The sequence below is a fragment of the Lissotriton vulgaris genome, chromosome 2_1, assembly GCF_964263255.1.
Source record: "Lissotriton vulgaris chromosome 2_1, aLisVul1.2, whole genome shotgun sequence".
NCBI lineage: Eukaryota > Metazoa > Chordata > Amphibia > Caudata > Salamandridae > Lissotriton > Lissotriton vulgaris.
The window spans coordinates 126,580,276-126,868,633 of record NC_141687.1 but is presented as its reverse complement, the minus strand read 5'-3'; the positions used below and the strand labels follow the sequence as shown (position 1 = coordinate 126,868,633).

The window sequence follows — 288,358 nt, the reverse complement described above, 5'->3', positions numbered from 1 at the left end:
CCGCCTCTCAGCGTAACAATGCTCTATTCCCCAGCAGGCCCGGTTCTAGCGGGTGGGCCGGGTGGGCCAGCCCCACCCAAACATGAGCCTGGACTACCCAAACAGGAACCGTGGCCCTCACGTCAGAGGGGCAACATCAAATGGCCACGGAAATTAAAACGTTCATCTGAACATTATTTTTCTTATTTTTCTAGGAGTTGCGTGATTGGGCCTGGGCTTTTTCTACAGGCACCCCCAATCACGCATCTCCTTTTAGGAAGGTTTCCCCCCCCACTTGTGCAGGTACAGGGGTATGGCGAAGGGGAGAAATCCTCTTTGGCACCGGGTAATGTGTGCGTGCTGTCCTACTGCGTGGATATTTCAGCGCTGGAGGAAAGGAGTGGGCTGTGCCACAGAGTTTTGAATGGAGCAGTTAAGACAATGTGTGGCTATTTGGGGCGAAGAGGGTCACTGTTGGAGGGTAGAAGTGAAGGAATCCGAGAAGGTCATTGGGGGAGGGGCTACGGAGGGATGAGGGTCACTGTTGGAGTGTGGCAATGAGGGAATCCGTGTCATTACAACGCAGTCATTACAACGCATTCCATTACAACGCATACCATTACAACGCATACCTACACTATCCAACACTTATCCTACTGTTGCACCCCCTAGAGTTAGAATAGTAATTTTTACCCCTACACTATCCAATACTTACCCTACTGTTGCACCCCCCTGGAGTTAGAATAGTAATTTTTACCCCTACGCTATCCAATACTTACCATAGATGCAATGTAATGGTATGCGTTGTAATGGTATGCGTTGTAAATGTAGTATGCGTTGTAGTGGAATGCTTTGTAAAGGTAGTTTCAAAGAATTCATTGTAATGGCATGCATTGTAATGGAATGCGTTGTAAAATATGTTGCGGTGTAAAAAATGCATTGTAAAGGTATGCGTTGTAAAAGTATACGTTGTAACGACGAACATCCCTTCACATATGCGAAATGCGACGCTGTCACAGACATTATTTACAGTAATATTACAGAGTTGATGCTTACAGTATCGAAAACACACGTAACTATCTCTGAACATTAGCTAGATGTAAACACCTTTAACATTTAGATAAGCGTGCATGTCCACTGTCAGTGAGCTGGCATTAAAAATGCAATAGGTCTCGCCGTTCATTAAGTACATTAAGTTAAAGCCATTTGCTTTGCTATTAGTACAGTACTACTAGCAAAGAAAATGGCTTTTCCGTAATCAAAGGCGAGACCTATTGCATTTTCAATGCTTGTTTCTATTGGCTTTGTGTTTTGTCATACACATTTGCTCACTTTCTAGTCAATTGCTTTATTTCTTTTAGCCGGTCCAAAATATCTTAGTGCATCATGTGGAGCACAACCTGTTTACCACCTCTCGGATTGGCTCCTTCTATTCTTCTACAAGGGCATGATTTTGAGAACTGTTTCTTTCTTTTTCGTAAAGCACTTCCCACCTTTGTGCTCCATATTGTTCTATAGCCAGTGTGTTTCTCTCTCCCCACCCAGCGCTCAACATTGTCCTCTCTCGCTGTGTCCTCTACCCCACTCAGCACTCCCCCTTGATCTCTCTTGTGTCCATCTCTTTCCCCACCCAGCGCTCCACGTTGTCCTCGCTTGCCCGTACCCTTATCCCCTAACACATCCTCCATGTTACTTCATACCCTGTCCTCTACCTGCCAAAACCCACTCCCATTGTTTAAAAAAGAAAAAAAAGCAATTTTAGCAAAAATCTGTCAAAAACCACATTCGAAGCTACTTTATATTTACTAATCCATTTTGGATTGGCAAACTAAACACCATTTTTTCACTGTGTTGGTGTGCACCTTCTTCTATATATTACATCAGCTGCATCATTGTACTTTTTAAAAAATAACTTTTTATTTAGCAATCCATCTCGGATTGATAAACAAAATGAAAGAAATTCTTGTATAGACCCAGTCTCGACCATCTAGTCCTTTTCGACCAACGTTGAAATTCTTCCCTCAAACTACGTTGGATGCAATAGACATCTTTTCAGAGAGAGTGAATCAAGACCTCCTAAAGTTAAGACAAGAGACCGAGAAAACAAGCAAGACATGGAATATTACACTTGCGCAAAGACAGGCACTCAGGAATCTTGAACTAGACGAGGGAATTGTGATTAAGCCCTCGGACAAAGGATGAAATGTAGTGCTGCAGACTCATGAAAATTATTGTAAGGAGGCTTATAATCCGTTTAACAACCCTGAGAGTTATTTGAAAACTAATGCATACATGGACAGTATGAAAGATTATGAACAACTCATCTCTAAATGGCAAGCTAAGGGAATGCTTTCCAGGGAGAAATTTGCCTTCCTATCGATCTCTCATCCTTGTATAACAACATTTTACACAAAAATACAATTACAAAAAAAAAGTGAAATCATCTGGGGCAACCAATAATATCGTTGATTGGAGGAATATTGGAGAATGTGTCAAGATTTATTGACTACTTCCTATTCCCCTATGTGTTGGACTTACCATCTTACACGAAGGACACTTAGGATTTCCTTAAACACATTGACGGGGTGGTGTGGGAATCAGATTTCCTAATGGTAACGTTGGATGTGTCAAGCTTGTATACAAGTATAGCACACCAAGATGGCATCAATGCCACAAAACACTTCTTAAGGAATCAGCCCCTGAAATATGCACAACATAGAGAGAGGCTGCTAGAGTTCCTACAATTCTGCTTACAGAACAACATATTCATATTTCAGGATCAGATCTATAAACAGCTCAAGGGTACGGCCATGGGAGCCTGCTTCACCCCCAGTTATGCAAATCTGTTCGTGGGCTGGTGGGAGAAGCAGGTAGCATGGTCGGACGTCTGTGACTGATGGGTAGAGTACACAGTGAGTTGGAGACGCTACATAGATGATCTCTTCCTGATATGGTGGGGCAGGAAAGAGTCAGCATTATGATATATTGAGTTTATGAACTCGAATGATCTTAATCTCAAATTTACAAGTGAAATCAGAAAACAGCTCAAGGATTACCAATACGCACAGTACGATTGAACATCGGATCTTTGGGATATGTAACTCACAAGCCAATCCCCAATGACAAGGAAATCCAACAGAGCCAGCTTTGCGAATGGATGCACCGCACATAGAACTCTGCTCATGGAACATCAACGGGCTATACAATAAAGCAGAGGATACTGACTTCCTACAATATGTCAAACTGTTTGACATCATCCTTCTCCAGGAAACATGGCTGGAAGAGCCGATTCATCTGGAGGGCTACACCTGCTATCATTCCCCAGCCACAAGGAAAAGCAAGTTTGGTCGTCTGTCAGGAGGCCTAGCAACCTATCTTAAAATATCAACTATTGGCTATGCTCGGTCACTTTCTACAAATTCCTTGGCCATAAACACAATGGAGTTATCACTTAACTTTGGGGGTAAGAAGAAAGTATTCCAGCTAACCAACACCTACATTAACCCCAAAAACAAGAGACAGGAGGGAAAACTCCTAACGGACCACTTACATTGTGTTATGACTACTCGAACGGCACCAAATCTAATTCTATCTGGAGACCTCAATCAATGCATCTTAGACTCTTCCACCAACAGTGACATTCAGGCCCAGTCGTACCACTGGAACATACCAACCCAATTATTTAGCAGTCAATGTAAGGCTTCTAAGTCTGCAAAGGCACTACTGGAATATCTGGAACACATGGGCCTGCGGGTCTTAAACGGAAGATTCCCAGACGACTCACCATCTGTGGCCTCATTCACCTCAGGTGCGTCCACTTCTTCAATTGACTACACGTTGGTCTCCCTCACGTTATTTCATCACGTTCTGGGTTTCAACTTAGGAGATAAGGGTGACAGCGATCATCGCCCTCAAGAAGTCAGACTGGGACCTCTTCCGGATGATGTTCCTTTAAATGCAATAGGGCCGCAGGACAGTTACACCATCAATCTTAAGCGTATTAAAACTTCACTAGCAAATACCGTGGAGGTACGTCAAGCTGTAAAAACTCAATTGAAGTCCTTAAATTATCCTTCTGGCAACATAGTAGCAGGCTGGGAAAAATTTACAACGGAGTTTGCAAATAACTATTCAACAACTGTAGGGCATTTTCCACCACGAGCTCCCGCCGGCACAAGGAAGATCTCGGGCACTCAGAAATCAGCCATGAGTTCCCATAAAAAAGCGATTAATAAATCTTTAAGACTGCTGAAGAAAAGCCCGGGGGACGGGATTCTCCTAGCACAACTTCACAATCATCGTGCGGATCTTAAAAAGTTGAAATGGGCAATCAAAAGAACTAATGAAGAAGACTTTTGGGCAAAACTTCACCACGCTTTCAAGGACAGCAACAGCGCCCAATTCTGGTCGATTATAAATAAACTGTTAAATCCGAAAAATACTTGAATAACATCTTACATAACAAAATCGTCTTGGGAATCATTTCTCGAAGAACATTTCAACCATCAGTTTGGCAAAACAAGCGAGCTCCATAATCTTCTGGAGAGTCGATATCCTCTAACAAGCTCACCAAGTGAAGACGAAACTATGGTACCCTCTGCGACCCAAATCAGGAAACTAATTTCCAAAGGTAGGAAAGATGGCGCAGCTGGACCTAACGGTATTCCGCCGGCACTTTTCAAACGCGAACCGGAATACTGGGCCGACATGTTGATCCCCCTCTACTCATCCGTCAACAACTCTGGGCGCCTCCCTGCCTCATGGAGGGGCTCAACCATCTCACCAATTTACAAGGCAGGGGACAGACTCCTTCCAAAAAACTATCGCCTGATTGCACTCCTTGATATTGAGGCCAAATACTTCGCCGGCCTCCTATTGACTCAGTTGCGAGAATGGGCTACAAATCAAAGCTTAATACCATCTAGCCAAACGGGTTTTTGCAAAGACATGGGAACAACAACTAACCTGGTGGCCATCTCCTTACTCATCGATAAGGCTAGGGCGACCAAGCAGGCTCTCCACCTCTGCTTTGTGGACTTCAAGGCGGCCTTTGACAATGTCAACCGGGAAATTCTGTGGCGAAAACTGGCTGCCTGGGGATTCCCTCGCCTTTATTAAGCCTCTTGATTGAATTGCACACGAACACGTGGGTTCAGGTAAAGCTTGGGAACGGCTTGCACCTCTCTAGGCGTATTCCAACTACAAAGGGCCTAAAACAGGGGTGTGTGCTAGCTCCAACTCTTTTTAATCTATTCACAGCTGACCTGCCACCCGCCTTAGAGGCTTGTAACTCCCACGCCCCCCGGTTAGGGTGAAAAGGGCTGCCCAGCATTTCATATGCAGATGACGTGGTCCTGGTCAGCCACACAAAAGTTGGCCTACAAAACCTTATTAACACGCTTTATGGTTACGCCACTGAAAACCTACTAGAGGTGAACATCAGTAAGACAAAAGTTCTGTCTATAACAGGGAACAAAAAGTCGCACACCTGGTCGCTTGGCACAAAAGAAATATCAAATTGTTCCGAATACAAATACCTGGGGATCCTAGTCGACAAAGGTGGCCACTATCTAAACCAACTAGCGGCCATCAAGAGGAAAGGCATGTTAATAGCCACGACGCTGAAACAGCTAAAGCCCAACTTGAGATGCGAAACTCTATTGCCACTACTTCGAGTAGCCAAAATCAAAATAGAGTCTTCAATTACGTATGGCAGTGAGGCCTTAAGAGTAACTGACGCAAAACTTCTGGATACAACCATTTCCAAGGCCTATAGACTTCTCTTTAACCTGCCATCGTATACTTCGCAAGCCCAGATTCGGTTGGAATTTGGGCTGACAAGCCAAACTCTTGCACGAAGAGGGTCTTACATCAAATGCTGGCACAAATTAAAGAACTCTCCAGAAAATACCCTGAATTGACAGCTCTGGCAAGACATTAACAGCTCATCCAGAATGCCGGCAAAAAAATACTTAGAGGAATCCTTGACCGTAACAGGACTGAAAGAGTTATAGGAGTCTCCTCTATCACATGCGCACTTCAAGCTCACAGTGAACAAGAGCTTAAAGAGACACTCGCATGTGGAGGATAAAGCCACGTTTTCTCACAGACACCATGCCTGGATGACCCTGTTTACTTATAAAACACCGGGCCTCCAAGCATATTTTGATCTGGGGTATGGCTGGAAAACTAAGGAAGCCTTTTTAAAACACAGGCTAGGGATCCTACCCGCCATTCCTCACTTACCACCGTGGCTGAGACAGAACTATGGGACTAAATGCCGGCTTTGCGGAACGGGGACTGAAGACCTAGAACATCTACTATGCACATGCTTGAGGCTGAACAAGGAAAGGGCAGCTCTGTTGAAAACAGCCTTTAACGAACTAGGAGTCCGCTCACGCAGACAAGCCGTCCTCGCCTGCTTCGACCCTGGTCTCTTGCCACTGAACGGGAAGCTGGTGAAATTTTTTAAACTAGCGGAATGGAAACAAACAACCCAGGCAGTTGGCTAAGAGGGAATCTTGGGCCAGGGTCAGGTTGCCACAAACAATATATCCTACCTGCACTTTTTACTGTCTTTTATTCAAAACCCTTGTTTTTAAAGGTCTCTTTTAATTTCTCTCGTGAGACTTGTTTTTTAATGTATTCTTCTTTTTGTAATGGTTTTTATTAACGTAAAAACAATAAATTACTTACTTACAAGTGAAATCAGTTCGACGGCGGTTGCTTTCTTAGATTTGAGAGTTTTTGTAGCAGAGGATAGAATTCAGACAGCACTCTTTAGGTAATCTACGGCTGGCAACTTAGTGTTGCTGAACCAGGAGCAGTCATCCGAGTAATCTAGTCAATAGCATTCCACATGGGGAATATCTATGTATTAAGAAGAACAGTACCAGAGATGAGGACTTTGACCGAGACGGTTCTGAAAGCATCAGAAGAGTTGAAGTGAGTGGATACAGGAAAGGTATTTTGAAGAAAGCAAGGCAACGAGTGGCAGAGAAATCGAGAGTAGGTTTACTCAAGGAGGGACATAAAGCCCAACCACAAAACAAGAATAACTTCAGACTTATAACAGGCTTTGCCAGAGCAGCCAGCAGTGTGAGGAAGATCCTGCAGGCCAATTGGCCAATTTTGAAGTCAGATACAGTTATAGGCCATGACCTGCCATCTCACCCACCATTCCATTCGAGATTAGATGGTGGACAGCCACTTGGTAACACAGAAAGTACAAACAGGAATAACAGGCCTGACCGGCTTCTTTACTTGCGGCAGGTTCAAGGCCTGCAGCAATAGCCCTAAGGTGGCCACGTACAAAGTAGCTAGTCTGAGAAACCCTATACGCATTACCAAATTTATGAATTGCAACACACTGTATACGTATATTGCTTGGTATGCCAGTGTGACGTAAGGTACCTGGAGAGTACCATTCACCCGGTTAAAATCCTTTTCTTGGAACCCCAAAGGGCTATTCAGAACAGGGATTCAAGTTACCCAGTGGCGAGGCATTTGTAGACACATCACGGCAGCAATAGAAAGCTGTTCAAGTATTTTTGTATAGATCATGTACCTCGTGACGTCAGAGATGGGGGCAGGGAATAGATATTGCGCAGATTAGAATTGCGCTATATTCTTGACATGGTGACTAGATCACTGATGGGCCTGAACATGGGGGAAGAGCTTGGGGTGCACTTTTAATAGCAGTAAAAAGGGGTAGCAGGGAACCATGCTTTCTCTAGGGATTTAGAAGCACATGTGCTAATGATACGGCCCATTCAGGGTTTTAATATGTTTGTCCTTTAATAACATGCATGCACAGCAAGTTGATTGAGAGACAGAGACGGAGTGTTGCCCATTCAGGGCTCGATAACGAGGCATTTCTATTTACAGATGCCATATGCAGTGTCTGAACCAATATGGCCCATTTAGGGCATAATTATCACTTGTAGTGTGCATGAACGGTTAAAAACTTTAATCAGTATGGCAGTATTAGGTAACCGTGTGGTTTTGTTTGATGTGACAAGCTGGCATAGGCCAAGTGTTTATGTTTAAATTGTAGCGCTCTGCTAATTCAGCCTGTGTAAGTTTACCTACACTCAGCTAATGTGCAGCGTGAGAGCGTGACTTAGGAGGTGCCACCTTTTTTATACAATTTTAGATATTTTATATACTGATATCTCTGTGTAATATCCGATGTTTTTTAACATTTGCAGGAACTGTTTGTATGTGATTTTTAATACAAGGTTTTACTTGTTTTATCTTTTGCTATTGTGTTATGCTTATTGTGTATGTATGGCCTTTTTATGGTTTCGCCAACATGGCTTTCGCCAACACTGAGGAAGGCTTCCAGCTGAATTGTTTGTTTATCAATTGTGCTAATAATTCCGTACCAGGAGTACCGCATGAGTGTCCGTGGTCTGTTCTCGGAGCGTGGTTATATATATATATATATATATATATATATATAAATATATATATATATATATATATATATATATATATATATATATATATATATATATATATATATATATATATATATATATATAAATATATATAAATATATGACTGAAAAAACCATAGGTTTCAGACATGTTATAGTTAGGAAATAGCATTTAAAAAACCTTAGAAATTCACTGAAAAAAACATAGGTTTTAGGGGTGTTATAGTTAGCTGGACATTTCACTCGTACAAAACCATTGAAATTCCTCGGTTATAGTTAGTTTTGCTAACTATAGCTCGCGCCCACGCAATGCACTGCTGATGATGTCACATATGATATAATTCCTGACATGGTCAGTGACATCACTGGTGACATCTCAAATGACATCACTGAAACCTATGTCTTTTTCAGTGAATTTCGAAGGTTTTTTAAATGCTAATTCCTAACTATAACATGTCTGAAACCTATGGTTTTCTTCAGTGAATTTCAAAGGTTTTGTAAATGAGAATTTTAAAATTTATTAATTGTTATATTTATTTTTTGATACTGATTTACTACATTTTTAAAACTTTATTTTTAGATTTTTTTTAAATTACATTATAATTACATTATACATTACATTACAAAATATACTTTCTCAGAATGAATTACTGTAGTTTAAATACTTTTCAAATAGGCAATTGACTTTTAAGTACAGTAGTTACAGTTGTTGCAATGGGCAACACTATTTCAAACACAATGCAACATTGAGCTCTATGGGGATTTCTAATTAAATGCAATTAGTTACTTTATGGATTACTTTTCTAACCAGAGGACTGGATCCTAGATTCAGTCCTGGGACATCTCCTGTAAACAGTTGAGTAAAAGTGTTTTGGTTACAGTAGTGATTTTTAAGGAATATTATTGTATTTTTTTTTAAGATTGAGTTCATATTATTGTATTTTAAAAGTTGACACTTAGAAACTTTTTCACATAGAATCACCATGGTATCCTATGGGAGAAAATTCACTTAGCAGGTAAGTAGTGTTATTGTTACTTTTTCTTACTCAGTGGTGGATCCAGCACTGGTGCATCTCCTGTAAACAGTTGAAAGAATGCGTTTAAGTCATACAGGCGATGTTTAAGGAACATTTGTAGTTTGTGAAAATCGACATTTAGAAACTTTTCTGGTGAAAACCAGACAATGGATTCCGATGGAAGGAAATACAAGTTACTGGTAAGTACAGTTACAATTACTTTTCAGGGTCAGTGCTGGGCTAAAAGATGCAGCACTGGGTTATCTCCTGATAACAGGTGAGTAAATGGGAATTCGTTTTTCAGATGATTTTAGGTGAATACTTTAAAGTTTCAAAATTCCACACTTTGAAAAATTTCCAAGTGAAACCAGTCAATGTTAGCCAATGGAAGGAAATTCAAGTTACTGGTAAGTATGGTCAGAATTACTTTTCAGGATCAGTATTGGCCTCAAAGATGCAGCACTGAGGTCTCTCCTGATAACAGGTGAGTAAATCGGAATTCGGCTAATTTTACTTTGGTCCACTATATATAGAGCCACTTTCCTACACCATCCCCTCCCTTCACCACTGTGTAAACGCACCGTGGGTCCATTTTAATATGGGAGATTAAGTCCCCTAGAATCCTGACGGTCCCTGGGGTCCAAGTAGCCAACTAGGTACCTCCAGTAAGCGCCACAGAGCTGCGTTGCAGAGAGGTGTAAAAAGGGGCACGGCCTGGGCCACCTCTCTGCAACGCAGCAGCGCTTACTGGAAGCACCTTGTGGGCAAGTTAGCCCCCAGGATTGAAGGGGAATTATTTCCCTAACTTAAAACACACCACAGGGCGTGTTTGCACACGTCACCTCAGACCCAGTCCCCTCCCTTCGCCCCTGTGTAAATATGCCCTGTGTCCGTTTTAAGTTGGGAGATTAAGTCCCCTTGAATCCTGAGGGTCCCTAGGGTCCAACTAGCCCACTAGGTACCTCCAGTAAGCACCGCAGAGAGGTGTAAAAAGGGGCGTGGCCTCAGAACACCTCCCTACAACGCAGCTCCCTGGCGCATACTGGAGGTACCTGGTGGGCTAGTTGGCCCCCAGGGACCCTCAAGATTGAAGTGGAATTAATTGCTCAACTTCAAACGCACCACAGGGCGCGTTTGCACAATGGTGAAGGAAGGGGGCAAGGCCTGAAGTTACATGTCTGCAAACACGCCCTGTGGCGCTTTTTAAGTTGGGAATTAATTCCTCTTCAATCCTGAGGTCCCCTGGGGGCCAACTAGCCCACCAGGTACCTCCAGTATGCGCCAGGGAGCTGCGTTGCAGCGAGGTGTTCGGAGTCCACTCCCCTTTTTACAATACTCTGCAAGGCAGCTCCGTGGCGCTTGCTGGGGGTACCTGGTGGGCTAGTTGGCCCCCATGGGACCTCAGGATTGAAGAGGAATTAATCCCCCACCTTAAAACACGCCACAGAGCATGTTTGCACACATATCACCTCAGGCCCCGCCCCTACCTTCACCACTGTGCAAACGCGCCCCGCCAACTAGCCCACCAGGTACCTCCAGTAAGCTCTACGGAGCAGCGTCGCAGAGAGGTGTAAAAAGGGGCGTGGTCTCAGAACACCTCTCTGGAACGCAGCCCCCTGGCGCATACTGGAGGTTCCTGTTAGGCTAGTTGGCCCCCAGGGACCCCGAGTATTCAAGGGGAATTCGTTCCCCATCTACAAACGTGCCAGGGGGAACGTTTGCAGAGTGGTGCAAGGAGGGTGTGTGGCCTACAGCGGGATCCCCTTTAAAAAAAAAAAATTAAGAAGGATGGCTGTGTAGCCCCCCTTCTTTTCCTAATTTATTAGCCCCGGGGACCCCATCCCCCAGGGCCTGCCCTTATTTTTTTTTTTTAAAACCATAGAATTCAGGAAGGGCCCCCCTCCCGAGGCCATAATTTGCCCCGCAGACCCCATCCCCCGGGGCATGGCTCTTTTTTTTAATTATTATTATTATTTTGGAGGGGGGCTGCCTTGCACCCTCCTGTGGCCACTTATGGCCCCGGGGACCCCCATCCCCGGGGCCGGCCAAAAAATAAATATATATGTAGTGGAGAAGTGCGGCTCACTAGTTAGAGGAGGCAGACCTGGAAGCAGGGGTCAGCCCGGGACCAGGGTTCAATTCCCAGCCCGACGGGGTCTTGAGTCCTAAAAAAAAAAAAAATGTCCATGGACTCGACAATTCTCGCTCCGGTGCCTACTCGATTAACGGGTTCACACTCTGCGACTCTGGGCAATAGCTTGCTTAATCTCCACAACGGCCCCTCGCGGCGGGATGCCTGGCTTTCACCTTGCGGATAACCTGCCGGGGTTATCTCACTGGGGAATACCAGGACGGGTTCCCTAAGCAAGCGCTTAGAAACCGGTTGGTGATTTGCGCTATATAAATCCCTGTACATTTACATTTACATTTTCAATTTGAGGAGGGGGCCGCGTGCCTCCCTTCCCGGGCCACTAATAGCCCCGGGGAACCCATCCCTCGGGGATGGCCCTCTCCGTTGGGGGCCGTGGGGGGTACCTAATCCAACCACGGTCCAAGCCGGCTACACGCGTCCTGCGGGAGCCGGCATTGCTGTTCCACATGGGGAGCAGCTGACATGCTGCTCCCCCGGTGGAAAAGCAATCTGCTTTGCTATTTGGAAGAGAGAGCAGATTTCCTACTCTCTCTTCCAAATAGCAAAGAAGTTTGCAATGACAGGGTGGGAGCCGTGAAGCTCCCGCCTTGTCATTGCAAACTACAATGTCCCGGGGGTGGGCACCCCCGAACACTGCAGGAGCCGGTCCTGGCGGTCCCCAGGGCCTCGACAAGGCTCCAGGAGGGGGGCCACGTGGCCCCCTCCCATATTTTATGAAGCCCTGGGGGGTGGTGGTCCCCGGGGCTAGGGGGTCCGTCACGGACCCCCAAATTGAATCTTTAGTGCCCCGGGGAGGTGGCGGTCCCCAAGGCATGTGAGGGTGCTTGAGCCCCCACCCCACACAGGGTATTTAAATAAAATAAAGCCGCCCGGGTGGCGGTCCCCGGGGCGGCAGGGGGGCCGTGAGCCCACCGCCATTCATTTTTTAAAACCCCGGGGGTGGCGTTCCCTGGGGGTGTGGGGGCGTGAGAGCCCCCCGCAATTATTTTTGAGAGGCCCAGGGGTTGGCGGTCCCCGGGGCTGGGGGGGGCTGTGAGCCCTGCCACCTAATTTCAAGAAGCCCCGGGGGTGGCGGTCCTCGGGGTTGGGGGGCCTGAGAGCCCGAGAGCCCCCCCACACCTAATTTTAAGAAGCCCTGGGGGGTGGCGGTCCCGGGGCTGGGGGGCCTGAGAGCCCCCCACCGAATTTAAAGAAGCCCCAGGGGGTTGTGGTCCCCGGGGCTGCGGGGGAGCTGTGATCCCCCACCTGTATTATGATAAAGCCCCGGGGGTGGCGGTCCCTGGGGCAGTGTGGGAGGAATTGGGCCCCCCCACACTTTTTTTGATAATGTCCCCGGGATTCGGCCCCTCCGGGGGCTAATTAGCATTGAAGCGTGGGAGCCCACGCTTCATTTTTTTTTCTCGTCAGGATCCGATTTCTATGGCCTTGGGGGTCACTGTGGGACCCCCTGATCAGGCCTTGGGTTCAGGGTGTTTTTACCCTGCCCCCTTTTAGTGTTTTGCGCATTTTTTTATTAGGTTCTACCGAGGCACAAGATGGCTGCCAACACTTCCTGATTTGGAGTGTTGACAGCCAATTAGAATACAGCTCGTGCACGGCATGGTGCCCTCAGGGTGCACGGATCCAGCACAGCCATAGATATATATGTGATTTTGATTATCTCAGGAACTACTGAACAGATTTACACCATTTAACCAAAAGGCATAAGTCTTCTACCAAGGGCTACCTTTTTGACAAATTTGGTGTAATTCCGTTCAGCAGTTCGGGCTGTAGCCGCGATGAACAGTTCCTATGGAAAATTGCATGGGGAAAATATGTTTTGGGACCCCCCTTTTTTCTCGGCCCCCGCTTCACGAATCACCCGAGGCTTTCAGGATAGGAGCGGACTGGAGCACCCACCAGTTTTGAAAATTTCGCGAAGATTCGTCAACCGGCGCCAAAGTTATTCCAAATAGAATGTTGATGATTTCCTATGGATTATAGGTCCTAACTATAACTACCTACTGGTTCCTGCCAGTAGTTAATTAATATATCCAAACCCAAAGTACTCCTTCTGGACCTCAGGCGACCCAAAAAGATTGGGGTGCACGCCGGCGGAGTTAAACCGGCAATACAATATCCTTAGCAAAGTTCATGTAATAACGCACGCTCTCAGAACAAAAAGACACAGTCTCCAAGATCGGATAAGTGTTGCTTTACTTGTTGGTGACATGTGAATGATACTGGAGGAGAGGAGGTCTGCGCCCGCTTGTGACCGCAACTAGAGGCGGTCGGGTTTCTTTCGATATATATATATATATATATATATATCCTTAGCAAAGTTCATGTAATAACGCACGCTCTCAGAACAAAAAGACACAGTCTCCAAGATCGGATAAGTGTTGCTTTACTTGTGAAGTAAAGCAACACTTATCCGATCTAGGAGACTGCGTCTTTTTGTTCTGAGAGCGTGCGTTATTACATGAACTTTGCTAAGGATATATATATATATATATATATATATATATATATATATATACATATATCGAAAGAAACCCGACCGCCTCTAGTTGCGGTCACAAGCGGGCGCAGACCTCCTCTCCTCCAGTATCATTCACATGTCACCAACGCCATCACACGATTAAAGTGTCAGCAGTGCAGATTTATTGCTATCTCATGTCAGAGCAAGTGCCCTCCCTACTGAAAAACTAACATTACAGGAATGTTATAGTTAGGTTCACCTTTTAGAAACTATAACTCATGGTCTAAAGTTACTTATCGACATGAGTTAAAGTTTCTTTAGATAAGTAGAACTGCCGAATTTCTATGGTTTCTAAAGTTATGTGTAGTTAAAACGTCAACCTAACCATATCTTCCCCTTGTTTCTTTCAGTTAATTTCTTAGTTTTTTATCGTAAAATAACAGTTTTGAGGAAATCCGTACAGAAGGGGTGAGAAATAGGGAGGGGGGGAGAGAAAAATTGTATTTCCCATGTAGACTCAGCTACAGCTTGAACTGCTGAACAGAATTACACCAAATTTGGCAGGAACGATGTTGGTTCATGGAAGTGCCTTTTTGTGATTTGGTGTAAATCTGTTTAGTAGTTGCGAAGTTATTTAAAGAAATTTCTAGTTGTATATATAGGGAAGCAGAGGATCTGGGACCCCTCTTGATCTTGTGCTGAAATCTAATTGACTGCCAACATTTCAAACCAGGAAGCGTGTTGGCAGCCATCTTGTGACTTGGCTTGAACAGAGTCACAGAATTTTTTCTTTTTTAAAGAAAAGAGGGTAGATTAGAAACACCATGACCCCCTAGGCCTCTTGGAATTTTCCCACAGGAACCCGGAGAGCCAATAAGCATTTTTGGTATAAACAAAAAGCAAGAGACCTGCAGTAAAAAAACATTATGAAGCCTCGGCTCTCGCGCTTCTTTTCTTACTGGCCCCCAGATGAGCCAGGTCCCAGGGGCATTTTAATAAAGGAGGGTGGTACACGGGCCTCCCCCTCTTGGGGCGTATTGATGCCCCATTGACCACCAACTCCCCAAAACTTGTTTTTATTAAAAATGCAGGGTTACCTGCTCAGCAACCACCATGCCCTGGGGATTACCACCTCCCCATGGCAAATTCTGAAATTAATGCAGTGGGGCTAGTGTGCCCTCCTTGCAGCCATCGGGACGCCACTTACCTGGGGTTAAAATGAAATTATTGCGGGGGGCCTGTGGGGCACCCCACAGCCCCGGGTGTCAGGATCTGAAGCGGTATCGCGCCTGCCTAGCTCGTCTTGAACTACCAGTCCCAGATATCCCTGTTTCTAGTAGGCGGGAACTATATAGTCATCTCCAACCCGAAAGTCGGGTTGTATTGGATTCTGCCATCGGTACCTTAGCGGTGTGGCTGTCCGCTACATCTCTGGTGTTCTGTGGTGCTTCGCAGACGTTTCTGCTGAATACACGGACTCCAGTATTCAGTCACCCGGAGCGGAGTGGTTGTGCGGTCTTGTCCATGCAGCGTCGCTGGAGGGGTGAGTCTTTTGGTTGTTCGCGGCTGCGAACCCGGATTCTAATAACACCGTAGAGGAAATGTTTCCTCGCTTGCTACTAGTGATTCGAGTTTCAGTGGCCGCTGGATCTCACGTCGGGACCGGGCGTTTGGACCTTGCGAACTGCCATATCTACTGGATTGAGCACAGTTGCCTCGAGCAGATTTCCATGTCTGCGGAACATTGGGGGTGGCGCGGTCATAAAGTACTACCTGGATCCTATCACAGCATAGGAGCCCAGAGGAACTGTAGACTCCGGAATTGCTCCATGTTATGGTGGCGCGGTAATTGGGATTACCTCATCCTGTAAACTATTTGTTTTTTGGAGTTTGACCCCTTATCGTTTTTTGTTCCGGTGCTAACCAGCTGTAGATCACAATCTCTATTCTCCTGAGTGAACAGAAGGGGGTTGTCTTGGATACATTCTACCTTATGCAGTGTCTACTTGCTCCTGTGGGGGTTTTGTCCATTCCTTTTCGGCTGCATGGTGCATGACCCTGGGTATGTATGAGGAAGGGGAGTCTAGGTGTCTGGTGGGGAACTGATTGGTGGAATGGATGTATAATCTGTGCTTGTGTTTCCACGTTAGGAGAGGCCGTTCGGAGACAGCTTCCTTAGTCCCCCACAGTGTTTTCAGCAAGGTACGTGGAACAACACCAGTGAGACTATGGAGAGTAGTGAGATTGTGTAGACCTTTAGTAATGGGTTGTCCTTTGTCTTTCAGGTTTCCTAATCCCACGCAGCACCTTCCCTACCCCTTTTTTACCTCACCTGATCACCTCTAAGCTCTGGGTAATTGGAAGCAGAGCTTGGGGAGGTCTGGAGGTGGACCCATAGAGCATCAATCGGATCCCGAAGAGCACGGAGAGTCCTGACACTGGGGACTGCCACCTCCATGGTGCCCCCATCCCAGCGCAGCTCTGGGGATCACCACGCCCCCGGGCCTTGTAAGTGTAAAGGAAGGAGGCCAGACGGCTCCCCTTCTTGAGCCATAGTTGTTCCTGGGGACCATCAACCCGATAACAGCTGCGTGTTCCTCTGGTAAGGCACTTAGTATTGACGCCGTCCTGATATCTGTTGCCTGCCATTGCCTAAAGACTCTGCCGCGCTGGAGTGCTTGTAAAGGTAACCACCCCGCCGCACTGGAGCTCATTTGCTTGTTTCTGACATTTCCGCGCTGGAGCGCATTTCATGTGTATTCCCTCGCCGCGCTGGAGCGCATTTTCTTGTGTCTGACATTGCTGCGCTGAAGTGCATTTCTTGTTTAATCCCTCGCCGCGCTCAAGCGCTTTTTGCTTATTTAACCTTGCCGCGCTGGAGTGCATCCCCCTTATGTAACCTTGCCATGCTGGAGCGCATCCCCTTTATGTAACCTTGCCGTGCTGAAGCACATAGTCACTTCAGGGCCACAGAACCCCCCGCCCCCGTGATGCCCAAACCCGCAAATAACACACAGACACAAGTGTTAAGTTTGGGAAAATTTGCTTCAGGTTTATTACATACAACATATGTAATGATGGTGGGTTAACTTACGGGCGATCCAAGGGCAGGCCGCATTCTCGCCACCTGCCCGCCTGTTGAGCCAAACAGCACAGTGGCGAACCACCCAACTGCTGCACAATTATTATACTTATTATAATTATACTACACACGCCCCTTGCAGGGGGTGACTAGGCAAACCCCCGGCTGCACAGGCCCACAACCGCCCGAAGGACTACTGGGGCGCCGACACGAGTTCCTGCACCTCCCATGAGGTTACAGGTTAGGCTCTGAGGTTAGGCTCTGGCACCCCTATGTGCCCGCCGAAGTACAGTTTTTGCACCTCTCTTCTTCCGGATCGCCCAGTAACTCCGCCTGCAACGAAAAAGGAACACATTAAAGCTCCCCCCGGAGCCCCCCTCAAGCAGACACTCTGGGTTCGAGGAAGGGTGGGAAAAGAGTGTCCCGAAGCTGTAGTGCGACGTCCGGAGCGGCAAAGAGGCCTCCACGATGGTGCCAGGGAGTGATAAACCCACTGAGGCTCCTCCCAGCCGCCCCGGACGTGCGTCAGCGACCCGCCTACCTCTACTGGGCGATACCTGCCCAGGTGAGGAGTGGCTGGCCACAAGGTGGGCGGGGGCAGCCCTCCGTGACTAGGAGCCCGCCCTCTTGATGGCCACTGCGTGGCCTCGGGCAAGCCCATAGTCACTTCAGGGCCACAGAACCCCCCGCCCCCGTGATGCCCAAACCCGCAAATAACACACAGACACAAGTTTTAAGTTTGGGAAAATTTGCTGCAGGTTTATTACATACAACATATGTAATGATGGTGGGTTAACTTACGGGCGATCCAAGGGCAGGCCGCATTCTCGCCACCTGCCCGCCTGTTGAGCCAAACAGCACAGTGGCGAACCACCCAACTGCTGCACAATTATTATACTTATTATAATTATACTACACACGCCCCTTGCAGGGGGTGACTAGGCAAACCCCCGGCTGCACAGGCTCACAACCGCCCGAAGGACTACTTGGGCGCCGACACGAGTTCCTGCACCTCCCATGAGGTTACAGGTTAGGCTCTGAGGTTTATTTATTTATTTATTTATTCAGAGTTTTATATAGCGCGAACAAGATCTTTACAGATATCAGACCGCTTCACAGAAACAGGGGTGGGGATAGCATGAAGGTGACGCAACATAATATTGGGTGCAATATAAAATTCAGTAGCATGATCGGATGGCAGTCATGTTCTAATAAAAGATCAATAAACAATCAAATAAGCGATAATATAAGACGATACTGAGTCTTTCATACAACTACGATAAAAATCAGGAGAACTTATGCTAAAGGGATTGCTTATGCCAGTATCTAAAAGTTACGGGGAGCAAAGGGGACGGGCATCGAGATTCAGTAGGCTAACGTGAATAGTCTAATAATAGATATTTAGTGAGTAGTATAAAAGGATCGACTATCCATCATGGAATTATGGCAAACAAGAAGAATAAACGAATCTAGGCTCTGGCACCCCTATGTGCCCGCCGAAGTACAGTTTTTGCACCTCTCTTCTTCCGGATCGCCCAGTAACTCCGCCACAGCCCGTGCGGTGGTTCCCGCTGCCGCACGGGCCCCCCACCACTGCTACTCCTCTTTACCTGCAACCTTTGCTCAGAAGTGCTTCCTTCAGATAGAGGAGGACCAGGTATAAGTCCACAGGCCTGAGATGAACACCATCTGCCACAAATAACCCCTGACCTACAACCTTAGCTCAGCAGAGCTTCTCGTCAGTCCAACAACAGGACCCAACGACAGGTGCGGGGACCCTTTCCCCCACAAAGAGACCAAATCTCCTGACATGAACCTTACATGCCTGAAGGAGTGAAAGGCCCCTCTGCCACTAATCTGCAGATCCCCCCGGGTCCTTTCACCAAATCAGGGTAACCAACCCCAGTTTGTGAGGCCCTACTACCAGGAAAAGACCAAGGGAGAGGAGGGGCCCCTACTGCTGAATGTACTTCGTATCATAAAATAGGCTGTCCAGCACATGCCACTGGAACACAAACCCACACCTCACACTAAGCGTCAGAAGACTACACCCAGGTGAAGTTACAGCTACTGCTGCAACACCGTCTTCTGCACAATCCTGAAGAAAGTGTGCTTACATTGAACGCTTGTGCTGCTAACCTCAAAAGAGCACAGGGGAATTGGAGGGATCAATACATAGACTATATAACTTGGGCGAGTCCCATCGTATGCTAAATACAGGATTAACAGGAATTACAGCAGGCATCACCTGCCCTCTTGGGTTTTAGTCTGGAAACAGCTTAGGCCATGCTACCACTAAGTTAGCTAGTCTGTAGGTTGACTTATGACCACCACCAAGGGATAGCTGAGACTGAAACCAAGAGCCCCATTAGCTCCTGACCTGCATGAAGACACGCCTGTAGAAACCAACGTCACTCTGACACTACTCAGCATATCCACCTGGGTACAATGCCTCTAGCGACCCGCCTACCTCTACTGGGCGATACCTGCCCAGGTGAGGAGTGGCTGGCCACAAGGTGGGCGGGGGCAGCCCTCCGTGACTAGGAGCCCGCCCTCTTGATGGCCACTGCGTGGCCTCGGGCAAGCGCATTTCCTTTGCCTGCCTTGCCACGCTGGAGCGCTAGAGGTTCAGTGCGTGACTTTTGGCTTTGCCTTGCTTGTTGTGTTCACATTGCTGCACTGAAGCGCCTGTGTCCTTACCTGTAACCTTGTCTGGCCTCATTTAGCCCTGGAACCTTTCATATCCTGGAACATAGGGGCACTTCTAGGTACTGTTTGCTTTTCTTACTTCCTCACCGCGCAGGAGCGCTTTAAGTTACTTTGAATTCTCCTTGTGATAGCGCAGGAGCGCTGGTTGATTTTTTGTTGGTTAGCCCAGGAGTGCTTATTTCTGTTCCTTGCCTTTCTATCCTGTTTTCATGAAGATGGCAGACCTGCGACGTCCACACATGAGGTGACCATTGACTCCCGCATGGGTGCATGTTAGTGAGTGATAACAGGTTGTGTGCGTTGATGCTAATAGGCGTTCCCTTATCTTCCTATCCAGCTGGTGACCACAGTTCATCAGAACAGAGGGACGTCCTCTACTAATTCCCGACATCATCCTGCCATCCCTTAACTACCTTCTCCACTCCCATCTTCATCCTAGTTTGTGGTTAGATCTAGAGTAGGGTAAGGTGGGCATGGGGGTGATAGCTCATGTCGTCTCTGCGAGATCTCTCCACAAGAAACAGGTAAACTTGTGGGGTATCGGACACTGTGCTCCTCTTTCAGCAAGTGAGAGAATTGAGAATGCTCTCCCTTACTGAAAGCAGAGCAATGTGGGCAGCTCCCTCTCTGTGGCAAGTGGACACCCTATGTGGGACCAGGATACCCACATATAAGGCTGGACCCCACAGGATAGGATCTCCAGACCTGAAATCGGCACGGGAGAGAGCCGCACGGTCCCCCTCCCCTTGTTTTTTGGGAAAAATAAAGAAAAATAAAGAAAAAGGCCAAGCCCTGGAATATGGCTTATAGCTGTTCTCAACTTGTAACTGTCAGGATGTGTCCACCAGAATTAGCTAACTCAGCCCCTCCCACTTGTTGCCAGCACACTCTCTGTATGACCTTGTATGTACTTGAAACCAGCATTCTGTACTTGTAACGCCTTCATTTGAGCCCCTGTGGGGGTATAAAAGGACCAAGCTCCTTCCAGTCAGTGTGCTACTTCATGCATTACCGAAGGGTGCTGTGTGAATGTAGTTCCACCTCATGAGGTTTAATAAAGTCTGTATTTTCTATTCCAGTTTCTGTGCCAACTTCTTCCTATTGGTCTGAGGACTCTGTGCAGAGAAGGGCGAATCCCTTACACTGGTAGGCCTTGCTGAGGCTCACCACCATAAATTGGCGCTTCCAACTTGGGGCTCTTGGCGACTCGGATGCCCGAAGGACTGGAATCTCGCTTTCGATGCGATCGCTGCCTGAGGAGACCCGAGTCTTGGCACCCACGGTGTTTTTCCTTTCTTTCTAATCTGACCATCCAGGTGGTCCCGGTCCTTGACTGAGATCTCTTCTGTTGATTCGCTGTGCAGTGACCATTTGGTCGATTTGAGAACTTGGCAGTTGGAACCTGGACACCATTTGATTGGTAAGAGCAGTTCTGCGGCACTTGTTGTTGGTTTAGTTTAGTAACACTTACTGCGGCTTTGTTTGTACGATTGGGCAATATTGTACTTTGTTTGACAAATATATATGTGTTGCAATACATATAGGCAGGTAATGAGGAGATTTTTTTCTCTATTTTAATTGGTTTGAACGGCGTAACGTACAAAGAGTACTATAAGCACTACTTTGATCATAATACCGCATATTTTGCACTATTTTTTGGCATGCGTGTTTCCAGCACACTTCGTAGGATGTGTTGCTTTTGTAGTGGTACCAGTTTGAAACTCGACGAAGTACAACCGCCCCCCCCCCCCGGAGGAAACCCCTAATAGGGACATGTACATTAAGTATGTTATTTCTTCCATAATGTACAGCACCTTATGGAACAAATACACTCGTAAAGTTCCTGAGTTGCGTTGGCCTATGCATGGGTCATTTGATTTGCAAAAGATTCAGTATGTGGAACAACAAATGTTTAATGAAAGGCTATGCAACATATGTTTGACTGTGTGCGAATGTGGGAGTAAGAAGTGCGTGAGCGAATGAAACGTGAGCAAGCCTTGATTGAAATAGAACAGCGAAAGAGTATCCATGCGAAAGCATTGGAAATGAAAAATAGGGAAATTAAAGAGAGGGAAGATAGGGAGCGTCATTTACAGGTAAATGGCCAATATGCTGTTCGTAGACCTCTTTATCCTATTCTTAATAAACCCCAAGATCATTCTCTCTTATTAGATCGTTGTCCCCCTCCGTATACTTTTCCTTCTGCTCCTTATGAGTCAGATGAGGATTCTCCTACAGATCAGGACAAAGCTAGAGAAACTAGCTCCATGTTAGCTGCTGAACGGGCGTCTCAGATTAGATCTGCTGCGCGTAAAGCCGTTCGTAGTACTGCCACTGTTTCTGAACTTTTAGATAGCATAAAAGATTGGCAAGAAAGGGAGCAAATATATTTTACCAATACATTTGCCGCAGAGGTTATCGAGCGGTTTAGAAAATATTCGGTAGAAATAGAGCCCGATGATGTAGCAGCTGATTCTAAAAAACTACGTGAAGGTCTTTTTGCCTTCTCCCAGGTGGCTGACATGATCAGACGCTTGGTTAAACTGCGTGTTGAAGCAGCCCGTTTGAGAGAGGAGAAAAAGGCAGCAGACACAGCTGCACAAACATCCCGAATCAGCATGGCACGAACTTCTACTTCTGAAACAGATAAGAATGTTGTAATTAATGTCAAGCCCATGCGGGAAACCGCGCCTTTATATGTTCCTCCTAAAGGAACGGGTACAAATGATAAGACTTCTGTAGATGCTAAAGGATATTTCATTTATAATTGGGTTTACACTCCTTTGAATAGAGCAGATGTTATGGCCCTTAAAAATGCATTGCCTGATCCGCGAAAGAATCCAGCAGCCTTTTATGAGGAAGTTGAGGGTGCAATTAGCTCTTGTACTATGACGTTGCCTGATATTGATTTGTTTTTTGGACTAATATTACCGCCTGATATGTGGAGAACTGTGCGTAAAATTGACGACCGTGCGACATTTGGAGCATTATGGAAAGATTTAAAGCAGTTAGCTGAAAATAGAGAACCTGCACAGAAACCGAGTCAATTAATTTTAGATCTTGCGGCAGCTATATTAGTTAGGCTAAAGGCGATTATTCCCCCTAAAAAGATAGATTGGACTGTATTAGCGTAGTGTAAGCAAAAGGCAGATGAATCAGTTTCAGATTTCTTTACACGCTTTGAAGAGGCATTCCACGATTTTAGTGGCTTGTCATTGACAGATGACACGGGTAAGCATATGTTTGTCGATAAATATGTCGCAAACCTTTTGCCAGGAATAGCTAGTTGCCTAAAGGCCAGTGAGAGTTCATGGACTACCTCTTCTCCGGTTTCTCTCCTAACTATGGCTCAGTATTATGAGCGACAAGAATTAGAAGCTAAAAATAATGAGGATAAAAAGTCTAAAGAGTTGAAAACAAAGGTTATGTTAGCTCAAGCTTATGGCCCACCTTCTAGAGGTAATGATAGAGGCAGATCTTATGGTTCGTCTTTTCCTCCTTATACTCGTTTGAATTTGTCTGTTGATCAGTGTGCGTACTGCAAGAAATTTGGACATTGGCTTTCTGATTGTCCAGTACTGCGTGCTCAGCAGTGTCCACGTGGTCGGGGACAAATGAGAAATCGTTCAGGATATTCAGGGCCTAGAGGAAGCACGAATGATCGCGCTAGGTTTGATGCAACTACACGTGGGCAGGATGGGGCTAATGCTTTTGATAGAAGGAACCAATATCAAACGTCCGACTTTGTGCCGTCTGATTTGCAAGATTCTGCTTATGCATAGGATTGCCTAGGATGGGGTAAGGAATCAGTTGAAGTTCCAGTAGATCAGAGGGGTCCCTATGTTACAGCACATGTTTTGGGTTCTACTGATCAGTTTCTGGTTGATACAGGAGCTACTTTTAGCGCCTTGTCTAAACAATTGGTTCCAAGGGCTCCCCTGTCTGGCTTAACCATTACATCGATAGGTTTCGACGGAACACCTTCCCTTAGCCCATTGTCACAACCACTCGCATTTCATGTTGATAAGTTTACTGCTCCATATCAGTTTTTTCTTTCTCCAAACACACCAGACAATTTTGTGGGTCTTGATATGCTTAAATATTTCAGGGCTACGATACAATGTTCTCCGGAAGGAGTACGGGTTATTTTGAATGACAACTACCCTGTGATTGAGAGATCTTATATTGTTAAAGAGGACATTGCACTACCCTCACTCCCTAGTAATTTGTGGGCTACTTCAGACACCAATGTAGGGCAAATGGTTATTCCGCCAGTGCATATTAGTGTCAAGGAGGGTGCCTCATTGCCAAGACTGCCTCAGTATAAAATTTCTCGAGAAGGAGAAGAAGCACTCACATGTATTGTACAATATTTGATTAAGGTGGGGGTTGTGGAAAAAGTTCCTTACAATGTTTGCAATAGTCTGATTCTTCCCATTTTGAAAAAAGATACTGACACTAGGACTTATAGATTTATCATCGATTTGAGAGAAGTCAACAAGATTGTAGTACCGCAGTACCCTGTGGTTTCTGACATAACAACACTACTTACTTTGGTTCCTCCGACAGTTAAGTTAAGTTAAGTTAATGACATTTGTTAAGCGCTTGGTTGCACAGAGAACAGTGCGTCCCCGCGCTGACAATCCTACCTACATCTCTTCAGCTTAGCTCACAGAGGGTGAGCAAAGGGACAGGAGCATACTATGCTGAATTTATCTTGGGGAAAAGATGGGTTTTCAGCCTCTGTCTGAACCTGGTTTCAGACGGCTCCATCCTCAATTCGATGGGTAGGTTATTCCAGTCATTGCTGGCATGGTGTCTAAAGGAACGTCCTCCCATCCTTGCTCTATGTATCCGAGGCGCCACTAATAGCATGCTGCCCATCGACCTCAGAGGACGTGAGGGGCGATAGACTGGAAGCAGGTCTTGAAGATATGGAGGTGCTTTTTTGTGAGCTATACGGTGGGTGATGCACATAGTTTTAAATTTGATTCGTTCCTTTATTGGGAGCCAGTGAAGGGAGCGTAATGCATGTTTCCCCGAGGCTCTCCTCGGGAGGTTAAGGATCAGCCTAGCAGCTGCGTTCTGGACGCGTTGTAGCTGTGTTAGGCCTTTTTTGCTAAGTCCACATAGGAGGGAGTTCCCATAGTCTAAATGGGAGGCGACCAGGGCATGTACCATAGTTTTTCTGGAGCTGGGGGGCAATAGGTCCAGGATTTTCCTCAGGACCTTCAGGAGTCCATAGCATTTTCCTGCAACCTTACCAACATGATTGGTGTAGGCTAGATTAGAGTCAAGAAGAAAGCCAAGGTTTTTAACTGTGTCTACCGGGGCCGGGACAGAGCCCAGTTCAATGGGCCACCAGGCAGAGGTCCAGATGGAAGGACAGGGACCTACGATAAGAACTTCCGTCTTATTACCATTAAGGCGGAGACAGTTCTGTTTCATCCAGCCGTCAAGTGCCACCAAGCAGGCCGAGAAATTCTCAGCGTCCACAACTGGATCACGGGACAGGTTGATCACCAGTTGTGTATCGTCTGCATAGGAGACTATTGTAACACCATATGACTCCACCAATTTGGCAAGGGGTTCCATGTACAGATTAAATAATGTTGGGCTCAGAATCGAGCCCTGTGGAACCCCTTGCCTGAGACATGTTACACTGGATTTATATGGTGGGCAATGCACTTGAAATCTCCTGTTCTTAAGGAAGGAGACCAGCCACTCATGTGCAGGTCCAGTTATTCCCTTTTCACTCAGGCGGTCCAGTAATACGGGGTGTGATACGGTATCAAACGCCGCACTTAAGTCCAATAGGACCAGTGCGGCCGTGTGACCCTCATCCACCTTACCCCGCAGCAGTTCTGTCGATAGGAGGAGGGCGGTCTCTGTCGAGTGTTTGGCTCTGAATCCCGACTGAGACGTGTGAAGGAGCATGTTTTCCTCCACAAAGCTCACCAGCTGTCGGTTAACCAATTTTTCTACTACCTTCGCACAGTAGGGGAGGAGGGAGATTGGTCTCAGGTTGTCTAATTGCGTTATGCTTATGTGGGCTTTCTTTTTTATTGGGACGACTTGGGCCCGTTTCCAGCTCTCCGGAACTAGACATTCCTGTAAGGAAAGCGAGGCCATGTTACCTATATGCTTCGCTACCTGAGGAAGATGACTTCGAAGAATTCTCGCTGGTACCGCATCTAAGGGAGAGCCCGAGTGGATGTCCGATAGGATGTTGATAAGCTCCTCAGCTTGGGGAACCACAAATTTCCTAAGTTCTTCCCTGACCTTATTTCCGCAGTTAGGGTCGGGCGGATTTGTAGCTTCAGAGTCAGTCTGAAACGATGCATAGATCTTTTCTACCTTCCCTATAAAGAAGTCTGCGATCTCATTGCATGACTCGATCGTGGGGGGGACTTCCCCTGAACTCGCTGGAGGGGCGGAGAGTTCCTTCAGAATCATAAAGAGCTCTTTAGATGTGTTCTCTGCACAGTCTATCCTTTTATTATAGTGCTCTCTTTTAGATTTCCTGATCTGGATGTGGTAGAACCTTAGTTCACTCTTATAGACTTCGCGTAGTGAGGGGGCATATTCCACTCTCCATCTACGCTCCAAGGTTTTACATTTGGTTTTAGCGGCGCGCAGCTCAGCGGTGAACAACGGAGCGGTTTTCGTGCTCCGTGCCATGGCTTTATGAGTCCAAGGGGCTACATTAACCAGCGCACCTTGAACCCATTCTTCATACATCTTGTACGCCTCAACCAAATTGTCACTGAGCTTTGGGGGTTCCTGTTCTAGGGCTTGACTGAAGGCGTCGTGACTGAATTTCCTCCAGTCCCTGCGCCTAATAACAGCAACTACATTCTTTGTTATAGACTTGAAGAACGCTTTCTTTTCGATCCCTATTCATCCTGATAGCCGATATTTGTTCGGGTTCACTTTCAATAATCGATCATATAGATTTTGTAGAGTTCCTCAAGGCTATACTGAGATTCCCAGTATTTACAGTCAAGCATTGAAGAGATAGCTTTATTCCTTTACTTTACCTGAAGGAGTGGCTCTCATACAATATGTCAATGACATCTTGTTGGCAGCTGATATGCCTGAACTATGTGAAGAGTGTACTTTGTCTTTGCTTTCTTTTCTTGCTGCACACCATCATAAAGTGTCACGAAAAAAAATGCAATATTGTAGACTGAAGGTGACTTATTTAGGACACCTTCTGTCTAAGGAGGGCCGTGCACTTACACCAGATCGCATTCAAACAATTTTAGACACCCCAGTACCTTCCACACAGAAAGATGTCTGTGCATTTATTGGTTTGACTTCGTTTTGTAGGCAATGGATATTGGGCTTTTCACACATTATTAAACCCCTGCTAGCGCTTTTGACTAAAAACACTCCGATCCCCCTTCCATGGACAGATGAATGCCAAAATGCTTTTCGTCAGGTAAGACAAGCTCTTTGTTCTGCACCAGTGTTAGGCACACAAGATTATACGAAAACTTTTACACTCTATGTACACAAGAAAGATGAGTGTGCATTGTCAGTTTTAGTACAGACACATGGTGATAAGCAGCGTCCGTGTGCATATTTTTCTGCAGTTCTTGATCCTGTTGCTCATGCGTTGCCTGGATGCTTCCGTTCAGTTGCAGCAACAGCTGTGTCCATACGTCAGAGTGAAGGGATAGTTTTGTCCACAAACATTTGGTGCTAGTACCCCATGCAGTAGATGCCCTTTTGAATCAGACTAAGACACAGCACTTAACTAGTGCTTGTTTGACTGGATACAAATTGACACTGTTAGCACCTCATATTACCTTGAAGAGGTGCACGACACTGAACACAGCCACGTTGTTGCCATATCCTGCGACTCAGTCCCAGTCGAAGGAACGTCACGATTGTATATTCCTCACTGAGGAACAGACAAAGGGTTGCATCGATTTGTGGGTTGATGGGTCCTGTCTGAAGTTACCAGATGGCACGACTTCAGCTGCTTATGCAATTACCACTCTTGCAACAGTAGTGGAAACAACTCGCATCCCTCAGAAGTCGGCTCTAGCAGCTGAACTAATAGCTTTGACACGAGCGTGTGAACTTAGCACTGACTTGTGTGTGAACATTTAGACGGATGCTTTTGGAGTGGTTCATGATTATGGCCTACTCTGGAAGGAAAGAGGCTTTCTTACATCCCACGGGATGCAGATAATGCACGGAGAATTAGTACATAACCTCTTGACTGCACTTACATACCCAAAGAAAGTTGCTATTATGAAGAGTAGCACACACAAGAAAATCATTGACAAAATAGGACAAGGCAATGCCTTTGTAGATCGCATACCACATGAGACTGCGATGCAATGAAGCACTACATCTATGTACGTAGTGAAATCACAAACTGAGCGTTGGCATGACACTAGAGAGGAAGTATTGGATATACAGAGATCTGCTTCTGTGGAAGAGGTTGAGCAATGGTCTAAAGAAGGAATGTTAGATGATGAGGGCTGTTGGCGTAACAAAGAAATAAATAAATGGAAATTGCCTGCAGCCTATTTACAACCTATGGTTCAAATGGCACATGGGCTGGCACATGTTGGAGCGCTAGCAATAACTAAATTGCTTACGCAAGTTTGGGAGCATCCTGAAATTGCCAGCACAGCTAAAAGAGTGGTACAGTGCTGTTTGATCTGTTGGCAGTATAATCCTGGAAAAGGGACACAGACTCCTACAGGAGGGTTTGCTACACCAATCGCACCTTTTGAAGTCTTGCAGATGGATTACATCCAACTTGAACGCTGCAAAATTCTAAAATATGTCCTAGTGGTGGTATGTGCTTTTAGTAAATGGATAGAGGCAAACCCTACGAAGGATAATACTGCTCTTACTACAGCAAAGGTGCTTCTGAAGGAGTATTTACAACCTATGGTTCAAATGGCACATGGGCTGGCACATGTTGGAGCTCTAGCAATAACTAAATTGCTTACGCAAGTTTGGGAGCATCCTGAAATTGCCAGCACAGCTAAAAGAGTGGTACAGTGCTGTTTGATCTGTTGGCAGTATAATCCTGGAAAAGGGACACGGACTCCTACAGGAGGGTTTGCTACACCAATCGCACCTTTTGAAGTCTTGCAGATGGATTACATCCAACTTGAACGCTGCAATAATCTAAAATATGTCCTAGTGGTGGTATGTGCTTTTAGTAAATGGATAGAGGCAAACCCTACGAAGTATAATACTGCTCTTACTACAGCAAAGGTGCTTCTGAAGGAGTATTTCCCTAGATATGGTGTTTGTAAGCTTTTGTGGATTGACAACGGAGCTCATTTTATTGGGCAAGTTGTTGAGCATGTCCTGAAAGGGTTAGGGATCAAACAGATATTCCATACAGTCTTCCACCCACAATCAGCAGGATCAGTGGAGAGGTACAATGCTACTTTGATAAAGTTGGCGAAAATACTGGCTTTCACGTCTTTGAAGTGGCCAGATGCACTCCCTTCGGCATTGTTGTCCATAAGATCGATGCCACATTCAGGATCGCGTCTTATCCCCTATGAGGTGGTGTTTGAGAGACCGATGAATATCTGGGGAGTTCCTAAGCCATGCTCCATACATGATGTTCCTTGTGTTCTGATGAATGATTATTTGGCACAGTTAACCAACAGTTTGATTTCTATTCATCAACAGGTTCGAGAAGCGCTTCCTGACAGATCTACAGGTGAGGCCCACGAACTCCGTCCTGGCGACTATGTTATGGTCAAGGTCTTCGATAGATCCAACAGCCTGGAACCGAGGTGGCGAGGTCCGGAGCAGGTGCTTCTGACTAAAAGGACAGAAGTTCGAGTGACGAACAAGAAGAACTGGGTCCACAGCACGCACTGTAAGCGTGTGTCGCCTGCCTTGGTGGAACCTGCTGCGCTGACCGACCATCGAGAGATTCTGGAGACGGAGAAAGGTCAAGCTATCTCACCTGACTAATCTGCAGAAGCCTTCCCCGACCACACGATTCCTGGAGCATCTCGATACCACTTGAGACCTAGGAAAGAATCTGCAGTGTTGGAAAAAACTGGTTGAGCTACCGCCCTGGGTTAGCGAAACGGAGAGCCGATGTGGCAAGGGGCGGGGGATCAGCCCTGCGTTAGTGTAGTGATACCCGTCTTGGCCCGTGGTGAAGAAATCAGGGGCTGCCCAAGGGATAAAAGCTCCAACGATTGTTTTCAACGAGTTTTAGAAAGATCAATTATCAGTGTTGTTGGAATGAATAACAAAAGAATCATTTGTGTTGTAGGGTTTGTTGTTGCCCTAGTGGTTCTGGTGATAATCACCTGGTTTGTTGAGAACGTGGCTCCTGCTCTACAGCTTTTTTTTTACCACTACTCCAGCTCCAGCGGAACACCATTACTATACACTTCCCTACCATGAGCAGAAACATCGACAATCTTATTTAAATAACACATTCATCCAGATGTTGCATCATACACACAATGCTATGAATGTTACCAACTGTTGGGTGTGTGGAATGATACCTGCACACCAAAAGAAAGGAGGAACACCTTTTATTCCTCTACCGCTTTCCCACAATGGTTCATGTCAGGCTTGGTATGCCCTTTTGTTTGCTTTCGGAAAGCCCTCAGTAGGTGGAATTATCTTTCGGTTGTATAAATTATGCTATCAAGATAAAGATGGTTATCCTCAAGCTAAAGGGACTAAATGGGAAGGAGAAGAGTACCAACCGGACAATATTTTGACACCGTATGTCTTCACGAATATGAGGAACATTAAAGACAATGGACCTTTTGTAATTTCTGTGACTAGAGCTAAAGCAGAACTGTGTATAAGTAGTGTTGAGAGAATTCCAGTAGGATGGAGTGAATGTATTTTGACATTGATTATTGAAGGAGCTAACAACAGTAGTTTTACGTCGTCACACAATTCGTATTTTGTATGTGGTAATAAAGGATACTATCAACTACCTGTTGGGTGGTCCGGGGTATGTTACATATCATTTTTGTTACCACCTGTGTTCTTGGCCCCTCCATCATATTACCTGAATTTAAAGTTGTATAATGACATTTCCAAGAATAGATATAAACGAACAATAAGTACAGATGAAGTTGACCAGACAGATACCACTTTGCAACAATATGTCGATTTCAATTTGGGTTTGTTCTTTTTTGTGGGTGCTGCATTGAATAGCAGGAAGATAAGGCGATTAACTTGTGTTGTGGAAGCTGTCACCAATCAGACAGCCATGGCACTTGGGAACATTACAGAGGAACTACAAATTGCAAGGATTGTAGCACTCCAAAATAGGATGGTGCTTAATGTGATTTTGGCTGATCGAGGTGGTGCATGTCGCATCATTGGTAGCAGTTGCTGTGTGTTCTTACCAGATCACTCACCATCAGTATATGATGCAATCTCAAAACTGCATAAGATTGCTGCAGAAATTCACACAGAGACTGGTACATGGACATTTTCAAACTGGATATGGATACTCTTTGCTACTTGGGGCTGGAAACTACTGACTATTCTATGTATACTACTGGTAATACTATTTAGATGCTGTACTTGTATACAATGTGGTCCTATGCTTTCCTCCATGTGCATCACTGCTTGTACACCTGTCAAAAGAAATATTGCAGAGATAAAAGCACAACAAATGTTAAAGAATGAAATTACTGAGATGATGAACATCAATGTACAGGATGCATATCTAGATTACCCCAGATAAACGAATGTCTTTAGCTAATGCTGAAAGGGTCGTCTGTTGTAATTTAGCAGCGAGTAAGTTAAGCATTAGCAGAAGACATCTTGTATTTAAAAACTATCTTGTCCGTTGTGTGGAATCCATTTTTGTATTTCTGGCAGCCATTTTGTTTGCCATGTGCTCGCCATGTGCTCTGTCCTGTCTTCCTGTCAACTGCTCTTGAAATCTGCCTAGAGACGAGATATATTTAGCCTCTTTTGCTTCGCACATGCTCAGTTGAGCTTACAGCTGTCCTCAACTTGTAACTATCAGGATGCGTCCACCAGAATTAGCTAACTGTCAGCCCCTCCCACTTGTTGCCAGCACACTCTCTGTATGACCTGTATGTATATGAAACCAGCATTCTGTACTTATACCGCCTTTATTTGAGCCCCTGTGTGGGTGTAAAAGGACCAAGCTCCTTCCCGTCTGGGTGCTACTTCATGCATTACCGAAGGGTGCTGTGTGAATGTAGTTCCACCTCATGAGGTTTAATAAACTCTGTCTTTTCTATTCCAGTTTCTGTGCCAACTTCTTCCTATTGGTCTGAGGACTCTGTGCAGAGAAGGGTGAATCCCTTGCACTGGTAGGCCTTGCTGAAGGCTCACCACCACATGAGGTTCCCTGGGGCCGAAGTCGGCCCTAGGAGGGGAGCCGCTCTGCCCCCCTCCTCCATTAAAAAAATGCCTGGCCCCAGGTGATGGACTCCCCAGGGCCGAAAGTTATAGCTAAGAAATATAATTTTTAAAACCTTATAAATTCACTAAAACAACTAAAGGTTACAGGGATGTTATAGTTAGGCTCAGATTTCACTCATAAAAAACAGTGAAATTCAGCAGTTAAAGTAAACTTGAGTTATTGATAACTTATGCACCACAATGCACTGCTTATGACCTCACATATTACATCACTTATGACATGATCTGTGACAACCCTGATGACATCTCAAATGACATTACTGATGATATCATGCACTGAACCACTGACACCCCCACTCACACCCGCATACAACCTCTTGTACACCCACTCAACCACTCACATACTCATCACAGACCCTTACCAGTACTTACACCCACTCTCACTCCTCCATAGAGGTACTTACACACCCACTCACTCGTACAGCCACTCACACAACCATTCGCTCACCCGTACAACCACTCATACAGCTACTCACTCATCCATACAGCCACTTACACACATAGTGACTCACTCATACAGCCATCCAGACACCCACTCACTCATCCATACAGATGCTGCATACCCACTTACCCACCCATAGAGACACTCACACTTTCACTCACTCTCCCATGCAGCCACTGACACCAATACCACCAGTCACACAGCATATCACTCACTCACACAGCTACCCACATACGCACTTATATATATGCATACAGCCACTCACACAGCCATACACATAAGGATACATACTGTCACACAGCCACTCACATAGAAGTGGTATCACTCAGTAACAGTGCACCTAGAATACTAATTTAACTTTTGTAGTAGGTTAGTATATATGTTTAGCACTCATAAACACTTAAAAACAAACTCACTTGATGATGTCATCAGTGATGTCATTTGAGATGTCATCAGCTATGTCATGGGTGATGCCACTGACCATGTTATGAGTGATGTAATATGTGAAGTCGTAAGCAGGTCATTGCGGTTGTGTAAGTTATAGTTAACTCAAGTTAACTATTTTGTTTTGTTGCTATTGTTAGATAAACATGCTTAGACAAGCATCAGAGCCACAGTGTATTCTCTCTTCGGTTTTTGAGATCATCATCTCTAATTGACGGTCTGCACATTTTTTGGATATACATATATATGTAAGTATATATATCACATAATTCTTCCGTTACTTTTAATCCAATTGTTTTGCAGCTATGTAAATTGACAATGTACTCAAATTCCCTCACCCTTAATGTCCTTTCTCGAATACTACCTCTTATATAATTTAGGATTAGGTCTATACCGAAGAAGGATAGACTTTTTTCATCTCCACTATGCTTCTCATTAAAATGGCGGGCCACAGATTGGTTTAACATTTATTGCCTATATCTCGAAAATGCTCTAATATATGTTTCTGGAAAAAACATAAAACCAGTGTACTGAATAGAGTAAGGACGTTTAATCATTTAAGCTACAAATTCTGATTTTTTATTTTTGAAAGAAGGATCATTTTTTAAATTTATACAATTTTAGCAAAACAGCAAACATCAGCATGCCATGGTACAGTGTCGCACATCTATCATCTAATAATCCACATCTTGCATTTTCAAAACTTCTTACACAGCCGGAATGCCAAAAACCCAGTCCGGGCAGGCTACAAATTCTGATTTTCATGTGAAATGCATTTCTTTGATCAGAAGGTTTATAAGGGACCTTGGCTTTATCAAAGAGATGACTATATTTTCAGTGTCTCTTAGCCAAAACACAACATATCAGGTGTATCCTATAATTTTAACACTCCAAAGTACCTTCTTCTCCCACCAGCACATGTACAAAATAACTCCACTGGGGGTGAAGCAGATATTCATTGTTCTTCCGATCAGCTATTTATTTAAAAAAAAAACATTCTCCAATAGAGAAATGTTATGTCAGGAATCAACGATGGGCAGTATCATTAGTGTATGCTGTACTTAATATTTTTGTAGCAAACATTTGACAACACTTTGAGACCTTGTTCATAACTCATATAAATAGTAGGGACATCAAGGTTTATCATCACATAACTTGTGACTGTTGCTACTTTAAATGTACGCATGTCTTTATTTATATGATATTTCTATAGTGCAAACCTAGTCAAAAGTTATCAGAGCCAACAAGCAAACTCAAGAAGTAAGAGGCGATGGACCTGGGGTGAGGATGCATTGTGATGTAGTGTTCTATAAAGAGGGGTGTCTATGAATCATTTCTAAATCGGAACCGCTTTTGGGCAGTCCTGATGGATATGGGGATGTTTTTACAGATCCTAGATGGACAGTTCAAAAGGGCCTGCTGTCTTTTTTTTCCTTTTTATACTTTTTAGTCTGCAGTCTGAAGGCGTCCTGGCTGTGGGTGTGCTGAGAACCACCAGAGATGGAGCGTTTGTTTGAAAGATATGAGGGGGGCTGGCTGTGTTAGCTTTGTAAATGAGTGGGCTTAGAAATGGTACTCCACTCCACTCTGCAGGCCCGTCAGCAAGTCATTGGAGTCAGGGGGCTTGTGTGGGACTGGTTAAGTTCATTCCTAGAGGGAAGAGGTCAAGCGGTATGGTGTCCCCCGCCATTTTCGTCTGGGTCTAGTGAGTTGCAAGTAGGAGTGCCACAGGGCTCGGCTTTGAGCCCGACTTTCTTTGAACATTTATCTCCCCCCCCCTTGCTTTTTTGGCCGAGGCCCTGGGAGCAAAAATGATTTCTTATGCTGATGACACCCAGCTATTATTTTTGTGGGGCAGAAATGAGATGTTCTCTGTTGAAAAAATCGGAATCTGCTTAGCAGCGGTCTTGAATTTGAATTTTAAAGTATTTATATAGCGCGGCGTACACCATGCGGTTTCTTGGCGCTTATAAGTACAGGCATAGATGGAACATATAAAAAGGACCGCTAAGCTGAAATGGGAGAGGAGTTACAAATGAAAGGCTTGAGAAAAGAGGAAGGTTTTAAGTAGCTTACGAAAAGGAAGATACTGGGTGGAGGATCTAAGGTGAATGGGAAGGGAGTTCCAAAACACCGGGGCCAAGGAAGAGAATTTAGCTCCAACCCATTTCTTGCGCTTGAAACGTGGTACCGTGAGTCAGCAAAGGGAAGATGAGCGCAATTCTCTGCAGGGCACGTATGGCTGTACCGCCGAGGAGATGAAGGCGGGAGCGAGACCCAAACGGGCCATGAAAGTCATGCATCCCAGTTTAAATAATGCTCGCTCACGAACCGGGAGCCAATGGAGTTCCTTTAGCAGAGGAGTGGCACGGTGAAATCTAGGGAGAGAGTAGACTAGACGGGCCGCCTGGTTTTGTACCAATTGCAATCTCCGTAGACTATAGGCCGGGATGCCGTTATAGAGGGCATTCCCGTAGTCTAAACGGGAGATGACCAGAGCGGACAAGATAAGTTTACGTGCAGAAAAGGAAAAGAAACGGGAAACAGTGCGGATAGTGCGAAGAGTTAGGAAACAAGCGGAAACAACAGACCCGATCTGAGAATGGAGAGTGAGATGGTCATTGAGTTTAATGCCCAGAGTTTTAACGGAGGAAGAAGGAGAGGGAGGGGAACCTAAAGAAGGAGGCCAAAACAAAGAATTCCAGGGGCTGGATGAACCCCCCGTCAAGACTAGCTCGGTCTTGTCTGGGCTCAGTTTAAGATGATTATGATTCATCCAGTCCCTGATAAAAGACATCACCGAGTGAAAGTTGGAGACAGAGTGAGAGGAAGAAGAAAGATTAAAGATGAGCTGGAGGTCGTCGGCATAATTATAGACGGTGACCTCCAGCTTCTGAAGAGCAAAAATCAAAGGGGCGATATATAAATTAAACAGAAGAGGGGAAAGAGAAGAACCCTGGGGAACCCCACATGAGATCGGAAGAGGAGTAGAGGAGAAATCTCCCAACTGAACCGCCTGGGTGCGGTCTCTCAAAAAAGAGGAGAGCCAGACAAGGTCTGTCCCCCCGATACCCGCCACCCTGACACGGGAAAGAAGAATGGAATGATTCACCGTGTCAAAGGCGGTGGATAGGTCCAGGAGGATCATCGCCTGTGGTTGGTCAGAGTCTAGGCCCTCTCTCAGATTATCCAAGACCGACACCACAATAGCCTCAGTGGAGTGTCTAGCCCGATAGCCGGCTTGGCAGGAGGCTAGCCCCCCATTCTCCTCCACAAATGTGCTGAAAACTGCGGTGACGTGGCGTTCCAGCACCTTGCCCAGAAAAGGTAGCAAAGAAATGGGGCGATAATTAGTTAGGGAGGAGGGGTCAGCCCCTGGCTTCTTCAAGATGGGAACAATGGTAGCTGCTTTCAAAAGAGGGGGGACAACTCCCTGCACAAGGGAGCAGTTCAGGAAGGAGAGAGGGGGCAGGGTGCATGCAGAGTAGATTTGACGAAGAATGCGGGCAGGGCAGATGTCAACAGGGGAGCCTGACTTGACTTTGGGGAGGATGGCAAGAAAAGAATCTTCAGTAAGGGGCGGAATAGAAGACAGGTGGGCCTCAGGAGGGGGGGGGGGGCAGGGGTCTACATAGGACTGGGACGGGAGGGGGATATTGGTTTTGATGTTCTCAATTTTCTCCAAAAAATAGTTGTTCAAGGGATCGCACAAGTGTTGGGTCGGGGTAGGTTTCAAAGAGGTTCTATCAGAGAACGCCAGATCGTGGACAATGGAAAAAATTTCCTTAGGCTGGTTCTCTGCGGTCAATATTTTATGTAAAAAGTAGGACGTTTTAGTCGAGAGAATGGCTCTTTTGTATTCCCCTAGGCGAGATAGGAATTGAAGTTTCAGCTTGGGGCAGTAGGCCCTTCTCCACGAACGCTCCGCCTGGCGAACCCCCAGCTTGAGTGATTTTAGCTCCTCAGTAAACCAACAATTGGCCTCCTTGAGTCTTCTGATTGTGATCCGTCGAAGTGGAGCCACCGGGTCGCAGCCACTCACAAGCCAGGCATTAATAGTCTCTGCTTGGAGAGAGGAAGGGAGATCCTGCAAGTTGGGTGGGGAGGCCAAGAGGGTAGACGATAGGGATGACACATTCACGCGGTTCCAATTTCGAGCCCATAAGTTCTTTTCCAGCTGGGTTTTTTTTACTGGACACAGGCAGAGGGAAAAGGAAATCAAAAAGTGGTCGGACCAGGGACAGGGAGCAATAGACAAAGACATAACTGGACAGTTGAGGGACCAGACCTGGTCAAGGATGTGTCCATGGGTGTGCGTTGGGGCGTGGACATGGGAGATGAAGCTCACGCAGTGTCTCCGTGAAGTCTTTAGAAGACGCACATTCTCGGGGGTCAGAAGGCCAAAAATTGACGTCCCCGAGCACCAGGACTGACGAGTTATTGACCGAGATGGTAGATAGTAGGTCCTGAAAATCAGAAAGAAAGGAGGGAGTAGACTGGGGGGGCGATACACCAACAGACAGGTGAGATGAGGAGAGAAGGCGGAAGATCGGATAAGTAAATGATCGGTGGCCGCAATGGGGGAAGAGAGGAGAAGCTGGAATTGATGTTCAGAGCGAAAAATAAGGGCAACACCACCACCGAGTTTACCTGCCGGCCGGTCAGCCCGGAGGGCACAGTAAGAGGGGGGGAGAGGCGCGAGTAAAGAGGGGAGGGAGGACTGGGAGAACCAAGTCTCCGTAAGAAATAAGAGATCCGGTTTAGTAGTGTCGAGCAGAACGAACAGCTCGTGATGGTGACTAACAGCGGATCTGGTATTCAACAGACAAACAGTTAACAAGGGGGGGAAGGGAGAGGACCGCAGGGGAAGGGAGGCAAGGGAGGGCAGTGAAAGAACAGAGGGAGATGTAGTAGGGCGGCTCGAGCTGAGGCCAAGTGAAGCAATGTGGTTCACAGTGAAATCAGGCAGTGGCCAGTTCCCCTGAAGATTACAAAGGTCCAGAGAGGAATACCCAAGGATTTGACCAAAGTGGGGTGCCCCTAGCCCCGTCCGGCCGCAGCGGGCGCAGACGGGCTTGACTTAGGCGCCACTTCGGCGCGCCTTCGTCGCGCCCGCTGCGCTCGTCCGCTGCGTCTTTCCATGGCTGACACACCATCAGCATAAATGTAATGCAGAAAAAATTGAAATACCCTTCTTTGGGGTTAGGCCACAAGAGCTCTGGGAAATCACCTGGCCAGAGAATGCTCCTCCTCCACTACACCCGGCAAGTGTGGTGAAGAACGCAGGCATTAAGTTTGATGGCGAGCAATCCTTTTTGGCTCCGGTCAGTGCTGTGTTTGTTACTTGTTTTGGCTCGCTGCGTGTTTTGACAAAATTCCTGTACTTTCTCTCTTTTTTACAAGGAAACCAATAGTTCAGGCCTTAATAACATCTAGGCTTGACTATGGCAATACATTATATTTGGACCTGCCTGATTTCCTGATTAGGAAATTGCATGTGTTCCAAAACGCAGCAGCCCTGACTCTTCTCGGTCTGTCTTTGACAACACACGCCTGGCCTTATCTAAGGGAATTTCACTGGCTTCTGATGAGGATGTGGATCCCCTACAAGACCCTGCTGCTAGTACATAGGGCTCTCCATAGGTCTGGGCTTGTCTATCTTAGAGCAAGGATCAGCTTTCATATTCCACTCAGACGTTTGCACTCTGCCATTCTTTTTCTGGCCAAAACTCTAAAGATCCAGCGGTCCAAGACAGGAGGCAGGTCCTTTTCATTCTTAGGACCCTCAGCATGCAACAAACCCCCTCTGGAGTTACAAAGCTTCTCAGCCACCTCCCAGTTCTGGCTCAAACTAAAGATGTGGCTTTTTAATCAAAATCAAAAGGGAGGTCCCTTAGTTGTTGGCCACTTTGGATGCATAGCACCAGAACACTTCACGGAGTAACAGAGCACTTTATAGATCAATACTTACATAACATTACATTACATGCAGCTGGTTTTGAAGATTGTTTAGTCCAGCAAGAGGAACCAATAAAATGTTAACGAGATGGGAGTGATGAGATCATATTGTTCAGATCTTGAATGAGACATGCAGCAGCATGTTGAATGTCCCTAAGGGGTGCAATTGTGGCATTTTGGAGGCCATTGAGTAGGGCATTATAACCAGAGTAAGAGGGTGTGAAGAGCAGATTTGAAGATGCTTTCTGGAAGATATGGTCTGACTTTCTTTAGAAGAGAGAGCTGGCACTGGGCCGTCTTTGTTTTTTTGGCAATGTGTTCCTTAAGGGTGAGGTCGGTGTCCAGGTTTAATCCAAGTGACTTTACATTCCGTGAAAGTCAGAGTTCGAAGCCATCAAGTTTCATGCCATTGAGCCAGGTTTGTACTATATTGTGTTTATTGAATTCTATCTTGGTTTGGTTGAGCTTTAGGTAGGCGCTGGAATATCCAGGTCTGGAGGATGTGCAAGTGGTGTTTGAAGCATTGAATGTCTGAAGCAGAGGAGACTTTCAAGTAGAATTGTATATCATTAGTATACCAGTAAATCTTGATTATCTGAGTAGAGCACCAAGCACCTCCATGTATAAGTTGAAAATGACAGAGAACAGTATGGAGCCCTGGGGGACTTCTCAGGTGATAGGGATCTTTTGTGACCTGGAAGTATCCAGGTGAACAAACTGGTGTCAGTTGGAATTGTAGGTGAAGGACACTGCTGGTGAATCCCATTTGATAGTGTATGCTGCATTTCAGGGTGGGACAGTCAACTGTGTCAAAGTCAACTGTGAGGTCCAGCGATATCAGGAGGCAGAGTCATCTTCATATGTGGTCAGGTGGGTATTGTCTACGATGTTTACAAGGTGTCCATGCTGCACCATGATTTGAAGCTAAACAGGTAGTTGTGTAGGAGATGGTTAGTATTGCTCTTGTAAAAGAGTAATACAGACTGCTTTTCCAATTATCTTGCCGATGAATGGTAGGTGAGTGATGGTTCTGTAGTTGACATGGTCATCAGGGTCGAGTGTAGGTTTTTTTAAGAGTGGGAGGATCTGCCCTGTTCTGAGAGCTTCTAGGAAGACGTTTTGACATTCACTTCCCATGATATGGTGTACCTTGGCTCGAGTTAAGATGAACAGCATATGTTATTGTCCTGAACAACTTACATTACAGAGGATATTCTTCAACTGTAGATTCAGCAAAGGGTACATGACTAGCAAAATGATGGACCTATAGTCGTTCACAGTACTGTAGGCAATAGCGCTTATTGCTAGTCCTGTCATGTAGTGCGTGAACTGAACTTAGTCATCTTAAATGGGACTGACATCCATTCGAAACACCAACTACTGCATCTTTTCCATGTTGCACTGCAACATTTGTGACTACTGTCTGCTTAAGCTTGCCTGATGTATGAGGCATCTGAAAGACCTGAAACCTGCTATCCACTCTGGAAATCTATCAGGTAACCAATTGGAATTGACCTACTAAGGTCAATGGGTAGATCTTTTCCTATGAGTTTAACAACAAAGTTTCCGTTCAAGGAAGAAGGATGAGAAAGTCAGATGGCATCTCCAACAGGATTGGGTACCACACCGGAGACGTCCATAGTAGTGTGGCAAGAATCACCACCTTCGCCAACTGCCATCAAACATGTATAGTCACCCTTGGGATGATGATGAATGGTGAAAAAGCATACTATTCCGCTCTCGTCCAGTCTTAGAGAAGGCAACCATTGCTTTCCCCTCCTGGTCCAGCCTCCAGGTAAAGAATTGGAAAAGCTGTCTGTTCAAATGGGGTGCAAACAGGTCCACATATGACAAGATCCCTACAGATCAATACACTTCAAGAAAACACCCCTCTTCAGTTTCCAGTAGCTGTTCTCTACAGTGAATCGGAAATTCCAATCTGCGACATGATTGGACTTGCCCGGCAAGTGTTGTGCTGTGAAAGAGAGTTTGTGATCCAGACAGTAGTTCCAGACATTCTTGATTTACTTGGCTAGGAGTTTTGACCTGATGCTACCCAGCTTTTTAATGTAACAGAGCACCACAGTTTTGTTGATTTTTAGTACAACACTACATTCTGCCCTAATCCTTATCAGACATTTTATAATATTAATCCACATTTGTAAAGCGCACAATCACCCATAAGGGTCTCTAGGAGCTGGGGGCCGTCGGGAAGATTAAGCAAGCTATTGCCCAGAGTCACATGGTGCTGAGCTAATCTGCTGCCGGTGCCGGGGATTGAACCGTGATCCCCAGATTCCAGAGTCAGTCACCCTAGCGGCGGCGCCACACCTCTTCCTCTTTACTGCAAAAGAGCCCACAAAAAGCTTGGGCAAATAACGTGCAAATGTAATTAGGATTCAGACCAATTCCACTCCTTCCATGGAAATCGGATTGCATCTGACATCTCAACCTTTTCTGCTGGTGTCCACCTCTACGATCATAAGGTACAAAGATTGTGAGGCCATTACACACCTTCATGTGCTCCAGTCCCTAATGCATCTCCTGTGTGGCTTCCTTTCAAACTGTACTACACGCTTGTAAGACAGAGCTTTGCAGAGATGAACCATATGATCAATCATCATTCTGTGAAGAATCCTGTAATGAAAGTGTCCATGGAAGATGGCTTGGATAGATGCTAGATATTCAAGGTATAGATGAGATCTGATATTCTCACAAGCTGTTTCTGTGAAGTCTGGCCTTTTGTCAAGATGTCTTGAATCTCCTTTATAGTCACTTGCATTTATGTGGAAGGGGGCATCAGTTATTCCTCAACTGAATCTATCTGGAATTCCAGGAACTCCAACTGTTGTTTCAGAGATAAATCTAACTTCTGCACATTGATCAGAGAACCCTGGTACTGAAGTTGGGTGATATTGCAACAGAAGTCAAGGGCCCTGAATGATTAGTAACGTGTCATCCAGAAAGATGATAAGATGGATCCAGTTGACAAAAAGAAATTCAGTCACTGCTTTCATGACCATAATGAAGTTTCAAGGAGCGGATGCCAAGCTGAATGGGTAAGCTGTGAACTTGTGCATTTCGTCTTGCCAAAGGATTTTCAGGAATCTGCGTTGGGGCTCGAACACAGGAATGGTCAAGTAGGTAACCGTTACATTGAGACAAACCATCCAGTTGCCTTGTCGCAGAATGTCCCATTAACAGATGGATCTTGAAATGGCGGTAAAGAAGCCATGAGTTTAATTCTCTGAGGTTTGTCACAACCCTTTGGCCTCCACCGTCCTTGTTGATTACAAATATATTTGTCCAGGAAAACTGAAGTGTGAAGAATAGGCTCCTTGAGTCAGCCAGAAAACAGAGGGTGTGCTGGTGTCAGAGCCCCACAAGTCTTACCTCTGCTTGTGAAGCGATTCCGCAGAGACGACAGGAGCCACCGTCCCTGTACCCACCTGACCCGCACGGACAGTACCACCCTGTATGGATGAGATGGGATCAGGGAAGGAAGCCAGAAAGGAACAAAACGGCCCGGCCTGTGTGGAGCTTGGGTAGGGTCTTGGCGCCAACTGGAAGATAAAGAAGACTACATCAGGGAAAGACCACCCTTCCCACTTCCATTGCAGACATCTAAACACATACAGAAAACCTGTTCACCCACGGACTCACCAGCGCAGTGCAGACCGTCGTACCCCGGAATTCATGGATGCTCCAAGGTCAGGTAACCAAAGAATAGTGCTTCTGCTCTTAAAATACAAAGTCTCAATATATAGCGCTCCTGCGGTTTAAAACAAAGTCAATTGGAGAACACAAGGAAGTGGTGTTCCTCTCAGGCATAAAGGAAAACAAACAGCGCTCCTGCGCGATAAATGTTCAAAGAGTAAAAGGTGGTGAAAGTACTTGAGTGCGCTCCAGCACGGAAAACGGAAAGGAATCCTACCACGCTCTCAGCCCTGCAAACGTAATTGAAGACCAACAGCGCTCCTGCGCGGCTGCGGTGAGGATAACTACTAGCGCTCCAGCGCGGCGAGGGTCCAATGCAAAACAGCGTTCTCAGCGCGGAAGGCTTGAAACATAAATCAAACAGCACTCCTGCGCGGCTGGGGAAAACAACAAGACAAGCGCTCCAGCGCTTTGCAGCATACTCCAAATACTCTAAGCCGAGTCTGGCGTCCGGGGATTCAACTCGAATCCGAAGCGCAGACCCGGCGGGGAAACGCGGAGATAAGCGTTTTCCCCCGGAAGTGCCTCGTCATGGACAGTGCAAATGCCAGAAACCGGTCCCCGGAAGCTTGTCTCCTTTCTGGTGAAGAATTGGCTTGGTAGTTTAGTCTGCCCTGTTCCCATGATACACTGGGCCAGGGACAGACTGATTTGCATATAGCCAGGTTCTGAGCTGGGATGGTGCAGTGAGCTAAATAACGGTGATGGATCAAGCCCTGATCTTTGGACTGGGTAAGAGTGGTCTGCTTAATTCAGACACTCTGTTCATCACCACCCCCTTTTCTGAATCGTCATGGACAGTGCAGCAGAAGACTAGACCGGGACTCAACTTCCGCCGGAAGTGAGTATCCCGGTCTCCTGTATGTGTTCAGCGGCCCCCAAGGGAACGGCAATCAAACAAACACGACAGTACCCCCCCCCCAAAACAGACCCCCTCCCATCCACTGGGGCTCAGAAAGGAGAGGCAGGGCGAGGGCTAAGCGGATGACTCAGATGGAAGGCACGGACCAAAACGGGAGCATGGTGTACATGGGACAGGGGTTCCCAGGACCGCTCATCGGGACCGTACCCCTTCCAGTCCACTAGGTAGTAGAGCTTCCCCCTGGTACGACGAGAACCCAGGATTGCCCTGACCTCGTACTCCACATGGTCCTCCACCACCACCGGGGAAGGAGGAGATGGGACTGTGCCATCAGGATAGACCTCACGCAAAAGGGAGAAATGGAAGACCGGGTGGATTTTCATATGCGAAGGAAGCATGAGCTTCATAGCCACCACCACCTTCTCGATGACAAAAGGACCCACATATCGGGGCAACAGTTTTTTGGGTCCATGCACATTGAGGTGCCGAATGGAAAGCCACACCCTGTCACCCACATGGTATTCGGGTTCCTTCTGTCTGTGAGCGTCGGCCTGCGACTTATAGGAGTCCTTCGCTTTGGCCAACTCAAACTGGGTTTGTTGCCAGAGTCTGCAAAGGGCACCATGATAAGCCTGTACCGTTGGCAACTGGCTGTCCAGGGGTTCCTCCCAGGCAGAGTTGCAGGGGTGACGTCGTTGGAGGCAGAAGAAAGGGGACATGCCAATGGCCGAATGTTTACTGTTGTTGTACGCGTAATCCGCCATCCATAGTACCTCAGAATATTCCTTCTCAACAACAAGCAGCAAGCAGCGGAAGTACTGCTCCATAGTATGGTTCGTTCTTTCAGCTTGGCCGTCGGTCTGGGGATGGTATGCAGAGGAAAGGCGCACGTCCATGTCCAGGATCCTGCACACCTCTTTCCAGAAACGGGAGACGAACTGTGACCCCCGGTCCGTTATCACCACTGACGGAATGCCGTGGAGGCGAACCACGTTGTGCACGAAGACCAAAGCAAGTTCAGCGGCTGTGGGTATCTTCGTCAAAGGCACGAAATGAGCCATCTTTGAGAGGTGGTCCACTATGGTGAGGATCGTGTTGTGACCTGTCTTGGTGAGAGGGAGTTCAACCACGAAATCCATGGAGATGGTGTGCCATGGATAGGGCGGTACTGGGATGGGACATAGTAGACCAACCGAAGGTTCTGACCGGTTCTTGCCCTGCAGACAAACGGCACAACTCGACACATGGCTTCTTGTGTCCGGCACTAACGTTGGCCACCAGAACTGTCTCTATAGAAGGTCGAGCGTTTTGTGATAGCCAGGGTGGCCAGAGAGGACGTGATCATGACACATGTGGATGGCTCTTTTCTGGCTAGCTTCTCCAGGTAGGTACAACTTGTCTCCTTTGTACATCAACCCGTCAACACGGGTCACCCCTTCGAGTCCTTCAGCCAGGACAGCCGGATCGGTTAGGTTTGTGTCCTTGTGTACCTGAGTCATGAACTCAGAGGACGCTACCCCGCCCTGGAAGTGTTGTTCCGGTATGATGGGAACAGGTTCGATGGCAGCGGTGTCTTCGTCGGTTTCGTCCAGCCTTGACAGTGCGTCCGCCTTGGGGTTTTCTTTTCCGGGTCGGAATGTGATCACGAAATTGTACTCATTGAAAAACAATGTCCATCTGAGCTGTCTAGCTGTCAGTGCACGTGCTGAGCGTAAGAACTGGAGGTTCCGGTGGTCCGTGTAGTTGGTGACGGTGTGCTTGGCATCTTTCAGGTAGTGGCGCCACTCCTCGAATGCCTTCTTGATCGCCAAGAGCTCCCGGTCAGACACGGTGTAGTTGCGTTCCGCAGGTTGGAGTTTCTTGGAGTAGAAAGCCACTGGGTGTAGCTGTCCTGTGCTGGCATCCCTTTGTGACAACACGCCCCCTATTGCGTGCTTTGAGGTGTCTGCCTCCACGATGAAGGGTTGCTCTGTATCCGGGTGCACTAGAACAGGGGCTGTGGTGAACCGCATTTTTAGCTCCTGAAATGCGTTGCCCGCTTTCCGATCCCAACAAAAACACACCCCTTTGCGCAGCAAGCGCGTGATAGGAGCCACCATGTCGGAGAAGCCTGTGATGATCCGCTGGTAGTAGTTACAAAAACCCCAGGAACCGTTGGACTCCTTTTACTGTTTCCGGAGTGGGCCACTGTAGAATGGCCTCTCCCTTCTTGTTGTCCATATGGATGCCAGCGGGAGTGATGATGTGTCCCAGGAACTCAACAATGTCGAAATGAAAAACACTCTTTTCCAGCTACACGTACAAACAATGCCTTCCCAACTGTTGGAGGACGGAGCGCACGTGTTGGATGTGTTCTGTGATGGTCTGTGAATATATGAGGATATCGTCTATGTAGACAATACAGAAGACATCGATGTATTCCCTTAACACCTCATCGATGAAATACTGGAACACTGTGGGGGCGTTGCAGGGTCCGAAAGGCATGACCTGGTATTCGAATAGACCGAATTTTGCCCGGAAGGCGGTCTTCCACTCGTCGCCCTTCCGGACTCTGAACAGGTGATAAGCACCCGTAGGTCCAGTTTCATGTAAATGGAGGCGTTCTTCACCTGATCCAACAGACTGGAGATCAAAGGTAGTGGGTACTGGTTCTTTATTGTGATGGCATTCATTGATCTGAAGTCTATACAGGTCCTCAGATCACCTTCCTTCATTGATACGAAGAAGAGAGGGGAGGACACCGGAGACCTGGAATGGCAGATAAACCCGTTGTTCAAATACTCGTCCAGATAGGAGCGTAGATGGATGTTCTCCTTTTCGTAAGAGAATAAATCCTGCTGCATGGCAACGTTGAGCCGGGTATCAGGTCTATTCTGCAATCAAAGGAGCGATGCGTGGGAAGGTGTTGGCTCCTTTTTTGTCGAACACTTCCACCAGGTCCAGGTAGTCCTCGGGGACTTCTGTTTGAGAGACCATCCCCATGTCCTGTATGGGTAATGAGCGTGCTTGTATGGTGCGATCACCCAGTGGGTTGTCCATAGCGTAACAGGACCTGCAGCAGTGTTCCGAATCCAGGTGTATGATTCTTGAAACCCAATCGATGAGGGGATTGTGATTTACCAATCAGGGCAGACCCAATATGACCCGGAACTGAGGAGCGTCGATGACGTCAAAGCTGATGGTTTCGGCATGGCGAGTCTCGAAGGTCATAGTTAAGTCTTCGGTTATATGCCTGATAAGGCCGGAAGTTAGGTCCGTTCCGTCGACTGCTTTGACCATTTCTGGTTGTGCTTTGGGCACTGTGCTCATGCCCAAGACTTGTGAATAGGCTGTGTCGATGAAGTTGCCGGTTGCTCCTGAGTCCAACATAGCAGTTACCAGCCAGGAACTGCCTGCCTGGTTCTGCAGGGTCACTTCCACACCTACGTGGTGACTGCCGTCGAAAACCGCAGGGATCGCTGAGGTGCAGGAAGAAAAACCCAGAGGACGGACCCCTTTGTCTACTGGGTTGTCTCGTTTCCCGACTTGTCTCCTTTAGTGATGGGCGATGCAAAGGGCCTTCTGCCCCGTCCCTGTGCGGGTTTTACAGGGCATTCCCGGACGAAGTGTCCGCTTTTGCCGCAATACAGGCACTGGTTCTGCTTTCTCCTTTTTTCCCTTTCTTGGCTCGTTAAGGGACCCCTGACACCTCCTATCTGCATAGGTTCAGGGGTGTCACCCTGAGGAGCAGCTTCTTCTTTGCCCTTTTCCACGCCCTTGTCTCTGACGGACAGGAATCGGTTGTCACTGCCTTTCCCTTTTTCGGTCCTTCTTTCCTGTAAGCGGAAGTTCATTCTGACCCTAAGTCTATGAAAGGGCCTATTTCATCAGGCGGATTGGGCAGCTGTGAGATGAGGTCATTCAGGTCGTCACGCAGTCCCCGATAGAATATCGACACCTTCTTGAACTCTGGCCAATGAGCCTCGATGACGAGCCTACTGAACATGGTGATGTAGTGAAGCAGGTCGTTGTTGCCTTGCTTGAGGTTGAGCAGCTCGTTGTCTGCAGCTTCCACAAAGGTGTGACGAGCGAACATTCGCCTCATGGCCTCCTTGAACGTCGGTAGGTCGTTAAGCATAGGGTCGTCGTTTTCCACCAATGCAATAGACCACTGGGCGGCATCCCCGCCCATGTAAGACCGTACGAACGCGACCTTAGATGCGTCATCGGGAAAGGCCGATGTCCTGGCCTTGAAATGCAGGTGGCACTGATGGATGAAAACGCTGTACTTGGTGCTGTCTCCGTAGAATCGTTCCGGTGGAGCCAGCTGTACAGGGTGGGGTGTGACGACTTGTATGGCAGTGTCCTGATTGGTGGCAGTTGAGGACCCCTCAAAGGTGAACGTAGGTTGGCGCAACAGCCCTTCTTGTCTAACTCTGGGGCTCGGGTGGGTCCCCAAGGACTGGTGAAACCGGCTGCCAATTGGCCCTGAATAGCTGTCATGTCGTTACGCAGACTGAGATTCTCTGCCTGCATGGCAGCTAGTATAACAGCGATATCTTGCAAGGTGGTTTCCGGGTCACCCATGTCGTCTGGGCGGAATAGTATACGTGGGCTTCGGATTCTGTCAGAGCCCCACAAGTCTTACCTCTGCTTGTGATGCGATTCCGCAGAGACGACAGGAGCCACCGTCCATGTACCCACCTGACCCGCACGGACAGTACCACCCTGTATGGATGAGATGGGATCAGGGAAGGAAGCCAGAAAGGAACAAAACGGCCCGGCCTGTGTGGAGCTTGGGTAGGGTCTTGGTGCCAACTGGAAGATAAAGAAGACTACATCAGGGAAAGACCACCCCTCCCACTTCCTTTGCAGACATCTAAACACATACAGAAAGCCTGTTCTCCGACGGACTCACCAGCGCAGTGCAGACCGTCATACCCCGGAATTCATGGATGCTTTAAGGTCAGGTAACCAAAGAATAGTGCTTCTGCTCTTAAGGTACAAAGTCTCAATATATAGCGCTCCTGCGCGTTAAAACAAAGTCAATTGGAGAACACAAGGAAGTGGTGTTCCTCTCAGGCATAAAGGAAAACAAACAGCGCTCCTGCGCGATAAATGTTCAAAGAGTAAAGAATGGGGAAAGTACTTGAGTGCGCTCCAGCGCGGAAAACAGAAAGGAATCCTACCACGCTCTCAGCCCTGCAAACGTAATTGACGACCAACAGCACTCCTGCGCGGCTGCGGTGAGGATAACTACTAGCGCTCCAGCGTGGCGAGGGTCCAATGCAAAACAGCGCTCTCAGCGCGGAAGGCTTGCAACATAAATCAAAAAGCGCTCCTGCGCGGCTGGGGAAAACAACAAGACAAGCGCTCCAGCGCGGCTGGGGAAAACAACAAGAGAAGCGCTCCAGCGCTTTGCTGCATACTCCAAATACTGAAAGAAGAGTCTAGCGTCCAGGGATATCAACTCGAATCCGAAGCGCAGACCCGGCGGGGAAACGCAGAGATAAGCGTTTTCCTCGTCATGGAGAGTGCAGCAGAAGACTAGACCGGGACTCAACTTCCGCCGGAAGTGAGCATCCCGGTCTCCTGTATGTGTTTAGCGGCCCCCAAGGGAACGGCAATCGCCGCAACACGACAGCTGGGTTAACCTCAAATCTGAGAGGTTCTCCCTTCCTTGTGGAGTTCCCCAAGGTTCAGCACTGTCACCAACTTTATTCAACGTATGTGACACCTCTAGCCAAATTAATTAGGGCTCACGGCTTCTCGTTGGTATCTTACGCCCACGATACTCAGATTGTTATTTCCATCTTTTCATGTGTAGATACCGTGGCGGGGAGATTCCACAGATGTCCCGAACACATCATGGAATGAATGCATAGGAATTACCTCAAACTAAACACAGACAAAACGGAGGTCATGGAGATTTGAAATGGACCTCCTATTTGTAATCAATTGTGGTGGCCGGCAGTGGCAGGGCCTGTCCAATTCCAGTGGCAAACGTGAGGAACTTGGGTTTTCTGTGTGATTTCCAGTTAAACTTTTCAGGGCAGATTAGCCAGGTTACATCATACTGCTTCTTTTTTCTAAAAATTATTAATAAAATCCTACCTTTTAATCCTTCAGACCTTAGAAAAATGGTTGTAGTTTCTCTAATTCTCTCTCGAATTGACCATTGTGACTCACTGCATTTAGGCACTGACAGACATAAACTGTCAAAACTGCTACCTCTGCAAAATGCTGCAGCACGAATTCTGCTCAATGTTCCTAAATTCCACCACATTTCTATCTACATCAGGAATCTCCACTGGTTTCCAGTGAGGCAATGCATAGAATTTAAGGCGTTATGCCTGGTGCATAAAACACTTTATTGTGATGGGTCATTGGACCTCCAAGACTCTTTCAGTGGTATACCCCCAGTTTGAATCTGAGATCAGCCGGTAAAGCACTGGTTCTGTACCCCAAAATCAATAAGGCAAGATTGGGAGGCATATGTCTCGCATATTAAGCTTCTAAACTCTGGATTGAGCTACCAACTCATATTAGGCTTCAATCCTCAAGACCTCTGTTCAGGAAAATGGTCAAACCCTGGCCATTCCCCACCCAGGAATGATCTGGCTTCGCATGGTTTCTTTCACGTTTTCTCTGCAATACCATAGCGCCAAGACGCCTTAGCATTCGTGCGGTCTACCAGTCCTTTACTTACTTACTACCTCTTATATAATTTAGGATTAGGTCTATACCGAAGAAGGATAGACTTTTTTCATCTCCACTATGCTTCTCATTAAAATGGCGGGCCACAGATTGGTTTAACATTTATTGCCTATATCTCGAAAATGCTCTAATATATGTTTCTGGAAAAAACATAAAACCAGTGTACTGAATAGAGTAAGGACGTTTAATCATTTAAGCTACAAATTCTGATTTTTTATTTTTGAAAGAAGGATAATTTTTTTAATTTATACAATTTTAGCAAAACAGCAAACATCAGCATGCCATGGTACAGTGTCGCACATCTATCATCTAATAATCCACATCTTGCATTTTCAAAACTTCTTACACAGCCGGAATGCCAAAAACCCAGTCCGGGCAGGCTACAAATTCTGATTTTCATGTGAAATGCATTTCTTTGATCAGAAGGTTTATAAGGGACCTTGGCTTTATCAAAGAGATGACTATATTTTCAGTGTCCCTTAGCCAAAACACAACATATCAGGTGTATCCTATAATTTTAACACTCCAAAGTACCTTCTTCTCCCACCAGCACATGTACAAAATAACTCCACTGGGGGTGAAGCAGATATTCATTGTTCTTCCGATCAGCTATTTATTTAAAAAAAAAAACATTCTCCAATAGAGAAATGTTCTGTCAGGAATCAACGATGGACAGTATCATTAGTGTATGCTGTACTTAATATTTTTGTAGCAAACATTTGACAACACTTTGAGACCTTGTTCATAACTCATATAAATAGTAGGGACATCAAGGTTTATCATCACATAACTTGTGACTGTTGCTACTTTAAATGTACGCATGTCTTTATTTATATGATATTTCTATAGTGCAAACCTAGTCAAAAGTTATCAGAGCCAACAAGCAAACTCAAGAAGTAAGAGGCGATGGACCTGGGGTGAGGATGCATTGCGATGTAGTGTTCTATAAAGAGGGGTGTCTATGAATCATTTCTAAATCGGAACCGCTTTTGGGCAGTCCTGATGGATATGGGGATGTTTTTACAGATCCTAGATGGACAGTTCAAAAGGGCCTGCTGTCTTTTTTTTCCTTTTTATACTTTTTAGTCTGCAGTCTGAAGGCGTCCTGGCTGTGGGTGTGCTGAGAACCACCAGAGATGGAGCGTTTGTTTGAAAGATATGAGGGGGGCTGGCTGTGTTAGCTTTGTAAATTAGTGGGCTTAGAAATGGTACTCCATTCCACTCTGCAGGCCCGTCAGCAAGTCATTGGAGTCAGGGGGCTTGTGTGGGACTGGTTAAGTTCATTCCTAGAGGGAAGAGGTCAAGCGGTATGGTGTCCCCCGCCATGTTCTTCTGGGTCTAGTGAGTTGCAAGTAGGAGTGCCACAGGGCTCGGCTTTGAGCCCGACTTTCTTTGAACATTTATCTCACCCCCCCTTGCTTTTTTGGCCGAGGCACTGGGAGCAAAAATGATTTCTTATGCTGATGACACCCAGCTATTATTTTTGCGGGGCAGAAATGAGATGTTCTCTGTTGAAAAAATCGGAATCTGCTTAGCAGCGGTCTTGAATTTGAATTTAAAGTATTTATATAGCGCGGCGTACACCATGCGGTTTCTTGGCGCTTATAAGTACAGGCATAGATGGAACATATAAAAAGGACCGCTAAGCTGAAATGGGAGAGGAGTTACAAATGAAAGGCTTGAGAAAAGAGGAAGGTTTTAAGTAGCTTACGAAAAGGAAGATACTGGGTGGAGGATCTAAGGTGAATGGGAAGGGAGTTCCAAAACACCGGGGCCAAGGAAGAGAATTTAGCTCCAACCCATTTCTTGCGCTTGAAACGTGGTACCGTGAGTAAGCAAAGGGAAGATGAGCGCAATTCTCTGCAGGGCACGTATGGCTGTACCGCCGAGGAGATGAAGGCGGGAGCGAGACCCAAACGGGCCATGAAAGTCATGCATCCCAGTTTAAATAATGCTCGCTCACGAACCGGGAGCCAATGGAGTTCCTTTAGCAGAGGAGTGGCACAGTGAAATCTAGGGAGAGAGTAGACTAGACGGGCCGCCTGGTTTTGTACCAATTGCAATCTCCGTAGACTATAGGCCGGGATGCCGTTATAGAGGGCATTCCCGTAGTCTAAACGGGAGATGACCGGAGCGGACAAGATAAGTTTACGTGCAGAAAAGGAAAAGAAACGGGAAACAGTGCGGATAGTGCGAAGAGTTAGGAAACAAGCGGAAACAACAGACCCGATCTGAGAATGGAGAGTGAGATGGTCATTGAGTTTAATGCCCAGAGTTTTAACGGAGGAAGAAGGAGAGGGAGGGGAACCTAAAGAAGGAGGCCAAAACAAAGAATTCCAGGGGCTGGATGAACCCCCCGTCAAGACTAGCTCGGTCTTGTCCGGGCTCAGTTTAAGATGATTATGATTCATCCAGTCCCTGATAAAAGACATCACCGAGTGAAAGTTGGAGACAGAGTGAGAGGAAGAAGAAAGATTAAAGATGAGCTGGAGGTTGTCGGCATAATTATAGACGGTGACCTCCAGCTTCTGAAGAGCAAAAATCAAAGGGGCGATATATAAATTAAACAGAAGAGGGGAAAGAGAAGAACCCTGGGGAACCCCACATGAGATCGGAAGAGGAGTAGAGGAGAAATCTCCCAACTGAACCGCCTGGGTGCGGTCTCTCAAAAAAGAGGAGAGCCAGACAAGGTCTGTCCCCCCGATACCCGCCGCCCTGACACGGGAAAGAAGAATGGAATGATTCACCGTGTTAAAGGCGGTGGATAGGTCCAGAAGGATCATCGCCTGTGGTTGGTCAGAGTCTAGGCCCTCTCTCAGATTATCCAAGACCGACACCACAATAGCCTCAGTGGAGTGTCTAGCCCGATAGCCGGCTTGGCAGGAGGCTAGCCCCCCATTCTCCTCCACAAATGTGCTGAAAACTGCGGTGACGTGGCGTTCCAGCACCTTGCCCAGAAAAGGTAGCAAAGAAATGGGGGGATAATTAGTTAGGGAGGAGGGGTCAGCCCCTGGCTTCTTCAAGATGGGAACAATGGTAGCTGCTTTCAAAAGAGGGGGGACAACTCCCTGCACAAGGGAGCAGTCCAGGAAGGAGAGAGGGGGCAGGGTGCATGCAGAGTAGATTTGACGAAGAATGCGGGCAGGGCAGATGTCAACAGGGGAGCCTGACTTGACTTTGGGGAGGATGGCAAGAAAAGAATCTTCAGTAAGGGGCGGAATAGAAGACAGGTGGGCCTCAGGAGGGGGGGGGGGGGCAGGGGTCTACATAGGACTGGGACGGGAGGGGGATATTGGTTTTGATGTTCTCAATTTTCTCCAAAAAATAGTTGTTCAAGGAGTCGCACAAGTGTTGGGTTGGGGTAGGTTTCAAAGAGGTTCTATCAGAGAACGCCAGATCGTGGACAATGGAAAAAATTTCCTTAGGCTGGTTCTCTGCGGTCAATATTTTATGTAAAAAGTAGGACGTTTTAGTCGAGAGAATGGCTCTTTTGTATTCCCCTAGGCGAGATAGGAATTGAAGTTTCAGCTTGGGGCAGTAGGCCCTTCTCCACGAACGCTCCGCCTGGCGAACCCCCAGCTTGAGTGATTTTAGCTCCTCAGTAAACCAACAATTGGCCTCCTTGAGTCTTCTGATCGTGATCCGTCGAAGTGGAGCCACCGGGTCGCAGCCACTCACAAGCCAGGCATTAATAGTCTCTGCTTGGAGAGAGGAAGGGAGATCCTGCAAGTTGGGTGGGGAGGCCAAGAGGGTAGACGATAGGGATGACACATTCACGCGGTTCCAATTTTGAGCCCATAAGTTCTTCTCCAGCTGGGTTTTTTTTACTGGACACAGGCAGAGGGAAAAGGAAATCAAAAAGTGGTCGGACCAGGGACAGGGAGCAATAGACAAAGACATAACTGGACAGTTGAGGGACCAGACCTGGTCAAGGATGTGTCCATGGGTGTGCGTTGGGGCGTGGACATGGGAGATGAAGCTCACGCAGTGTCTCCGTGAAGTCTTTAGAAGACGCACATTCTCGAGGGTCAGAAGGCCAAAAATTGACGTCCCCGAGCACCAGGACTGACGAGTTATTGACCGAGATGGTAGATAGTAGGTCCTGAAAATCAGAAAGAAAGGAGGGAGTAGACTGGGGGGGCGATACACCAACAGACAGGTGAGAGGAGGAGAGAAGGCGGAAGATCGGATAAGTAAATGATCGGTGGCCGCAATGGGGGAAGAGAGGAGGAGCTGGAATTGATGTTCAGTATGAAAAATAAGGGCAACACCACCACCGAGTTTACCTGCCGGCCGGTCAGCCCAGAGGGCACATTAAGAGGGGGGGGAGAGGCGCGAGTAAAGAGGGGAGGGAGGACTGGGAGAACCAAGTCTCCGTAAGAAATAAGAGATCCGGTTTAGTAGTGTCGAGCAGAACGAACAGCTCGTGATGGTGACTAACAGCGGATCTGGTATTCAACAGACAAACAGTTAACAAGGGGGGAAGGGAGAGGACCGCAGGGGAAGGGAGGCAAGGGAGGGCAGTGAAAGAACAGAGGGAGATGTAGTAGGGCGGCTCGAGCTGAGGCCAAGTGAAGCAATGTGGTTCACAGTGAAATCAGGCAGTGGCCAGTTCCCCTGAAGATTACAAAGGTCCAGAGAGGAATACCCAAGGATTTGACCATAGTGGGGTGCCCCTAGCCCCGTCCGGCCGCAGCGGGCGCAGACGGGCTTGACTTAGGCGCCACTTTGGCGCGCCTTCGTCGCGCCCGCTGCGCTCGTCCGCTGCGCTCGTCCGCTGCGTCTTTCCATGGCTGACACACCATCAGCATAAATGTAATGCAGAAAAAATTGAAATACCCTTCTTTGGGGTTAGGCCACAAGAGCTCTGGGAAATCACCTGGCCAGAGAATGCTCCTCCTCCACTACACCCGGCAAGTGTGGTGAAGAACGCAGGCATTAAGTTTGATGGCGAGCAATCCTTTTTGCCTCCGGTCAGTGCTGTGTTTGTTACTTGTTTTGGTTCGCTGCGTGTTTTGACAAAATTCCTGTACTTTCTCTCTTTTTTACAAGGAAACCAATAGTTCAGGCCTTAATAACATCTAGGCTTGACTATGGCAATACATTATATTTGGACCTGCCTGATTTCCTGATTAGGAAATTGCATGTGTTCCAAAACGCAGCAGCCCTGACTCTTCTCGGTCTGTCTTTGACAACACACGCCTGGCCTTATCTAAGGGAATTTCACTGGCTTCTGATGAGGATGTGGATCCCCTACAAGACCCTGCTGCTAGTACATAGGGCTCTCCATAGGTCTGGGCTTGTCTATCTTAGAGCAAGGATCAGCTTTCATATTCCACTCAGACGTTTGCACTCTGCCATTCTTTTTCTGGCCAAAACTCTAAAGATCCAGCGGTCCAAGACAGGAGGCAGGTCCTTTTCATTCTTAGGACCCTCAGCATGCAACAAACCCCCTCTGGAGTTACAAAGCTTCTCAGCCACCTCCCAGTTCTGGCTCAAACTAAAGATGTGGCTTTTTAATCAAAATCAAAAGGGAGGTCCCTTAGTTGTTGGCCACTTTGGATGCATAGCACCAGAACACTTCACGGAGTAACAGAGCACTTTATAGATCAATACTTACATAACATTACATTACATGCAGCTGGTTTTGAAGATTGTTTAGTCCAGCAAGAGGAACCAATAAAATGTTAACGAGATGGGAGTGATGAGATCATATTGTTCAGATCTTGAATGAGACATGCAGCAGCATGTTGAATGTCCCTAAGGGGTGCAATTGTGGCATTTTGGAGGCCATTGAGTAGGGCATTATAACCAGAGTAAGAGGGTGTGAAGAGCAGATTTGAAGATGCTTTCTGGAAGATATGGTCTGACTTTCTTTAGAAGAGAGAGCTGGCACTGGGCCGTCTTTGTTTTTTTGGCAATGTGTTCCTTAAGGGTGAGGTCGGTGTCCAGGTTTGATCCAAGTGACTTTACATTCCGTGAAAGTCAGAGTTCGAAGCCATCAAGTTTCATGCCATTGAGCCAGGTTTGTACTATATTGTGTTTATTGAATTCTATCTTGGTTTGGTTGAGCTTTAGGTAGGCGCTGGAATATCCAGGTCTGGAGGATGTGCAAGTGGTGTTTGAAGCATTGAATGTCTGAAGCAGAGGAGACTTTCAAGTAGAATTGTATATCATTAGTATACCAGTAAATCTTGATTATCTGAGTAGAGCACCAAGCACCTCCATGTATAAGTTGAAAATGACAGAGAACAGTATGGAGCCCTGGGGGACTTCTCAGGTGATAGGGATCTTTTGTGACCTGGAAGTATCCAGGTGAACAAACTGGTGTCAGTTGGAATTGTAGGTGAAGGACACTGCTGGTGAATCCCATTTGATAGTGTATGCTGCATTTCAGGGTGGGACAGTCAACTGTGTCAAAGTCAACTGTGAGGTCCAGCGATATCAGGAGGCAGAGTCATCTTCATATGTGGTCAGGTGGGTATTGTCCACGATGTTTACAAGGTGTCCATGCTGCACCATGATTTGAAGCTAAACAGGTAGTTGTGTAGGAGATGGTTAGTATTGCTCTTGTAAAAGAGTAATACAGACTGCTTTTCCAATTATCTTGCCGATGAATGGTAGGTGAGTGATGGTTCTGTAGTTGACATGGTCATCAGGGTCGAGTGTAGGTTTTTTTAAGAGTGGGAGGATCTGCCCTGTTCTGAGAGCTTCTAGGAAGACGTTTTGACATTCACTTCCCATGATATGGTGTACCTTGGCTCGAGTTAAGATGAACAGCATATGTTATTGTCCTGAACAACTTACATTACAGAGGATATTCTTCAACTGTAGATTCAGCAAAGGGTACATGACTAGCAAAATGATGGACCTATAGTCGTTCACAGTACTGTAGGCAATAGCGCTTATTGCTAGTCCTGTCATGTAGTGCGTGAACTGAACTTAGTCATCTTAAATGGGACTGACATCCATTCGAAACACCAACTACTGCATCTTTTCCATGTTGCACTGCAACATTTGTGACTACTGTCTGCTTAAGCTTGCCTGATGTATGAGGCATCTGAAAGACCTGAAACCTGCTATCCACTCTGGAAATCTATCAGGTAACCAATTGGAATTGACCTACTAAGGTCAATGGGTGGATCTTTTCCTATGAGTTTAACAACAAAGTTTCCGTTCAAGGAAGAAGGATGAGAAAGTCAGATGGCATCTCCAACAGGATTGGGTACCACACCGGAGACGTCCATAGTAGTGTGGCAAGAATCACCACCTTCGCCAACTGCCATCAAACATGTATAGTCACCCTTGGGATGATGATGAATGGTGAAAAAGCATACTATTCCGCTCTCGTCCAGTCTTAGAGAAGGCAACCATTGCTTTCCCCTCCTGGTCCAGCCTCCAGGTAAAGAATTGGAAAAGCTGTCTGTTCAAATGGGGTGCAAACAGGTCCACATATGACAAGATCCCTACAGATCAATACACTTCAAGAAAACACCCCTCTTCAGTTTCCAGTAGCTGTTCTCTACAGTGAATCGGAAATTCCAATCTGCGACATGATTGGACTTGCCCGGCAAGTGTTGTGCTGTGAAAGAGAGTTTGTGATCCAGACAGTAGTTCCAGACATTCTTGATTTACTTGGCTAGGAGTTTTGACCTGATGCTACCCAGCTTTTTAATGTAACAGAGCACCACAGTTTTGTTGATTTTTAGTACAACACTACATTCTGCCCTAATCCTTATCAGACATTTTATAATATTAATAATAATATTAATCCACATTTGTAAAGCGCACAATCACCCATAAGGGTCTCTAGGAGCTGGGGGCCGTCGGGAAGATTAAGCAAGCTATTGCCCAGAGTCACATGGTGCTGAGCTAATCTGCTGCCGGTGCCGGGGATTGAACCGTGATCCCCAGATTCCAGAGTCAGTCACCCTAGCGGCGGCGCCACACCTCTTCCTCTTTACTGCAAAAGAGCCCACAAAAAACTTGGGCAAATAACGTGCAAATGTAATTAGGATTCAGACCAATTCCACTCCTTCCATGGAAATCGGATTGCATCTGACATCTCAACCTTTTCTGCTGGTGTCCACCTCTACGATCATAAGGTACAAAGATTGTGAGGCCATTACACACCTTCATGTGCTCCAGTCCCTAATGCATCTCCTGTGTGGCTTCCTTTCAAACTGTACTACACGCTTGTAAGACTGAGCTTTGCAGAGATGAACCATATGATCAATCATCATTCTGTGAAGAATCCTGTAATGAAAGTGTCCATGGAAGATGGCTTGGATAGATGCTGGATATTCAAGGTATAGATGAGATCTGATATTCTCACAAGCTGTTTCTGTGAAGCCTGGCCTTTTGTCAAGATGTCTTGAATCTCCTTTATAGTCACTTGCATTTATGTGGAAGGGGGCATCAGTTATTCCTCAACTGAATCTATCTGGAATTCCAGGAACTCCAACTGTTGTTTCAGAGATAAATCTAACTTCTGCACATTGATCAGAAAACCCTGGTACTGAAGTTGGGTGATATTGCAACAGAAGTCAAGGGCCCTGAATCATTAGTAACGTGTCATCCAGAAAGATGATAAGATGGATCCAGTTGACAAAAAGAAATTCAGTCACTGCTTTCATGACCATAGTGAAGTTTCAAGGAGCGGATGCCAAGCTGAATGGGTAAGCTGTGAACTTGTGCATTTCGTCTTGCCAAAGGATTTTCAGGAATCTGCGTTGGGGCTCGAACACAGGAATGGTCAAGTAGGTAACCGTTACATTGAGACAAACCATCCAGTTGCCTTGTCCCAGAATGTCCCATTAACAGATGGATCTTGAAATGGCGGTAAAGAAGCCATGAGTTTAATTCTCTGAGGTTTGTCACAACCCTTTGGCCTCCACCGTCCTTGTTGATTACAAATATATTTGTCCAGGAAAACTGAAGTGTGAAGAATAGGCTCCTTGAGTCAGCCAGAAAACAGAGGGTGTGCTGGTGTCAGAGCCCCACAAGTCTTACCTCTGCTTGTGAAGCGATTCCGCAGAGACGACAGGAGCCACCGTCCCTGTACCCACCTGACCCGCACGGACAGTACCACCCTGTATGGATGAGATGGGATCAGGGAAGGAAGCCAGAAAGGAACAAAACGGCCCGGCCTGTGTGGAGCTTGGGTAGGGTCTTGGCGCCAACTGGAAGATAAAGAAGACTACATCAGGGAAAGACCACCCTTCCCACTTCCATTGCAGACATCTAAACACAGCTTGGCTGTCGGTCTGGGGATGGTATGCAGAGGAAAGGCGCACGTCCATGTCCAGGATCCTGCACACCTCTTTCCAGAAACGGGAGACGAACTGTGACCCCCGGTCCGTTATCACCACTGACGGAATGCTGTGGAGGCGAACCACGTTGTGCACGAAGACCAAAGCAAGTTCAGCGGCTGTGGGTATCTTCGTCAAAGGCACGAAATGAGCCATCTTTGAGAGGTGGTCCACTATGGTGAGGATCGTGTTGTGACCTGTCTTGGTGAGAGGGAGTTCAACCACGAAATCCATGGAGATGGTGTGCCATGGATAGGGCGGTACTGGGATGGGACGTAGTAGACCAACCGAAGGTTCTGACCGGTTCTTGCCCTGCAGACAAACGGCACAACTCGACACATGGCTTCTTGTGTCCGGCACTAACGTTGGCCACCAGAACTGTCTCTATAGAAGGTCGAGCGTTTTGTGATAGCCAGGGTGGCCAGAGAGGACGTGATCATGACACATGTGGATGGCTCTTTTCTGGCTAGCTTCTCCAGGTAGGTACAACTTGTCTCCTTTGTACATCAACCCGTCAACACGGGTCACCCCTTCGAGTCCTTCAGCCAGGACAGCCGGATCGGTTAGGTTTGTGTCCTTGTGTACCTGAGTCATGAACTCAGAGGACGCTACCCCGCCCTGGAAGTGTTGTTCCGGTATGATGGGAACAGGTTCGATGGCAGCGGTGTCTTCGTCGGTTTCGTCCAGCCTTGACAGTGCGTCCGCCTTGGGGTTTTCTTTTCCGGGTCGGAATGTGATCACAAAATTGTACTCATTGAAAAACAATGTCCATCTGAGCTGTCTAGCTGTCAGTGCACGTGCTGAGCGTAAGAACTGGAGGTTCCGGTGGTCCGTGTAGTTGGTGACGGTGTGCTTGGCATCTTTCAGGTAGTGGCGCCACTCCTCGAATGCCTTCTTGATCGCCAAGAGCTCCCGGTCAGACACGGTGTAGTTGCGTTCCGCAGGTTGGAGTTTCTTGGAGTAGAAAGCCACTGGGTGTAGCTGTCCTGTGCTGGCATCCCTTTGTGACAACACGCCCCCTATTGCGTGCTTTGAGGTGTCTGCCTCCACGATGAAGGGTTGCTCTGTATCCGGGTGCACTAGAACAGGGGCTGTGGTGAACCGCATTTTTAGCTCCTGAAATGCGTTGCCCGCTTTCCGATCCCAACAAAAACACACCCCTTTGCGCAGCAAGCGCGTGATAGGAGCCACCATGTCGGAGAAGCCTGTGATGATCCGCCGGTAGTAGTTACAAAAACCCCAGGAACCGTTGGACTCCTTTTACTGTTTCCGGAGTGGGCCACTGTAGAATGGCCTCTACCTTCTTGTTGTCCATATGGATGCCAGCGGGAGTGATGATGTGTCCCAGGAACTCAACAATGTCGAAATGAAAAACACTCTTTTCCAGCTACACGTACAAACAATGCCTTCCCAACTGTTGGAGGACGGAGCGCACGTGTTGGATGTGTTCTGTGATGGTCTGTGAATATATGAGGATATCGTCTATGTAGACAATACAGAAGACATCGATGTATTCCCTTAACACCTCATCGATGAAATACTGGAACACTGTGGGGGCGTTGCAGGGTCCGAAAGGCATGACCTGGTATTCGAATAGACCGAATTTTGCCCGGAAGGCGGTCTTCCACTCGTCGCCCTTCCGGACTCTGAACAGGTGATAAGCACCCGTAGGTCCAGTTTCGTGTAAATGGAGGCGTTCTTCACCTGATCCAACAGACTGGAGATCAAAGGTAGTGGGTACTGGTTCTTTATTGTGATAGCATTCATTGATCTGAAGTCTATACAGGTCCTCAGATCACCTTCCTTCATTGATACGAAGAAGAGAGGGGAGGACACCGGAGACCTGGAATGGCAGATAAACCCGTTGTTCAAATACTCGTCCAGATAGGAGCGTAGATGGATGTTCTCCTTTTCGTAAGAGAATAAATCCTGCTGCATGGCAACGTTGAGCCGGGTATCAGGTCTATTCTGCAATCAAAGGAGCGATGCGTGGGAAGGTGTTGGCTCCTTTTTTGTCGAACACTTCCGCCAGGTCCAGGTAGTCCTCTGGACTTCTGTTTGAGAGACCATCCCCATGTCCTGTATGGGTAATGAGCGTGCTTGTATGGTGCGATCACCCAGTGGGTTGTCCATAGCGTAACAGGACCTGCAGCAGTGTTCCGAATCCAGGTGTATGATTCTTGAAACCCAATCGATGAGGGGATTGTGATTTACCAATCAGGGCAGACCCAATATGACCCGGAACTGAGGAGCGTCGATGACGTCAAAGCTGATGGTTTCGGCATGGCGAGTCTCGAAGGTCATAGTTAAGTCTTCGGTTATATGCCTGATAAGGCCGGAAGTTAGGTCCGTTCCGTCGACTGCTTTGACCATTTCTGGTTGTGCTTTGGGCACTGTGCTCATGCCCAAGACTTGTGAATAGGCTGTGTCGATGAAGTTGCCGGTTGCTCCTGAGTCCAACATAGCAGTTACCAGCCAGGAACTGCCTGCCTGGTTCTGCAGGGTCACTTCCACACCTACGTGGTGACTGCCGTCGAAAACCGCAGGGATCGCTGAGGTGCAGGAAGAAAAACCCAGAGGACGGACCCCTTTGTCTACTGGGTTGTCTCGTTTCCCGACTTGTCTCCTTTAGTGATGGGCGATGCAAAGGGCCTTCTGCCCCGTCCCTGTGCGGGTTTTACAGGGCATTCCCGGACGAAGTGTCCGCTTTTGCCGCAATACAGGCACTGGTTCTGCTTTTTCCTTTTTTCCCTTTCTTGGCTCGTTAAGGGACCCCTGACACCTCCTATCTGCATAGGTTCAGGGGTGTCACCCTGAGGAGCAGCTTCTTCTTTGCCCTTTTCCGCGCCCTTGTCTCTGACGGACAGGAATCGGTTGTCACTGCCTTTCCCTTTTTCGGTCCTTCTTTCCTGTAAGCGGAAGTTCATCCTGACCCTAAGTCTATGAAAGGGCCTATTTCATCAGGCGGATTGGGCAGCTGTGAGATGAGGTCATTCAGGTCGTCACGCAGTCCCCGATAGAATATCGACACCTTCTTGAACTCTGGCCAATGAGCCTCGATGACGAGCCTACTGAACATGGTGATGTAGTGAAGCAGGTCGTTGTTGCCTTGCTTGAGGTTGAGCAGCTCGTTGTCTGCAGCTTCCACAAAGGTGTGACGAGCGAACATTCGCCTCATGGCCTCCTTGAACGTCGGTAGGTCGTTAAGCATAGGGTCGTCGTTTTCCACCAATGCAATAGACCACTGGGCGGCATCCCCGCCCATGTAAGACCGTACGAACGCGACCTTAGATGCGTCATCGGGAAAGGCCGATGTCCTGGCCTTGAAATGCAGGTGGCACTGATGGATGAAAACGCCGTACTTGGTGCTGTCTCCGTAGAATCGTTCCGGTGGAGCCAGCTGTACAGGGTGGGGTGTGACGACTTGTATGGCAGTGTCCTGATTGGTGGCAGTTGAGGACCCCTCAAAGGTGAACGTAGGTTGGCGCAACAGCCCTTCTTGTCTAACTCTGGGGCTCGGGGTGGGTCCTCAAGGACTGGTGAAACCGGCTGCCAATTGGCCCTGAATAGCTGTCATGTCGTTACGCAGACTGAGATTCTCTGCCTGCATGGCAGCTAGTATAACAGCGATATCTTGCAAGGTGGTTTCCGGGTCACCCATGTCGTCTGGGCGGAATAGTATACGTGGGCTTCGGATTCTGTCAGAGCCCCACAAGTCTTACCTCTGCTTGTGATGCGATTCCGCAGAGACGACAGGAGCCACCGTCCATGTACCCACCTGACCCGCACGGACAGTACCACCCTGTATGGATGAGATGGGATCAGGGAAGGAAGCCAGAAAGGAACAAAACGGCCCGGCCTGTGTGGAGCTTGGGTAGGGTCTTGGTGCCAACTGGAAGATAAAGAAGACTACATCAGGGAAAGACCACCCCTCCCACTTCCTTTGCAGACATCTAAACACATACAGAAAGCCTGTTCTCCGACGGACTCACCAGCGCAGTGCAGACCGTCATACCCCGGAATTCATGGATGCTTTAAGGTCAGGTAACCAAAGAATAGTGCTTCTGCTCTTAAGGTACAAAGTCTCAATATATAGCGCTCCTGCACGTTAAAACAAAGTCAATTGGAGAACACAAGGAAGTGGTGTTCCTCTCAGGCATAAAGGAAAACAAACAGCGCTCCTGCGCGATAAATGTTCAAAGAGTAAAGAATGGGGAAAGTACTTGAGTGCGCTCCAGCGCGGAAAACAGAAAGGAATCCTACCACGCTCTCAGCCCTGCAAACGTAATTGACGACCAACAGCGCTCCTGTGCGGCTGCGGTGAGGATAACTACTAGCGCTCCAGCGTGGCGAGGGTCCAATGCAAAACAGCGCTCTCAGTGCGGAAGGCTTGCAACATAAATCAAAAAGCGCTCCTGCGCGGCTGGGGAAAACAAGAAGACAAGCGCTCCAGCGCGGCTGGGGAAAACAACAAGAGAAGCGCTCCAGCGCTTTGCTGCATACTCCAAATACTGAAAGAAGAGTCTGGCGTCCAGGGATATCAACTCGAATCCGAAGCGCAGACCCGGCGGGGAAACGCAGAGATAAGCGTTTTCCCCCGGAAGTGCCTCGTCATGGATAGTGCAGCAGAAGACTAGACCGGGACTCAACTTCCACCGGAAGTGAGTATCCCGGTCTCCTGTATGTGTTTAGCGGCCCCCAAGGGAACGGCAATCGCCGCAACACGACAGCTGGGTTAACCTCAAATCTGAGAGGTTCTCCCTTCCTTGTGGAGTTCCCCAAGGTTCAGCACTGTCACCAACTTTATTCAACGTATGTGACACCTCTAGCCAAATTAATTAGGGCTCACGGCTTCTCGTTGGTATCTTACGCCCACGATACTCAGATTGTTATTTCCATCTTTTCATGTGTAGATACCGTGGCGGGGAGATTCCACAGATGTCCCGAACACATCATGGAATGAATGCATAGGAATTACCTCAAACTAAACACAGACAAAACGGAGGTCATGGAGATTTGAAATGGACCTCCTATTTGTAATCAATTGTGGTGGCCGGCAGTGGCAGGGCCTGTCCAATTCCAGTGGCAAACGTGAGGAACTTGGGTTTTCTGTGTGATTTCCAGTTAAACTTTTCAGGGCAGATTAGCCAGGTTACATCATACTGCTTCTTTTTTCTAAAAATTATTAATAAAATCCTACCTTTTAATCCTTCAGACCTTAGAAAAATGGTTGTAGTTTCTCTAATTCTCTCTCGAATTGACCATTGTGACTCACTGCATTTAGGCATTGACAGACATAAACTGTCAAAACTGCTACCTCTGCAAAATGCTGCAGCACGAATTCTGCACAATGTTCCTAAATTCCACCACATTTCTATCTACATCAGGAATCTCCACTGGCTTCCAGTCAGGCAATGCATAGAATTTAAGGCGTTATGCCTGGTGCATAAAACACTTTATTGTGATGGGCCATTGGACCTCCAAGACTCTTTCAGTGGTATACCCCCAGTTTGAATCTGAGATCAGCCGGTAAAGCACTGGTTCTGTACCCCAAAATCAATAAGGCAAGATTGGGAGGCATATGTCTCGCATATTAAGCTTCTAAACTCTGGATTGAGCTACCAACTCATATTAGGCTTCAATCCTCAAGACCTCTGTTCAGGAAAATGGTCAAACCCTGGCCATTCCCCACCCAGGAATGATCTGGCTTCGCATGGTTTCTTTCACGTTTTCTCTGCAATACCATAGCGCCAAGACGCCTTAGCATTCGTGCGGTCTACCAGTCCTTTACTTACTTACTTGCTTGAGCACCCTTGTCTTTAACAGCTGAGCTATTTCTTCATCTATAGAGGCCCGCTTTGGGAGAAACAAAATTGGCCTTGGGTGGCAGACTGGCGAGGAGACCCAAAATGATCCAACCAAATCCTTAAATCGTTTGCAGGACCCATAAATTGTTCATCAGCATTTTTCAACTGTGAACAAGTAGACTCACATGTCTCCTAACTGTAATTGTGAATAAAGAATTACTATTTCTGGAAAATCCCGGGTTGCAACTTTCAACGGCAGGACCTTTGGTATTACTCATGCAAAACAACCTCTGCTTACAAATATGAGCTAGTAATCAATTTGAGTGTCACCTGAAATGCCAATGTTTAAACTAGATGTGCTAATTATTAGGTGGGCAGACCAAGTGTAGGACCTGCAGTTTACTCTTTAGTAAATATCACGCCTTAGGTCTATTGGTGAGCTGCCCAAATACTTCAATAAAGAAGAGGTGGGGAGGAGGATCAAGCCCCTGGGCGAGCTTGCACTGAAACTATTGAATATGTGTTGGTAGATTCTCCCTGTGGCAGGACCACTATCAACAACACCTCTTAGGCTATAAGGCTTGGGCACACCGTGAAATAAGAGAGCACCAGGTGCCGTGCGGGTCAAACTCACTGTGCACGACTTTGGAGTGATCGGACTGTAAGAGGTCAGGTCAGGGTCTGGCACATGGTCGCTGGGCAGCTCGTAATACAGACACATGCACCAGTTATAGGGTTAGCCGGAAAGACCCCGAGCGGTCTTCCACTTTCTTTATTTATACCCCGGTGTGTGCCCGCCCCGGGGCATGCGTGGATGTGTGGAGTGCTGGCAACATTGTATGGGAGAGCCCGTGTGGCTCTCTACATCCCTCCTTCAATTTAGTCTGTTCTTCTCAGGAATCAAAAAGTCCTCGCCTTAGGGAGATGTCCAAACAAAGTCTCTCAGCTTCTGGCTGGGTCTTGGATTGGATCGCAGGCCGTACCGCTGACTTCGAGCAAATTAGGACATGGCAACCCCAGCCGGGGTTGCCTCTTCACTCTCACCGCTCTGGGACGTACTCGGTCGACTGGACTCAACCGTGGTGTTTTGCGTCGCCGCCCGGGGTGAGCTCTCTCCATACTGCCTTGTCACCGATGATCCTGGGAACGATGTCTCGAGATCCAGACCTCCGTCCTCTCCCATCTCTGGATATTCTGTTGCTTCCTGGCCTGTTGTCGGTTCTCTCGTCTTCTTGAAACACGACACGTTGCGTGTAACTACCTGCCCACTTCTCTGGGCAGTGACCATGGTCCCTTGAATCCGGTCTACTATCCACACCTTGGGCTCGTAGGGTGTTCGGAAGTTCCATCCCGGGTGTCGATCTCGAACCACCACGGTGTCTCTGACTTGCAGTGTAGGCTCTTTGGCATGGCGTGCCTCCCTCGCTTTCTGATTGGTGGCTTGCCTCCGAGCCTGAATGGCCTCATTGTTCCTTTCCCCAGGCACCCACGTGCTGTCAGTCGGGATGCTGTCTCGGGGTGCTCTTTTGAACAATATGTGCGCTGGGGCGCACTTGGTGGTGCTATGCGGCGTTTGCCGATAGGCCCCTAGAAACTGATCAAGGACCGTTTCGGGATCCTCTCCATTGTCTACTGCGATCCTCAGGGCTCGATTGAGTGTCCTCATTAGTCTTTCAACCTCCCCATTTGCCTGGGGCCACAGAGGGGTAATCTTCCGGTGTTTGATCTGGAGACTCTCAACATAGTTCTGAAATTCTCTGCCTTGGAAGGGTGGCCCATTGTCTGGTTTGACTTCGTCCAGAAGTCCCATAGTGGCGAAGATGCGATTCAGGGCCTTCTTGACCTGGGGAAAAGCTGTTGATGATATTACTTCCACCACCGGGAACTTGGAGAACGAGTCAACCAGGACTAACGTGTGCCGTCCGTCGGGGAAGCTCCCGAAATCGATACTCTGGTGTGACCACAGCGTCTGGGTGGCCTCTTCTGTGATCACTGGTGCGGGTGCCGGATCGCTGCCGGTGATGCTGCAGGCGTGGCAGGAGCGCACCATCTCATCGACCAGACTGTCCATGGCGGGGAACCAGACCTTGCTCCTCAGGCGTGCTTTCGTCTTGGCCATTCCCTGATGACCTACATGAGCCAACGCTAGCATCCTCTGCTGGAGGCTCTCAGGTATTACGATCAGATGTCCTCTGAGGATGACCCCTTCATCCCCCCGCTTAGCTCGCTCCTGACTTGCCACAGCTGTTGGCGCGCATGTCTGATCTCTGGCCGAAGGGTTTGTGCTCCGTCTAGGAAGTGGGCCCAGCGGTTTCCTTCAAGAGCGTGGCGCACTCTGGATAACGTTTCGTCTTTGGCGGTCGCTTCTCCTATCTCCTTCAGTGTCATGGTTTCTGGACACGCGGCTTGTGAGATCATGTGGACGAATTCTTCTGCTTCCATTCCGTCTTCCTGTGGTGGACTTTGACTGGCGGCGTCAGGGTGACAGGATAGATAATCCGCCGGGTTATGTGCTCCAGGTCGGAAGACAATCCTAAAGTTATATCCTTGTAGTTGGACAGCCCAGCGCTCTATCCGTGGGGGCGCCAGCCTGGATGACCCCGCGAACAGTGGCAACAGCGGTTTGTGGTCCGTTACCACGGTGAACTCTTGGCCACACAGATACAGGTGGAAATGCTGACACGCCCATTTTATGGCCAGTGCTACTCTCTCGATTTGTGCGTATCGAGTTTCTATGTCGGATAACGCCTTGCTTGCGTATGCTACTGGCTTTCATACCTCCGGTCCGTGTTCCTGTAGGAGTACTGCCCCTAGGCCCACTGGGCTGGCATCCACTATCAGTTCTGTTTTGCGACGGGGTTGGAAGTAGGCCATCACTGTCATGTCCAGGAGATTGGCTTTGATGTCTTGAAATACTTTGTTAGCTGACGCCGACCATTCCCATTTGTGGTCCAGCCGCGTGAGGGCTCTCAAAGGCTCTGCGAGAGCGGCCAGGTTCGGGATGAACCGGCCACAGTAGGTGGCCATGCCCAGGAAACTGCGCACTTCAGTGGGGTTCCGCGGAGTGCTGGCTGCTTTGATCGCTCCCGCCTTTTTGGGGTCAACTTTCAGTCCCTCTCTCGTGAAGGTATACCCGATGAAATCTATGGACTCTTGGTAGAAGGAGCATTTTGACCAGTGTAGGGTTAGTCCACAATCCACTAGCCTTTGGAGGGTTGCCCTCAGGTGTGCATGGTGTTCTTCCAGTGTCGCTGAGTATACCAGGATGTCGTCGCTGAGGTTGATCACTCCAGTCAGCCCGGACAACACTTCACGTATTGCATTTTGAAATACTTCTGCGGCGGAGGACACGCCAAAACTCAGTCGCCTGTAGCGACGTAGTCCTACATGGGTTGAGAAGGTAGTTATGTACCGACTCGCCGGCTCTAGTTCAAGTTGATGGTATCCCGAGTTGAGGTCCAATTTCGAGAACCATTTGGCCCCATTCAGGTCGGCCACTATGTCGTCCATGGTAGGGGTGATGTGTCTCTCCCGTTTGACAGCCACGTTGGGCAACCTCATATCTACACACAGCCTAATCGCCCCAGGCTGTTTAGGCTTAGGCGCTACTACCAACGGGGACATCCATGGTGTCGGGCCCGACACCTTTTCTATCACCCCCAGGTCTTCCAATTTCTGGAGTTCTTCCTCCACCTGCGGTCTCAGGTTGAATGGCACTCGTCTGTGTCTGAGGGCTACTGGTTTCATAGAGGTGTCGATGTGGAGTTTGAATTTTCTCCCTTTCAGTTTTCCAAGGCTTTGGAACAGTGCTGGGAATTCCTTCAAGAGGATGTCTGCATGTGCCTGGTGTACCTGGTTCGCAAAGAACACTAGTCCAAGGTCCTCTGCCTTGTGGCAACTCAACAGGGTTCCTTTCTTCCCTTCCATGATGTGAAAACGTGTTTACGTTCAGTATTCGCCATTTACAACTGTCGTCTGGATAACCCCTCTCAGTGGTAGCGGCTCGGTGCCACCTTAGGTATAAATCCTTGCGTTTGACGGTGCAAGAGGAGGCTTGGGAGACATCTTGTCGTACTGGTCAGAGTCCATTACATTTACTGAGGCCCCCGTGTCTATAAGCGCTTCCATCTCGGTGCCTTTTATGGAGATGGAGCACATGGCCGGCGGTCTTCTCTTGATCGACGCTCTGCTGACGTATGAGATGACATACACCTCATCGTCCTCGTCATCTTCATATCGGGGTCGCCTCCCTTGGGCTTGACTGTCTGGAGGAGGCGGTTCTTGGTCCAGCGACAACTGCCGAACGCGTTGCGTCACGGTCCTGGGCCTCTGACCTGCTGGTCTGTACTTTCCTCCTCTGCATACTGCCACGAAATGGTTTAGTCGACCACATTTCAAGCATGTCTTTCCTTTTGCCCCACATGTCCCCGTCGCTGGGTGGTCTTCGCCACAGTACCCGCACTGGCTCCCTCGAGGGAAGGGGGCCCGTAGGCGGGCTGCCTGGGGTCTTCTTTGAATCGCGTCGACCTTCTCTTCATTGATCGGCGTTGTCCTGGTCATAGCCGGTGTGGCCACTGGTGTTTGTAGAGCGACCCCCATCTCTTCCGCCCTGGCGTCTGACAGCTCGTGTGACCTGGCCAGGATCAGTATCTCATCCAGCGAGATGCCGGGCTGTCGGAGAATAAGCCTTCTCAATAGTTTCGAGCGGCAACCTACAATAATCTGATCTCGGATTTCTTCTCTCGGGTTGGTGAACGGCCAGGTTTTGGCCAGCCTGCGTAGCCGGGCATAGAACATGTCCATTGATTCAGATTCGGTTTGCTACGCTCTTTTGAATTTGAATTTTTTGAAGTCGTTGTTGAGTTGGGGGTCAAAGTGGGCATCGGGTGCAGCGACCGCGGCGTCGTAGTCGTGCTCTGGTCCGGTGTTGGGGAGTGTCTCAAACAGATCGTAGATCTCTGGACCCCGGTACAGGATGAGAAGCGACCTCTCCCGGGTGCCCTTGAAATAAAGGTTTAGTCTTCCGACCCACGCCTTCCATCTCGGAGCCGCTGTTGCAGGGTCCGCCGCCTCACTGAACGGTGGAATTGGCGCTGCGCCTGAGTGCATGTGGCTGTGCGGCATTGGCGCGATGGCCCCGGCCTAGTTTTGGCCTGGCGGCGGCGGTGCGACTACCGCGGGTGGCGGGACTACCACCACCGGTGGATTTTGTCCTGCCCTGGCTTGGCCTGCTCCCGGTGCTGTGTTGGACATACTTCAGGCTATTTGCTGGTTTGTTCGTGCTTGCCTGTGTGGTCCCGGCGTGCTATGCTTTCTTGCCCAGACAGTTGGGTTGGCCAAAGCTTGTTGGTCTGGCAGGGACGTACGAAGCTAATCCTTTCCCTCTGAGCTTTCCCTGCGCGGATAATCTCTAGCGCTGTCCTGGGTCGCTGCGTGTCTGGGGGTCAGGACTGTCTATGAACACCCTTGCGTTTGCTAATGCTTGTTGCCAATGACGCTGGGACCAGGGGTGAACGTGCAGACTCCTGGCCTTGCCAATGCTCGTTGATGCTAGAGGGAAGCGTCTTCTTCCTGCCACTATCCTCGCTGCCTTTTCGCTGATTGGGGTGGCGAACCTGGGGCCTCCCAGCTTCTGCGCGTGGCTCTGCTGCCTCGTGCTGCGCGTCGCCCCTTCCCCTTCGGCTGAGGACAGGTGCTGACTCCTGCAGGCCTCCGCGCGGCCCTTCACCTCGCGCCTCGGAGGAAAAGTGAGTTGCGCGTCGATGCGCAGGCGGGGGCAAAAGGGGGCAGTCTCACACGCACCTTCCTGGAGCTACAAGGCTTCGAACCGATCACCCGCCGAGTCCCGCCAGCTGAAGGCGCTCCCGATGGGGAGATTGTGGGCGGGCCTCAAAGCCGGAGTCGGGTACCGGAGTGCAAGCGGGTGGGCTCCGCAGCAGGAAACAGGCACGCCGTATCACCCTGGATAGGGGCAGCTAGGCACGCGTGTGCGTCGACCGGCCTCGTCGCCAGTGTAAGAGGTCAGGTCAGGGCCTGGCACGTGGTCGCTGGGCAGCTCGTAATACAGACACATACACCAGTTATAGGTCTTTGGTCTGTGGTCTTCGGCCTTCTTTATTTATACCCCGGTGCATGCGTGGATGTGTGGAGTGCTGGCAACATTGTATGGGAGAGCCCGTGTGGCTCTCTACACGGACCCCGGAAAAACCTTCAGCTAAAAAGCCTTCTGATTGTCGTCTCTAATTTCTTCCTACACAAAGACCTCTGATTTTTTTCAATCCTCTCTGCATGCCTCCTTTCTCTGAGTGAAACCTACTCTAAGGCACGTGCATGTTTGCCTTAATCTCTATTAATGTATTTCTGAGAATTGCCTACAACTAATTTCAAAGACTGTAACCTCTCCTTTTTAGAAGCACATACCTTTGCAGTCTAATATTACCAAGTAAACAATGAAATAACATGCAAAAACAACACAATACAGCGCTCAATCACAAATCTGTCAAACAAGTGATTGGGTACTTAGATCGATTCCTGAGCAGTGTCCGCTTTATGAATATGCGACTTCCTAATAGGACATATTAGTTATTTCCTTTTGCATAACCCATGGGATACATAGCCATATTTATTGCCGCACTTTACAATTCAATTGGGTTTTAAATGTTGCTGCAGAATTAGTAAAAGAAAAGAAGGCATAATCCTGGTCTGCGGTGCTGAATCAGAATTTTGGTTTCTAGCCAGGCCCTTGACTTGACACACTAGTGTACATGGATGACACGAATTGATGTTTGATTTCTAAAGTAAATTGTGTTTTGTTTCCCCTTTATTGTGCGGGTTGGCTTTATTTTCGATTGTTTTCTATGAGGGGTTGGGCTTGTGCAAGGAAGTTGCCGAGATCTGCCTCCTGAAGCAGTTGTGTACAGTGGGGTTTGTGTGTCTCCCAAACATGAGGGGCAGGAGCAGCGTGTGGTCGCTCTTGTGCACTGCCGTAAAGAGGTGTGTAAATCTTCTCTGTGCCCTCTTTTGTAACGTTTTGGGTCGGCGGTAGGACCTTTATTTATTAGTATGCTTGAGAATAGTTCATCACTGCTCTGTGCTTGTGTGATAGTTTTGTAGATATAAAAACTTTCAAACAAACGCACAGAGCCGGGATGAACCTCTCTGTATCCAACATTTCACTGAAGCAGTTCCATAATTAGGAGGAGCAGGCATGGCCCGTATTGTAAAACACTCATAGCTGCAAGATTTCAGTTTGACTATGACATTTACTTCATGTTTTCATGTGCCGCCGCCGACTGACATTCTATTGCTTCATGTGTGACACTTTAAGCGACTTTATCATGAGCAGAACGAACCAGTTAAGTCTATTTAATAAGATTAGTTCATGTAATAGGGTTACATTTACAACCCACTTTTGTGTAATGCAAGAATTTTTAAGTGGTCTAAAACAGCCTACAAAGCAAAGTGTTCTCTGCTAAAAAGTAAGGACTGGTGACGGTTATCATTCACCCAATACATGGGATTGCTTGCAATTCTATTGCAGGACAGGAGGCTTAGTCTCATTTCTTTATTGAAATGCTCAGCAGCCAAGTAAAAAACCACATTACCCAGAAACACTTGGGTAATAACCATAGAGTCTCATTAGCATAAATAGGTGAACAGACAATCCCACTTCCTCTTTCTTTGCTGCTCCGCAGCCAGTTAAGTGCTTCTTACCTTTATTACTGTTATTTGCCTTGCACTGTGTGTTCATTGCGCGGCTTCTAATTTGCATTCTTGCCGCTTTGTTTTCCGCGTGTGTTGCGCTGATTGTATTGCCTTTTACGCGCGTGTCGCGCTGGTTGTGTTTGCCTTCCGTCCCGTTCGTGTTGCGTTCTGGTGACGGCGCGGCTGGGTGCGAGGCTTCTCCGCCCTGGAGTCGGGCGCTTTGTGCCCGAGTTCTGTTTCTTTGTGGAGTGGTTTTTCTGGGGTCTGGGCTGCCTCGCGCGGTGTGCGCGAGCTGCTCTCCTTCCTGCTCAGGCGGCCGGATTAACGCGCATGCGCGTTTTGATGTTTCCGGCGCTCCGTGTTGTTTACTTCACCGGAGCTCTTTAGAAGGACGTCCCCTGCGGCGTTACCGCCCACAAGCCTCCAGGATTGACCCTGTCGACGCCAGTGTCTGCACTAAGATACTGGTTGTAAAATTTGGCATAGGCTTTGCCTAGGGTGACGTTTTTGGTCACAGTGAGCCCTCCCTCCACTCTCTAATTATATTTTGGCCTGTAGTCTCTACAGCTTTGGGCTTGCTGTGAGGGTTTTTTCACCCCCCTTTATTTGAGCCTTTGGCTTGTTTATACCTTGGATTCCTCATTTGTGGGCATATATATTTTCACATTACTGGTGAACCATGAGTGATTACTTTTATGAGGATGACGAAGAGTACGACGAGGAGGCTCCAGACACCATGGAGCAACATTTGGTTGAGGCTTTGGACCATGGAGTCCAGCACTCGATGAATAAGGCACTAGTGCGTGCTATTACGCCTCTCAAAAGGCACTTGACTAAATATGCTGAGCAGCAGGGTTGGGTCCCTGCGGCTAAGAAGTCGTCCTCTTCTCCTGCAGCTCCACATTCTTCTGTCTTCAAAAAATTGGCGCTGTCCTTGTCCTCTGCCAAACCTGACGCTGTTGTTGAGGAAGATGAGAGCGATGACCTGCAATCATCCTCTTCTTCGGATCCCGCTCCTCCTCCTCCCAAGAAAAAGAAATGCAAGGAGCATTTTGTTGATGCGTCTTCACATCCACCTGTCCTGACTTTTGAGCCGGCGGACATTGTCCACCCCCAGTCCACGGCTTGGCTTCCTTCTCAGGCTGTGACAGAATACGTCCAGCAACACATACGCCAACCCTTTGAAAAGGAGGTACGTGCCCGTCTCCGGTCTGAGTGCCCACGACCAGACTTGGCTGATCATCTGGCGGAGACCCCTGAGGTGGATCCCACTATGACAACGTGCCTCCGAAAATTTGCGAAAGATCCCAAGAAGGGTCTGGATAGGTCCTGGCGGGCTTGCCAGGACAAGGTTTTAGACCTCCTGGGCCCTCTTACCAAAATGTTGGACCTCGGTTTCCTGGCTAAGAGTACTAACCGGATGGTGGATCCGGATGAGCTGATTAATTGGGCTCAGCGCGCCATTTGCCAGTTGGGTAATGCCAACTGCGCACTCTCTGCTGAGAGGCGCAGATCCATTCTGCTGAAACTAGATCCTAAACTGCAAGAGTTGGCTACTTCCGAGTCAGGTCCTGCGGCTCAGGGCCTTCTTTTTGGGCAACCATTTTTGAAGGAGCTGACCAACTTTGTGAATACATTCGCCGGCCTGGATAAAGCTCAGGCATCTCTTCGCCGGACCCTTCGTCCGGTTTTCAACAGGGCCGGAAGAAGTAGGGGGCGTTCCTCCGGCCGTGGTCAGCAGCAGCCCTCCCAGAAGGGCTACCAGTCCCAACGTGGAGGTCAGCAGGACTCGGGATATACCCCTCGTTCAAACTTCTATCCCTCCAGGAAAGGCCGTGGCCAGTTCAAAAAAGGACGTGCTGGTGGATCCGCCAGCGGCTACCACGATTCCGCCACTTCAGGTGAGCATTCTTCCTGCATGCAGTGTTGTTCTGGGGGGCAGGATTCGCCTTTTCCTAGAGAACTGGCGATCAATCTCCAGCGATGCATGGGTGTTGGAGACAGTTCAGGGCTTCAAGCTAGAGTTTTATCATCCTGTTTGTCAGTCCCGTCTTCCTTATCCTCTCCATTTCTCAAACCAAAGTCGAGAGTTCATCACAGAGGAACTCAGGTCTCTGGAGGCCAAGGGTGCGATTGTGCCGACGGTGCGCCATCCTCAGGGCTTTGCCAGCTCAATCTTCCTTGTGGAGAAGAAGGGAGGGGGATCGAGGTTGGTCCTGAACCTGAAGGACTTCAATGCGGGAGTGGTTTACCGCCACTTCAAGATGGAGGGAATCCATCTGTTGAGGGATCTCCTGAGGGAACGGGATTGGATGGTCCGTCTAGACCTCAAGGATGCATACCTCTCGGTTCCGATTTTTCCGCCCCATTGCCGCTTTCTTCAATTCCAATGGCTGGGGATATGGTATCAATATCAGGTTCTTCCATTCGGCCTTTCGTCAGCACCGTGGTGCTTCACGAAACTGTTGCGTCCGGTCGTGGAATATCTCCGCAGTCGCGGAGTTCGCTTGATCATCTATTTGGACGACATCCTCCTGTTAGCGGATTGTCCGGTCAAGCTTATGTCTCACCTGACGTGGACCATAGATCTGCTCCAGTCTCTGGGATTTTTGGTGAATGTTCCCAAATCTGTTCTTCAACCTACACAGGTGATAGATTTCTTGGGGTTTCAAATCAATTCCCTTTCTTGTCAACTTCTGCTACCTCGTCAGAAAGTTCGTTACATCAAACGGGAATTGAAGTCTGTTGTCTCGAGTCCGACGGTGTCGTTGAGATCGTTAGCTCGAGTTGTAGGGCTTTTAGCGTCTTCTCTGCAGGCGATATTTCCGGCTCCACTGCATTACCGTGCGTTGCAGCGTTTGAAGATTCAACATCTTCAGAGGGGCCTACGCTATTCCGATCACATCCCTCTGTCGGAGGAGGCGAAGTCGGAAATGACGTGGTGGTTGAATCACATGGAGGCCTGGAACGGCAGGGCCCTCTTCGGATCTTCTCCGGAGATTGTGATCGAGTCGGATGCCAGTCAATGGGGCTGGGGAGCCCGCTGCGGATCGGTCACGACGGGGGGCAGATGGTCCCCCCAGGAGCATTGTCTCCACATCAATTGTTTGGAGTTACTGGCGGGATCGTTCGCGATCAAATGTCTGTCTCCACTTCAGTCCCGCTGCTGTATACTTCTCCGAATGGACAATGTATCAGCGGTCCGTTATATCAACAAGCTCGGAGGAACTCGTTCGAGGTTGTTGGCGGAGATCGCCAAAGAGTTTTGGCATTATTGTCTACACAACGGGATCACAGTTATTGCGGAGTACCTTCCGGGTTGTCGCAATGTGGTGGCGGATTGGAATTCCAGGTACCTGAGGGATTTCAGCGACTGGAGACTCCATCCGCGGGTATTTCAACAACTTCTACGGACCTGGGGCCCTTGTCAGATCGACCTCTTTGCGTCCCGACTCAATGCACAGCTTCCCCGGTTCTTCAGCTGGAGACCGGACCCGGAGGCTCTGGCAACGGATGCCTTCCTTCAACCGTGGCCGACCTCCCTGTGTTATGCGTTTCCCCCGTTTATGATGATCCCCAGGGTTCTGGCATATGTGAAACGTTTTCAGGCGGAGCTGATTCTGATCACTCCTCTGTGGCGTGCCCAACCTTGGTTCCCTGTTCTCTTGGAAATGACTTGCGCATTGCCATTTCTTCTGCCTCCGAAGCAGAATCTCCTGCTAGATCCGCTTCAGAATCCGCATCCCCTAGTTCAGTCAGGCTCTCTCCTTCTCCTGGCGTGGCGGATTTCGGGGAACGATGGGCTGTGTCGGGCCTTTCTTCGGACGCTACCAGACTCCTCGGTAACGCCTGGGCACCAAATACCCACAAGCGCTACAGGGGTTCCTGGAAACGTTGGAGTGACTGGTGTGCTCAACGGCAAGCTGATCCAACATCAGCGGATGTTTCTTTAGTTGTCAATTTTCTAGCCTCCCTGTATTTGGCTTCTGGTCTGGCATACCGTACTATCAATAATTTCCGCTCTGCTATTTCAGCAGGTCATGTCCCAATTGATGGTAAACCTGTAGGGGAACATCCTTTGGTGTCCAAGGTCCTTAAGGGCGTTCGTATGGCTGTCCCTCCACGCCCCAAATATGTGGCCTTATGGGACGTTTCGGTTGTTTTGCGATTTTTGGAAGCTTGGCCGGTTAATTCCTTGCTTTCGCGCAAGCAACTTTCGGCCAAGCTTACCATGTTGCTATGTTTGCTTTCTTGCAAACGGATTTCTGACGTTCACGCTTTGGATCTTGCTGGTCAAAGTTTTACTCCTGAAGGGGTTGAATTTCGCCTTTCCCGGCGCACCAAGACTGATACTGACATTATCTCTTACCCTTCTTTTCCGGCCCGTCCCAACCTTTGTGTGGTCCAATGCCTGAAAGCTTATGAGGTGAGTACTTCTCTTATTCGTTCTGATTTGCATGGTCAACTGTTAATTGCATTACTGAAGCCTTTCCGCCCCGTTACTCCAGCTACGTTGGCTCGCTGGGTACGGTGGCTTATGGGAGAGGCAGGGATCGATGTTTCTGTTTTTGGGGCTCATTCAGCTCGGGGAGCCATGGCCTCTAAGGCTTTTTCATTGGGGGTCACCTTGGGGGACCTTATGAAAGCTGCTGATTGGTCAACAGATTCTGTGTTTAAGACGTTTTACTTTAAACCTGTACCTTCGGTTGCGTCTGTGGTGTTGGATGAGCTTTGAACAAGCATAATCGGAGCCTCCTGTCCTGCAATAGAATTCAAAATTTGCAAACATTCGTGACAAGAATTTTCAATTCTATTAAGGACTAGGAGGCGAGGATTATCCCACCCATAGATTGTACATTATGTTACTGACAATTGTTTTGCATTACTCTGTTACAACAGTATATATTGCATCGTCTTCTTTTCCCACCCTTACTTCGGAATATGTCTGTTTTTGTTGGAATGGCTATTACGGCTTTGTGTCTCTTTTCAGGTTCTGATCCCAAGTGATGCGCCTCCAGTTCCTCGTAGGAGCGCCTGTTATCTTCTCTAAAGAAGTCTTCTGTTTTTCTGCCTTCAGCTGTTTGGGATGTCTCCCTTCGTTGCCTTCATTGGACTGATATTGGCTGTTGCATTGACTTTTAGATTGTTTACTGTTTCCTGGATTCTCCTCACCAAAGAAAGAGGAAGTGGGATTGTCTGTTCACCTATTTATGCTAATGAGACTCTATGGTTATTACCCAAGTGTTTCTGGGTAATGTGGTTTTTTACTTGGCTGCTGAGCATTTCAATAAAGAAATGAGACTAAGCATAATCCTCGCCTCCTAGTCCTTAATAGAATTGAAAATTCTTGTCACGAATGTTTGCAAATTTTGAATTATGTCGTGCTTAACACGTCTCGTTCACATCTCACTCTCAGTTTCAAATATTGCAACCTGTCCGATTTCATTTTTTTTTATTGCAAACTAAAGCACCTGCAAACAGCAATTTATGATCATCAGTGAAACAATGCGAAAGAAGTTTAAAGATCTATAAGAATCAGAATGCATTACGTTGTTAAATGACTTTGTCATAGTGGGTGATGCATTTGACAATAACATCTGTCTGGCATCACTAGGACTCACTTCGTTAGCCCACATGAATAAAATGCGACATAGATCCAGTGGAATTTTAATGTGTGACCTCCATATTATGGACTGCTCTTGTAAGCAGTGGCTCAAACTACTGAGCTACCATTAATATTAATAGATAACAACATTAAATTAAATTGCTTAAACAGACTACCATCCCTCCTAATTACACTGATATGACAATAATTAGAACAAACATGCCTTATACAAAGGCTCGATATATGGTAGGAGCCCATACAGACATGAACATGTGATGCTTCATGTATTACAAAATATATGAAAATTACATTAAATCTTGATCTATTATATTATGTGCAACGACAGAAAGTCCAATGTTATTTCTTGCCAAGAACTCTTTGCATTTTGGGACATGCAGTTTTGTTTTGCTATTAAGCGCACAATATTCCCTGATTTGGCTTGCAAGTGCTGTTGATGCAAAATTGCCGTAGAGTGGCACATGTCCAAACTCTTAAAAAATGCCGATGCTTTCATGAGTAAATAAGAGAAACTGTGTGAGTATGGAGAAGTATCCACCTATGTAAAAATACTAGGTATGACATTCACTTCATGCAGCACAAATCGACTGCTGAAATGGCCCCCATGATGAACATTTGTCTACCTCAAAACACGTGAATTACCCTCAGATATGCACTGTACCAAAATACAAGACTATCCTAGGATATACCTCAGACTGCACAGAGGGTTACTTCCATATGGGGTTTCTTTGGTAGCTGACCCTACTTCTAGAGCACCAGCAACTTATGATACAAACTTTTACTTTCTCCCTTACATCTTGTCGAGCGCCCTGTACTTTGGCCTTGGTACCAGTTTCTTGTTGTTTATACTAACATTATAATTAGGTGATTATGCCTGTGCCAACATAACGTTTTGAACTAAAGAAACACAGAAATTCACCAGTTATATTTCAGAGAACTAACTATAACTTGCACTCCTACCGTGAACTGCTTATTGCCTCACATATTACATCACTCATGACATGTTCTATGACATAATTTATGACGTCGTGCCATGGAGCAACTAATGTTTTTGGGGAGGGGGCGTCTGCCTCCTTCTCCAAGTCATCCCCTTGGGCCACTGCATTATGTTGGGTGTATGGGTGTGGAGCACTCCTCCTGAGCCATTTCAAGGCCCCAGGCATCATCCCCGGGGGCTGATTTGTTAATTTATGGGTAAGGGGGCATGCAGCCCCGCTCTCCGAGCGTTTGTAAGGCCAGAGACAGTGTCATGTGGACCCTATCCCTGGGACTCTGTCTTGTTCCTTGCTCAGAAGAATGTGGGCAGTCTAATTCCCTGCTTACACTCTTCTAGGCTGAAAATACAGTTTTGCTTCTGCCTTTGGCAGTAGAAATTAAGGCTGCTCCTTCTGCTCAGGAGGAAAATAAAAGAGGCAGCCCCCACAGGATGGGTGCTACCTGGAGAGCCGCAGGGGCTGCGGGGATCTTGAGCCTACCCCTTGCGACCTTCAACATGAAAAACTTTGTTGAGTGTCCCGGGTAGGACAAGAATAACCAATTACAACAAGCATTGGCATAGCCAATAGGTCTCACATTTGGGACCTTATAAGTGTTTAGCCATGCAACGGTTGGTGTTGTTGCACCAAGGATATTCTGCTGCATAACTAAATACTTATATGGTCCAAAAAGCGAGACCTAGTGGCTATGCCAATGCTTGTTTGTTTTTTGTTGCTGTTTTGGTTAAGTTGCCAGATCTACAATAGCTGGACATGGTTTTTGTTAACAGTTCTTTTCATCAAATGAACTTGTTTTCATAGCTATGAAATTTGTTTCCATTCTGGTTGGAGGAAACAGTCATTCCGGGGGGTGTGAGGGCTGCCTAGCTGTGCGCATGCGCTGAACTTTGCAAATGAGAAAATGCCTGGTGCAGGCACAATTTACAAGTGTGGAGTGAGTGAGCCCCAGGCAGCGTGACTCACTCACACAGGAGTTCATGCACTGCACCTGCATACTCAGCATGGTTTAAGGAAACTCGACCCACTCCCTCCCAGGCAACGAACACATATTTACCAAGAAACTCTGAGAAGAGCCTGCCTGCTGCACTGACGGCTGGTGGTGTGTGTGCCTGGTGAAAGCGTGCACTGACGGCTGGTGGTGTGTGTGTCTGGTGGAAGCGTGCACTTTCGGCTGGTGGTGTGTGCCTGGTGGAAGTGTGCAGTGATGGCTGGTGGTGTGTGTGCCTGGTGGAAGCGTGCACTAACGGCTGGTGATGTGTGTGCCTTGTGAAAGCGTGCACTGGCGGCTGGTGGTGTGTGTTCCTGGTGAAAGCGTGCACTGACGGCTGGTTGTGTGTGCCTGGTGGAGGCGTGCACTGACGGCTGGTGGTGTGCATGCATGGTGGAATCGTGCACCGATGGCTGGTGGAGTGTGTGCCTGTTGTAATCGTGCACTGATGGCTGGTGGTGTGTATGCCTGGTGGAAGCATGCATTGACGGTTGGTGGTGTGTATGCCTGGTGTAAGCGTGCACTGACGGCTGGTGGTGTGTGTGCCTGGTGAAGGCGTGCACTGACAGCTGGTGGTGTGTTTTCCTGGTGAAAGCGTGCACTGACGGCTGGTTGTGTGTGTGCCTGGTGAACGCGTACACTGACGGCTGGTGGTGTGTGTGCCTGGTGAAAGCATGCACTGACGGATGGCTGGTGTATGTGTGTCTGGTGAAAGCATGTACTGACGGCTGGTGGTGTGTGCCTGGTGGAAGCGTGCACTGATGGCTGGTGGTGTCTGTGCCTGGTGAAAGCGTGCACTGATGGCTGGTGGTGTGTATGCCTGGTGTAAGTGTGCACTGACGTCTGGTGGTGTGTATGCCTAGTGGAAGCGTGCACTGACATCTGGTGGTGTGTGTGCCTGGTGGAAGCTTGCACTTACAGCTGGTGGTCTGTGTGCCTGGTGAAAGCGTGCACTGACGGCTGGCTGGTGTATGTGTGCCTGGTGAAAGCGTGCACTGACGGCTGGTGGTGTGTGTGCCTGGTGAAAGCGTGCACTGACAGATGGTGGTGTGTGCCTGGTGGGAGCGTGCACTGACGGCTGGTGTTGTGTATGCCTGGTGGAAGCGTGCACTGATGGCTGGTGGTGTGTGTGCCTGGTGGAAGCGTGCACTGACGGCTGGTGGTGTGTATGCCTAGTGGAAGCGTGCACTGATGGCTGGTGGTGTGTGTGCCTGGTGGAAGCGTGCACTGACTGCTGGTGTTGTGTATGCCTGGTGGAAGCGTGCACTGATGGCTGGTGGTGTGTGTGCCTGGTGAAAGCGTGCACTGACGGCTGATGGTGTGTGCCACGTGATAGGGTGCACTGACTGCTGGTGGTGTGTGTGTCTGGTGGAAGCATGCACTGACGGCTGGTGGTGTCCGTGCCTGTTGGAATCGTGCACTGATGGCTGGTGGTGTGTATGCTTGGTGAAAGCGTGCACTGATTGCTGGTGGTGTGTGCCTGGTGCAATCGTACACTGCAAATAATGCCTAGTTCTAGGACACCCCCGCGCAGCACGGCCACCAGCTGCTGCGTGTGCCTCCCCGCCTGACTGCCTCGCTGCCCCGGCTGCCGCCGCGTGACCACGCCCCCTGCCTTCGAGCGGCGTGGTCCGTGCTCGCCTGACCTGCAGGCTCCTGGGCGCCGCTTCTCGCCCTGTGCCCCTGTTGTAATTGTTTTTGTATTTTTCTTCTGTAAGTGCCTGTTTTGCTGTTTACAAGTTGCCCTTCGTCTTCCCTCCCCGCTCCCCGCTTCCCGCCACCGCCGCTAACCCCGCCCCTTTTTTCCTTCTGTACCCTCCCCGCTCCCGCCTCCCAGCTGCTCCGCCCCCCGCGCACTTGGCCATATATGGCGACCGTGCGACACAGGTGAGTGTGACCTAGTTCTAGGACACCCCCGCGCCGCACGGCCACCAGCTGCTGCGTGTGCCTCCCCGCCTGACTGCCTACCTGCCCCGGCTGCCGCCGCGTGACCACGCCCCCTGCCTTCGAGCGGCGTGGTCCGTGCTCGCCTGACCTGCAGGCTCCTGGGCGCCGCTTCTCGCCCTGTGCCCCTGTTGTAATTGTTTTTGTATTTTTCTTCTGTAAGTGCCTGTTTTGCTGTTTACAAGTTGCCCTTCGTCTTCCCTCCCCGCTCCCCGCTTCCCGCCACCGCCGCTAACCCCGCCCCTTTTTTCCTTCTGTACGCTCCCGCCTCCCAGCTGCTCCGCCCCCCGCGCACTTCGCCATATATGGCGACCGTGCGAACGCGCAGCGGTCACGCGCAGCGGTCACGCGCAGCGGGCGCGCCGATTGTGCGCCGAAGGCGCGCCAAAGGTAAGCCCGTCTGCGCCCGTCCGCGCCTGGACCGCGCCCAGTGCCAGGACCCCTGGCCCTCGAGGACCCCGGCCCACCCGCCTGACGTACACCGCCGCCACCCTCATCGCACTCAACACCGGCCGAATCCCAGGATGCTACCGAGCCACCCCACGACGCACCCACGGACCCTTCAGCTGCCACGCCTGCAAGTTCACCTGCATCCGGACCTGCCCTGCACCAGCACCTGCCAAGCCGAACACCAGCAGCAACCACCTCAAGTGCATCCTGCTCAACACCCGCTCCGTCCACAGACACGCCATCGAACTCTGGAACCTCCTCGACACCACAGCCCCTGACGTTGCCTTCCTCACGGAGACCTGGATGAACGCCTCTTCAGCGCCGGACATCGCCATCGCCATCCCAGAGGGCTACAAGATCACCCGGAGGGACCGCACCGCCAACCAGATGGGAGGAGGCATCGCCGTCATCCACAGGAACACCATCCGCATCACGACCAGCACCGACGACACCCTAACGACCGCCGAACACCTGCACTTCCAGATCCACACCGACCCGAAGACCACCCTCAGAGGCACCCTGATCTACCGACCCCCGGGACCACGCACACAATTCAGCGAGGACATCGCCGACTTCGTCAGCCCGCATGCCCTCCCCTCCGCTGACTACATCCTCCTGGGGGACCTCAACTTCCACCTGGAGAACAACAACGACCGCAACACCATCACCCTGCTCGACAACCTCGCCAACCTCGGACTCAAGCAGCTGGTGTCCACCCCCACCCACCTCGCCGGACACACACTCAACGCCGTCTTCTCATCCAGCAAAGACATCGCCTTCAGCCACACCACCGGACTCCACTGGACGGACCACAGCTGCGTCCACTTCACCTTCAAAAGAACGACGATCCACCACCACCAGCAACAGGCTGCCCGAAGAAGCTGGAACAAGATCACAGCCGACCAGCTCGCCGCTTCCCTGAGCCAGCACCCTCCTGCCAGCTCAGCGAACCCCAGCCAGGCCGCCGACAACCTCTCTAAGTGGATCAGCAACTGCGCGGACGAACTCGCCCCTCTGAGGACCCCGCCCAGCAGACCCGGCAGCAAGAAAGCCCCATGGTTCACCGACGAACTCAAGAGCTCCAAGAAGAACTGCAGAGCCCTCGAGAAAGTCTGGAGAAGAGAACCAACACCGGACAACATGACCACCCTCAAGCTCGCCACCCGGAAGCACCACCAACTGATCCGCGCCGCCAAGAAAACTGCATTCAAGGACCGGCTGGACAACAACGCACACAACTGCAAGGAACTCTTCAACATCGTGAAAGAGCTCTCCAACCCCAACGCCGGAAACAACAACATCACCCCATCGCAAGACCTCTGCAACTCCCTCGCCTCCTACTTCCACAACAAGATCGCGGACATACACAACAGCTTCAGCATTCAACCGACGCACGCCACGACCGCAGCAACGCCGCCCACCACCACCCTCCGCACCTGGACTCCGATCAGCACCGAAGACACCGTCCGCATGATGAACTCCGTCCACTCCGGATCTCCGACCGACCCCCACCTTCCCTGAGAGCTGGAAGCACGCCGAACTCAGCGCTCTTCTCAAGAAACCCACAGCGGACCCCACCGAACTCAAGAATTACCGCCCCATCTCGCTCCTCCCGTTTCCAGCCAAAGTCATCGAGAAGACCGTCAACAAACAGCTGGCCGCCTTCCTCAAGACGAATGGATCCCTCGACCCCTCACAGTCTGGCTTCCGAGCCAACCACAGCACCGAGACCGCCCTCATCGCTGCCACCGACGACATCCGAGCCCTGATGGACAACGGAGATACAGCGGCCCTCATCCTCCTAGACCTCTCCGCGGCATTCGACACTGTCTGCCACCGCACCCTAGTGCAGCGCCTCAGCAACGTCGGAATCCAGGAGAAGGCACTGGAATGGATCATCTCCTTCCTCGACGGAAGAACACAGAGAGTCCGCCTACCACCGTACAAGTCAGAGGCCACCGAAGTCATCTGCGGCGTCCCTCAAGGATCCTCGCTGAGCCCCACCCTCTTCAACGTCTACATGAGCCCCCTTGCGGCCATCGCACGCCAACACAACCTCAACATAATCTCCTACGCCGACGACACCCAGCTGATCCTCTCCCTGACCAACGACCCCGCCGCCGCCAGAGCCAATCTGCACAAAGGGATGAAAGATGTAGCCGAGTGGATGACGACCAGCCGCCTGAAACTGAACTCAGACAAGACGGAGGTCCTCATCCTGGGCTCCTCGCCCTCCGCCTGGGACGACTCCTGGTGGCCCCCCGCCCTGGGCACCGCACCCAAACCGACGGACCACGCACGCAACCTGGGCTTCATCATGGACTCCTCCCTCTCCATGACCAGGCAAGTCAACGCCGTCTCCTCGTCGTGCTTCAACATCGTACGCATGCTACGGAAGATGTTCTGGTGGATCCCCACCGAGACCAGGAAGACAGTCACCCAGGCCCTCGTCACCAGCCGACTGGACTACGGCAACGCCTTCTACGCCGGTACCACCGCCAAGCTCCAGAAGAGACTCCAGCGGATCCAGAACGCCTCAGCCAGACTCATCCTCGACATCCCACGAAACAGCCACATCTCCGGACATCTGAGAGACCTGCATTGGCTCCCCGTCAACAAAAGAATCACCTTCCGTCTCCTCACCCACGCACACAAAGCCCTACACGATCAAGGCCCGAGCTACCTCAACAACCGAATCAACTTCTACGCTCCCAAACGCCACCTCCGATCAGCCAGCCACGCCCTCGCCGCCGTCCCCCGCATCCGAAGAGCGACTACAGGAGGAAGGTCCTTCTCCTACCTGGCCGCCAAGACCTGGAACTCCCTCCCGACCGACCTGCGCCTGACCCAAGACCACCTCTCCTTCAGGAAGAAGCTCAAGACCTGGCTGTTCGAGCAGTAACGGCACCCTCCCCCCCCCCCCCAAGCGCCTTGAGACCCTACGGGTAAGTAGTGCGCTCTATAAATGTCTTTGATTGATTGATTGATTGATTGATTGATAATGTCATTACTTTTGTGTCCAGAAGTTCACGACAATTGGCCAGTGGTGCGCCAACGTCTTCAACTGTTTCTTCATCTTCTTCTCGATAACGGCTTTGAACCAAAAACTTTAAATTCCCAAATCACTTCTTTGAAAACATTTGAAATTGCGACGTTAGTCCTAAGCAATCCATCCACTCTTACAATAACTGAGAAACCTGCCGACTTTCCTAAATAGTTCTGGTTTTATTGAGGACATGGAGGCAAGTATTGTGCTTCCAATCAGCCAGAGGAATGAACATTACACTTCCCATCAGGCTTTGGGGAAAGACTACAAGAAACAAGGGCAGTGGGAACACCAACTGCCAGTGTAACCCTGCCGAAAGCAGCCTTCTTCACCCCTCTCCCCAACACCCCACAGTTGGGATAGCTTGTGATGCAGCAGACCAGTTGGAAAATCAGTGAAGTATACACAAGAAAACCAGTAACAGGAACATCAGATGAACATCATCTTCTTTGTTCACAAAGGACTCCTAATCGTACACATGGAGTGGAAGCATCTTGAGTTGAAAAAACCCATAAATATGTTGTAATACTTACTGAGAACATGGTGCGAGACAATGACAGAGGGCACCGCAGGAACAAAACGCCAGCTGCCTCTGTCCTCAGAAGGCAACACTATGCGTATTAACTTCTATGTTGTCTATATTAAGTAGCTTCCATATACAATGTGGGAACACCACCTTGTGGACAGTTGTAGTAACAGTTCTGTGAAAGAAAGCTCTCGTATCTTGAAAGCTGATGACCCATGACGAGAGAGGAGCCATATGGCGCCTCTGGTGTAAGCCCGCGCACATGCACACAAGCTCTAGGTCACAGTGGTAGCATTTTCTGAAGCCCTTACTAAAGTCTCGCCAGACCACAACGCTTGCGCTGCTCTAGGCTCGACCTAAAAACAAAGTGCCCTGCTCCTGCACAGTCCCGTGAAATGGGGCTGCTTGCAGGAAGGCGGTGTGCTACGGAGGCCCTGAGGCTTCACCTGCTGCCCCTAACAAATAAAACCTTTGGGTGTCCTGAGTGGGACTGGAACACCCCCAAAAACCAAAATAGGGGAAAGACTTATAAATGAGCATTTATCATTCACTGCTCCTGGGAAGGATTGCCCCATAATACCCTTTGTGGGCTAATTTAGTTATATTTTGCTTCATGCTGGTGCCCCAATTTTGGCAAGACTACCACTAACATATTATAAAGTGTTGTGGGGTCCTGTAGGGTGTCCAAAACAATTACCCTATGTGTCCTGATGATATTTCCAGGAATTCCTAGAGCTGGAGCTACTGAATGGCTCCTCAAGGGAATATTGATGGTCACATTCGGAGAGGTGTGCATCCCTTTTTTGAGGAGTTTTGATTGTCACTCAAGTGATTCCAGAGATGAGGGATACATGAGCAGGAGTACTAATTTCAGCAATCACTTTTGCAGTGAAAGATGTTCATATCTAGTTGAAACCATACTTATCATGTCAATCAGCTTTGCTGTCTCTCTTAGTAATGTTTTCGTGTTTCATGAACTTGAGTGACCATCAGAGTTTGTTGCAAGGCACACCTTTCTAATATCAGGGTGCCAGTAGGACTGCCAGGATGTAAATGTGAATTCCCCTGTCTATCTGTTGAGGTTCAGGGCATTCCAACGTCTTGTGTTGTAACCATTGTGTCCTGGTGAACTTCATCCACCCATGTATCACTAGATATCCCAGGCAAACCCAGAAGCCATAAACATCTGACACATCTCAAGTTCAGCTAAGTACACACATGAAGTGAAGTCATTCAGCTACCGGGAAATATAGAATCATTCCCAAGGGATACTTGCTTCCCTATACATCATTTGGTGCCAACTGTAAGTCTCTCCATAACCTGACGAGGGCATAGCAAAGATCCTCTGATAGTGGTCGATGACCACTCTGGGTGCAACGGCAGTCAAAGAGATCCCTGTGCTGTGGCGATGAATAGCAGATCCTCACATAGAGCACCTTCAGTGGCCTTTAGATGGTTAATGCTCTAGGGGAATGCCAAATAAAAGGGTAGGATGGCACTGCACAGCAGTCAGTCCAGTGCATTTTTTGATGGCTGAGAGACAGCCGCCTAGAAGTTGTATTTCATCCTGTCTACCTGAGAGAAAACTGAATATCCTGCACCTTTATGGCCAAACCGCACAATTTTCATGGTTTTATCAGAAAAAAATAGAAGGTCAGACAATCCTCTGACTTTGGCTCCTCTTCCAAAACTTGTTCTCTTCTCGCCCAGACTATGTTCACCTCTCCTTCCCCGTTGAATCGCGGCCTTTCTGCAGGGGCTTCCCAGATTTTTGCCTTAGTTTGCTGTACCAGTTTTTGTTGGCTTTTAGGACTCTGGGCATCTTACTCCTGCTAACCAGTGGTAAAGTGTATGTGCCCTCTCACACTTAAACATGGTAAAAGTGGTATACACTTCTTGGCCCATTTAATTTACTTCTAAGCCATTGTACCTAGTACTGCATGTACCCTGGGCCCGTAAATGAAGTGCTACAAGTGGGCTGCAGTACCCATTGTGCCACCCACTAAAGTAACCCTGTAAAACATCTCAGGCCTGCCAGTGTATTCTGTAGTGTAGTGTTAAACTGCCATTTCTACCTGGCTAAATAAACCTTTTGCTAGCCCTTTACCTTCCTTTTAAATACCTCTTATCAGAACACTCCTGGACCTGTGGAAAATTCAGGAGGAGGACTGTCCTGCTCTCTGCAGAAGGGAGACTGGACCAGCTTGCCTTGGACCTAGGATTCCCCAGAAGTGATCCCAAGGGTCAGTTGGCTGACCTCTTGTTTGAGGTACAGTAGCACAACAAGCTTTCAGAATGGAGGCATTCCCTAGAACTGCTCAGCTGACCAGCACCAGCTGGACCTGCTAGACCCTTGCTGCATCAGAGTGTAATCCTCCTACTGTAAAACTTAAAAGACAGAACTACAGGTGAAAATCCAGAAGGTTTGGACTCTTTGCGACCACGAGCAGACCTGCTCTTTCCACCTGTAGCGACCACCTGCAACTCCCGCCAACACAAATTTCCAGCAGCAACCTGCTCTTTAGGCGGCAATGATCTCATGGCAACTGCTGCCAACGTGAAACTCCGGCTGAGGCTTTTTATGTGGACTTGGACTGTTTAACCCCTTCGCTGCTCATGACGTGCTCGTCATGAGGCACAGTGGAGCTGTGCTTATGACGAGCTGACCTTGTCATGAACAATGGGGATTGAGGGAATGCAGCACAGGAGGGGAAAACCATTAGCAGCTTTCGGCTGTTTGCTTCCGTTTTCTCCCGATCAATAACGTATCCGGTTCTAAACATCGCGAAATAAAATTTGGCTTGAATCACTATTTGGAACGCCACTAAAGGGACAAGTTTTTAAATCCCTAAGGGTATGAATTTACACATTGAACTGCACTTCTGAATGCTCGCAGTGCAATCTGTGTTTTTTAATATAAGGGTCATCCATACTGCACTAAATTCTCCGTCCTGATGATGGTCTTGGGATAAAAACACATAAGACTGAAACGTCGACACACCAGTCCATGTCTACACTCGACATCTGACTTTCTGGTCATTCGAACAAGGAGTTAATTCTTCATTTAGTATACAGACTGGATTAACAATCTTATGTATTGATGGAATGATTTTGTCGCTTCCTTATACCTAAGATTTATTTGCAATTATTTTGATTGTGTACCCTTGTAAAATATGAACTTGATTTGAAGATACAAATAATAAGTTTCTTTGAAATTTAATTTCTGTGTTACTTCTCATTACTCTTCTTCCTTTTGAATTTCATTTGGTGAACAGAATTGTCATTTCTAAATTGTTTGATTTCCTCAGGGCTAGTGTGGTAGCTTTTTTGAGGTTTTAAACTGCACCAATAATTACAACAGTGACTGATTTTTTCAGTTTAGGAGTCCTAGTAATACAGACCCTATCACGCTGAAAGTTTTGATTTTCAAAACAAAACCCTTGCCGGTACCTTCCCTTAAATACATATTGTTTGCCCGAGCCCGCAAGGGTATATTGGGTTATCCACCCCTACTAACCAGTTTTATGTAATAGGGCGCAATTTCTGTTTGCACCAGGTGCACCTTTGTTTTTCAAGGTGCGCCAGACGCAAACAGGGGAAAGTGCGCCCGAATACATAAAATATCCCCAGGTGTTCTTTTATTTATTAAAATGTACTCTATTTTTCTAAATTGGTTTGGGATTTTCCTTTTGCTGTGTTTTCACTTTAGTACTGTGTGAGTGTTGCATAAATACTTTGCACATTACCTCTAGGTTAGGCCTGACTTATTTTGTGCCAAGCTATCTGAGGGTTAAGCACAGGTTTATTTAGTCACTTTTTTTGGTTCACCTTGACTAGGATTGCGTTTATTGCTTGAGCAGGGCTCTCGCCACCTTACCTAATAACACGTCTTACACTCCCTGACTCTCGATTCTTCCCTCATCTGAGTGTGCTTCTTCCTCGCAGACACTGTGGTTCATCCCCTGAGCCTGTGAGCCACTCTCTCCTCTCAGCCCCTGCACACCTTTTACCCTACACTCAGTGCTTCTACCTCCAGATTCTCTTCGGCCCTTCACTATGGCTGTCCCAAAATCCTCTCCTTATTCCTCTGGGCTCTGTAATGTGCTGGCTGACGCCTGATCCTGACGTCACTTCCTCGCGCAGGGGGCGGAACCACCCCAATTCTCGCAAAGTGTGTATGGGCGAGATGGCCAGAAAGTGCTGCTCGCAAAGCAGAGAGGACTCAACAACAAGTGGTCCCTACTGTGAAGATGAAAGGGCCCTGCCTTCATTTAACCACTTACCTGATGGTGATCTTGTCTGCCTCATCTGTCTATGCAGGTAACCCGGAGTGAAGGTACAGCTGTGCGTGTGGGAACATGATCTGCGGTCTTTGCTCTGGTGACGGGGAGGCTCTCGGTTGACTCCCCCTGCCTGTCCCCGGTTTTCATCGCTCTGCTCGCGTTTGCAAAGACCATGTTGTCTTCTCTTCTAAAGATGAGGCACTTGCAGTAAAATTCTGAACCTGGCATATTGCTGACCACAGACATCTGACCTGCTCTGCAGCGTGTGCACGCGTGGGTCGATTCAAGGTGTGCTTTGCCACCCTGCACTTTACTGCACACTAATATCCAGGGTCCGCCTCTGCGCAGGTGGGTTGAGGAGTTTGACATATACATGGGTGCCCTCCCTTGGTATCGAACATGGAAAGGACATATTATACCTCCTAATGCTCTATATTGAACCTGCTACTAGAGGTATGTATTTTAATTTGAAGAAAACAAGGGGAGCTCTTGCTTAACTGTTAGGGCGTCCGACTTTGAGCTGGGGGACCAGGTTCGAGTCTGGCGGGAGGCTCAAACATCCTGTGATTCTGGGCAAATCACAATCTCTCTTTGCCCGAAAAATGAAGGTGTCCGTCAGTAATTCAACTGGTTCTCATGTAAAGCGCTCTGATACCTTAGGGTCGAGTTCCCGCTATATAAGACTGCAAACAAATAAAACAAGCATTGGAAATGCAATAGGTCTCGCAGCATTAGAGTTAGTGCTTTTAGAATTGTTTATGGTTTTTTTTGTAAATCTTTAGCATTTTTGTTTCCTGTAGCCAATGCTAAAGAATTAAAAAAAAAAAACATAAACATTTCTAAAAGCTCTAACTCAAATGCTCCGAGACCTATTCCACTGTGTGAGGGTGAGGGGTTGAGGGTGGGTGAGGGTGAGTGAGGGTGGGTGAGGGTGAGTGAGGGTGAGGGGTTGAGGGTGAGTGAGAGTGAGGGTGAGGGTGAGTGAGGGTGAGTAAGGGTGAGGGTGAGTAAGGGTGAGGGTGAGTGAGGGTGAGGGTGAGTGAGGGTGAGGGTGGGTGAGGGTGAGGGTGAGTGAGGGTGAGGGTGAGTGAGGGTGAGGGTGAGTGAGGGTGAGGGTGAGTGAGGGTGAGTGAGGGTGAGGGTGAGGGTGAGTGAGGGTGAGTGAGGGTGAGGGTGAGTGAGGGTGAGGGTGGGTGAGGGTGAGTGAGGGTGAGTGAGTGAGGGTGAGGGTGAGTGAGGGTGAGGGTGAGTGAGGGTGAGTGTGAGTGAGGGTGAGTGTGAGTGAGGGGTTGATGTTGAGGGTGAGGGGTTGAGGGTGAGTGAGGGTGAGGGGTTGAGGGTGAGTGAGGGTGAGGGTGAGTGAGGGTGAGTGAGGGTGAGTGAGGGTGATGGGTTGAGGGTGAGTGAGTGAGGGTGAGTGAGGGTGAGGGTGAGTGAGGGTGAGGGTGAGTGAGGGGTTGAGGGTGAGTGAGGGGTTGAGGGTGAGTGAGGGGTTGAGGGTGAGTGAGGGTGAGGGTGAGTGAGGGTGAGGGGTTGAGGGTGAGTGAGGGACCGCAAAGCTATGGGGGGCAGAAATACCACAGGAGGGGGCTATAGCATAAATACCACTGGGAGTTGATAGAGCGGGAAAACGGCCAGAGATTTGCAGGGCAGAGAGAGCACCACAGCTAGACAGCAAGGTGCGAACTGTGTGAGATATTGTGACCGGCGCACGGTGGGGCATTCCCAGGGTAGAAACGCACTGGGACAGTGGCAGGACAGAGAACCCGCGCGAAGCTGGAATGGCAAGAAGATCTCTGGGGTTGGTATGGGTTGAGTACCACTAAGGCTGGTAGGAGGGGTGTACCACGTGAGACTGGGGAGTGTGAAATAGGAGCAGCTTTGTGAAAAACGCCGGAGGGTGGTCCGTGGAGAATTTGGAGCTTATTGAAAGCATGGCGGCGCCCCCAGATGTTCTTGTTCTACGTACAGTGTTGTGGACGCGCAAATAGCCGGAAATACGTGAATTGCTCACGGCAGCAGCGGCGGTGTTGCAGGACTCCTGCATGGTGCTTGCCAGAACTTGGATAACTTCAGAGAATACGGATAAAGTACATTTCAATGCACGCAGGAGACTCCAGGAAAAGGTGCAAGGCGCACCGAAAATGGAACTGCCTGACAGGATGCAGATTTAGAAGGTCGCGTGCCAAATGCAAATAATTAAGACAGTGCTGCATTCCGTAATGTAGCCCGTGAAGCAGCATGCTGGAACAATGACAGAGGGATCTGCTTAGCAAAACAGTCATTCCAGGGAAAACAGCATGACCAGGCGAGAGCAGAATGCTGTGACGCACTTAAAGCAGGCATGGAAATTCTGCCAGGCTAACTCAATCTATCTTCGATGATTCAAGTCTCTTCTGCAGGTAAAGATTACGAAGCGGACGGCACATGAGCGTTTGTTATAATGCAAACCGCTCGAGCTAACTCGACAGACGTCTGAAGCAGGACCAGGGCGCCTAGAAGACCACCCGAGGTGATACACAGTGGTATGCAAGGGATGGCACCCACTCATTCGATCTCACGCAGGTTCACATAATAACAGCTCTCTAACACTCTAGGTCAAATTTTGAGGTGCATATTAGGGAGTCAGGGAGGAGATATGGTGGTGGTGGGGGGGAGGGGGGGTAGTGTTGCTAAAGGAGATTTTGAAAATCGTCAGGTCATTTAAGATATAAATGCGCGAGCGATAAGGATTAACACAACCAAGAATGGGGAAATGAAGCAAAATACACGCAGAATGGGGCAAGTGGCAAGACAAACTTGAAACAAAAGGGGGAGGTTAAGGGTTCGTAGGCATGCTATAGATGCCGATCCTGCCACGCCTCTGTAGCAAACTAGAAACTATATGGTAGGCAGGGACATTCGGAAAGATGTCAGCTACTTTAGGCAGTGTTCTATCTACCGTAACAGCATAAAAAATGTTTTAAAAAACGGTTCGACTTAATGGTTTGACGATAAGAGCTGTAATTTTAAGTACTGAAAAATAGAGCTTGTGCAAAATTCCATGAAAAATAAACTGGAAATCTTTAGATTTATACAGCAGCTGAGGAAATTGCCCACTTATTTTCATTTTTTTCCATTTCAAAATACTTATTTTTTTTCACGCTGCATACAGACATGTAACATAATTTTGTTAAAGATTTGATCCAAACTTCAAGTTACCGGCAATATTTTCCATTATACAGAAAACCATGGCAGTTCACAGCAGCTGTGCTTTAATGTACAACAAATCGGGAATCTTTTTTTATTCCACTGATACATTTGCCTTTTAGCGGAATTGGAAGTAACATTTTCTTAACAGCTAAGGTGTGTTTAAATTGTGCCTGTGGTGGTGGGCCCGCACACTCGATGGTGACCCAGAGCTAAACAGAGAAAGACAGAAAACGAAGAAAGACCGAGGAAGATATAGATAGAAAAACAGTCACAAAGGAAGACAACAAAGATGAAAACAAGACGGAGGGAAGAGAGGGGAGGGGGGAGGAGAAATGCGACACGGCGGGAAGGGGAGGGGGCGGAGCGGGTACAATAAACAAGACGGAGGGAAGAGAGGGGAGGGGGGAGGAGAAGTGCGACAGGGGAAATGCGAGACGGCGGGAAGGGGAGGGGGCGGAGCGGGTAAACAAAGACGGACGTGCACGCGCTTTTAAGCTCAATGCGCATGCGCATTGAGCTTAAAAGTCACGGGCACTGCAAGGAATCGCCACGATTCCTTGCAGTGTGGATAAAGAGCGGATAAGTCCCAATACTCTCGCCTTGCTCGATGCGCATGCGCATCGACAGGCGAGACCTAAAAATACCGGCGTTACTCCTAGTGCAGCCCTGAGACCACTTGCAGTCCTCTTGTGAACAGAAGCACTGGGCTCTTGTTTACTTGACTGAGCACTAACTCAGAAAGTGGTTAAACGGTTAAGCATGTGTTTACCTTTCAACTAAAGCAAAGAAGGTGCCCTAAACCACTTCTTTTCAGGTGCACGTTCGTTTTTAAACAGATTATGCAACACTCATGGAAAAGCATGAGAAGCTCTCTTCAACAACCAAACAAAATGTATTTCATTAACATACAAAAACAATCCACCTTAGCATATATGATTATATCACAGCATTGAGAGGTATTTACTAGAAGTGATAGTTTTCAAACATGAAGATCAAAACATTCTTCACTTTCCCAGTGCCACTAGTGAACATAAAGGTAAGACATCTGTCATGTGCACCCTCTGGTAACCTCGATTATTATTGCAGTTAAAACAGCATTAAAGTTTATTAAATCAAACACAAGAGAAGGTTTTGTACTGCACACATCCTGAACTCATGTATTTCAAGGTGCTCCCATATGATAATGAAGAAAAAGGAGGCAAAGTGATAACAATTGTCTTTGATCACTCAATTTATTAAAGTGGGGCAGCCGGGATTGATCCCAGGTTTTCTGGTTTCACGTTGTGTGATTCAGTCACTAAGAGTTTTTCTTCAAAAGTTAATGCTTTGTCTTTAATTATTGGCTCATGATGTTAGAGCATGAGTGGTAGACAGAAGCCACATGAGGTTTGTTTAGTTTTGGGCTAGAGGCTCAAAGAGAACGTGTCGCTGAGCCATGGTCCGGCATCTAGCTCGAGCTTGGCCCGGGCCTCCTTTGGCTTGCCCACCTCTATTGTCTCATAATGTCGATTCAGAGGGCAAAGGCATATGAAGGACATGGTTTGAGCCTCAAAATAACCCCATGACTCACTGTCCGCACCATGTTCATGCTGTACTGCCCCAATGCCCATCTTCCACCACCCCTGACCCCCTACCCTGCAGGCATCAGTGCAGCCTTCGGTCAGGCCACAAACCATACCTTTTTGGGCCTGGGAAAATGTTTGCAAAAATCCATGTCTTATAGCGGTCTCAAAGACAGTTTAATAACATCGGTTTTTTTCACCATGAAAATGTTGATTATAAGTGATACATAGATTGACTAATTTGTTGCATGCTTGAAGGAGCTGTGAAGAGGCTTTCCATTCACAGACAATTCCCAGATGTGACTGTCTCTTTCCGACAAAAGTGGCTACAAAAATCCTGCAAGTTAGAAATACTAACCTTAGTTCAGGGCTGTTATACTGTTGGCTAATTTAATAACCAGACCTGTTAGACCTGGCACCATTGGTGTGGGTCTCCCTTCCATTTTTCGCTTTTGTTTCCTCTGTGTTTGCTGGTGTTAGATGCTCTCGGCGCTGTGCCACTGCCATTCAGTGCCACAGCACGAATGCTCCTTATTGTAAATTGACTGTATGAATTGGTATAATCCTTATTGACCCAAGGAACATGATAGGAAAGTCGAATTTAGTATGCCTAAGGTCTAAATATGAAAGTGCATCTTTTAGTGACGATTATTTTTATATTCTGTGATTAAAAATACCACTTTTAGTAATTAGGTATTTTCTAAATGCCTAAACCTTCCAGTGTGCTCTGCTGTTATGTGTATTGGCTGTCTGGTTTTGGAGGGTCTGGGCAGTCTGAACCCGACCTGGATTGAATAGAGAGATCTGCAGTGGAGTATGGGGAGGGGTGACCCTTTGATCTGAGCAGGGCTGTGCCTGGCAAGGTGAATGGTGGCTCCACCTCCCACTGTGCGTCTGATAGCAGACCCCCTCTACCTGAAAGGCAGGATGCAGCCTTGAAAACAAAGGGCTTCAGGACGACACCAAACTGGTTCTGGCTGGGTTCAGTGATTTGTGAATTTTTGAGAACAAAGACTTTTGGGGTATAAAGATCTGAGCTAAAACCCCTACACAGTGTGTTACTTCTGGATGTCCAGACTAACCTCTGTCTCTGTAACTAGTGGGGAAGGACTTTGAAACTTTCATCCATCTTGCTGAAGCAACTACCCAAGGGCCTGATTTGAGCTTTCATCCTGCTGAAGTCTCAGGAACATTAGACTTCACCCACCACCGCCTGTATTCCTATTTGAGGGGGATTCTACTCGCAGGTGAGGCCTCTGTTGAGAATTCAAGAGCCTTTGGTTGTACTGCGGGGAACACGGGCTGAAAGTCATTGTTATCGCTATTGTGGGCCGCCGTAGCTGAGAAGCTGTTGCCGCTGAGAGCCCGCATTGGTCTGGTTTACCAAAGTCATCGTTCTCGCTATTGTGGGCCGCTGCAGCTGAGGAGCTGTGCCGCTCTACCTAACAAACCATCATTGACACAGGCACATGTATGCTTTTATGCCTTTGACCCAAAGGAACCCCTCACATGTCTAGACAGGCTTCATATGAAACTCGTCACTCTGCTGAAACCGATATCTGTGTAGTGGAGGCCGGCGCTGGTACCAGATGCCTCCTCAGCTTTAGATATGCAACCAGAATGGGTCTTCTACAGATTCTGTGTCAACTTGATGCTAAGGTTCCAAAAGAGGAGACGGCAGATGTCTGCCGAATGTTTTGTGAGCTCTTTCAAAGTATTGGGAAACTCAAAAATTGATAAATTCATCTGCACTTTAATGAATAAACTGAACTTGTAGCTCACCACTTCAGGGAAGTACCATTAAACATCCAAAACAAGGTGTAGAGGAAATTGAAAACCTGCTGTGAGGGTATTGTCAATAGCCCTATACAATGGTTGTCGTCGATTGTCTCTTTACCAAAACACCAAGCAGGGAATAACATTCGAACCTGTGTCGACATGAGTCACCCAAATCTTGCAAACAAGAAATATACCTACACCCTGCATTTAGAAAATGACACACAAGCGAAACGGTTCAAAATTGTTATCAAATCTGGATTTTAAAAAAGGTTATCGACAAATAAAACTAGAAAAGTGTTCCAGGTACATCACAATGTTTTCCACACTCCTTATATGACTTTGCTGCGCTATCTCCTCTGCTGTGGAGATCTTTCAGGAGGAAATTCCTTAGATTTTGGAAGGCATCCTTAATTGCTTAAATCACTGCAATGCTATATTTGTGTTCTGGTCGTCCCAAGCAGCACATGATGACACCCAATTTCAGGTTCTGCTAAGAAGTGAGGAATGAAACTTTTACTTTCAATTCAATTCAGCTTTATTCGGTTTTCAATTTTTGGACACAAAAAAAACATAAAAGCACACACTTTTACTGTACCGTATCGCAATTATTGCACAATAGTCATTAAAAGTTAAATTAAAAAACATGGAAACAGTTTTATAGTTTCATATTGCCAATATTATACAATGATTATAAAAGGTAATTTGATAGACATATTTACATACATATTTCATAGAGGAACCCAGTTCATAGTTTCATATTGCTTATATTATACAATTTAAATAAGGACTTTCGCTACAAAATGTCCTGCTTTGTATTCCTCTGAGAGGGGGGGGGGGGGCATGCACCAGCAGCCCCGGTGAGCCAGCAACACAGCTGTGGTGGGACTCGGTCCCCCAGCAGTGCACGGGAGGTAACGTCACCCTTCATGCACCCTTTAAAGCACTCCCGCAGTGCGGGACGCTTTACTCGGGCTTGTGAGCCCCAACAACACTCAGTTTGTTTCTGCCCCGGGTAGGGGGTGGGTGGGGGCACGCAGCAGCAGCACCAGCAGCCCCGGTGAGCCAGCAACACAGCTGGGCTGGGACTCTGTCCTCAAGCAGGCTTCGGTGAGCACTCTGCGCAGGAGGTGACGTCACCCTCCCTGCGCCCTTTAAAGCACTCCCGCAGCGCAGGATGCACGCGGGCGGGCCCATCAGAGGCTGGAAGAGACAGGGCTGGGCTCTTTCTCTTGGCTGTAGCATCCTGCGTTTAACGAGGGGTCCTATTCCTTTCCCTGTCTGAACCAGTGCGAAGAAGATGGGTAAAAGAAAAACAACTGCTAGACAAATCACCTCAGTAGAGGAATCATCAAATATAGACACACTGGGCCCCACAACAAAGGACAAACCAACTGCACTTGTGGACGGGGGTCGTTGATCATCACAGTTTGGGTCATATAAACGCCCGGCAACCTAAAAATGGGTGTATCCAGACCATTGCTGATGATATATCCACCAGTGATGTGGAAAGTGATACTTTACCTCCCGCTAAAAAACCCTGTAACTTACCAAGCTCAGAATCCCTGGATACTCAGCTAAATGGTGCACACACAACCCCAAACAGAGCTAGGTTGCCTAAGACTAACATGAAAAAAACAGCAGGGCCAAAAAGGAAAATATCAGAGCAAGCTTGGCACTGCAAATGTATCCTGTTTAAAAAAAAATGCAAAGTACCCTCTACCAAGATTGGGATTTTGTCTAGCTTAATTTCCGAATTAACTGATTCGGTCAAACACTCTATCAATGATCTGACAGTTAGGCCGGACAAAATCGAAACAGGTTTAGAGAAAGTTTTAGAAAAGCAGAACCTGGCTATTCCAAGTAGGAGCATGTATAATATTATATAATCTAGTGCACACCTACAGTCTGAGAGTGTAGCACGGAAAGAGCCCATCTTAGAACTAAAAAGGGAGACAGAAGATAGAGCAAAGGTTGAGGGAAATGGGACACACTGTAACCCAGAAGGAAATACTTCTAATACCTCAACAACTAGCGGAGATACGCCTGGGCAAACTAGGATAGGAAGATCGGGACACTATCTAGGTAGGAGCCGGGAGGGTGAGGCAAAATCTGGTATACACCTGTCTCACTGTAGTGCTTTGGAGAATGAAAGGAGACCACAGATCCTCGATTTACCTCCGGCAGCCACTCCTTTTTAGGTTTCGCCTGGGGCCGGAGCTCACAGGAGAAATCTTTTGTTTTGCAGTATGGGGGACTTGAATCCGCCCCTTCTTCCATTGGCTAGCTCCATAAATGGAGGCTAGCCATTGGAAGCCGGATCTGCCCATCAAGGCCGGACCAGATTCGTGGGCGTTCCCGAGATTTTTTTCTCTCTCCACCATCGTCATCGGGCGGTGGGCGGAGTTTCGTTTTTTTTTTTTAGGTGTTTGTTTTCGTCATTATGCCGACCACGGCCGCCGGAAGAAGTCCAGATAAGTGCCCGTTACCGCCCCTCCTCCCGCTGACCGTGTGCCCGTTCCCCCCCCCATCCGCTGTTTGTGTTCACGCCCCCCTCCCGCTGTCCGTTCCGCCCCCACTCCTGCTGGATTGGCTGAGAGCCAGGGTTGCCAGCCACTCACTCAGAGAAGGCGCCATTCCAGTGCACCGGACCCCGGCCCAGGAGCAGACAGCAGAGGAGGTGCGGACCCGCCCGTTCAAGTATGTTCAAGTATTTCTTTTAAAGACCCCTGTCACCATCCCTGCACGACCCCCCCCCCCCCCCGCGAGTATTGCGAGCCGCGAGGCACGTTTTAAAATTATTATTAATCTCCTCCCCCGCTCCCTCTCCCACGATGCTCTCTCCACCGTTTGTTATTGGCGAGCGCCACTGAAACACCATTTTCTAAGATAGAATGTGGGGGTGTTACATCTGGTGCGTAGCAGTTCGACTTAATTGTTTTAGTACTCATATATCGCATTACACCCCTCGTGAGGCCATGACGCGCTGTGAGGACGAGATGTACACTACATGCTGGCAGAGTGCTTGGTTGGAAGGGTTTTATGGGAGCCGATGTCATGTAGGAACTTGGAAGCATTTTGAATATTCAGCGTACGAGACCACCAAGTAGACAAACTGACAGCTGAGGGACGTGACTTTTCTAAACGAGGGGCCCAACTGCACTTGAAAACAGTTAACGCAAATGGATGGAGTGGCTAAAAACAATCCTGATGTGTCCGGAAACCATCCTGACGGAACAAGCTGAGAGTAGGCAGAATACATGAGCCTGCCCGGATCAGCCAGGATTCTAGTTTCCTTGGAACTTAAAAAAACTGAAAGTAAAGACAAGAGCGGCATGTCTAAAGAGTTTGGGTAGGTGCCCCCTCCCTGCCAGCGCTACTCGGAGTGTGACTGGGGTGTCAGGGAGCAAAGCCCGCTGCCAGGCAGTGCTATCTGCAGCCGCACAACATTGTCTCCGGCAAACAAACACATCTGCCTCTGCCAGTGCGTCCCCCACTGTGCCGCCCATCTGGAGCAGGTGAGCTAAGAGGCTGGGCACAGCGGGGCCCAGGGGAGGGGGAGATGGCACGTCGGGAAAGCGGGCAATGCGGCACAATGTCACATCCTGCTGGCGTTGTGAGCCGAGAAGCAGATTAAATTACCCTCGTTAGCGACCGTATTTTTAATGGCTGCCTATGCCTAAGTAGGCAGGACACTTGCAGTCTCACCCTCACCTCTGCCATATGCTCACGCCATGCCATGGCCTGCTAATAAGCAAGCTACCACCGCCACAGCAGTGCTTGCTAATAAGCAAGCTACCCACGTGGTTACCACAAACCGGTGCTGGCGTATTGGGCTAGTAGTTATGCCCCCCTGGTGGCATCCAAAGAATCCTACGCAATAGCCAGGATGTCCGCAAAATGACCTGGCGAGCAGACCACCTACCTGGAAGTGTGCGCTCGCCCTCAAGCTCATATGTTAGGCCAAAAGGACAGCAAATGAGCCCTGTATGTGCCAAGAGGCAATTTAGTTAGTTGGCAGCATGCGCTATACAGCACAATTCTAAACACAGAACGAGTCGCTTTAAAGGTAAACCGGGCACGAGGTATGCGGCGCAGCTCGGGCACGGGTTACAAGCTGCGCGAGATGTGCACAGCTATACTATAATTATGCGGTACATTATTTCATAGGAGGCAAAAGTGCCCGACAAATTATCTACTTGTAGCTATTTTACACAAAATGGAGATCACTGTAGAGGAAATACATTCATTGCGCCCATCAGAATAGGGCGCTGAAGAAGCAGGTGACAACCTACTGGTATCATTCAGACTATACCCTCGTCTACCGCCCAAGAAACACAATGCCCATTGTCCACCTTCAGAGCGCTGCGGCGTTCTGGAAGTCCCCAGGTGCTCGCAGGACAACGTCCCTCCCTTATCTCTCACTCCCAAATCAAACAAACACCAACCTATCAGCAAGGTGCAGAACTCGCCCTGCGATGTGTATTCCGGCAAGTGTCTCGGCTTGTCACTAGGGTGGGAGTAGAAAGCCAGCAAGGTGTTCAGCACGAGGACTCGTATCCTGTCCCCTGGAATCGAACTAGAAGCCTGCAGCAGCTTCTGAGGAGTCACATAGGCTGCCGTCAGATGTGAGCTAAACGCATCCGCGGTGCATTCTGTGAGGAGACTTGTAGCTTGTCACCTGGGTGCAGACCATCAGACTACAATTAATATTCTGGGAGGTCTCCTAGTTTATCAGTAGGCAGGAACTGAAAGCCTACAATGTGTTTTTTTCTCCAAGTGTTGCAGCCTATTACCTCGGAGCAGACCACCACCACCCTGAGATGGGTTTTCTAGGTAGAGTCTGACAGCATGCCACCTGCGTTACATCCTGTCACAGAAGTGAGGGAAGAGTTTGGCAGACTGGCACCCTTCAATGCATCTCCTGGGCAGTCTCCTAACCAGGGGCGTAGTTTTGTCAATGACATTCAGGGGCTGCGAACCTCATATTTCCCCCAAGTAAAAAATAAAAAAGTAAAATAGCGGTTGGCTGCAGGGTAGAGAGGAGATGACCAAGGTTTGCTTTGGACTGTGTCCATGAGAAACAGTGTCAGTACTGAATTGAATTAGGTGGGCCTCTCTTTAAAGTGGCACACTGGGGAGAAAAAATGGTGGTTTGGAATGATGCCCGTTGGTGACGAGCTAAGTACATCCATCACCGCTACCTTCTTCCCGGAGGACTGGAAACAAACGGAAGTGAGGCCCCTCCTGAAAAAAACATCTGCAGACTCAGCCAAAATGAAGAACTACTGGCCCATCTCTCTGCTCCCCTATCCAGCAAAAGTATTGAGAAAGCAGTAAACTAGCAACTCACCCAACACCTACAAGAGCACAAACTTCTGGATCCCTCCCAATCAGGATTTCAAACTAACCACAGCACCGAGACAGCCTAGATTTCAGCCACAGACTACATCAGATCCCTGGACAGCGGGGAAAGAGCAGCCCTCATCCTACTGGAACTGTCAGCCACGTCATCACCAGCAGACTGAACTATGTAAACACATTATGTAGGAATCACTGCACGTCTCCTGAAGAAATGGCATATAATACAGAACTCAGGGGCAAGACTCGTGCTCTACCTCCCCAGAAGGGCCCACTTCACACAACCTCTCAAGGCCGGACCAGATTCGTGGGCGTTCCCGAGATTTTTTCCCTCTCCACCCTTTTTGCATCGTCATCGGGGGGTGGGCGGAGTTTCGTTTTTTTAGGTGTTTGTTTTCGTCATTATGCCGACTACGGCCGCCCGAAGATGTCCAGGTGAGTGCCCGTTCCCGCCCCCCCCTCCCGCTGACCGTGTGCCCGTTCCCCCCCCCCTCCCGCTGTTTGTGTTCCCGCCCCCTCCTGCTGTCCGTTCCGCCCCCCCTCCCGCTGTCTTGTGCCTGCCCGCCTCCCTCCCGCTGTCCGTGTGCCTACTGAATCCGCCCACATTAGTTCGTCAATACTGGAGACTCCGAGCTATTCCCGCTCCAACATGTTGACTAATACTCAACAAAACATTCTTTCTTCGTCTGGTTAACCAGGTCAGTCTACAATTAAATTCCTTTCTAGTTGGCGACTGAGTTCGCTCCCATTGGATGATGGCAGCACGTTAGCTCCACGGCGATTGATCCCCAGTGCTTCTTCTTTGTTCACACATGCACGGTTCCTAACGTAGCGTCCGTCTGCTGTTTCTATGTGGGTGTTGGAGGGCTCGGCGGCCCCAGTTCCGGCCAGTCCCTCCCTTACCCGGAGGAGTCGCCGAGCCTAGGAAGAGTAGCCAGGCTGGGAACAGCCGCCGGACGTGATGAGCGACTCCGCACGGGGCTGGATGGGGGCTTGAAGGGCAATTGCTGATATAGGGGAACGGGCACGTCGCGAGGCCGCATGGAGCAGGCGGTGATCCTACGGAGCTTTATCCAGCGGGTGAGAGCCATGGAGAGGAAGGAGCCCAGCTTCTGTAGCGACTTCATGGTGAGTCCTGGGCACTGGGATGTTTCAGTGGTACCGTGGGAGCTGGATGTATATGTAATTAAACTAATTCTGGACCGAAGGGTAAACGCACGAGCGCCGGTGGTCTGTGCCGGAGGGGCACTGATAAGCTGTGGAGGAGAGGCTGGTGGGCAGTGTATGTTATGGTCCTAGCTGGAGAGGGACCGATGAGCTGTGGAGGGTAAACGCAGGTAGGCTGCGGAGAAGCATTGGGGCGGTATAACGGATTATGACAGTTCCATACAGCAGTGGTGTGTTCAGGACAGACGCTGTTGGGTATGAGCTGTTTTTTGTTCTGTAGGAGAGATGCAATGTGTAAGAGGCAATGGAAGCTGCAGTAGATGCTATGAGTGCTGGTATTAACAGTGGTAGCTTAGAGCTCTGCAAAAGAGCCATTGGTTAGCTGTGCACGAGGGCCATTCGGAAGGCTGTAGGGCAGTGGCGCTACATGATGGGCCATGTGTGTCTGCAGAAAGGATAAGGGTGGTAAAGTTCTTCCCAACGAGCAAAAGCACACATGTCCCATCTGAGACTCTGATGAATTGGTGAAGGATGAGTAGGGGCAAAAGGATGGGGCATCTGTTATTTCCAACATTGGATTTTCACATCTGACATATTGCCTACTCCTCAAATAATGAGCGGGCCATGTTTCTTACTAGTTTCTGCGAGTAATACTTGGCTGGGTGTATTAGCTGTCAAACCACTCATTTAGTTTGCCGTAGCATTTAAAGTAGTAGTGACTGCTAGGTCATGTTTACTGAGCCAAGTGTACGTTGACGGGTTCATCTTTGATTAATACTCCCAGAACACGAGTGAAGGGGGCTGGCAAACTATGCCCACCTCTTGAAGATTTAGCCTGTGCTTTTCCATGATTGCACCTACTGTAAGGTGGGCCTGTGTTGCACAAACGAGGAGAATTGGTCTGTTGGCTTAATTGCGCCCCAATCCGTACCCAGTCTTTCACTGGAATCCCCTTGTTCTCTGTGGTGTTCATGATATACGGATGCCCTCGGACCCCAAGAGGCCGTTGCTGACCATGGGTCATGCAGGGATGGTTAAGCCCTCGGATGTTGCGCAAGGCTGACGGGATGTTGGGAGGGTCTGGGAGTGAGAGGAAGTGCTTCCCTGCCCCCTCGCTGTGCTTGCTTCCCTGCCCCCTCGCTGTGCTTGCTTCCCTGCCCCCTCGCTGTGCTTGCTTCCCTGCCCCCACGCTGTGCTTGCTTCCCTGCCCCCACGCTGTGCTTGCTTCCCTGCCCCCACGCTGTGCTTGCTTCCCTGCCCCCACGCTGTGCTTGCTTCCCTGCCCCTTCGCTGTGCTTGCTTCCCTGCCCCCTCGCTGTACTTGCTCTCCTGGGTGTGTGTGTGGCTTTGGGTGGGTGTGTGTGGCTTTGGGTGGGTGTGTGTGGCTTTGGGTGGGTGTGTGTGGCTTTGGGTGGGTGTGTGTGGCTTTGGGTGGGTGTGTGTGGCTCTGGGTGGGTGTGTGTGGCTCTGGGTGGGTGTGTGGGTGTGTGTGGCTCTGGGTGGGTGTGTGTGGCTATGGGTGGGTGTGTGTGGCTCTGGGTGGGTGTGTGTGGCTCTCTGTGTGTGGCTCTCTGTGTGTGGCGGTGGGTGTGTGTGGCTCTGGGTGGGTGTGTGTGGCTCTGGGTAGGTGTGTGTGGCTCTGGGTGTGTGTGTGTGTGTGGCTCTGGGTGTGTGTGTGTGGCTCTGAGTGTGTGTGTGTGGCTCTGGGTGTGTGTGTGTGGCTCTGGGTGTGTGTGTGTGTGGCTCTGGGTGGGTGTGTGTGGCTCTGGGTGGGTGTGTGTGGCTCTGGGTGGGTGTGTGTGGCTCTGGGTGGGTGTGTGTGGCTCTGGGGGTGTGTGTGTGGCTCTGGGTGTGTGTGTGTGGCTCTGGGTGTGTGTGGGTGTGTGTGTGTGGCTCTGGGTGTGTGTGGGTGGCTCTGTGCGTGGGTCTGTGTGTGTGTGTGTGTGTGGGTCTGTGTGTGTGTGGGTCTGTGTGTGTGGCTCTGTGTGTTTTTGTGTGGCATTTGCCAGAGATTAAACTATTGGCATTGTAAATGACAATGCAATTTATTTATCTGTTTTCAAAACCAACACATAAATACTAATTTTGTCATTTACAATGCCAATAGCTCAAACTTTTCAAAAGGCGAAACCATTGCATTGTAAATGCTTGTTCTGTAATTTTAGCAAATGTTCCAGCTTTACCCTCAGAGGAAAAAGAAACTTGGTTGTCACTGAGGAATAAAACTATACATAATTTGGGGAGTAGAACTGGGCTGACTAGGGATATGTTCAGAAAGTTTAAAATGGTGAGGAGAATTGGTTGGGTCGGAGATAGTAGAACACTTTCAAGGCGAATGCGCTGTCCTCTCATTAGGATCACAATCCCTGGTAAAGGAAATCTTGCTAAGATCTCAAGACACGAGTATTACCCACATGAGTATCAATGTCCTTCCTTTAGGATTTTTTTATCAACCCAAACAGTTAGTCTGGCAAAATAGCAACTATCCCTTAAGACAGTTCACTGACTACCCACTCTACAACTTAGAGAAGTGTCTAACAGTTTTGGTCCTCTTCTGTCTCTGAGTGACAATAAATGACTATCTATCAGCCCAGATCAGAAGGCACCTGATAAAGGCAATGAAACTAAAAAACCTAGCGAAGTTGACCTGCATAACTAGTACAGTCCCCACAAAAGTGACCTGAGGGTTAACAATTTACACAGTGAAAAAATTCCTGAGCCGGCTGAATTAATTAGGGTTGAAAAAGCATTGGGTGGCACTAGAATCACTTCACCAGGAATGATATCTGGGACGGAATGTATCGTTACGACTGATCTTGCCGATGGACTAACTTCACCAAAATCTGTTAGTGTTCTATTCTGGAACATAGCAGGTCTAAAAAATAAGGTGACTAACATAGTATGGGGGCATTTTAATAAAATAATTGACATATTGAGTCTACAAGAAACTTGGGCGATTGAGGAAGTGCACGTATGGGGTTTCAAGACGTTACACACTCTGGCGATTCATTCACCACAAGGAAGACCTAAGGGGGAAATTTGTGTATATGTCTGAAATCTCATCGGGGCTGTAAAGACTGAGGTGATTAAATCAGAAATTTACTATCAAATAGTAGCTATTCATTGATCTTGACGTTGATCCCCTAGGGTGGACTTTGGTCATACCTTTATAGGTAGGGGCTTAGAATCCACAATAGATTTTATAATCACTCCCTACAGTTACGCAAGCTATATTAATGGCTACAAAATACAGAAAAACACAATAAGTGATCACCTGCCCCTAAGCGTCAATATCACCTTCCCAACAGTTCTAGAGCATAAATGCAAAAATCAAGTAGGGTGGACCCAGAATGTAGAACTAGGGAGACAGAATGGATATTCACTGCATTAGTCAAGTCAAGCTCCGCAGGAGTTTATCAAACAAATCGTCACTAAGGCATATGATCCAATATTACATTGTTTAGATGAATCTAGTTCTCATGAATTGATATTGAGTTCTTTCTCCCAAATAACAACAACTTTTAAAAACTTATTGCACATGGAAAGCAGGGCACATATGCCCGCAGGAAAGGGTGGTTCGATTCTAGCTGTACAAAAACGTACCCGAATTTAAAGGAGACCCTTCATAAGACAGTAAGAGATCAGGATGAAGTTAGGAGATGCAGCAAGCTTTACAACGAGGCAAGGCGAGTACGAAAGAAAAAGATAAAAGAAATTGCATGGGACACCCTCTATGAGGCCTCGCTGGGCAAAGATAACTCCCTGTTCTGGTGGGCTGTGAAGGCACCATTTTTTTATATCACTAAATCGAATGCCCCCACAATAGAAGTTGCAATAGATGAGAAAACGTGTGTAGACTTCTTCTGTCTATAACCCGCAGGGGGAAACAGACTTCAGGAACCAGCTGGAAGGGGGTGCTGCTCCTTTTGTACCAATTGATTTTTCGATCACACACAAAGATGTAATAGAGGCAATAAATGCCAGTAAGTCTGGCATAGCCCCGGGCCCGGACGGGGTGCCAATCGATCTGTGTAAATCAATTCCGTCATTATGGTCTCCGTTGTGAACAAGGGTCCTCCAAGCATGCTGCGCGAAAGGTTTCATTACCACCTAGTCAGACTCTATAATCGTGCCAATTTTTAAAAAAAAGAGAGGGAAAACCCTGCATGTTACCACCCGATTTCTTTATTAGACTCTCCGATGAAGGTAGCAGGTAGAATAGTTTTAGATCAATTGCAAACGTGGGCTGATGAAAATAGTATTTTAAGCGATGTGCAGTATGGTTTTAGATCGGGTTTAGGTACAAGTGAGCAGGTCCTCAATCTCAGCATACTAATTGGAAAATATACTCGGACCAAAGCTGGGAGATTTTACCTTGCTTTTGTTGACCTCACAGCCACATTTGACTGTGTTGTTCACAACAAGCTGTGGACAATTCTGATTGACTTAAAGGTAGAACCGGCACTGGTACAGTTCTTAAGACAACTGTATTCAGGGGCAAGTGCCGAGGTGTAGTATGGTACTAACAGGGAATGTACTGCGTAATTTAAAGTGGAGAGGGGAGTAAGGCAAGGTTGCGTTTTGGCTCCTTTCCCGTTCATTCTTTGTACGAACCCCTTGGAACAGGAATTGGTGTCAAACGCTAGGGATCCACCTTATATCAACAAACGCCTGATAGTCTACCTTCTCTACGCAGACAACGCAGTACTCATGGCACGCACACAGATGGGTTTACAAAAGGCACTCACAAACTACATCAGTTTTATGAATGAAGTAGGGCTAAAACTGAATCTGACAAAAAATGTTATCATGACTTGCGGGCGGGGAAAGCAAAAAAGTAGAAGTATCTGAGTGGTTAGAAACAGATTAGAATCCACAAACACATTTACGTATCTGGGTGTTCTTTTTAACCGCACCTGTTCCTGGACTCAGGCGATAAGGAGCAGGAGTCTTCTTTTTATGAAATCAACAGCGACTGTAGTCAACTTTTTTTCTAAAAAAGCATGGTAAAAGGCCCCCCTGAAATCCTCCTAAAAATTTACAAGGCAAAATGCGTAAACATGGCTACATTCGGGGACTGTTCACCCATTCAATATGTTGAAAATGTGTTTGTAAGATTTATTTAAGCGGTTCCTGCGAGCTCTCCTGTTTTTAACTGTCATATGGAGTTGGGGGTTCCATTCATCTCTGATGTTAAGATACAACTGGCACTCTGTTACTCTGGCACCGAATCTGGACCTCGGACAGTACTAGCTTAAATGAATAAATATTAAAGGATTCGATGAATCATGCAACTAAAATCACCTGGTTAAAGTATGTAAAATACTTTTTATGTGATCTTGGGTGTCCAGATTACTACACTTTACCCGAGACTTTAAACTTCATCTGTCAGAAGGAATTTAATTTAATTTGCATGACCCACCTTGAGAAAAACAGGCTAGCAATGGAATTGAGCAAACCAACGGTCTGTAACAACATATGACATTCAACCATATCTTTTACGCTGTACAGGGGGATATGAAAGATATGTTTTAACACATTTTAGTTTTGGAACATTTCACCGATTGATTAGCTATCCGGAGATGAACAACTGGTGTAGAAAGGTATGTTTTTGCCCCTGTGATCTTTCCTTACAAAGAACTATCCATGCAATTTTATTTTGCACATTTATTCAAACGAAAGATCCAGGTGGATTCTACCTCTCCTGAGAAAGGGGAAGTGGAGGCAATGTCGACCTGCTTTTTGTATTTACAAATGTTGGATAGTGATTACTGTATAGGAGTTATGGCTGGTTTTTAAAAGAGTATACTGAGAGCTAGGAAAAGTATTAACCCTCACTTTCCTACTTATCAAATCATGTAGGATTGCTCTAATTATACTTGTTTACACCCAACCTAATCTTTTTATACTAATATTTCCATACATATGCACTTTTTTACTATGTATATTTGTTTTATACGCAATTCATGAAATGCCTTTTAAATGTTTTTAAACTCTGACTGCTTTTGTGATTTTATATGTCAAAAATCGAATAAAGCTCTTTTTTTGATTTGATTTGATTAGTGGATGTGAGCCCAGTGGTTCTGGAAGCAATGCTTTCTCAGAGGGACACGAACCCTGAAGGGCCATGCCCTTTACCGTCATCAGTGGTCATCAAGTATTAATTTCCCTTTTGGCTTCTCAAATCCAAAGATACCTTCGAGGATTGAGATGGTGTCTTCCTCTACAATATTATATGTTTAAGATTGCTTTTGTGTGGAAAGGAGGAGAGCATTGCTGAGTTTATGTATGTCACCAAAGAATGCCTTCAATATGTCATTAAAAAAGTAAGCCGCTCTGCTCTCAAAAAAGAGGTTATCTCATTGGTAACCTGGGAGGATCCAGCTCTGCAAGCAGTTTCAAACCTTGTAGAACTTGAGAGATGGAGACCTAGACAGCACCAGTGAATTGTTGATTTGTAAAAGACTGTGGACTAGCAGCTCTCTGTTCTTTAGATATGTCCACAATGAACTGGTGATTCATCAAACTGGACTGATACCGAGGGATACCCCAGATTAGAACAAGTCGTATGCAAATCAGAATTGGTCCTGCTCCATCAGGAACAAACCAGCCCAAATTGCAAGGGCAGGTCATCTGTGAGCAGGAACACAAGCAACCCCAGACCGGTTTTGGCATGTTTGGGCTTTATGAGTAGGGCGCATCTTGAGCCCTATCGCACAATGATTACAGAATATACATCTGGGCGTACCCATTGCAAGGAGACAAACAAAAAGGTGTTGTGTAGATTGCTTGAACTAATTTTAGTCACTGTTAATTACTCTGGGACTCAATTTACAGAAATATGTGGTCACCCTGGCTCATGTTACGACCAAGTTTCTGGTTCCCATCATTCATATCTCTTGGGCAAAACATCACAGGAGACTACCACGTTTGTCAGGCCTAGGGAAGGCTTAGGCTTCTGAACCACTACAAATGTCACCACTGCCTTTGTGTGTGACAGAGGAAATGGCAATCGATTCTTTTGGACTCATTGCCTCTGGACAACATCTTTTGGTGATGATAGGCATGCGCACTAATTTTTCTGAAGTAATGGCTGCTCCCAACACAGCGGTTGATATCATTATTTCAGCGCTAAATAAAATGTTTTCCACGTTTGCCATCAACTCACTATATAAATAGATGTCTCCTGAAATATTTCCCTCATTACTGTTGGTACCATAGAGGGGAAAGGTTTGTCTAAAGAAGACAGTGTTCTTCTAATTCTTCTTCTGTGGAAAAGAAAGTCGTCATTCCAAAAGCAATTCCAGGCACTGCAAGGAGAAATGGTATCACCAAGATTTGAAGTCTCTGTCACCACATGTTATTCAAACCTTTATTAGGGAGGCGGCAGACAGTGCCTTGATTTGATTTGATATAGATTTATAAAGCGCAAAACAATAACCCGCAGGTATCAAGGCGCCTAACAATAACATCTAAAAAATGGAAACATCATCCTTACACATAGGCTTGCAGGAAGAGGCGAGTTTTAAGGGCACTTCGGAATTTCTGTAGGGAGGGTAGGGACCTGAGATCCAGAGGGAGATCATTCCACCATTTAGGGGCCAGGGTGGAGAAAGCCCTGCCACCCCACTTGGCTCTTCGTATGCGGGGGACTGTCAGGAGCAGTTTCCTGGAGGAGCGCAAGTCCCTTCCAGGAGTGTAATGGGAGATGATGGGACCAACTCCTGTGTCGCTGTTCTTTGCAATGGCTCTATAGGTCATGCATAGGACTTTAAACCGTACTCGGTGCTCTACCGGTAGCCAATGCAGCGCTTTCCTGGCCAACGTGGCCGAGGAGCGTCTGGGAACATCCAGAACAAATCTGGCTGCAGCATTCTGGACTACCTGCAAGCGCTGCAGCAGGCTCCTGTTTAGCCCCGCCTACAGCGCATTACAGTAGTCCAGTCGTGAGCCGATAAGTGCGACAGCTGTTTGCTTTCTGGGTTGCTGAGAGAGATATTTCCTGATTCTTCGCAGGGTGTGGATTAAGCCCCAACAGGTGGAGATGGTTCTACTAACCTGTCTGCCCATATCCAGGGCAGGGTCTATCATCACCCCAAGATTCTTAGCAGATGTCGTGGGGGAAGGGCACACTCCTAGCGAGTCAGGCCACCCGCTGGCTGACCAGATGTTCTCTTTCCCTCCAAACACCATTACCTCAGTCTTCTCCCCATTCAGTTTGAGTGAGTTCTGGGTCATCCACTGACCAACCGCCTCCATGCAAGATCTAAAGTTGGAGGCAGTTGGTACATCTGAATGGGAAAGAGAGACGAGGATTTGGGTGTCATCTGCATAAGAAACTACCTCCATCCCGAAAGTTCTAATTAGTCTGGCTAGTGGGGTCACGTAGATGTTAAATAGGGTTGGACTAAGAGCCGACCCTTGCGGGACCCCACAAAGCACCGGTCGGGATGGAGATAGGAACTCCCCCAGCTTGACTCTTTGTTCCCTTCCGTCAAGGAAAGAGGTCAGTAGATCTAGAGCTGCGTCCTTCACCCCCACTTCCCTCAGACGAGATGTGAGTACTGAGGGGGAGAGGGTATCAAAGGCCGCAGTTAGATCTAACAGGACCAGGAGGGTGGTCTGGCCCCCATCCACTTTCGTGCGGATCTTATCAAGCACAATAGTGAGGGCCGACTCAGTGCTGTGTTCCCTCCTGAATCCGTGCTGGGAAAAGTCCAGACAGCCCGAGTCTTCCACAAAGGCAGCGAGATGCTTGTTTAGATGTGCCTCAAGCATCTTCGCAGGGGCTGGGAGCAGTGAGATCGGACGGAAGTTTTTTAGGACCTCCGGATCAAGGGAGGCCTTCTTTAGCAGGGGTTTCACTACTGCACTCTTCCACTCCGAGGGGAAGACACCGTCTCTCATAGCTAGATTCATGATTTCTAGCAGAGGCGGTAGGAAGGTTTCCCTACACTGCTTAATGATTTTCAGTGGGCAGATATCTAGGGGGGAGCCAGATTTGGTCTTATTAAGCAAGATCTCCAGATCTTGTAAAACCAGCGGTGGAAAGGAGTCCAGGGTGCTCAATAGGGAGATATCTGTGGTGGCCTTTAAGGAAGAGAAGAACAGGAAGAAGAAAGAAGCAAACAGTGACAATCTTTGGGTTCAAAACCAGGAATGAGCTGTGCAGTTGGTAGATAAGAGGTCTGCCAGGTCTTACAGCAAGTCCAGAAGCAATTTGGGGTTTCCAGAAGCACATCAATTCCTGGAGGAAGAAGATTTGTTTCCCCAATGTTCAAGGCCCGCAGTATTAGCCATGCAATTCCATTAAAAGATTAAAATCACTTGTATTTGCCCAGATTTCATCAAAAGATGGATGTGTTGATAGAAGCAGAGGATAATCTTCTTCACTCTATCAAAATGTATGCAATTCTAGCCACTTTAATAAGCTACATTTAGTTATGTTAAAAAAATTTGTTACCGCGCACGGACACCAATTGGTTTCATGGCGCTCAAAGACAAAGTGGAGATACAGAGCAGTTGGGTGTGAACAGAGGGATTAATCATAAGCTAACTGAAAAAGATAGGTTTTAAGAGATTTACGGAAGATGATATAGTCAGGAGAGAGCCGGATTGAGAGAGGGAGGGAATTCCAGGTAAAAGAAGCAAGAAAAGAGAAACCAGAACCACCATGTTTTTTGCGTTTGAATCTGGGGGTGATTAAGAGGTTGTGCGCAGAAGACCTAAGATGCCTCGAGGGGATGTGGCGTTTGAGTCTAAGGGAGGTGAAGGCAGGGGCGAGAGCAAAAAGAGACTTAAAAACAGTACAGCCCATTTTGAAAATACAGCGGGAAGCGACCGGAAGCCAATGCAATCTCTTCAACAGGGGCATGACATGTTGATGTTTTGGCTGTTGGAAAACCAATCTGGCCGCCTGGTTTTGTACCAGCTGGAGCCGATGGAGATGGTAAGCAGGAATCCCCACATACAAGCAGTTGGCATAGTCCATGCGAGAGGTGACAAGGGCCATAATGACAAGTATGAGAGCCTCTGTTGATAAGAACCTTTTGGATTTTGCAAATTCTGCGTAGGTGGTAAAAGCAGGCCGAGGTAACGGTGTTGATTTGAGGTCTCCTCGAAAGGTCACTGGAAATGATGACACCAAGGCTCTTCACGGACTTGACTGGGCAAGGTGGAGGGCCAAGAGCTTGGGGCCAAAAGCTGGAGCTCCAAGGATTTGAGGATCCTCCTGTTAAGACCAACTCTGTCTTGCTGGGGTTAATCTTCAGCTGACTGAAATTCACCCACTCAGAGATGGTGAGCATGGTGGATTGAAAGTTGGACCAAGAAGAAGAAGAGGAATCAATAGGAAAGATTAGCTGTAGGTCGTCCGCGTAGTTGAAAATGGTGACAGGGGTGTGACGGAAAGAGGCTAAAAGGGGTTGCATATCAAGATTAAACAGAAGGGGCGATAGAGCAGAACCCTGGGGGACACCACAGGAAAGTGAAGATTGGGGGGCAGAAAAGGTAGAAAGCTGAACCGATTGGGAACGTTGATGGAGGAAGGACCCAATACAAGTTAAGGCCAGGCCCTGGATACCCGCATTTCCGACACGGTCGATCAAAATAGCATGATCGACCGTGTCGAAAGCAACCAACAGATCTAATAGCACCAAGGCCTGGGCCAGGTTCCTGTCAGCCCCCTGTCTCCGCGCGTCCATCACAGCCACAATGACCGCTTCCGTTGAGTGGGCCGGTCTAAAACCGGCCTGCTGGTCATCCAGGAAGTGAGATTTTTCAATGAAGGCGCTCAGGCAACGGGTACCATGGATCTCCAACACCTTCCCCAGGTAGGGGAGGAGGGAGATCGGTCGATAATTGCCTAAAACAGTTGGGTCCGAGCCTGTTTTTTTAAGAATGGGTACTACAACAGCTTTTTTGAAAGCATCGGGGACAGAGCCTGTAGCAGGAGAGTAGTTAAGAAGGTCTAATGGGGGACCTGGACAGGCTAAGAAAGCATCTTTCAGAATTTGAGGGGAACAACAATCATTGGTGGAACCAGAACTTACTACATGTAATAAAGAAATGAATTCAGACTGAGAGATAGGGGGAAATTCGTGCAAGCAGCAGGAATTCGTGGGGGGTAGAACACAGACATTAGGTGAGGAAGGGGAGGGAATATTATTTTTAATAGTTGTGATTTTGTCAATAAAAAATAAATTGAGGGAGTCGCAAAGAGCCTGTGAGGGTTGGGGCTGGACAGTAACACGATCAGGAAGAGAAAGTTCAGCTACAATAGAGAAAATGTCCTTGGTTTTTGAAGCTGAACTGAGGATTTTCTGGGAGTAGTACGAAGATTTAGCCAATAGAATAGATTTTTTGTACAATTTTAATAGATCCATATAAGTGGTTCTTAATAAGGGGTCATAATTTCGTCTCCACCGACGCTCAGCTTGTCTAAGGGCTAATTTATCCAGTTTTAGTTTATCAGTAAACCAACGCTGAGCGTCATGTGGGCGTTTAGTTCTGATAGTTCTCACAGGGGCGACCACATCACTAGCTTGTGTCAACCATTGATCAAGGATAGCGGTTTGCGTGTTAATATCAATAGTGTCGCTAGGGAGTGTGGTAGACAGAATGGAATGAAAGTGAGAAGAATCAGCCTGCTTCCAGTTTCGTGCCGTGAAGTTAGACACCAGTGGAGGACGGGTAGACGGGGAAGATTTTAATAAGAAAGAAATAAAAAAAATGGTCAGACCAAGTACAAGGATAAACTGAGGGGGGGGGGGGGGGATGTCCAAGTTAATCTGGACGATTGCACTCCTAAGGTCCCAGTTGATAAAAGAATCATATCGCAATAAAATGGGCATATGAAGCAGTTAATATGTCGCTGAGAACAGGAATGCATGTCACCTATACTGCACTATTCTTCTTAAAGGATTTTGAGAATTTGCCAGATGCAATGCAGGAGGGGGAGATTGTTCAGATCTACTAATGAACATGGGACAACAGGCCAGATTTTTATCTATCAATCAATCATTGCATTTGTAAAGCGCACTACATACCTGTGAGGGTCTCAAGGCTTGGGGGAGGGGAATGCTGCTACTGCTCGAATAGCCAGGTCTTGAGAAGTCCTCTGAAGGTCAGCAGGTCTTGGGTCTGCCGTAGGTGGATGGGGAGGGTGTTCCAGGTCTTTGCGGCGAGGTGGGAGTACGACCTGCCGCCGGAGGTTGCTCTTCGGAAGCGGGGGATTGTGGCGAGGTCGCGGAGCGTTGCTGGCGGGTGGGGGTGTAGAAGCTGAGTCGTCCATTGAGGTACGCTTCTCCGGTGTTGTGGAGTGCCTTGTGTGCGTGGGTGAGGAGCTTGAAGGTTATCCTCTTGCTAACGGGGAGCCAGTGCATGTCTCTCAGGTGGGGTGTGATGTGGCTGCGGCGAGGGATGTCGAGGATCAGGCATGCAGAGGCATTGAAGCCTTTTCAGGAGTTTTGCCGAGGCTCCTGCTTGAGTGCGTTTTCGTAGTCCAACCTGCTGCCGACGAGGGCCTGGGTGACTGTTCTTCTTGTTTCGGTGGGGATCCACTTATAGATTTTGCGGAGCATGTGGAGGATGTTGAAGCTGGAGGAAGAGACGGCGTTGACCTGCTTAGTCATGGAGAGGGTGGAGTCGAGGATGATCCCTAGGTTGCGTGCCTGGTCGGTGGGTGTTTGGGCTGTTCCCAGTGCGGTCGGCCACCAGGAGTTGTCCCATGCCGAAGGGGTGGATCCAAGGATGAGGACCTTCGTCTTGTCCGAGTTTAGGGTCAGTTGGCTGTTCCTCATCCATTCGGCGACTGCCTTCATGGAGTTTGGTTTTGGCGGTGTGGGGGTCCTTGGTGAGGGAGAAGATCAGTTGGGTGTCATCGGCATGAGGTTGTGTAGTCTGGCTACGTGGGCGAGCGGTGCCATGTAGATGTTGAACAGCGTTGGGCTGAGGGATGAGCCAAGGGGTACGCCGCAGATGATCTTGTTGTTTTGGAGCGGAATGGGGGGAGGCGGACACTCTGCCAGAGAGGAAAGAGGTGATCCAGTCCAGGGGCTTCTCTTGGATCCTGGCGAGACGTGTTCGTAGTGTGCGTGGCAGACCATGTTGAAGACGGCTGACGGGTCCAGGAGGATGAGGGCCGCGGTTTCTCCATTGTCTAGCAGGGTTCTGATGTCATCGGTTGCGGCGATGAGGGCAGTTTCGGTGCTGTGGTTTCTGCGGAACCCGGACTGGGACGGGTCCAGGATGTTGTTCTCCTCGTGGTAGCGGGTCAGTTGTTTGTTGACTGTTTTCTCAGTTACCTTTTCCGGGAACAGGAGCAGGGAGATGGGCTGGGAGTTCTTGAGGTCCTTGGGGTCCGCCTTGGGTTTCTTGAGTAAGGCGTTGATCTCTGGATGCTTCCAGCTCTCCGGGAAGGTCGCTGTCTCGAAGGAGATGTTGATGGCTTTCCGGAGATGAGGTGCGATGGCGGTGCTGACTTTGTTGAAGATGTGGTGTGGGCAAGGGTCTGACAGAGATCCGGAGTGGATGGTGTTCATGATCTTGATGGTGCCGTTGATGTTAGTCCAGGAGAGCAGGCGGTTGGTGCGTGTCTCCGTGGTGGTTGAGGTTGTTGTGGCGTTGAAGCTGTCGTGGGTGTCTGCGATCTTGCGAAGGAAAAAGGTGGCAAGTGAGTCGCATAGATCTGGCGAAGGTGGGATGTCATTGGTGTTGGAGCTGGGGTTGGAGAGGTCCTTCACGATGTTGAAGAGCTCTTTGCTGTTGTGTGCGTTGTTGTCTAGGCGGTCTTTGAAGGAGGCCCTTTTGGCCGATCTGATGAGGTGGTGGTGTCTCAGGGTGGCTTTTTTTTTGGGCTGCTTAGTTGTCCGGTGTTCGTTCACGGAGACAGTTCTTCTCTAGCTTTCAGTAGGTTTGCTTGGAGGCCTGGAAGTCTTCAGTGAACCAGCTGTCTTTCTTGCTGGTGTGGCTTTTGGAGGGTTTCTTGAGCGGGGCGAGGGTGTTGGCGCAGTTGTGGATCCACTGTCTGAGGTTGTGGGCGGTGGTGACGGGGTCAGTGGGGTCGGCAGGTTGGCTCTGGGCGAGGAAGGTGGTTAGCTGGTCTTTGGTGACTTTGCTCCAGCAGCGGTGGGGCATCTGTTGGGTGCGGTGGTGGGTTTCCGGAAGGTGAAATGGTCGCTCCAGTGGAGTTCGGTGGTGTGGCTGAAGGTGACGTGGGAGCTTGCGGTGAAGAAGGGGTCAAGCGTGTGTCTGGCAGAGTGGGTGGGTGTTGTGACGAGATGTCTGAGTCTGAGGTCGGCGAGTTGGTCAATCTGGGTGGTGTAGTTGGTGTCGTTGTTGTTCTCAAGGTGGTAGTTCAGGTCCAGAAGGAAGATGTAGTCTGTGGAAGCGAGGGCGTGTGAGCTAACGCAGTCGGCGATGGAGTCGCTGAACTGTGGTCGTGGTCCAGGGGGTCTGTAGACGAGGGATCCTCTGAGGGTGCTGTTGTGGTCGGTGTGGATCTGGAAGTGGAGGTGTTCGGCGGTGCTGAGGGTGTAGTCGGTGTTGGTCGAGACTGTTTCTGTGGACGATGGCGATTCCTACTCCGTTGGTGCGGTCCTTGCTGGTGATCTTGTGACCGTCCGGGATGGCTATGGCGATATCTGGTGCTGAGGAGGGGTTCATCCAGGTCTCTTTCAGGGAGGCGATGTCTGGGGAGGTTGAGTCGAGCCGGTCCCAGAGTTCAATGACGTGTTTGCGGGCGGATCGGGTGTTGAGAAGAATGCATCTGAGGTAGTTGGGATCTTTCCTGTTGGTTGGGTTGGCGGGTCAGATGCTGGTGTAGGTGCAGTTCCGGCAGGAGAAGGTCCCTTGGATGTGCTTTAGGGCGGCCAGATAGCAGGTTCGTGTTGTAGTTTAGTTAGTACTTTAGTCTGGTTTTGCACAGTGAAGCAGCACATAAACACCCTCTAACGCCATACTCTACACAATAATCCCCCATCGCTTCCATAGACTATACCTTTGATATGCTCTCATGAGTGGACTAAATGATAAGGTCAAGCCACAAGCCTTATTCTAATATCTCAAAAGACATACCCCATCCATACTACTCCTGCAAGAGATGCATGTCCTCAGCAACCCCGGCCCTGTGTTTTTTTCTCGACTGGGCTATACTAGTGGATGTACCATTCCGGATACACCACTGCCTTAAGAATCACTGCTATATTACTACACAAACTAGTCTATGGGTTACTGAGGGGCATCATGATGACAAAGGCAGATTAATGGCGGTGAAGGGGAAACAGGCAAGGCCCACTGGCCTTCCCATACTTGTTGATGATACCCTTGCAAAGCTCAGATGAGTGCTACTAATAAGGGGAGATTTAATCTCAGTCATGGACCCGGGGTAGACACCGACAATGCCCACCTGCGAAAGTCTCCTATCTTAGGTAAATGGGCCTGATCACTGGTTCTCTCCGACATATGATGCTTGTTACGCTCAACTACTAGGGAGTTTACATTTTAGTCTTATCACCACAACACTAAGTTCAGAATAGACTACTTCTTTATGCCCTAAGTAGATATTTATAAGCTGGTTGAGGGCCTCATCTTTCCGGTTTCCCTAACAGACCATACTCCAATGCTTTTTACACGAAAGCTACGTAGCAAGCAGCAGACAGGCTCCTCGCGCCTTAGCACCACGTGGCTACAAGATACTTCTTTTGTTGATTTTCAGAGACAATAGATAAATGACTACTTCGAACTTAATAACAAGACAGTTGATTCCCTATTACTCTATAGGATGCCTTAAAGGCAGTTCTAAGGGGCAAGGTGGTGATATACCAGACAGTCAAGAAAAAGGGTTAGCTGATTGAAATTCTGGACCTAGAAAATGCCATAGCGCGGCCCAAAAAAGAATTGGTGAAATAAGTAGGCATGCATCATAAAGAGGAAATGTTATGACTGTCTCTTAGGCAAAAATGATTGGACTTGGCATCCTTAGAGTATGTAACGTCCTGATATAAGATTTATGAAGTTTTGGACAAGATGGGAAAGTTATTATATTGGCTCTCCAATAGAGACATTGAACTAAGATTGGTGTCATTGATGGTCTCCCCCACAGTGAAAGTCCATACGGTACCTGGTTTGATATCCCAAGTGTTTTCAGCGTATTATGGCCACCTATATGCCAAACAACCAATAAATGTAGCCAAATCTTATCTGCCAGTTGTGGGGGATTTGATAGTTCCACACTCTCTGGTGAGGACCGACAGACGTTGGGGGAACCCCTGACCATGGTGGAAATTGTGGCAGCAATTAATACCCTCCCCTCGAGAAAAACACCGGGCAACAATGGATACCCCTTAGAAATGTTTAGGAAATACTCCTCACTTCTGATTCCCTCCATGGTGGAAATGTACTGGAAGGTCCTTAAAGTTGGAGAACTCCCGTACGGCCTACAGGGAGCAACAATAACCATGCTGTTGAAGCTACAAAAATCAGCCGACAGGGGCGCATCTTATAGACCCATATTACTGGTCCATCTCAAATCAAATATCTAGCGAAAGTCTTGGCAAACTGATTAGTGAAGGTCATCTGAACCATAATCCATCACGATCAAACTGGATTTATGATGGATTGCAGTATACATCGTATGCCTTCTTAATGCACTGGGTCGAAGGGCACTGGTGTCTCTAAATATTGAGAAAACGTTTGATTCGCTCCACTGCTGCTTCATGTTCCATCTGCTAGAATGCATAAACTAAGGCTCCCTCTTTTGCAAATACACAGCTAGGCCCTCGGCTACAGTTTAAGTGAATAGGGTATTGTCCCAGGCTTTCTCTTTAGAATGAGTCACAAGACAAGTCTTAGACCTGGCATCCTTAGCTTGGTTTCCACCTAACCTTTTGCCTTCAGACCTCCTGTTTTTGTTGACTTCATTTATGCTGGCCTTAGGACTTTGCCTACTTTACCACTGCTAACCAGTATACTAACGTGCTTGTGATCTCTGCTTAAAACAACAAGGTAACATTGGCTTATCTGCAGTTGGCATATTTAATGTGCTTGTATGTCCCTAGTAAAGAGGTACTACTTGCATCCAGGGCATCTAAATTAATTACTGCTAGTGAGCCTGTAGCACTGATTATGCCACCCACTTAAGTAGCCCAATAAATATGTCTCATGCCTGCCACTGCAGAGTCTGTGTGTGCAGTTTCAAACTGCCATTTGAGCCTGGCAAAATATACCTTTTTCCAGGTCCAAACCTTCCTTTTTAATACATAAAGGTCACCTCTAGGTTAGGCCCTGTACAGCAAAGAGGGCAGTATACAATGTATTTAAAAAGTAGGACAAGTACTTTTAAGTTGTACATTTCCTGGTGGTGAAAACTAATTCATTTTTCACTACTGCAAGGTCTATCTCTCCCATAAAATAACATTGGAGTTGCCTTATTACATTTTATAAGTGTAATTTCCAAATGGGAAAAGCTAATCAGTTCATGTTTGATGTCTCTGGAATCCAAATTTAAAATCCCAACTTAAGGTGGAGTTGGGTTTTACATTACAATTCCGAAAATGCTACTTTTAGAAAGTTAACAAACCTCACAATTGCCAATACTGATACACTTTCACATTCTCATTTCATTTCGTGATCACACGCATCAGTTATTATGATCACCATTTATTTGATCAATTTTGTTTCCGATTTTTAAATTCCCCAAAAATCTCTTTGATTAAACTTTTTTTTCTTTGATTTGTACATATACTAACATATTCAAAAGACAAATTATACACACAAAAACTGTTTAAAGATTTGCTCAAGTTCTGCCTTTTAACATGCCCTTAAGAAGCTTACTATATTTTTGTTAATTTGTCACTCCTAACCAACTGAGCCATGTCCAAACGTTATGCTTCTACAGAGCTCAGGGAGAATTAGCAGCTCTATTAACACTGAAAATGTTATAAGCTCCAGTAGTTTTTTATTTGAAATGCACTTGGTTGGTGAAAACTAAGTATTGACGCTTTTCAAATCCTTCTATTTTATGGGTTCTCCTCAGGACTAAGATCATATGGGTACGCTTGTGTTGTCTTATTCACATTCCCTACGTTCACCTTAGAGCTTCGTTCAAATCAAAACTCTACTAAACCCATTGTTCAACCAGGGTTCCTCTTTATTCCAAATGGGATATTTCCATCCAAGGAAGCTTTTGCTTAAGAGAAACTAATCCAATTTCTATACCTTCGTTTAGAATCCTTTTTCTAAAGCTTCCTGCTGAAGTTTATCGTCCCGTTTATCAAATGGCTTGATGTCACCCTGGTTGAAGAATGGGTTTAGGAGAGTTTTTATTAGAGGGAACTACTGACCCTTCTGTGTTGACCTGCTGCCCTCTTGCATGGGGAAGAAGAACTGAATCTTCACCTTCAACATGAACCCAGGACCTCTATTGAACTCAAAGTGCTAGTCTGTTGGCCTCCTGATCTGAGTCCCAGGCACATAAAAAGCTCCCCAACCAGCTCCTGGACCCAGCTGAAGTGAATTCCTGACCCAATAGCGGTGCTTCTCAGGTCCAGGACCCTTGTATGGCTCACAAGCTCTGGAAATCAAGCTTATGGGCTCTATGCAACCGCAAACTGACCCGTTCGCAGTAATAATTTTTATATTTTGGTCTTGTTTTATTTATTTAATTCAGATCTATTTTGCTCTATTTTTCCAACCTTGTGTGGGATCTTTATGTGTGGTGTTTGCAGTGTTTTACTTTTTGAAGTGTTGCACAAATACTTGACACATTGCTTTTAAATTAAGCCTGACTATTATGTGCCAAGCTACCAGGCGGTTGAGTACCGGTAAATTTGGGGTTTGCTTCTGCTTTACCCTCGATTGTGGCTGGATTGTGGATGCTGCTTGACCAGGGTTGCTCTCACCCCAGTCAACCGGTAACCCAACTTCTAACAACAAGGAGGCATCATGTCACCATCTTCCATTTGCAGTGGTCATTAAACCATTACCAGGATGGATCAGAAGAGACACCCAACTGAGTGGTTTCCGATGGACAGATCAATTGGAAAATATAATATCTCTATACGCGAACGATATCCTAATATATCGAGCAACCTGGTGACCTTGTTACCTTGACTGGTACAAATTCATCAGATTTACGCTGAAGCATCAGGTCTCCGGGTTAACTGAACTAAATCTATGCATATATGTATATATGTAATGTATATACCAATGAGTGGGGTACACAAATATATCAAGACTACAACTAACTTTATCCGGGCAAATCAACATTTCAAATACCTGAGCATGCACGTCTCACCTAGTAGATCTATAACAAACATACATAACTGTTGGAAATCAGTTCCAGTTTGCATTCCCCCCCCCCCCCTACCTGTTGCCCCATTAGAGACCCCTGGATGCTGGTTTTCTGACTCTGAGAGTGCCCTGAGCTGTGTCTAACCATGCCCATGGTCAGTGCTACGTTGAACATACAGTGAAAACAAATGCATGCATTAGGGTAGACTATGTATCAGGGTACACCTATGATTGGCATGACCTACCCTAGAATTCATTAGGTCATAATAGGGCAAGGGGGATTAAAACTACATTTAAGTCCTAGTATATAATAGAGTATAGCAGTTTAGAGTCAGGTAGCCTTTGTTGTACTTGCATGTGAACACTGCTGAAGGCATGAGGTCATTTTGAAAGCAGCCCTGTGTTGCAGCACTGCTTTTAGATATAAATTGTGCCCAAACTACTTTGGTTGTAGGGACACTTAAAAAATAATAATCTACAATATTCCTGCATGTTCAGTTACTTACACATTCTCCCCTATGTGTCCCAGAGAAGGGGTGTTCATGTTATTATAAGCAGAGACCTTATAAAAGATGTTTTATGTGCCCTGGTGATGGAGAAATTGCACCTTTATTTGTCTCTATTGTAGATACCTAGCCCTATCGGTTACCATTGCAATAGTTTATGAAAGCATAACTATCACAAGGAAATGAATTAAGATATCTATCAGGACTTGAGAGAATGGTATTGATAAATCCAACAATATGCCATTGTTGAATGTATCCTTATTTGTACAGAAAAAAAGTTATACAACTTTTTTTGTATGTAAGCCAAAATTCAGCTTTCATGCAGTCCTCCCTGATTGGTCAGAGTTAACAGGATTAGCTAGGCTGCTTTGATGAAGTGATAAGTGGCTTACCAATGAGAGGCTATTTGCTGGAGAGAGCTGTGCCACAGAGGAATGCCAGAGCAGGGGGAAGAAGTTGTAAAGCATGAGGCATCAAATATGCCAGGCAGGGAATACTAGGTCCATCTACCCCTATCTCCTCGGATCCAGCCAGATGGCAGGCTTCAGGCAGGAATTTGCAGATAGTAGGGGTAGGAGAGCTATGGAAATGAGTCATACTGTAGGTTGGTTTAGCTAGTACTGAGATTTCTGCCAAACTGAATTTTGGCGTAAAAGTGCTTTCTGGGAGATTATGCCACACTTTGGTGGGAGTGGTTATGCTCTGGTGTTTTGCGCTGCTCCTTGGACAGGAGTGCTTTCCTGCTTGACCCCAGAGGAAACTGAATATATATGTGAGAGTAGTAGAGACTCTCGGATATGCTGCTTGAAACTAAGAGAAGAAGAGGGATTGCCAAGCTGGAACTTGATTTGCACCACCATACCATGGATTCTGACTGACTGCGCCCGCTGCATTATCTGGAACTACAGCCCTGTGGATGTACCTTGCTAAAGAGTGGACTTCGTGCAAGCTACAGGTTAATGGAGCTCACCTGGACCATCACTACCTTGAATCCCCTGCCTGGAATGCGTCCAGTGGATTTGTAAGGGTTTTGCCCAGGTGCATTGTAGGAATTGTGGTTCCAATCTTTCAAGGACCATCTTCCAGACCTTTGATTTGTGTTTTGTAACACTTTGGAACCTCAAGAGGAACTTCAGTAAGAAGTTCCAGAAGTTTGGAAATGCTTGGAGCAACTTTGGCAAAAAAGCTCGATAAGGGGACCGACTCAACCGCAAGAGCCAAACCGCTCATCTTAAACCGTGTCTAGGCCAGGACTCTGTTTGTCTCGCTAAAAAGCTGTGGAGGTCAGACTTTCGAAGGTTGACTGGGGGCTCCCTGAAAAGCAAGCCAGTGAATGTTCACCAAATCCAGACTGGTGAAGAGCATCGATTCGACCGGGGCTTACCGTGAGGGGTTTTCGAGCAGAGCTCCATCACAGTTGGCATGAAACTTTGACTTGGTCCCGGTGAAGCGCGACTAGATGTCTCAGAGTAGCGCCATATGCTTTTAAGTGCTAAAAAATTGTAATTCTTTATAAATTCATATCTCCAGTTCACTATATTGGATGTTTGTCGTTTTGATGTCATTTTAAAGATAACAATATTTTAAATTTATATAGGTTTGAGATTTTTATTGTGGGTTGTGTCTTAATTATTTACTGAATTTGTGTTTTTAAATGCTTCACATACCTGGCTCCTAAATTAAGCCTGACTGCTTGCAGCTAAGCTACCCAGGGTTGAGCATGTGAATAATTTATTAAGCCCTAGACTGTGTTAGTGACCTTATTACCAGTGGTAGATACATATGTACCACTACTAATAACCCACTTTCGAACAATAACATAATGTGGATTTGTAAAGCGCACATTCACACAGAAGAATTTCTTGGCACTGAATAACAGATGTTTGTTACACAACTCAGTGTTACTCAGAAGGATGAAAGGCTGAGTGGACCAGTGGGGATTTGAACCTATGCCCATGAGGTCGAACACAGGCCCCTACAGTGGACGCATTAGTCCACCAAGTCACTAGTGTGGGACTTGAATATCTTCTGACGCATATGCAATGCAATATGATCGCCTGGGGGGATTTATCACTCCATTTGGCCGGCTGTGGAGCTGTATTTAAAATGATATCCGTACCTTGGATTCTCTACGTACTTCAAACTTTCCCATGATATTCCACAGATGTTTTTCTGCACCTTACAATCGGCAGTGGTGGGCTTTAAATTGGCGAATGGTCAGCCTAGAATCGCATTTTGTAACTAGACGGAGGGGGGGGGGGGGGGGGGGGGGTTGGGATCTCACAATTATATCGTTCTCTGATGAACAACATTCCAGACCCTACATTGCCAAATGGGAACACTGGGAACAGGATGTAGGTGAATTGGAGAAGGACTATTGGACTGAAGTCAAGATGGATCCCAGAATGCTAGCCATTTCCATGCACTTGTGGCTGATTTAACTTATTATTTGCACTGGGTGTATTACAGCACCACCAAACTTAGCAGAATGAAGCCAGGCCTAGATCCTGACAGTCCGCGCTGCAGGGTATGCCGGGGATCTTTTTACAATGAGATCTGGAAACGTCCAATTATACACTAATATTGGGGTTGAGTGTGCCATGTACAGTCACTGGTTTTGCACAGACAACACTGGTTTGTGCTGGAGCCAAACTTGTTCTACTGGGCCTGATGGACGAGTGGGGAGGGCAGGGCACCACACTAGGCTGCAGGTGGCAATGGTCTTTCTCATAGCTAAGAGAGATACAGCATGACACTGAATAGACTCAGGATGGATTATTACACCAAAACAGATTTGTGAATGTACCCAGGGTATGTCTGGAGAAACAAGTCAAGGTTTGGGGGTAAGGGCTCAATTACTCTATGCAGGCTGCAGCCTGTAACTGTATTCATGCTAGACTGTCCTATATGGTTAAAAGGTGCACTCTATTATATCTCTTATTCCTTTTCTTACTTTTAATCTCTGACTGCTGCCGCATGTTTCATGTATGTTTACACCAAAAAATAGTTAAGAATGTAGTAAAATAATAACTGCATATTGTGAGGTATCACCAATTATGACCATGTATGATCTTTGATCTGTGCTCCCTGATAGCATGAAATGGTTGTGTTATAATCCCAGGACTATTTAAAGCCCAAAAGAATTGTAGAGGTAAAGAATAACACTGTGACTTTAGAGAATGGACAGAATTGGAGCATGGACCGGTTGGCAAGATACCATGGTACCGGGGCTCCTGCACAGAGGAACCCTCTGGGAACCACCGACTTGAGAGTGCACACCAGGAGGGTTACCAGTACACCTAACTGGCACAAGGACTACAAAATGTATTAACTGTGTTGGTATACCAGTATACTCCGAGTTTCTCTTGTTTTGTTAGGAGGGAAGATGTGTTATAAACCCAGGATTATTCCGTGTAGGTCATGTAGCTTGGTAATTTGCATATGGAGACTGTACATGGAAATAGCGCTACACGTACTATAGGTATTTGCTCCTTTGTAATTGTCCTCTTCCACTTGGTACCTTCCGCCTACCCTCCTTCCTCTTCTTCCCCTTTTGGAACGTTCCTCTGTCCCTGAAGGCTACCTTAGAACGTTGGGTATGGGCAGACTGCGCGTGAACAGTGTACGTGAAGAAGTTTCCTTTGTACTGGTGGCGTAGTGGAGGCCGTGAATAAAGACCTTTTCAGCTTCTGTTTCTGGTATTCTTTTCAACACGTTGTCTTGTAATTAACTAATACTGTGAAAGGTGTTGTTGGTCCCTGATGATTGTGACTCACTTGTGAAAGGTTCTTAGTCTGGTCCCTGATGATTTTGACTCACTTCCATACACATTATATGAATATGTTAACTTTATTAATGTTTTCCATTGTTTATATTCAGCAGTTTAATATGAAAGATGCAACTGTCCCTTGTCATGTGCGTATCCCATGTACTATTTTTTTTATTATCTCATGTATCTCTTCTCTTGTTGTGGCCGTATGTCTGGTGTGGAAGGTGACAGAGGCAAGTCTCCTATTTGTAGTGGGAAACAATGTATAAAATACTTGGTTTTACTCTTTCAGGGGTGGTCCTTTCGATTCCAGGGCACTCTTTGTCAGACAGATGACAGCCATGCTCATAAAGTCTGAACATCTAATCCATGAAGGCTGTGCCCCCCAATGCTCACCAACGCAGAGGTAAGAAAAGGTTTGATGGTTTTCATTTATACCAGATTGGCAGAAAATCAAAAGCAGGCTCTTTGTTAGTCCTTAATACAAAGTTTGGTGCTTTGTATACTTCTACATTTCTAATACATTACTCTGCTAATGTTTGCTAACTTCACTACAATAGCCTTGAATCTTTTATGGTCTAGTTTAGGTTCAAGTAAAGACTTGTAAATGATATAATTGCAGTTGTTCCCTTATATTCATTTTACCATGCGCATTGTCCGGCAGGTCTGAGGAATTCTCCCTATGGTCCGTCCTTGTGAAATATGCCTGTGACAGGGTTGATAAGACCTGAGTTTAGTTTCCCTGGACCACAAATCCTGAGGCTAGCTCGACTGCTCTCAGGCAAATGGACTTCCAACCAGGGTGGGGCCATTCTTTAACCCGTTGCGTGCTGCCGTTGGCCGACTGCAGCACTACCTCGCTAGTGCTGACGTCGGCCGACGTGGCCCCGCCCACCTTTTAGAACGCCCGCACTGCGCCGAAATAACGGCCGCAGTTAAGGCGTTAAGGGACGTCATGCAGGTGTTTGAAAAACAGAAAACACTACTGCAATAAATGGACTACTACTGCTAATATATTAATAATAATAACAATGTAAAAAAAACTCAACATAACCCTACTACCTAAAGACATGCCATATTTTCCCAAGAAAGACCAGAATGATTGTAGTCTTGTCAGCATGCTGATACCTCTGGATCGGTTCATTGCACAAAAAGGGTCCACCTCCCAATCGCCTCAATTCTGCTTGCAGCTAAAATACAGAATCTTGAGATGATTAAGCGGGGGAAGGAAACAGCAGGGAAGGAGACCTGGAAGCAAATAACACCATTAATAATAGTTTATCTCAGAGTTACATATATTCATCATTTTCCCTATGCAAATACCTGTAAAATAATATAACTATCATCGGTGACATCTGTAGAACATATATGTATGTAGATAGATATATCTAGACCATGGAAGTCTGTTCCAAATGTGATAAATAAACTATGATTGTACTGTGAAAACAAAAATAAAGCAAACACAAGATTAAGATTTAGAACAATATAAATGTCTTCATCTTTTTGTTCGTTAGTAAAATATTCTGTGAACAATTCACATTGTGGGTTACCCACCATAAGAAGAACTTGCCAGGCTTCACAGGGGAGGAGAACAAAACCTCACTCTTTTGGCACCCCCTGTTAATTGGCAATAACAAAACAAACAGAGCAAATTATTCTCCTATAGCTGAGGGCTCTTGATATTTCGCTTACAAGAGCTCATAACCATCGTTCCTAGCGATCATATTTCCACAGTTGTAAAAAGTTATTTTATTCCTCATAGCTTTATCTGTAAACCCCATGAAAAGTATCTTTCTTTCTCAAAACTTGTTCGCACTGTTCCAACCAAATAAACTCAGAAATTGCACTTTATTTTCTAATACATTACCATCCTGAACTCTGTTTATTCACACAGTGTGTGCCCCAAATAATTATTTCCATAAAAGAAAAAAATGAAATACAACTTGAGTTTCTTTAGGAATTGTTTCCATAAATGAAAGAAATGAAAACAACTTGAGTTTCTTTCAATTTAACTTCAATAAATCCAAAGGTCACCTGAAAGGGCAGACTACCCATTATTCAATCCTTAACATGAATTCATTTAAGCTGAAAACACTGCTGTCTCTCTTAGGTTTTCTGGAGAAATACAAGATAGAAGGAGATTTAAGGAGAGCCATGGAACTCTCCCACCAAGGATTCTCCTCACTTACGAGCAAGGCAAAAATAGAACCAAAAAAGGTGCACTGGTGCCCTTACCCCACCACAGATGATTTACGAGCAGTTGCTGAGATCCATGCTGAAGAAACGAATAATCGTGCTGCGGGCCAGCATGATTTATAGTCCTGCTTCTCCCACTTCCTGCCGAGGCTATGGAAGCAAAGAGGAAATGTCTTCACAGCATCATGGGACATGTAGTCTTCCGTGTTCACATAGGATTATTTGCCATTTATATAATCAATACTCCCGACTCCTGTTTATATATTATCCGCGATGATAGGGGGAGCTTTAGTTTCATCAAAATTAGACTGCCCATGTTTACCGGTGTTCATTCTTAAGGTCCTTGGCAGCGTTCAATGTTCAGAGCGTATTGGACGTGACCGTACATCCCTTCTCTGTAGAATGCTGACATAGTTTAGGCTTCATGGGATTTTTGGCATGAAACCTTCTAACCAATCTTGGGGCATGGACCCCTGACACGGGTTCCCAAGAATTGTCTTCTAGGCTATACCATTTCCAAACAATCCAGTACCACAATTTGGTGACCTTGAAAAATCCGCTCATATTTATGAGTAAAATTGTATCATGTTGAGATATTTTTTGCAGTTATTCGGCCTTGCCGAGTCTGGTGGCTCAGTGGACTAATGCGTTTACTGCAGGGGCATGTGTTCGACCTCATGGTCAGAGGTTCAAATCACGGCTGGTCCACTCAGCCTTTCATCCATCTGAGGTCGATAAAATGAGTACCATTGAGTTGGGTAACAACAAAACATCTGTTATTCAGCACCAAGATACCCGTAGTGGTGAACAAGCTCTTTACAAATACACATGTTATGTTTGTTATGTTGTTGGCGAGTAAACTTAAGCTGGAAGAAACAGGTGTTCTGCTCATTCAGAGAGTGAATGAGCAATTAAGACACCTTTCAATCTTGTTTTTATCTTGACACATTTGCTGACGGCTCAAGGACAGAGGTCAAATGTCAGTTTGACTTTTTAATAAGTGTTGCCTATCGGTTCCTGTAAAATAGTTTTTACTTTTCCTTCAGTTATTACAGTTATTGGTTTTTGTGAAGTGAGCTCACAAGAATTGTAAAAGGAAAAATTGTAAAATTTCAGTTTTTTTCTCCAACATTTAAACTGCTTGTAAATGAATGGTACAAGTATTTCAAAATATAACGGGAATAATGAAAGAACTTTTTTTGTAATTCAGAAGTGTGATGCAAACAAAGATTTAAATACGAGAAAAGTATATCAGAATACTTTACTTTGGTGATGTGCAAAGGACAACTATTTGCTGGCTATTTCCAAACATTGTACACTGAATAGTTTTAAAACGACATGTCAGTGACCAATTCTGTGGCTATTTCATTGTAAAATCTTCTGATTGCAAATGACCGTGTGCTGCTACCTTATGCTTTAGTTATGTATTTATTTAAAGTGATAGTTCTTAAACATGATATGAGAAACATTCCTGCCTCCGCCCTGATGACATGAAGTTGATGAACTAAGAGGCAAGTCAGCGGTCATGCGTATTCTTTATGTGACTATGTTTGTTTTCTCTATAAAACTAATGTTTTGTTTATTGAATGAAACAAATAGTTTTCTGTACAGTAGACGTCTCAGTGAATTAAAATACTTGCCCAGGATCACATAATTTGAAACCAGTTTATGGGTCAAGAGCATTATAATTAGGTCGAGTAGATTATTTAAGTCACTAGACCTACAGGTCTAGTGACATTTTTAGGATTTTTTGAGGCCTACTGTCTTCTTGGAATCAATGATATCCTTCACTTCATATTCAGTTTCTTGGTCTACCAATATGGGAGATGGACTTTTTTTTTACAGGTGTATATGAAGGTTTAACTAAGGACACATGAAACACACAGTGAATTCTAAAGTGCTTTGGTAATGTGAGTTTCACAGTACCAGGGTTGATGACCCTAAGGATCCGGTAAGGCCCAATGTACAGAGGATTGAATAAACTGTATCTCCTAAAGTGCATGTTCTTCGCAGATAGCCATACCATGTCACCTTTCTAAAGGGGTGGTAATCTACGATGTTAATCCGCAGAGGTCTTATAGTTTTTCTTTGCTTCTTGTACATTTCTTTGTGTAAATTTAAGATTGTTTTGAATATTCTTCATCCGATTTTGTACCTCCGGTAGTTTAGGCTCTCCCATTGGATGTAACAATGGAGTGAATCTAGGGTGAAAACAATATGTAAATTCAGAGGCACAACACTCCTGAGGCGGAAGCCGGGAGCACGCTCGATTTTAAAAATTGAAATTGTCACAAAATACTTTGTTTTTACTTGCACTGCACTTACCTAGTGCATTATCTCACCCTAATCTCTCGCAGAAATCGCTGCGCAGCCGATATTAACGCTGCCACGGCACAGTGATCTTCGCCGCCATTTCTCCTCCTCAGCCCACAGGCCCCGCCCACGGCCCTGAGGCCACGCCCCCCTCATACCGGCTACTTAAAGCGCGCTGACTGAAAAGCTCGCATTCAGAGGCACAACACTCCTGAGGCGGAAGCCGGGAGCACGCTCGATTTTAAAAATTGTAATTGTCACAAAATACTTTGTTTTTACTTGCACTGCACTTACCTAGTGCATTATCTCACCCTAATCTCTCACAGAAATCGCAGCGCAGCCGATATTAATGCTGCCACGGCACAATGATCTTCGCCGCCATTTCTCTTCCTCAGCCCACAGGCCATGCCCACCGCCCTGAGGCCAACGCCCCCCTCGTATATATAAATGTGCCTCCCTCGGATGCGCAGCGGATGTGCGCAGCGGGCGCGCCGCCTGTGCGCCGAAGGCGCGCCAAAGGCAAGCCTGTCCGCGGCCGACCGGGGCAAGGGGCCACCCCCCCTGCCCGGTCGCCCTACCAGGCCAGAACCCACAGTCCCCACTCCCTCCTCCAACTAAAGCAGGAAGCTGCCCCACCCTGTCTTCACGCATGGGACCCATCCATACAACTTCCCGCCTGCATCCAGTGGGGATTTCATTTCTCAACCCACCCAAAAATGGAACCCACACAATACTCCATGCTCCTGCTTAACTGCAGATCCCTCCCCAAGCACACTACCGAAATTTCTCTACTGATAGAGGATGCAAACCTGGACATCCTCTTTATCACAGAGACTTGGTTGCAGGAACACTAGGAACCTGATTTGGTACAAACTCTTCCACACGGATACCAAATATTCCGCCTTGACCGCAAAACAGGAATCGGTGGAGGGCTAGCAGTGATCTACAAGATAGGATACGAAGTAACCAGCACTCCCGTCCGTGTTCCAGATAGTGAATGCCTCCCCTTCACTATAAAATTCAGCTCCACCAACACGTTCTCAGGTATGCTCATATACCGCCGACCCGGGACGCAAGGACAATTTCTTTCTAACCTTGCCCCAACAGCTGCAAACCTCGCTCTCAGCTCCGCTAACTTCACACTCCTGGGTGACCGCAACACTCACCTTGACGACCCCAGCGACTCAAACGCCAGAGAACTATCCTCCAGCCTAGGTGCTCTCGAACTACAGCAACTAGTCCCCGGGCCCACTCACCAGAAAGGCCATCTTCTGGACCCCATATTCAGCAACTGCCCGAACCTACACGTTGGAAACCTTTCCCCCTTCCCTGGACTGATCACTTCCTTATCCCTTTCACATGGACCCTCCCCAACCACCCCCTGCCCAAACCCTCGACTGTTCAACAGTCACGCAACTGGTCCAAAATCCCCCAGCCGGAATGGCGGGACAACTTTGCTCTAACCATACCCACCTAAACGTCCAATCCTATTGAGGGCAACAAGAACTACAACAGATGGATTACCAGCTCCTTAGATCTGGTACTCCCACTTAAACGTACCCACCCTAAGCGGGGAAACCCGACCGCCCCATGGTACACTACTGATCTCCGAGAGGCGAAACGCACCTGCAAAAGAATCAAGAGAAAATGGCGTCTCGATTACCTACCAGCAGACAAAACAGCCTACAAAGCAGCTATCAAAAGCTACAAATCTAGCATCAAACTAGCGCAGGCAAAATATTTCGAAGAAAAGATTGACAAAGTAGCATCTAAGCCCAAGGAGATCTACCAGATAGCAAAATCCCTTATGCAACTACCCGAGGCTCCAAAGGAGCACAGCAACACCCAGGTCCACTGTGATGAGCTAGCGGACTTCTTTTACCGCAAAATAGAAGTCATTAATTCCTCCTATTCTCAAAACACCCCTTCGCCCAGCGGCATTGCAGACCCAGGCTCTGCGGCAGCACTACCGGTCCCCCTCACATGTATCCCGCCCCTAGATCTCACTAATCTAGAATGCATCATGCTACAGGTCAAATCAGGATCACCTACTGATCTGGCCCCTCCGCGGGTTCTCACCCCGATCACCAGCCAGATCACACCCACCATTCGGGACCTGCTTAACTCCTCTCTCCATGCCGGCATCGTCCCACCTCTATGGAAGAGAGCAATGGTCAAGGCTTTATTAAAGAAACCCAGCCTCGATCAAAACAATCCCTCCAACAACAGACCTATCTCCCTACTACCCTGGCTCAGTAAACTACTTGAGAAGTATGTCAACTCTGTCCTAACACACTTCTTGGAATCAAACTACATACTTGATTCCACACAGACGGGTTTTCGGCCCCTTCACGGAACCGAAACAGCCCTGGTCGCAGTGACGGAGGAAGCAAGAAGGATCCTGGACAGCGGTGGGTCAGCGGCCATCGTCCTACTAGACCTTAGTGCCGCCTTTGACACTGTAAACCACAATATTCTTCTCCACCGCCTCAGTAGGATAGGAATCTCAGGAACGGCACTCACCTGGCTGAGATCCTTTCTTACAGATAGATCTTTTCAGGTATTTGAGAAAGACTTCACCTCCTCCAGCAAACCCCTGAACTGTGGAGTGCCCAAGGGCTCCTCCCTGAGCCCCACCCTTTTTAATGTTTACCTCAGCCCTCTGGCTGATGTCGTCCGCCCCTTTGGAGTGAAAATCATCACCTATGCGGACGACACACAGCTGGTGGTGGCGTTAGACCCCCCTCTCAATTCCCACCACAGCTTATACAAATGTTTGGAAGCAGTCGCCGCCTGGATGTCGGGCTCCTGCTTAAAACTAAACGGGGATAAAAGAGAGTATGCTCTTGGGAAACATCACCAAATCCATCGACTCCATTTGGCCCCTTTGCCTAGGCAGTCCTCCGGAACCCAAAGAACAAATCAAAAGTCTCGGAATCTGGCTGGACAGATCACTCACTTTCAACTACCAAGCAACCAAGCTTGCTGCCACATGCTTTGGGCTCCTGAGGCTTCTTCGCAAAATCCTCCCTCTTCTCCCGTTCCACCCAAGACTGATCATGGTCCAAGGGCTGATTCTATCTCACCTCGACTGCGGACACGCTATATACCTTGGGGCCCCACAGTCCACGCTCAATAGACTTCAAATCGTCCGAAACTGTGCAGCCAGGACCCTCCTCGATATCCCACGACGAGTCTCAGTTAAAGCCAGACTGAAAGATCTCCACTGGCTCCCTGTGAAATCGAGGATCGAATTCAAGGCCATGTGTATTGCTCACCGCTCTTACTGGGGAACAGGTCCTGCTATTAACCGCCCCCTGGTAAATGCCTATCATCCCAATCATCTCCTTAGATCCGGGACCTCTTGTCTCACCACAGTGCCGCGAATCAGAAGAGCCAGGTGTGGAGGCCGATCGCTCTCCTACAACCTAGCCAAGATCTGGAACACTCTCCCCCTTTCAATCAGATCAGAGCCCAAACTGCTTACCTTCCGAAAGCTCCTTTAAAACTTAGCTTTTCAATAAATCATCCTTTTAATAAATCTTTTGGAAATCCGCCTAAGTCTAGCGTACTCCGCTTAGCCCAACCTCTGCAGCGCTGGGACGCCCCGGGGTAGCCATCGCGCTTTATAAATTTTCATTTCATTTCATTCATTTCATTTCATTTCATTTCATTATGTACTGTTATAAGGGATATTTTGAAAGAGCCATGTTGGGCACTGTTTGTAAGCCACCTCAGCAATCCATAACCAGTCTACCCATTCATCAGTATTTTTGTCTACATAACAACGCAGGTATTGTTTTAGAGTCTGGTTTAATCTTTCTGTCTGCCCATCAGTTTGGGGTTGGAAGCTTGTTGAAATGGCTGCAGAGATCTTTAAAGTAGAACGCCATACCTTCCAAAACTGAGCAGTTAAATTGAGAATCTTTGTTGGATTTAGGAAGACCATTTAACCTAACAATGTGCGTGAGTAGCATTAATGCTACTTGTCCTGATGTAGGAGCTTCAGAACTGGCTATAAAATGCCCTAATTTGGTCAAACTGTCCACTACCACCATATTGGTTGTACATCCTGTATCCTTGGGTAAACCCACAATAAAATCCAAGGATATATTTATTTATTTATGGGTTTTGTAGAGCGCCTGAATCACCCCCAGAGGGGTATCTCTGCGCTTTAGACAGAGCTGCTAGCGGCATGAAGAGAAATGTTAAAACACGGGGGTCTTAAGAAGTTTCCTGAAGCGCGGATAGTCAGGGTATTATCTCAGGTTTCGGGAAGCTGGTTCCAGTACAGGGGACCGAGGCAGGAAAAAGATTTCCCACCTAGTCTTGTTTTCCTAAGAGAAGTGATTTACTGCCTGACCTGAGGGTCCTAGAGGGAGCATAAGACTTAAGTTTCCTAGAGATATAGAGGGCCTTTATTATGCAGAGTTTTATGGACAATACAACAGACTTTGAATTTGAAGCGCTTGCGGATTGGGAGCCAATGAAGCTTGTGGAGCAGGGTAAGAGAAGGGGTTTTGAATGCAAAAATTGGCGACGAGTTGCGCAACCGTATTCTGCACCACCTGCAACCTGCTGAGGGATGACTCATTCGCAGAGACCAGGAGAGCATTACAGTAGTCGAGACGGCTCATAACCATGGTCTGAATGAGGGTTTTTCGGGTATAGTCTGGCAGGTGGGAGGCATGCTCCTTTAATGTTAAGGCCCGATCTAGGCGAATTCCCACGTTTTTGACTAGGGCTTTAGGCCCAGGAGGGGTGCCGAGGGCTCCCGGCCGCTAATCTGACGACCATAGAAGAGTGGTGTCTCCAAAAAGCATAATCTCCGTCATTCTATCAGAAAAGGTGGATAATGCCGACAAAGATAATTTGTTAAAGGAAAAGAGGAGCTGGGTGTCATCATTATAAGAAATGGACAGGAAGCAGCAGGACCTGAGAAGGTTGGCCAAGGGGGAAATATAGATGTTAAACAATGTAGGGCTTAAACAAGAGCCCTGAGGAACGCCCTTGGTCAGGGTGCCCTTGGTCAGTTCCATCGTCTTAGACAGAAAAGGTCCTAAATTGACAGTCTGAGTGCAGGAGGACATATATGTTCCCAGGGAACTTCAGATGTCGGTAAAGGATGTAACAACCCTTGTGGTTTCTTTCGTTCAGTCTTTTCTTGCATACAGACATCTTTTTAATCATAAGCTGTATATCTTTACATACTGAGGGCCACCAAAACTGTCTTAGTACTCTTTCTGTGGGGTTTTTTCTACCCCATTATGCCCTGCAACAGTGGCGTCATGACACCATTGTAATACTTGTTTCCTTAACTCCTCATTAGGGATCAACAATTGTGTATCTCTTATTGGTATTCCTTCCTTCAGCTTCCAATCAACATGGGTGTTGAAGCATTTTATCTATTTTGAAGTCCTCATTGCCTGTGAAATCTTTTCTAGGAATTGTTCTGTTTTCACAGTACAGATCACTATCTAGCAATTGATAATAGTGTGTTCCTTTGGTTCATTGGGCACCTGAACAGATTTCTGTCTTGTTAGAGCATCCACTTTCTTATTATCACTTCCAGGTCTATAATTTAGTATGAATTGAAACTCTTTAAAGATCAGCATCCAACGCAGTTGTCTAGGGGATAGAAGACGGGCTGATCTCATTAACTGTAAATTGTGATGGTCTGTATATAGAGTTGTTATATGTTGTGCTCCATGAGATAATGATGCCATTCGGAAAATGCATCATGTATTGCCAATAGTTGCTTTCCCGCAGTCGTGTAGTGCATTTCAGGCTCATTCAACTTCCTGGACATATATGCTACAGGTTGCAATTGACAAGTCTAAGTATTCCGTTGGGAAAGCACCGCCCCAATGGCCCCTTCTGAGGCATCTGCCTCCACAATATATGGTCTTTCTGGATCTGGATGACCCAAAATTGGAGCTGAAGTAAAGACTTGTTTGAGTTGACAAAAAGGTTGCTCAGCTTTCTTCGTCCACTCAAACTGTCTTCTTCCTTAATAGTTTTGTTATGGGAGACACGGCCTTAGAAAAGGGATTAATAAATCTTCGAAAGAAGTTTGCGAACCGCAAGAAACATTGGATATCATGAACGTAAGCAGGTACCGCCCCCACCCCCTGTACAGCTTGTATGTTGCATTCAGCCATTTCTTGGGCTTGTGAGGATAACATAACACCCAGAAACTCAACTCTTGATGTGTGAAACTCACATTTACTGAGTATACAGAAGAGATGGTTCATCCGAAGGGCCTTCAACACAGTTCTAACATGGTGAGTGTGTATGGTTATGGTAGGGGAATAAATCAAAATGTCATTGATGTATACTATTGCAAAAACATCCACATATTCCCTTGAATATCGTTTAAGAAATATTGAAAGGCTGCGGGAGCATTACACAACCCAAACTGCATTACCGTATAATCAAACAAGTTGTATCGAGTACGAAATGCCGTCTTCCACTCATCACCCTTTCTCATTCTTACCAGATGGTAAGCTCCTTTTTAGTCCAACTTCATTTATATCACTACCTTCTTTATAGGATCTAATAAAACCGGAATCAAGTGGAGTGGATAACGATTTTTACAGTCACCTTGTTTAGTGCCTGAAAGTCTACGCACTTTCTTAATTCGCCATTTACTTTTGGGATGAAAAATAAAGGCAAGGCTACAGGTGACTTTGAAGGACGAATGAAACCGTTAGCCTGATAAGTCTCTAAGTGATGTTTCAAATGTTAATTTTCTCGTTCCGACAAAGTGTAAATTCTACCACATGATACCACTGCCCCTGAAATTAGGTCTATCTGTCAGTCATATGGCCTGTATGGGAGTAAGGTTTCTGCTTGTTGATCATTGAAAACATCTTGGAACTCTACATACTGATCGGGAAGAGTGCTATCTTGTTCAGCTGCTGTTGCTATGGTATGTCCCCTAACTAGAGCCTGTGCCATCTGTATTGATGATGTTAGACAATATTGGTTGCAAAAAAAAAGAGTTGAAATTAATGGTTTTACATTCCCAATCTATGGCAGGGTAATGTTTTTTTTTAACCATGGTAACCCAAGAATTACACCATATTGTGGGACCTTAATGATATCAAAATACAACATCTCAGAGTGGCTTTCCTGACTTCTGACTATCATTTCTTGAGTCTGAAAACTGAAGGGTCCTGGCTCAAAATCTCTCCCTTCCACTGCCAACACTACCCTGTGTACCTCCAATCAAAGGAATGTTTAACTCGTCTACTAACGTTTGGTCTATGAAAATACCAATTGCCCCTGAATCCAATAAGGCTTTTATTGAATGTTTTATGTTGTCTACCTGCAGTTGTAGGTTCACATAGAAGTGTTCTTTTAGTGACTCCTCCATCCCATTCAATGAAGGAATTTCAACATAGCCCAAGGTGTGCCCTTCATTCAACCTGAGGCTCTCTAGATTTGATCTCTTTCCAATTACTGCTGCTTCCTTCATGGATCCCCCCACTTTACTCTTTGGCTTGTATAAACAATCCCTGACAAAATGGCCTTTTTTCCCCCATTACAAACATAAACCCAACTTTCTACTATGTTCTCTTTCTTCTTGAGTTAAAGAAGCTCGGATTGTTCCTATTTCCATAGGTTTGGAGGTTGTTCCTGAATCCCCAAAAGCAGTTTGATACCTCTCGAATCGCAGAGGAGGTTGTTACCTATCTTCATTTGCCCCCTTTATGCTCACTCAACTGATAATCTAAGTGTAAGGTCAGGTTGATAAGATCGCTACAAGTCTTTGGCTGAGGATCTATCTGGGCCAACACATCTTTTAACTCTTCCCAAAACCCCTGATAGAATAAGGCTGCTTGTTTGACTTCAGGCCTATTAGTTTCTGCTACTAATCTTTGTAACGAGTTAGGATATACCACATGATCCTTATTGCTCTGTTTGAGCTCTAATAACTCTCTATCCGCTGAGGAGGTATAAGCTTAACGATCAAACACCTTATCAAATTACTCTCTAATCTCTTCCCAGTCATAAAGCAAAGGATCATCTCTCCTGACTAATGGCAGTGCCCATTTAGCAGTGTTTCCTGCCAAATAAGAAATCTTGAACGCCACTCCTGATGGATTGGTGAGAAACGCCTTAGGACGACATGTGAAGTGCAGTGAAAGCTGAGTAAGAAACACCTGAACTTAATTTGCTTCTCCCTTGAAGTGTTCTGGAGCTGCTAAGGGAACTGGAGAGGGCATTTCCACTGTTATAGGAGTAGATGATGCAGGATTACTTCCTTTGACCCAAGAATACCCCCCCCCCCCCGTTGGTCCTATCGTCAGTAACATCAAATGGATTCCTTTGCATCCTTTCTACTTTATCCTGTAATGTCGCAGTCTCAGCACGAGAGGCCGCTACCTCTGTTTGAACAAGTGCTAATGCCGCTAACACATCTTCTAGGGTTTTCCATTTTTTGTGCTTCAACCAGACCAAGTAGTATATGAACAACGTGGGCAGATTATTCTGTCAGCCTACTGATATCTTGTGATCGGTTCGCTACATAAAAAGGGTCCACCTCCCAATCACCTCAATTCTGCTTGCTGTTAGAACACAGAATCTTGAAATGAGTAAGCGGGCGGAAAGTATGGGAACAGCAGGGAAGGAGAACTAGAAGCAAATAATATAATTCATGATAGTTTATCTCAGAGTTACATATATTCATCACTTCTCCCTATGCAAATACCTGTAAAATAATGTAATTATCATTGGTGACGTCTGTAGAACATATATGTATGTAGATAGATATATCTAGCACATGACAGTCTGATCCAAATAAGATATATGAACTATAATTGTACTGTGAAAACAAAAAGAATTAGAACAATATGAATTTCTTCTTCTTTTTGTTCCTTAGTACGATATTCTGTGAACAATTCAGATTCACTGTTACCCACCACAAGAAAGCTCTTGCCAGGCTTCACAGGGTAGGTGGCATGAACAAGGTGAGCTAGGAATAATTTTGGACCCTAACCATCCTGACATGGTGTTATCGTAGCGGAGAACGTGGGAATCCTGTAGTGTATCCATGCCAACTTCTTCGTTCCTGCGTGTAACTAGGTAACACCCACGAGCCCCCGTTCTACATTCCACATACCCAACAAAAACCTCACTCTATTGGCACCCCCTGTTAATTGGCAATAACAAAACAAACAAAGCAAATTAATTCTCCAATAGCTGAAGGCTCTTGATATTCCTCTTACAAGAGCTCATAGCCATACTTCATAGTGATTGTATTTCCACGGTTGTAAAAATGCTGTTTATTCATCATAGCTTTATCTGTAAACCTCAAGACAAGTATCTTTCTTTCTCAAAACGTGTTCGTACTGTTCCAAACAAAACACAGCCTCAGAAGTGGCACTTTATTTTGAATTCATTACTGTCCTGAACTCTGTTTATTCTCACAGCGTGAGCCCCAAATAATTATTTCCATAGAAGAAAAAAGTTAAATACAGCTTGTTTCTTTTAAGAATCGTTTCCAGAAATGAAAACAACTTGAGTTTCTTTCAATTTAACTCCAATAAATCTAAAGGTCACCTGACAGGGCAGACTACCCCTTAATCAATCCTTAACATGAATTAATTTTAGCTGAAAATACTAATGTCTCTCTAAGGCTTTGAGAGACATGCAAAATAGAAAGAAATTGAAGGAGAGCCATTGACCTCTCCCACCAAGATTTCCCCTCAATTACCAGTAAGGCAAAAATAGAACCAAAAAAGGTGCAAAGGCACCCTTACCCCACCTCAGATGATTTATGAGCAGTTGTTGAGATCCATGCTGAAGAAAGGAATAATGTGCAATGCGTTACGGCTGGAAGCATGATTTATAGTCCAGTTTCTCCCACTTCCTGCTGAGGCTATAGAAGCACAAAGAGAACGTCTGCACAGCAACATGGGACATGTAGTCTTCCATGATCACATAGGATTATTTGCCATTTATATAATCAATACTCCTGACTCCTGTTTATATATTATCCATGATGATAGCGGGAGCTTTTCTTTTATCAAAGTTAGCCTGCCCTTGTTTACCGGTGTTCTTTCTTAAAGGTTCATGGCAGTGTTCAGTGTTTCGAGCGTGTTGGACGTCACAAGTCTTCACTGGCGAGGCCTTCTGTTTTTTTATCCGCACAACCCATACCTCGATGCCAATGGTCTCTCTAGTAAACTGCAAAGGATGACAAAAGGTTAGTTACCCGTAGCAGGGAATCTGCTTACGAGTCATATGCTTGTAATATTTCACTCTTCTTCTGGATTCTCCACAATGGCATGGAAATGATGCAGGTATTAATATTTCCAACAGATTCAGCTAAGTAGAGAAATGCCACATATGTGGAACAGTAGTTTTTCAGTAAGGGTATTCTCCTGAAATGTAAGTACTCAGAATATTTTCACACCCTCAAGAAAGTTTTGCAATGAATACAATAAAGTTATCAATGCAAGATTTACAATAATCCCTATTCGGTCATAACCAGGAGTGTATTTCTTTCTACAGGTTTGCATGCTGTCTCCAAAAGCCTCCACACTAATCCTAAAACCCCTTCCTAAAAACTAACTTTGACTTAAAACTTTCAACTCTCCTTTTTCTTTCAAATGACTCTCTCCTTCCTTTCCCTCCTCTGCATGCCTCTGCTCTATAAGTAAAGCCTACTCTAAATAACATGCATGTTTGCCTAAACCCTTACTATTGTGTCAATGCAAAATGCTCACACCTGATTTCAAAGATCACAACCTCTCCTTTAGGTTTAAATCTTTTATTGAAAGCAGCACATAGAAAATAGAACAGACATTGCATATACTGTGTGGTTCAACATTGGCATGGCACGTTTGCAAGGCACGTAGAACCCCCAAAAGGGCGAGCATAATATTCAGAAACCAATCTGACCAGCAAAGACACACATATAGAGGAAGTGCTGCGAAAAACCCTCCAATAGGAAACCCCCCTCCCGTTCTCCCAACTCCCCGTTCCCCCCCCCCCCCCCCCCCTCACCCGCCCCGTCCAGTGCTAAGGTCTGTCCCTCGTCGCTTCCCCCCTCTAACACTTGAAGGACTCTCCATTCGCAACCCCCTTAGGAGCCCACCTCTTTGGGTGCTGTGAGCTGCAACAGGCGGAGGTATCTCGGGCAGGTGAGTTCCCTAAATTCAGTGACCAACAAGGAGCGGAATGCTTGCCAGAGTTCATCCCACTGATCTACATCTCCAGCTAAGGTAAGTGATAGCTTCTCCATCCCCAATACATGCTACATCCTATGTAACCACCCTATAGTGAATGGGACCGTAGTGGTGCACCAGTGTATAAGGATGTTCTGTACTGCGGAGCCTAGGGCGATGGCTATCTGGCGTCCCCTGCGCGAGCGCAAGGGGTATGTCAATTGATTAGGGAGCCCCAGCAAGACGTAGGCAGGGAATCGAGGCAGCTCTGTCTGGAAATGAGTGTCAATGTCGTCTAGTACCTGCGTCCAGTATGAATGGAGAAGAGGACAGTCCCGCAAGAGGTGCAACAGGGTGCCTGTGTGTCCACACTCCCTCCAACAATTTTTGTCTTTGCTGCGGTCCATCTCATGTATCCGTTCTGGGGTGTAAAACCAATATGTAGAGCGCGCCACTCTGCATACTACACGGGGCTTACGAAAACACTAACTAAGATATCTACATATTGGTTTTACACCCCAGAACGGATACATGAGATGGACCGCAGCAAAGACAAAAATTGTTGGAGGGAGTATGGACACACAGGCACCCTGTTGCACCTCTTGCGGGACTGTCCTCTTCTCCATTCATACTGGACGCAGGTACTAGACGACATTGACACTCATTTCCAGACAGAGCTGCCTCTATTCCCTGCCTACGTCTTGCTGGGGCTCCCTAATCCATTGACATACCCCTTGCGCTCGCGCAGGGGTCGCCAGATAGCCATCGCCCTAGGCTCCGCAGTACAGAACATCCTTATACACTGGCGCACTACTACGGTCCCATTCACTATAGGGTGGTTACATAGGATGTAGCATGTATTGGGGATGGAGAAGCTGTCACTTACCTTAGCTGGAGATGTAGATCAGTATGATGAACTCTGGCAAGCATTCCGCTCCTTGTTGGTCACTGAATTTAGGGAACTCACCTGCCCGAGATACCTCCGCCTGTTGCAGCTCACAGCACCCAAAGAGGTGGGCTCCTAAGGGGGTTGCGAATGGAGAGTCCTTCAAGTGTTAGAGGGGGGAAGCGACAAGGGACAGACCTTAGCACTGGACGGGGCGGGTGAGGGGGGGGAACGGGGAGTTGGGAGAACGGGAGGGGGGGGTTCCTATTGGAGGGTTTTTCGCAGCACTTCCTCTATATGTGTGTCTTTGCTGGTCAGATTGGTTTCTGAATATTATGCTCCCCCTTTTGGGGGTTCTACGTGCCTTGCAAACGTTCCATGCCAATGTTGAAACACACAGTATATGCAATGTCTGTTCTATTTTCTATGTGCTGCTTTCAATAAAAGATTTAAACCTAAAGGAGAGGTTGTGATCTTTGAAATCAGGTGTGAGCATTTTGCATTGACACAATAGTAAGGGTTTAGGCAAACATGCATGTTATTTAGAGTAGGCTTTACTTATAGAGCAGAGGCATGCAGAGGAGGGAAAGGAAGGAGAGAGTCATTTGAAAGAAAAAGGAGAGTTGAAAGTTTTAAGTCAAAGTTAGTTTTTAGGAAGGGTTTTTAGGATTAGTGTGGAGGCTTTTGGAGACAGCATGCAAACCTGTGGAAAGAAATACACTCCTGGTTATGATCGAATAGGGATTATTGTAAATCTTGCATTGATAACTTTATTGTATTCATTGCAAAACTTTCTTGAGGGTGTGAAAATATTCTGAGTACTTACATTTCAGGAGAATACCCTTACTGAAAAACTACTGTTCCACATATGTGGCATTTCTCTACTTAGCTGAATCTGTTGGAAATATTAATACCTGCATCATTTCCATGCCATTGTGGAGAATCCAGAAGAAGAGTGAAATATTACAAGCATATGACTCTTAAGCAGATTCCCTGCTACGGGTAACTAACCTTTTGTCATCCTTTGCAGTTTACTAGAGAGACCATTGGCATCGAGGTATGGGTTGTGCGGATAAAAAAACAGAAGGCCTCGCCAGTGAAGACTTGTGACGTCCAACACGCTCGAAACACTGAACACTGCCATGAACCTTTAAGAAAGAACACCGGTAAACAAGGGCAGGCTAACTTTGATAAAAGAAAAGCTCCCGCTATCATCATGGATAATATATAAACAGGAGTCAGGAGTATTGATTATATAAATGGCAAATAATCCTATGTGATCATGGAAGACTACATATCCCATGTTGATTTGCAGACATTTCCTTTGTGCTTCTATAGCCTCAGCAGGAAGTGGGAGAAACTGGACTATAAATCATGCTTCCAGCCGTAACGCATTGCACATTATTCCTTTCTTCAGCATGGATCTCAACAACTGCTCATAAATCATCTGAGGTGGGGTAAGGGTGCCTTTGTACCTTTTTGGGTTCTATGTTTGCCTTACTGGTAATTGAGTGGAAATCTTGGTGGGAGAGGTCAATGGCTCTCCTTCAATTTCTTTCTATTTTGCATGTCTCTCAAAGCCTTAGAGAGACATTAGTATTTTCAGCTGAAATTAATTCATGTTAAGGATTGATTAAGGGGTAGTCTGCCCTGTCAGGTGACCTTTGGATTTATTGGAGTTAAATTGAAAGAAACTCAAGTTGTTTTCATTTCTGGAAACAATTCTTAAAGAAACTCAAGTTGTATTTAACTTTTTTCTTCTATGTAAATAATTCTTTGGGGCTCACACTGTGAGAATAAACCGAGTTCAGGACAGTAATGAATTCAAAATAAAGTGCCACTTCTGAGGCTGTGTTTTGTTTGGAACAGTACGAACACGTTTTGAGAAAGAAAGATACTTGTCTTGAGGTTTACAGATAAAGCTATGATGAATAAACAGCATTTTTACATCTGTGGAAATACAATCACTAAGAAGTATGGTTATGAGCTCTTGTAAGAGGAATATCAAGAGCCTTCAGCTATTGGAGAATTAATTTGCTTTTTGTTTTGTTATTGCCAATTAACAGGGGGTGCCAATAGAGTGAGGTTTTTGTTGGGTATGTGGAATGTAGAACGGGGACTCGTGGGTGTTACCTAGTTCCACGCAGAAACGAAGAAGTTGGCATGGATACACTACAGGATGCCCACTTTCTCCGCTTCGATAACACCATGTCAGGATGGTTAGGGTCCAAAATTATTCCTAGCTCACCTTGTTCATGCCTCCTCCCCTGTGAAGCCTGGCAAGCGCTTTCTTATGGTGGGTAACAGTCAATCTGAATTGTTCACAGAATATCTTACTAAGGAACAAATAGAAGAAGAAATTCATATTGTTCTAATTCTTTTTGTTTTCACAGTACAATTATAGTTCATATATCTTATTTGGATCAGACTGTCATGTGCTAGATATATCTATCTACATACATATATGTTCTACAGACGTCACCAATGATAATTACATTATTTTACAGGTATTTGCATAGGGAGAAGTGATGAATATATGTAACTCTGAGATAAACTATCATGAATTATGTTATTCTCGTCCCATTCTTTATGGCTCAGGGTCTTACCCAGTTCACGTTCCCAGCGTTCCCTGTCTGGATTGTGGAGATGTGTTGTCGGTGGTTGTAAAAATTTTTAAAGATCAAATATTCATTTGGCGTCAGAAGTGCGGGATAGAAGCCACCTTTCATACGGCTGGAGTTTCCTATCGGCCATCTCCCTCACTTGTGGTTGCAGTAGCCAGTGGCGGACTTGCATGTAGCGCTTCCGCACCGTCTCAGGGAATGTATACTCCTGTTTAAAGAGTGGGAAAGGTATTACTCCGTCTGGCCCGTAGATATGGTAGAGGAAGTGGCACCACGCGGGCCGCCAGTGAGTGAAGGCTCCCTTATCTAGTCCTGGAGTGAAGTCTGAGTTGTCGACCAATGGCGTGAGTGGCGAAGGGAAGGTGGTAAGTTTGTGAATGGTGTTAGTGGCGTCCCAGGGGGACCCGTGTGACAAATGAGGCATAAAGGTTAGCGGGCCGATGGGCCTTACGAAGAAAGGGGATTTCCTGGAGTGGGCACCCGCAACTGTCTGGTCCTGGAAGAGCCAGTGCTTCTCCGACTCCCACTTACTCCATTCCACTAAGTAGCGCAACTGTGCCGCCTGAAAGTATTTGCGCAAATCCGGTATTCCCAAGCCCCATGCTTCTGGAGCCAACGTGGTCAGTGCCCTCTTCATTCTCGGCTTCCGGCCTTGTCAAATAAAGTGGGCGAGGTCTGCCTGCGTTTGCTGGAGCCAACCCATTGGTGGCTGTAGCGGTAGCGCCCTAAAGAGGTAGAGAATTTGGGGCAAAACGGTCATTTTGACCGCTGCGATTCTACCCACCCAAGAAAGGGGGAAGTGTTTCCAGCGTCCAAACTTCTCCCGTATCTTCCCTTGGAGTGCTGCATAGTTGGCCGTCGTCATAGTTGTAAGTGTGGGAGCTAGCTGGATCCCTAGATACGGCACGAGGCCGGATGCCCATTGGAGGGGGAAGAGGTTCTGTAGGTAAGTTTTTGTGGAGGGGGTGAGGGACAAATCGGGAGCTATTGACTTGTCTGTATTCATTTTAAACCCGGCTACGCCCGTAAATGTCTCCAACTCCGCTATGCAAGCTGGGAGGGCCGTCCGTGGATTTTCTAGCATTAGTAGGACATCGTCCGGTAAAGACTGATGGTGTGGGTGAAGCCCCAGAACCCTATCCCTGTTGCTGCACTGTTCTGGCAGATCCTCTGAGCGAATGGCTCCATATACAGGGCAAGTAGGGGTGATAGCGGGCACCCCTGCCTCGTGCCCCTCTCGATGTCACAACTCTGCGAGCTATAACCATTCACCCGCACCACTGCTGTGGGGGATTTGTAACAATTAAAAATGAGAGTGCGGAATTTCTCTCCAATACCGACCTTCGCCATGACCTGTTCTAGGTACAGCCAGTGAACTGTCAAAGTTTTTTCGGCGTCTACCGCCAGCTTCATTCTCTCTCCAGGGATTCGGGAGGCTTTTTCTATGAGATGGACGACCCTTTTGGTGTTATCTACCGTCTGCTGTTCGGGGATGAAACCCGCCTGGTCCGGGTCTATGAGGCCCGGCAGTGGGGGGGCCAACCGGGCCGCTAGGATTCCAGTGTATATTTTAAGGTCCACATTTAGTAGCGATATCGGCCTGTAGGAGCCGCATTTAGCCCTATCTTTCCCTAGTTTGGGGATGACTGTAAGGGACGCACTCAGGAGGTCAGGTGGGATGGCGCCGGGTTCAGAAAAGGTGTTAAAAAGGCGGGTGAGAATTGGTGCTAGTGTAGTGCAAAATGTTTTGTAACAGTGGGCCGTGTAGCCATCTGGCCCCGGAGCTTTCCCGTGCTTGAGTTTGGCAATGGCGGAGATCACTTCTTTAATGCAGATATCCCTTTCAAGGTATTCCGATTGTGAAGGTGACAAAGATGGGAGAGTAACGGAGTCCAGGTATTCGGCCGCCGCTGAGTCGTCTAAAAGGCTGCTTGTATAAAGAGTCGCATGGAAGTTGCGGAAAGTTTCCGCAATCTGGGCGTCCTCTGTGACTATGGACCCGTCAGGACGGAAGAGCTCTTTTACTATCTGTTGTTGGCACGCAGCTCGAAGCCTATTTGCCAGGAGGCGGCCACATCTGTCCCCTCCGGCGTAATAGGCATGCCGCAGCCGCAGGGCTGCGAACTCCGCCCGGTCCATATCCAGGGCCGCCAGGAGTTGCCATGCTACTTTGAGTTGCTTCCATATTCTGGGTGCCCCAGTTCATTGGTGCATTTGCTCTAGTTCGTGCACATGTTGCATGAGGTCGTCCCATTTGTGTTGCTGGTCCCTATTCTCCGCGGAGGAGAGAGCCGAAAATTCCCCCCGGATGACTGCCTTCGTGGCCGCCCATTGTGTCGCCAAAGTCGTGTCGGAGTTAGCATTGTGGGTCAGGTAGTCTTGGATAGTGTCCTGAATGTGCTTCACTACTTCTTTCCTATGCAGTAACGTGTCTCTAAGATGCCAGACCCTGGGGGGATATGACACCGGTGGCAACTTGAGTGTGGTAGTGACTGGTGCATGGTCCGAGAGGTAGATTACCCCATCTCCGTCGAGGTGGACAAGGCACAAACAGGGCTAGTGACTAGGAGATGATCCAGCCTGGTGTAGGTTTTATGTGCGTTGGAATAATAAGAGTATTCCCTATCGTGTGGGTGTGTGCGGCGCCAAAGAACATAAAGATCCAGCTCTGCCATCCGGTCAGTGCAACTGGAGGAAAACACTCCAGTTTGGGGAGTGCGTTGGCAGGACGACCTATCCAGGTCTGTGTCAAAGACCATGTTGAAGTCCCACCCCCCCCCCCTGGTATGATATGCCTATCCGTTGTGTCTGTGATGTCCGTAAGGGCCAAGTGTAGAAAGTGTTCCTGGCTCTCGTTAGGGCCATATAGGGACCCAATCGTAAACGTGAGGCCCCCTAAAGCAAAGAGGTACGCTAGTAATCTCCCTTTCTGCTCTGCGCACTTATGTAGATCCTCCCCTTTAAAATGTTGTACTAGCAGGATCGCCACCTGTTAGATGGGACCTGGAGGGTCGGCCGAGGACAAGGGGAGAGGTCTCCGGGGAGAGCCGTCTCCAGCGATCGTACAGACAAGTAACTTCCCCCCCACAGATGGACACCACACAAAGATAAGGTTTAACGTTCTTTATAAGCAATCTTGAAGTACGGTAGAATGGTACAAGGAGGTCAGGACTCAGGGGTCCCCTCGATTCTAGTCTCTTGGAAGGGAAAAGGGGGTAGCGGGACAGTCTTGTTACCAATCTGGCAGTTGATGAGATGATGGGTAGCTCACAATCCTCGAGCTCGGCGTTCTAGGAGGACGGGCCGCGGCAGCGCCAGCAGGTCCCGAGGAGATCGAAGGTGGCAACGGTCCGCGGCAGCGCCAGCAGGTCCCGACGAAGATGGTAGTTACAACGGGCCCCGGCAGCGCCAGCAGGTCCCGACGAGGATGAAGGTTGCAGAGGGCCGCGGCAGCGCCAGCGGGCAGGACGACAGTTCACAAGGCAGGGCTGCGGCAGCGCCAGCAGTCCGTCAAGGATGAGTTCTTCGCGGTGTCTCTCGACTCCAGGATACAACTCCCTTCCTGCTCTGGAGCTGCCCCAGTTATAGGTCTGGCGCCCTTTGATGTCCGGACCCTCGCACTTGGAGGTCGGGAGGTCCGGGATGAGGGAGTCCAGACACCCAGCAGGGGGGTGGAGCCAGCGCCCGGGGAGGCCGGGGGCGATCGGCACCTGGAGGGGGAGAGCCATCGAAACTTCTCTCTCCCATTGACCTGCCAAGTGGTCCGTTCACCTCCTGGGTGGATGGTGGTGCCGGGATGTCGGGGCCTGGCCAGGCCCAGGGTTAGGGTCGAGCTGAGGCCACGCGGCCTCGTGGTGCAGTGTCCAAGATGGCGGCTGGGCCCGGGCAATGGTGCTGGTGGATGCCCAGGCCGGTGATATGGAGATGTTCGGGGGCAGGCGTCCCGTGCGGGACGGGTTACGGGTGGCTTCTATGGGTGGCTTCTGGAGAGTCTGTGTCCTGGCTCTGTCATGCGGGGAGGGAGCGAGCCCCCTTCTGGGGCCTGTCCAACATGCGTCCCCCCCAGCTGAAGGCGGGGAGAGTCACCCATCCTCTTGGGGAGTCTCTCCGTCGAGGCGGAAAAAGCGTGACAGGCCATCCGCATTGGCGTGATCTTGACCAGGGCGATGCTCCACAGTGAAGTCCATCCCTTGCAGGGAGATGGACCATCGCAGCAGTTTGGGATTCTCCCCCCGCATCTGTATTAACCATTGCAGGGGGCGATGGTCTGTTTGTACCCGGAAGTGGGTACCGAAGAGGTAGGGCCGGAGTTTCTTGAGGGCCCACACCAATGCGAAGGCCTCCCGCTCGATGGTACTCCAGCGCTGTTCTCGGGCCAGTAGGCGTCGGCTGATGAAGGCCACTGGCTGATCGACCCCCTCGGAGTTGAGTTGCGAGAGGACGGCCCCAATGCCATGGTCCGAGGCATCGGTCTGGACTATAAACTCACGGCTGTAGTCGGGGGCCTGGAGCACCGGGGCGGTGCACATGGCGGCCTTCAGTTTCTCGAAGGCCGCTTGACAGTCTGGGGTCCAGTTGACCGTTTTGGGATGCTTTTTGGATGTGAGTTCCGTGAGGGGCCCCACAATGCTGCCATAGTCCTTCACAAACCTCTGGTAGTATCCGGTGAGCCCCAAGAAGGCTCGTACCTCGGTTTGGGTGACGGGGGGCTGCCAGGACTGGATGGCAGCGATCTTGAGTTGGAGAGGGGCCACCAGACCGCTCCCCACTTGGTGTCCAAGGTAGGTTACGGACCCTTGGCCGATTTGGCATTTGCTGGCCTTGATGGTGAGGCCAGCTCGCTGAAGGGCCTGTAGGACCTCTCGGAGGTGGCAGAGGTGGTCTGACCAGTGGCGGCTGTATACTGCGATATCGTCCAGGTAGGCGGCGCTGAAGTCTTCGAGGCCTGCCAATACCTGGTTCACAAGTCTTTGAAAAGTGGCTGGAGCGTTTTTCATACCGAAGGGCATCACAGTGAACTGGTAGTGCCCATCCGGGGTGGAGAAAGCGGATCGTTCTTGGGCCCTGGGGGTGAGGCCGATCTGCCAGTAGCCCGCTGTCAGGTCGAAGATGCTTAGGTAGCGGGCAGCCCCCAGGCGGTCGACCAGTTCATCTGCTCGGGGGATAGGATGAGCGTCGGTTCGGGTGACAGCGTTCAGACCCCGATAGTCAACGCAGAACCGGAGCTCGGGGGTGGTGCCCGGGGCGGCTGCTTTGGGTACCAGTACGACCGGGCTGGCCCAGGGGCTGTCTGAGGGCTCGATGACCCCGAGTGCGAGCATTTTGGTGACCTCTTCTTGGATGCAGGCGCGCACCCGGTCCGGGACTCGGTAGGCCCGGTGTCGGATAGGGGGACTGTCCCCAGTATCCACGTCGTGAAGGCACCAGGGGGTGACCCCGGGGGTGAGGGAAAACAGGTCCGCAAATTGCAACAGGAGGGTCCGACAGCCTTGCCGCTGCTCCGGGGTCAGGGCATCGGAGAGTCGGACCCCATCCACGGAACCATCTCTCTCACAGGTCCTCAGCAGGTCAGGGAGGGGCTCGAAGTCTTCTTCCGCCCCACTGTCTGTAGCCATCAGGAGGCTGAGCTCCGAGCGCACAAAGTGTGGTTTGAGTCTGTTGGCGTGGAGGACCCGGAGGGGGTTTCGGGGGGACTCCATGTCGATGAGATAGGTGACAGGGCTCTTGCGTTCGACCACCTTGAAGGGTCCTGTCCATTTATCTTGCAAGGCACAAGGTTCGGTGGGGGACATCACCCACACCTGCTGACCAGGTTCGAACTCAATGGAGGAGGCATGTTGATCGTACCATTTCTTCATGTCCTCCTGACTGGCCTCTAGGTTGGCTTTAGCGATCTCCCTGAATCGCCTGGTCTGGTTGCGGAGGGTCAGGAGGTATTTGTAGACATCCGGAGGGGTTTTCAGGGGGGCCATCTCCCATTCTTCTTTCACTAGGCTGAGGGGCCCTCGGACAGGGTGCCCGTACAGGAGCTCGAAAGGGCTGAAACCGAGGGACTTCTGGGGGACTTCTCGGTAGGCGAAGAGGAGGCACGGTAGTAGCACGTCCCACTGGCGGCGTAGGGGCTCCTCCAGCCCCATAATCATTCCCTTGAGGGTGCGGTTGAACCGCTCGACCAGTCCGTTTCCTTGCGGGTGATAGGGGGTTGTGAAACGGTAGGTGACCCCGCACTGCTGCCAGAGGGATTTCATATACTTCGAAATAAAGTTCGTGCCCCGGTCACTGACGACCTCCCGGGGGAAGCCCACTCGCGAGAAAATCCCCAGCAAGGCTCGGCCTACCACTGGTGCTGTCACTGTTCGAAGGGGGATGGCCTCGGGATAACGGGTGGCGTGGTCCACCAGGACCAGGATGAATCGGTGCCCTTGTGCTGTTCGGGGGTCCAGGGGCCCCACAATGTCTATTCCCACTCGTTCGAACGGGGTGGTGACAACGGGGAATGGTTGCAGGGGGGCCTTGAGTTTTCGGCCACTCTTGCCGCTGGCCTGGCAGGTGGGGCAGGCCCGGCAGTGGTTGGAAACGTCATTTCGCATCTTGGGCCAGTAAAAGTGTGTCACCAGGCGGTTGTAGGTTTTATCTTGCCCCAAGTGCCCACCCAGGGGGACATCGTGGGCCAAGTTTAAAAGGAAGTCTCTGAAACGGAGGGGTACCACCAGTACCCGACTGGCCCCCAATTCTGCAATTCTTTGCTCGCTGTACAATAGGTCGTTGTCCCAGTAGATCCAGTGCGCCCCTGCGGTGTCTCCCGCGCTCTGGGCGAGGGCTTGCTGTCGGAGTCCCTCGAGGGAGGGACAGGTCTTTTGCTCCTGCCGAAATTGTTCTTGGGTGGGCCCCCCCTCTTGACGCCACTGAGCCAGGTCTGGAAGGTCCTGAGGCTGAGCGGGCTCTTCCGGGGCTTGTTCTGGGGGGTCAGGGCGGCCGGCGTCTTCCTCTGGAGTGATCGGGGGAGGAGGTGCTGGCCATTCGGGCTCTTCGGGTCTGGGGATGGCACGGGCGGCCATGGACCGGGTTGTTACGCATGCCCAGTCTGGGAGGCCCAGCATCCCCAGGTGCTCTCTTCTCTCAACGGCCGCCCACGGGGAACTCTCGAGATCGTTTCCCAGGAGGCAGTCCACGGGGGCATCATCGAGGACAGTCACTTTCAGCATGCCGGACACTCCTCCCCATTCAAAGGGGACACAGGCCATCCGACATAGGCTCTCAGAATTGTCAGCTGATCGGACAGGGCAAAGGACGTTTGGCAGGATTTGTTCTGGGGTCACCAGGTGACAGCGGACGGCCGTCACACTGGCTCCGGTGTCACGCAGGGCTTCGGCCTTGCGTCCGTTGATGTTCACCCACTGGCTGTATTTTCTGGTGTTTGCGGGTAGGGGGACCCGCGGGACCATGTCTCTTCCCCCTAGGCAAGCCAGGACCATGGCGGCAGGTTCCCACTCGGGCTGCTCCTGCTCGTATTCTTCATGCTCTTCGGAAGTTTGTTCTTCTCCTAGGGCGGCGGCCGCAACCTGGCGGGGCCCGGGAGTCTGGTTCTTGGGGCAGTTCGGGTCGTTGGCATAGTGTCCGACCCGCTGGCACCGATGGCACGTGACATTGGCTCGGAACCCTGGGCGCATCGGGGGGTTCCCCCGCCCAGCCGAGGGCGGGGTGTTGTTGACGGGAGCTGCTGGGGCGGCATCTTTGCCCCGGCCCTGGCCTCCTCCTCCTCCTCGGGGACGATGATGACCTTGGTTGTTTCGGTTCTGCTCGTTTGGCCCACTCCGGGCCACGCGGGTGCTCTCCCAACAGTCAGCCTCAGCGGCGAGCTGCCGAGGGTCAGTCAGTTTACTGTCGAGGAGGTGCTGCCTGAGCTCGACGAAGCAGTTGTTGGAGAGGTGCTCCCATACAATGAGGTTGAAGAGTTGCTCGTAGGTGGTGACTCGGCTACCCTTGATCCACCCTTCGAAGGCTCGGCTAAAATAGTTCACATATTCGACCCAAGTTGTACCCGGGATCCGGGTGCAGTCGCGGAACCTCTGGCGGTACATCTCGGGTGTGAGTCCATATCGAGTGAGGAGGGCGGCCTTCATGTGATCATAGGACGTCATCTGATGGTCCGGGAGCTGTAGCAGGGCATCGCGGCCTTCATTGACGAACCTCCCCCACAGACCGGCTCCCCAGTCACTTCGATCGATCCGGTGGGAGGTCATGGCGATCTCATAGGCCTTGAACCACTGTTGTATGTCGTCGTTCCGATAATATTCTCGGACGACGTCCTTGGGGATGTGGACTTTTTGTTCCGTAGCGCCCGGGGTGCGCGGTTGCTCGGGCACCCCTAGTTCTTTGTTTTGCTTTCGTAGTTCGATTTCAGCTAGCTTGCGCTCGTGTTCGTATGCCAGTCTCTTTTCTTCGAGTTCTCTTTGTCTTTGCTTTTCTTCCCGCTCTTCTCGGAGCCGTAAGTGTTCTAAGTTCAATTTTTGTTCCGCTAGTTTTAGCTCTCCGTCCAATTTGAGCCGTGCCAACTCTAATTCGTGGAGTCTGTTTTTTTCTCTTTCTTGGATCTCTTCCTGTGAGAGACCCGCTCTCCGTTCTTCGGGAGAAGTGGTGTTGGTCTCTGATGCTTTGACGTTTTGGTCCTGGGGTCTGACGGCCCCGGTTTCCGCCCAAGATTCTATGGCGTGCTTGAAGTCGTCTTTCGTGCTCAGACCGGTGGTAGCAATGCCTAGTTCTATGCAAAACTGTTTTAACTCTCGATGGCTGTACTCTTCCAATTTTTCCATCTGGAATTTCTCTGTGGATCCGCTCTCTTTGGTTGTCATCGTGGTTTAGTCGTGGGGTGAGTTACTCTCTGTACGGTACGCGTTGATTCGGATCGCGCCGCTGGCCACCAATGTTAGACGGGACCTGGAGGGTCGGCCGAGGACAAGGGGAGAGGTCTCCGGGGAGAGCCGTCTCCAGCGATCGTACAGACAAGTAACTTCCCCCCCACAGATGGACACCACACAAAGATAAGGTTTAACGTTCTTTATAAGCAATCTTGAAGTACGGTAGAATGGTACAAGGAGGTCAGGACTCAGGGGTCCCCTCGATTCTAGTCTCTTGGAAGGGAAAAGGGGGTAGCGGGACAGTCTTGTTACCAATCTGGCAGTTGATGAGATGATGGGTAGCTCACAATCCTCGAGCTCGGCGTTCTAGGAGGACGGGCCGCGGCAGCGCCAGCAGGTACCGAGGAGATCGAAGGTGGCAACGGTCCGCGGCAGCGCCAGCAGGTCCCGACGAAGTGGTAGTTACAACGGGCCGCGGCAGCGCCAGCAGGTCCCGACGAGGATGAAGGTTGCAGAGGGCCGCGGCAGCGCCAGCGGGCAGGACGACAGTTCACAAGGCAGGGCTGCGGCAGCGCCAGCAGTCCGTCAAGGATGAGTTCTTCGCGGTGTCTCTCGACTCCAGGATACAACTCCCTTCCTGCTCTGGAGCTGCCCCAGTTATAGGTCTGGCGCCCTTTGATGTCCGGACCCTCGCACTTGGAGGTCGGGAGGTCTGGGATGAGGGAGTCCAGACACCCAGCAGGGGGGTGGAGCCAGCGCCCGGGGAGGCCGGGGGCGATCGGCACCTGGAGGGGGAGAGCCATCGAAACTTCTCTCTCCCATTGACCTGCCAAGTGGTCCGTTCACCTCCTGGGTGGATGGTGGTGCCGGGATGTCGGGGCCTGGCCAGGCCCAGGGTTAGGGTCGAGCTGAGGCCACGAGGCCTCGTGGTGCAGTGTCCAAGATGGCGGCTGGGCCCGGGCAATGGTGCTGGTGGATGCCCAGGCCGGTGATATGGAGATGTTCGGGGGCAGGCGTCCCGTGCGGGAAGGGTTACGGGTGGCTTCTGTGGGTGGCTTCTGGAGAGTCGGTGTCCTGGCTCTGTCATGCGGGGAGGGAGCGAGCCCCCTTCTGGGGCCTGTCCAACACCACCCCTGCGGTCTTGTTGGGGCCAGAAGAGAAGAATTGAGTTGGGAATTTGCGTAAGCGGAGCCTATGGCAGTCGCAGGCCAGCAAGTGAGTCTCTTGTAGTAAGCAAATGTCTGCCTGGGTATTTTCTAAGTGGGACAAAATCGCACGCCGTTTAACTGGATTGTTTAAACCCCTTACATTAAGGGGCCGGATCTTAAAGGCTGTAGGCGGCACGTGTTACACAGGAATCAGACATGCTAGTCCCCTACCTGGGGGTTGTGCGATGCTGGATTGTAACCTAGAGTAAAAAGACCAAAATGGAGCACTGGCCGACCCACTCCCCCTCTGAAAACACCCCCTGAACAAATACCAACCCTCCTCCCCTCTCCCATACCCATGCCCCCCCGTGTCCCCCACCCCAGCCCCAACTAGTAACCTCAACTGCAAACCATTGTCCAAGGCCTGTCCAAACCTCATTCAGGCCTATGGTGTGAAGAAAAAGGTCCCAGGCCAGTCGCACAAAGTTCAGGCCTGCAGTTGTGGGAAGGAAGGGAGTGTGTGGCAGTGGCGACCCTAGTGGCCCCCCCTCCCCGACCCCCAGCCCCATGCAATGACGGTGTTGTGAACCCTCCTGTGTGTTGCCTCAGGCTTCAATTGATGTGTCTTTGGACACTTCCATCACAGCTGCTGCTTGCGCATGCGCCATCTTCTTGGGGTCTGGTTTCAAGTTATTCCTGGGTGAACGTTGGCGTCCCACACGTTGCCACTTCTCCTGGGGGGGCTGAGTGGATTTCAGTGTTGATGACCGTGGCGTCATTCCCTCTGCTTGCGAAGTCTCCTCATTGTTGATTCCCAATAATGCACAGGTCTCCCGCATTGATCGGAGCTGGTGTAACTTCCCCTTCCACTTGAAGATTAGTCTGAAAGGATGCCCCAGGCATAGGGGATCCCATTTTCCCTTAGAAAGGTGGTAGTCGCTCTAAAGCTCTTCTGTTTTTTTAGGGTGATGGCTGAGATGTCTTGGAACAACGCTATTGGGTGATCGTGGAATTTAAGGGGCTGCTTCCGGCGTGCCTCTTTCAAGATGCATTCCATCAGTGGGAAGTCAGGCAGGAAGGCTAATCTATCCGGTGGCGGGGCAGGAGCCTGGCACACCAGGCCCACTCTGTGCGCCCTATCGATGCGGACCTCAAAGTCCTCGGGTTCCCCCAGTACCTCCCGGAACAGCTTCTGCAGGTAGCCAGTTACATCGTCTCCTTCCGATTTGAGTGGCACTCCCCATACCCGTATGTTATTTCTCCGGGACTGGTTCTCGAGGTCTTCAGCATGTGCCTGAAGGTCCACCTGCTGGTCCCGGAGACTATTGACTTCCTGTTGTAAGCTCTCCACCTCCTCACTCCTGTTGTGGTCCGCTTCCTCCATCGCTCCTACTCGTTCTCCCAGCCCATCTACTTCTCGGCGCAACTCCCTGTGCTCTCCGGCCATGTCCTGTTTGAGGGTTTGGAAGTCTTCCTGCAGGGAGTTGAATAAGGACTCCAAAAAAACTTTGGTAATGGGGCCTTCTTTGTCCCCCTGTTGCGGTGTTTCTGTGGACGTCAGGGGTGGTTTTGGGCCTTTCTCGCCTTTGGGCGTGCCTTTCGTTAACATTTCAGTGATGGTGCGGCCCCCTCTGCGGTTTGAGGACGTCATGGAGTGTGTCCCACTGGAGTCGCAAGTGTCTGGCTGCGTGTCCTTGTCCGGTATTGGGTCCCCTGTTAATTGCTGTCCCGTGGGATACCTTCAGATCGTGATGCGGCTCTGGCAACGCTCCTTGGAGCCTTCGGCAGAGTTCACCACTCCAGGGCTCCAATACCCAAGTCTGGGATCTGATCTTTGTACCCTGCGTGCCGCTCCACCGTGGGGGCCTGTGGTGGTGCTCGGGTCTTACTATTCAGAGTCCCGTGCTGTGGCTGCCCCTTATAATTGTCCAGTAGGTCCCCCGGTGGGGACACAGACTGTTTGCTTTAGGCTTGGCCGCTGCTCGCCTTCCGGGCCTTGCCACCTCCTGGCATGGTGCTTCGCGGAGTCTCCGTACCCGGCCCGGCCTTCCCCTCTGCTGCCCTGGACGGGCCCGGACCGGACCCTATGTCCTCCAGTGGTACCCTCCTTGCGCGTACCACCCTGGCTCCTGCCCACCAGAGCTGGAGCGAGGTCTCGGCTGTGGGGTCCGGCCACTCCTCTCAGTGGAGCCTGCTATGTGGTTGGGCCCTCGGGGTGTGCTATAGTCCGCCGCTGTGCGCCTCACCTGTGCCGCGAGAGCATGCGGTGTCCTCCAGGCGGGGCTCTGCTCACTGGGGTGCCTTGCTTGTTCCGCCGGGCCTCCACGCTTTCCTGGCCCTGCTGGGACCTGGGCCTCGATTCCCGCACTCCTCTCGGTCCTCACCGCCAAGGCGGTACATCGTGCAGCCTCTACCACGCCGGAGGCCGCCTGTGCTGCTGCCCACTCCTCGTCCCACTGGCGGAGCGTTAGTCTCTAATGTGCCGGGACGCCTTGCCTGCTTCGCTGGTTCGTCGGCCCTTCATTGGAAGCCAGCACACTGGTCCGGCGCAGGCCCCAAGCGGGGCCTCGATTTTGGCACCTCCCGTCGCAGCCGCTCACCTGGTGCGTTGCTCCTGTCTGCCCGGACCAGGCTCACGCCACCCCGCCCCAAGCCACTCCGGCCCCCGCGGGTCTCACTGGTGGCCGCACCAGGGGTCCCGGCGTCTCCGACTCAGGCCGCTATGTCACCACGGCCCAAGCCCGCTCTGCTGGTCTCGAGGGAAGCGAGTCTCATCTGACGCCGGTGTCGCTGCCGCCTCACAGCTGCGAACCTAGGACCCAGCTCTGGACTCCGCGGGCCGAAGGTACTGTGTTGGGGGTATTGAGTAACTTTTATGGGCTTAACTGGTGATTAGGGCCGGGGAGCCACACGATCTTTCGGCTGATCAGGTCGCCATCTTGGCCACGCACCACAACCTCTCCTTTAAAAGTTAAACCCTGCTTCCTAAAAATACCTAATCTTCTGTCGCTCACCTGATACCGTCAGCCAATGCATGAAATCTCCATATCCCCCTCTCCCACTAAAGATCATACATAATTCCTAATGTAATCTACCTCCAAGAAACTGGAGTAAAGGCATGCAATGGTTCCTATATAGCACAAGACTAACCCCAATAACTACCCAAACATTTTTAGGGCTCGCTGGTACTGCATCCGAAGGATGCGTCCAGCTGGAGCTCTTTAGTTGCCTGACTCGGGGGAATGAAGGACAAGAAACTGTCACAAGCTTTTTCTCGGCTGGATTCAGCTGCGTGCACGCGCTTTTTCCTTAAGTTTCTTTCACAATGTTTCTTTCTTTGTGTGATCTTGCCTTCACTTTCGTTTCCTGTCTTAGACCAGAGCGTGTTTGTTTCCACTGTTCGCTTTTACTATGGGCATTCTTTGAACACGAAATAAATAGAAATGCGGCATTTAAAAGTGTGCGATGCACGGGTGATTGCAGAGGCATCGAAGTTGACACTACTGTGCTTGATGTTTTAATTAAATAAATAGAATATCGTGTTTCTTTCTGCCTTGACTTTCGTTTCCTGTCTTAGAGCAGAACGTGTTTGTTTTCACTGACCGTTTAACAATGGGCATTCTCACGAACACGAAATAAATAGATCACAGCCACACCTCCTCCCTCCCTCCTTCTCCCCCCGCCCCCCCCCCCCCGCCGCCGCCGCACCTACACACACACACACAGAGCAGGCTGTTCACAACACATGCACACGCAGGCAGACACGAGCGCACACATACAGACACACACTACACCTCCCCAGCCCCCCCCCCCCCCCCCCCGGTCGCCGCCGCCGCACCTACACACACACACACACACAGAGAGCAGGCTGTTCACAACACATGCACACGCAGGCAGACACAAGCGCACACATACAGACACACACTACACCTCCCCAGCCCCCCCCCCGTCGCTGCCGCCGCTGCACCTACACACACACACAGAGAGCAGGCTGTTCACAACACATGCACACGCAGGCAGACACGAGCGCACACATACAGACACACACTACACCTCCCCAGCCCCCCCGCCCCCCGCCCCCCACACACGAGAGTACACGCACAGACAATCCCCCCCCGCGCATACACACACGCGCGCACGCACACACTGCATACATACACGCTTCCCCCCCCCCCACCTCACCAGAGACACACGCGCGCGCTCACACCCCACTCACCAGGTTCTTCTTGCGTGTCCCTCGGCAGCCAGCGGGTCATTCCGGTTAACAGGCGGGGGCCGCGGGGCTCTCCACGAGCACGGGAGCCCCACTAGCTAACACGGAAATCCTCCGGCGGGCACAGGAGCGCCTGCTTCCTGTTTTTGTCTGGCCCCGCCCCCGTCCCAACAAAGGTTGCCTGGCTTCCTGTTAAAGCCGGGCTGTGGCGGTGAGTTTGCTTGTTTTCTCATTGCGGACCTTTAATTTGAGGATGCAACGCGGGCCTGACACTGGCACTCATGAGATCCCTTCAGACTTTGCGGCAGCCTGCTCTCATGCCAGGCGTTTCCCTGTGTTTCTCTGCAGACGCGCATGCATATGAACCTGCCTGTAACAAAGTTAGCGCGGAAAGGTCTAGTGCTCACATGACCGGGGTCCCGCGCCAGGCACCCGGACTGGTGTGCAGCAGCAGGCAGCGCCCGCAGGCAGCAGAGGCTAACTGGGAGGCTGTGATGAAAGGCGCGAGCCTCATGAGATCCCTTCTGACTTTGCGGCAGCCTGCTCTCATGCCAGGCGTTTCCCTGTGTTTCTCTGCAGACGCGCATGCATATGAACCTGCCTGTAACAAAGTTAGCGCGGAAAGGTCTAGTGCTCACATGACCCGGGTCCCGCGCCAGGCACCCGGACTGGTGTGCAGCAGCAGGCAGCGCCCGCAGGCAGCAGAGGCTAACTGGGAGGCTGTGATGAAAGGCGCGAGCCTGCCTCTGACACAGGTGTGGTGTCTGTGCACATTAAGGCTGCCTGCACGTAGAGGCCTCTGATTGAATTATGGGATCGGTGCTTGATACCCAAAAGCCGCGGATTCAGCAGCCAGCGAGGGGAGCTGCTGGGGGGCCTCCCTCCCCTCTGCTTATGGCTGCATTATTTTACCTAGTTAATTGTCAACGTTGCCTTTCGCAGGTCTTGGAAAGACTCTTTGTTTTGCAGATGTGTGTATACCTCTCACTGTTTCACTCTTGCTGGTAGCGAGTGTGCCTAGCGCAGCACGTCATATATTCAGAGCAGGTCCGATTCTTTATCATTATTTGATAGTGCTCGTGGTCCGGCGCGCAGAAAGAGCAGCTGCAGTGGGCATGATATTGAGAAACCCTTTCTTAAGTAGCACTCACCAGTTTCCGTGTGATTATTCAGAAGTGGGTTTCGCATTTTCCTCGAATCACGTTAAAATGAAACTTGTGCTCCCAAAATTGTTTCTAGGGATGGCATGTCTGTAGCCACACTGCACCCTCACACACACCGCACCCTCACACACCGTAACCTTACACACACTGCACCCTCACACACACTGCACCCTCAGACACTGCACCCTCACAGGCACTGCACCCTCACACACCGCACCCTCGCACACACTGTTCCCTCACGCACACACTGCACCCTCACACACACACTGCACCTTCACACACCGCAGCCTCACATACCGCACCCTCACACACCGCACCCTCACACACACTGAACCCTCACACACTGCACACTCACACAACACACCGCACCCACACACACACACCACACACACACGCACACACACACACCGCACACACCGCACCCACACACACCGCACCCTCACACACTCTGCACCTTCACACACACTGCACCCTCACACACACTGCACCCTCACACACACTGCACCCTCACACACACTGCACCCTCACACACACTGCACCCTCACACACTTTGCACCCTCACACACTTTGCACCCTCACACACAGCTTATTTGTTATTTTCTTCATTCATTGGAAAGTTTGCTCCCTTTAAGATCTGAGCACAGCTGTCTGGTCCTGTTTATGGCTGATAGATCATGTCTGTAGCCACAGTGCACCCTCACACACACACTGCACCCTCACACACACTGCACCCTCACACACACTGCACCCTCACACCACACCCTCACACACCGCACCCTCACACACCGCACCCTCACACACCGCACCCTCACACACCGCACCCTCACACACCACCCCCCACACACACCGCACCCTCACACACACCACACCCACACACACCGCACCCACACACACCGCACCCACACACACACACCGCACCCTCACACACCGCACCCATACACACACACTGCACCCTCACACACACTACCCCCTCACAACCCACACCCTCACACCCCACACCCTCACACCCCGCACCCTCACACACCGCACCCGCACACACACACTGCACCCGCACACACACTGCACCCGCACACACACACTGCACCTGCACACACACTGCATCCGCACATACACTGCACCCGCACACACACTGCACCCTCACACACACACACTGCACCCTCACACACTGTACCCTCACACGCTGCACCCTCACACGCCGCACCCTCACACGCCGCACCCTCAGACGCCGCACCCTCACACGCTGCACCCTCACACGCCGCACCCTCACACGCCGCACCCTCACACGCCGCACCCTCACACACCGCACCCTCACACACCGCACCCTCACACACCGCACCCTCACACACTGCACCCTCACACACCGCACCCTCACACACCGCACCCTCACACACCGCACCCTCACACACCGCACCCTCACACACACTGCACCTGCACACACACTGCACCTGCACACACACTGCACCTGCACACACACTGCACCTGCACACACACTGCACCCGCACACACACTGCACCCGCACACACACTGCACCCGCACACACACTGCACCCTCTGCACCTTCACACACTCTGCACCCTCACACACTCTGCACCCTCACACACTCTGCACCCTCACACACTCTGCACCCTCACACACTCTGCACCCTCACACACTCTGCACCCTCACACACTCTGCACCCTCACACACTCTGCACCCTCACACACTCTGCAATGGAACATACACTCCAAATACCACTCAGTGCCACATAATTATATGCAACATAATTGCACACCTCATACTTACACTCTACTCAATGCAACATAAATACACTTTATCTATCTGTCTATCTATCTATCGCCCTCACTCTATCGCCCTCACTCTATCGCCCTCACTCTATCTATCTATTGCCCCCCCTCTATCTATCGCCCTCCCTCTATCTATCTATCGCCCTCCCTCTATCTATCGCCCTCCCTCTATCTATCTATCGCACTTACTCTATCTATCGCACTCACTCTATCTAGCTATCGCATCACTGCAGCATCACTCAGCACCACCACAGCATCACTCAGGGGCACCACAACATCACTATGCGCTACCACAGCATCACTGAACGCCACAGCATCACTCGTCACCACCACAACATCACTCAGCGCCACCACAGCATCAATATGTGCAACCATTCAACAACAACTGGTTCAAAAATGTTCTCTCAATGTTTCAAGCTTTATTACAAATGTCACAAAAAGATGTTAATATTTCACTTCTGTTCTTGGATTTCCGTCACAATAAAATACAATGAACATAATCTTTAAATATTTACAAAAGCTATTGCCATTATAAATTACAATAACTTTTATTTCAGTATTAATTCTTAAAAAAATTAAAAGCCATTGTTATTTGTAATATCAATACATCTAGGTCACGTAAATACAACACATATTGCATTACAAATGCTATAGGTGTCACATATGCGAAAGTTAAAACTATTGGCATTGTAAATGACAAAGCTATTAATTTCGCTATTTTCAAAACCAACACATAAAAAAAATTGTCATTTACAGTACCAATAGCTCAAACTTTCCTAATGCGAGACCTATTGCATTGCAAATGCTTGTTTTTAAACACTTATCTGGGGACCTGGAGGAGCGTGCTGCCCAGCCTAAAAGTAGAACAATGCCTCATCAGGAGTAGTAAGAGCTACATAATGCAAATGCAATACAATATGTAACCCACAATAAAACTAATACCATAACACTCGGCAGTCACTGGATTTTAGTTGATCGGTACTGCTTAATAATTCCCTTTTAATGCCTGAAACTCTTACACTTTCATAAGACAAAACTGCTAATGTTAATGCCATCACCCAGTACTATACAGGTCAACAGCAATAAACCACCCGTCACCAATTGAACAGGCACAGAATAACTGAGCAGATCTGCCACATAACGCTGCCCAACAGGGGACTCTGATACAGTCCAACATTCAAGTCCCGACTAGCAATGTACTACAGCCACTACTTGGCATCTCACAGTGACAGTCACAGTTGGGATGATAGTAACAAAGTACATCCTACCAGATCTCTCCACCCCTCTCCCTTTCACCTACACAGGACCATACACGTTAAACAAAATATCTCAGAATGGACAACCCAGTACAGTAGCCAGCTAAGTGGACACTGAACATAGGAAATACCAAAAAGGGACCTGCAGAGCTGCCCAAAGCTGCCAGCTTACTGAAAACCATAAACTGAGTTCCCGTCTTTCACACTTCCACATCCATCACACTGCTAAGCGCTGCGTACCGTAACACGATCACTGCACCTCGGTGGTCCACGCGCACAACTTGGAAGCACTTCTTACACAGGATCAACACAAAGACAACACACTTCCAAATAAAAACCATACACAGCGTAGAATGCTACCCATTTAGGCAAGCACTTCAGTGCCCCACATAGGGGTGGTAATCACTACATAAATGTTGCAGTACAGTGCAATGCAATATTCTGAGTACCATCCGATAGTGAAAGTACCTGTGGTGCTAGATAATGCTGACCTGTGCAAGTGAATTAAATGCATTTTGCTTCCTTTATTGGTGCTCTGGAGCAGTGCTTGATTTGAGCCGGGGGTTTCCAGTGCTCGTTACCGCAAACTTGATTGCCAACACCGGGGCTTGTGACATTCTGGCTAATTTAGAGAAGACCACAACTGCAGTTAATTATTCATTCATTAATTCATTAACAATGACTTATTGCCTGCTGCCCAAGCAGTTCTTATAGCTTTGGGGGCCGGGGTTGATCTGAATTGTCACACTTGTAAGAGTGTGACAGTTAGTAGTTGTGTTGTTACCATCATTGGCAGCATGGCAGGGGCAATGTGTGGTACAAGCTGCAGTCGCCGCCTAACAGGAACCCTGGCACTTTTTTTTTTACAAATTAAGCACTGCCTGCAGTTTATAGTACAAAATCCGAAAAGGGTGCCAATTGCCTATTTCCGAAATGCAACTGCACATAGTGGCTACCCAACCTTTTGATATTTGCCACCGCTTCAGTTTCTTTAGCCCTCCCTCAAGTGTCGGTTATAGCACACTAACGCGTCCCAATGTGACCAAATATACCTGGAATTGTTGAATATCTTTGAGTGACAGCTTTCTGTCTCGGGCACTGCGACGTTGGCGGCCCCACTTTCAAATATGACTTTATTGGAGGTACAGAAACTAAAGTTAGTTTCACTATTTCTCTTTCTGTTAAAGTGGAGAAAATAGGCCAAACTGCAAGGAAATAAAGAGGAGACGTCTGCAAAGGATTAAAAGCATACTTTCATCCAACATAAATATTTTTGCGTACTGATGGAAGATCTACTTGGAACTTTGTGTTTTGTATGATAACAAAATATATTGCTTTACTGACACCAGGTGGTGCCCAGCTAATGCTGTGATCTGCGTTTACTCCTGCAGTAGACGCAAGTACACGGTCCCACCACACTGTAGGATTGTTGCTTCCAAAGCCCCAAGGAGCAAACCATTCTCTGATGGGAAGCATGTGTGTAGCCCCAAGAACACGCTGGAATTATGTTCGGATCAGTGCTAAAAATAATTTTCATAGGCTCCAGGAGGCACAGAATAAACTGAGATTAATAGAGGTCCCTGCCAGAAACAGACCTCACTCCCAGCAGGTTTGAGACAGATGTAGAAAGGTACCGCCCCCCTCATCTCCCCCCTCCCCCAAAGAGATGGATAATGCAAGCCACCCAGAGACGTCACACTGTGCCGGAAGCAGATCCGAATTTGCCACGCAGTAACTTCTCCTACTTGATCATGATGGTGAAAAAGAACATCCAATTGACTGCAAATCATACTTTCTGTTCACGGATACAGCATGGCGCTCTTCAGCTCTAGGCTCTGCTGTGCTACATGTGTATAGTGGATGTATGTCGTTACAACGCATACTTTTACAACGCATACCTTTACAACGCATTTTTTACACCGCTACATCCATTACAACGCATTCCATTACAACGCATGCCATCACAACGAATTCTTTGAAACTACCTTTACAACGCATTCCGCTACAACGCATACTACATTTACAACGCATACCATTACAACGCATAGCATTACATTGCATGTATGGTAAGTATTGGATAGTGTAGGGGTAAAAATTACTATTCTAACTCCAGGGGGTGCAACAGTAGGGTAAGTGTTGGATAGTGTAGGTATGTGTTGTAATGGACTGCGTTGTAATGGACTGCGTTGTAATGGACTGCGTTGTAATGGACTGCGTTGTAATGGACTGCGTTGTAGTGACATTCGTTGTAATGGTTGCGTTGTAATGGTTGCGTTGTAATGGATGTTGCGTTGTAAAAGTTTTGTTGTAAAGGTAGTGCGTTGTCAAAGTTGTAAGTGTTGTTTCCCGTGTATAGTATTTACTAAGGCTTTAAGTCCTTCGAACAGAGGCTCAAAAACAATGACATGTGAACCGCCGGATTGCTGTTCATCTTGAACGGATTCAAATGAATATGTGTCCTGTGTGTGTGTGTGCTTTTTTTGAGGTTCGAGAACAAAGAGTATGGGGGAAAAGGACAGCATGAGTAATTGGGGCAAGGAAAGGCATGTGATGACCCCTTTGAAAACTAGGTCTGTACTGATCATTGTCCAACTGCTGGAAAGAGGATGTGGCGTAATGACAATCAACTAAACACGCAACACTTTGAGTATAGACAGACACGACATTTGAGCATGATCTCTTATGGTTTTTAAACCGCCTCGGGATATAACGGCTTTCCCAAGTGGACAGAAACAAAAGGTCATGTTCCTGCATTTGTGAAGATTTCTCTTATCGTTACTTAATGGCCCCTGAAGAAGGGATCTTCTTCCCTAAATGCACTGGGCATGTACCAGAACTTTTTTTTTTTCGGGTCCTATGATTGCCTTTCTTGGTTACTCCTCGGACCTTTGTTTGGGTTTCCCAGGTCACCAATATGGTCCGTCAGGTCTATAAAGACCGAGGTGGAGTAAAAAAAAAAAACTATCCTCATCCCTTGACATTCCTATCGTCCTACCCAGGGGCGTAACACAGGCCCCTGCAGGCACCGCGGTGCGGGGTGCCCAAAGCTCCAGGGGGCCCCTTCGGCACTGCACTCTGGCCGGGGAGCTCCTGATTAAGCACGGAGGGGGTCCCACTACCTACCGTGCAGGGAGGCCCCCTCAGTTTTCGTTACACCAGTGGTCCTACCGAGCGTATCCCGGTCCGACTTTTTGATCTATCAAAGTCTCCTGAACTTGTTCTGTAGGGATTCGAAAGGCGGTCGGCTTCTTTTCAAGAGGGTTAAAGGCGAATGAGGACCAAAAAAAAAAAAGAACTTTCTTGCGAGAACATTCATTTTGTCAAACTAGAAAAATCAGGAATGTTATTTTCAAAACGACTAATATGTAGTCACCTATATGAAAGTATGATTTATTGAATAGTGTACCATGAAAAATAGTTTTATAGTAATGGAAAGTATAATTGATTTAGACATATTTCTACTGAATGCACATTGAAGCATTCTCTTAATTTTGTTGAATGAATCGACAAGATGTGTGGCCAGGTCAGAAGTGATTCTGTACGCTTGCTAGAACTATAATTCTCACATGAGGTAGGCAGTCTCTTCCCTGACCAGCACCCTAAACAGACATTAATATGGATAACCAGTAGCAGAAGCCAATGTTGAGTCAAATATAAATTTACTTCAAATAGGGTGTACGCAACACATGTCCGTAATGGCCAGAGCTTCCATCTTTGGTGCAGGGGAACCAGGTTCAAACTCTGAGTCGGCAAAACATCCTGTGATTCTGGGCAAATCACTTAATCTCACTGGGGCTACCAAGAAATTAATTTATTCTTGTGTAATGTAACTGGTGCTCATGCAAAGCGCTCCACTCCGTTCAGGATCAGGTAACGCTATAAAAAACTGTAAAAAATAAAAATAGAGGCAGTCGGAGAGAGGATACGTTAACCGACAGTGAAAGAACGCGGTGAAATGGCACTCCGAGGTATTAGGAGGGGCAAAGAGAAGTCCAGAAATAATGATGTGGCACAAGCAAGAAACAAAGGACTGTGCGAGTAAAAACAGTAGCGGCGGTGTTAAAAGCACTCCTAAAGTAATCAAAAGCAGTCCCAAAACTATACCCTAAAATGCATACTGGACTAAAATGGTGCATCTGGGTTTTCAGCAGAAGGTAGGGCACCTAAGAACAATGAGATGGGGGAAGTTAGGAATATGGACCCGACAAGTTCAGGAAATCTGGTTTTAGACGAGTTGCACATTGTTGATTGAAAGGCTATCCAGTGTCCAGAGAGTGTCTACCAATCCCATATCCTATGTAGAAAGATGGGGGAGAATGAGGCAATAGGAGAGAACTTCTGGGAACTATCAGCATACAAATGAAAGGAGATACTAAAGCAAAATCGCCATCGTCCACAAATCCAGCCTCCGCCTGAGCACACTCCCTGACGAGTCCACAGAATTTATGGAACACCTTCACTTCAAGATACTGGCCAGCCCCACTGCCGCCCTCCGAGGAACCCTCATCTACCGACCCCCTGGACCCCGCGGACCCTTCGCCAACTCCATCACCGACATTATCTCCCCGCAGGCCATCGCATCCACCAACTACACCCTGCTGGGAGACCTCAACTTCCACCTCGACAATCAACTGGACCCCAACACCACATGCCTCCTGGACAACCTCCAAAACATTGGACTCTGCCAGATCGTGACCAAGCCCACGCACTCAGCAGGACACACCCTCGACCCCCCTCTTCACTGCAGGAAACTCCATCACCTTCAGCCACACCACCGAACTCCCATGGACCGACCATCGTTGCGTCCACTTCACCTTCAGAACACCCACCATCCACAGACACCAGCACCTGCTTCCACAAAGAAACTGGACCAAAATCACCGACGACCAGCTCATCTCCTCACTCAACCACTCCACCCCAACCATCGCGGAAAACGACGACCCCAACACCGCAGCCCGAACCCTGCATAGATGGATCTCGAACAGCACCAACACCATAGCCCCCCTCAACAACAACAACAACAATACCCATGCCAAGAAAGCCAGATGGTTTACCACCGAACTTCGAGAGTCCAGGCATACATGCCGCCGCCTCGAAAAGGTCTGGAGAAACACCAAATCCACAGAAGCCCACAACAACTTCAGAGCCCCACCAACGCTCACCATCATCTCATCAGAGAAACGAGGAAAAAAGCGATTGAAGACAGAATCTCCACCCACGCACACAACAGCAAGGAACTCTTCAGCATCATCAAGGAGTTCGCCCAACCCGCCAGCGAGTCTACCGACATCCCTCCCTCACAAGATCTCTGCGACAAACTCAGCACCTTTTTCCACCACAAAATCAAGAGCATCTACGACAACTTCGAAGAAGACAACCAACACACTGAACCCTCACCAACCACCCCGACACCCGGAAACCAGCGATTTGATGACTGGACAGCCCTCACCACCAAAGACAAACTGAAGACAATGAAGTCAATCCACTCAGGGGCCCCCACGGAGCTGGCTGCTCCCCTCCCCCACCCCATCTTCAACAGACCTGCTGGCACCATCGCACCCATGCTCTGCCACCTCACCTGTGAGGGTCTCAATGCGCTGGGAGATGGGGTGGGGGAGGGGAGCAGCCAGCTCCGGATCAGTCGAAGAGCCAGGTCTTGAGGTCCTTCCTGAGGGTGTACACGGTTTGAGAGCGTCTGATGTTCACGGGGAGCGCGTTCCAGGTCTTGGCTGCTGTGTAGGAGAAAGCTCTCCCATCCGTTCTGTTCCTGCTGATGTGGGGATCTCGGCCGGTGAGAGGTCCGCTCCAATTCTCTCTGGCACTCCTCAGTTGGAAACCTTCCAACTCTAGCCTTAGAGGTAAAAGACCTTGGGTGTGGATTTGCAAAACTGCGAATGTTGTATATTTCATTCAGTGTCCCTGCCTTCTAGGATATGTTGGCGAAACGTCAAGGCCTGTTCAAACACGCCTGACTGAACATCGTTCCGCAATCAAAACTAAAAAACTGCTTTCCCCCATAGTGAAGCATTTCCTAGAGTGCAATCATAGCCCTGAAAACTTCAAATGGCGTATTTTAGAAAAAATTAATATACTCGACACTAAAGGTGGTGAACGTATCAGAAAAAAACGTGAAGTCTTTTGGATTTTCACTCTGGACACGTTCAGGAATGGTTTAAATAGTGAAATTCCTTGGGAGAATGCGATTGTGTGATGTTTTCCATCCGATGTCGCCTTACCATTCCCCTAATCTTAGCTGCAGATATCCTTCACTAATTGTGCCCGGTTCTGTTTTGGACTCAAGTGTGACAATGTTCTATTCTTAGACTATAAGCTATAGTGTCTTTCATGAAATAAATATATATCCGTAACTTGAAATGAACTTTTTAAATTGTAAATCTATGCGAATTATTTCGTAATTGCCAAATATTGGATATAAGTGGATACATATTCATGCTTCTCCAAAGTAAAGGTCACTGTATTGGATGAACCCTTTTTCCTGATTTGTATTGATTTCATCGTGAGATACTGTATATATGCGTGTTTACTTTACCGACTTTAGTAGAACATTTATAATCGCTAATTGTTCAAATATAGACCTCCTGAGCCTTTAGGGTCATTATGATTGAACACGTACAATTTAAAAATTGACAGACACAAGATTAGGTGAAGTTGATGGACGAGTCCTATTTCTACTTGACGCCCTGCTCTCCTTGTGAGATTGCAGAGCTATACATGCCCACATTCGGCAAGTCATATTTCTATTTTGATGCTCTGCACTCTGTTATAAAAAACAGAGCTACACGTGTTTTACAATCGGAAGGCATGATTCGTCACCGATATATATTTAAAGCCTGACGCTACCTGATGCAAATTGACATCTAATTCGCCATTCTGTTCTTCAAGACGAGAGGTCGCCGTCCCGCTCGTGAAGCAACCTCGCTGATGTGATACATATCCTTATTCTAGGTATGTTTAACTTCAAACCGATCTGCAAAGATCTGCTGTTTAGAATTATTATACTCGCTATCATTTTGACTGCGCAAAAGTATTTTTATAAATAATTTGCAATTGAGTTTGTAAATCGGCTGACTTAAACGAGCCGCTTTTTAGATTGAATTTTGTTTACAACAAAGTGAAATAGAAATATTATATTATACTAGCGCTACCTAATCTCGCAATGGCATTTTTATTAATCACTCGATAATGGTTAACTAGATAGCCTTAACCATCGAGACGCTGTCTGGAACCTTCAACATCATGTCCACAATTCATTTTGGATTCCGATGTTTATTATGGATTTGAAATAAATGAGCACAGAAATTTATTATAATTCGTTGTATTTATTAATAATGTGAACTTGGGGGAGGAGCTTCGCGCGTATCCAAGATGGACGCGTGAGCACAGGGCTCCCGAGACCCTTTCCGCCTCCCGCATCTATCCTGCAAAGTATCCTGATTTGGACGACGGGTACTTTTCGCTGATGCCCTGCTGATACAAAAACTTTTTTCAAAAATCGATTTGGCCACCGGGAACCGGACTTACGGCACTTTGAAACTTGCGGCCTGTACCGAAGACCATCCACGGGCTTGAGTCCCCGAGATACCCAGGTGGCAATTGAACAACAACGGCTGGTGTGACACGTCCACTGCCCCTGTGGTACTTTTAGTTTCGCTCTTGGTCATTGTTGACGGCGACTTGCTGCCGATCGGCACGGCTGACCTGATTTTGCTGCCAGCCCTACGCTTGCTTTCGATCCTCGCCCTCTCGCCTCTACAGGCTTGCCGCAAGGGGAATCATTCTGACCAGATCCCAAAGGTTCCGTCAGAGCCCATCATGGCGGGCAAGGCGGATGCCGAGAAGCGTGCCACCAGAGGCTCATATCGAGGAAGGGTTGCCCAATCCCAGACCATAGATCGCTTTACTCGCCCGAAAGGATCCCCAGGCGGTGCGAGCAAGATCCTTGAGGAGACTGGTGATGGTCCTCCTGCAACTGAGGAGCCGACTTTGAAGGATGTTATGGGCGCCATTGCAAGTGTTCGGACAACTATGGGCCAGCAGTATGAAACCCTGGCAGCTAAGATAGACACGGTGGCGATCGAAGTCAATCTTATCAGGACGGACTTGGGGAAAACCAATGAGCGGGTCAAGTCCCTGGACATCAAGACCGCGAGCCTGACCACGGATGTCTCGGATCTCCAGACCGAAGTCCGCAATCTCCAAACGTCCAATGACCTGTTTGCCCGTCGGCTGGATGATTTCGAGAGCCGGGCCAGACACAGCAACGTCCGCATCGTAGGTGTTCCGGAGAACTCCGCAGACTTGTCTACAGACCTTCTGGTGGAAGACCTTGTTTTGAAACACTTGGCACCAAGGGGCCTCAGTAACTTTCACGGTGGAGCGTGCTCATAGAGTCCCCGGTGGAAAGCCCAAGCTGGGGGCCGCTCCGAGGCCTAAAATAGCCAGGATTTTTTTTATTTAAAAAAAAAAATATTTAAAACCTTTATTGTACCTTCACACAGTTACACAGCAGTTTGCCTACAACCCAGAGGGGCCGGCCGCTAATAAGAGCAGTGATAGCCATGCATAAAAGAAGTCCACACAGTAGTCACGCTGCTACAGTAAAAAGGCACATCACCAACTGGAGTGAAAGGTATATAGTCAATATCACATTGCAGGTTAAGTAAGGTTTTGTTTTTTTATGAAAATAACAAAAAGAACATTCAGGAAATCACAATGCGGTCACATAAAGGTAGTAGTGCAGTTTAGCTGTACGAAAGATTCATATGGCAGTATGTGTTACTATCTGTTGTCTGGAGTCCCAAACCGAGGTGAAGGAGGACGTTATCCCCACATCCATTCGCATCCGTATGGTACTCCCTATCCCCCCTATCCTCCCTCAGTCAACCCCCCCCCCCTCATCATCTGACTCTAACTGGTCATCCTCTGGCAGAGGGTCACAAATTTCACCACGGTACACATTCCATGGGGACCATACCTTATTCCATTTACCTGGGCACGAACGGCTCAAGTATACCGCCCTCTCAGTTACCATTATCTTGTCCATATTCATGCACCACTGCGACTTCGTTGGTAGTTCTGCCCCCCCCCAACGCTGAGCAATATCTCTCTTTGCCACAATCATGCCTAATGTCACCCAGAGTTGGCCATGTCTGGACAGGTCGGTTGGTCCCCACACGTTTAAGAGACATCGCCTTGGTTCTGGGAGGAGCGAGGTCTCTAGAGTCTGTGATACAGTGCGCAATATTTGCCGCCAGTAATTTTGTATGCGTGGGCAGTCCCAGAGTGTGTGGAAAAAGGAACCCTCCTCCCCACAGCCACGTATACAGAAAGGATGTTGTATTCTGTGGATGCGATGTAAGAGTGTTCTTGTATAGTATACTCTATGTAGGACCTTAAGTTGTACGAGTCTCAGCCTAGCTGAGATGCCTACCTCTTTTGGTGACGCCATCGCCTCATTCCATTCGTGCTCGTCTAGGGCGTCTACTTCCCTTTCCCATCTTTCCTTCAGGGGAGCCAGCGGGTCAGGCAAGTTGTTCAGGAGTTTACGATAAGTAAGTGAAGTCGCTCTGTCTATCATAAAGTCAGTTAGGAGGCGATCCTCCAGCGGGGAGGACTCTGGTAGAGTCAACCCGGAGGGGATGGCTGCCAGCAGAGCATGTCGTATTTGAACGTAGCGGCATGACTCTTGCGGCCCCAGGTCGTACAGTTCCCTCAGGCGGGTAAATGAAATGACTTCGCCCCGCTCTCACATGTCGCCCACCGTGGATATTTCAATGGAATCCCAGTGAGAGAAGCCCTTACTGTATCTCAGGTTTCCCAAGGCACGTGTGTCCCAGAGCGGGGTGAGTTTGGTAATTTTCCCCTTCCAGCCCAGCGCGGCCGTCGCCACATGCCACAGTTCCACAGTAAGTTTGGTAGGCCCCGTTAAGGGTCTTATTCTACGTCAGTCATAGAGTGGGGCAAGCATGTTGTTGGTGCCCAGTTGCGCCCTATCTGTTTGAAAAGCAGGATCAGATTGTGAGGCATGTATCCATTGATTAATGGGCTTGAGCTGTGCCGCCCAGTAATATAAGTGCAGATTCGGCAATGCAATGCCTCCATCGTACCATCCTCTGTGTAGTTTGGCCTGCGCTATGCGTGCTGGATGGTTGCTCCACAGCAGCCCAGAAACAACTGCCGCTACCTTTTTAAAGTACCCCGGCGAAAAAGGCGTGTTGTCTAGGATATACAGAAAGCGGGGCAAGGACATCATTTTATACAACGCTGCTTTTCCCAACATTGTCAATGGTTACCCTGCCCAGAATTTGACGTCTTGCTTAAGTCGTTCCAACGGTGGCGCCAGATTTAGTTGCATATATTCCAGTGGGTCCTGTGTGACATGGATCCCTAAATACTTGAAAGAGGAACCAGCTAATCTTAGGGGACAGTCCGATCCGAGCGTCGGAACCTGGCCCTTTAGTACATATAGCTCCGATTTGTTCCAGTTAATTGTGTAACCTGAAATTTTGCTGTGCTCGTCACACAGATTCAAAAGAGCCGGCACGCCTTGTTCGGGATCTGTTAAGTACACCAGCATGTCGTCTGCATAGAGGGACAGCCGGTCTTCCCAACCCTCCCTCCATTGTATCCCTTTAAGTAAGGGTGTCTGCCTTATTAGGTTAGCAGTGGCTCTAGGGTTAGCGCGAAAAGCAAAGGAGATAGGGGGCAGCCTTGTCGAGTGCCTCTCCCCAGCGAAAATGTGCGTGAAATGTGGCCATTCGCCACCACGTGTGCCATCGGCTCCGTATATAACAGCCTAATCCACGATACAAAGTTCGGGCCAAAGCCCATACAGGACAACACCTCAAAAAGGTAGTTCCATTCCACCAGGTCAAAAGCCCTTTTCGCGTCCAGGGCCAGTATAACTGCGCTGTCGTGAATCAAGTCCGCCCTTGCCAGCACCCCATGAACCCTGCGGAGATTTCGTGACGTGTTCCTATGTGGCATAAATCCTGATTGGTCTGGATGGATAAGATCAGGCAGATGAGCCATCAACCGGTTAGCCAGGAGTTTAGCCAGGATTTTACCTTCTGCGTTTAATAAGGAGATGGGGCGATATGAGGAACACTCTTCCTGTGGTTTCCCGGGCTTGGGTATTGCTACTATAGTGGCCGTTCTCTGATCTAGTGGAAGTGCACCCTTCTCTCGGCACTCCTCATACATATCGAGCAAATATGGACTAAGGTCCTCGGACTGGGACTGGTACCATTCCACTGGAATGCCGTTTGGTCCGAGAGCTTTACCAGTTTTGAGCGCTCGTATGGCCAGCTGTATTTCATCGCTGGTTATGGCCACATCCAGGTCGGCTATTGCCTCTGGTTGTAATACTGGGATTTCCATTCCACTCAGTGCATCCCGTGCCATGACCGCGGTCACCTCCCTCTCTGGAGTATACACCTGCTCAAAATGTGCCGCCAGTGCTTCTACTATCTGTTCAGGGTTGGTTTGCGTCACGACATTTCTATCTTTCACCTGTTGAATCCCTCTGGAGCAACCCCCCCTTTTGTCGAGCCAGGTCAACATCTTTCCCGCCTTATCGCCTACATCATATATCCGATTCTGTGTATCAGTAATGTGCCCCTTCACCGTAAGGCGAGCATGGTCTGTGTATAATCGCTGATGGAGTGCAAGGGTATGTGCCGTGTCATCAGTAGGGTTAGCCTCGTGTAAAGTTGTTACTTCACGTAGTGTGAGCTCAAGCTTAGATTGTTCAGCTGCCTGTTCCTTTTTATGGACTGCGATAGAGCTTATAGCTTGCCCCCTTAGTACTGTCTTGTAGGCCTCCCATAACACCTCGGAGGAGGCCACCGTAGCCACATTTTCATCAAAATATTGCGTTGTAGCCTTCTGGAGGGTTTTCCTAATTTTCGGGATTTTGAGGTACGATGCTTGAATGGGGTATATGTGGTTACGCGATTTTGTCTGGGTGGAAATGGTTAGAGTGATCGGAGAATGGTCTGAGATGCCTCGAGGGTGTATGTCTGCAGTATCTACGCGCTGTAATCCTTCAACTAAAGCCAGGAAGTAGTCTATCCGGGAGAGACTGTTATGGACTGTGGAGTGGAACGTGTACTGTTTGTCCTGGGGATGGACGTGACGCCATATATCTACTAACCCCATCGCCGTCAAGAATCGCTGAAACAGAGAGGGCCCCCCAGGTGCAGTTGTCGCTGGAAACCTATCAAGCTGTAAATCTACCGCTGCATTAAAATCCCCACCCAAAATTACATCACTCTCGGGGAGAGACAACAGAAAGTCACTAAGGGCTGGAAGCATTATTGAATGAAGGGATGGCGGGATATATACTGAGATCATAGTTAGTGGGCGACCGTCCCATTGTCCCTGCAGAGCTGCGAAGCAACCCTGACTATCAGTTTTTGTGCTCAGTGGAATGAAGTGCGAGGATTTTTTAATCAAAATACCAATTCCCCGGGAGCCCGATGAGAACTCTGAGTGCACCACCATCTTGTACCCTCTCCTATCCAAGGCCTTAGTGGCCCCTCCCGTCAAGTGTGTCTCCTGTAGGAGCGCTAATTGGGGTTTGTGCCTCTTCAGCGCATTTAGTACCAGGCCGCGTTTCACCTTATCTCCTAGTCCCCGCACATTCCATGAAAGTATTCTAAGGGAGGAACCACTCGATCGTGACTCATCATTCCCCGCGTCAATTAGCTGTTCATCCGCCATTTTCAGTCACGCAGCCACATACACACAGTCCAAAAAGGATCCATCGTACCTGTAGGTATATATTTCCATTTACACCACACACATTGCAAGCACCAATTCCTGACCGACTTAGTGAATTTCCAACAAAGAAACAACAATCCCCCCCCCCCCCATTCCCTCCCTGCCTCCCTGCTTAACGGACCTTCAACTGCCCGCCTCCCCAACAGAGCAGAGCGCTTAACCCATCCCTCAAACAGAGTACTTGCACGTTGGGGGAGAGTGTCTCCCCGAGCAGGCGGCTCCCTTGCTGCCCTCGGAGTACCCAGGCCGGCGTCCATTAACGACCTGTATGAGCGGACAGTGTGTCAGGGAGTCAGTGTCTAAGTGATTCACGGTCTGATGACATTATTTTCCCCCGGCAGCTCCAGACAGTTCCGGCGTCGGTGATTTACTCGCGCTTCTTCCAACTGATGTCTGTGAGCCAGGCCGGCTATCGTTCCGTTGTCTGTGGCGCAGTCTGTCGGATTTGCGTTCCACTGTGTGCCATCCTTCAAGCCAGTCTCTCGCTGCCTCGGGGGAGTCAAAAAACCAAACTTTCCTATCAGCGACCACCCGTAACCGGGCTGGAAACAGCATAGAGTATGGCAATTCCTGTTCACGCAATGTCTTTTTCACTTCCAAAAAGGTCCTTCTCCGTCTTGTTACCTCCGCTGTATAGTCCGGGAAAAAGGATGTTCGTGAGTTTTGAGTTTGAATGGCCGGTACCACTCTGGCCGCCTGGAGGATGGCGTCGCGATCTCTAAAGTTAAAGAGTCTCGCTAGGATCGGGCGCGGTGAGGCCCCTGGCTTCGGTGTTCCCCCAGGAACCCTATGGGCCAGTTCCACGGTGAAGAAGTTTGAAAGGCCCTTGGGGGCTAGATGGTTTTTTATCAAGTCTTCCACATATAAGTCCATGGCTCCTGTGGTTTCAGATTCCGGGACCCCCAAAATACGAACGTTGTTCCGTCGGGAACGACCTTCATGATCGTCCAGCTTTTCTTTGAGCAGCTTGTTGTCGGCCTGCAATTTCTCCATTGCGACCTGCAGATCCGAGACGTCTTCCACCAATGATTTGGCTACCACCTCCACCTGCTTCACTCTTTCGCTCATCTTCTGGAGGTCCGCCCGTATCAGGGTCACTTCTGTTGCGGTTGCTCCCACCGTTGCCTGTACCTGGGCCAAGGCGTGCAAGACGTCCTACAAGGGTAGCCTTCTTCGCACCTTCTCCTTCCGTGCCTTTGCCCATGGATTTGCGCTGCTCCGGCTGGGAGAGTGATTGTTTATCATAAGCGAATTTATCAAGCTTAGCTTGAGTGGAGGTATTTCTAGGCCCTCTGCCTGCCATAGTGTCACGCTGGTGCGTTCTGCCAGCTATGGCTCTCTGTTGGAGGATTGTTCGTAGCGGTTGGTCTGTTGGGCCGCCCGAGTTTCAGCGGCGCCCAGTCTTCTTAGTTGCTAGGCTTTCCACCGTCGGGTCCGCACTCTATACACCAGATGCACTAGTTGCTCAGGCTCTAGTTCCAAATAGGTCCCTCCGGTGAGAAAGTTCGTGCCCACAGTGGCGGACGGGACGTAAAATGGCGGCGACTACGCATTTACTTTACCGACTTCAGTAGCGATTAGCGCCTCCGTTGTCCACTGTAGAGTCTTGACGTTGGAGCGATATGTCAAACCCTTATTCGATCTGCAAGGATCTACAGGCTATCAACGCCGTTGTCGTGGGTCTACGCTCGCTGCGGGCACTTCCGGTGGACAGCGCCGACTAGGCTCCACTTCCGCCCGGGCAGGTCCCAACCCAGCCACCGCGGTTGCACTCACTCCACCAGGCCGCACACAGAGGTCGTCGTTTCTTCCCGTTCCCGGGGCATCAATGCTCCCAAACTTTTCCTCCAAGTGCCGTTCGGTCACCGGGCCCGGGGCACCCCTTCTGGGTTCGTTTTTGTGCGGATAGGCATGCGCGTTGATGCGGGAAGCCGCCTTGCTACGAGAGCCTCTCTAGTTTGCTGCCGCCATCGTCGGCCGCTAGCCACGCCCCCATAGCCAGGATTTTTAATTTCCGGGGCAGGGACGTGTTGTAATGGAAGTAGAGAGGCGGATAACAAAGTAATAAAAGATAAAGGATATTTATTAAGTACTACAGAGAATAACTGGTGTTCCCATCAGAAAGCCAGGGAGCTAACTGACAAGGAAGAATCCAGACAAAGCAAAGCACAATATGACATCAGGAACATAGAATGTGAGTCTTAAAGCGATACAGCAAAATACAAGTAAAGAGAATACAACATATCCTCTTCCCTTCGCATAATAAAAAAAAAAAATGAATGATAATAAAAAAACCAAAATAATAAGCACATGCTCTTCACTACACGAACAAACGTCACTCACAAACGAAATCTTGTAAATAACTCGAGGGTCTCCTTTCTCTCTGACTTCTACTAGCACCATTACAACTACTTTTGTTTGATTCTAACACTCGGTTAGACTGAGGCAAATCAACCCCTCCTTCAGCCTTCTTATAAAGTGCCACTCGCCTCCGATTCCAACTCTCTCCATTAAATAAAGTCACAAACCTCTTATGGACAGACTTGACTTTGAACGGACCCCTGAACTTCGTCAACCCAACACCAACTCGTCCAGGTTTTACTTTCACCCAATCATTCACCGCAAAATTACACTTACTGGCTGGCTAATTTCCACTTTCACGCTTCTCAAAGACACCAGTACCCAAACACTCTTTCATCCATGCAGCGACAAGTTTGGTACCAGCTGAACGCCCTCTCACCATACAAAAGGGAATCTTCCCAGTCACACCATTCTCAGTAGTTCTATAGGCCCAAACCAGATCATTAACTAACTCTCTCACATTCACCCTAGATGAGAGGGCCATCTGGATCGCTCCTTTAACCATTCGGTTCGCCCTCTCAACTATACCATTACCCTGTGGGTTGTAAAGTGAGTTCCTCGAATGTACAATACCACATTATTCCAAAAAACTAGCCATCTCCATAGAAGTCAATTGCGTCCCATTATCAGTGATAATCCTCATGAGAAAACCTTCCTCTCTGAAAATATCCTTCACCATAGTAATCGTGCTACTCGTAGTGATTTCCTTCATAAACTTAACTACCAACCACTTCGATGAAACATCCACAACCACCAAACCAAACCTCATATCCTGACTCAACTGATAAAAAGGACCAATAAAATCAAGACATATATTGTGCCACGGGTACCCTGGGTCTTCTATTGTACCACATCCAGTCTGACCACCAACCTTAAGCCTCTTCTCACTCTCCACACAATCTGTACATCTTTCCACCCACTCAGAAATCTCCAAGTCCATGCCCGGCCACCAAAAATGCTCCCTCACTCTCCTCTTGGTGAGAGACTGCCCTAGATGACCCTCGTGAGCTAACTTGAATAAAGTGAACCTCACCTCCTGTGGGGGAATGAACTTATCCTCCTTCAGAATAATAAGACCTTCTTTGTCCAAGATAGACAAATGCTCCAAAACCTTCAGATATGGACGAAGAGCAGGAGATAAACAACTCTCCCTCCTTGAACCCTTCACAATTAGATCCTTCACCTCTCTCAACACCTCATCCTTAGCCATAGAAGTATTCCACGAACTCCTACTAACTGCCCCAGCACACATATCCACCACCTCATCCACAGCTGCCACAGACCCTTCCGAATTGAGTGATTCCACTCCCAACTTATCCACCATCTCCCAAGGTAGTGGAAGTCTGGAAAGGCCATCAGCTTGGCTGTTCCTCCAACCAGGAATATACTCTATAGTGTACAAGTACTCCTGAATTCTCGCAGCCAGTCTAGCTAACCTCGCTGATCCCTTGCCAGCCCCACCAGGTGATAGAATTTTAACCAAAGGTTTGTGATCCGTCAACAACGTAAACTTGAACCCCCACAGATACATTCTATAATACTCGCAACCCCATGCTGCAGCTAGAGCCTCCCGCTCGATTATAGAATAATTCCTCTCTGCCGTTGTGAGAGTTCTTGACGCAAAAGCAACAGTCTTCAGTTCAGAATCATGCATCTGAGCTAACACCGCACCAACCCCCACAGCACTTGCATCCACTGTCAAAACGGACTTACGGTTGGTATCAAACGGTGTTAAGATACCAGCTTCACATATTTCTCTTTTGATCTTCTGGAAGCAATCTTCTTGTTCCACATCCCACACAAACTTGCACCCTTTCCTCAACAGCACCTTAATCTTTTCAGTTTTCCCTGCAAAATTTCTTACGAACTTTGCATAGTACTCGATGAGGCCAAGAAAAGACCTCAACTGGTCTTTATCGCACGGAGCTGGTGCATTTCTAATGGACTCTCAACAAATCTCTCTTTGGTCTAACCCCATTAACAGACAGAGTATAGCCAAGGTACTCTACTTCCTCCACCGCAAACTTACATTTCTCTTTCTTTAAAGTCAACCCTGCCCGTTCCATCCTTTCCAAAACAGCTTTCAAAATCAAATTGTGTTCTTCTACAGTCTCCCCAAATATCAAAACATCGTCCTGAAAATACACTACATTGCTCGCTCCCTTTAATACAGCACCCATCATTCGTTGAAAGACTCCTGCTGCAGACGCAAGTCCAAAAGGCATACGCGTGAACTGATAGATTCCTTCAGTTATTATGAAAGCAGTCAATGCCTTAGAGTCTTGGTGCAATTTAATTTGATGATAAGCGCTGCGGAGGTTCAGCTTAGAAAAATACCTTCCACCCTTTAGTGACAAGACTAACTCATTGATATTCGGCAATGGGAAGTTGTCCACAACAATGTTTTGGTTCAAGGTACGAAGGTCCACACAGAACCTGAATTTTCCGTCGGATTTGTTTGTGATAACGACCGGAGAAATCCAGGGTGACGTTTCGATCTGTTCTATCACCCCTTGATCTAACATCTCCTTCAACATTTTCTTCACCTCCTCACGTGCAATAAACGGAACCTTTCTGACCCTGTGTTGCATAGGTATGGCATCATCACGCAGTATAATCTTATGCACGTAACCTTTCAATTCCCCAATGTGTTCATCAAACAAACCAGTCATTCCTTCAACTATTGACTCAGTAGTTATGCTATCCACTACCATCACTTGCTGTTCGGCCCTAGGGTTAATGACAATACTGAGGTCATACTGTTGTCCCCAACCTAAAATCGCAGGTCCTGACTTGGCTACATAAACCTTCCCTTTTGCAGAGCGATCTTTAAATGATATTTCACATACCATATATCCAATCAACTCTATACTTTCTCCCTGGTACCCACAGGGGCTAATATCACTGGCCAACAAATGTACATCTTTCCAATTCCTTAAATACATCTCTTCTGGGATGATAGTCCAAAACGACCCGGGATCAACCATTAACTGAACTTCTTTCTTATCAATAAAGAATTGAGCTTTAGGCCTCTCCCTTCTGCCTCGTTCTCCTTCGCACGTACCATTTTCACCTAAACACAATATCTTATTGGCGCCCTCAACACCAACCTCGCCTCTCCCTAACTCTCTCTTCTCCACAACTGCTACTTTTTCGCTATTCACTCCTTTACACATTTTAAAGAAATGACCTTTCCTCCCACACTTTCTACACACTTTATCTAAGGCAAAGCATTTTTTATAATCTGAGGTGTGAAACGTACTCCCACACCTACTACACATCCTTCCCTGAAATCTACCTCTCTCGCTACTAGGATATCCACTATTAAATCTCCTAATGCCCTTCTCTCCTGAATCAACACTTTTCTTATTCACAGCAGCAACCTCTTCTTGATTGATACAAGAAACTCCATTTCCTTGTCCACTCTCCTTTACACTATCCTTTTTTTCCATCTCTTTCATGCATGCATTCGATTCCTCAACTACCTTTGCTATGTCTATAGCCATTTGCAAGGTAGTATTTTTTGCCGCCCACAATTTTTCTTGCATTTTTTTATTCCTACACTGTACTATTAACTGGTCTCTTATCATTTCATCTCTTATTTCCCCGAAATTGCACTTAATAGACAGTTCACGCAATCTGGTTACAAACTGGTCAACTGATTCTTCTGCCCTTTGCGGTTGCGTGTAAAATTTGTGTCTCGCCATAACGATGTTTACTTCTTTTGAATATTGTTTTTTCATTCGTGCTTTTGCCTCGGTGTAAGCATTAGTTATCATTCTGCCATCCTGGTTTAGCCCTACTGCTAAATATTTGAAAGAATGCTGACCCTCTTTCCCCAATGCACTTAACAAAAGAGCTTTTTTTCTCGTAGCACTGAAATCCTTCCCATCTAGTGCCTCTATGTAGTTTTCGAAAATGTCTATCCATTCGTCCCACTCAATGGGTGGATCTCCACTTGTTTGCAAGAACATAGGTGGCATAATGACATTATGGTTCTCCATTGCAATAATACAGTAATGATCCTCAATAATGTTGATCCTCAATAATGTTGTTCCTTGTTTAGACACCTCTAGTTTATCTTTTTTTTTAAGGTAGACACTTGAGTAACCTCCTCACATAAGGTACAGTTAAGGAATAAGTCTTGTATTTTACACAATACTTTCGCAGAATACTTCGTGTAAACAACAATGTTTGTTACTGTCTCACCCACCAAGTCGCGCTCCTTAACTGAGAAACTATGTCTCTTCAAGACGTGTTCGAGAAGAAAAAAAAAATGAAAACACGTTGCTTGCTGAAAACGCGTTGCTTACTTGAGTAGACAGCACTTGTTACCGCTCCAGTCGCTCCGTTAAATTAAAAGTTGTTTATTGTCAAAACGCGATGTGCATCTCTTCAAGACGCGTTGCTCCGGTAAAACTGGTTGCTAGTAACAAAATGCAAACACAAAATGGCCGCCACGTAGCGTCATTGCGTCATTGCCGCTTCCTGTAATGACGCTAGTTTCCTGCCACTTCCTGTAGTGACGCTCGTTTCCTTCTCGGTCAGTAACGATGCCTCAATGAGGAAGATGTCATAAGGATTCCAACGGTGAGTAGGCTCGTGTTTCCCTGCTCGAGTACAATTTAAAAGACGCTTTTGTAAAATGGCTCAGTTTTTCTGCTCGAGTTGAGGGACAGTTTCAAAAGATGCAAATACTCACAGTAATAATTCCTTTTGCAAATGAGGCATGTTTCAACTGGATAAGTCGCTTTAGCTTATAATTTCTGTTTCTTTTGCACAAATTACTGTTTCAAAATTATAAAAGTGACAATTTCACAGTTTGAAATCCACGGTAAAAGCAGGCACAGTCAAATATTTTCTCAAACTCAGTTGTTTGAGTAAAAAACGAGCTTCTATTTTCGTTTTTCTCTTCTCTTTTTTTTTGGCTACAGTTTTTCCATATGACAGTTTCAGTTAAACCAAAGGTACAAGCAGGCAAAGTTAATTTTTTTTTTAAAGTCAAAGTCAAATATTTTCTCAAACTCACCAGTTGTTTGAGTAAGAAACAAGCATGTTGGCAGAAGAAATTTATTTTTCTTGACCACAGTTTCTCCTTACTTGAGGTCTCTTTTCCTTGATTACAACTTCTCTCGGTGTAAAATTTCTTTTTCTTGACTAGAGTTTCTCTCTGCTTGAAATTTTCTTTTCTTGAGCACAATTTCCCTCTGCTTGAAATTTTCTTTTCTTGGGCACAGTTTCTTTTTTCTTTTGCTAGAAATTCAACCAAGTGAATTTGCGTGGTTCTTTTCTCACCAGTGGAGTTCTCCTCCCTCTGCAGTTATTCAGCTCCCTTCACTCATCGTCGCCATGTGTTGTAATGGAAGTAGAGAGGCGGATAACAAAGTAATAAAAGATAAAGGATATTTATTAAGTACTACAGAGAATAACTGGTGTTCCCATCAGAAAGCCAGGGAGCTAACTGACAAGGAAGAATCCAGACAAAGCAAAGCACAATATGACATCAGGAACATAGAATGTGAGCCTTAAAGCGATACAGCAAAATACAAGTAAAGAGAATACAACAGGACGCTATCCTGCAAACCTCACGTACCAATGGTCCCACTAAATTTGAGAATGCGTCGATCAGTTTTTATCCGGACTTCACACAGGCGGTGCAGAAACAACGTATGGGCTTTACGGGGGTGAAAAGGCGACTCAGGGACATGGGACTGAAGTACGCCATGCTTTTTCCGGCCCGCCTGAGGATTGAACATGAAGAACGTGCGCTCTTTTTTGACCGCCCCGAGGTGGCCAGTGACTGGTTAGACACTTTGCCGACACACCGTACCAGCTCAGAGAGTTCGAGGGGCGCCGAAGGCGGCGTGGAAGAACAGGAGTAGTGAGTCTGCGCCGGCGAGCCAATTTTATTGACTTATTGCAGTGGCTCTGTGACTGTTATGTCTATACAGTGTGGATACCCGGGGGTGGGGGGAATCGGGACTCTTCCTCCTCTGGGGACTTTTTTCTCTCTTCTTGTAGGTTAGTTTAATGGGGCGACAGGCACACTGCAAGTTGGGGTGGCTTTTTGGTCTACCGCAGGAGTGCAGGGTGGGGGGGGTGTTTTTGAGGGTTCTTTTGGGGGTGGTGGGGGGTCTTTTCTTTCTTGTTTGTATCGAGGCTGCGCTTTGTCCCATATTTTATCCTATGTGCCTGTTTCGTGGCGGGGGAGGCAGAGTGTTCATTTCTGGGATGGAGGGTAGGGGGCTGAGGGTGCTGAGCTGAAACGTCAACGGTCTTGGTGATAGGATAAAACGGGGGATAGTGTTGCAATATTTGAAGCGATGCTCCCCAGATATAGTTTTACTCCAGGAGACACATTTAGTAGGCAATACGTGCCATGCACTGAATAGACGGGGCTACCGTCTGGTGGCCCATTCTGGATTTACCACTGGGTCGCGGGGGCGGGCGTCCTGGTCAGGAACTCCCTCCCCCTGGAGATAGATGACACGGTGCTGGATGATAGGGGCCGCTATGCGGCTATTACGGGTCGGTGGGAGGGGAAGACGATCTCCATTTTGTCTGTGTATGTTCCGCCCGGTCTACAGTCCACCACATTTACGGATTTGGGCAGGGTGGTCCTGGGGTTCCCTGACGGCATGTTGGTTGTGGGTGGCGATTTCAATTCAGTTGTCAGTGGGAATGAAGATCGTAGCCCCCCCAGACTCCTCCCCGCATCGCAGCTATGGCTGGGTAATTTTTTGGACATGTTGGGTCTAGCGGATTGTTGGAGGCAACTGCACCCTGGGCAGCTTCAGTATACCTTCTACTCTGGAGCTCATGGGAGTCTCTCGAGACTCGATTATATCCTCGTACCAGTGGTGCAGATGGTCTCTGTAAGGGAATTCAGGCATTTGGCTAGGGGGATCTCAGACCACTCCCCACTCTGGCTTACTATTGACGTACAGCTGGGGGCCGGGGGTCGGATTGCCCCGATTAACCCCTGGCACCTTCGTAACCCCAAAATTAGAACGGAGGTGTTTATGTGTATGGATTACTACTTTGCTGAGAATGAGGGATCGGTGTCCTCCCCTGTCTCCTTGTGGGAGGCTTATAAAACTGTGATCCGTGGTCAGACTCTATCCTTGATTGCTAGCGAGAGGAAGCGCAAAAATGCGGAAGTGGTGGGCTTGGAAAATGAAATCACTGGGTTGGAGGAACAGTTGGAGTCTGGGCCTACACCTGAGGGACTACATTCTTTGGCCCTTAAACAGTCTGAATATGGAGCTCTGGTGACTGACGCGGCGATGAATCGTGAGCAACAGGGCCGTTTGTATGATGTTGGTGACAAAGCGGGAAAGTTGATTGCTTGGCTAGACAAAAGAGATAGGTTGAATCGGGTGGTGCCTGTTGTTGAAAAAGTGGATGGCACGCGAGTGGTGGACCCGGTTGAGATAGTTGAGGTCTTTGCCCAGCATTTTCGGAAGGTTTATGCGCCGGTCTCAGATAGGCCGGAGGAAGACTCGCATTTGTTGCTTCGGGATATCGCGTTGCCTAGCCTGTCGGAATCGGACAAGGAGCTTATGGAGGCGGAATTTTCCACCGATGAAGCAGCGCTCGCTATCCGCTCACTTCGCTCTGAGAAGGCCTCAGGTCCGAATGGTTACCAGTCGAACTGTACAAGCTGTGCCCTGACAAAATGGCGCCGCATCTTCGTCGGATGTTTTCGGCATCGCAAGATCTCGGGTCCCTTCCCCGGGATCAGAGACTGGCGTCCATTGTGGTCATCCATAAAGACGGCAAGCCCCGTGAACACTGTTCATCGTATCGGCCGATCTCGCTTTTGAATGTGGAACCCAAGATCCTGGCAAAGCTTTTGGCAAACCGGCTGATTACGGTGATCAGTGACTTGATACACCCGGACCAGTCTGGCTTCATCCCCCATCGAAACACCGCACTCAATCTTCGCCGTCTTCATGGCGTCTTACCAAGAGCGGGTCTCTTGATGAGCCGGCCATCTTGGTTTCACTTGATGCCTCGATGGCCTTCGACACGGTGGAATGGCCATATCTGTGGGCAGCCCTTGCTAAGCTTGGTTTTGGCCCCAAGTTCATCAGGTGGGTCAGACTTCTGTATGAGCAACCGCTGGCTCAGGTGGTGTGTTTAGAAATTGGGCCAGCAAGGGATTTGTTTACTAGAAAATTATATGACCAAGATGAAAGGAACTTTGGTAAATCAAGTGTCCACACTTTAACAAATTAGTGACTGAAATAATTTTTACAAAAGCACATCAATAATGTTACCACACTAACACATTGAGGATTTGAAAGAATACAGGAACCAGGTGTTTTTGAATCAAAAGATTATTATTTATCTTTATCACAAAGGAATTATGTCAACAAAGTAGGTAGGGTACAAAAAATGCAATTGTGATATAGAAAGGAGAAGCGGTTTAGATATTCCTATAGTATATCACAAAATAAGTCTATGCTGCTAACTAATGAAAGACACAATGATTCCAAATCAATAATTGAAAATCAAGAGTGGTTAAAAATAACAAGCAGAATTAGACTCAACAGTCGACGTTTCGGTCTTTTTGGGATGATTTCACAAGACCATCATCAGGACTTGAGCTTTACGCATTTGAAGGTTGGTGACCCTGAAAGAAATTTAAAATTCTGAGACGAATAGTTCCCAGAAGAGGATAAGGATGTTGTTTAAAACGAATCAACGATGATGGAAACAGAAGTGGGAATCAATCAACGGTGCTTGAAATGGGACTAAATCGACAACATCCAGCACAAAGATTTAGATTCGTGGATCATCACTTCTCAATAGAGAACCAGTGATGTTGCTCGGACTTTATCTCTAATATTTGAACCCAGAGTGTCCAGGACAGATAATGCTTGTACATAGTTTGCATACGAAGCGTAGGTATCCAAATATAACTTGTGGATATTGCCTCGATTTTGGTATTCCAATTTTCAGCGATTCAGTGGAGGAACACGCGATCTCGACGTGGAGAAAGGCAGCTTATTTTCCAGAAACAGCGTGGAGAAAGGCAGCTTATTTCCCCGAAATAGGCAGGGTTGCCCTTTGTCGCCACTATTTTTTGCGCTTGCCCTTGAACCCCTTGCCGCGTGGCTCCGCTGGGAACCTTCGCTCAAGGGCATTCAATGGTCCACTGACTTTGAGGATCGTATATACCTATACGCCGACGACATATTGTTGTACCTTACCTCTCCCCGTAAGTCACTGGGAGTCCTGTTTGACGTCTTGAGTTCCTTTGGGAAGAATCCCGGCTTAGTTATCAATTGGGCCAAGTCCTGTATCTACCCACTCACAGGAGAATTACCTTCTCTGCCCCGCATTTGCCCGATACCCGTTTCTAGAGTCTGCTTTAAGTACTTGGGGATCTACATTTCATTGGACCCCACAGTACGCTATGAGCGGAATTTATTACCTCCGCTTGCCCGGCTTAGGTCGGATGTTGCGGCGTGGTGTGGCTTGCCTTTGTCCCCCTTGGGAAGAGCGGCCCTGTTCAAGATGATGTCTCTCCCCCGATTCTTGTACGCCATCCAAAACACACTTGATCTGGTGCCGGCTAGCTATTTCCGTGAAATTGTGGGCCTCCAGAGGAAGCTGGTGTGGGGCAGGCGACCTCGCATAGCATTGGCAAAATTGACCTTGCCCTGGTACGACGGTGGTATAGCGTTGCCTGATATTAAACGCTACTACTGGGCATTCCAACTGAGCGCTGTTAACCATGCCATGTACGGTCCTGTTCCGAATCCTGCATTCGAGATGGATAGGTGGCAGATGCCCGGGGGCGACTATAATAGAGCGCTCTATTCTAGAGCCGCTAGGAAGAACCCGACTGGCCCCACTGGGGTGGCGGTACGAGTGTGGGGTAGTGTGACTACGGCTACGGGGTGGACGGACAGGCTGACTAGAGCGACCCCCTCTATATGCTGCGGAGAGACTGGGTGATCTATGGACGTCGAAGGGATTTGATAGATGGGACCTTATTGGCATCTGTAAAGTGGGCGATCTCTGGGCCAAGAACAGAGTTAAGACTTTTGATGAACTTAAACAGGAATATAAATTGAGTGATAGGGAATATTTTCGATATCTCCAAGTCCGCCACGCACTTGAATCGGTTTTCCCAGCTGGAGCTACGATCCCGGAGTCTTCTCCCCTGGAAGATAGAGTGCTTGACGGGTACGTCCCTGACAGCACTATCTCTCTCATCTATGAAAAACTCATCAATGACCGTTCGGACCTCCTTGTACAGCTTCGGGGTGCCTGGACTGGCGATGGACTGGAATTGGACGATGAAGACTGGCAGGCTGCGATATCCTCCCCTAAGGAGGTTGCGATTCCGGCACGTCTCCGACTGGTGCAACTGAAGATTCTGCACCGTGTCTATGTCACGGGTCCACATTTGATTCATATGGGTTATTCTGCGGATGGGCTGTGTAGGCGTGGTTGTGGTATGCTTGCTACCTTCCTTCACATTATATGGGAATGTCCGGAGGTAGTGGTTTTCTGGAATCGAGTGCATGCGGTGATGGGTGAAGTGACGAGTGTCGAGTTATTGCCTGAGGCCAGACGCTGTTTGTTAAACATTTGGGAGCCGAATGACTGCACTGTTGCTCAGACTCAATGGGTCACACTGGGCAACATGATTGCGAAAAGAGACATTGCTCAATTGTGGGGATCTCAGAGGGCACCATCAGTCTTAACTTGGAAAGAAAACATGGACTGGTGCATGTTTAGAGAAAAAATCGTGTATGTCTCCCGTGGTAGGCCCAAGAAATGGGGAAGGATATGGGGTCAATGGAATTCATACCGAGGAGAGATCTCCACTCCCCCTTTATTGAAGCTCCCGACATTCCTCAATTCCCTTGACTGTGCGTTTCGGTTTCCCAACTTCCCGTTGTATGTGATGTATTGTTTTGCTCTCGGCCCCCCCCCCCTCCAAGATCTCTCCTCCTTCATAGCAATACTCATTAATCATTTGTCTCCCCCTGCCGTATGAGACAGTCATTACATTGCATGGTACCGCCTCGACTCTTTTTTTGTGTTTCAATTTTTATTATTTATAAAAAATATAAAATGTGAAACCTTTTACTTATCCTCTTATTGCCACAAGCTCCCCATTATATCGTGCCTTTTCGCTGCCGGGCCCTCGGGTTGTCGGCTGATAGCTGTGTATTATTGTGCTACTGATATTGCGTACAACTGACCAGCCTCCGTGGTTGTAGGTCTGTAACTGTATTCTCTTTTTACAAAATAAAGGACTTCAAAAAAAAAAAAATAATAATAATATGAACTTGTCTGCAGATGGGCTCTGGATCAACTCTATATCATGTTGATGTGTGATAATTGTTTGAGGTTTTTTAACAAATGTTGGCTAAAACATAATAGAATTTGTTATTTAAAATGTAGTAAACTTTTTTACCTTTTGATTAATACACTATGTGATATATTGATTTGATTTTAATATATGATGCTTATTATTATTTAGGTTACTGTGTGCCCTGTCCTGAAGAAGGCGCTGGTCGCCGAAACGCGCGTCGAGATTAATTACTTGTGTGCCACGTACATTTGCTTTGTATTTTTGCTTTTTATGGTCTCCCTTATATAGTGATTGTTCTATATGTTGTCTATCTATTTATAGTTCTTTTGAACTATTTGTATTAACTCCTTGTTTCATTTAAACCATTTTGAACTGTTTTATGAATTTTTGATGTGTTGCCAATAAAAATTGTTTTAACCTCACTTCTGAGAATGGCCCCCTGCCCACGTAATATCTATTTGACAAGCATTATGTCTGCCTAGGTTGTTGTTTACACATAGGAACCAGATTGATTAACATCAAGTGTATTGGCTGATCGTGAGTGCTCTGTGGCTTGTAAAAGTATAGGTGAAGTACCTAGCGCATGCATAGAAAAGTGACTTGGAGCAAGAGGGGAAGGTCCACCAATGTCTCCGGTGTGCATATTTCTAACACAAATGTGTGGTTCAAAGGTGTCTCTCTGCTACACTCCCTTAGAAAAATCAAAGAAACCTAATGACATTAGCAACACACTTTGGGTATATACATGCACGCTAATAAATTCAATAAGGTATGAATTTTCATTAACCAAAGACATGAGTCCGATTACATTGCGTTTGTTTATTCTGTATAATAAAATGGATGGTTAAAACGAAACCGAGAAAGGATGCGGGGGTGTATGGTTGGGGCACAGAGGCAATAGTAAATGTAAGCGTTTACAGTCTACAGGTGGGAATACAATTCCTCATCCTGGTTCAGGCCATCTGTGAATTTGGTGCCTCCTAGGAGGATAAAACGTGACTCAAGTTTGTGCATGGCTGCTATGCGGTTACCTCCTTTTGGGTTGAGGTTGACTGTATCCAGTCCAAAAAATCTGGCTTTGGTGTAGTCAGACCCATGTTCCTTAGAAAAGTGTCTCGCTGTGCTATAGCTTTGGTCACGATTGGTGATCGCTCGCCAGTGCTCTAAAATAAGCTATTGACTGGAAAGGTCGTTGACTAGATGTACCAGAGGTCACAGGGACATACCATGGCATAGAATACGTAGTTTTATAATTTTTGGGATTTTCCAACGAGTTCTCGTTCTCTCTAGAATAATCTCAGGCATGTTACTACTGTTTTTACAGGCTTTGCAATTTCCGCATTTGCGGAAGCCCTTGGCTTTCTTGAGCCAGTTATTTTCTTTGGGCTGGAGGTGACTATGTACAAGTATGTCACTCTGGTATATGTGTTTCTCATGATAGTGTGACTGATGGTGCTAGCTTTATTTCATTCCTCAGAACAGGATCCTGTCTGAAGATGTCCCATCTGTTCTTGAGGATTTTACTTATCTGTTTGGATTGACTGTCGTATCTTGTAATGAACCTAATAGTGTTATTTTTGTGTATTTTAGTGGGTTTTGTTTTGTCTAACATCTCATCCCTTGACTGATTTTCAACTCGTTTTTCTGCCTGAAGTAGTGCTTTTCTGGAGCACCCTCTTTCTCTGAATCTTTCTTTCATCTCTTGTTTGGTTTGTTCGTAGGAAATGGGGGTGTTGCAGTTGCGCTTTGTCCTGTAAGGAATTCCCCACCTGAAGCTGGGAGGATGGGAGCTCGCTGCATGCAGGATTGAGTTTCCTGCAGTTTTATTTCTAAACAAGTTAGTGCTCACTTTCCCATTTTATACAACAAGCTTGAGATCAAGAAAGTCAATAGATTTCTGACTCTAATTTCTAGTGAATTTCACATTGACATTATTTAAATTCAAACATTCCACAAAGAGATTCAGTTCACTTTCAGACTCTTTCCACACAAAGAAAATGTTTTCAGTATATCTCAACCATTTTGACACATTGAAAATATTCCAGAGCCCCTTCTCCCACCAGCCCACCAAGAGATTGGCATAGCTCGGGACGAAGCAGTTGCCCATAGAAGTCCCTTGCAGTTGCTTGTAATGAAATTTTTCAAAGATAAAAACATTTTTTTCTTTCAGGCATATTGCAATCATGTCTAGGAGTAATAATGTGTGTTATAGAAATTCTGCTTTCTGTGTTTGTAAGAAAAAAACGGACATGCTTGTAAACCATCATCGTGCCTCGTGCTTGTATAATGATTCAGAAAAGGGGGTGGTGATGAACAGAGTGTCTGAATTAAGCAGACCACTCTTACCCAGTCCAAAGATCAGGGCTTGATCCATCACCGTTTTTTAGCTCACTGCACCATCCCAGCTCAGAACTTGGCTATATGCAAATTAGTCTGACCCTGCCCCAGTGCATCATGGGAACAGGGCAGACCAAACTACCAAGCCAATTCTTATACTGGGAAGGAAACAAGCTACCGGGGACCGGTTTCTGGCATTTCAGCTGTCTTCGGCCCGGCTTGCCTGAATCCTGATGGTGCAATTAGCTAGGGACTCACATCTGAGTATACCCTTCCACGCTTATGGTGGACAAAAATGATTCAGAAAAGGGGGTGGTGATGAACAGAGTGTCTGAATTAAGCAGACCACTCTTACCCAGTCCAAAGATCAGGGCTTGATCCATCACCGTTTTTTAGCTCACTGCACCATCCCAGATCAGAACTTGGCTATATGCAAATTAGTCTGACCCTGGCCCAGTGCATCATGGGAACAGGGCAGACCAAACTACCAAGCCAATTCTTATACTGGGAAGGAAACAAGCTACCGGGGACCGGTTTCTGGCATTTCAGCAGTCTTCGGCCCGGCTTGCCTGAATCCTGATGGTGCAATGAGCTAGGGACTCACATCTGAGTATACCCTTCCACCCTTATGGTGGGCAAAAATGATTCAGAAAAGGGGGTGGTGATGAACTGAGTGTCTGAATTAAGCAGACCACTCTTACCCAGTCCAAAGATCAGGGCTTGATCCATCACAGTTTTTTAGCTCACTGCACCATCCCAGCTCAGAACTTGGCTATGTGCAAATTAGTCTGACCCTGGCCCAGTGCATCATGGGAACAGGGCAGACCAAACTACCAAGCCAATTCTTGTACTGGGAAGGAAACAAGCTACCGGGGACCGGTTTCTGGCATTTCAGCCGTCTTCGGCCCGGCTTGCCTGAATCCTGATGGTGCAATGAGCTAGGGACTCACATCTGAGTATACCCTTCCACGCTTATGGTGGACAAAAATGATTCTGAATCGTTTTTGGCCACTATAGGTGGGGCAGGGTATACTCAGACATGAGTCCCTTTCTCACTGCACCATCAGGATTCAAGCAAGCCGCTACGGTGGAGAGGAGATGGAGATTACGACAAATGATAGATCCGTTTCAAAAAGTTGGATGTGAGGCCTACCTCCTGTTCCCTGCAAGGCTGAAAGTAATACTAGAGGGGCGTACTAGAATGTTTTTTTCGGAAATTAAAGCACAGAGCTTTTTGACTGAACTAAGGGAAAAAAAGAGAAAATAGAAAATAGAAGAAAACAGAATTAGATAACAAAGGAAGGGATACTAACTGACTAGATTGGAAAGGACACAATGCGGTGATGGACCATAGTATTCTGTATATACACAGAGGGAATGGCTCTGGGGAGACACAATGTAGGGGGGAAGGAACACTTAGAAGGGGCTTGTGTGGACATATTTAAAAGTTATACTATTTTCTTTTGTATTCGTGGCTATTAAAGGAGCATAAATGTAGGGAGAGGGGAGGGTACAGCATCACTCAAGGGGGTTGGGAACCAGTCATACGTAGGTCAGGATTGACCTAGTTGCCTGTGGAAAGGGGGGTCGGGGGGAGGGATAGGGGGGGGAAGCACCAGAAAGAGAGAGACAGGGGGGTACGGGCAGGTTGTGGGCAAAGAAGGGAAACAAGATTTCAATTCACAGTGGGGGAAAACAAAGAAATTGATGAAAACAAGGACAAGTAACAAAAATAAGAGCTGCGCAGGTCACTGGGGTATAGGAGTAGGGCTAAGAGATGGACAGTTCAGACTGCTGGAAGATCTGAAAATTTTCCTATGAGCACAAACATTAAAATCGTGACGATGAATGTATGCGGGCTGAACGATAGAACAAAAAGGCAGCGGGTATCTCTATTACTGAAAAACACCGGGGCAGATTTTTTTTGCTTACAGGAAACACATGTCGAAGGGAATAGGTCATTTTTGTTGGAGCAAATGGGATTTAGGTTACTAGCTAACTCCAAACAGGGGGCCAGAATTAGAGGGGTGGCTATCCTGACAAAACACTCAAATATAAGAACGAGGAAGAAATTCGAGGACCAGTGGGGGAGATGCGCCTTGATCGAGTGCTTCATAGGGGAAGAATGGGTCACTATAGGCTCTATCTATGGGTCGACAGATGATGATCCAGAGCTGTTTGAATTTCTAGACATCGAACTACCCGCGTGGGCACCAAGAGCTATCTTGGCAGGAGATTTTAATATTGATGGGGCTAGGGGATTGGGACTAGATTCTATGGGACAATATCAGGGGAGGAAAAAGAGGGTATGTAGGGCAATTCAGAATCTAGCCAGAAATAACGCATTGACGGATGTATGGGGGGCCAAGAAACCTTCTGATCCTGGCTATACATTTTTTTCTGCTCCGCATCGGAAATGCGTTAGATTAGATTATTTTTTTGTATCTAGGACACTATTAGGTACCTCAGCGATAGATAGGATGCCAAGGATATTGTCAGATCATAATCCCCTAAAGGTAACTTTAGAAGGAAGCGGGTTCAAGAGAGTGACAGGATCATGGACATTTGAAAGGGGATTATTGAAAGATGATGACTATATTACACATATGCACTTGTGGATTAGGGATTTTTGGGACATTAATAGGGGGAGCACCACCATTGGGAATGACTGGAACACATTTAAGGCAGGGGTAAGAGGCGAAACTTTGAGCTACTCTATCGCCAAACGAAGGAAGGAAAAAATAGAGGGTGAACGGGTAAATAATGCCCTGAGAATAGCGGAAGCAAGATTGGAACAAGCCACATTAGATCAGTGCGAATACAATGAGCGGGTTTTGGAAGTAATGATAGCAAGAGCAGAGGCTGTAGAAGGGGTGGCAATTAAGGCTGCTAGATTATATGATACACAGAGAGAAAGGTGCTACGAATTTAGTGAAAAGATAGGACATACCTTAGCAGCACGTACAAGACAAAGGGTGGCTAAGGGAGAGATTAAAGAAATAAAAGACAACACTGGGCGTTTAATCACGGATGAGAAGGGTATAGCAGAGGTATTTAGGGAGTTTTACAGCAAGCTATACAAGGAAGAACAAGTACGGGACAGGGGGGAAATATCGGACCTCCTACAGAATATTCCGGGCAAGGTTTTAAACAGGGAGGATAGAGAGTTTCTTGATGCTGACCTGAGAGATGAGGAGATTAAGGAGGCTATATTGGGTTTGCCAAAGGGGAAAGCAGCAGGTCCAGACTTGATACCAGGAGAGTTTTATAAGGTATTTCTGCACTCAATATTTAAAGATTTAGCAAGAACATTTAGGGGGGTGCAACATGGCCAGGCAATACCGGTAAGTTGGGCCGGGGCGGACATCGTAATAATATTGAAAAAAGGAAAGGATGCAACAGAACCAGGGTCGTACCGCCCCATAACATTAATTAACGCAGACACTAAAATATTCTCGAAAATACAGGCAGATAGATTCGCTAAGATAATAACCCAACTAGTCAGCACTAATCAACATGGCTTTATACCACAAAGGGGCACTACACTTCATATCAGGAAAATGATAACACTTGATGTTCAGGAAGTAGAAGGGAAATCTATAGCGGCCATGTTATTGGACGCAGAAAAAGCCTTTGACAGGGTGGCATGGGAGTATTTGTGGGCGGTTTTAAGAAGGGGAGGGGTAGGTGAGGTTTTTGTCAAAGTCATTCAATCACTCTATACGAACCCTACTGCCTGTGTTAGGGTGAACTCTGGCCGCACTAGACCCCTGGATATTACAAGGGGCACTAGGCAAGGATGCCCTTGCTCGCCCCTATTATTTGCTATGTACATCGACCCCTTGATATTGAGGTTAGAGCAGAACGATCGAATTATTCCAATAAACACTAGCAGGGGAGATATTAAGGTCCTAGCATATGCAGATGACATTGCGGTCATTACACCTAGCCCAATAGATGCAATAAGGGAAATAGAATTAGAGGCAGATCGGTTCGGAAGAATAGCAGGGTACGCTCTGAACAAAAGCAAGTCACAAATTATAAAGAATGTCTACACAATATGTACAGATGCAAGGGTGGTTGAGGAGGGGATGTATTTAGGTGTTACGATCACGGCTGAACTGGAAAGATTGGTGGAAATTAACATTAATCCCATTATTACAAAAGCAAAGAAAGATCTGGATAGGGTAAATAATTTACATATGTCCATAGTAGGTAGAGTAAACTACGTAAAAATGAACTTGTTGCCGAAATTTCTGTATTTATTTAGAACAATTCCGCTGTTTTTTAGTATGAGTTGGTTCAATAAGTTGGAGAATATGGTAAATCGATTTGTTTGGTCCCAGGGGAAGACGAGAAGAGCATTGAAGTACATGTCATTACCACGAGACAGGGGGGGATGGGCGTTGCCAGATTTCAAAATGTATTACTGGGCGGCAGCATTACAGCAGATGACGGGTTTATTGGGTGGTGCTGAGGGGGAAATTGAGATTCCTACGGGATCAACAGAGGTGTACGGGATAATACTTGGCGGGGAGACAAACAATGCTTTCCTTAGATACTCGGAGCCAAGCTATTTTAAGCGGACCAGGTTCAAGACGCTAGAAGCTGCTGGTAAAATATGGAAAGCATTCAAGAAAAGTTTTGGCTTGGGAAGACTTCATGCACACACTAGATTAATGGAGGATCCAATGCTGCCCACAGAAATATTTGCGGATGCTATATTTAAGGAATGGGTTCGTTTGGGAATTAAGAACTTGGGAGATCTAATAGGGGAGGCAGGGGTAAGGCAATTCACAGAAATCCAGCAGGAATTTGGTGTTAGCAATAGGACCTTTTTTAAATATTTACAACTAAGAAGCTTTCTAGGTAATAAACGAGGTGGACCGATGGGTTTTAAAGCAAATCCGATAATACAGATGGTTGAGGGGGGCCAATCTTGCTCAATCAAAAGGCTGTATGCTGAACTAATAGAACATCGAGGGGATGACCTTGAAAAATATGAGACTAAATGGAGGGAAGCAATAGGAGTAACAGAGGGCGTATTCTTAAGGTCACTAAGATTAGGACGGGAAACCCTGTGTTCAGCGGCACTGCAGGCACAACACTACAAGACGCTATACAAACTCTACTACACACCAGCTAGAATTGCCCAGTGGGGAGGAACACAGGGGGTTAGGTGCCCTAGGTGCGACAGTACGGAGGCAGAAATAGTGCATATGTTTGCGGGGTGCCCAAACCTTTCTCCGCTAATAAAAAGTATTGAAACATTTTTTGATAACTCCTTGGCATATAAATTGAAGCTGACACCAGAAGTAATACTACTAGGACTAGAGGGGAGTAACTCACAGCAAAATCAAAATGGGGGGTTTTTGTTTGTGGCCATGGCTGTTTTGCGCCTATGTATAGCAGCTGCTTGGAAAGATAAGATACCACCCCCGTTCCAGCACTGGTTGGCTAGGTTACTGCATATGTATAATCTGGAGAAAGCTATCTATGCCAGAAGGGGGAAAAAGGGTAGAGCACTGGGACTACAGCTGTGGAAGCCCATTTTAGAATGGAAAAGTAGGATGGCAACTGCCTAGGGGGGTGCAGAGCTGGATGTGAAAAAATATTTATACGCCTTACATATGCTTCTTTGGGGTATCTTCTGTCCCCCTTTATATTTCCCTTTAACTGCGATTTATTAATGTTTTCTTATCTACTGTGTTCTTCTTTTTCTTCCCCAATTTGTTTTGTTTTGCTATAAGATGTACATATTATGGAAGTATGCAAGTACGCAATGGAATTGTTTTATGTGATTATTCAGAAATTTACCTGCTGTTGAAAGATACTGACTGGTGCGGGGGGGGGGGTAAAAAAATTGTTGTAAAAATCGTCAATAAAAACATTTAAAAAAAAAAAAAAAAGGATTCAAGCAAGCCGGGCCGAAGAAGGCTGAAATGCCAGAAACCGGTCCCCGGTAGCTTGTCTCCTTTCTGGTGAAGAATTGGCTTGGTAGTTTAGTCTGCCCTGTTCCCATGATGCACTGGGCCAGGGACAGACTGATTTGCATATAGCCAGGTTCTGAGCTGGGATGGTGCAGTGAGATAAATAACGGTGATGGATCAAGCCCTGATCTTTGGACTGGGTAAGAGTGGTCTGCTTAATTCAGACACTCTGTTCATCACCACCCCCTTTTCTGAATCGTGCTGGTATAAAGCGCCACTACATCTAGGCATACCAACCAATCATTGTCCCCCATGTTGACATCTTTAAACATTTGTACAAAATCTGTTGTGTCCTTCAGATAGGACGTGAGGTTCTTCACAAAAGGGAAGAGGAATTGGTGGACATAAGTACTAGTATTTTCTAGGCGGCTGTTCTTGGAGGACACTAGCGGTCTCCCTGGTGAGTCGGCGGTATTCTTATGGATCTTTTGGAGGAGGTGTAGCGTTGGTGTTGTGGGGGTGTCATTTTGGAGACATTTTCTCGTCCCACATCAGCAAACCCTTCTCGTGCAAGGCCTTGGGTTTGTTATGGTACATCTTTTTCAAATCTCCAAGGTATTTACTGTCCACCCTCCCGTAGCATGTTAAATCACTGAGTTGGCTGTGTGCTTCCCTGGTAAACATGGCCCTCGTCCTAAGGACTACATTGCCTCCTTTATCGGAGGGCTTTATTACCAGCTCATGATCATTCTGTAGGTAGCCTCCCATTTTGTTTTGGTCATATTTCTACTCCCCGTGGTGTCTTTAATGAGTTTAAGGAGGTCTTGGGCTACTAGGTCGCTAAAGACATCAAATTTATATTTAGCTGGTGTGGGAACATATCGAGATTTGGCTCTAAAATCAGTTACGGCGGCCTCCCCAGTGTCAATCCCTAGGAGGACGGAGATACCAGCAGTGTGCAAGGGATTGAACGGGTCAAGGAAATCACTGATGGATTCTTGTGATCCTTGCTGTTCAAAGGTTGTCATGGTTTGCAGTGTGGGACTGTCATCAATGGTTAATCCTATGTTCCTGTCACCCTTGGGTATACTTGCAATCTTTCTCTGGCTTTTTCTAGCAGCCTGCATTTTTCACAGTTTTAGTTTTCTCTCAAATTTGTATAGGTCTACCCTTGCTTGTACGTAATCAAAACCTATCTCAGGACAAACAGACAACCCTAATTCTAATCCACTTTTTTCATCAGTAGTGAGAACCTTTGCTGTCAGAATCATTACTGTTAGTTTGGGTGCAGTGTCCTTTTATGTTTTCTTGGTCTTCTGGTCTCTTGTTCCCATGCCAGCTGTTCGTAGGGTTTTCTGCCTTAAAAGAGAGAGTTATCAAGGTAGACCAGAAAGGACCGGGAAGTACAAAGTGATAACAATTTGTTTTCCTTTCTGTGTTATTCAATAATATTGTGATAATCACAACAATATGCAATGAACCAAAGGAAATCTAATTATAAAAATACGTAGCAACACGTAGAATCATATCCTTCATTTATTATTTTATATAAAGTCACAGAATTGGATATTGGTATGATTCTAGACACTTAGTTTAATGCAGTTAAAAATATATATGTTTTTAACTGCATCAAACTAAGTGTCTAGAATCATACCAATATGATTCTCCAAGCCTTAAAAGTCGGAAATGATACTCTGATGTAATGATTTTCAGAGTGGTAACGGTGATTTTTATAGATGCTCCGACTGGCTTCACGATTTAGTCTATCTGGCAATCAATTTTCCGCAATGCGACTGGACACCGAAATAAACAGTGGGTACACAGAGGGTGGTGGGATATGCATGGAGTACCAGTGGAGCTTACAGTGAACTCAACAGTACCAGAGGAACATTAGAGGGTATGTCAACATGAATGTTAAGAAACACTTCATAACCCATGTGATGTTAAACTGGCATATGCACCTGGTTTGATCCTGCTCTCAAGGAACTCCCAACCTTTCCATTCTTCAAGGGGTCCTTCACACTTCTCATTTATCTTTCTGACAAGTTTTTTCTTGTTTGGATGTATAGAGTGGAGCAGGTGTACACAGAAGGGGAGACCCAAAGTAATGAGACACGAGGATGAACCATAAAAAATGCAGCTGGACTAGAGTCTCCCCATACCCTCTGGTAACGTCACTTCTGTCCAGTGGTGTAACAATACCTGAGGTGGGCCCATCATACTCATATTACACTGAATGCACTATTACGCTATTACGTCTTACCTATGTATCCCAGCACCTCGCTATCTCTACAATATATTAGACTATTGTTTTAAACCATACATTAAAGACAGTAAATCATAACAGCCAATATTTCGTTGAATAATCTTTCCATCTAACTCAGTTTTGCATTACATAATTTGACTTCACTGTTTTAAAGATCTGGCTATCCAGAAGAGGGAGGCTCACAGGCCTGCAGACAACTTAAGAGTAGATTAATGTCGCACAACAAAATGAAGATATCAATGCTTGGTCTAGAGCTTCTGATTTCGTCCCCAGGATGAGAGGTGCTTTGTTAGTGCAAGATCGGCGTTTAATTTTCTTGCTGGTGGGGCTTTGGCGGTAGTACCCTTTCTAGAAAACATCTCTCCAGGATATGCATACTGTCCTGTGTGTTACATGGTAGAGTGTGAAGGTGTGGCTTTTGGAAACTAAAAAGACATTTCACTGTTTGGACTTGGGCACATAAGAAAGAAAGACAAGAGTGGGCATCAAAACATTCCTCTTTCCTCTAAAATAGTTTATTTTGGCCGTTGTTATGTTAGAGCTTCCCACTGTAGTAATCAGTTCTGTTTTTCTGTTGTTGGAAGCGCCGGGACGCCCCTTTGCTGGGGCAGCTGTGCGCTATATAAGCTCCTATAACATAACATAACATTAAGACCGTTACGAAAGGTAAGTACCTTGTTCCTTTCTGCTACTCCTATAATTATGGACAGCGACAGTCGATGTGATGTGCACCAACCACCCTATTGCACCAACCTAATTTCTGTCATCATATTATATAAGCCAAATCCATATACAACACCCTTTCAACCAAGCACTCCGAGGGAGTCCAGAAACGCAATGGAAATCAAGTCTTCCAGGCCTCCCAGGGATATGAAACGACAATATATAAATAATTTAATCGGTTCATCCAGAAATGGGCTTTAGACCTCTCAATAGATATGGAAAGCGCTACAAAAATACCAACACAGTACAGCTCCAGAGGTGAAGAAAGAGAAACACTGTGAGAGCTCAATGCAAGTTTGGTGAGACAGTTGCCTAAGGTTAGGGCACAATTAATCATAGAGTGCTTATAATAGGTAACAATATGCATTAAATCTGGAAGGATGTGAGCGAAACATATGGGAGTGCATAAGGCTACAGAACCGTAAAGCGATCAATAGAACTTTTAAACTTCACTTACCTAGTCATGCCTCGAGCTCTCACCCTACACTATTTATTCTATCAGAATTGGGACACTTTTAGAGCTCTAAATAATCCCCTATCCAAGGTTTGCATCTCCTTCCCCTCTTCTCCTCTACTCTACCACAGTGCCACTTGGGGGGTCACATCGACAAAGGGACTGCTCTGTGCTTCTTTCCAAGAAATGAGTAGATGAAAAGGTAACCGCTTTTCTAGAAAACGCAAGAGAACGCAGGAAGCTATGAGCTCCTCCATGTGTCTTTATTCCTTGGGCTTCATCCTGTGACACGTTTCTCTTCACCAGCAACTATCCAGGTCGGATTTGCCTATTCCAGTTCTTTTTCACAGTGCATCCTGGGGAGTTGGTTGTTTCACCCATTATAGATAGAAGGCCACAGCAGTCGCTGAGCACTCATCCAGTCTGGCTAGCTGCAAAGTTATATTTTTTTAATTTTAGCAGACAACCAGCCTGGGGTGCTGGGCCCCTCTCTCATAATGTGGAGGTTGAGGGCCCTGTGTTACACTCTTGCCCTTCCACTCACCCCTTCTCTCTCATTCACCTCCTCCAGGATAGATTGGAGTGCGGTAGATTGGAGTGGGATAGGTTGGGATAGATTAAAGCAGGGTAATTGGAGTGTGGTAGATTGGGATAGATGGAGGAGATTGGATTAGGGTAGATTAGGGTAAATTGGAGCGCCGTAGATTGACGTGGAGTAGATTGGAGTGGGGTAGACTGGAGTGTGGTAGATTGGAGTGTGGTGGATTAGAGTGGGGTAGGTTGGTGTAAATTGTAGTTTGGAGTGGGATAGCTTGGGGTGGATTGGAGTGGGTAGATTGGGGTAGGTTGGGTGAGGTAGATTGAGGTGGGGTGGATTGGGTAAATCGGGGTGTGGCAGACGAGGGTAGATTGATATTCATTAGAGTGGGTTACCTGGAGTGGATAGATTGTTGTACATTGGAGTGGGGCAGGATAGGGTAGATTGGAGTGGTGTACATTATGGTGGGATAGATTGGGTAGACTGAAGTAGTTGTAGTGGGCTAGGTTGGAGTAGATTGGAGTGGGGTAGACTGGCGAGGTTTGGAGGGGTAGATTGGAGTAGGGTTACATTGGTGTTGATTATAGTGGGGTAGATTATAGTGGGGTAAAGTGTGGTAGATTGCAGTGGGGTAGACTGTAGTGAGGTAGTTTGGGATCAGTTGAAGTGGGGAAGATTGAAGTGCGATAGATGGGGTAGACTGGAGTGGGGTAGACTGGGGTAGATTGGAATGGGGTTGACTGGGGTAGGTTGGAGTGGGGTACATTGGAGTGTGGTAAATTGAGGTGGAGAAGACTGGGTTGGGTAAATGCGGTAAATGGAGGTGGGGTAAATTGGTGTAAATTAGAGTGGGAAAGGTTGGTAGATTACGGTGGGCAAATTGGAGCAGATTGGGGTGGAGTAGATTGGTGTGGGGTAGGATGGATGGGGTAGTTTGGGTGGGGTAGATGGAGTGGGGTAGATTGGGGTTGGATGGATTGAAGTGCAGAAAATTGGAGTGGGGTAGATTGGATTAGGATAGATTGAGGTGGGGTAGATTGGGGTTGGATATATTGAGGTGCAAAAGAATGGAGTAGGTAGATTGGATTACGATAGACTGAGGTAGATTGGGTTGGGCAGATTGGGGTAGATTGGAGTGAGCTAAATTGTGGTAGATTGGATTCGGGTAGTTTGGGTAGGCTGTACGTTGGAGTGGGGTAGATTTGGGTGGGTTAGATTTGTGTGGGGTAGAGTGGGTTTTAAATTGGAGTGGGATAGAATGGGGTAGATTGGAGTGGGGTAGATGGGGTAGGTTGGATGGGGTAGATTTGAGTAGTATAGATTGGATTGGCACATTGGGGTAGATTGCAGTAGGATAGATTAGGGTAAATTGAATTGGCGTTGGGTGGGGTAGATTGGGTCGGGTAGATTGGGTCAGATTGGGGTAGATTGGAGTGAGGTTGTTTAGGTAGACTGGAGTGGGGCGGATTGGTGTTGGCTATAGTGGGGCAAATTGGAGTGGTTTAGATTGGTGTAGATTGAAGAAGTGTATATATTTCAGTGGGGTAGATTGGAGTGGAATAGGTTGGGGTAGATTGGAGTGAGATAGATGGGGTAAAATTGGTGGGGTAGATTGAATGGATTGAGTGGTGTAGTTTAGGGTATATTGGAGTGGGGTAGATTGTAGTAGGGTAGATTGGGGTAGACTAGGGCAGACTGAAGTGGTGTGGAGTAGGGTAGAAGGGGCTGAATTGGAGATGGGTAGATGGGAGATGAGAAAGGAGGGTGTAACGGTAAACAGCATGTTTCTTCTCTAGGGGTGCGCTGTAACATGCTAACTGTAAACTGAGTTCCTTCTGCTCTCACCTCCTGCGAAAATTGCCACCACCCAAATCTGGCTCAACCACCTAACTGCCCTCATGTCCAACCCACCATCGTGGATTCTGCGAAATCCTTAGGCATCACACTTGACGCCAAGCTCAACATGCAGCAGCGCATTAGCAAAGCAACGAAAGGAGCTAATTTCCAAATCAACACATTGAGGAAACTTAAACCCTTCCTCCCAGCCAAGGACTTCCAAACTGCTGTACAAGCCCTAGTCATCCCCCGCATAGACTATGGAATTGTGACCCTCAGCAGACTCCCCCTATCAACAACGCACCCCTAAGAGCCTCCTTGAACGCTGCCGCGAGACTCATTACTGGTTCAAGAAAACACTCCCATATATCCCCTGACTTAAAATCCCTGAAATGGCTGCCTTTTGAAGCCAGAATACAGCTGAAAATTGCCGTTATGACACACTCGGCCGTACACCACAAGGCACCCAACTACCTCACTCAAAAGTTGACTATATCAGGAGGTTCGAGATCCAATAGAAGTACAAAAAATCTACTCCTGAAACCTCATAGATTCCGGAAGGAAAAAACATACAAACGCTCCTTCTCAGGAATGGCACCCAGGATCTGGAATGCACTCCCTCCTGAAACCAGGCTTATCTCCTCCACTGCATTTTTCAAGAAAGAGGTAAAAGCCATCCTTATGGCCAAGTTCACCTGAACTCTATTGTTGCTGGATCAGAGACTTTGCACCGCTTTTGTATCATTGGTTACCTGATTGTCTATTGGTATTATATTTTTACATGATTGCGATCCTATTATGCTATTCACTTACTACCGGCTACTATATTGTACCCATTAGTTTGTTGAATCACCCTCTTGATGCCCCTACCCCTTGTTCTCTGTATTTTAAGAAAGTGGTATAACCCATCCCTCTAGCCAAAGTTCACCTGAACTCTTTTGTTGCTGGATCAAAGACTTTGCGCCGTTTTGTATTATTGGTTACCTGATAGTTTATTGGTATTATATCTGTACATGACTGCTATCCTATTATGCTACTGACTACTATATTGTACCCAATAGTCTGTTTAGTCACCCTCCTGTTGCCCCTACCCCCTGTTTCTGTGAAGCGCTCTGATATCTGCAAAGATCTTGTTCGCGCTATATAAAACTTTGAATAAATAAAATAAAAATAAATAAAAACATGCCTCGAAGAGACTGTGCATGCACTGTCTAGCCGATACCTAAAAACATACTTTCCTGCCTGGGTGCCTGTTGCCTGAAGGAAATATAAGTGTGTGCAATGGGTTAATCTTCAAATGTAAGGGCTGCCTGTAGGCTGATATTGGCTTTAAATGATGGTGCCAATTGAAACTTCCTGATGTCAAAGAAGTATTCTTTTTGAGAGGTTGTGTGATGGTGTTATCAGCTCAGCTGCTGAGTCCATGCTTTTAATGGACAGTTATAAAAATTATTGTATTAGGTACAATCTGTGTATTAATAAAATCTATGTTTTACAAGCACTTTATCTTAAACGTTCATTTTTTTACGCTCATTGTGGCAGCCTATCCTTAATTGTTGGAATAGTGTCTTTCCCACTAATTACTTTCCCTTGTATTTATTTTTTAGTTTTGCCTGAAACAGCACACATGCACTGCCGGCAATATCTATTGTTAACAAACAAAAAACTTAAAACATGCTTTTAGCCCAACCCTTGCTTACGATTGGTTGGGTTCAATGTCACTCTTGTTTGCTTGCGTTTGATTGGTTAATGCCACCTGCTCCTTCCTGCTTCCTCCCGGGGTTTCAGTGTTGTCTCTGCCATGCAGCTTGGGCCTAATACAACTTCCTGTTTGTAGCTAGTTCCCTTCCACCTGCTGTAGGATCGTGCAAGTACTTTTTTTACTTATTGAATTACACTCTAGAAGAGTGCATGTGTCTGCAGCCTGTCCACTTACCCAACCTCTCCCTCTTGTTCCTTGCCCCACCGCCCTATTCTCACTGTCCACCTTTTACCTGCTCCCTCCTACTCCACACCTCCTTTGTGCAGCTGGTACCCGTCCTCCTCCTACTCTCCATTGTAGATGGTCCCTCCCCTGCACCGTATTTTCCTTGTTTCTTCCCCCTCACTATCCTTTGTTGCTGCTCCATCCCCTGCACCTCCATCGCCTTGCTCCCCCCACTGTCTGTTGTTGATTCTCTCTCCCTCCTTCCTCACAACTCCATTGTGTAGCTTGTCCCCTTGCACTTTTCTTTGACATACTGCACAGCAGTGCTAGCTGCTGGGCAACCTAGTTAAAGAAAAATAGTGCTATGCCACAGTCGGCGCTGGCCGCGCCGTATTGCTTTTTTTCCCTTATACTTAAAGGCAAGTTACATAGCACCCGGCTCTGCTGTGCAACATGTCTAAAAACATTGACAAAGAAAATAGGTCTCATATAAGCAAAAACTATTGGCTTTGCCAATGCTTGTTTATTTAAGGTGTACATTATTTTATATACAGTTACCTGAAGGTGAAACATCTACTGAATAGTTAGAGAATATTGTGTTCTTTTTAGCCATGCCTTTGACCCAACTAGAGCCTGCTCTAGGCTGGTGCGTCCGGTGCCAGCGCACCGGATGCTGATTTGTGGAGGCGCAGTATTTGCAAGTGTATTTTGGTTTTAAAAGCACCATTGCCTCCAGCAATTTCCAGGCAACAATAAACATGTCAAGATAAATCTGGTGATTAATGTTCTTTCTGGAGAAAGATCAAAGTTTTGTCTAGTTGAGGTTTTGACTGATCATAAAATAGCACAGCCTGCTACAAAGAACATGTACCATGGAGATCACAAAGTTGATTTTATAGGAGATTAAGGAATTTGCCCAAAATAATTTCCATGTTGAGCCGACTCCAAATCTCAAACCTTGTGTCCTAGTTGCAAAATCGGCAGCTCTGGCCGTATAGCTATTTAAAAGAATTAAACACACACACAGTAGAATTAGGTGCTGTAGCAGCAGGCATTACCGTTCTGTCATGTTTGCCCAAATGTCCACACTTTGAAGTCCTGCCTGTGAACGGGGCTTCAGGCCCTATTACGATTTTATGGTGCTAGGAAATGTCTTTCATGTATTATGAAATGTTTTTTCAAGTAGTATGATTTACGCTCCCTGTTCTGAGTACCTCTAAAGGTGGTTTCATGATGATGAGGTTGTTGTGCATATTTTGGTTATGCTAGTGAGATTTTGTTCCACCTGTGCTTTATGCCCCTAATGTTAGGGATTCTCAGGAGATTAGGGTCCAATGTTAGTCTGTTGATATTATGGGCGTATGATGCGGTTGGTGCCAAATGTGATTTTTGCTATAGGCTGATGCTTAGTACAGGGATCGCCAGTGGATACTGGGTGTTCGTCTATGATCTGTTTTATTTTTACTAAATTTGCTTTGTGATGGTTCTGACAGTGGCCCAGTTGGCCCTGTCATATGTAAACAATTCCCTTTGTAAATATCATCTAGTGACAAGTGGCATCATGTATACCTAGATGAAGGGCCCAACAAACACCTGCGGAACCACAGAGACTTCCAAGCCCCCCATCTTCTTCTGCTAGCGATCTTTGCCTAATTACCTCACCTCCCGGACGGCACATTAGTTCAGCTATCTTCACCCGACGTCTGAAATATGTGCCCCCTCTACGTCCTTTTATTTCTCCTCACCACGGCTCTCCTAGTAGCACCCTTCTCTTATCCCCCCACCCTCCTCCTCCTCATTGTCCCAATATGGCCACCACTCGAGTTAAGGCTGGAAGTAATTGCTACAAAATCATTTATCCTCCCACACAGATGAAAGTTTCAGTAAAACGATTGAAGTATAACACTATTGAACGTTTCCCTGCTTCCCTTTTTGTTGACCAATTTTACAATGGTCGGTTTGGGAGGCTCAAAAACGATCTCATTTTCTTCACTCGCAACACCCTCTCTTGGTCCACCAGCTTATATAATTCCCTTAACGTCACCTCCTCTATCTCTCATGGGAAACAACTAAAAATTTCCCCATCTGCGTGTTTCAACGGCTCCCTTACAATCTCGCTCTAGAACAACGGTACTGTCATGATCCAAGGCAAAGACACCTGTCTCTCTCTCTCTTTGACCACCTCTTCCCCTCCCTACTCCCCTCTTCTGCGACCGGGTCATCCCATGACTCTCTTTATCTAGCTCCACCCATTTCTCCCTTTCTCCTCCCCTGACCCCCCCCCCCCTCCCACACTCTAATAGGCTGCACCCCTGAGAAGCACAGGTCGGACATCAACCCTCCCCCTCTCCTGTGCCCTCCTCTCTCATTCCTCCCCCCCACAGTACACCCCCCTTTATCACTTCAGCCTTACCTCTAGCTAATTCACTCTTCGTCCAATCTGCACCGTCCCGGTACTCCAATCACATCTCCTCCCACCTATTCCTACCTGCATGTCCTCCTTTTTAGTCCACCGCTCCTCCACCGCCCCCCCCAGTTAACTTTCCTTAAGCTCCTCTTATTCCTCCCTCTCCCCCTATTCTCTACCTCCTCCTCTCCTCGCTATTTACTCCAATTTCCCCACAAACCCATTGCATCTCTCTCCTGCCCCCCCACCTCCACTCCTCCAGAATTGCTATACTACCACTTCTCTTCCTTGGGGAACTCTTTCCATTTCCCTCCCTCGGGCCAGCAGAACCAATTCCTTTATTCAACTTCCCTTTCTCCCAACCCCCCTTACTCTGCCAGATACCCGGTCCCTCACAGCCACCTCTCCGAGCTGACAGGACCTCTCCAACCACCTCCCCTCCTTTCCGCCTTAACCTCCTACTTCCCTATGATTCCACACAGTCCTCCCCTCTCCTTCTACCCCACCGCCTTGAGCCGCACCCATCTCCCCCTAAATGTGTCCTTAATTCCTTTCCTTCTTGCAACGCCAACAAAGACAACCCGCCCTGCACCTCTGATACACCAACTCCCGCTCTCAATCTCCACTTTTCCCGTCCTATGAACCCTAGACCCCAACTCTCCTCCTGTCCTGTCTTCGCCATCAATTCCACCCCCTCCTGTTTCCATCGAGCCACACAACGTTCCTTGCTCTGCCCTACTCTTTCTGAAATTAAGCTAGGCTCTTATCACCTCCATCTCCCAGCTTGTAGCTACCATTTCATTTTTAAGCTCCAAGATCTCCACTTTTCCTTACACCTCTACTCCTTTGGAAAATTCTCACCTTCCCATGAGATGCACCTCGCCCCCCCTCACCCCAGTATAGCCAGGCATAACCAGTCGTCTGCATGCATCATTAATCCACACAAGCCCTTGAACGCCACCCTTCCTCAACTTGCATCTCCGAGTAACCCAACTATCTACACTATTCCGACCATCTCCTCTGTCAGAGGCAAGCATCCACCTAAACCTGAACGTGCACCCCCTTCTAAATACAATATCCCTACACTCTATATAGCCCAAGTGCCCCCGTTATCAAAACAGTTTTGACAGAGCTGCTCTGTCTGCTCCACAACTGAAGATCTGCAAGAAAATACAAACTTGACATCTCCGATACCATCACCTTTCACAATATTGACATGCTCTTCCTCACAGAGACCTGGTTTAACGATACCTGTCACTCTGTTTGATCTCCTATTACCCACAGGCTATTCGATTTTTAGAAATGACAGAACTGAAAAAGTTGGGGGAGGTGTTGCAGTCATCTTTAGAAACCCCCTTCAACTTAAGGCTTTTCCTATCAGCTCCTTCCGCGCATTTGAATGCCTATCTCTTGAGCTTCAACTACACCACCGCTCACCCCTCAGATTCCATGCAGTTTACCGCCCGCCTGGCAGCGGCCCTGCGTTTATGGAGGAACTCACTGACCTCATCAGCGACCAATACTCGCAAAGTGACAATCAGACCTTCGTGGGTGACTTCAATATCCACTGGGACTCACCGCAAGACTCTTCCACAAACTCGCTGGCTGCCTTCCTCTCTGCAAACTATCTTATCCAACACTGCACAGAATCAGCACACTCCAAGGGCTTAATCCTGGACCTTGTTTTCTCTAAAGCAGGCATGCTTTCTATCGCTACCCCTATTCATGTAGACTGGTCTGACCACCTCCTCCTCCCATTCTCTCTTCACCTTGCACACTCTATAACTCTTGGCCAAGCTAAGAGGGCTACCTCCTGGTTTCGTGCCACTAAAAATATTGACACCGTTTCCCTCTGTGACTCAGCTTTGCTGTCACTTCCAAGACTAGACCCAAACCTAGATGTTGGCGAACTCACCTCCCAATGCCTCACAGTCCTTGCAATGGAAATAATGTCGCTCCTCTCCAAAGCAAAAAGAAAAGGCCCATTCCCTCAGCACCTTTGTTCAACAAATCCCTCTATGAAGAAAGGAAGCACCTAAGACTCCTGAAGAAACAATGGAGGCAAGCGCCCTCCACCGATAATTTGACCACGCTTCATTCAGCAAGATCCAAGTACCACAATCACAGCCTCCTTGGGAAAGCGTCGCACTTCAGAACCCTCCTTGATTCAGACAAAAATAGACTCCAAAAACTATTTGAACTCATCAAGAATACTAACTGCTCTCTCCAACCTCCAAGCTGGAGGATTCTACAAAGAAAGCAGCGAATTTCGCTGTATTCTTCGAAAAAGTGAAATCACTGGTGGATCAGGTCGCTCATCCTATCCCTCCTGAGGAGCGCAAATCACTAGTCATTTGGCAGAACTTTGACCCCATCTCTGAAGATGCCCTCCTCAATTGCATCCGCGAAACAAAACCCTCCAACCATTCTCTTGACCCCATCCCTAGTGCCATTGCCATTGACTTCTATACCCATTTGCTTCCCTATTGGACCCCTCTAGTCAACCTCTCCCTCTGTCAAGGCTCCATTCCTGTACCCTTCAAAACTGGGCAGGTCACCCCTCTGCTTAAAAAACCCACTGCTGTTGCAAATGACCTCAACAACTACCGCCCCATCACTAACCTACCCTTTCTTGCGAAGAGCACAGAAAGATGTGTAGCGAAACAACTCTCTCGTCATATCAAGGACAATGATCTTCTTGACAATTTTCAGTCCGGCTTCATCCAAAACTGCAGCACTGAAACAGCCCTGCTGCAAGTGATTGATGACGCGCTGCGGATACTCTATTCGGAAGGGTCTTGTCTTCTAATTCTCCTTGACCTTTCTGCAGCCTTTGACACTGTCAATCACAACACTTTCCTCAACACTCTTCAACAGAGAATGGGAATGGAGTGCACTGTGCTTAAACGGTTTGCTTCCTTCCTCTCTGATAGATCCCAAATGATCAAAATATTGAACAGTCTTTCAGCTCCGTCTGCGGTAGGTCAAGGTATTCCTCAAGGCTCTATACTTGCAACCACACTGTTCAATCTCTATTTAGAACCACTGGGAGATCTCCTAAGTGAATCCAGTGTCCACTATCATTTCTACGCAGACGACACTCAAATCTACCTCAAGGTTGCCTCCACTCACGATGTCTGTATCCTAAGCTCTACTCTAGACTCCATTCAAAACTGGATGTCAACTCATCAACTGATTCTGAATCCCTCCAAAACTGAATTCCTCCTCTTCTCCTCCTCACTCTCCCCTCCCCCGGTGCAATCATGGATGGATCAGATGAATCTACTTAACAATACAATGACAGGGCAAAATCCCTTGTTGTCATACTCGACAAAAAACTCAATCTAATCTCCCACATCAATTCCATTGCAAAGTCTGCACGATACCAATTGCGCCTTCTTTGGGGAATCTGTTGCTTCTTCCCGGAACAGGACCTTATAACCCTGGTGCAATCGCTGGTCCTCTCCAGACTTGACTACTGCAATTCTCTTCTTACTGGCCTCCCCAAATCCCACTTGTCCCCCCTTAAATCTATTCTCCATTCAGCAGCTCGTTTCATTTATGGGGCAAAAAGAAGCGACCACATCACACCGATGTTATCCACCCTCCCCTGGCTTCCCATCGAGGCTAGAGCTATCTACAAGACTGCTTGTATCACCCACAAAGCCTTGCACTCCTCCTCTCCTCGCTACCTGGTGAATAAACTGAAACTCTCTGGAGGCTCTAGACCATCACGTAATGCGGAACATCTACTGCTTGAACCGCCCACTTTCAAGAAGGAAAGAACAATGGCCCAATCCTTTTCAGGCAACGCAGTGAGAATCTAGAACTCACTTCCACCTCAGCTCCGGACCACCACCTCCTCCCAGGCCTTCAAAAGGGACCTCAAAGTTCTCCTCCTCCAAAGACACCTCCACAAGTAATCCACGTCCTCTCTATTATCTGAAGGAAGACCTCCCAGTACTGAAAATTCTACTCTCCATGACTATGGAAGTGCCTTCCCAGTGTGTTCTTGTGGTTGGAGTGTTTGCCATTTATTGCAGTATTATCCTTGTACTTGTGTTTGTACTCTTTTGTAACATGCACACACCACTTTTCCCCTGTAACACACGGTTTGCTACCTCTCACATTTTGTTTGCCTTTGATACTTGCACAAGTGCCACCATTGCCTACGTAACGTTTGCTCCTGTGCCTGAGTGTCTAGCATATATTGCAGTATTATACCTCTAATTGTACTTTGTTTTCTCTTGTAACCTGCACACTTGTCACTTTGTCCTCCTGTGCACATTTTGCTACCTCATGTATTTTGTTTGCTCACATTTGTCACTTTACCTTATGTAACTTAACGTCTTTTTCTGTAATCTGTTCACGTGTAATTTTCTCCTCATGTATCAGTTCTCTTCCTATTGTGAAGCGCTCTGACGCCTTCGGGTAAAGTCCGCCCTATATAAAAATGCATAAATAAATAAATGAATAATCTTGCCCAAGTGCCACAATTGCCTACGTAACGTTTGTTCTTGTGCTTGAGTGCCTGCCATGTATTGCAGTATTATACCTCTATTTGTACTATGCTTTTGTTACCTGCACACATGTCACTTTTACCTCCTGTAATGCACCGTTTTCTACCTCTTGTATTTTGTTTGCTCACAGTTGTCATTTTTGCCTCATGTAACTTAACGTTTGCTTTTGTAATTTGTTCATTTGTAATGTTTCTCCTCGTGTATCAGTTCTGTTCCTACTGTGAAGCACTCTGACACCTTCGGGTAAAGTCCGTGCTATATAGAAACGCATTAAATAAATAAAAATAAATACTAGTGCGCTTCTTCCCAGAGGCTAGACAGCTGCAGGGGGCGACGGCCCGCCCTCTCTCCCCGCTGACAGGCTACTGTACTCTGAGTGACAGGGCCGCCCTCTGACGTTAGCCCACACGCCCCGCCCAGCTCCTCGCGTTCGAACCAGTGACGTCCGTGCCGCTGTTAAGGTGGGATGGTCCTCCTTTAAAAGCCCGCAATGAAGCCGGCTGCTGGGGATTAGAGCTGGTTCAGCAGTGTGCACAGGACCATTTGTAACATGCACTTAAGGCAGAGGCGGTGAAGACTCTTCCAGCCGGCGCAGGGGATGAGGCCCGAGCTCCCAGCACTGACAGAGAAGAACAGCGCCTGACAACGACAGGGGCCCATGTGAGTATGCAGCTTTTCTCCTTTATGCCTGCTCTGTACTGCTGCAGAGAGCACAGCTGGCTGCTGCCTGTGCATCTGCAGTGATGCTATTGCTGATGCAATCTCTGCCAGTGCAGGCATCAGCTGCCTGTCCTGTATCCCTCCAGAAGGTGCGCAGCGCTGCTGCAGGCGGCCAGGCTCACCCTGTGATTCCCGGCAGAACTCCTGTTGATCACACACACATTTAAGAACCCCGTTGGGCATTCTTTTCCAATACACTGTCCACTGTGTGAGGGAGAATGTGGGAAAATAACCTACTAAAAATAGGCAACTGTGATAATCTACAAGGTTAATTCTTCAAATGCTTATTAATACTATTAATTTAAAAAGCGCCTGCTTCCATAGTCGTTTAGCCTCACCGCACTTTAAATAACAGATAACATTATCCCACATCCTTGGCCCTCGGTTAATCAACCCCAGGAGGATAAAAAGCTGAATTGGCCTCTCGCACACCAGAAGCTCCGTATCCCATATTCCAACTTTAAATAACGAAACACATTAATAATAAAAAAATTAATACACCATATTATTAATAGTAATAATTATAATGCTGCACCTACTTCAATGGCACGACACGACCTTTGTATCATATTCGAAAACTGGTTTGAAATAGGAGCAGATAGAAATATCTTTCCAGTACTTTGCACAGATTTGAAGGTTTATAATTTACGAATAATTAATCACCGCTGTGCATGTGAAGCTGAGGTAGGAGCTACGTATGTTGAATGTACAATATCTCACACACCTACCATGACGCTGCAGTGCGTCAGCCACACTTGAATAGAATGGTTCATTTTTTCTTACACGTTTCTCCGTGTTTTTGTGATGATACACCTTGAAGTGGACTTTCATAACAGCGCATCCATAAGGTATGATATAAGAAATGCATAATAGGTAACGAGCATGTTATGGTGCAATAATTTCCTCTGAACTGTAGACTAAGGTTAGCCAAAAAAAGCAGCCAAGCGGCAGAGACTTTCTATTAGATAACACGTCTGACAAGAAAAACCATGTGCCGTGTGGGTGAACTCCACGGCGCTCGAACTCTTAAGGAGTTATTAGCAAGCACATAACGTTGCATAACACCCCCATAATTTAATTCAACATTCCTTCAAACAGGTCGGAATGCTTCTGTGATTGCTGTAAGTCTTAGAGCGATGTCTGTCTTTGGCTGACAGTCATCCTGCTGCTGCTGCCTTATGTTTTTACGTCGAGCCTACCAGACAGCAAAGCTGTCCGGCAGCGAAAGACCTACCGGGAGCTTACCAAGGACATACAGGGCCATGGAGCCTGCCCATTGGTTGTCTCCCCTGTCACTTTCATTTGCCGGATTCTAATTTGTTTGCTTTTCAAGCACTACTTTTTTCTTTTGGATGAAGCACACCATAAGAATGCATGTGTTCTCTCTTATGTACTCCTCTTCCTCGCACTCCGTGTTGCTCTCTGTTGCATGTATGTTTCCACCAGCCCCCGTCATGTACTTCCCCCTGTTGATTTCTTGCCCTTGTGCTTCTCCCCCGCTCCATGTTGCTCTCTTGCCTGTTGCTTCTTTTTTCCCCTCCCCAACCTCTGTGTTGCTTCTCCCTACCTGCACCTCCTCTCTTGCCTGTTCCTTTTCCTCCCTGCCCCCACTCTGTTTCTTGCCCCCTCTTCCTCTCTCACCGGTGTCTACACCTCCCCACCGCCACCCTCTGAGTGGTTTCGGTTTTCCTGCATTTCTTTCACCGAACCCGCATCCTCAGTGGTGCTCCCCTTTCCCCAACCCTCTTTGTTCCGGAACCCCACCCACACTTGGGTAACTCTCTTCATCAGTGCTTAAAAAAATTGGCTTTCGCATATGCATGATGCTCTGTTATACAAAATTGCATGCCTGCTGCATCATATGGCCTATTTTAAACTTGGTTTCTATAGACTGACTACATAACATCGGGGAGGCTGTACAGCATGGCTTATAACTATTGAAAATGGCAATAGGTTTCAAAGGCGAGACCCAGTGGCTTTGCCAATCACTGTTTATAAGTAAAAAAGAACAGGCAATGGACTGAATGCTGGGCAATGCAAACATGCACCCCGTGTCACAGATCTGGGTTTAATCCATCATTTTTTGCTCACCACTCCACCCTTATTTGGACCCTGCCATATGCAAATCATTCTCTACTCTGCTCCTCATAGGAACAGTCCAGTCCGAACTGCCAAGTCAGGGCCTCCCAGGACTGGAAACAAGCATCCTGGGACTGATTTTGGGGTATCTCCCCTCATCAGCCAGGCTAGCCTGAATCCAGTGGCACAGTGAGCATGGTAACCAAGTCTGGGCATATGTTACTGTTCTTAATCACAGATGCACTCCACGATGCGTGGAGGAGGGAACAAGAGGCGCGGGGTTCTAGGAGCTAGCAGCCTCCAATACTAACTGTTTACCACAAAAAGAGCTGCCCCTAGTATAGTGACCCTATTGAAGTTACGGTTGTATTGTGAGTGAGGGCATCTCACAAAATGGGACGGACTGGTCTCACACACCACCTGGTGTCATGCTTCATCATTGACCAGTCCTCCCCCTTTAAAAACTTGGTTTGATAGAGGGCAGGCATACACCTGACGACATGGATGCACTTCTAAACTAAGTTGGGGCCCGTGAGAATGTGAATGTGAATGAGGATAACAATCATAGTTATTTTAAATACATTTTAATGTGACTAATAACAATATGATATTAAAATCAGTGGACGGTGTGTGGGGAATTTATTGTCCCCTACCTGTCGTATAAATGGTCAACATGTTTCTGCCGTGTTGGCCCAAGTGGGTCCAAGGCATTCATCACTTCCTAAGTGTGAAGAAGGGGGCTCTGTTCTTACCAGCTGGTGGCAAGAAACCACTGTGCGGGTGTGGCCTGTGCCACTCTCCACTTCCAAAATGCCTGCCAAATGTCAAGCCCTAAATGTAACTACTACTTGCCCCTTGGGAGAGTGGAGGGAAAACTCCTGTTGTCAACCTGTCTCAGGAAAGTTTCTTTCATTCGTCCTATGCGGCCGCTCCCGGTCCTCCCAGCATTCGTCCTATGCTACTGCTCCCGGTACTCCCAACATTGGTAGAAAGTGGTACCTGTAGATTTATGACATAGCCGAATTTGGTCGAGTAATCACGGCAACGTGTACCGGCACGTGCTGACAGTAGAGGTGTAGAGTCATGCTGACGTCCACTGGATCAGCGATTATCCTACCCCTCACGCTTCCGGCCCCGGTTGTGAAGCAGGGTCAAGCTTCAGACAGCAGTACTGTCTTTTAAATCCTATGCATTTTCTACCAGCAGACCTGTCTCTCAGTTTACTCTTATCTTGACGACTAAGGCCCCATATGTTTTAAAATATATATGCAGTCACTTAACAGATTTGGCATTGTGTCATCAGTTTAGAAAATATCTAATAATGGTAGAGATGGGTGAGAATTTTGCAATTCAAATATACACCAAAAAAGCACTTCAACACCCCCTCAGGGGTAACAAGCGCTATCCTTCTCAATCTAAATAACTGACTAACATTTCCACCACTCAAATTACTTCCATATTACACTTCACTAATTCAACACTAATCCTTTATGGGTACCAGAGTAGCGTGCTACTCACCAGAAAAGCACTTTGACGCCTCGTCAGGGGTAGTAAGCACTATATAAATCCAATTACAATACAACACAAATAGACAGCCATTAAGCGTCCCGTGGCATGCATCCCATATTTAGCAAGCCCACGCTCTTCAATCCACACACTTTGTACTGTGTAACTTTTAGGCTTACTCCTATAATCAGAAAACTTGTCAATATAAGACTCAGCATTGCAAAGTGCAGTTGAGTAAAACTGCTCTTCATGTTTCAGACAAGATTTGTCCGGCTTGGACGCATATTGTAAATTATGGTGACCTTAACAACATATTTATTCATTCCCCATGGGGCACTAGAGAAGACATTAAATAGTCCAGCTACCTGATAAAAGCTTATTGTTGACTCTTTAGCCTGTGGTAGTTTTGCATTCCTTTTCTCCTCCTGGCTTACTCCCTTATAATATAACCAAGGGACCCAGCCATGCTTGCATTGGAGGTCCTTGCTTGTCAACAGGGTGGGGCTACTAAAACGATCTTCTCTTTACTGGGAGGTGAGGATACCACTCCTAAGCAGCATCAGTTCAGCTTCCTCAGTATTCATCCTTTCTAACCACAGAGGTTAGTAACCAGTCTGTGGAGGATCAATGTCTTCTTAGTAAGAGAATAGTTTTGTGTGTCTGTATTTTAGCCTTTTCAAGTTGCCCTTTAACATATTTCTTTCCTATGATTTGATTGTGATTTAAGCTAGAGTCACCTAAATCTTATTAATTTATACAACTGATGGATTATGCATGTTTTGTTCACTTCAGGAGTCGAGAAATCACGTTTCTGCCTATTTATTAAATATGCTAGTTCAGCTCTGTTTTAAAGAATGATTTCATTGTCATATACAGAAACCAATTATTTGCGATTCTTCAATTTTGAAAAAAGATGCATCGAGTGCTTGTTTTAATTTCAAAATGTGCTCACATTTATTGTGTCACCGCCCAGGCGCAGTAATCCTTGTACATTGCATTTCAGTCGTGGTAAATAGAATACTAAAAAGGCCCTTCACAAGAACACGTTGCCAGTGGAAATCTAGGCTGTGATTTGAACTGTTCTCCCCACCTGGAGAGTAGCCAGAGGTGCACACATGGGCACTGCAGTTATTCATGCTGTCAGGTTCATTATCATACAGAATTGATGCCCCCTGATCCACACGCCAGCAGCATACGGGGACATGCTACCGACATAAAACTGAGATGTAGGCAAGGACACTGATCAAATAAAAACTTCTCTCAATTAATGATAAGCATGATGATAATATGCTTCACAAGGGCACTCATTTTTTGTATCCGTTTTAGAAGGATGACAGGCTGTGCCAGCCCCATCAGTGTTCGAACCTGTAATCTGCAGAAAACAGCCCGATCTCAGCAGCAATCACTGTACCTTCTGATCCATCTTAGTAGCATTTTTATTACAGCTTAGGTTTCTTGAAACCATATGTTTGTGAAGATGTAAGATCGCCGTTTGTATTTTTGATCCATAGTTTCAGTGGCTGGTAAGTGTTTTGGAAACTCAGTAGTTCATTCGTTGCCCTTTGCTCGAGAATTTGTCCAGCATTTCCCACTTGTTGGCTTGACATTTCTCAAAACAGCAATTGCATTTTCCAAGCCCAGTTGAGTTGTAATGACTGTTCTTTCATGTAGTATTACCTCCCCAAAGTCTCAAACCTTGACAACACACACTGATACTTCCTATCTCGGTACGTCTGATTTTAGCTGCCCTGAAAGGGAGTAAAGTGTGTCATAGTCCAGTCTCTGAAGCAGTTGCATTAACCTGATGAGCTATCGCGATGGCTATTGTACTCTTAAAAGTGCTGACTTTCCACATTCCTAATTTTCCGAGAGAGCAGCACTGCCTTATCTTGGGTGTGATTTCCCTGCACTCAGCGGTCTGCTCTATCTTGTGTTTGCACTAATGCACTACGGGCAGGAGTTACCTAACAACATAGTTCAGTGTTCCCTTGTGTATTTACAAACACGTTTGGCTTTTTCAATTTGGAATTAAAAACCATACACTGCAAAAAAAACACGATTAAATAGAGGTTACGGGTCATTGCGTAAATTAAAAATCCCTATAATGTGTTATGGTGCACTACACAAATCTTAACTCACCTTCTTGCCGGGTACTGCTCGTGACCTCACACATGACATCACTAATGACACCTCACATTAGATTATTGTTGATGTGGCTTATGGCATCGCATGAAATCAGTGTGATTTGCCTGATGTGCGCATTATTTTCATCAGTTGTATTCTTTTAACTGGTTATTTGTCGCACTGAGTTTCCACAAGCTACTGAACAGATGTATTTCACTTGGGTGTGAATGTTCTGTTAGTGTATGGCCAACACCAGCTGAGGGGCTCTGACCATCTTCTTCCTGAAATGTCAACCGTGAAGAAATTAAACACACACAGCAAACCAGCCATTCTCTGCAAGCGCTGCCAGAATATGGAACTCCATTGCTCTGGGCAGCAGGACAATTTAATCCTCTCTATCACTTAAACCCGCAATGCCACCTCCACGTATCGACATGGCCAGTTACCCACTGGTAAACTTCATTACTCCGAGTACAAGTCTTCTTCGTCTCAAGCTTGAATTCCCACCCGCACTGATCCCATCCTATATTTTGGTTCACGTTTGCTTGTATATGTCAGGATGTGGTCATATGGGCTTCCTGTTATATGGGCCAGTGGGTGGGCATTGGGTGTAGGTTTTCGGCCGGTTCAGGTAATCAATATCTGTGGGAGCGGAGGACTACACCTGCAGTAAGGACTGGACAGGAAGACATGCGAGGAGGTAACTATATAGTCCTCCTTCAACGGTGTTCTTCTATTTACAGAGTTGTCTGTGTTGATAGCTACTATGTATATACAGCACAAAAGCACATGTGAATGTTTATTCTGCAACTATTACTACTCTTACACGATCTTAGGCATGTAGATGTTATGCCTCTTGAATTGCATGCTAAGGATAAACTTATCTAAACCTTTCAGAATTTAGCAGCCTACAATTTCTATTTAGGAAAACACTTCAATGTATAGTGCTATGATGCCATCAGGTTCTATCCATGTCAGTGCTTAATTTGATCCAGTGGCTGGTAACGGCCCCCAACACTAATTTTTGGGGAGAGTCACTTGTTTTTCTGCTTCAGAGATTTAACGAGACCCAGAGGCAAACAAAGTGGAAAGACTGAGAAAGATGGAAAACGCATCATAAAGTGAGAAAGCAGGAGCTGGGCGAAATACCAACACACACCCCCGGGATACCCACCCAACCAGACATCACATAACATACTAATGTATGGCCATTTAAGTTAGAAGATAACTCCCGGACTGTCGTAAGATATCCTATCCAAGGTGTTCTGTTGTATGATGAGACTGTGGAATTCTTTAGTATAAACAATAATTAAAAACTTGCAAATGTATGTTATAATATGTTAATGATGCAGTATCAACTTGTAAAAGGAAATGTAAAATCCCAATAAACAAATTATAAAACAAGCATTTACAATGCAATGGTTTTGCCTTTGGAAAAGTTAGAGCTATTGGCATTGTAAATGACAAAATTTGTATTTATGTGTTGGTTTTGAAAACAGATAAATAAATGGCATTGTCATTTACATTGCCATTAGCTTAATCTCTGCAGTCACTCTGCAGTCACTCTGCACTCCCTAGCACTCACTAGTCACTCTGCACTCCCTAGCCCTCCCTAGTCACTCTGCACTCCCTAGCACTCTGCACTTCCTAGCACTCCCTAGTCACTCTGCACTCCCTAGCACTCTGCACTTCCTAGCACTCCCTAGCACTCTGCACTCCCTAGCACTCCATAGCACTCTGCACTCCCTAGCACTCTGCAGTCACTCTGCACTCCCTAGCACTCCATAGCACTCTGCAGTCACTCTGCACTCCCTAGCACTCTGCACTCCCTAGCACATACTCCCAGACATACTCATCAAAAAACCTCCAGGGTGCAGCCACCTTCGGGTCGTGGCGTCAGTCCCAGGTGTATGTGTGCACACTTCTTGCCTCCCACTGTCCCACACTACAATCACACACAGATCCGACTAGCGTCGTGCTCTAGTGCTTATGTGTGCAGAGTACCCCCCCCCCCCCCACACACACACTCAATCACGGCCCTGTGTGCAACCCCCTTCATTACGCTCTGTCACAAACTGGTGCCTGTGAGGTAAGAGGCCTTGCTTTGACGCCCCGACACGCAACCCCGTGTGTGTAACTGCCTCCGAAATGCAGGGTCAAGCTTTGCTGCTCCACACCCAGCCCCCGCAGCCCCGCCCACCACAAGCGTCTGTGTGCACCTATGTCGTTGGCGGCGCAGCGCGGAGTTCACGTGTGACCTTGGTGTGTCACACCTGTTTGCCATGCTAGTTATCCATGTGTTTCAATCATGTGGCGCCTTGGGTAAAGTGATCGCGTCTGAAAGACATGGGATCCCAGCAGGTAAAAACTCATTGGTGAGTAAAAGTGTCCCCTGCGTGGGGTGCGCAGATGAGTCCATGGCGCACATCCGTGGGGCCTCAGCACTGCACGGCCTCGGACTATCACTGAACACAAACTGGCATCTCCTACCCTGTTTAAAGGTATCTGCGCGTGACCTACATCCAACCCCCCGCAGAGCCGCGCTCAATTAGCCGCACGCTCACACACCCCGCATTTTCGGTGGTATTTCGGAGAGTGTTTGTACTGACAGCCAATTAATCCTGCTCCCCCCGGCAACAAGTTGTGTTCTGCGGTGTGTGGGACATGAAACGGCCCAGCCTGCGGCGCCCGCCATCAATATTTCAGGCTGTGGGGAGCGCACCTCGTCCCACAGAGGAGGAGTGCTTGGGGCCCTTCACATCGACTTCTCGCAGCCTCTGCAGGCGCCATCCGCCCGTAGACGGCCTCTCCCGAAGCCTGTCTGCAGGGGGCAGTAGTAGGGTTCGGGTGGCGCGGTCCATATCCGGTCAGTGGCCGTACTGATCGCTGCGTGCCAGGGAGCACACCTCCACGCGACTGGCGGCGCCTTGGCAATCAAATTAACAGCTCTCAGAAATACAGTCAGAGAGAGCTGTGTCTGCCACCTGCTGGGCTCCTCGCCGCTCATAGCATCTTTACACTACTTACACTACAACCACAGGCTGCGCTGCTCGCACTGCAGCCCAAAGACATTCTACTTGCCTAAAGGAAGTTGTTTTGATGCCACAACACACTTGCATTATAGCTCGCAGATGTGCTACTGCAGCTCTATCCACGCGCCTCTGTTTACACTACAGCTCACCGGCCTCTTACCTAAAGCTGCAGCCGGATTGTTGCACTACTTACTCAGCCCACATGTTGCAGTACTCGCACTACAACCCCCACGTTGCACTATTCACGTTATTGGACACATGTCAGGCTGGTCTTTTATCAATGCAATCTGCGAAGTCGCCGTCCTACATTGGCTGTCCAAAGGGTCTGCCTACACCAGACCCCATCCATTGCACACCTTGCCCTTCAGGCCACACGCTTCCCTACTTCCAGTACAACGTCTGGCACTGCTGACCCCGTCATGGAAGGTCTGTGCGTCTCATGTGTGGGCTGGACTGTGGCGTGGAAAGAGGAACCCGACGCAGTCACGAGAAACGCGTGCGTACTTCTGTCTGTACGTCTGTCACAGCGGCGGAACGGATTTTGCGGTGCCCCCCCTCTTTCACAGTGTCTGTGTCTTGCACAACGCCAGAGACGTCATTGCAACGATCAGGTCAATGAGACCCGGATGTCAGCCCCGACCACCCATTTGACCGAAGTGCGTAATCGATTGAACACGAATACATCTCCGTGTACTTCACTTTCTATACCCCCGGAATAAAGTGTAGTACCCAGAAGCGATGTACTTCTGAATGTGCGCCATTCACAACCCCCATTAGTTCACTCAGTGGAATAAAATGATTAGCATTACAGGAGACAACGCACCTCACTTGAGAAAGAAACAAGGACGCACTCACCTAGACATCTTCCGGTGGCAAATGATAAAAAAAACATGGCGTCCCAAAAAAAAAAATAGGAACCGCCCACCACCGCAATGACGTCGCCAAAGGGGCCGGATGAGAAAAATTCTCAGAAACGCCCACGAGTCGCCTCGCAGGATGACGGATGCCTCTGTTTGCCAATGGCTAGCGTCCATTTATGGAGCTAGCCAATGGGAAACAGAGGCGGGACGAACAGTCATACTGCAAAACAAAAGATTTCGCCTGCGCGAACCGCTGCTTGCGTAGCTTTTCGCCAGGTCGAAACCTAAAAATGATCCCATCACTGCGGTCCTGATGGAACTCCATTGCCTCGTCCTGCTGCCAGCACCACCTTCAACACCAGCTGCATCATTCACAAACCCACAACCAGCACCCGCTTATCTTGAAGACAACCTCCCCATCTCTACACACACCCCCAGGAGATCATGAGAGTGCAGACGAAGAAGTGTGAAAACAAAAAACAAACCACGGCAGCAGACCTTTTCCATCTATGAACCAAGGACCAGGAACAGCAACCCCGTGTTCACCAGGACCCCCCCTTCCCCTCCCCATCCTCCCCTCCCACGGCTCTAGTTTAGGAAAGAGCTGACGTCACCTCTGTAAGGAACACTCCCTCACCATCTGCTTGTATTTTCTTTCTCTCCCTTCCTCTTATGGATATTGTTATAGATATTGCTTTTGTTCTTCCTCCCCTCATATAGTAAAGCGCTTTGATATCCCTCGAGATCTTGTTCGCGCTATATAAAACTTTATAAATAAATAAACCCTGCTCTCGTGGCCAGGTTTGCACTTTGGAAATGCCTCATGCCTACACAAATCCATTTAAAAGACCTTTTTCCTGTACAACATGATCACCGCGTCTGCTTCAATATATTCATGTTATTATGTCTGACAGAAGTTCTTTATTCTTATAATTGTTTTGGAATGATGACGCAGGTTTGATGGAAGCTATTAACTTTACTTCTTGTTGTTTGTTATTATTAAACAAAGAGCTGGGTTTCACAGACAATAACTAAGTGGGAGGGGCCCGGCCATTTCTGCTAATTGTTTATTCTCAAAAGACACAACAATGGTCAGATGTGTTATAAAGACTAAGAACAGGGTGTGATGGGGAGGGAGGAACTTTATACCAGAGACTGGGACCGAGCTCACACAGAACTGCAGCCCCTTCCTTTGCTGCAGGATGCAGGAGGAACAGATCATCATCATCTTTCGGCAAGGTTATCTACCTGCCTGCCCACATCGAAGAGGACAACAGACACTGCGATAGCACTGAACACGGGGCGTTGTTCAGACTGGGTAGGTGGGTGTGAACCATCCTTGAAACTCGAACTAGGCCCTTTCTATGGTGCCAAGATCAGTTTAGAGAGGCAATGAGGTAAGGATGGAATTGCAAATATAAAATAAGAAAGTATTATGATTTCACCAATCCATTACATTATGATTTGCTTTTAACACTTCTGAATCTGGTCGCTACTGTATTGTTTATATTCGCACGGGTTACTATGTTCATGCTGCACACTAGGACAGAGGTTTGATTTTAGAAATAAATCTCTGAAGGTCCCCTAGTTTTTGAGTGTTCTTGTGTGTCCCTCCAGAGGGTCTGAACTCCACTGAATCCCTGTGATATTGCAAGTGATCGATCGTTGCCTGAAACACATCTTGCTCAGATGCAGTTCGGTGGGTTGCGGGGTGGTTGCAGTCCAACTGTCCTTCTGTCTCAGGGTGGTAAGTTGACAAAGTCCTTCGTGCGAGGAGGTCACGGAGGCCCAGCTCAAGGCCGTCTCTTCAAACATTAATACTAACATTGTATAAAATAAATCCGGATTTCATGGCTCCTCAATCATGTCGATTCCAATCCTCCAGCTGGGTCTGGCCACCAGCTCGCCGCTGGCCACACGACGACTTTGTGATTACTGCATTTGTCACAATCTGACCTCAGGCTCATGTTTCACTGCTGTGAGTCAAGCGCATCATGTATGCGGCTCTGAGTCCACTCCGAGGGAGGGTCACTCCTGTCCACTCAGAATCCCTCCGGACATCCCTCTCTTCTCCTTGCAAGATATCGGTCTGTCACGACATGAGGACATCTCTCGACTCAAACTCATCATCCGATTCTATGTATGTGGGCCATACCGCCAACACGCTCCCCGTCCGTGCCACGTGCACCTCCACCCCCTTCCAGACAAGGTCACAGCGCCGCGAGGCCTCTATGTGAGCCGCAGAGCGCTGCGTGAATGCAAGGACCAGGAGCCAGCCATGACCGAGGCCTTTGGTGCTGACTGCAGCAATCCTCAGATCAGGACAGCCATGGGTACACAATCACACGTGTGAAACATGAGAACAAATGGGATCATCCACTGGGGGAAGTCACTGATGATGACACAGGTGACGTCATGAACCAGGAGAGGGGTGAGGCCCCTCATCCTGGTGGGGGACACACTGGTAACATTGCATCTTAAGGTTGGGATCCATGACATGGTACTTATAAAGTATTACACTATTTACACTGAGAATTAACATTAGACATAAATGCGCACAAAAAACCAATATAGAGAAACATGCTGCGCAAACGAGGGGTGCCAGAGAAGGCCGAGTGGGAGCCCCTGAATAAACCATGGAAGTAAAGGAGCACGGAGGGCTCCAGCCAAGGTTCAAAGCATCCAGGAACACAGGGGCAGATAGAGCAGGCATGTTTGCGTTCGCAAAAGGGCGAATCTGCCTTCTCAGGCACTCACCGGGTCTCGTCGGTGGCTGGAGAGCTCCCGCTCCTCGGGACTCTCCTCGGTCTCCGGCGTAGAAGGCGCCGGTTGCAGGCTGCGTATTCCTCCACTTAGGTCCCGGGCCGGCAGCCAATCAGAGCGCGGCCTGGGGAATGACGAGTGTCCTGCAGTACCGCCCCCGGCCTGCCTGACTTCCTGGTCGCGGGCCGGGCGGCGATGGGGACAATTGGTGAAAAACACGAAAACGGGTCCGCGTTGACGGACAGATTCACCTCCCATGCCCCTCCTGGGGGCATACGGAGAGGGGGGGGGGGGCAGGGGCGGGAACGAACATGCAGAGCAGGAAGGCAGGTGCCGGCAATGCCGGACCAGATTCAGGGGCGTTCCCGGCTTTTGGCTGACGTAGGGTGACGTAGCCAAAAGCCAAAAAATCTGGGGAACGCCCCCGAATCTGGTCCGGCATTGACGGACAGGCCAGTCTTCCAATGGCTAGCCTCCATTTATGGAGCTAGCCAATGGAAGACGGGGTGGATTCCAAGCCCCATATACTATATCTCATTAGGTTTTTTCCTAGCACATGCGTACTTCGTACGCATTGGCTAGGGCAAAACCTAAAAATTAAAATGAGAAAGCAGGAGCTTGCAAGAGTGAGATAAAGAGGTAGGGAGTGTTTGATAGTGGATGAAAGAGGCATGAGGTGGATTCAAGCCTAAGCATCCTTGCTATTGGGTGCTCTGATATTTAATAGCACTATTCCTGGGCTTCTGAGTAGACCTTTGGGTTTCAGCTCTCATTCTTTTACAAATTAAACGCTATCCATACTGGACAAAACATAATAAATAAATAAATGACGGTGTGTGCATGTGTTGGTGTGTGACAGGACAGATTTACACTGTGTGCGTTATGTTCGACATAGGTCGTTGGTTGTGTTACTATTTGATGGTGGGCGCATGAATGTATGTGGTAGTTGTATGTCCATATGATGGATGTTGTTTCGACATGTCGAGTGTGTGAATATTTATATATATATATATATATATATATCACACAACTTGTGGTGCGCTCAGCTACCCAAAAGAGTTTCCCCTGTTTATAGTGGTTGTGTGAAGGTATGTTGGTGTGTGTGTGTATGGTTCTATGCTGATAGGTATGCAAGTATCTCTTGGTGGGTGTGTGGGCCAATGGTATTGGTTGTGTGGCCGTATATAACGGAAGGCAAGGAATGGTAGGTGTTTTTTCATGTGAAGGTGGGCATGTGGACCTGTAATCGTACCGTGGTTTATATTGGTCTATGTAGTTGTTTATGCAGTCGTAGATTATGGTGGATGTGTAGTTATATGATGGTGTATGATTATGATCCTGACACCGGGACTCCGCACGCCTGTGACTCCATGTGTCTGAGATTTATCAAGATCTTCCATGGGTACTGAGGACCCATAATACAGACCTCTGTTTTTCTTATATTGACAAGCTTTACCTTCTACAATACATCTGTGGACTTTGTTGCTTCCTGACGTTATAACGGCATGACAGATGCAGACACACCTTTTACAGTCCAACTTTATATATATGTACAGCTCTGAGAAAAGATGTATCATGGTTTTCGAAAATTAAGAAGGAATCAGATATAGAAGGTTGGGGATTATTACGTCCAAGGCCAGCATTTTGGGTCTACGCTAAAAATGTATTCATACAATTTTTCGCCCTGAGGAAGTTCCTTTCATAGGAACGAAACGCGTTGGCTGTTTTTGAGTGCTTATTACGAAGGAAAATAAAGAACTTTTTGAAAAAAAAATGACCAGACTATGACTTCATCCAGGTGCTGCCTCCACTCTTGCATTGAATGGTGTGTGTGTGTGTTTGCATTTGATAGTTGGATGTATGAGGATGAGTGTGTTTATGTATGATGATAATTAAGTTGTTAAGTATCTGTGTACATGTGTGACGGTGGGTATATTGTTGTGAGATGGTGGTTGTTTTTGAGATATATGAGAATTTGAGGTGGGTTTATGATTTTACGATGGTCGATGTGGGTAGAACTGAAATACTCGTATTGCTGAAGAGAGACCACAACAGTAACTTAATTGTAAACAGCTTAAAAATGGTTTCCTTGATGAAAAATGAACACACCAGTGATGTCACTAAAATTTACAAGGGATCTTCAACCATAACTTCACTTTAACTATGTTTTTGCGGCTTTATGTTCCTTTGCTTTCAGCTTATCTTTGTCAATGCAAAGATGTTCATCCTTGTGTAAATCCTTCTCGACCACACCCTCAAGGATCTGTGCTGCAAAAGTTGCTAGGCAACGTGTCTATTGCACAAGAAAAACAAACCACCCGGGTGCACTTCTGCTTCATTGGATCTTAACCCGTGATGTGCATCTTAAGTTCGTAGGCACCGCTCGGGTTCCATCCCTGGGCACATCCCTCAAACTTGGGGAAACCTACTGAAGAGTGATACATTCATCGTCTGGAGCCCATACTTCTTTATCACAAGGAACAATTCCGTCGTTTTCAGCTCGTCCATGCCACTACACAAGTTAACCAACCGCATTCAAATCAGTCTAGACCCCCCACTTACAGTAGGCCGGTCTACGACCCTTCTGCATGAGAACACAAGTGTCCTCCACAGTATTTCAGCCATATTGTGTTTCATCAGTGAAGGGGGACATGAGTCCCACAAAGATGTCGGATTCCACGTTCAGTCCTATCAGTGATGAATTTATTTATTTATTTATTTAAAACATTTGTATAGCGCATCTGTCACCTGGCAGGTATCCTGGCGCTGAGAGCTTACTCCTAAGATGGAAAGAAACGGGAGACTGTTTAGGGGTTAGAGGTGGGGGAATTAGGGGAAGAGCCAAGTTTTAATCCGCTTTCTGAAAGGAAGGAGTTGTGGAATTTGGCGGATGTCGACCGGCAAACTATTCCAAAGTTTAGCGGCTGCCACTCTGAAGGATCTTCCTCCAGTCCTTACCTTGTTAAATCTGGGTACCAACACAAGGCAGGCTGAGGTGGATCGGAGAGTTCTGGTGGGTGTGTACCAGGAAAAAAATTTTTGTAGGGATCTGGGGCCAGTTCCGTGTAGTGCTTTGAAGACAAGGCAGAGTGCTTTAAAAGCTATTCGCTGCTTCAAAGGGAGCCAATGTAGCTCGGCTAAGGCTGCTGTGGCCGAGGATCTCCTGGTCCAACCGAGGGCTAGTTTGGCTGCGGCCGACTGGACTCTTTGGAGTCTGTCCAGTAGAACAGCTGGGGACTCGAGCAGAAGAGCATTGCAATAGTCAAGGCGACTAAGGATAGTGCACCTGACTATTAGTGCTCGAGCCTGTGCGGGGAGTAGTGGCATGATTTTGCGTAAGGAACGCAGTAGGGCCGAGCAGGTGGAGACTGTTTTGGTTACCTGCGTTTCCATGCTGAGGTTGTTGTTTAGCATAACACCCAGATTGCGGACATTAGTGACCGGCTGTGGTTTTTCTGGGTTTTCCGGGGGCCAGAATTCCGTGGGGAATAGGCGAGGAATCCGGCTCCCAGAACAGAACAGGACCTCGGTCTTGGAGGAATTGAATTGCAGGGAATTCTTGTGCAGCCAGCCGGTTGTGTCTCTTAAGCAGTCGTGGAACGATTCCATGGGGATTGAGTCTTCCCCCTCCCAGGAGAGGTGGTCTCTAGACTCGAAGTCAAGTCACCTTATTCAACTGCGACTCAATCCTCCATCACACAATACAGGAAACAGAAAATGGACCTAGAGGGGACCCATGAAGTCTTTTGTGTGAACCGCTGTGTGTTACAGCTTGCCTTTTAATTTGTTTCATATAATTCTTCAAATGCTTTATCTCTCTTTGTGGCAATTTAAATTTAGCCTCAAGGTCTCCTTACCTATCGCCTGTATGTTCTCACAACGTTATGCCACCCTATCTTACTTCAACATAGCATGATAGAGGAACTCTTCACTTCACCTTGAAAGTATTTGTCCTCCTTCCAGATAGCATTTCTGCTTTTTTCGGTTCCTTGGAGGACTCAGTGCTTCACTAAGAATAACTGGCCTGCTCACAAAGTCGTAAATTCACTCCAGTTTTGTTATTTCGTTACATGCCACACATTTCTGCCTTTCTTAGAATGTCTTAGATTTCACAATGAGTTTAGGAGCAGGTGTTCCCAGGAGAGCTCTCATGCATAACAATGTATGCGATGGTGCATTTGCTAAAGCTCCTACATTCCCACCAACCGTTAGAGGTGATCTAGTGCCAAGAAACCCTGGTTTCAGTGTACGCTGTGCTTAAAAAAAACCTAAAAATATGTAACGAAAATAAATAGATGGTCATGACCAATTTTGCTGCCCTATGGTGCTCAAAATCTTTCATTTGCCAAATGTCCTCATGGTGGAACATCCAAATGACCATGCATGGTAGAGGAAACATAATTTGCTTTTTATTTAGCGCTTAATGTTGGGTTTTCTACTGTTTCTAAGCACAGTAAGTAACGGATGTTACTTTCACCGAAAGTATTTATTTCAGAATGATGAAAGGATGAGCTAGCCTATGGAGACTCGTGGCCTCTAGGTCACACACAGATGTCAGCAGTAAGATCTTAAATCAGCCACCTGTTCTTGCAATGGTAAAAGCCTACAGTCATTCATGCATTCATTCATTCATCCTTCTTGTGCAGCTAGTTTGCTCTATATTCAGAGTACCAAAAATAGAGAGGGAAACAACTTATACTCTGGGTGTGCAAAGCAAAGAGGGCAATAACTGTGGCTCTTATATGGAATTGGTGATAGGGTGGCCACCCTAAATCGGCCAAACTGACATATTTTTCATCACAACCACCTAATGGCAGAGCCAATGAATGCTTCGCTTTTGGGTTCACCCTTGTAAGTGGACGTGGAGATGCAGAAGACGGGAGATTGAAGTCCAGCCTTGGAATGGCGGCAGCCCGGTTCACATCTTCCTGACTCAGGACCGTAATCCTAGACGCTGTCGTGCTACGTCTGCTGATTGTGCACAGTACTATTGTGGTTGGGTGTAGGTTAGTGAGTTCAACCTGTTTCTCAACAGAGTAACTTTATCCTTGACACATTATTCAGCCACTCAGCAGTTTAACTGAAGATTGGACAGACTTTCATCCTTAGATAGCTTGTTCATATCTCGCTACAGGCGGAGTCCATTGCTGTCTTGTGGATTCTCAGTGCTCCCTGTGACTCCTGTCAGGGACGGCCTTAGGCATGTGAAAGCTGTGCAAACAATATCAACAAGAGAGAGAGGGCATGAGTGGACACTCCTATACCCCTGTCAGTACATCAAAACAACTTAGGAGTGACTCTGAAGAAAAACAATAATAATTTGAATATGTGTTAAGGTGTATTAATCCCCCACCAAACAAAGGTGAACCAATTTGAGGGAACCCCCGATTGGCAACCTTTGCCCTTGTGTGTTTACAAACGAAAGAGGAAGACAAGTCTTTCTCTTTGTAAAAGGACCTTCACTCACCACTAGTTGTGATATGCTTCATCATTGGGTCCCCGCTGGGGTGGCCGAATGCCCCCCCAGCGTGCTACAACGTCTGAATTACAGCAGAGCGGGATGGTGATGTGTGTAACAGTGCTCAAACTGAAATGTGAATATAACTGTGAGTGCGAAATTAAAAAATACGAGGTTGAAACCTGTACAAAAATCTTTAATAAAGGCCAACCTGTATTAGGATTTAAAACGTGTGTATACGGACAAGACTAGGTACTATATTAGGAAACCTGTGTCCTTAGATAAAATACTCGGTCAACATGTGTCTGCTGTCGATTACGCAAAATCGCTCCGCATTCGTCAGGACAATAACAGATGGCACTCCGGTGGTATGCACACGCTAAGGTGCACCCTTCCGTGAGGCTCTTAGTGTGAAAAGAGAAAAAATGTTTTAATGGTATTACTCACGGATTTTACCCGTGGTAGCTCACTGTAATTCACAGAAGCAAACAGTACCTGAAAAAACAAGACACACTAACACATATTGATACAGACCAACATATAATTCATTTTTCTGTTAGATGTCAGCAGGTTTTGAGTGACATGACATATTCATTATCGTATAGCCTCTGCATACCATTGTACTGTCATTGTAATATGGTAGAGAACCCTCCTACGAAATGATCAGAGGATGGGATACCTCCCTCCTTTATGAGTTTGTAAGTATTTTCAATGAAGAAGAGAAACCGATAGCGCTGTTATTAGAAGCCTATAGGTTAACTTAAGCAACGTTTTGCTGAGGCTTTCCCTCCTGACCACATCATTAGGGTGCTTAAGATATAAATAAAAAGAAATGCCATTTGTGGGTTGCCAATTGGGGGTTCCCTCAAATTGGTTCACCCTTGTTTGGTGGGGGATTAATACAGCTTAACACATATTCAAATTATTATTGTTTTTCTTCACTGAGTCACTCCTAAGTTGTTTTTGATGTGAAAGCTGTGCACCTGCACAGGGCCACCAAACCCTAGGGGCCACCATACCAATATATATCCTTAATATAATAATCCTCTGAGGATGGATACATATTTGCGTGGTGGCCCGGGCAGGGATTTGGCGGCCTCCGGCTCTGTTCCACTTCCTAACACCCTGACCCCCCCACCCCCTTCTTCACTGGCCTCCGCACTCCGCCCGGCCCGGACCCCCTCGTCCGGGGCACCCTACCTACGCTCCCTGCCCAGGGCCACCATGAGCCTAGAGCCTTCCCTGCTCCTGTGTGGTATTAACAGGCCTAGCCAGCACCAGTTTCTGCAGAGATGCACACGTGGAAGGAGTAAGGCATCTCGGACAACCCTTAATCCAGAAGAGCTAGCACTCTGAATCAAAAGGTGGAAGCAATTTGTAAAAGGAAATGACAGTGTTTTCACATAGCACTTTGCAATCACATTCATCCTTCCGCCTTGTTAGGTTGCGTCTGCGAGACAGCGCTAGCTGTGTGGTTGTAAACACCTATTATAAGCTTACTAAGAACTAACAGGGGCGTACATTGACTTTGTTGCTCTCATTTGCATGCTTCTTAATCAATATCTTCCCTTGTCCCAATTTGTCCATCTTGTGTTTGACCCTCCCCAGAACACAACCTCCAGGACTAGCATGATCTCATTATCTGCTCCTTTGGGGTGAAGCCTGTTTCAGCTCACTCACTATTGTACATGGAAGGGTAGTAGTCATTCACAGTAGAGTGGCTCGCCACATTTGGGACATCATAGTAGGGGGGGCCTAGGTATTCTTGGCGTACATGTGGTGATCTACCTTGTGGCTAATGATGGTCGCTGGAGTAGCCAAGTGGATGTTAAAGGATAGTGCAGGTAAGGAAGACCCTTGGAGTAGGCCACATTTCACTCCAGGGATTAGGAAGCTACCATGGTTCACTTGCTGGTTATGCTCTTACCAGAATGGTATTTGTTTAGTGACCACGATTATTATTTGTCCTTCTATACAATTTTCCACAGGATATACCCGGGGGAAGTTGTGCTACAACTCTCTTCAAATGTAACATCTTCTAATGTGAGGTGTGAATGACCACTCCTTTGTAATTAATCCACGAATTAATGAGCATTGTCACTGGTGCTAGTTTAAGAGAACCCCAGGAGCTTGCATAAAAAGCCACAAGAAGTAGGTACCAGATTTCCCCTCCAAGCAGCAAAGGTGCTCTCGTGCTGCCAGAGGGGATTGTGTCTTAAGACTGGATATTTTACTTTGCATAGGATGGCAAAATGTCTCTGCTGGGCTCTTGCCTGCTCTGTCAAAGTGAAAGAAGTTAACGCTCCTCCGAGCTCTGGACAGCACTCGTGAAGGATCCTTGACTCATCAATTCATAAAAACCAAAGACTCATACAAACTTGAAAGTGTCCTAGATGACATGACTCCGGTGCTAACTAGAAAATTATTCCTGCAATGGAGGCATGGGACCCTTCCCTTGGCATCTTTTACCGCAGCATGGTCTTGTCGGCCTTCTACAGAGATCTGCCCTGCATGCGCCTATACAAAGGAGGATGATGTACATGTGTTTTTTTTCTGCCGAGCCTATCAGAAAAGCAGGAAATACTGGCTGGTCCCTCTGCTTAAAAATATGGGATTTAGAACATTTTTACCCGCATATAGAGTTTTAAAGACTGATCTATCCCCACCCATTGTATTTGCCCTATCAAAATTTTTAACTGCAATGTGGTATGCCCGAACCCGTTTGATTAAGAGAGCTGGGGACTCTTGACAGACCTGAATCCCTGATATGCTGGTACCCATTCTGATCATTAAATGTTTTAACTTCTAAATGTATTTTATACTAATGATATAATGACATCTTCTGCATTTTTTAATCAATGTGACAATTTTGTACATCTTTTATGATCATGTGATCGAAATAAAGATTTTGAAGAAGAAGAAAGAAGTTAACATACATCAAAAATTTGTTGAAACCCGCCCCACGCTGCAGGGGGCGAAATAACTAAAGCAGGACTATTGTGCCAAAGCTTGGTCATGCCAGCCCATCCTGCTCTGGAAGCATTGCCCTAGCCTGAAGTCCGCCAGGCTAATGCCAGAGTAGTACAATGGTTCGTCCAACTCTGACGTTGATTCAACAAAAAGTCCGGGGTAGCATGTGACATCACACATTCATACTTATGATGACATCAAACAATTGACTCGCTTAGCCCCTCAACAGCCTCCTACTTGCAGTTTAGTGCTCTAGGGAAACGGTGAGGAGTTCAAGCTTCAAGTTTCCTCTGTATCTTCTGTCCCTTAGCTGCATTTATGGACTCTGTCTGGGTACCACTGACAGAGGTAGCTGTTGCCTACACTTAATTGATGTCTTGTCGACGTCCTGTTTGTTTTCCAGGGCTCTGCTGTGACAGCCCATAAATGCTGTTAGTGCATGCAGAGCTGTCAATTATATGACACACGTGGATTCCTGAGGCCCGCAACTAGTTATCAAGAGGATTATGTGTCAGACGACTAACAGGTTGAGCAACCTTTGGATGGGGGACGAGTTGGTAAACAAGGCTAGGACATTGCTGAGTGTAAGCCGTCATAAGTAGGTGATGAGTGCTGTGGAAGGTAGGTGTGGGTTAATCCTGACTTGGCACTCTCCACGGCATTCATATGTGATCTATTACAGAGAACTATTTGCTAATGAAGCAAAGATCTGCCATTGGGAGTAAAAAATGCGAGCCACTAAATACAAGTGACAAGAGTGTGGTCAAGAAAGGGATGGGCAAAGTGTAATGCAGAAAAATGCGAAGATGTGGTTTTGGGGTGTAGGTGCCCAGGGAAGCGGGGCACGGCGGGAGGTGAGGGCTTAAAGGAGACATGTTGCTGACGTGCACTGTGTGCTGACCTCAAAATAAATAAACACGTTCTAACAGGGCTGTGAGTAGAGGAAGTGGCATGCTGGGTTGCATGGAGAAGGGTAGGTTGTGTTAACGCACTGTCACCACTGTCTAGTCTCTGTTTACATTTAAATTACTGTGTCCAGTTCCTGAAGACACATGTAGAGTATTCAGCCCACTCCTGGAGACTACTTCTGAAGTACTGTGCCCAGTAAGAGGGGCGTGTCTGGAGTATCATGAAGAGTTCTGGATAGGGTGCCCTCCTTTCTCCATGTCATAATGGACATTGTTTCCAGTCTTGGGCTTCAACCCACAAACCCTTGGTATTTGATGTGTTAGTCTAATCAAATCACTGGAAGAAAATACGGACTGCAAGACCCAGAATGCATGTAGTTACCACATTGAAGGACCTGTCCTATCATGTCCGGTTCTGGAGGCTACATCCTAATGTGCCACGGTGTGAGGGCCGCATGTGAATTGAAGTGCCTGTTTCTCGAGGCCTCTCCTGAAGTATTGTATTCCGTACTAAAGCCACATCTGCACTATTCTGGCAGGTTTGGAGGCTCTGTCTGTAGTATAGTCTCCATTTCTGGACTCCCTTCAGTTCTGAATCCCACATTTACTGACTGACAGAGGCAGCGTGGAGCCCGCCCAATGCAAAGGGAACCTTCCTTAAGGTAAAACCCCTCGAATGCAGATTCGAATATAAAGAGTTGCTCTCTAGTTAGGTTTGCAATACGTGAATAGCAAAACATCAATACATGCGCATATTTATATGAAAGCAGCAACACACCCAAAAAAAGCTCGAAAATATTTGGGCCAGTAGTTGAAGAAAGCAACACTGAAACCAGGTATTCTTCATCTGCCCCGAAACCCTCGTTTCCTTGTAGCTGCGAGCCGCCTACTTAAAAAACCCAGTCAGAATGCCCCGGGGTGAAGCTTGGTGCCTTTGTTTGTCTTCAGACGGGCATCGACTGACATTAGGAGCTTTTGACATGGCTTCTGTTATCCCTCGCTCAGGATGAGTCAGCATTAGTGCAGCCTGAAGGCCTGAACTGCTTCTGCATACCTTTCAAGGCCACCAAGCTGTACATATCCTGAGGTACATAGCCATGCGCGTCACCTGTATGAGAACTGTAGGTACTGGGAGCCTGCCTGGAAGGGAGGGAGTCCATCTCAGCTCACAGTTCTCGAACAGAATTCTTCTCCGTTCATAAACAATCGGCTATTCCGGTTTCTGAGTTGTTCAACAGTTGAGTCCATCTCAGGTAACATGACCTTTCCAGGAGGTCAGCAGAGAACTGACATTGAACCTAGACTCCTAACTGCCGGTGGGCAGTGGGGTAACAAAAAATGATATGGCCCACTTGCAGAATGCGATTGGGGGCTTCTGAGTCTCCCATATCTCACAGATATTCAGTGGTCTTGGGCTCAATGGGGCTCTCCTGAAGTGTTAAAATGTCCCCCCAAGCATTGCTGGTACCCCTGCGCCGCGCCTTCAGGCAGGGCGGCCTTCAGGTTTGGTTTAGCGCTGTGAGTACAGTTGAGTGCAAATGACAGCAGTTTGTTTTCATTGATGTATCAGTCATTTCACCTCTATGGTTTTCTTCTCTTGCAGCAGAAACCAAGCCATCAAAATGACCAACATAACGGAGCTCAAGGAACTGTTTCGCAACGCGGACGCGGTCTGCTTCGATGTCGATAGCACCGTCATCAAGGAAGAGGGCATCGACGAGCTGGCCAAGTTCTGCGGAGTTGGGGATGCCGTGGCAGAAATGTATGTGTACTTCTACCTCCCTCATTTTTGCTCCTTTTTGAATATCTTAATGTGTTCAATTCATAACATGTACAACCATAAGCCAACCTGTGCATCCTGCAAAGAAGAATGGATGCAATACTTCATGTTGCCCATCACATATCTTAAAATCAACTATATTTACTTTCTTGATAATGCATTCCTTTCAGATAGTATATGTGTTACTATGTTGAAAGTACTGTCCATGCAACAAGAAACGTGGCGTGTGGTGGATTCCATGTCCATATCTAATTTCTCCCTTCAGCCGATACGTAATATATTAAGGAATAAGTGCTGGGGCCGAAAGTGTTTCTCAGAAGCCGGTGTCCATGTTTTTTTCTCATAAGTCTGGGTTGCTGAATACCAAGGCTGCCTAGTCTGGAGTCCACCTTCTGCCTCTATACTCCACCACCATACACACCTTGTTCCTTTATGTCCCCCTTGGAGGTTCTTTTTCATCCCTGAGCTCTCTCTGTTACGGTTTTCTTTACATCCTTCCTTTCTGCCTTTGTCTCTCTTGTTGATGATGAAAAATGTGCTCTGGTGCATAGAAATGAAGGCTGCTGAGCCCCATATGCAACCGTCAGATCGAATCAAGCACTGGCTGCAGCTGTGTCTGCCTGCAAGGGAATGCAACCGGTTGCTAGGTAGAATCCTGTCATACTTGTTCTCTATCCCTGCCTGGAGACTGTGGCTGTTTTCTTTTAATAAACATGTATTCTTTTTTCCACTAATAACAACAACAGTTTGAATAGGTTGTAGATTTTTTCATTTTAGCATAGTTTGCAAGTGTCCAAGTGCATTTAAATCATAAGTGAGAAAGAGGTATATTTTTTACTGGACATTTCCATAAAGCATATAAAGGAATATGAGGTATACTTTGTTATAGTGGGATTTTCTACCAACTATTCAGGCGCTGGGGTACATTTCTGATTTCTTGCTAACTCTTTCCTTGTATCTAATTCTTCTTGGAGTTTCTCATCTGTCCCAACCAATTTAACCACATGCGCGCTAGCGCAATTCCCCTCCTACGCGATGATTTACTAAATCCCATGTTACGTGACGAGCTGGGCTCGGCATCAGCGTGCGAGGAGGCTACGCCATGACGAGCCCAGCTCGTCATCAGCCCCGAAGGGGTTAATTCTGATGTCTTCTGCTAGTGTCCTTTTGTTACTGTCTTTAATTCACTCTCCTGTCTTTGGGGCCTTGAATCCCAACCAGTTTATTGCTATTTGCCTTTTTGTGGCAAAAGTGTAAGTTGTCCACATTTTTCTTAATCTTATTTTTTTAGGGTAAGAGTCCATACCCAGTAGACATGTTTATGGTAGCAGTCTGATTGTAACCAGTGTGTTAGATTAACTGTATACCTATCAAATAACTCAATGCCAATAATTGTCTATTTTTGAACAATCCCGTACCTAACGGAAAACAAATTGCTACTGGAAGGTGACAGGGGTCACACCTTAGCACCACTGATGGCCTAGCATAAGTCCAATGTATAAAGTTAAAAGGCGTTTGATCAAATGTGTTTGTGTCCCGTACCCCACAATCTGTTTCTTATATTTGTTGTGTTTTAGTCATTGTGGTGGTGTCCATTCAGATTGCTCTGTATAGTTGGTGATTACTCCGCTGTCTTAGTCTGATCTCAGGCGCAGGTTCGGTGGTACCCTAGTTCTTCCCCAGAGTTGTGCTTCTTTCTGAAAAGCCCGGAGGTGACTTACTTTGACTCATAACCTCCAACTGCACACTTTCTCAGGCGTATGCTTCAAACATGCATCACTCTCATTAAACCAATCCGAGATTTAATATACATTCTACTGCTCAGACCCATCCAGACTACATTCCAGTGTCTTCCTTCTCTTTAGCCCCTGTTCGCCCTCATACATACGTCACATACACCTGGGTCTTGGCACAAGATGCAGAAAACATTCAAACACTACACACCTTCACAACATTCACTGTCACTCCTGTAAGAAGAGGTATTTTTGCACCTGCATTGATTGCTATCTGCGGAGCCTGACCGGAGCCTTAAGAAAAGCTGTACTACAGCCTGCCAAAGGAATTGGTCATTCCTCGTTGTATTAAAACCTTTTCAGTGTTGTGCTTCAAGGACGCTGACCACCGATTCCAACCTTTCTAAGCACTTTGATGCCTTTGCTTCTGCTGGTTTGCCTCTAGCCATTCTACCGGCCAGTTGATACGGGCCTTGCCTCTGTGTTTTAGGTTATGTTCTTCTAGCCTACAGTACATATTCACCTAATCTCCTCAAAAAGAATTGAATTCTCAATCTTCTGTCAGGCCCGAACATCTTATTTCTCCTGGTATCCAGTATTAGCGTTCTTGCGATACCCACAAGGACTCAGAACATCTAGTTACAAAGTTGTTTACGTTTTATCTTCACTTCCATTTCAGATTTATCTTCTTGGGGTCCGGTGGTTTCACTGCCCACCACGAATCCCCTGATCAGTTCTAATTCTCCTGGTCAAGGATAATTGTGGAGAGTTGTGTAGCTACTTACTACCTACCACCTGCATCCTGCACTCAGGTAGGTTGACTTTTGTTTTTATTACAGCTGTATAACAGTGAAAGGTGGGCAGTTGGAACCCTGGACTTCGTTTTCCATATTTTCTAGTGAACCATAAGTTACCTCAGCCGATCTAAATTCTATCCTTCTATTTTGGTGTAAGTCCCCGTCCCCCGCCTGCCCCGATCGCCGCCTGCCCGACATTGTCTCCCGGAGCCTTACCTCAGCCGCCGCTCCTCAGTTCACCGCTCCTCCTTCTGTTTTGGTGTAAGTCCCCGTCCCCCGCCTGCCCCGACCCCCGCCAGCCCGACATTGTCCCCCGGAGCCTTACCTCAGCCGCCGCTGCTCAGTTCACCGCTCCTCGCCGCTGGTCACCGCTCCTCCCGCCGGTCCGCTGCTCCTCACCTCCTCCCCCGCGCCATGTCCGCTGCTCCTCCTCGCGCTCCTGGACGCCGCACCTCCCCGCGCTCCTGACGTCAGCACGCAGGTCGCGGCCGGCACTACTTCGAGGGGACTACTTTTTTTATAATGTAAATTTTTTTTATATAACGTATTTTTTAACTTTATATAGCCTATGTCCATCTGCACACCCTGAGGATTACAACAATGTATCAGGTGTGTGGATTGGCGTTGTGGTTCCTGAGTTTACCCGCCTCAAAGTTCTTCCTTTAAAATAGTAGTATAGATTTGTCTATGTGAAAATACATAATCGGTTTTGCCTAAGCCTACAGATGGCGATCTAAGTAGGCCCCCCTTCTTTAGTTGACCAAAAAAACATCACCATGGCAAATTCTTAAATGTTACCCTTGCTATTAGTGTATGTTTTTTCTTTGCTAAGCGACTTTAAATACGAGCTGCTATGCAAATGTTTCATTTCATTGTAAAGGTTTTAATTAACCAAACAATAAAGATCTTTCATTTCATTTCAAATTATATGAATCCAAGTGTAATCGAGTTTTTTTCTCTTCCTCTCCTTCTCCTAATGCCCAACGCAGAAACATAATCTATAGCACTCCTTTCACTCTTGTTGTCTTGCTGCGTGGGTATGTCCTTCCCAACTACCTTTTTTTGTTTGAGTTGTATGCTTACGCAAAGAGAACAAACTACTGGGATTTTTTTGGGAGGCAAATCCTCTTCCCATTCTTTTTTAATTAATATTATCGTTTTGACTCATTTTTTCTCTTACTTGACCCCCGATTCAAATCCACATCTCCTACTTTTTTTCTGACAAAAATCTTCAGATTTTAGTGAAAAATATTTTTCAAAATGTTGGTACTTCGCCAAATTGGAGATTCACTAGTTTAAGGATGCCATACACATATTTTTTCATTCTACTATCTCTTTCGTCCTCTTTCTATATCTCCCTCCCTTTATTTGATACTTTGAGTGTGTCATTCCTACAAAACCAGTTGACCACTGTCCATTAAAGAACTGCTAATATTTGTCAATTAGTCTTAATATACACTGGCTCTATCCCAAATGTCTCTCAAAGAAGATATGTTACTTCTGAAAGTACATGATTGATGTCATCTCCTGCCTAGCTTTGTATCACTTAGTGAAGTATCTTAGGGGTTAAAATGATATTGCAGTTGCTGTAAATTCTGGCTAAACCCTGCCTCTTTGAAAATTACACAGCGGTTCGGAAACTCTGATTAAAGTCCTAAAAAGAACATGGAGCATTGCTTATTTAATGTTTTAGTGGTATTTGGTGAAATGTGTCGCAAGCAACGTATCAGAGTAACAACATAGCGAAAGTAGAGATGCTGTCTCCATGCAAGTTATGAATGAGATTTGTCCATACTAGAAAAAGGGAGGCCTGCTTGCTTATCCTACAAAGCCTGTCTCGTGCATTTGATACACTCAATCGCACAACACACACTTCTCAAACTCTGAAGTCTATCATAGGGTTCTGCCATCTATTGCTCAGTTGGGTCTTTTTGTCGTACAAAACGAAGCTCAACTGGCAAAGTAGAAGATAACTCTTCTGCAGTCCCCATGCAATTGACTGAAGGCCAAAACCCCTCTTGCAGGTGCTTTAATTAATGTGTTTCTTTTATCTTAGGCTGATGATACTAAGCGGTAAAGCATATTGTCATCATCTGTTAAATTTCTTAGTCATAGATGTGTAAGTCTTGCGCCCACCTGGGCATTTTCCAGTTGTTGGTCATGGAAACATATGACCAAGTTTGCTTTCTCTTCCCCATTCTTAGGCAAGGATAGGTTTTGTCGCACACTCCCCTCTCCTTCAGCTTCAGGAAAGCATGATGTCATCATTTTTGTAACTTCTTAGTCATGCACATGCTTCTATTGAATTACGTTGTAGACCCTGAGGTTTAGAAAATACTGAACACTTAAGCAGTCCATCTCAAGTCTGCCCCAGGTTTGGGATTGTACTGCATTTAGGGCTTACCCCACCCGTCATTCTGCTCGATAAAGAGTTAAATACTCTCTTGTTGAATAAATACCTTGAAGGTTGAACCATAAACAACTTTTTGACACACGGTGAAGACTCATCTTAGTGTGACTATGATTACCTGTTAGTCAAGTTGATGTCAATTTCGTATGATGTGCACTTTGCATGCGTTTGTTAATATGATGATCAATCTGTAACTTTAATGCTCTCTCCCCATACTAACCCGTAGGCCATGGTGGCAAACCCTATCTTTCAGCTTTGTGTCCTTCTGGTATCAATTGTGGAAGTCTTTTACCCATAAAGGCTTTTCCAGTCATTCGCCGTTGGAACGTATGACCTGGTTAACTAGTATGTTTTCTCTTGTTTACTCCATTAACAAGGATAGCATTTGTCACACGCTTCCCTCTCCTTCAGCACACAAATCCAATATGTTTCTATAGACATCACCCTCCCCAACAGTCAACATGCTGAGGGTATAATCCTCTCTGTCACTGCCTTTCCTCTGTGTCCCCTGACTCTTTTACTGTCCCCAGTCAAAGATGTCTGGACTGTTTCTACTCTCTTCACGATTCGTTGCTTCGGCATTCGTACCGCTGTCTCTCTTCTGCTTGCTATTGCACAAACCACATATCCCACATTTGGATAGACGCAATTGAGACCGGCATATCAGCATCCCCTGTGACTCTGCACTTTGTCTCACTGCTATGTATCTGTGTTAGTACCTTTATGTCATACTTTGGAAACTCCTTATGTTACCTAATGCTCGGCTCCTACCTGTTCAGTCACTTCTCAGTCTCGACTCTGTTCCTGCTCATATTATTGATTGCTTATGAATTGTTACTTATTTGCTCTCTTCTCGGTGTGCATGCTGCCTTAACTCAGCCCAAGGCAACATCAAATGTCAACCATGATGCCGCTTTTTGCCATCATTGACTTCATCTGTACTTGAAGGCGACACCAATGCCTGCCAATCTGTCAAACCAAACTACTATGGCATTACTCTGAAGATCACTGAGACAGGCTCAATGATGGTTGTTCTTGGACACAGTTTAGGAGACAAAGGGGGTTATTTTGAGTTTGGCGGATCGGGCATCCTCCAGCAAAGGGCAGATGTACCAGCCGCTAAACTCACAGCTCCTACACCCGTGTAGAGTATCCGACTGCGGAGCTACGGCTGGCTCTGCCATTTGAAACCCTTAACCTGACGGCCCATCAGCCTGGGGTGCCAGATCATAGAGGTGGTCACTGTGCCCGAAATAGTCAAGCGTCACTGTGTTGCAATCATTGACTGTACACAACATATAAGGCGAAAAATACAGAACTGATACTTTTTTTAAAATTCAAAAACCAAGTATGCCGAGAAGTGGGGGCTAAAACACTGGCATCGGTCTGGCGCAGTGCTCTTCCTTCATTATAAAAAGAAGGTAAAAAGACCCAAAGGTGAGGTTGCAGTTTAGAGACAACTAATTCTGTAAACATGGTAAAAAAAAGAGGTCAGCAGGGGAGAGTTTGTGCGCAGGAAGGGGATAGGGGCCTATTTTATTTAAATATGTTAAGGAGCAAAAACTTTTAAAACCTTTACGACACACCCAATTGCTACACCACCCAAGAATATGTTCCTTTTATTTTTGTTATATTGAAAGGTCACCAATGTTTGGTTAGAAAATGGCCAGTGTGTGTTTACAGAGAGCTCTTCGGCACCGCGAGGCAGGGGATACTTTGCCGCAGTGTTAAAAATAGAAGCCATTAGTGAGAGTACTGAAGATTACACCTAGACCGGTGTGTGGGAGAGGAGAACCTGGCATGAGTTTTAGGAGAGAGCCAGTGGCCTGAGGGAGTCGGAGAAATCTGTGGTCCAGGTGAGAAAGTGAGATGACCTTAACCTGGATGTAGAAAAAAGTCCTGTGAGAGGGTGTTGGAAAGAAAGCCCTTCCCAGAGTGTGAGCTGGACCGACCACCGCTGCATCCACTTCACCTTCAAGAAACCCACCACGCACCACCACACCCAACAGATGCCTCACCGCTGCTGGAGTAAAGTCACCGAAGACCAGCTAACCACCACCCTCCAACCATACCGACCCCGACACCGCCGCCCGCAACCTCAGATAGTGGATCAACGCCAACACCCTCGCCCCGATCAAGAAACACTCCAACAATAATACCAACAAGAAAGCCAGCTGGTTCACTGAAGACCTCCGGGCCTCCAAGCAAACCTGCCGAAAGCTGGAGAGGATGTGGCTCCGTGAACGAACAACGGACAGCCACGCCGTCCACAAGAATGCCACCCGCAGACACCATCACCTCATCAGATCCTTCAAAGTCCGCCTACACAACAACGCGCACAACAGCAAAGAGCTCTTCAACATCGTAAAGGAACTCTCCAACCCCAGCTCCAACACCAACGGCATCCCAACCTCGCAAGACCTGTGCGACTCGCTGGCCACCTTCTTCCAGCGCAAGATCAGACATCCACAACAGTTTCACCGCCACGACAACCACTGAGACCTCCGCCCCCACGACCACCATCCGCACCAACCGCCTGCTCTACTGGACCAACATCAACGGCGATAACACCATCAAAATCATGAACACCATCCACTCCGGATCTCCGTCCGATCCATGCCCACACCACATCTTCAACAAAGCCAGCACATCCAGTGCACCCGATCTCCGGAAAGTCATCAACACCTCCTTCGAGACAGCAACCTTCCCGGAGAGCTGGAAGCACGCAGAGATTAACGCCTTACTAAAGAAACCCAAGGCGGACCCCAGGACCTCAAGAACTTCCGGCCCATCTCCCTGCTCCCGTTCCCGGCAAAGGTCATTGAGAAGACCGTCAACGAACAACTGACCCGCTACCTCGAGAAGAACAACATCCTGGACCCTTCCCAGTCCGGGTTCCGCAGCAACCACAGCACCGAGACTGTCCTCATCGCCGCCACCGATGACATCAAGTCCCTGCTGCACAACGGAGAAACGGCGGCCATCATCCTCCTGGACCTGTCAGCCACCTTCGACACGGTCTGTCACCACACACTACGAACACGCCTCCACACCGCTGGGATCACAGAGTGTCCGTCTTCCCCCCCTTCCGCTCCGAAGCCACCGAGATCATCTGCGGCGTATCCCAGGGCTCATCCCTCAGCCCAACTAGGTTTAACATCTACATGGCACCGCTCGCCCACGTCGCCCATCGGCACGACCTCCCTCAACATCCTCTCCTACGCCGATGACACCCAGCTGATACTCTCCCTCACCAAGGACCCCCACACCGCCAAAACCAACCTTCGCGAAGGAATGAAGGCCGTTGCTGAATGGATGAGGAACAGCCAACTGAAGCTGAAGACGGAGGTCCTTATCCTCGGATCCAACCCTTCGGCCTGGGACGACTCCTGGTGGCCGACCGCACTGGGAACCGCTCCAACACCCACCGACCACGCACGCAACCTAGGGGTCATCCTCGACTCCACCCTCTCCATGACTAAACAGGTCAACGCCGTCTCCTCCTCCTGATTCAACACCCTCCGCATGCTCCGTAGGCTCTACAAGTGGATCCCCACTGAAACGAGAAGAACATTCACCCAGGCCCTTGTCAGCAGTAGGTTGGAATATGGAAACGCCCACTACACCGGACCAACGTACCTCAACAGACGACTCAGGTTCTACACCGCCAGCTCCGCTCCGCCACCTCGCCCTCGCTACAGTCCCCCTCTTCTGAAGAGCGACCTCCGGCGGCAGATCGTTCTCCCACCTCGCTGCAAAGACCTGGATCACCCTCCCCATCCACCTACGGCAGACCCAAGACCTGCTGACCTTTAGAAAACTCCTCAAGACCTGGCTTTTCGAGCAGTAGCAGCATCCACCTTCCCCCCAGCGCCTTGAGACCCGCACGGGTGAGTAGTGCGCTTTACAAATGATATGATTGATTGATTGATTGATTGATTGATTGAGAGAAAATAATTTTCTAGAGTATGGGAGGGAAGACCCTTGGACTAGTTGTGGATGTAAAGATCTGATAATTCTGCATTGAGAAGTTGCTAACAGTTAAGATATATGATGCTGTGTGGATTAAAACGTACTTTGATCTACAGGGGGATCATCCGCCCGCTGTAGAGGGGTGGGAGAATAGGAGCTCAGGTACATGAAAGCTGACATTCTCCTGGCACAGTACCTGTTTGGCATTAATATTCTTGCAAATAATCTGATGGAGATGTCTCAGTGACCCAGTCTAGGACGTACAGTTCTCCTGGGGCAGTATCTAGTGACATTATTTTCCTGGCAAAATAGCTGATTTTCTCATGCATCATGTCAAAGAAAGCGGCAGTAATTATTTTCCTCTCCACGTATTGAAAGGGCCTTTTTCTACTCCACGCTGCTTGGAGAGCGCTGTTCTCTGGGCGCGTTATCGGATGCCCATTATTCTGCCGGTAGGTAGCCTTATCTTAATAGACCATTACCAGTCGCCTTTTTTTCTCCATGCCATCTGATTAATATTAAGGGCTTTATTAAATCATCACAATATCCGAATCAGCAGTATTCACCTGACAGAACACCTTTCTGGTATTTTCTCTTGGGTTGCCCTAAAGGGCATTATTTTCTGGCACACTGTCCGATGACCAATGTGGATGCCGTGTCATATGGTCATTAAGTAATTTATCCTACATAATATTTCTCATTGGGTCATAGTAATATGTCTGATTAACTCTAAGTACAGTGATGCAAACAGGGTCAGATGCTACATTTTCCCGGTACTTCATATACTAATACCTAATGCCGCAGTCCCCGTCCCCTCATCTTATTTCTCATTGAAAGCATACGTTCTCTGATGCCAACAAGGTCAGAGATCAGGTTTCCCGAACGTGTTGTGACGTCATCATAAATTAATACGACATTTCCCGCGCTTTTCTAGACTGCTAATACAGAGCCTCCCTCTGGAGAGGCGCGCGGTTAGACTGAGGTTGGAGAGGCGGCCCCCGGACCGGGACATTGCGGCATTAATATTATTGCAGTGGCCTTCACGAGCCCTTCGCGGCACCGTCACTCCCAGGCTCACAGCTGGAGTAGGCGAGGCAAGAAGGCCGAAGTGAACGCGAGCCGGCCTGACTCAGCAAGAGGGGAATAAGCGCGCGATTCTCTGGCTCGCGCCGAGGCTGACTGACAGCGGGATGCTGCAGCCGCTGCCATGGCAACCGAGGAGCCCTGCGGAGAGCCTTGCGTTCATGCCCCAGTTGGCGCGCGCTCGGGCGGGCCCCATGTGTGACCGGCTTCCATGTAAGTCAAGCGCATCGCCTTTTCTGTAGCCCCGTCCGACCGTATTAACGTCATTCAGATGGCGCGTGAGCCGACACAAACCCGACCGGAAACGGCCATTACGAGGCCGGCCTATGGGTATATCAGGAAAACGCGCTGGGTTCATTCTCCTTGCCTCCGTGTGCCCCTCACAGGCCTATGCCCCCCCCATTTAAATAACGAGATGGTATTGGAGCGCTTTACATGCACACACCCATGTCAGCATTTCAGAACTAGAAAGAGGGAGATTTTGAAAAAAGAATCGGGGTAATGTATCTTCCCCAATTGACGTCTGTTGTAGCAGAGGGAATTTAAGGCTTGGGACTGCGAAAATGAAACCATTCACAGTTTTAAAATTCAGGAATCTCCCGCCCGAATCGGGTCTGTTGGCATTCACGAGGCGTCAGCATTTTCTTTTTGACAGTTATACTTAACGCAAACAAAAACAGGTTTTTCAACTCTACTTGATGCAAAAAAAATTCTCCCAAGGCATTTGCTGCGATACAGCATTTGTAAGAGCTGAGGCCTGTGATTGGAACCTACATTCCCATGGCGCAGCTGAAGGACCCTTAGCAAGTGTGCTGCTGTAGGGTCGGATGTCAGATCAATGGCAAAATATACTTTGTTTTTCCCTTACCTGGCCAGAGGCAGAGTCAGCAGCGTGGCAGTTAGAGAGGGTGACAAAACTCAAGGCGCCTTACCTGTTACCTGTAGATCATGATTTGGGAAAAATCGGATTTCACCATGAAGGAATCTGGAGGCAGGAGATTAGCCTTGAAATTGGCAGGGTCCGGTCTGAATACGTAGGGTTGGCAAGTATGTGAGCGCCAGTTACGTTACATAAGCACACATTCCTTATTATTATTATTTTGTTTTAGGCCTAGGGAGAATAAGTGATTTGCCCAGAATCACTGGATGTTGAGCCAACGCCAAGACTTGAAACTGGTTCTTCAGTTCCAAAGTCGGCAGCTCAGGCCTTTATGCCTCATTCTTTCCCCATTGTTAATAAGACGGCAATACAATTCCTTTATGATCGCCATTTTCTTCTTTCATTCCTGTAGATAGCACTTTATTTACTAGGGTGCTTCAGTGGAAGAAGTCAGTAGTGCTTGTTCCGTCATATCTCCCGGTTGCAAATCAGGGTCGGACTAGGAACCAAAAACATCATTGCGGATTTGATCAGACCACCCCCCTTCCGGATGTGGCGAGCGCAGCGGGCCTGACCCCTGAAGAGGGAGGAGGTTCTCCCCGCAAGAAACCGGCCTGTGGAAAACTGTTTGAAAAACTTGCTATTATTGTGTGTTTTGCAAAACAATTGTCATTATCTAATCTTTTTGAATAATTGAATGGATGGGTAGAGACTAGAGGCAAGGCTGCATGGCTCAATGAATGAGTAGTTGAATGGTAAAGACTGGGTGGATAAGTCATTTCAAGAATGGATGGCAATGAATATTAATTTTAGCTATGTGGAGCAAGTGATCTGAATGCTTTGACTAAGAGTGGATGCTCTGGCATTTATTTAAGCTTTATCGTTAAAACATCACCCTCCCCAACACTGCTACCACCAATCCATATGAAACATGCAGAGGATGTATTTAACAAAGTGTGGTGAATTAGCGCATGAAATAATTAAACACAAACCATTACCCTTTCATGTTAAATGCAAGAGTGGATGAGTCGGCTGAATTGCCCAAATATCTTGTATCAATCCTGGCTTCCACTTGCCCGCATTGTGTGAGCCTTGGCAATTACTTTTTTTCACAGTGCCTCCTTTTACATCACTAGCACATAGGAGCAATTTGAAATAGATAGTTCTGGGTGAGCCCTGCACAAAAGCAAAAGACTACTATATATTACTCTATCTGTAGTTACACCGTAGGCTGCGTATAGGAGGGCAACGACCGCTCTCCTCTTGGTTCACTAATAGCATCGTTGTCAGAGCAGAGGTAGTGGGGCATGAATGTTTCTAAGTTCATGATTAGAATCTGTAACATCCAACAATTGTCACGCAATGCAATGGTAAATTTAATATACCATTTAACTTTGCAACTCCTGAGGCGGAAGCCGGGAGTCCTCGTTTTTAGCCAACTTACTTGAACTTGTCTTTATTTTTTAAAATTCACTCACTCATTTTTTAAAATTGCACGTTGCTCTCAGCTTACCTGATTCAGACGACTAGGGACAGATCAGGGGACGCTGGGCAACACCAGTGACTGCTGCCGATAACCGCCGCCATCATGGAGGTAACGGAGCGGGCAGCGGGCTAGCTGTTGTGCGCACGGTGAGGGATAAAAGACGCCCTGCACTGCTTTCGCACCCAATTGCCATTTAACTTTGCAACTCCTGAGGCGGAAGCCGGGAGTCCTCGTTTTTAGCCAACTTAAATTAACTTGTCTTTATTTTTTAAAATTCACTCACTAATTTTTTTTTAATTGCAGGTTGCGCTCAGCTTACCTGATTCAGACGACTCTGAGCTGATCAGGGGACGCTGGGCAACACCAGGGACTGCCGCCGATAACCGCTACCATCTTGGAGGTAACGGAGCGGGCAGCGGGCTAGCTGTTGTGCGTACAGTGAGGGATAAAAGACGCCCTGCACAGCTTTCGCTCCTGATTGCCGTTTAACTTTGCAACTCCTGAGGCGGAAGCCAGGAGTCCTCGTTTTTAGTCAACTTACTTGAACTTGTCTTTATTTTTTTAAATTCACTCACTCGTTTTTTGAAAATTGCACGTTGCTCTCAGCTTACCTGATTCAGACGAGTAGGAGCTGATCAGAGGACGCTGGGCAACACCAGTGACTGCCGCCGATAACCGCCGCCATCTTGGAGGTAACGGAGTGGGCAGCGGGCTAGCTGTTGTGCGCACAGTGAGGGATAAAATGGACGCCCCAGAATGTACGCGCAGCGGGCGCGCGACGAAGGTGCGCCAAAGGCAAGCCCATCTGCGCCAGGCCTGGGCCCAGGGCCAAGACCCCTAGCTCTACGACAAATAAAGCAACCAATTCATCAACAAAAAAACAGACAAGTAAGGCAGGGAATTACAACTATAACCCTGACTTTCTGAAGGCCCTTAATACATCTCAAACGCCCAATTGCTCTAGAGCTCTCGCTATCACGGATTTCACAATCTGCACGCACTGCAGATTTCATTTCACCCCTAATCATGACATAAATATACCGCATGCTGGAAAGCAAATATTCCCTTGGTTCACCCCTCCCCAAAAGGAGCAGGATGCGCTGATGCTCGTCTATGTAATAGCACACAATTTAAGAAGAACACCAGTCAGACAAAGGAATGAAAACTTGAAACGTGAAAGATAGTTCTTTCTGGTAAAATCTTTCCTACATTTTTCCCTGTTATAAGTTTATGGGATATAGCATGCAAATGTTGGTGTTTAACACATGGTACCATACAATACATACTTCCCCTTTTAAGTTTCGGCAGGTCAAACAGTGCCTTCTTAAACACGCATTCCTTTACCACGCATGCCTTTACTTCGCAATTTTGTATTGGTAAAGAGATATGTGTGGTAAAGATCACCAATACTCAGACCCCTCCTCCACGCCTTAAGCCCTAAAATCCTATCCCTCTACCTTGCCCCCCTCCCTGCATATGCATGGTTAAGGCAGTTGTGTGGTTCAGGTAAGTGTTACATGTGCTGGGAAACTGTACACGTGGCTCAGCCCATGTTGTAAAGGCTGATTCCTGTTCAGAACCAATCTGAGTTGGTATGTTGCTGATGGGGAAGGGTAGGTTTTCATTTTAATAGGCATGTCCTGGGAGGCCAGCTCTAGGGAGGGCTGAAAGAGTTCCACCCACTGGGGGTCCTGCTGTGTTGAAAGACCCTCAAAATATGGTTTCTGGCATTGATTTACAATAAACCTAGACAGGGTCCTGCAAAAGAGGGATAGACTCCATGTGGAACTTTCCTTGGGTAGGTTGAGATCTTATCAGCAATCACTAGCCAGCTACTACTATTAAATGACCTCCAAGAGTATTCAGTACACAACTGGTCTTGGTGAAGAACAAAACAGGAAAAGCCTGTTGTATGTGTGGATGTCCCTGTGGAAGGCCTTGAATACAAATGTTTGTATCCAAGTTTGGAAGCGCTTCCCAACAGTCACACCAGCTTGCCTCCTGTGGACCTTTGTATGTAGATGACGCTATGTGCAGTTGACAGGAAATACCAGACGATCAGTAGGACTTTAGCCAAGCCTTGGCTGAAGTTAGTTGTTGAACTTGCTTCCCCTTCTTTCTGTCACCTGCTATCCATTGCAGGTTGGGAGAATTAGGAGTGACTGGAAGGAAGATATTCTTTAAGCAAAAAAGTTGGCACTGTACATTGGTTGGGACCTGGTTGAAGAGAGTGGTTGAGACAGCGCCCTGTCATCTGTGCTCTGATATCGCAATAGCCGTCGCTTGCAGTTTGGAATGTTCAGAAGTAATCATAAGGAAGACCAAAGAAATGGTGTTTTTCTTCCTTCTGCTCGAGGGCTATAGGTCTGAATCAGGAAAAGAGAAATCTGTTTCCCCTTAAATTCCATGGTCTAGCCGCCCAGAAGAGCTCATAGAAGTTGGGGGTGTTTGAATGTGGCAGCCTGCCAGGTACATGACCGTGTTTCCGGGCTCGCTGCCTATGTGAGGCAGCGTAGTTTGCTGTGAAGTTTTTTAAATCTTTCTACAATATTGGTCTCCAGTGACTAGTGTAGACTTTTACACCCCTTCGTTGTTTCTTATGGATGTTTTTTCTCATTCTATTAAAAATTCATGTATACTGATTCCCTTATCCAGTGTTTGTTGCTTTGATCATTTAACCAATTAATGTTTACAATTTTCCTAGCAAGGCACTGGATTACTAATTTTGTGGGAATTCATGCTTTGTTCTTCCCAGTCAAAATCCGGTATCTCATACTCTAGAAACCAACATTATCTTTAGACCTGCAGCCTGATAATCTTAAGATCTCTAACCTTTTCGATCTGAGAGACACGTTTAAACAAGCAGTAACCATCCAGCAGGGTTGGTTCTTTGAGTTTTACTAATCTGGGGTGAGTGATTGGAGGCGATCTTGATGTGCATAATGGATGCCTTGATTTGCATGGACTGTTCGATCACCTTCGTTTGTTCCCACCAGTGATTATTACGCGATTATATTTAAACAATAATGGGGCGACCCTGTGTCCCTCAGAATCTGGGTATAGATATAAGCAAAAACAATGGTTCTGTCGGTGTTTTAACTGTTTCTTCGAACAATAATTAATAATCCTCAAACATTCATGTCTGCATGGTTAGGACATATGGAACACATAACAAACAGTAAATATGTCTTTTATATGAGTTGGTTCATTCAACTATACTCATACATTTGAAAACAAGGCTGTCAAGAGTAAGTGAACATTATAGTGACGTGTGATTAAGTGACATTTGTGCCCAATGGTGACATACAGTGCGTGTTGTATACAATATGATTAAAATATGTACAGGGGAGAAAAGGGGGGGTCAAAATCTTATGTCAAATACAATAACTCTGCCGCTTATACAAATGAATTGGCTGATTGCACGCAGAGTCTTGGTCAATCTGGACCGTATTATATCGTCTTTTTTTAACCCAATCTACGCTTAATTGAGTAGTCAGGGCGGGTCTTCATCAGGACAAATAAGGGGTAATAGGAGATGACAGCCCACAAACACCAGAGTGAATCCTGGTTAATCGGACATCTGAATGGTCCAATAGTTAGATCACGTTGGTGGTGGATCGAGGCTGAATAACTTCCAGCATGATGATTCTACCATGTGTGAGAGTAGAATTGCGAATGTTCTCGATCGGTCACATTCAGCATGGGCGATCCAGTCAGATTGCGCCCGTGTGCTGGATCTAAAAAGTCGAGAAATTCCAGAGCAAAAGGGGGATACTCAATGATATCCCTCCTAAAGGCATATCGAAGCTGAAGAATTAACCTTGATTTGCCACTGCATGAATTTCTGAAGATTATTAAGCTATCGCAGGATGAAGCTGGCAGTATGTTTTTGCATGTTGGCCTCTTGACTGTAATCTATCCATCTTGAGAATCAGTACTGTGCGGTTTGAGGTCTGGCTTAGTGTGGCCGTGGCGGTACAAAGGCTGGCAAGAGTCGAGGGTCTCACACCAGGCTGATGGTCTCATATGAAGCACCCAGAATTCCAAGATTCTGAACTCCCCTATCCTGGAGGTGTGGACCCCTCTCTGCATATCCAGTGTTTTTGCTTGATAGACTGGCTGTATGTATTTGGTGTGTATTGTGTACAGCTCACTTGTGAATGGTGGCGCTTGGGTGCAGGTATAACCTGTGATGAAGGCAGTAACATCAATCACCATGACTCAGACTCTTACATTGTCACAGATGGATGACTTCACCGTCACATCTCTGGCCCCGCGTGTTAACACCTGCAGAGAAGGCATACATTGTCACAGCTGGATGACTGCACCGTCACATCTCTGGCCCCGCGTGTTAACACCTGTAGAGAAGGCATACATTGTCACAGCTGGATAACTTCACCGTCACATCTCTGGGCCCCGCGTGTTAACACCTGCAGAGAAGGCATACATTGTCACAGCTGGATGACGGCACCGTCACATCTCTGGGCCCCTCCTGTTAACACCTGTAGAGAAGGCATACATTGTCACAGCTGGATGACGGCACCGTCACATCTCTGGCCCCGCGTGTTAACACCTGTAGAGAAGGCATACATTGTCACAGCTGGATGACGGCACCGTCGCATCTCTGGGCCCCTCCTGTTAACACCTGTAGAGAAGGCATACATTGTCACAGCTGGATGACGGCACCGTCACATCTCTGGCCCCGCGTGTTAACACCTGTAGAGAAGGCATACATTGTCACAGCTGGATGACTGCACCGTCACATCTCTGGCCCCGCGTGTTAACACCTGTAGAGAAGGCATACATTGTCACAGCTGGATGACGGCACCGTCACATCTCTGGCCCCGCGTGTTAACACCTGTAGAGAAGGCATACATTGTCACAGCTGGATGACTGCACCGTCACATCTCTGGCTCCGCGTGTTAACACCTGTAGAGAAGGCATACATTGTCACAGCTGGATGACTTCACCGTCACATCTCTGGCCCCGCGTGTTAACACCTGCAGAGAAGGCATACATTGTCACAGCTGGATGACTGCACCGTCACATCTCTGGCCCCGCGTGTTAACACCTGTAGAGAAGGCATACATTGTCACAGCTGGATGACGGCACCGTCACATCTCTGGCCCCTCCTGTTAACACCTGTAGAGAAGGCATGTTGTGATCTGCTTGTGCAGAGGATCAGTACAGCTACAATGGGGTGTAAAATGTCTGTCTAGCAACAAAAAAAGAACTGGAAACTATTTGCTGTGTCCTTGAACTGCTAGAAGAGAATGTTTGAGAACATTCTTAGAGTCTGGGACAGTCCACCGGTAGCCGTGAGACACCCGGCTGTCTGGTGTGCAGGGCATGTTGAGGTCTGCAGGAGTTGATAAGTCGTTCCTTGGAGCTGTGCCAAGGTCGTTCAGCGCTCGTATTCCAGCACGTGGGACGACCTTGGACGTGCAGCCGTGCAGAGATACGCAGCAGTCGTGGTGCCACGTCACCATGCCAAGACTATCACTGATTTTTGACAACCAGGCCTGTTATGTTCGTTACATGTTTCTTTTATTCACGTGATGGTTTACAAATTTAAGAGATTCGCTTTAGAATGTTTAATAGTGTACGTAGGGTCCCGGTTTTGTAGTATTTTCTAAATATTTCTGCAAGTATTTTAACCATATTTCATTTTTGCTACATATGTCGGTATTTGTACATATTTATTTGGTGTTCTGAGAAAAAATGAAGCTGTGACAATATATTGCACGTTTATTTCACATAAAGCAAGAATTCACTTGTCTATAATTAGCATTTGTTTGCAATCACATGCAAACCTAAAGCATTTAAGAAACTCGAATTTACTTTTAACACCCCATGGTCACATTCTGATGGATTTATTTTGGTCTGGTAATCATGATTACCTCAAAAATAATTTCTTTATTTTCTGTTCTTAAAAATAAATCCAGTAAGGTAACCCAATTGTTCTCTCTCTGTAGGTATGTACAAAAGCAGTAACATTATATCCCAGGAGCCTTAAATATAAAGAGTTAACGAAGTAGCTAAGCATGCATGATTTATTTCAATATTTTCATTTACAATGTGTTTGCTCCAGGACACGACGAGCCATGGGTGGTTCGGTGACATTCAAGGCAGCCTTAACGGAGCGACTCGCCCTTATCCGGCCCTCGCTGGACCAGGTCCAATCCCTGATATTAGACCACCCTCCTCGTCTAACTGAGGGAATAAAGTAAGTGAGACACATCTAATGACTTTCTGTCATGTTTAACCAGCTGCTTTTGCAGAATGCTTGTAAATAAATAAATAAATAAATTATACTTTTCATGCTTCCGTAGCGCCTTTAGCCTGTTTCAACAATGAACACATTACTTACCGGTAATCTTCATTACCTTAAATCTTAGTTCTCCTCTTCCTACCTATTTAGATTTATACCTCTGTGTGTGTATTGGTACTGTTGGTGGCATTGTTGGTGGTGGTGTGTATTGTTGCTGGTGGCATTGTTATTGGTGGTGGTGTGTATTGTTGCTGGTGGCATTGGCGTGACATTGTTATTGGTGGTGGTGTGTATTGTTGCTGGTGGCATTGTTATTGGTGGTGGTATTGTTGCTGGTGGTAAGTAGAATTGTTAGCATTTGGTGTGGTGGTCCTGATGTTTTGGTGCAGGTATTTGTGGCAGGGTGGCGGTTATGGAGACATTAGTGGTGCCCTAGAGTTCTGTGGCACTTAAGTAGCTATCATTGGTGCATTAGGTTCCCGGGTAGAAGGATTAAAGGAACCGTGCAGCTGCATTTGGGAGAACTGTGAAGGAGAGGTGAAGGGTAGGGGCAATGCATCAAGCTGGAGCTGCACATGAAACCAGTCTGCAGGATGGGAGAAGCGTGGAAACGGTAGCACATTTGTCTGCGAAGTGATAGCCTGTTATGAAGATTCACAGACCACTTTTGAAAAGTGGAAGGCCGGTTTCTACCTGATATTCCCCTCTCTGACAATAAATAATTTGAGTTGTGGTACTGCACCATGGAGGTGTGGTAGCTGTGGCTCGTGGATTGGATTGTCTACTTCAGAAAGGTGTTGAGGCCAGCCCATGTATTCTGCGGGTGTCTCTGCCTGCTGCTATAACGTATACCTTCCCTGGTCTTAAGTTCTGATTGCTTCCATGTGTCTTCCATGAGCAGAAGCATACCAATGGTGCAATTTACATGCTGAGGCTGTTGAACCCAAAAGGGGAATCAGACTGTTTGGGACCAGGACCTTTCACTATGAAACACATATTAATTCCCAGTGTGCTTTGGAATAGCGACCCCTGTGTGATAGAACTCCCTCGCCCCCAAGTATAGAGAAAATGAAAACACGAGCACTGAGGGCAGGAGGGGAGTTACCAAAATGATCACAGTTATGTTATACCATTAAACATGGCCATAGAAAGACCATAACCCCTCGCGTCCTCTGCCCCAGGGAGTTTCTATATTCAGGCCTTTGTGTTATTCTCTACACAGCAACCATTGGGAACTCTTCGAGGGAGCTGGGGGTGTTATGTGTGGATGGAAATGGAGTGGGGTTCAGTGGCATGCATGTGTTTCTTCTGCAAAGAGCAGGCATGCTCACGGCCAAGTACCGCACCTGAAATATTTGCAGGTATAAAATACTTTCAGCTAGCCCGGAGGATTAAGCCAGCAGCACTTTGTATGCAGTCGTTTAGGCCCTAACTCTCCATGGGCAAAGGAAGACTGCATGGCCCAGAATGCAATTGTATAGACTGCAAGGGATTGCTCAACTATGCATGGTGTCACGTGGGCTCACTAAGTCTACTCTGCCATAGGGAAAATATTGATAATTGTACACAGGAATATGTTCGTTTTTGATTCACCACCAAGACAAAATCGAATTATCATAAATTTTTAGAGCAAATGTCCTGAACAATTTAGCAAAATTAACAATAATGTGTACTTCATGCGAGGGAGCTGTGTACATGCCACGTGGCCACATAGTAAGTCTGACACCTTTAGCAAGTCCACACCATATTGCCACTTGGCAACTATGCAACTCTCCATGGACCAGATGTACAACCCTTCCATTTTGCGAGTCACAAATTGCGACATTTTGCAACTTGCTCGCAAAATAGAATGTACAGTAGTGTCTGAAACACTGTCCGCAATTCCTAATGGGGTCGCAAATGACAAGCTTCATTAATATTCATGAGGCAGGTCGCAATTTGCAACCCTTAGGAGGGAATAGCCTATAAACACAGGGATGTTGGCCTGCTGGGGACAGCAGACTCACATGTCTGTGTTTGCTTTTTCAATAAAGCATTTTTTTTTACAGGCAGCTCGTTTTTCTTATAGGAAAACGGGATGCGTTTAAATTTTAAAAAATGAAAAGTTTTCTTTAAATTTTTTAAGGGCAGGCGGTGGTCCCTGCAACAACTTCCTGTCCTTAAAAACTATTTTCCCACCAAATCACAAAGGAAAAGGGGTCCCATAGGGACTCCTTCCTATTTGCAAGTGGCTTACCACCTATTTGAAGTAGGTGGTATACTGTAAGTGTTTTGCAACTGCAAATGCGGTCACAAAACAATGGTACATACCATTGTGACTTGTTATGTTATGTTATGTTACGATCTTTTGTATTGCGCACAGCTGCCCCAGCTAAGGGGCGTCCTGGCGCATGGCAAGAAAAAAGCAACACTTACAGGGAACATAACAAAAGGCGAAAACAGAGCAAGCTATTCAAACAGAAAGGTCTTTAAAGCTTTACGGAAAACTAAGAGGTCGGTGAGCAGCCGCATCTCAACCGGAAGAGAGTTCCAGAGCTCGGCCGCTCTGACCCGGAAGGAGCGGCCACCAACCCGACACAGCCTGTATCGGGGGGTCACCGTAAGAGCCTGGCCCAACGATCTCAGGGACCGGGTAGGGACATACCAGGACAAAAGGTCTGCAAGAATCGGAGGGCTCCCACCCCTCAAAATCTTGAACGCCAGACACAGCACTTTAAACTGTATTCTTGCCCTGATAGGTAACCAATGCAGCGATCTCAAAGTGCCAGAGACGGAACATGTTCGGGGTAAGCCAACAATGGCTCTCGCCGCGGAATTCTGAACGCGTTGGAGGCGAGTAACCTCCGCCACGTTGACCCCTGCCAGGAGCGAGCTGGCATAGTCCAGGCGAGATAGCCCTGTGGCCTGGACTATCAGCTGCCTGGTGCGATGGTCAAAGAACTTCAAGACGGGACGCAGCGACCGTAAAATACCGAAGCAGCAGGCCGCGGTTCTCTTCGTGTGGCCCTCAAAGCTGAGGGAGGGGTTCAACCATACTCCTAAGTTCTTTAGTTCCGTAACCGGAGTGGGGGCCGGCCCCAACTCCGTAGGCCACCACCTGTCCCCCCATAGCTCCGACTTCCTACCGACGATCATGATCTCCATTTTCTTTGCGTTGAGCTGGAGACAGTTGTTCTTCATCCAGCTCGCCACCGGCTTAAGTCCACTCTGAAATCTGGGGGCATCCCGATCCGCATCCCCGCTGATCGTAACCGCTAGCTGGGTATCGTCGGCATATGAGACCATAGTCATGCCCCATTGCCTGACGACCTCAGCCAGCGGTTTCACGTAGAGATTAAACAACGTGGGACTCAGCGAGGAGCCTTGCGGCACCCCCTGTTTCAGAGGATGGAATTGGGACTGGAACGGTGGGATGGCAACGCTAAAGAAACGATCGTCTAGGAAAGACCGGAACCACTGGAGGGCCAAGCCACTCAGCCCAATCTCCTCCAGGCGATGCAGTAGGATAGGATGCGAGACAGTATCGAACGCGGCGCTCCGATCTAATAGTACGAGCGCCGCTGTCTGCCCCGCGTCCATCACCATGCGAAGATGTTCAGCCATGGAGAGAAGGGCGGTCTCCGTGCTGTGCCCAGCACGGAACCCCTTTCTGAGTGGGATCCAAGATGTTAGCATGGATAAGGTGGGCCGAGAGAACCTTGTTGACATGGGCCTCCAACACTTTGGTCGGCCACGGAAGCAAGGAGATAGGCCGATAGTTTTCAGGTTTCTCTGGGTCCAAAGAGGGTTTCTTTAAAACAGGAGAAACCACCGCCCGCTTCCAGCTAGCGGGTACCGTGCCTGACTCCAACGAGATGTTGATCAAGGAGTGTACCACGGCCCGGCCCACAAACGACTGGTCTCTGAAGAGAGTCGGTTTGAGCGGATCAGCGGGGGACCCTGATTTAACCTGCTGGGCCAGGTGATCAAACCCCTCGGATGTCAATGGGGGCAACACGTGCAAAGAGGTGGCTCCATAGATGTTAATAGGAGACTCAGCTGGAGGCCCTGTGTAAGGGAACGTCTTGTAAATGTTTTGGACTTTTTCCAGAAAGAACAGAGCAAGGGCCTCACAGTGAGCGGTGGAACCAGTCGTCGGGGCACAAGCTCGCTTTGCTAAGAGATCCTTCATCACTTTAAAAATGGTTTTGGAGGGGTTAGAGCTGTTGCCGAATTCAGCAGCATAGTATGCTGCCCTTGCTCGGCACACAGCCCGATGGTAAGTTTTGACGGAGGCGAGATAAAAAGCTTTTTTTCCGTTATCGTACGCCTTCCGCCAAGCCCTCTCCGCTCGCCTGCAACTCCCCTTGAGTGTGCGTAAGGCACCATCGTACCACGGACTTGATTCCCTGGAACTGATCTTACGGGCGGTAATAGGTATGAGGGCGTCAAGCGCCTTGGAGATCCAAGAGCAGAACCTATCGTAGCCAGTATCAACAGCTACCAAAGGTTCTAAAGGCTCTGCGGCGAGGACACGATGTAAGTCCTCGCCGCAGAGCCTTTAGGAAGGAACACCCTTGGAATGCCCCGTCCTAAAAGCCACTCGCAAACGTTATTTTGCGAGTCACCTAATCACAAAATAGCGTTTGTACATACCGCCACCCTTTTTTGTGGTCGCAAACGGCCCGATTTACCGCTTGCGACCACAAAAAATGGTCATACATCTGGCCCCATATGTAGTGAAACAGGAAGTCCCATAATGCAACATTCTAGCTTTTCAGCCAAGAGCATGTTTCATTATGGGACTTCCTTTTCCACTCGTAACAATGGACTATCAATGAGTTAAAAATCAAAACAATCCCACTATGAAGAAAGGCAGTCAGCTAAAAAGAAAACTGATTAACTAAAGGTGTCACATTTGACTCCTATGGGTGGTATTTCTTTATAGATTCTTTCTGGATAAGAATTTAAATATTTTAATGAATGCTGGTTAAGTTTGTGCTTATTTATTTTCATGTCCAAACAGTTTAAATGGGAATAGTTTTAAATGGCAATCATTATGCTCTAGTGTAAACTTACATTCTCGCGCTCTCTTTCTCTCTCTCTGTGTTTTGACATTGATCAGAGAGCAGATGTTTGGTAAGTGAGTATGGGGCATAGCCTAAAATTAAACCCTCTAGCTCTACCACTTCTGTCACCCAGTTTTTCAAGGGGAACCATAAGAGCCGTCGTAGCTTGTGTATCACAGGGTGATTTTGTTTGTTAACAAAATGGCTTGCAGGGATGCTGAGAGATTTGTAATCAAAGCTGCTCTGCTCTTTAATAACAACGTTTGTGCTTGTTCTGAGACATAGCCTGAAACCTAACTTGAATTCCTTGTAGACATCTGATTGTTTCTTGACAGAGAATTGGTGCATAAGCTCCACCAGCGGAATGTGCAGGTCTTCCTGATCTCCGGTGGGTTCCGGAGCATAGTGGAGCACGTGGCCATCAAGCTGAACATCCCGCTGACCAATGTATTCGCCAACCGGCTGAAATTCTACTTCAACGGTAAAATCATTGACAACCTTATTGTGAGTCCCTCACAAAATCTGGAGGTAATACCCATAGTTGGCATTATCTCAAGATTTAGGATTATAGAAAAACTGCAGAAATCCCGAATGGAGTTTCTAAATTTATTACTGCAAGTGTTCAACTCATAACTTAGAATGACCTGAAGTAGAACATGAACTATGTGTTTGGCAGCGTTCCAATGACTTGGTAGCTTAGAAATGCAAATACTATGGATAATTTGAACAGTGAAGTTTTGGGTGTTCGATTGAGGACAATGGCGTGGCTTAGGGCCAATAAAGTCTGGTACAGGCCTTCTGCAACAGCATTCTATGGTCGCCTATCTGTTTATCCCTGTTTATTCTAGCTTCTGTGGCTGGATCAGCCTCTGGTTACAACAGTTCTTAAAGCCCATCTCCATTGCAAACGTCCCTCACCTGCAGTTCAGGCCAATGGCTCGGGTCCAGGATCTTTAACTGTTAAGGACCCCAGCAAAGGACCTTAATGCTATAGAGATCATGGAGATTATTGTTTGTGTTAAATCTGTTTTAAATCACTCCCTTTTAAAGCAGTAGGAAAGAAAGGACACAGAGCAGTGATTTGCCCAAAGTTACATATGTTCAAATGAAGAAGCCAAGAATACTGATCTAGTTTCCTGGCTTGAAATTTAGTAGCTAACCTACCAGACCACATTTCTGACTGCTCCCTGTAGGCCGAGATGTGATCTAGTAGGCTAGTGTTGTAATTGATGTGCCTACACTTTTATGGCAGTCCATTGGACCTATGGTAAATTTCCAAAGTGACCTTCTTAAGATCTTAATGTACAATAAAAATTCCACCCACGAACAGTAAAACATAATCATAGTATACCTTTCTTGCTTTTCTGACGGCACTGTAGACTTCGTTTGAAGAACACTTGCGCATTAAAGAGTTTTAGCTGTAATGTTGCCGTGGCTGCAAGGGTTGCCCCAACCTTTTTTGAGTGGGTTGGGGCAGGCTGATCTTCTTCTAGCAAAGGTAGGTCGGCATCTCGATGCACTCAACCAGGAACCCTTGTGCTTGAATGTGTTCAGATGAATCTGCAGACCCATAATATCCTAAAGAAACTGTTGAGCGGCAGCGCCCGGTAAACACATACAAGTAGGGCTGTAGTAGCAGGGTTTTCTTGTTAGTGTGTCATTTTATTTACCAGCAAGACATTATGACATTTAGCTTTCTGAGCCTTTTATTTCACAATGGCAAACATGATCATAATGTCACATTTCCAACTTTCGTAAGGGAAAGCAGGCTTTAGTAGCCATTTGCATTGAATTATGGTCTTCGTAGTTCCAGTCCTTTCATTCACAATGGCATAGCTTCCCATTTACTTGTTCCATAAGTATACGAATTAGCTCCCCTGAAAAAGCACCAGATCAACTCAGCCAGCAAAAAGGCTCCCTGGTTCAATGACGACCTTAAAAATTCCAAGAACTCTGGAGAAGATATGGAGAAAAAACCCAACCTCAGACAACATGGCCTCCCTCAAGTCAGCCACCCGCAAACACCACCAACTGATCGATCTGCTAAGAAATCAGCATTCAAGGACCGTCTAGACAACAACACTCACAACAGCAAGGAACTCTTCAACATCGTCAAAGAATTTACCAACCACACCGCAGCATCTAACGACATCACCCCCTCCCAAGACCTCTGCGACGCGTTATCCTCCTTCTACAACAAAATTGCCGACATCCACAATAGCTTCGAGAATTCTCCCAGCGATCAACCCTCACCACCACCCCCCCCCCCTCCCCCCCCAGATCCTACTCCGCCAACTAGCAACCTCAGCGCCTGGAACCCAATTACCACTGAAGACACCATTCGCCTCATGAACTCAATCCACTCTGGCTCGCCCACTGACCCCTGCCCCCACCACATCTTCAACAAAGCTGACTCCATCATCGCACCCCATCTCCGTGATGTCATCAACTGCTTGTTCAACTCCGCCACCTTTCCAGAAAGCTGGAAACACGCCAAACTCAGCGCCCTTCTGAAGAAACCCACAGAAGACCCCTCTGAACTTAAAAACCCACTGACCATGCTCGTAACCTTGGCTTCATCCTGGACTCCTCTCTCTCTCGATGTCCAGACAAGTCAACGCCGTCTCGTCCTCCTGCTTCAACGTACTTCGCATTCTCAAAAAGATCTTCCGCTGGATCCCCCTCGAGACAAGAAAGACTGTCACCCACTCACTGGTCACGAGTCGACTGGATTATGGCAACACACTTTACGCCGGAATCACAGCAAAATTACAGAAAAAACTCCAGCGCATCCAAAACGCGTCAGCGAGGCTCATATTAGACATCCCACGCCAAGATCACATCACCGAACATCTAAAAGACCTCCACTGGCTCCCCGTTAACAAAAGAATTACTTTCCGCCTTCTCACCCACGCACACAAGGCCCTCTACAATCTAGGTCTCGAATGCCTCAACACTCAACTGTCCTTCTACAAACCCACCCGCCAACTTAGATCGTCCAATCATGCCCTCGCCGCAGTCCCGCGCATCCGGAAATCCACCATGGGTGGCAGATCCTTCTCCTTCCTGGCTGCCAAGACCTGGAACTCACTCCCCACCTACCTCCGCCTTACTCGGAACCACATCTCTTTCAGAAAAGAACTCAAAACCTGGCTCTTCGACAAATAACAAACCCCTTCCCATAGCGACTTGAGACCCTCTGGGTGAGTAGTGCGCTTTACAAATGCCTGAACTTGAACTGAAACTTGAACTTCTTTCCAGGGCAATCTATGACGCACGTTTTATGTTTCATTTCATTAGAGGCCAAAGCATCTTCTATTAATCTTTAAAAAGCAAAAGATCATTTCAATGTACGAGCCTATGTCTGAAACACATATAAAAAACATTGGTTTTTGGTTCAAATCACAGCATGATTAAATTAGTCTTATAAAACTCTTTGGTCGTACAAGGTAAAACTGTTGAATGGGATAATAAAACATATTTATAGAAGAGTCCAGTGTTGTGCTCTGAGAAAAGACCTTTACTGTAGAGGGAATGTCAGAAGGTAAGGGTAATTCCAACCCTGTAATAATTGGTTGGAGAAAACATATCTGGCCGGAGAGGTAGTCTTTAAAATTTGTGGTAAAAATCTGGGGCAGAGAAGTTGTGAGCATTCAATAGAAGGTTGTAGGTGTTGTGGTGGGAGTTGCACAGGCATAAAGGAACCTCATGTTGTGTTATATGCAATAGTCTAGTCAGTACCTGGGCGTTCCCTTTGTGTTAGTTTGGTGGCCCTCACCTCTCCGACCGAACTCAGCAGCCTTCTCTCCCTCAACCACACCGACAACTGCACTAGTCAGCCACCGACCACACATTATGGCGCTCTCGTGAGCATGCTCCTCAACATCCGTGCATAGGCCCTAGACAGGGCGATAGCTCTGCGTCCCAGCTACAAAATCGGCAGATAAGACCAGCCTGACGGAATCACCATCATCTACAAGGATGCCATCAGCTGCACCACCTCTGCAAACACAGCCCCAAACAACATCGAACACCTTTCATTCACACTCCACAACACACGCAACTTCACCCTGAGTGGCGCCCTTATCTACAAACCACACGAGACAATGCTCCAACTTCGCTGACACCATTGATGATCCCTTTGCCTGTTTGTCCTCGATGCAAGCCCCTACATCCTCCTCGGCGATCCGAACTTCTACTTAGAAGACCACGTCGACCTCAAAACTAAAGCACTTATTATCAACCTCAGAAATATGGGCTCACCCAATGGGTGAAAGAATCAATGCATGCTGCCTAAAACATTCCTGGTCCTGATCTTCGCTTCATGACAACTTCTTGGTTGGTAAACCTACACCAATCAGCTGGACAGACTATGCCCTCCTCAAGTTCAGCATCCCCGTCCCTCAACATTTCAGACCTACAACGACCAGACCAGCCCACAGAAACTAGAACAGGCCAGAGACAGATACACTCAACACACACCAACCAACCCATACACAACAGCATCCTCCCTGAAGCCTCAACAACCGTAACAAATGGATCAACACCTGAGCCTTAACTCTGACCCTTCCTCAAACATGCAGAGCCACAAAATATAGCCCTTATGCTAGTTGGTATAAGGAAAAAGTCCGCATGATGAAGCGACACTGCAAACAACTGGAGGGCAAATAGAGAACAAGCAAAGACAACACAGACAGGAACATCTTGAAATCCTACCTGAGATTCTACCACCAGAGATGTGGACCTCCAAATACACTGCTCTAGCTGACCGCACCAATGTGAGCACCTATAAATGCAAAGAGATCTTCGCTATTGTGAAAGATTTCACCTCACCAGCAGCCGCCTCCAATACCATCACTCCCTCACAGAACTTTTGCAACAATCTCTCTCAATTTTTTTACAGCAAGATATCTACCATATAGAGCAACTTTGACTCTAAACTGGACCTGCCAGAACTCACTACCCAACTCTCCATCTCGCCCAAAGAAGCAACTTTAACTACATGGTCCACTGTTACCTGGGAGGATTCTGCTGCCACCATGCAGTCTATCTAGTCCTGGGCCTTTTCAGACCACCTGCCCCCGCCATACCCTCAATAAATGACTCCAACCCGTCAGTGCATTCACGTCATCCTTAACAGCTCCATCTCTACAGCCACCCTCACTGACATGCCATTGTCCTCCCCCTTACTCAAGTAATCCACCACACTCATCTATGCTTGCTAACTATAGACCAATCTCCCTACTACTGTAGCTCGCCAAATTCCTAGAAAATGCCTTACCGACCACCTCAGCTACCACCAACTTCTTAACGTAACACATGGCACGCATATGGAGGGTGAGAGAACTTAACAGCTACGCGGAGGGTTTGTGTGAAATTCTGGAATCCCCTAGTTGGGCGAAAATGAAGTGGTTCAGAGACATAAAAGCTCTTTTGTTGGACTTAGGGTTGGGAGAGACCTGGCATTCCCGGAATGCCCCTCCCAAAGCAGTACTAAAAAAACTCTATTGGTCCTGGATCATGAGCAAAAGGAACTCCAATCCCAACTTGTGCAGGTCTTCAAGGACTTTTTTGATGACCAAAGATGCCCCCCTGCCCGAGATTTACCTGGACATTACAATCTCTTGGGGCAGAGCTCTGTTTTTTAAATTTAGATGTGGCATTCTTCCGGTAAGGGAGTACTCCTCCCGGTGGAAACCTCCTTACCAAACTGTTTCCTTTTGTCCCTTCTGTCCTTCCAGGCCTGAATCCATCTCCCACCTACTATTTGAGTGTCCTGCCTATAAAACACCACGTTGGAGGTGGTTAAGACCCGTGTGTAAGACTTTAAGCACGAGGCAGTGCTGTGTAGCCCTAAGTGTATCTTCCTGACAGACACTCGCCCTTTATTTGTTTGTTCTATAGCCAAGTTCTTAGGTTGGGCTTGGCGCATCCGGTCAAAAGTGGCTTCTTCAAATTGTTTAATTAAGGCCTGTAGACACAGACCATTTTAGTTAATTTATTACCCCACCTACCATAGTTGTGATCATGTTTTCTATGTACAGTGTGGGTTTTTATCTTTTTATAATTAGTTGGGTATTTTGATCAATGTTTTTATGCTGTGTGCTTTTTAAGATATAAGTATATCGAAATAAAGCCTTCTTTGACTTGACTTGACTTGTAACACAGTCCACTTTCAGACACAACCACAGAACATAAACTACCCTCATTGTCGCTACAGGTGACATCCGCATGATCCTTGACCCAGGAGACACGGCAGCCCTTATCCTGATAGACCTCCCCATAGCCTTTGACACTTACCCACACCTTCAAAGTACAGCACAACACTAGCCCAGCATACCTCAACAGCTGCATCTCTTTCCAAACACAGTTCAGACACATCCGCCCGGCTCGACTCCTATTTGCACACACTACGGGCATCGTGAAAACCAGATCCGTCAGTCCAGCTTTTTCCTACAACTCACCTAAACAATGGGACTCAGTTGTGTAACGTAGGCCCCCGCACTGCGGGGAACCCTGTCCTGAGAGCGCCTCACTAACTTCGCGGGCTGTTGGGGGGCTGGAGGGGGTCTCCCTTTACATTGCAGAGGTCCCTCAAGTTTCGCCACTGATGGAACGACTTACCATTATACATCAGAGCGGCCTCCTCGATCCCATGTCCCCCAGCCCACCCGCACACCAGGTGATAGCGTGCTTCACAAATCCACATAACAGACCTGTTCTATCGTGGCTCATTCCCTTGTCCAACTTAGGTGAACAGAAGAGTCATCTGTGGTCGTGCTTAATAGGCCCCATTGATAGAATCCGCATGTGTGGACATGTACACACGCATATGGAACTTACTACTGTGGAGAATCCGTAAGTAAGGGGGATTTTTAGAATGTAGTTCAACTTGGGGTGGAAACATGGGAGTCTTCAGTGGGGGGCCATTAGGAAAGTAGTACCAAACCCGAAAGTTGTAATTTTATGGGTTTCAACATATGTTTTCTATGGTTGTTTTCTTCTCCATTTGCACAGGTGCGTATATTGTATATAACAAGGTTAGAGTAGCTGTGAAAACCAGGTGGAAAAGGGCTTGAAAATATCCCTAAATATGTGCCTCACAGGCAAACTAGAAATTCGTAATCTAAACCAGGAAATAATGTAATTAGATAATGCACAACACTAGCATTCTGAGACACAAATTCATGTTGCCAGCGTACAAAAACTAAGGCATAACTACCAAACCGAGAAATGACCCGGAACACACTGCCCATAACACATTATGACAACTCGGATCAGACTGTTTTGGAAAACTTGCATCACATGGAGTGCCGGGAAGCCATACTAGGGACAAACTATTCGCTTTTGAATGGCATTAGCATATCTTTTTTCCACGGACTGCAAGAGTGAGTGTGGAGAAGGATGGGTACCCCACCATTAAAGTAGGTTTCCGGTAGAGATGCGTTGTGTTCTTTGTGAATCTCCCAAACAAGAGGTTTGGAAATCGGCCATTTGATATCTTTACCGATGTTCCCTTGCTTGCTCAATGTGTGGGACGCACAAACCCGTTGACCCCAACACTCGTGTCGTGCAAACTTTCACTAATCAGACTTTCACCTTCAGCGAACCTGCTGCATTGTAACATTTTGACACGCGTGGACCTGGAAACAGTTTCCAAGTAATTTATCAAAGCAGAGGCGGCGCTTTACAGCCCGAGTCCACGCGCCGGTGGAGACTCCGATTGTGGGTTATCTATTGGACAAACATTGGTTTAGTGCCTTTGAGCCCAAGGAGTAGAGTTTATGCCACCTGCCAATAGAGAGCATGTCTCCCTTCCTGGCACTCCACTTCACTGCAATGGAGAGACCCTGCCTTACTGGCTGTCAGTAGAGAGCATGTCTCCCTTCCCGGCACTCCACCTCACTGCACTGGAGAGACCGGGTCTCACTGGCTGTCAGTAGAGATCATGTCTCCCTTCCCGGGACTCCACCTCACTGCACTGGAGAGACCGGGTCTCACTGGCTGTCAGTAGATCGCCTGTCTCTCTCTCCCCAGCACTCCACCTCACAGCCCTGGAGTGACCATGCCTTACTGGCTTTCAGTAGACAGCATGTCTCCCTTCCCGGCACTCCACTTCACTGCAATGGAGAGACCCTGCCTTACTGGCTGTCAGTAGACTGCATGTCTCCTTTCCCTGGACTCCACCTCACTGCACTGGAGAGACTGGACCTTAACAGCTGTCTGTGGATAGGATGTCTCCCTCCCTGCGCTGAACATCACTGCACTGGAGAGACCGGACTTTACTGACTGTCAGTAGATAGCTTGTATCTCTCTCCCCAGCACTCCACCTCACAGCACTGGAGTGACCGGGTCTTACTGGCTGTCAGTAGACAGCATGCCTTCCTTCCCTGCACTCAACCTCACTGCAGTGGAGTGACCAGTTTTACTGCTTTGCAGTAGATAGCATTCCTCCCTCCCTGGCGCTGAACAACCTTGCCCTGGGGTATCCGGGCCTTACCAGCTGTCAGTAGATTGCATGTCTCCCTCCCTGGCGCTGAACCTCACTGCCCTGGAGTGACCGGGCCTTACGGCTGTCAGTACATCGTCTGGCTCACTCACTCCCTGCGCTGGGGTGAGCGGGGATGGCCTGTTTCTCTCTCCCTGGCCCTCAACCTCTGATCTGTGGCCTTTAAATACTGGAAATAAATCTCTCAAGCCCACATCGTAGCATATATGTATGTATGTATGTATGTATGTATGTATGTATGTATGTATGTATGTATGTATGTATGTATGTATGTATGTATGTATGTATGTACCTTGAGAGACATGCAGAAACAAAGACTGCCACTATCTGCCTGACTTCCCACAATGGCAGCTGTTACAGAGTACGGTCAGAGTTGGACTGGGATAAAAAATAGGCCAGGCACCTCAACAAAAGTGGCCCCGTTAGCGAACCAGATAGCTATTAAATAGCCCACATTTGCAAAGCAGGCTACTTTTGATCTTTAAAGACACGCTTTCAAGGGATTTAGCAAGGCATTAATTTGTGTTTGCTGCAGTTGTGGTAACATCAGGTAAATCAAAAGTGAAATCCGACCCAGGAGAGCATAAAACAGGCCCACAAACAGCTAAAACCAAACGACCCCGGCCCGTCCCCACGCACTGATCTGTCAGACCAGCCCATCAGGAAAAGTAAACAGATGACTTCCTGCCCCAGCCCTACCAGCCTTTTCGAACCATGACCTCTTGATGGCTCTTGTTCCTCCAGGACTAGACGACCTTTGCCTGGTATCTCATCTGATTCTACAACTGTAAACACTTTGTACATTTAAGCAGTACTAACTTTTTTTATGCATATTGCTTTTTAGTGCACGTTGTACTGACTGTTCTTAAATTTCCAGGTGAATACGCAGGGTTCGATGAGACGCAGCTGACAGCCGAGTCGGGTGGAAAGGGGAAGGTGATAGGACTGCTGAAAGAGCGGTTCCGCTTCAAAAAGATAGTTATGGTTGGAGACGGGGCCACAGACATGGAAGCGTGTCCACCTGCTGTAAGTAATACGACCAAAAAATGGTACCCAGCCTAAGAAGGGTGTTTAGACAAAGGGGGGAAGGTGGGAGATGGGTGATTTTCTCTCCATTTTTAGACTGCAATCGGCCCTGACAGGCACAGAAGTACCAAAACCACCACGTCATGGCTAAAAGTCCAACCGTAGCTTCATTTTTGCAATTATATAAAAATCCTGAACCCATTCCCATGTTACTCACTACAGCGAAAACCACAAATTTGCAAACTACACAGGAAAGTGAGGATGGTGTTGGAAGGGGTTGATGGGTCCTTCTTATAAACAAGCATTGCCAAAGCTAATTGGTCTGGCGTTGTCCACTATCCTTTTGGCAATTTTTGTTTTGTTCTGTCATGGTTTTTACAAAATGTTACTGTTCGGGAAGCTGCAAGGTGTTATTGTTCGATAAAAAAATTGTTTCCTCTTAATAAAAGCACACATTACCATAGTAATCCTTGGCACTGAAGGAAACTATGTTGTGTGTGGATGTGCTAATTGTGAAAAGGCAGCCTGCTGTAACTCCTAGTGTAGTCCGCCAGTGGCGGAAGTGAGCTAACGCATTGCCCCTTGATCCATGCTAAATGGAGTGGAGAAAAAATTTGAATAACTCAACTTTAAACAAATTGATGAAGTGAGGCTGAAAACCTTTATAAGTAACCATGTCATAATCATCATTTTAGTAAAATTAAAAGGTATGTGCACACAGTCCTAAAAAAGCCAACTGTTCTGCCATTGGCTGCCAGCCCCTTGTCTTTGAGAAGAAAGAAGGAAAGAAACGAGCCATGGAAAGCATGCAAGTAAGAAGGGAAGCAAGAAATAATGGAAGAGAGGATATAGAGATGGAAGGAAAGGAAAGAATTCAATGAAAAAATAGAATAAGAAAGCAAGGACGGTTAGAAAGAAAGAAGGAAAAATGGGAATAACTGGAAAGAAAGAAAAAGGCAAGAGAAGGAAAGAAAGAAAGCAAGAAAGAAGAGAGAAGGAAATAGAGCAAGAAAGAATGAACTAAATAAAGTTAGAAAGAACAAAAGAAAACATAGAAAGATGAAAAGGAAAGAAAAAGAAGGAAATAAGAAGAGCGTGAAAGATGGAAGGAAAAAAAGAAAGAAGGCAAAGTGGGAAAAAGGTGGAAAGAGAAGAAAAAAAGGAAGAGAATGAAAGAAAGAAAAAGGAAAGGAAACAAGATAGAAAGAACGAGAGAAAGCAGGAAAGAAAGATGGAAAGAAGGCAAGAACGATTGAAAGAAAGAAGGAAATATAGAAAGGAAACAAAGAAAAAGAAACATAAGAAAGCAAGAAAGATAAAGACAAAAAGGAAGGAAATACAGAAAGAAATAAAAAAAGAAAAAGGTGGAAAGAACGTAAGGAAGAAAAAATAAACGACTGTAAAAAAGAGAATTTAAGAAAGAAGGAAGGAAAGCGAGCAAGACAGTAGTAAAGAAAGAAAATGAAAAGAATGGGTTAAAGAGGGTGAGACAGAGAGAAAAAAGGAAAGGAACAAAGAAGATAAGAAACAAAGGAACAAGGAAATGAAAGAAGAAAAAAAAGTGTTACCGGTGCAGCAAATAAATTCATATGTATAATATTGAAGCTTTTGGTTTATATACTGCATGTGTAGTAAGCAGAGAATAACTTAACACATAGCAGTTTCAAATGCCTGCAAGCTGTTTTGCTGTGAAACACCGGCAGTGAGATAAACAAAGCGACCCTTCAAAAGAAATTTACAACAGCATTGGCAGGAGCAGGAAGTGAGTTGAAATGTGGCCTGTGCTCACATCTGATAGACAGGTCCTGCTTTCACCTCTGGCTGGAAACTCAAAGGTAACACTAAACAATTTTAAAGTAAAAACAACAAACACTCTGGCACTGAAGAGAGCTACTTTGTGTGCACATATGTTTATTGTGAAGGAGCAACATTCAGTTACCCAAAGTGAAGTTAACCAGTGGCTGAAGTAGGCTGACCCACTGCCCATGCTGTATGCTGTAATGGGTGCAACCAAATCTAAATGACACAACAACAGACCAATGGGTGTAGATAGGTGGCTGAAAGCCCCTTTAAGTAAGCAAATTATACATATAATTTTATTAAAATCAAAAGGTCTTGTCTAACGGGAAACAGCGTTTACAACGCAGCCATTATATCACGTTCTTATTACAACGTGGTCGTTACGACTGTGTTGTTAGAACGCGATGCCTTTACGTCGCAAGTCATTAGATAGACTTGCTGTAGGGGGCGCTCTAACCTTAGGAATAGTGTAATTACTGACCTTCAGGAGACTCATCAAGACCTGGCTATTCGAACAGTAGCAGCTCCCCCCTCCCCGCCTTGAAATCCTCACGGGTAAGTGGCGCACTTTACAAATATTATGATTGATTGATTGATAATTTACTATTCGTACACCTTTCCTACTGTTGCGCCGGTTGGAGTTGGAATAGTTAATTATACTATTCCCAAGTCCAGCTTGCCCCCTACAATAAGTCGATCTAATGACTTGCGATGGAAAGGTATCGCTTTCTAACAACTCGGTCGTGTTAACGACTGCGTTGTAATAGAACACAATGTAATAGCATGCAATGTAACACGCTATATTCTTGTCTAACGCCAGACCTTAAAAGACCAATCGACAAGTTTGTCTTGAAGAAGATTAATTATATATAGAATTACACCATCAACACCCTCACAAGAACTGCCAAGTCACCAGCTGACAACTATAGAATCCTCGTGGCATGAATATCCTAGCATTCTAATTGTTGGGGTGTCAAGGGATAGTGATAAAGAACAAGAGAAGCCTGAAAGGACATGGCTACAGTATAAAGGTAAGCCATTTTAGGTGGTACATATTTCATCACATACAGATCTGGTCAGGAAAAACACGTACAGCCTTAGCCACATTAATACAGCGGTTAAAAAAATACTACAACAATAGCCACCCAAGAATAAAAGGGGCAATGGTGACAAACGTAAAAGAAAATTGCAACATACATTGGTAATATGGTTGAAGTAACAGCTTCCCTGCAATGATATTCTTTGTTATCATATAATTACCTATCGTTTTTCTCACGAAGAGTGCTATATCTGCCACTTTTCTGCCTCTCTCTTCTGGCTTATAGTATCAAGGTTCATAGAACAGCGTCTCCTTATTGCCCCATGGAGACAGGTAGTGTATCTGAGCAGAAATAATTCAGGTAGGTCCTTTGTAAAACTGACCGGAAGTTGTCCCCTTGTGGTATCTAAATTGAAGTGAAGGATGCTTAAAAGAATGCATAGATGCCAATATCTTGGGACTTTGCAGGTTATTTTCCATGAAGAAAGTCTGCAGGGTTGAACTTCGATTATGAGATGGGGTTATTAGGTATTCTGTACAGATGAGTCTATTAAAAATTTGAATTATTTGGAAAAGTTCTGGTGACTTGTTTAACCCCTTCGGTGCTTCTGACGGCCAACGGCCTTCGTGCGCACTACCTCCATAGTGCTGCGCACGTCTGTTGGCCGTTGCGGCCCCGCCCACTGCGCTAAACCGCACCGCAGCGGAATTGCCGCCGCGGTAAGGCATTTGGTATTTTGTCATTGGCTGGGTCTATATTTCTGCTTGTAATGTGGCCCTCCTGATGGCTTATTTGATGGTGGGTTAGAATAGGATGTGTACAGTAGCTATTTGAGGTTGGTAGAGCTGTGGTGAATACATTGTGAACTGGAGACTTCGTTGGAGATGGTGCCTTGTGAAGCTAATTACTCTCTATATGCTGCTTTGAACAGTATCTAACTGAACCTGTTGAAGGCGTGGTTCCAGAGCAGAAGTATTAGATTAGTAGAGCTATGTATTTTAATTCTTCGGAGACCTCGATACGTGGTGCTCATACTCTTTTTTTAGAGGTGTCATGCTGGATAATTGAGAGGAGAATAAGGGAGCAGTCTCAACACATCAAGGAGATGAAGTCCAAGAAGGCAACAATATTTCTGAAGCAGACGAAGATGAGACAGTGACCATTGTTGTGGCAGGGACTGGAAGACAGTAGGTTCAGATTACTCAAGCGAATACATGGCCTGATTCACCAAGGGACTTTTGACTCGTAAAGTTACGAGTGCGGAGTCTCCACACTCATGGCGGAATCTCAGCACAGAGCACTGCAGTGCGGTGATTCTCCCCTGAGTGCGGAAAATCTGCACTTGTAACTTTACGAGTCATAACTCCTTTTGTGAATCAGGCCCTGATTATCTGAACTGCAAGAAAGGATTTCCCTCCAGGGGGTTCATATACAAGATAAAGGGCCACACACATCAACAATTGGAATAGCTTTTACCTATATGCGATTTTCAGCGAATCGCGATTAGTTAATCACTGTTCCAAATGTATGAAACTCCAAGAATTTCATTTAGCAATTCGTAGGGGGTCGCAAGTTGACCTACCTCATTAATATTAATGAGGTAGGTCGGAATTAGCGACTCACCGGGAATTGATAAAATCACAGGGATGGTGCCCTGCTGGGGTCCGCAGACCACCATATCCCTGATTGCCTTTCAATACAGCACTCTTTTTTTAAAGGAAAACGGCTTGCGTTGCAAGTTTTCGCCACCATTCCCTTTGCGAATTGGTTACCACGAACTTGAAGGTAAATTGTAAATGTTTTTTGCCTGCATTCACGGTCACAAAACATTCATACATACCGCTGCGATTCGGTATTTGGAAGAAACTCCCTAAACATGCCCCTTCCAAATAGCACATAGCTAACTCATTTTGCGCTACGGTAACAGGTTACTGAATCCCCAACCCTCGAAAATCCAGACTATTCCACATGGGGAGCTTAATAGGGTAATCTGAGCTCGAGCTACCCAATGTGGGGATGAAAGGGGTACTGGAGGGGCTGCGATACCTGGGAGTCACGTTAACACACACTAGCATGGCATACCTTGCTGATAACATAGGAACGAGAATAGAAGGCTTAAGAAGGACTGTTGCCTTCTGAAAGGGCTTCTATTGTCACTAATGGGGAGGGTAGCATTGACTAAAATGGTCGTCCTGCCAAGAAGCCTGTATACCCTTCATAATTCCCTATATATGGTCCCGCAAAAGTTCTTTACACAGCTTGACAGTCTGATCGTGGAATTGCTGTTGGGGTCAGAATGGAAGAGGATAAAGCTTAGCACCTTTACAGAGACGATGGGGGCTAGGGGGTCTGGAGGTTCCCCGCTTGAACTTCTACTACATGGCCGCACAACTGCAGCACACAGTGCATTGATTCGATTAGCAAGAAAAACTGGGAAAGGCGACTATTGGCGGGCACACATCGGAAGATTCCCCTCCCAGAACTTTTTATGATAGCATCAAAAAAAAAAAAAGTTACCGAATTGTAAAAAAAAAAGGGTTTGATACACGAAAAGCCTTTTTTGCATTCACAAATTGGCTAATTCACAGGATCGGCCCGGTTTGTGAATGCAAAAAGGCTTGATACATATGGCAAATATGTCACCCACTACTAAGGTTCATTGTTTGGGTTCATGTGATTAGTAGGTTGATACCAGGTATGAAAAATGCTCAGTGGGTCCCATAGGTTCCAGATGATAGATATAAACAATATCAAGCATTTATTAGATCATATCACACCTCGTTCTCAATTCATTTATTTCTATGTGTTTAAGTGATGTTAATAACTGAGTTACCAGGGGTCGTGGCTAGCGCCCGGCGGGAATGGTTGCTGTCTAAGGTGGCTCCGCAGCCCTTGCCGAAATGTCTGCACATTTCTCTGCTTTTCGCTATGTAGATTTCCCAATCACATCGTGAATCTCTTCCTTACCCTATCCAGCATGAAGGCGCCGCTCGAGAATGTGTCTCGCGTGATTTTAAGCCGGTGAGAGCTGCCGACTTGAGACGCTCCGATAACATCAAAATGGCGGCATGAAAAGGGGTACGAACGGAACCTACGGAACATGGACTCACTGCCCTTGGTTACAGAATTGGCGTCGCCTGGGGCTGCTATACTTCCTGGGGGCCATCGAAGAGCAGTGTTGGTGAGGTGACGATCTGGCGCCGCTTTGGACAGCGATGTGAAGAAGACGCGTTTGTGGCCCGCGGGAAGCTGAGATCGGGCCGGGTGGACAGTCCATTCGAGGCCCCCGACTTTGGGGCCAACCTGCGAGGCCTCAGACACATCGTGAGCTGCTGCATCTCCCGAGAGCCACCAAGAGAGTGAGGTGGGAGGGTGCCAATTGGGATCTGCAGATGGAGGTGACGCGACAGATACCCTCGCCGTCTGCGGAGTGCGGGGGCCGGCTAAGCGGCTGGTGTCAAATCGAGGCACTGGCTGCGATGCCTACCCCTGGAGACACTGAGACGCGGCCTCTCCTCCCCGCTTTAGACCTGCAGTAGAGAATACCGGGGGCACCTCTCCACCACAACAGTAACTGCTGACACTGGACCCACATTATCGTCGGACTTCCTCATGAGCCCCTGAGCACGACCCTAGGGACAGTGGGGCTGGGAAGTGACCAGGCGGCCTTGCACACTCGAGGCCCAGGTTGTGGGGCCTATTGAGAGCACAACAAACTCTGATCAAGCACAGTGCACCCTAGCCGCCTCAGCGACCGCAAAAGATGTTGGATCCTTGACCTCCATTCACGGACGCGACTATGAAAAAGTTGGGGTTTTCAATTTTATAGTTTTCTTTGCACAGAGCATTCGAGTGAACCTAACTTCGCCAGACCAAAATGCTAGACTACTACTGTCACCTATATACCTAGAGGGTTGGGACTGGAGGGGTTCCGCCAACACTGTCATCATGTACTGCTGTTCGAACTGAGGTACGACATGCATGCCACCAATAGTCGCACTGCGTTCCCCTTTAGCTCTTCTAAATTACCCAACATTGCAGACTCAAGGGATGTGAGGCTATCAATACTGACGTGGAATGTTAATGGCCTAGGCAGTAAAATAAAAAGGAGAGTGGTCCTGCTGTACCTTAAGAAACAATCACCAGATTTGATACTTTTGCAAGAAACTCACTTTGTGGGTAACAGTTGTGATGCTCTGCACAGGTGGGGATACAAGCATGTGGTCCATGCAGGGTTTACGTCTGGGTCTCGAGGCACAGCTATCCTCATTCGTAAAAATCTAGCCCTTACTCTTACCCGTTTATGGGCAGACCCACAGTGCGGATGAGCTGTATTGGAGGTAATCTGGGAGGGTCAACCATTGAAGGAAAAGCAGCATTACAAGACCTGGGCAAGATTCTAATAGATCTCCCCCTGATACTCATATATTAGGAGGGGACTTTAACATGATAATGGACGAAACGCTTGACAGACACCCCCAGAAATTGTCTCCCCAGCTTAGCACATACATGGCTGACTTCACCCAAGCAATGGGACTTGCTGACATTTGGCGTACACTGAATCCCGCTGTAGTTCACTACACACACTATTCCGATGCACATAACAGTATGTCCCACATTAACTATTTTCTTGCGTCCCTTGCAGACATAGGTCACTTCCAACATCCCCAGGGGCTCCTAAGAGGTATCTCTGACCATTCCCCTCTCAGGGTTGAACTTACTTTTCACCAGCACTATCCCCGAGGCCCCTTAATCATTAACCCATGGCTCCTTACAATCCCGGATATCAAAGACGACTTTGCTGAGCACACAGACCATTATTTCACTGAAAATATCAGCTCAGTCGATTCAGCAAACACTATATGGGAGGCCTATAAGGCAGTAATTTAGAGGCGTGCCCTAACATTGAAGGTCAGGTATATCTGAAACCAAAACGAACAGTTGACTCGACTTGAAAGTGACTTGCTCCTATTAGAGATGGGACATAATACCTCTCCCACTGAAGCCACAGCCCACAAACTCAGGAATAAACAACTAGAATACAGAGCCCTAGCGTGTGAAAAAAACCAGGCGAGACTCTTCAAACACGCCATAGAGTGTATGAGCTTGGAGAACGAGCTGGCAAAATGCTGGCATGGCTAGAACGGCGGGATCAAGCTGCTCGATTGGTCCCTGAAATTTTACTGGAGGATGGGAAGCAGGTAACAGACCCCCGAGAAATAGTGGAAACATTTGCGGACCACCAGGAGGCAGTATATACCTCCAAGACCAACACCACCTCCGATGACTCACATCAGTTCTTGGAGGAAATTAACCTACCTATACTTCCGGACAGCGACAGGGATGGTCTATACGCAGACATAACTGCAGAAGAGATCTGTAAAGCTATCTTTGCCATTAATTTGGGAAAGGCAATGGGGCCTAACGGTATTCCGATTGAATTCCTCAATGGAGTGGTTCCACACCTAAAAAACATGTATGATGAGAGTCTGGAGCAGGGTATCCTTCCCTTGGATCAAAGGCTAGCTTCTATAGTTGTCATATGCAAACCGGGTAAATCGCGACTAACTGTGGCTCATATAGGCCCATCTCTTTAATTAGCTCAGAAGCCAGGGTATTGCCTAAACTTCTTGCGTCTCGTTTGATTGCAGTCTTCATGTCTCTGGTCCATGAAGACCAATCAGAGTTTGTATTGGGTCGAAGCACCTCTTCAAACATTTGTGGAGTCCATAATGTCCTAGGCAGACAGCTGTATTTGCAGGAAGACGCGGTTATACTGTCATTAGATGCCACCATGGCGTTTGATTTAATAGAATGGCCTTACCTCTTCAAGGTATTGCCGATGTTTGGTTTTAGCCCATGGTTTCGACAATGGGTGGCACTGCTCTACACTAAGCTGCTAGGTCAAGTCAGAGTAAACAATCACAGGTCACATACATTTGCTTTACAGAGAGGGACCAGGCAGGGTTGTCCCCTGTCCCCTCTACTGTTCGTGTTGACTCTCGAGCCGTTAGCACACTCGATACAGCGGGATGTTTCGATACGAGGACTGCGATGGAGCGAAGACAAAATCTCGCTGTACACCGACGATGTCCTAATATTCTTGCCATCCCCTCGGGCCTCTATTAACAGCTTGCTTAACGTCATCACTAACTTTGGCAAATATGCAGGTTACACCATTAATTTGTCCAAATCTGTATTATACATTCTACACGGCCCTCCACCTCGGTTACCTCGCGGTTACACGATTGAATTGGCCACAGAAGGTTTTAAGTACTTGGGCATTTTTAACACACCTCACCCCAAAACGTTTTTATGATGAAAATCTTCTGATCTCCCTCAAGCGGCTACAAGAAGATGTTAAACATTGGAGGTGGCTGCCCTTGTCCCTCTTAGAAAGGGCAGCCTTACTTAAAATGCTTGCACTCCCTAGATTTTTATATGTACTTCATAACTGCCCTTTCCCGCTTACTGACAATTAATCTCTCCGGGGTACTCCTGGCCAAAATAGGTAGCTGTGCAGATGCGTTGTGTCTTAGAGGCTGAGACCAAGACAGCACATTTTATCATATTCTGTGGGACTGTCCCAATATACATCCTCTGTGGAGCAGTGCAACCAAAAAAATGAGACACACTGGGTAAACACCTGCAATCATCACCTCGAATGGGGATTCTGAATATATGGAAGGCTGCCGACCTGAGAGACATGGAGCATCAATGGGTGGCACTGGGGTGGTTCCTACTGGTAAAACGGGCTATAGCAAGGCTCTGGGGATCCAACAAACGGCCATTGACGGTTGGCTGGGTGGTGGAGATGGATAGATGCATGATTGCGGAGAAGGAGGTCTACAAGCAGCAGGGCTGCCCTAAGAAGTGGGACAAGAAATGGGCAGGGTGGAATGCCTTTGGGGGAGATATGTACTTCTCCAACAGAGGATATGGTGATGAGGGGAAATCGAAACAGTGACCTTCCTAATCATTAAATAGATGTAGTCTGTGAATATTGATGTACTATATTGCACGAAAATTGGAATGTAATATGGTATTGCAATGATGACGCTGTGCTTTTCACTTTAATAAAATTGTTAATACAAAAAAATTAGTTACCAGGTTACTATGACATGCCACAAAGTGAAGCCGCAGAGCAGTCCTTCGGGACATATGGAACGCCACAGAAATAATTTATTACAGACCAATTGTTCTTCTTTGTCTTTTGCTCTGTAGGATGGATTCATTGGGTTTGGCGGTAACGTCATAAGGCACCAGGTCAAAGAGAATGCAAAATGGTACATCACAGATTTCGAGGAACTTCTCAGAGAACTGGAAAACAAAAATTGTAAAATGAAACAGAATAATATATTTTACTGATCGCTTCTATGGATTGTTATATAGAAAATAAAGACATATTTTGTATGGTTTACGTAAAATGCGTGGGGCAGTTTGTTTTCATGGCAGCACCACAAGAATGATCAGAAACCCTACGACAAAATTCTACAAAATGGAGAAATGGATTCTAAGGCAAGAACTATGTAAAAACCACTGCCGTTTCCATATAATTAACTGGTGCAGTAAACGAGATGACAAAGGCAATAGGCCTGGCTTTTTAAAATGAAAGTGCATTTCATTGATTGGCGATTTCGTATCTGTGGTTGTTCAGTGGCAAGTAGGTGAATGCCAGGGAAGGGTGGATTCATTGCGGAGTAAGTACATGGATGAATGAAGGGGTGAGCGACAGAACCTTAAAAAAAACACTGCAGACATCACCGTGTCTGAAGTCGCAGGGAACCAATAGAGTACAGCAAGGTATTTACCTGTACATGAGACCTCTTTATGCCACAGATCTAGAGAGGTGCCATTAACAGGCAAAGGGTCACACATTTGTGTTTCTTCTTCCTTATTTGAGGTCTCACGTTCAGATCAAGGATGACAAGTTTAATATTGAATTAGATGATATTTCCCCCAGGAACAATCTCACCCCCTCTTCCCTATACTTATTAACTTCCTTCCCGACGTCTTGGGCATGAGTTGGGTCGGGTCGGGTGCAGTCGATGCTGGGAGAAAAAAACGGTAACTTTAAATGTAGCATTTCCAGATCGAATTTTAAAATGTAAACATGCTGTACCACCTCTGGCAGAGCTTCAAGACAACCATCCGGTTTCACTGGTACTAGTCCACAGTGAGCGACTGAATGCGTAGATGGGTGGATTGGGTCTGTGAGAGCATCAATACATACAATAAATTAAGGCTTGGGTGCATGAGAGCAAGGATGGGCGAATTGGGGAGTGAGTGAGGGGACAGATGGTAGGATAATAATTTCAGAAATTAATAAATGAGCATGGGAGTGCATGATAACGCAATGGATGGATGGATGATGAAAGAATGCTGTGCGAGGCTGCATGGATGAATGAATGGGTCGCGTGATTCCTCGTCCATGATAAGGTTACACTCCTGCTACTGTACTCATCCTTCTGACCAGACTGTCTCTCCACCATCTGATGACAGACAGAAGAAGCCACCTGGGCACCCTTTCAACATGTATACATGTAGAAACGCCTCCTACAACCACTGGTAGAAAGAGGAATGACAACAAATGACGTAAATATAGATGAAAAAGGGTTCAACTTTCTTTGCACCAGCATGGCAGGCCATTTAGCAGGCTTTCCCTCGCCTGTTGTCCAACATAATGCCACTGGTGCGTGTCCCATTTTGTGGTCAAGCTCTGCCGGACCGCTACAGGTTACTGCTTTTCTTTTTTATTTAAACTCGTCATTGTGCACCAAGAACAAACTCCTGAGGTGCAGACTGAGCTCCACAGGGGCCAAAGGTGCAGTACCGCATTTTGAAGTTGCATTCTAGTGGGAGGACCCACGAGACGAACATGTACAGGGACTTTACTAAGGAACAAGTTACAAGTAAGGGTACCCCAGCAGAAGCCTGGATGTACCTAGCTCAGCCCCCATCTGTTGACAGAAACTCCAACTGACAGGGATAGAAATACATCATACATTCCTCACGACTGATAACATTACATTCCACACACCTTTCACTTCACAAAGAACTGCAGCATAACAAAGGACACGAACGTAACGAGCAGAAGAAACAGGATACTTGAGGGGCAAACTAGAAGGACACAGTTTACCTGACTTATAATACACAAATAACTTGGAGACAGTGATAGTGAAATAGAACCTTATGAATCACACACCGTAGAATAAATAATCTCCGAACCAAACATCTTCATGCACAACTTCACACGGGGCAAATGGCAACACATGCAAGCTCACGCTCCACCTCTCACGTAGGGAACTCAATTGCACACCCAGGCAGAGAACACTCAACCAAAAATATTCTCGCCAACAATAATCTGAACAGGCATCACATTCGGTGGAGTATGTTTGTGCTAGACAAACCACATGGGCCTTCAATCCAGCGGAGTGTGTGCCCGCCATGCATACTCACATGAGAACAAAACCCAGTGGAGTGGACCGCCCCACAGGCAAACCGCATATGGGAATAAACCCCAGTGGAGTGCACACCCTCCATGCAAATGCACATTGCAAAAAAACCCAGTGGAGTACGCACCCTCCATGCAAATGCACATTGCAAAAAAACCCAGTGGAGTACGCACCCTCCATGCAAATGCACATGGCAACAACACCCAGTGGAGTACGCACCCTCCATGCAAATGCACGTGGGTATAAAACCGATTGGAGTGGGCACCCTCCATGCACACAGCTTATTGGAATAAAACCCAGTGAAGTTCGCACCCTCCATGCACACAGCACATGGGAACAAAGTCCAGTGGAGTGCACATCCTCCATGCAAACAGCAACTGGAAACACAACCCTGTGGAGTGCGCTCCCTCCATGCAAACAGCACTTGGGACAAAACCCAGTGGAGAGAGCATCCTCGATGCAAACAGCACCTGGGAATAAAACTCAGTGGAGTGTGCTCCCTCCATGCAAACCGCACATGGGAGCAAAGCCCAGTGGAGTGGGCACCGTCCATGTAAATAGCACATGGGACAAAACCCAGAGGAGAACTTCCACTCCATGCAAACATCACATGGGAACAAAACCCAGTGGAGTGCGCACTCTCCATGCACACAGCTCATGGGGAAAAAAAACAGTGAAGGGCGCCCCCTCCATGCAAACAGCACATGGGAATAAAGCCCAGTGGAGTGCACACCTTCCATGCAAATGCACATGGCAACCAAACCCAGTCGAGTGCGCACCCTCAATGCAAACAGCACATGGCACCAAAACCCAGTGGAGTGGGCACCCTCCATGCAAACAGAACATGGGTATACAATCCAGTAGAGTGTGCACCCTCCATGCACACAGCTCATGGGAAAAAAAACAGTGAAGTGTGCGCCCTTCATGCAACATTACATGGGAACAAAACCCAGTGGAGTGGGCGCCCTCAATGCAAACAGCTCATTGGAATAAAACCCAGTGAAGTTCGCACCCTCCATGCACACAGCACATGGGAACAAAGCCCAGTGGAGTGGGAACCCTCCATGCAAACATTACATGGGAACAAAACCCAGTGGAATGCGCACCCTCTATGCAAACAGCACACGATCATCACCCCAAGTAGAGAGAGCACCTATTGGGCAAACAGCACCCATGCATTCAACCCAGTGCCAAAACACCCTCCAAACAGTACAGGATTCCACAGTAAAATAATCTATTCCAGGCACCAAGTAAACCACCGTACTGAAGCATCTCTTCCTGTCAGCATTGTAGCAGTCTTCAACCCCTTCGCTGCGGCGGGAATTCCGCCGCAGCGCTAAGGGGGCGGGGGGGTCGAGCAGCGCTCGCATGCTCGTGACGGAGCCGCTCTGTCACGAGCCGTGGTTGAGCTGTGCTCGTGACGGAGCGGTTCCGTCACGAACGCGCCTGCTCAATAGAACGCGCCGCGCAGGTGCGAAATTCGCGCAGCGCAGGCGCGCCGAGCGGGCCTTGACGGAACCGCTCCGTCATGAGCATAGCTCAACCGAGGCTCATGATGGAGCGGCTCTGTCATGAGCACACAAGGGGTTAAGAACGCTACCATATGTCAGAGACCTATGCTCAGCAATGTCAATAATGAACTGCCCCATAGCAGGTTGACAGTGAAGCAGCCTGGCAAGGTCAGCAGGGGAAATATCCAGACTGGCTTTTGTGCCTCCTGGCAGCTTGCTCGATCCAATGTAGTACAAAGTCAGCCTCTGCTCAAACCTCTAGGACGTTGGGGGACAGCTGGTAGCACCCTACTGTTGTTCAGTCCAAATCATTCTGAGGCTCCTCACTGCTTAAATAACGAAAGTGACTTAAGAACAGCAGGGAGGCCAGTTGCACTATAAAGCACCCCAGCAGCCCCTCTGTCACCAGGTATGATGTTGCATTTAATCATGAGTGTGTGAGCCACCCTGGTCTCTCCAGCCTCACTGTTTGCGCCACTCCATTGCACTATGCACCACAGCTGGAGACTTAGGGCCCGGTGTACGACCAGTAATTTTGCGACTCGCAATTAGCGAGTCGCACAACTGGATGTACAACAGTGTGTTTAACACTATTTGCGATTCCCAATGGGGTCGCAAATTGCGAGGCTCATGAATATTAATGAACCTCTCACAATTTGCGAGCCCATTGGGAGTGGCAGGCACTCCCAGGTATGGTGGCCTGCCAGGCTCAGCAGACCACCATGTCTGGGACAGCTTATAAATGAAACAGTTTTTTTTTTTTATTGCAGCCCCCTTTCCTTAAAAGAAAACGGGGTGCATTTAAAAAAAAAAAATGAAACGTTTTTGTTTCATTTTGTACGGACAGGTAGTGATCCCTGGGACCACTGCCTGCTCTTAAAAAATATTTCCAGAGCCTGTCACAAAGGGAAGGGGTCCCCTGGGGACCCATACTGATTTGCAACCCCATTACCACCCTCTTGGAGAGGGTGGTAATTTGCAAGTTTTTTGCGACCGCAATCGCAGTCGCAAAACATTTGTACATGGGTTAGAGAGTCGCTATTTCGAAGTGAATGCCCCTTCCAACATAGCGAGTCTCTACACACTTTTGTGCGAGTCGCAATACATTTGCGACTCGCAAAATTGTGTTAGTACATGGCCACACCAATTTTAGCATGCTCAAACGGGTCGCTTACCGGTCTGCGAATGCTAAAATTGGTTGTACATCTGACCCAGACTGCTTTCACTCTAGGTATGTACCCCTTTCTGATGCCACCATGCAGAATGACTTTACACTCCAGGACTAATACAAAATGTGAATGACACTTCAAGTAAAGCAGTTGCTGAAGGTGGTTGATCCATTGCCCCATTCTTTGTATACTGTTGGGAGTGGTTATGCAAAATGTGAACGACATTTCCAGCAAGCAATGGCTCGATGGGGCGGACTCAAAGTTTCACTCTGTTTTTCCATCCATCAGCTCCACTGTGTGAATCTGCAAATAGGTTCTTTATGCATCTCGAGTCAAACTCAAAATGTAAGTCTTACTTGGTGAGATGCAGAGCTCTCTGAAGGAGTGCATTGGCCCAAGCTATGAGGGCCTGGAGAGTAGCCTCTGGGAAAACCTCCATAATGCAATGCTAGCCAAGGACAACAAATCTTTTTGGAAAATAGCTTAAGTATGTGCCAAATGCCCAGTGTAGATCGGAAATTCTGTATCCCATCTCAAAAGTAGGTATGTTCACCTGTAATTGAACATGAGCAGGAAGGAGACGATTCCCTACTAGCTGTCGTGCCGAATTCCGCTGGTATGTTAGAATTTGATCTAAGCAAATCCTTAGCCTCTATTGTCAGCTCGCTTGCGTCCAGAGCCCCTAGACCCAACAGGATTCCTAATGATTTGTATATGGCTAACTTGGAAGGTTGGGGACCTTCTATTAACCATCTATCAAATGAAATTCTGTCGGCAATGGAGATTACTTCATGGAAATTGCAGAGATCATTCCTATTCTTAAGAAAGGGCTATTAGTTTGGTATACGCCCTTAAAAAGATCTGCAAAAAAGTGCTAGTCCATCTTCAAGACCAAATTGTTGCGAGTGAGGTCCTATCTGACTGTTAGGAAGGCTTAGAAGCAACGGCAGCACCGTTGACCAGGTTTTTCACTTTACCTGCACCTATTGGAAAACGTCAGTTATAAACGGAGGCAACTTATATGTAGCCTTCGTTGATTTTCGTGCCGCCTTCGATCTGGTCTCTAGATGGGTCTAGAGGGTCCTGGAGGGAATGGGAATCCTTGCAAATCTATTAGACATTTTGGGGCGACTACATTTTGAAAATGTTGCCCAAGTCAGGTAAGGAGGTAATGACCGACTGACCAAGCACTTTGGGATCAAAGGTGGAGT

The 288,358-nt window shown here is 47.3% G+C and overlaps 1 protein-coding gene across 4 annotated transcripts; it reads left to right on the top strand.

Annotated features, from left to right (window-relative positions):
• The first annotated feature begins 72,406 nt into the window (after positions 1–72,406).
• Positions 72,407–282,430, top strand: PSPH (phosphoserine phosphatase). Of its 4 annotated transcripts, none has more exons than XM_086958482.1 (7): positions 72,407–72,507; positions 127,989–128,102; positions 238,781–238,939; positions 257,410–257,544; positions 262,973–263,118; positions 272,024–272,172; positions 282,237–282,430. In XM_086958482.1, exons 1-7 carry the CDS (start codon positions 72,458–72,460, stop codon positions 282,378–282,380), a joined length of 897 nt encoding a protein of 298 aa, XP_086814608.1. In that variant the 5' UTR covers positions 72,407–72,457; the 3' UTR covers positions 282,381–282,430. The 4 variants fall into 4 exon arrangements, with proteins under 4 accessions (XP_086814608.1, XP_086814607.1, XP_086814609.1 ...); XM_086958481.1 differs by lacking the exon at positions 72,407–72,507 and adding an exon at positions 90,951–91,110; XM_086958483.1 differs by lacking the exons at positions 72,407–72,507; positions 127,989–128,102 and adding an exon at positions 215,245–215,417.
• The last annotated feature ends 5,928 nt before the right edge of the window (positions 282,431–288,358 follow it).

Bases quoted from the DNA above. Each gene is read 5' to 3' on its own strand.
- PSPH (XM_086958481.1), top strand. From the start codon at position 90,968: ATGGGCGAGATGGCCAGAAAGTGCTGCTCGCAAAGCAGAGAGGACTCA. The intron at 128,103-238,780 runs GTAAGAAAAGGT...CTTCTCTTGCAG, and splicing joins CAATGCTCACCAACGCAGAG to CAGAAACCAAGCCATCAAAA. The intron at 272,173-282,236 runs GTAAGTAATACG...TTTGCTCTGTAG, and splicing joins TGGAAGCGTGTCCACCTGCT to GATGGATTCATTGGGTTTGG.